Genomic DNA, 288,358 nt, shown 5'->3' with positions numbered 1-288,358 from the left:
TCCACATCGAACCCACACACAGTCACCTGCGGTGTCCCCAGGGGTCAGTCCTTGGCCCCATCCTGTTTATCCTCTACCTCATTCCCCTTGGTCAGGTCATCAGCCGCCATGGCTGTTCATTTCATTGTTATGCCGACGACACACAACTATATGTAAATGCCACTGCTGCTACCCCCCCCTCTTCATCACCGTCACAACTCACCGCCTGTCTGGAGGAGGTAAAGCTATGGATGGAGCACAACTTCCTCCAATTAAACAGCTCCAAAACTGAAGCTATCCTAGTCGGCACTCCTCACCAGACCAAATCATCTCCCATAACCAGCATCACCTTTTCCGGCTCCAACATCCCCCTCTCATTAGCTGTGACCAACCTTGGTGTTAAAATGGACCCCCAACTCAACTTTGATTCTCATATCAACCTCCTCTGCAAAACCTCCTTCTACCACCTCCGGAACATTTCCAAACTCCGCCCCATTCTTTCCCTGTCAGATGCCGAAAAGCTGGTACATGCTTTTGTGTCATCAAGGCTGGACTACTGCAACGCACTTCTCATCAGGATCTCTAGCAAGAGCCTGCAGAGGCTCCAATACATCCAGAACTCTGCAGCTAGGATCCTGATGAGAGTGCGTAAACATGAGCACATTACCCCCATCCTCCACTCACTCCACTGGCTTCCCGTCGCCACCAGGATCGAATTCAAAATATCCCTCCTCACACACCAATGTCTTTATGGACATGCCCCCCCCTACCTAAAGGAACTCCTGGACCCTCTCAAAACTTCACGTCCCTCCCGCTCCACTCACTTAAACCTCCTCCACCAACCCAGAACCAGACTGAGGACCATGGGAGATAGGGCCTTCTGTGCTGCTGCCCCACGCCTGTGGAATGCCCTCCCCGACACCCTGAGAGCACCACAATCAACCGATTGTTTTAAAAGGGGTCTAAAGACATTTCTTTTTAGCAAGAGTTATGGTCCCCTCTCTTAGATGTTTATTTCATTGCTCTTATTATTCTATTTTATTTTTTTTTTTTCTCCTTCTTTTTATCATTTTTAAACCTGTAAGCCCTTTGAGATCTCTGATATAAAGGGCACTACAAATAAAATGTATTATTATTATTATTATTATTGTTAGGAAAATATCTTACAATGAGATCTTTAAGATATGATGGAGCTCGGTCATTAAGAGCTTTATATGTAAGGAGAAGAATCTTAAATTCTATTCTGAATTTAACAGGGAGCCAATGAAGAGAAGCTAAAACTGGAGAAATATGATCTCTCCTGTTAGTTCTCATCAAAACTCTGGCTGCAGCATTTTGGATCAACTGAAGGCTTTTCAGAGAATATGTGGGACAGCCCAATAATAAAGAATTACAGTAGTCCAATCTTGAAGTAACAAATGCATGGACTAGTTTTTCTGCTTCACTCTGAGACAAGATGTTCCTGATTTTAACAATATTACGAAGATGAAAGAAGGCAGTCCTAGAAACCTGTTTTATATGCGAGTCAAATGATAAGTTCTGGTCAAAAATAACTCCAAGGTTCCTCACTGTAGAACTAGAAGCCAAGGAAATACCATCTAGAGTAACTAAATAGCTAGACAATTTCTTCCTGAATCGCTCAGGTCCAAAGATAACGACTTCAGTTTTGTCTGAATTTAGCAGCAGACAGTTCTGAGTCATCCAGGTCTTTATGTCTTTAAGACATGCTTGTAGTCTGACCAACCTATTGGGTTCATCTGATTTTATAGATAAGTACAGCTGAGTATCATCAGCATAGCAATGGAAATTTATGCCATGCTGTCTAATAATGTTACCTAATGGAAGCATGTATAAAGTGAAAAGAATCAGTCCAAGCACAGAACCCTGGGGAACTCCATGACTTACTCTGGTGTGTGAGGAAGATTCTTCATTTAAAAGAACAAACTGAAATCTATCAGATAAATATGACTTAAACCAGCCTAATGCAGTTCCTTTAATCCCAATAACATGTTCAAGTCTGTGTAATAAGATACTGTGATCGACCGTATCAAATGCAGCACTGAGATCCAACAGGACAAGCACAGACACAAGTCCGCTATCAGAGGCTAAGAGAAAATCATTGGTAACTTTCAGCAGTGCAGTTTCTGTGCTATGATGCACTCTGAATCCTGACTGAAACTCTTCAAACAGATTATTTCTGTGTAAGTGATCACAAAGCTGAGCTGCAACTATTTTTTCAAAAACTTGAGACATAAAAGGGAGATTGGATATAGGTCTATAATGAGCCAACACTTCTGAATCAAGAGTAGGTTTTTTAAGTAAAGGTTTAATTACAGCAACCTTAAAAGTCTGAGGTACATATCCTGTCAACAAAGACAGATTGATCAAATCCAATATGGAAGTGTCAATTAATGGGAAAACCTCCTTGAACAGTCTGGTTGGGATTGGGTCTAAAACACAAGTTGATGGTTTAGAAGAGACTATTGCTGTCGTTAGTTCAGAGAGATCAACTGGGCAGAAGCCGTCTAAATATAAATCAGGTTCTAAAGATACTTCTAAAGCTGCTGTACTTGATGATATATCACTGATAATAGTGGGAAGGACTCCATCAATCTTCTCTCTGATAGAAACAATTTTATTAATAAAGAAGCTCATGAAATCATCACTGCTGAGAGTTAAAGGAATAACTGGCTCAGCAGAGCTCGGACTCTTAGTCAGACTGGCTACAGTGCTGAAAAGAAACCTGTGATTATTCTTATTCTCTTCTATCAATGATGAATAATAAGCAGTTCTAGCTTTACGAAGGGCTTTCTTATACATTGTTAAACTATCTTTCCAGACTAACTGAGACTCTTCTAAATTAGAGGAACGCCACTGTCTCTCCAGCTTTCTTGCAGTCTGCTTTAAAGCACGCAGCTGTGAATTATACCAAGGAGCCAACCTCTTCTGACTGATCACCTTCCTTTTCAGAGGGGCAACATTGTCCAGTGCTGTACGCATTGAAACTATTGTGCTGTCAACAAGAGAGTCAAGTGCTGCTGGAGTAAAGTTTAGGTAGTCGTCCTCTGTCATTTCTGCACATGGCAGTGAAGAAAAGGATGATGAAATTAATTCTTTAAATCTGGTTACAGCATCCTCTGATAGACAACTTCTATATGTAAATTTCAAGTAATGTAAACTCAAAGGTTATCAGAAAATGGTCAGATAAGACAGCATTATGAGGGAACACTGTTAACTGTTCACTCTCAATGCCATAAGTCAGAACAAGATCAAGGGTGTGATTAAGGCAGTGAGTCGGTCCGTGAACACTCTGAGAAAATCCAATAGAGTCCAATATAGAATTAAAGTTCATTAGGCGGTCATTTTCAACATCTACATGAATATTAAAGTCACCCACTACAATGACTTTATCTGTACTCAGCACTAACTGGGATAAAAACTCTGAGAATTCAGACAGAAACTCAGAATAAGGGCCAGGTGGACGATACACAACAACAAACACAAGAGGTTTCTGGGATTTCCACTTTGCGTGGGAAAAACTGAGAATCAGAGATTCAAAAGAGCTCAAACTAATCTTGGGTCTGGGACTGATTAGTAACCCTGATCTGAAAATAGCTGCCACTCCTCCTCCTCTGCCTGTGGTTCGAGGAACGTGAACATTTAAACAGTCACAGGGAGTTGATTCATTAATGCTAACATGATCCTCCTGCTGCAGCCAGGTTTCTGTAAGACAAAATATATCAATATGATGATCACAAATCAACTCATTCACTAACAGAGACTTCAAAAGGAGAGATCTGATATTCAGCAGTCCACATTTAATAGTTTGATGTTTTTGTTCAGTTAAAGTTTTTGTTTTAATAATTTCTTTTTGCACAAGAGGATTTGCTCCTTTTGTGTTAATCGATTGGGTGGGTAGCAGCAGGTGGGAAGCTGCAGAGAAGTGTGTAAGACTACAACTCTGCATCCTGGTCTGAGCCCTGGGTTGTCATGTTTTAGGGTGGCAAATAAATTCATCCATATTTCTAGAAATGAGAGCTGCTCCTTCCAAAGTGGGATGGATGCCGTCTCTCCTCATCAGACCAGGTTTTTCTCCAGAAAGATTGCCAATTATCTATGTAGCCCACGTTGTTTGCTGGACACCATCTAGACAACCAGCGATTGTAGGACGACATGCGGCTATACATGTCATCACTGGTCAGATTTGGCAGGGGTCCAGAGAAAACTACGGAGTCCGACATTGTTTTGGCAAAATTACACACTGATGCAACATTAATTTTAGTGACCTCCGATTGGCGTAACCGGGTGTCATTAACGCCGACGTGAATAACTATTTTACCATATTTACGTTTATCCTTAGCCAGCAGTTTTAAATAGGATTCTATGTCGCCCGCTCTGGCCCCTGGAATGCATTTAACTATGGCCGCTGGTGTCTCTAATGCCACGTTTCTGACTATAGAGCTGCCAATTACCAGGGTTTTTTCCTCAGCGGGTGTGTCGCTGAGTGGGGAAAATCTGTTTGAAGCGTGGTGCAACCTGGTGCAGAACCCCCTCAGTCATCTCCCCAAGTGACCCAAGGACTGGTGCTGAGCTAGTTGATAGACTTCACGAGTGCCTCCCTCCCAGAGTATACCGTGAAGACTATACACTCCTTAAAGAACAACTTACACAGCGGTTTGGAGTTAAAGATCCCCCTACGACTGTTCGCAGGAAGTTGGGAGAGCTGCGTCAAGGAAAAGAGTACACAGCAGAGTTTGCTGAGGAGGTGCAACGTCTGGAGAGTCTGGCTTATCCTGGAACAGACCTACTTCTACAAGACCAACTTGCTACTGATGCCTTTTTAAAAGGGACTGAGAAACCAAAAGGTAGCTTATCAAGTGATAAACCGTGATCCAAATTCACTGGCAGAGGCACAGAATTAAGCTGAGGCCCACGGACATAATTTCAGAACAACTCTTGGCCGTGAAACAGATGAGGACAGGGAGAACCAGACGCATCTCCTGGGCAAATGGAGAAGATACTAGCCCTGATGAACTCTCCCCTGTCTCCCGACGCTTGCAGATCCCAAAGTATGTAACAGAGGAACAATTTAAAATGCTGATGGACAGAGTGGAGCAACTGCATCTTAAGTTGGAGCAACTGCAGCCTGTGGTGAGAGACTGTGGAGTTGTGGGTTCCACGGAGCATTCTGCATCATATCGTGAGAGGACACATCAACAAGACCGTGGAAGGAGACCGACACAGCAACTGCCTTCAAAGTTTGAGAATGCGGTCATCCAGCCCAAGTCAAACAAGCAGAATGAATTGTTTCTGCTGCAGGGAATTGGGACACTTTAGGAGAGATTGTTCAAGGTCACCAAGTCCAAGTCGCCAAAAGAACCCCACCCTACAAAACAACTCAGATGTTTTCAAGGGCCCTCCAGCCATTGAGGACCAATCCCTTCCTCCGCAGCTAGGACGCACAACCAAAAGAGGCCCCAGTTTGCAGATTGAAATGACAGTAAATGGTCTGCCCATTAAAGCAGTTGTTGACACTGGCGCTGAAGCCACAGTGATATCGGAAGAGTTGTATAACATGCTCCCAATTGTAACACAGAAGCCTCTCACTGAGACCTCCCTTCGAAATGCTGGAGTTGGAAGCAAAATGTCTGCCATGGGAAAATTTGAGGTGACGCTGGGAATTGGTAGCCAAAAGTTCACCTGGCAAGTCTTTGTGGGCCACATTCATGACTCTTTCCTTCTGGGCCTTGATGCTATGCAAGCTGCTGATATGACTGTCTTTGCTGGTCGCAAAGTGTTTGTCGGCAACTACCCAGTGCCCTGCTGGGTCACCGAAGGTAATGGGGAAGACTACTCCGTGGCACGTGTGCTCCTGGAAGACAACACCACCTTACCACCTGAAAGTGAGTGCCTCGTGTGGGGAAAAGTTGAATACCCAAAACCTGGTATTCCAGCAGTTCTAGAGCCTCTCAACATAACTGAGGCTGTCTCATCAGAAAGTGTCGCCATCTATATGGACCCCAGAATCCCTGTCAGACTCTGCAATTTCTCAAACGCCAAAGCTTCTCTGCCCCGCGGTGTTTGTGTTGGTATCCTAATTGAAACCTTCCCTGATGATCCTCTTATCCTGTGCGACTCAGAAAGTGACGAGCTCAGGAGTACATCAGAAGAAGACGGCAATGAAACTGCTAGTCCGATGGTTGGAAGAGTGACAGGAAATGCAATAGACTTACCAGAACATCTGCAAGCTTTGTACACGTCATCGAGTGAGGCTCTCAGTAAAGAACAGCAGGTAGCACTGATTGAGCGCCTCCTAAAGTACAAGACTCTCTTTGCAGCCAGTGATACAGACCTTGGCCATCTCTCCGCTGTTACCCATAAGATTGACACTGGGACTGCCAGACCAGTGCGCCAACCAGTCCGCCGAACGCCTCTGGGGTTTCAGGGTGAAGAGGAACAGCATCTTAAAGAAATGTTGTGGCAAGAGTAGTTGTACCATCTTCTTCAGAGTGGGCATCACCAATCGTCCTCGTAAGGACGAAGGATGGTGGTGTCCGTTGGTGTGTGGACTATCGGCGCCTAAACAGTTTTACGGAGAGAGACGCATACCCACTGACAAAAAAAGATGAGTGTCTTGATGTTCTTGGAGGAGCCACTGTGTTCTCAACTCTGGATCTTCAATCTGGATACTGGCAGATTGCTGTGGACCCCAAAGACCGTGACAAAACAGCGTTCATCACCCGCTATGGCCTCTATGAATACACAAGGATGCCATTTGGCCTCTGTAACGTGCCTGGAATGTTCCAGAGAGCCATGGAACTGGTCCTCAGAGGATTTCAGTGGAAGACACTCCTCGTCTACTTGGATGATATAATTATCCTAGGCGGAGGTGTTGAGGAAAACTTGCAGCATTTGGCCAATGTCTTTGAGTGTCTCTACAGCTACGGGTTGAAGCTCAAACCCAAGAAATGTCAGTTGTTGAGAGACAGACGGGAACTGCTGGCCATTGTGAGATTCACAAGGCAGTTCTGCCACCTTCTCCTTGGCAGGAAGTTCCTCCTCTGAACAGACCACAACAGCCTGACTTGGCTCTTTTGCTTTAAGCACCAGGCCAGTTAGCTCGCTGGCTCGAGGAGCTCAGCCAGTACGACTTCGAGATTGAACATCGTGCTGGACGACAACACGCTAATGCAGACGCACTGTCTAGGTGCAACACAGAGGGTCCAACGGACTGCAACTGCTATCAAGCGGGCAAGGAAGCAACAGAGCTGCCCTGTCAGGGATGTTCCCACTGCCAAAGACTGCATGAGAAATGGGCAAGATTTGAAGAGGATGTGAATGATGTTGTCCCTCTGGTCATCAGGCAGATTACCATACATACTCTGGGAACAGCACAGAACTGCAGCAGCAAGTCGGAGCTGACCACCATACCTCCACAGTAAATTGGCTGCAACCTCTTACCTGCCAGCAGTTGACATCTGCACAAAAGGACGATCCAGTGCTTTCTATACTGCAAAACTGGAAAGAATCAGGAGTTCTTCCAACCAGGGAACAGGTAACAATGGAAAGCCCAGCAGTGAGGAAATACTGGCTCTGTTGACTTCAAATTGAACTTCGTCAGGGAGTCCTTTATTACCGCTGGGAGATTGTCGACAGACGTAATCCATCCTTGCTGCTACTGGTCCCCACATCATTGCAAACTGATGTCATACAGGCTTGTCATAACCCTCCACAGTCTGGACATCTAGGAGAGGCAAAGACTCTGCAACGTCTCCGTCAAAGTTTCTATTGGTATGTAGGGTTGCCACCTTTCAGAAATGAAAATAAGGGACGCCCACCATGGCTCGTCTGGGCTATGACCACCACCGCCGACTCCTTTGGCCACTGCTCGCAGCATATATTATATCTATATATATATATACACAGTATATATACGTTTTCTCCGAACAAATTTATTTATTTACTGTTCCATACCTTATCAGTCTCAGCAGATGATTGGGGAATGAAGAACTGTGACACTGAGGCTTGGGTCTGCATTCTTATGTGTCTGCAGTGTTGCTCTCCTGATGCGTGTTGCCTGATATCAGACAGCCCACTTTGAGCCACAGAAAACACTCGCCGACACGTTTTACAATTGGCTTTATACTCATCGCCACTGACTCTGTCCAGCCATAGATGTGCCTCTTCCCATTCACGCCTGTACTTTTGTAAGCGTTTTCGCTTTTGAGGCTGTTGTCGACCGTCGGGTGTAGTGGACATTATTAAAAATGCGCGGGTTTTGTGCCGCGCTGGTGTGTGTGTGTGTGTGTGTCTCTAAGCAACTGTGAGTGACAGCACCGCGCGCAGGGAGCCAGGTTTAGACTCACAGAGGAGCGTACCCGGGGAGGTGGGGCTTTGTGTGGATGCGTGTGGGACAGACAAGTGTATTGAACATTTGTGAAAATACGGAACAAATCGCTTCCCGTATTGGTTCAATACGGGACGCAACATTTTGTTGCCAAATAAGGGACGACTCCGCATTTCAAGGGATGGGTGGCAACACTATTGGTATGGCATGGGTGGTGATCTTAACAAGTACATTCAAAGGTGCTCTCAGTGCAAGGCTCAAAAATCAAGCAGTCCCACACCAAGAGCCAGGCTGCAGACTTACTAGGCGGGAGCACCTATGGACCGGTTGCATCTTGATGTATTGGGCCCATTCCCCATCTCATACTCTCGGAACAAGTATATCCTGGTCATCATGGATCAGTTTACTCGGTGGGTGGAGGCATTTCCAATCCCAGATCAAGGAGCTGAAACAACAGCTAAGACTTTAGTCAACCACTTCATGGCACGCTTTGGAGCCCCATTAGAGTTACACACAGACCAGGGACGGAACTTTGAGAGTGAGCTGTTTAAGAGCATCTGTCAACTCTTCCAGATCTCCAAGACTAGGACCACACCTTATCATCCTGCTTCGAATGGACAGGTGGAACGATTTAATCGTACGCTTCTCCAGTCGATCAAAGCCAGAAGAACTGGGATGAACACTTGTCCTTGCTAGCAGCAGCATATTGCAGTGCACAAAATTCAAGTACTGGATTCACACCTAACATGCTCATGCTGGGCAGAGAAGTTCATCAGCCTCAGGACATCTGGCTGGGGGTGGCAGGGCAGAATCAAGGTGGAAAGGAGCCCCTCGAGCATGTACAGGACCTGGAAAAGAGTCTTAATGAGGTCCACGAGATGGCTCGGCAGCACCTCAAAGCAGCTCAACACAGACAGAAGAGGCTGCATGACTTACGAGCTAAACAGCACAGTTACAATGTTGGAGACCTGGAGAACTATATAAGAGAAAGCACAAAAAAGAAAGGTTTCAGCCCCAAGTTACAAGCGCCCTGGAAAGGCCCGTTTATAGTTACTGCCTGCCATGGTCCAGTGCTATATGAGATCCTGACTCAGCGTGAAAGTAAAGTCATGCACCATGATCGGCTGAAGATGTATACCAGCGATATGATTCCTGCATGGATTAAGCGACAGAGACACAAAGTTCTCCCTCAGTGCCAGAAACCAGACAGACCCCTCAGTGCCAGAACCAACTGAATAAGGCCCCGATGCACTACAGCCTCTGTTTACTGATCACAGTAGTGACAATGAACTGGATGAAGCTGGGCTGGATCCTCCTAAGATAAGAGATCTTTATTTAATTTTGAGGTCACAGTGGGAAGTTGAGATATACTGAACTACCTCAAGATTATAAGTAGCCTTCATATTTTATTTACTTGTATTGTGTATATTATTGAGCTGGACACTTTGAAATGTAATCCAGTCCGCTTAAAAGTAAATTGGGCATTTGTTAAAAAGGACAGCCTCTAAATCTTTTCATAAATTCTGATCTGTTGCCAAATTTCTTGAGTCTTAATAAGTTTGTCTTTCTCACTAAATTGATGTTCACTCAAAATACAAACCAAAACTGGAAAATCTTGGGTGCTCAGATGTTCTATTACCATGTGCATATATAACATGAATGGATCACTACATGTCTCAGTTCCCTTCACAGATGAACTCTGGGGTTCATATCTTTGGTGTAATCCACATAGTCTGTCCAATCTATGATTAAAAGAAAATATCTTACACTTAAACTTTTTTAATAAAATTATCATAAGTATTTATAAGTAAAATTATCATAAGCATTATTATTAACATTAATTACTGATAAGGATAGCTCAGGTTTCTTTTTTATTTTTATTTTTAACTCTCCCCACATTTATTAACAGAGATAATCCTGTTCAATTAACTTTGGAAAAAACTGTGTTGCTCACAACTATACTTGTTTAAAACATCAGGTTTAAATGATGTTCGTCAGTCGTCCTTTCAGTCACAAGAGGTCTGCATTTCCCTCTCTAGGCCTGCTCTTGCTGACAGCTTTTCTCTGTCAGTCTGTGTGTGTCTTCTTCACTTTGAAGCACACACCCTGCTTGCTGTAAATGTATTGTAGACACAATCGATCTGAATATATTCTTTCTGTGGGTGGGTAAAGGTGTCTTAAAAAGCATAATCAGGCTTAAGGCTTTTCTGTGGAGTGTTGGGGGACATTTCCTCTCGGTTTCTATAGTTTCACTGTGTGTCCAACTCAATAAGACTACCGAAGCTTTAAACCTTTTTAATTATTTAAGTAATTGGCCATTGTAACTGTATATCTTTCAGAGTTTTATTGATACTTGCTTTTTCATAAGGTTTTTAAACACATAGTAAGATGTATTTTTAAAATATCAACATATAAACAAAGAAAACAACTTACAAAGTGACTCAAAAGTTGAATTTCACGTTTTCTACTTTCTTTAAAGGTTGTGTTAGTTCAAGGCTTTGCAAAATAATATTGTTGTTTTTCTTCTAGCAAGGCTTTATATGAAACTTACAAAATGTTGGAGATGCTGAAAATAAAGCCTTTTTATGGTGTCCTGAAAGTCAGGTAAACGAAATAAGACATTGGAGATGTGGCTGTTTTCTTCCTGGTCGTCTGGCGTTATGAGAGGAAAACGGAGCTTCTCTCTATCGGCCACAGTCACTGGCCAAGCCACCATCCCACAGGGCCTCCAACTGGCCTAAGGTGCACATAACAAGTATCAATCCTGATCTTACTGACTATTTGGGGTACAGGCAGCTATAAATCATGTCAATAATCCCATAAAAACAAACAATTAACAAAATACCCTGTGACAACACCTAGAGGGTGTTACACTTCAAAGTGAAGAAGACACACACAGACTGACAGGAGAAAAGCTGTCAGCAAGAGCAGAGCAGGCCTAGAGAGGGAAATGCAGACCTCTTGTGGCTGAGAGGATGACTGAAGAACATCATTCAAACCTGATGTTTTAAACGAGTATAGTTGTGACCAACATAGTTTTTCCAAAATTCATTGAACAGGATTATCTCTGTTAATAAATGTGGGGAGAGTTAAAAAAAAAGAAACCTGAGCTATCCTTGTCAGTAATTAATGTTACAATGTCCCACACCTGACTACTGAGGCAATGTGAATATTAGCTTCACTCTGAATGGTAACTCTTCATGAACTCTTCTCTATGAAGTTAAACAAAAGTGAGAGTATTTATCATCATTGTGAGTCTATAATCAATAATCTAACTCTTCTAATAAATTTTAATCTTGTCCTACAGTATGTTGGCCTGACAGGAGCCAGGCTGCAATATCTGAAGAGTTAATATGAATTTAACTCCTTTCTTAAACCAGGGATAGAACAGTGCATAAATCACCGGGTTCAAACAGGAGTTAAAAAAGAACAGAAAGGACACAAAGGAGGCAGAGGAGTTATTGAGCATATCAGCCCCTACAAGAGAGACGCAGTAATATGGGATGAAACATATCAGAAAGACAATCATGAGAACACCAAGAGTCCTGGCTGCTTTTAACTCAGATTTCTTTGTTTTTATAGTGACTGAAAGTTGGAGTTTGGCAGCTGTAACATGAGAGCGCATGGCACGAGCCTGAGACACAGCCACCACAAATACTCTCATATACAGAACTATGATGACAGTAACTGGAAGAATGAAGGTTAAAACAAGATCTACAGTTCCTGAAATGTCATCAATAAAAATCACACATTCTCCATAACAGGAATTGTGTTTGCCTGGTTGAGTCAGATCATCCTTTATGAATAAAAGGCTGTATAGAGCAGAGCAGAGCCAACACAGACACACACAGAGTTTAACTCTTCCCTCAGTCACTCTGGTTGGGTAATGCAGAGGGTCACAGATTGCGACATAACGGTCAATTGATATGAGCACCATGTCTCCTACAGAGGCAGAGGTGATGATGAAGGACAAATAAATGAAAATAAAACACATGAGGTCACCAAGATACCAGCACCCAATATTTCTGATGATTTCTCCTGGCATTAGTAGGAGACCGACAAGAAAATCTGACACAGCAAGAGAGAGGAGGAGGATGTTAGTGGGTGTGTGGAGCTGCCTGGAAGGAGACAGAAAAGTATAATCAAAACAGGCCTTTATATATTAAAGACAAAACCTCCAAATACCTATTCACAATATATTTTCTTTTTGATCTATCATTTCTATAGTATAAATACTGTAACATTTGATTAATGGCTGTGCACAGTCATTTGTTAGAAAAGTCCTATTCTGAAGAGATGTAACATAATTGATCAATAGTTGAAATATGAATAACTTGTAATTCTACAGTGAAAAAAGCGAGCATATTGTGCTGAGAAGACTATCTTTGCCTGTAGTGGGAGACTGATATGATGACGAGCAGGTTGAGCATCACAGTGAGCACAGAGATGGAGGACAGCACGATCTGAAGGAGCTCAAGTTCAGACAAAGAAGATACAGGCTTCTTGCAGGAGCTGTTTGAGAGATGTGGAAAGCGCAGGTCTGCTCCATCCTGGATATCCATCTACAGAGACCTGCAGAGAGCTGCATCTCTGACTGCTTTCTAGAATAAACTTTGTTATATCTGATACTACAATACCTTCTCTACTTCTAGCTCCTCCTCTCGTTTTTTTCATCTCGACACTGATCTCCCTTCTTCCTCCCTGTTCACATTAAACATCACCTTCATTATCTTCCCTACATCCCTGCATATTTTGGTGTCACTCTACCTCATGTTTCTAGCTTTACTTTTATGTTACTAAAGCAGTACTTACGTTATGTAAAGTGTGCTCAGTCAGAGGCTTTTCTTCAGCTCCATTGGAGCTCAGAATGTTACTGGAGATAAATCTGGTCTGTAGCAATTACCACAGACAATGAAAGCTTATCATGATTGATTAAAGCTGTCACTTTCAAGAAGGTTCCTGGGTTGAATTCTGGCTGGGGCCTGTCTGCATGTTTGCATTTTCCTCCCTTGCATGTGTGGCTTCTCTCTGGGGGGACTGGCTTAAAAAACAAAATGCATGTTTGGTTAGTTGGTGATTCGAAATTGGACTATATCCAAAGTATCCAAACTGAATAAAAAGGGTTGAAAATCCAGAGTGTCACATCAAATCCTGTTTGTAGTCACTACCACTAGATGGCACACATTGTTTGAATTGTATCCCCAAATCCTTACATTCCAAATGTTCAAGGATGGTTTGACGACACTGAATGAAAGACACCATATCAGTGACAGTGATTAGGTCATGTGGTTAAGTCCAAGTAATCATATCAAAGATATCGGCCTGAGATTTTGAAAAGATTCATAAAAAACATTTAAGAGAATATGTTTTGGTTCAGATCTTTAACAATGAGGAATCAGTGATGAAAAGGAGAGTGACTGATCAGTTTAGGGAGGGGTGTGATTTCAACTCATGCCAAACAGAGGTGATGGCAGATGGATGCGGAACAGCTGCAGGGGAGGTCTCACTAAATTCAGTGTTCACTATAAATTTTGGAATCCATGAAGCCGCCACACGGTGATGTCATCAGCCATGTTATCACATGCAGATTAGGTGATTATTTTTTCTATCTTTATAAACTTTGTGTCACACTCACGTACAATATCCCTTTTTCTCGAACAGTGGTCACCCTTTGTGGCCCCGTGAAGTGGCAACCTCTCCAGGATGTACCCTGTCTCGCGCCCATTGACAGCTGGGATAGGCTCCAGCACCCTTGCGCCCCTTAAAAGAATGAAGCAGGTATGGAAAATGGATGAAAAGGTAAAGTTTTTTTTGTCTTTTTCATTACAGTTGATGTTAATGTGATCAGCAGCACATGGCTGCTACTTACCTTCTTAATTCCTATGGAAGGAGTCAGGTTGTGATTAATTATTCACACACCGCTTCTGTATTTTGCTTAGTTTTAGTTAAATGAATAATGACTCGGTGTAATATTATTCTTAGGTTTTATCTGAGGTTGTATCCACCTAATCATATGACCTGGTAAATATTTTTTGTTTTTTAAAATCCTTGTCATAGGTGTTGTTATGCCTGGAGAGGTGGCTATCCTTGTCATTTCTCGCGATATTTTTTTTTAAAGAAAACTGTTCGGTAAAGAATCACATGCAGTAGTATAAAATTAGTACCCCAAATCTTATGTGCAAACCTAACCAACACATCAAATATAAGCGCGGCTAATTACTAGTTAGTGAAAGGCATAGACAGGTGAGTCATGTCTTTGCCCAAAGGAAAACAAACACTGACTGTGATGCACATATCAAGAGGAGATTTATAAACAGTATACTTTGTGTTGACCTAAAAATGTGTGTTTTTCATTTACCGTGCACCCCACCAGTGATTCTCATCCATAAAACCTTGGAATTGGAAGAGGATGAACAATTGTACCTTTTTTATTTTCAAATGAACAATTGTACCTTTTTTATTTTCAAACATAACATTAAAATTCAGGGGATATACTATACTTTATAATACACGACATTACTCTGATCAGAATCTTACACATTCCAAAGACACATTTTACGACTCTAACATCGTTAGCCTAATAACATAATTGCCTAAGTAATAGTTGAATGTTTTTGGGAAACAAGAAATCACTATCTGCCCAAATCAAAGAGATGACTAAGGCACATAGTGATTTTGGACTCTAAAATGTGTTCTGATAGGCTGAGGACTGGACATAGGCAATAAGGCAGGGTGATGCAGCAGTGGTAGGAGAGTAAAGTTAGGCAGATATCACTAAATTGGCCCTGAAGTTGGGAACCACTGGGCCATTTGAGTAATGATCGATCAGTGTTAAAAAAAGGAAAAAATGGAATGGTAATTGTATCAGGCACCTATTCTCCTTATCATGCTTAGATGTTTTAAGTTAAGCACTTTTGAGGCTTAAGAGGCTTTTTATTTTTTTTCACATGAAAATGGTGGTATTTTTATTTAAGCTAAGCAATGGAAAACTTATTTCATGAATATTGAGATAAAAAGAGATATTGTTAAAAAGTAATATTTGTTGCAGTCAAGACCACAACAACATTAGACCCCTACTCGGTGGCTGCTCAGTAGCGGCTCGTGGTCTGGGAAATAGGCGGGGCAGATGATCTGCGTTATCAAAATGCAAGCTTTTATGGAGCATATGCAATTCAATTAGAGGGAAACTTGTCGCAAAGCATTACCTAGCATGGCTAATTTCATGGCACAATTCAGATGCGCCTTGCTGGACTCGTGTTTTTTTGCCTTTTCCGAAAAATGCTTCATATCACACACACCGACAGTGCTCCAACCAAAGCTAGCAGACAAGTAACCTACTGTACATGTACGAAGCTGTCAACACATTGTTTACTGTCTCAACATTGCTTTGCTCATCAAGCTAAGATATTTCATTAAATCACTCCCAGTTTCCCATTTTGCAAAGACTTCGTTCACAATTACTTAAACTTTGTAAGATAGCAACTAAGTAAAATCTTTACCTACCACAAACATGAATCCGGATTAAACAGCCAATATCAAATCCGACATAGTTATCCGTTTTATCCAACAAGTTTGTAGGGGAATTTGGCGGCACTGAAGTTCCCACTGGCTAGATGGGCGGAGTAATATTTCTTAAAGATGAACTGAAACGAATGTTCATCTATCATTCAAATGAAATTTTTGTCTTTTTCTAAAACCATCAATCCAACTTGAACTAAATTTTCCGGGCATAACTTGTTAAAACGGCCATTTAAAAGTGTGAATTATGTGGCCTTTGGTGCGAAATTGGCCACATGACCATGACGTCATAGGGTTGACTCCCTTATTTGCTAGTTTGGCTGGCTGTGAAAACAACATACATTTGATGGACTTATATCTCATAAAGGAAACAAAATTCTGATACAAACATCAGCAGGTCGAAAGAACACACCTCTAATATTATGTGGAAAAACTTTCGTTGAATTTAAGCCACACAAATCGATTTAGTAGGCCTATCTATATTGTAGAGGCTCTCTGCACCTCCCGTATGGGTAATGGAAATGAAAGAAAGTTACCATTTTTGGTACAGGATCGGCGGCACAAAACAGCCATCGCTCCTACTACACGCTGATTATTATTAAGATGTTATCAATCAAATGACACAATAGTGTATGTTTGCTGTGGTAAACTGGAAAAGATTTGAACATGCCGGTTTCGCAGATATGGCATTCTGCTGCGCTGTCTTTGACACGTTGAAACCTAACGAAGTGGCACTTTGAAATCCAGCCACTTAAAAAAAACGTATGTGATAATAACATGGTTTTAATGTAAGCTTAATAAACAATGGCGTGGATTAACGGCTCGGAGATCCTCCAGTGCGCGGCCCCATCTGCGGATCCTCACGGGTCGGCGGCAGGGAGATGGGCACCCGGCCTCGGCATGACTGACAGCAGCCATCGGTAGGACTGATCCACGGAGCCTCGGATGTCGTAGCCGGGACAATCACCGGAGAGACCAGACAGCAGATGGCGAGCGTTGTTGCTGGAGGGCAAAGCCAGGTGGGCTTTCAGCCGGCATATTACTCCACCTCTTTCCACGTCTTCTGCGACGGCTGTTGCGTGGCAACCGACCAGGTATGCCATAGGTAGGCTAAGAGGGTACAGACGCCAAAACAGGTGGCGGTGACTTTGTCTCATCGTTGACGTGATCGATATTATGTCCACAGAATCTCTGATTTTCAAGAGACTCAGGCGATCATGCATCAGTAGTGATGAAAACGATAAAAACTTGACAAAACACAAAAAAAGCTAGCAGAGGTAGACGGCCAGCCACTCACAACGTCGCCAAATTCTAGCTGGATATGTGTGTAGACCGAAGAGCAGAGTGAGCAGTCCCCTGCTTCCGAGCAGCAAACACCGTAACAGGTGCAGCTGTCGGCAGGCAGCAGCAGGCAGTGATACGATCCACCGTGCTCTTGTCTTTGCCTTCTCCTTGTCAGCCTCAGTTCCAGTATTTTTTAGTTTGGGAAACATGTGCAGAGAGATGTCTTCAGTGAAGCTGCTATTTTTGCAACTAACACCATTTGGCCCTCCAGCAACACAATATTTTCCTCCATGCTTCGATGTCTTAGCCATAGATGCCGCCATTACAGTTAAACTACTAGAACTTCTGTCAACCCTATGACGTCACGCATAAAAAAAAATGAATTCGCACAAAAAGACAAAATGTGGCTCCTTTTGAACCCGTTTTAACATGACTTCCCGGATAAATTATTATCCAGACAATATCTCATTTTAATCGCAAGGCTTGGAACCTTTAGAATCAGCAGCAAAAACTGTGAAATTTCAACAATTAAAATTTGTTTCATAAGTCCTTTAAACCCTTTGAGTCCTTTCCATGTCCAGGGCAGATCATACACCTGCCCCAATAGCATCCAGGCGCGCTAAATGGAACATGATATTATGCTACGTAGGGGCCTACAGTGATTCTGATTGGTAGAATGTGCTCGAGAGTTCGGCGGGGCCGGGCTTAGCTGAGAGCAGCCAGGCATCTGCCCTGGCCAGTGGCCATAGATCTAACGTTAAGCAGCCACACACTGGAGGTAGGCTCTATTTCAGCGAAAATAAAAACAGATTCCACTCGCAAAGTCCGTCACAAGCCACAATATGGTGTAATACGATTCCCACTGTGATTGAAGTTGAAATAAATATTTTATCTATAATTTATAATTATCTATATTTTATCTATAAAAGAAAGGTTGGGGTGTGGAAGGCGGGGCTCTGCCCATCCTGCCCAAATACAGCGGCCGCGGCTGTGGCTGCTCAACACTAAAACTGACAAAAAGAGTATTGCTTTTACTCATAAGATAGGTCATTCATCTGTATGTTTAACAGTTATTTCACATTTTGTTCTGAAAACAAGACTGATCTTACAAATTTGTTGTACCAGCTGTGTTTGCAGTGTTTCTCTTGTCCAACTGGTTACAAATCTCAGATGATAAAACTGCCTCACCCAGCTAACACATGAACATTTGATTCGCAAGATCAATAGTAATAGATCACTGCTCTTAAGTGCAACAAACAATACTCAACAGTACCAATCATCACTAGAGATGTGCTATTGTTAGTAGTCTTTGTCTGACCATATTATTTTAAGGGTGAGAAGAGAGGTGTTAGTTGTTCCTGCAGCCATGTTTCAGTGAAAAAAAGTTATACTGCCTTCCTGATATTCCTGCTGTGTTCCATGACACGATTGTCCATTTTATCTGGCATTGAACTCACAGTTTCCATGATCAGAGGAGGAAATGGATTAAATTTCCTCCTCTTTTTGCTTTATTGAGTCTCTTTTCTGCATCTTAGATGTCTCCTCTTCAACCAATTTTGATTTAAGGTTTTATTCCAGGCATTACTTGGGTTTTGGAAAGCTCAGTTAGCAGCTCCAAGAGGTTAACAACTTCCCTGTTGCTAGGATTATGGATCATAATGGATGTAAAAAGTATAGAAAAATGTTTCAGATATCTGCTTTTACAAAATAAAGTTCAGTAGAAAATCTCAAGTAGATGTATATAAAGACACAGCATATCCAGAGCTCCTGCTGTAGAGGCTGCCTGCCTCTAATGTGGCGCTGTCCTTGAAGGCAAATACAAAGTTGCTTCTATACAGTGTTTCGAACAATTCAAAGACAAATGACAAAGTGTCTGTTGTAGTCTTTACAATATTTCACTTAATTTAAATTCCAGCCCACAATTCTACATGTCCACACAGTAAATTCTGGTAAACATGTGAGCTGCTTCTCACTTCCAGCTTGTTATGATTTGAGGTAAATCTACAGCAAATTAGGTTGTGCTAAGTTTTGGTGTAAACTGTCACTGTAACTGTACATCTTTCAGACTAATTTGACCAGGTCAACATATGAACAGGGTGTTTTTTTTTTGTTTTTTTTAAAAAAGCAACTTGGAGGTATGGTGGAAATTTTAGTAAGGCACAGAGTCAGTTATTTTCTGAGGAGATAAGATGCTTTTAATAATATCTTGCAAGAGAGAACAACACTGTACAGAGTACAGAGCTGCTCTGAGAATCTTGGGCAAAAACAATTCAGTTAATATACAGGTTATTACGTAATCGCTCCTTTGATATGTTCAAGCGTTTTTATCTATTTTCCCTCCCTTCCTGCAGCCAAGGCCGCCTCGACACCGTACCATCTTTCCTGTCATCTTCCTTAAAGTTGTTAAATCATAAGAGCACAATGCCCTCATTGAAAGAGAGAGATAACAGAAAAACAGGTGTCTTGCAGGAGGTTATTTATAGGTTATACACAGAAACACTCAATACAATGCATATAGGAATGAATTTTTCCCTTACACCCCACCCTTTTGATTATAATAATACCATTATATTAATCAACCCAAAAGAAGCAAGAAAAATAATAACTTTATCAGTAAACATCAGCCTGCATTCGCACACAACGTGAGTTTAAAACGAAGGCATCATAGTGATAAAGGGTCCAATGATAAACAATCAAAACATCAACAATTAAACAGAAACATTGTCATCCATGTCCAAATCAGAGTCACTAAAAGGACAACCTGAAATCAAAGGAGTTTGCTGAGTCCGTTGAATCATTTGGTGAGACACGGATTTATCAATGGAGCACACAATGAGGCCTCGCACACAGGGAACAATACAGCAGCCATAAAAGCGCCAATAGACACAATCCAATAATTAACCCTGTGAGGAGGGAGAGAATTAGAGTCTTCCATTTGCCAAACATTGAATCAAGCCAACCAGTAAGGGAGGTGTCAACGCCGGAGTTTTCAGACAGTTCTTTTCTAAGGGAGCGGAGGCCATCTAGAGCTCTGGTTACAGAGCCATCCGGAGCCGTATTATTAGGAATAAAAGTGCAACATGAATCACCCATCAAAGCACGCACCCCTCCGCGTTCAGCTAGCAACATATCTAAAGCCATTCTGTTTTGCCAAGCCATAAGAGAAGTGGGGCCTAGCTGTTCAGCTAGTCCTTCAAAAGCATCATGAGTGTAATTAATAAAACGCTGTTGGTTATAAAAAAGATAATTGATCCAGTCCACATTTTTGTCAATAGTAGGCCATAAGAAAATGGACTCAAAACCAGCAGCTATCTCATTTCTGGCTTTGTATTTGTCAGTGACACCTCTGGGGACTCCAATTGCATCAATATAGACACGATCATCAAAACTGCCAGGAATAGAGCGTTTGCGTACTGAGCGGGTGGGTTGAGGAGCAAAAGGGTCAACAGCAATACGGACATTATACACCAACATCACATGGGCACACCTACCAGTCCAATTTTGCGGAGAAATAAGCCACTGGCCTTTGTCTTCCCCCATGTTCCTGCATAAGAACAGATGTCATACAACCATGCTTCTCATCAACTGCCTGTATGAAAGGTTTATGAGGATCTGGGATGCCAAGCGTAGAAGCTGTTTGAAGAGACAGCTTAAGCTGAGTGAAGGCTGATTCAGCCTCAGGAGTCCATGGAACACGATCAGCTGACTGGAGGCCTTTCCCATGGATAAGAGCACCTAAAGGAGCTTCGAGAGAAGAGTAGTTAGGAATGAAGTTCCTGCAGTAAGATGTTATGCCTAAAAATGACATGAGCTGTTTTTTAGTAACCGGTTTAGGAATGTTCTGAACTGCAGCAACGCGTTTAGGAGAAAGTGAGCGCCCCTCCTTGGAAATCACATGGCCCAAAAAGGTGACTTTGTCCTGAACAAACTGCAACTTAGAAAGGCTGGCTTTGTGGCCACAAGAATTAAGATGCTTCAGCAGAGTCACTGTGTCTTTTTCATACTGTTGCTTAGATGGGATGCATAAAAGGATGTCATCCACGTACTGCAAAAGAGCAGAGCCTTGGGTTAGTTGGAGAGGGTCCAGACTAGCTTTGAGAGCAGCATTGTAAATAGTGGGACTTTCACAATATCCCTGGCATAACCGGGTAAAAGTCCAAGATTTCCCCTCAAATTCAAAAGCAAACCAGAACTGGCTGTCAGGATGCACGGGGACAGAGAAAAATGTGTTAGACAAGTAAACAACTGAGAAAAACTGTGCATCTGATGGAATTTGAGACAAAATAGTGTGTGGGTTTGGCACAGTGGGAGCACGTGGCTGAACTGCAGCATTCACGGCTTGGAGGTCCTGTACAAAACGCCATTCATCTGGCTGGCCAGCATCTCTAATCTTTCTAACAGGAAATAATGGAGAGCGCACAGGTGAATTTTCACAGGGAACAATGACGCCTGTTTTCTGAAAAAATTGAAAAACAGGCTTGATCCCTTTAATTGCTTCAGGTTTCAAAGGGTATTGTTTTTTACACGGGCAAAAGTCCAATTTAGGGGTGACAATTACCGGTTCACAGCCTTTTATCAACCCCACATCATTTTTGCATTTAGCCCAAAGATCAGTGGGCACTTCAGCCAACATGGGTAATGAAGACAGATCTGTTTCAGATAAAAAGCATGCTTCAAAATGTGATTCTGTAGTGGGAACTAGTTCCACAGTTCTTTGACAATGCATTGTGCTCAAAAAGGTTTTCTTGTATGCTGACAATCGTTCAGAAAACATCAAATTTGGATCAGCAGGTGAAACTGTCCAATCAGTTTCTTTTTGACAAGTTGCAACAAACTCTAGGTTTGGCCAAGGAGATGTAAGGGCGAGTACCACAAACATTAAAAAACTCTAACTGCTCTGGAGTGAGACACAGAGCCAGTGCAGCAGTTTGTGAATTCCAAAATAAAGTAGACGTACATATTTTTTCAAAAGGAGTGCGAAACCACTTCTTCTCATAGTCATAGTCAGGCCCCAAAGAAACGTGTGATGTGCAGTGCAGATCAGCAGGTTGCATGAAATCAGAAAGGGGTGAAACTAAAGCTTGTGCTTAAAATAATGCCCAGTTTACACATGAGATCACGGCCCATCAGGTTAATGGGACACAGCTCTGATAACAAAAATGAGTGCTTGAAGGAGAGCCCATCGGGAGTGACACACGCATTGGGCGTTGTCATTTTCTCCTTCACAACCTGACATGATGCAGACACGGAATAGACGTAGTTTCCACTTAGCTTTGGAGGATGATCAAATTCCCCTGACTTCACTATTGATGATGTAGCCCCAGAATCAACCATAAATGTTACTTGTTTCCCCAAAATACTAAGCTGAAAAGTTGGAAAAGCCTTGTAGGCTTCAGATGTCAAGTGAGCATAAGTTCCCATCACCTGAGGTGAACATATTTGCTCTAGGACAGAAATAGCATGCAAACTTTACTACGTGAGCACAGTCAGTAAGCGTCTCTTCATTGCACAGAGCAGGAAAAGTGTGTGTGTGTGTTGTGTTATCACCCATTGGTTGAGGCACCGCTGGCGTGTGACGTCCGGAACCCGCCTCCCACCCTCAGTCAGCCTTTAGCTCAGTTTCATCACTTCTCAGCTGTGGACAGTCCTTCTTCCAGTGTCCAGTCTGGCCACAGTAAAAACAAACATTCGGGTCATAATTCAGGCGTGGTCCACGTCGACCTCCTCTTTCGCATTCACGTCCCCGACCTTGTCCTCTGTTTCCGGGGTGACCTGTCATATCACCAACTGCGCAATACATGGTCATGGCTGCCAAATGCAGCTCCTTTTCAGTCTTACGGGTCTCAGCTTGGTTCTATGCATGGCAGGCATATCACGTTGAGATCTCCGAAGTCCAGATTGTGGGGAGAGGAGTTTTGTCACTTGTCAACTTCTTCCTTTTCCTCATCATCACACAGATGTAACAGATGTTGTGGGTAAGGTGGGATTTCTCCTGGAGTGAACGTTGGAGAATTTCCCTCTTCCCAAAAACCAGATGCTTGTGGCGGGTCTGGTGGGTGTTGTTGTAGGCGTTGAGGAGGGCAGGAGAGCAGGTCCAGATCCGGCACAGCGAGAGTGCTCATTGTGGGGTAAAGATGTGCGGATGAAGAGGGAGAAGAAAAAGTGTTAACAGTAGAATATGGTGTTGGTTTAAAAGAAGATTCAGTCTTAGTCAGAGATAAATCATCTTTGGCAATCTTGGGCAAAAACAATTCAGTTAATATACAGGTTATTACGTAATCGCTCCTTTGATATGTTCAAGCGTTTTCATCTAGTTTCCCTCCCTTCCTGCAGCCAAGGCCGCCTCGACACCGTACCATCTTTCCTGTCATCCTCCTTAAAGTTGTTAAATCATAAGAGCACAATGCCCTCATTGAAAGAGAGAGATAACAGAAAAACAGGTGTCTTGCAGGAGGTTATTTATAGGTTATACACAGAAACACTCAATACAATGCATATAGGAATTAATTTTTCCCTTACAGAGGCAAAGGCAAAACCTTGAAATTTAACCTGAAGGTTCAACCTCTCATATCATTTGTATTATATGATTTTACTTTATTTAAAAACTGATAAGTTACAGCTTTGGAGTGTGAGGCCTTTTTTAAATACCTGACAGCTGACTCGTGTCAATGACAGTACCATCACACAGGTACATGTGAGTGAATATGCAAATGTTTCCTGTTTTATGTGACTGTGTCCAACAACAACAGATCTATTTCAATGAGACTTAAGAGCAAGACAAGTGTGATTGTTATTCTGGATAATGAGAAAACGATTTCTACAAATATCTGATAACATTTGTGTCTGAGTCATTTTACAATTTGAAATAAATCAAACTGTGAAATATCCTAAAGGGCTACAACTGATTGATTAATGATGTCTACACAACCAAAGAAAAGGGGTTTTGAGAGACAATAAATACGATCGATTTACCAACAATAGATTTCTGCGACACATTAAATTAAATCTATCTGTATGAAGTAAAATACTACCACAGCTTTCTATAATTACTTAGTCCAACACTTGTTTAAATTTATAATCTTGTCCTACAGTATGTTGGCCTGACAGGAGCCAGGCTGCAATATCTGAAGAGTTAATGTGAATTTAACTGCTTTCCTAAACCAGGGATAGAACAGTGCATAAATCACTGGGTTCAAACAGGAGTTAAAATAGAACAGATAGGACACAAAGGATACCGAAGAGCTATTGAGCAAATCAGCCCTTACAAGAGAGACACAGTAATATGGGATGAAACATATCAGAAAGACAATCATGAGAACACCAAGAGTCCTGGCTGCTTTTAACTCAGATTTCTTTGTTTTTATAATGACTGAAAGTTGGAGTTTGGCAGCTGTAACATGAGAGCGCATGGCACGAGCCTGAGACACAGCCACCACAAATACTCTCATATACAGAACTATGATGACAGTAACTGGAAGAATGAAGGTTAAAACAAGATCTACACTTCCTGAAATGTCATCAATAAAAAACACACATTCTCCATAACAGGAATTGTGTTTGCCTAATAGAGTCAGGTCATCTTTTACAAATAAAAGGTTGTAGAGAGCAGAGCAGAGCCAACACAGACACACACAGAGTTTAACTCTTCCCTCAGTCACTCTGGTTGGGTAATGCAGAGGGTCACAAATTGCCACATAACGGTCAATTGATATGAGCACCATGTCTCCTACAGAGGCAGAAGTGATGATGAAGGACATATAAATGAAAATAAAACATGTGAGGTCACCAAGATACCAGCAGGTTGTATTTCGGATAATTCCCGCTGGCATTGACAGGAGACCCACAAGAAAGTCTGAGACAGCCAGAGAGAGGAGGAGGATGTTAGTGGGTGTGTGGAGCTGCCTGGAAGGAGACAGAAATGTATAATTAAAACAGGATTTTATCTGAAAGGTAAAATAATACAAATATCTATTTACAAAATGTGTTTTCTGATTTGCTACATCTACAGTAAAGATATTATAGCATTTGATTATTTCTCGTGCACAGTCATTTGTTACATGATAAGTCTTATTTAAAGCTGCAACATCATTCATCACAAGCTAAATTGTAATTTACAGAACAGATTAACCCTCAAAAATCTATCTCTGCCTGTAGTGGGAGATTGAGATGATGACGAGCAGGTTGAACATCACAGTGAGCACAGAGATGGAGAACAGAATGATGTGAAGGAGAACGACTTCAGAAAGGGAATAGTCAGGCTTCTTGCAGGAGCTGTTTGAGAGATGTGGAAAGCAGAACTCTGCTCCATCCTGGATCTCCATCTTCAGAGAGCTGCAGCTCTGACTGCTTTCTGAAACAAACTTGTTTTTATAACTGATACTTTTTTACTCAAGTCAATCTGTGGCACTTCCCCTCCTCTTTTTCTACTTGACACCGATGTCCCTCCTTTCTCCCTGTTCACAACAAATCACCATCTTCATGATCTTCCCTGCATCTATTGCTGTCATTCTCTCTCTCATTCTCTATCTCTCTCTCTCTCTCGCTCTTTTCCTCACAATGAGGCCTCTGCAGGCTAGAGGGGAGCCAGGAAAATGAAAAAAGATACGATAGCATTAGTATTTATTTTTAGAGAGCTTTGTCCAACTTCTGTGACACCACATGATTATTTGAACAGTAATAAGATTGAATAAGTCTGAGATGTCGTATTGAAGTATAAAGTATAACTTAATTTGTATTTTCACTCAAGAGGTTAAAGTTGTGAGCTTTACGGCAATTATTGTCTTTGTTAACTAAGAACACAGCAGCATGAAGTCACAGCCATGCATAACAGCTGATTTATATATTTAGATTTTATTTTCAGTTAACACTTTCGCTTCACAGCAAGAGAGTTCCTGGTTCGAAACCCTACCCGAACCAGGGTTTGAATCCCATTCCTATTTATCTTTACCTCTTCTATTTATACCCTCTACCCGAACCAGGGTTTGTATCCCCAACCCGCTGTGACTGGTGTCCAGTTGGTGAGAGGCTGGGGTAGCTTGCGGTTGTTGAAAAAAAGATGGTTGTTGTGGTGTGAGGAACAGTGATGGCTGACATTAGGGGAGTGACTCTGGGACGCCAGTGATCACTGTCTAGCCTCCTGGAGGCGTTGTGGGCCAAACTAGACGAAACACTGATGAGGTTCCCACCGGATGACCTCAATGACATGTTGGTCAGCACTGCTCACTGATCTATATAGGGATTATAGGGAATTATTTACTGAGTCTGGTCCATTTTTTCTTTAGCACAAGTTTCTTGTGTTTACCTTGAATATAACATAACACAGATTATTTTCTTCAAAGGCCCATGAATAAAAAGTTTTAGTGGACAATGATGATTCTGCCAAATTATTCAGAGATATTTTCAAAGAATACATATGTCTTATTATGCTCTTTTAAAACCCTGCATCGGCCTTCATGGTTTAAAACCATCGGGCTGTTAAGCATCAATGACAACAAAGCTGCATATAAGTAAATGTGTGGAAGTCACAAAGCGTATATTTCATATGTGTTTCCTGTTTTATTTCACTGTTTCTAACTAATTCAATCACCCTGAGCTGAAAATCAAGAAAAAGGATAAACCATCAGCTTGAATAGGTTATTTTGTCATTTAGAAAATGTGACAAATTGAAAAGGCTGTTATAATTACTTACCAGTGTTTCCACATTATTAAAAGGTAAGTTTACAGAATAAAGAAGTTACAAGCTCAAAATATTGATCAAATAGTTTATTGATATGAGCACCATATGATATATGATATGAGGTGATGATGAAGGACAAAAACATGAAAATAAAATATGTGAGGTCGCCAAGATACCAGTTAACGAACACCTTGTTCAGGCATAAGGGTGTACATATGTGCACTTGGCACCAGGACACCCTAGGCCGCAGTTTGATGATCGACTTTGTGGTTATATCGTCGAACTTGCGGCTGTATGTCCTGGACACTCAGGTCAAGAGATGGGCGGAGCTGTCAACTGATCACCACCTGGTGGTGAGTTGGTTCCCCTGGTGGGGGAGGAAGCCGATCAGACCTGGCAGGCCCAAACGTATTGTGAGGGTCTGTTGGGAATGCGGAATCCCCTGTCAGAAGGAGCTTTAACTCCCTCCCTTACTTCCGCGCCTCCACTGTTGAGGCGGCTGACCGGAGCTGTGGCTGTCGGTGCCTGTCATGGCGGCAACCCCTTAACCCGCTGGTGGACACCAGCGCTGAGGGAAGCCGTCAAGCTGAAGACGGAGTCCTATCGGGCCTTTTGACCAGTGGGACTCTGGAAGCAGCTGATGGGTACCGACAGGCCAAGCAGAACGCAGCTGAGGCGGTTGCTGAGGCAAAAATTCGGGCTTGGGTGGAGTTCGTTGAGGCCATGGAGAACGACTTCCGGACGGCCTCGAAGAGATTCTGGTCCACCATCCGGCAGCTCACGGGGGGGAAGTGGGACAGGGCTCTGCTGACCTCAATTGGGGACGTTGTGAGGGAGGAATACTTCGAGGACCTGCTCAATCCTACCGACACGCCTTCCGATGAGGAAGCAGAGTCGGACAGCTCGGCAGTGGGGCCTCCCTTTTCTGGGGCTGAGGTTGCCAAGGTAGTCAAAAAGCTCCTCGGTGGCAAGTCCCCGGGGTTGGATGAGGTCCGCACGGAGTTTCTCAAGGCTCTGGATGTTGAAGAGCTGTCTTGGTTGACACGCCTCTGCAGCATCGTGTGGACATTGGGGACAGTGCCTCTGGACTGGCAGATCGGGGTGGTGGTCCCCCTCTTTAAAAAGGGGTGTGTGTCGTGGCTCGCCACAGATTCAATCCCCTCGGAGACACAAGACACCACAACAGAGGAATTTAAAGGTTTTACTCTCATGGGTCAGCAGCCACACTGTGAATAACAGACAGGTCCCCCACCCCAAACCCAACCAAGAGTGGCACAGTTAATACCACAATACACCCCACATTAGGCACATCAAAGCACAATCAGTCAGGAGTTTAAGCACAGCAAACAGTTCATGCAAAGGTTCACGGCACACAACGGTCACAGCTGTAGTAGTCCCGATGGCATAGTCGAGCCCAAATAAACACATAAAAAAAAGAAAGAAAAATGCAGAAAGATAATAATCAAAATATTACACCCTACCACAGCAATATCAGCACACGAGATATGGCACAGCAACACAAAGACTCAGATCACCGCATGCAACTAATGCTATAAATCACAGCACACCAATAGCAACCCCCCCCCTCCCCAAACCCCATAGGGACTACCACTCATGGATATAAGAGTAAACCAGCAACCAACACGCTAGCATAAAATGACAACTCGTATACTACACTTTTCTACTCACACCAAGTCACTGACTTCATTTAGCAATGATGCGTTACACCATCGAAGAGGAGTTCACGGGGATCTGCTAGCACCAAGCAGATGCGCTGCTACCCAATACAGAGCAAAGAGTCCATGTCGGGTCGGCGGCTTTCCCACACCGACCCGAAAGAAAAAAACAAAGCAAACTTAGCTGTACCCCCAGTCCACGCATGACTCACCGATCCGACTTGGCGGCCATGATACCAGGCGGAATAATGGCCCACGGATATCCCTTCACACAGTCCAGCTCATCAGCCTCCAGCCACCAGACTTCAGCAATACCTCCGCGACAATCCCTCTCGATCCGCGTGAAGATCTCCAGTCTCTCGTCACTGCCCTCCTGGCTCCTGACGCCGGCTCCGGTTTCCCTCCAGCACTCCTCGAGTCCCAGGCACCTCGGAACAAAACACATCTACTGGCACCAGGAGGAGACTAGCACATAGCTCATGCACGCCACGAGAACATAGGGAGAAGTAAAGCACTTTCCTTTAGCAGGCGTGCGATCATGCCCTTCCTCAAAACGCCGTGAATCTCCTGTTGCTGCTTCGGCTGGTGGTGATGTCGTTGTGGTCGCATCAGCTGTGCTGGTTCCGTCGCGGCATGGTGACGTCGCCGCGCTGGCCCCAAGGAAGCTCTCCCAGTGACAAATCCCCCGCATAGAAAAAGCATTTCTCCCGCCCCGAATCAATCAGTCCCACCAATCGCATCAGTCCATTCTTTACAACCAATAATCCCCAGTCCATATATGGAGTCCATGTTACTCCCAGCGATTACACAGTTGATACCAGGGACGTTGCCCAACAGAAATTATATAACACAAAACACAAAACGTGACATGTGTTCCCACTACAGGGGGATCACACTCCTCAGCCTCCGTTTTGGCGACCACAGAATCGGTTCTCTGCCTTTTACGGATGATGTGGTTCTGTTAGCGTCGTATCTCGGGGTCTTGTTCAACAGTGAGGGACGAATGGAGCAGGAGGTTGACAGATAGATCAGTGCGGCGTCCGTACTGATGCAGGCTGTGCACTGCCCCGTCGTGGTGAAGAAGGAGCTGAGCCAGAAGGCAAAGCTCTCGATTTACCGGTCAATCTATGTTCCTACCCTCACCCATGGTCACGAGCGGTGGGTAGGGACCGAAAGAACGAGATTCGGTGTAGAGCCGCTGCTCAGACCCGGCGGCAGAGACAAGCTATTGGACGGGCATTTAAATGAGTAGGGGGGGCCCCCTGGCGGGGGGTCTGGGGGTTGTCCCCCAGAAAATTTGGTATTTCTTAGATGCAATTTTGTGCATTTTAACCGAATTGTGGGCCCCGTTTCAGCCCAATAAGGAACTGTCCTTTTGTTACTAAATACGGGACGATTCCATTATTTCAAGGGACGGTTGGCAACTCGTTTAGGCAGCCCTGGCAAACACATCACGCTTCCTTTAAAGTAAGCATTCGGAGACATCTCAAATAGCCTCCACAGTTTAATCCACTCTGTATAATCATCGGTGCATAAATTGAACGCAAAGCCCAGATCACGTTTGCCCCTTTCTAGTTGCCATTAATACTAATACACACAACGAGCAAACAGTAGCGCAACAACAACAGCAACGCCCACGCACGGCCACAGTGAATTTAGACTGGCATTGAGCCGACATCAGAACGCATTTGAACATGTAGTTCAGGGACGGACTGGGAAAACAAATCGGCCCAGGCAATTTTCCCCGGGACCAGCCCCCCCTCAATATTAATTAGTATCTCCAATCTAATTAAATAAAAATAAAAAACGAGCACAGACTGCTCAGTCAATGGCATGTACCCATAGAAAAAATACACACACAACACACAACCTGACTATCGGCTGCTAACAACCATGATCAGTAACCTACACAAACCCAGACACATAATGGCTCGGCGGCCAGCAATCGGATAAACCAATGAAGTGAATCAATCCTGTGAAAGAATGAAAACAAGTGAATGAAACCTGCACTCACCCATTATGAAGTTAACTCTGCCAGCCCCATAATCTTGCCCCTGCTCAGCCAACTCCTTGACGTCAGGTATGGTTGGTAACGTTACGGCGGCTAGCATTAGCAACGAGGCTGCTAGGCATGCTAAATCGGTAAGCATTAGGCTTCTGAAGAAAGCTAGTCTTTTTAGTTACGTTATATTATCATCTTTCTTCTCGGCTATAACCTTTGTTTACGGCCACTGGCCCTAACCTGACGCCCTAGCTGTCAAATCACCGGAAGTTTTCACCGGAAGTACTGGCGCACACACAAAAGCTCTCTCCAGGCATATCTTTCTTTCATTCCGCCCAGATGAAATTTAATGCCACTCTTCGAAAATCAGAGAAATTTAAGACATTTTAAGACCTTAAAAAACGTCTTTTATATTTAAGACTTTTAGATTGTGTCCCCTCATGCACTGCAGTGTTTGAGAAAATCTCCGTCAAATGTCAAAGTGAACCCAGGGGGGGCACAACGGCGTGGATGGGGGGGCAATGCCTGCGAGTGCCCCCCCGTGGCGCCGGCGCTGCCGCTGCTCCTCCGCATCGAGAAGAGTCAGATGAGGTGGCTCGGTATAGTCCCACTATATCCAAAGTATCCAAACTGAATGAAAAGGGTTGAAAATCCAGAGTGGCACATCAAATCCTGTTTGTAGTCACTACAACTAGATGACAGACATTGTTTGAATTGTATCCCCAAATGAAGTATCCATCCATCCATCATCTTCCGCTGCTCCGGGGATCGGGTCGCGGGGGCAGCAGCTTTAGCAAAGACACCCAGACGTCCCTGTCCCTGGCCACTTCCTCCAGCTCTTCTGGGGGGACCCCGAGGCGTTCCCAGGCCAGCCGAGAAACATAGTCTCTCCAACGTGTCCTGGGTCTTCCCCGGGGCCTCCTCCCAGTGGAACGGGCCCGGAACACCTCATCAGGGAGGCGTCCAGGAGGCATCCTATCCAGATGCCCGAGCCACCTCATCTGACTCCTCTCGATGCGGAGGAGCAGCGGTTCTACTCCGAGCCCCTCCCGGGATGACCGAGCTTCTCACCCTATCTCTAAGGGAGAGCCCAGACACCCTGCAGAGGAAACTCATTTTGGCCGCTTGCATTTGCAATCTCGTTCTTTTGGTCACTACCCACAGCTCGTGACCATAGGTGAGGGTAGGAACATAGATTGACCGGTAAATCGAGAGCTTCTCCTTCTGGTTCAGCTCCTTCTTCACCACGACGGGCCGGTGCAGAGCCCGCATCACTGCAGATGCCGCACCGATCCACCTATCAATCTCGTGCTCCATTCGTTCCTCACTCGTGAACAAGACCCCGAGATACTTAAACTCCTCCACTTGAGGAAGGATCTCATTCCCGACCCGGAGAGGGCATTCCACCCTTTTCCGGCTGAGGACCATGGTCTCAGATTTGGAGGTGCTGATTCTCATCCCAGCCGCTTCACACTCGGCTGCGAACCGCTCCAGTGAGAGCTGAAGGTCATGGCCTGAGGACGCCAACAGAACCAAATCGTCCGCAAAAAGAAGAGACCCGATTCTGAGGTCGCCAAACCGGATCCCCTCAACGCCCTGTCTGCGCCTAGAAATTCTGTCCTTAAAAATTATGAACAGAATCGGTGACAAAGGGCAGCCCTGATGGAGTCCAACCCTCACAGGAAACATGTCCGACTTACAGCCGGCAATGCGGACCAAACTCTGACACTGGCCATACAGAGACCTAACAGCCCCTATCAAGGAGTCCGGCACTCCATACTCCCGGAGCACCCCCCACAAGAGTGCCCGAGGGACACGGTCGAACGCCTTCTCCAAGTCCACAAAACACATGTAGACCGGTTGGGCGAACTCCCATGCACCCTCCAGGATCCTGCCAAGGGCATAGAGCTGGTCCACTGTTCCACGGCCAGGACGAAAACCACACTGCACCTCCTGAATCCGAGATTCGACTATCCGGCGGATCCTCCTCTCCAGTACCCCCGAACAGACCTTACCAGGGAGGCTGAGGAGTGTGATCCCCCTATAGTTGGAACACACCCTCCGGTCCCCTTTTTTGAAGAGGGGGACCACCATCCCGATCTGCCAGTCCAGAGGCACTGCCCCCGATGTCCATGCGATGCTGCAGAGGCATGTCAACCAAGACAGCCCTACAACATCCAGAGCCTTGAGGAATTAAGGACGGACCTCATCCACCCCCGGGGCCTTGCCACCGAGGAGTTTTTTAACTACCTCGGCAATCTCAGCCCCAGAAATGGGAGGCCCCACGTCCGAGCTCCACAACTCTACTTCCTCATCGGAAGGCGTGTCGGTAGGATTGAGGAGGCCCTCGATGTATTCCACTAACCGACTCACGACGTCCCTAGTTGAGGTCAGCAGAGCCCCGCCCTCACCATAAACGTGTTGACGGTGCACCGCTTCCCCCCTGAGCCGCCGGATGGTGGACCAGAATCTCTTCGAGGCCGTCCGGAAGTCGTTCTCCATGGCCTCTCCGAACTCCTCCCAAGCCCGAGTTTTTGCCTCAGCATCCGCCGAGGCCGCATTCCGCCTGGCCTGTCGGTACCCGTCAGCTGCTCCCACTGGCCAAAAAGGCCCGATATGACTCCTTCTTCAGCTTGACGGCTTCCCTCACCACTGGGGTCCACCAGCGGGTTCGGGGGTTGCCGCCACAACAGGCACCGACCATCTTACGGCCACAGCTCCGGTCGGCCGCCTCAACAATGGAGGCACGGAACATGGCCCATTCGGGCTCAATGTCCCCCACCTCCCCCAGGACATGGCTGAAGCTCTGCCGGAGGTGGGAGTTGAAACTCCTCCTTATAGGGGATTCCGCCAGCCGTTCCCAACAGACCCTCACAATACGTTTGGGCCTGCCAGGTCTGACCGGCTTCCTCCCCCACCAGCGGAGCCAACTCACCACCAGGTGGTGATCAGTTGACAGCTCCGCCCCTCTCTTCACCCAAGTCCGATGATAAAACCACAAAGTCTATCATCGAGCAGCGCCCTAGGTTGTCCTGGTGCCAAGTGCACATATGGACACCCTTATGCCTGCACATGGTCTTCGAAATGAAGTATCCTTACATTCAAAATGTTCAAGGATCATTTGATGATCGTGAATGAGACACCCTATCAGTAATAGTGATTAGGTCATGTGGTTAAATGGAAGTAATCATATCAAAGATATCGGCCTGCGATTTTGAAAAGATTCATAAAAAACATTTAAGAGAATATGTTTTGGTTCAGATCTTTAACAATGAGGATTCAGTGATGAAAAGGACAGTGACTGATCAGTTTAGGGAGGGGAGTGATTTCAACTCATGCCAAACAGAGGTGATGGCAGATGGATGCGGAACAGCTGCAGGGGAGGTCTCACTAAATTCAGTGTTCACTATAAATTTTGGAATCCATGAAGCCGCCACACGGTGATGTCATCAGCCATGTTATCACATGCAGATTAGGTGATTATTTTTTCTATCTTTATAAACTTTGTGTCACACTCACATACAATGTCCCTTTTTCTCGAACAATGGTCACCCTTTGTGGCCCCGTGAAGTGGCAACCTCTCCAGGATGTACCCTGCCTCGCGCCCATTGACAGCTGGGATAGGCTCCAGCACCCTTGCGCCCCTTAAAAGAATGAAGCTGGTATGGAAAATGGATGAAAAGGTAAAGTTTTTTGCCTTTTTCTTTACAGTTGATGTTAATGTGATCAGCAGCACATGGCTGCTACTTACCTTCTTAATTCCTATGGAAGGAGTCAGGTTGTGATTAATTGTTCACACACCGCTTCTGTATTTTGCTTAGTTTTAGTTAAATGAATAATGACTCGGTGTAATATTATTCTTAGGTTTTATCTGAGGTTGTATCCACCTAATCATATGACCTGGTAAATATTTTTTGTTTTTTTTCAATCCTTGTCATGGGTATTGTTATGCCTGGAGAGGTGGCTATCCTTGTCATTTCTCGCGATTTAAAGAAAAAAGAAAACTGTTCGGCAAAGAATCACAAGTAGGATAATCTGATCGTTGAAATTAGGGAGCAAGCAGGAGTATAAAATTAGTACCCCAAATCTCATGTGCAAACCTAAGGCTAATTATTAGTTAGTGAAAGGCATGGACAGGTGAGCCATGTCTTTTTCCAAAGGAAAACAAACACTGACTGTGATGCACATATCAAGAGGAGATTTATAAACAGTATACTTTGTGTTGACCTAAAAATGTGTGTTTTTCATTTACCGTGCACCCCACCAGTGATTCTCATCCATAAAACCTTGGAATTGGAAGAGGATGAACAATTGTACTGTAGGAGCAAAAGTATACCTTTGCTTGTTTGCTTCTATAGGTTTTACGTCATTGCGTTGATGACGTCATTGCGTGACACAGCCAGGGTTGTGGTTATTTATGTTACCTATTGTGTGTGGTGGCGGGAGTTTTTGAGACACAAAGAAACAGAGAAATTGAACTAGAAGCTCAAATATTGTTTGTTGACTGTCATTAGACGTCACTCTTTACTTTATAATCTCGCTATTATATGATCTTTATTATTTATTGAAATATATCATTTTTTTCCGTTTGCTTCATCTGCTCGTTGACTCCTTTTTGGATTTTTGTTACAATAAACACCTTAAACTGATAATGGACACTTGGAATTCTTGGACGCGTCAAAAACGGGCTTTTAAGTTTCTCAGCAACTGAACATTGAAAAGACAGCCACAACATGTACCTTTTTTATTTTCAAACATAACATTACAATTTAGGGGATATACTATCCTTTATAATACACGACATTACTCTGATCAGTATCTTACACATTCCACGACTCTAACATCGTTAGCCTAATAGCATAATTGCCTAAGTAATATTCAAATTTTTTTGGAAAACAAGAAATCACTATCTGCCCAAATCAAAGAGATGACTAAGGCACATAGTGATTTTGGACTCTAAAATGTGTTCTGATAGGCTGAGGACTGGACATAGGCAATAAGGCAGGGTGATGCAGCAGTGGTAGGAGAGTAAAGTTAGGCAGATATCACTAAATTGGCCCTGAAGTTGGGAACCACTGGGCCATTTGAGTAATGATCGATCAGTGTAAAAAAAAGGAAAAAATGGAATGGTAATTGTATCAGGCACCTATTCTCCTTATCATACTTCTGTCAGATCCACTCTCGTCAAAACGAGACGAGAAACAGAGATAAATTTCAGAAGCTTATTCTGAATGCAAACAATTTGTGTTTGGCGGTATGGCTCTGTTCGGAGGAAGTTCCCGACTTTTCCATGAGCTCCATGGAAGCCAAGACAGGGAACAGCAGCATCCTCAGGTGGAGTGCCTTCCATTTGCTGTAAAGGCAACAAACCCCCTGGAACAGAGCAAGCAACAATGACAACAGTATGACATTGTTGGCAATGAGAAGTCGGTGGAGCAGGGGAGGTGGTGGGTGCCAGCAGAAAGCAAAAAGAGCAGTGACAGCAAACCAAGTTTAAATGAAGCACCCCAAATGCCAGCATCCAATTGCGAGCAGCAGCTGGTTACCCATAAGCGCAGTTGGTTTGTGGACAGCCATAAGGGTTGGGTCGGCGTCAGCCAATAGGCAAAGGGCGCGTTGACTACGTGGTCTGCCAGAACTACCATGGTGCTCCATTTAGATGTTTTAAGTTAAGCACTTTTGAATAAGAGGCTTTTTATTTTTTTTTCACATGAAAATTGTGGTATTTTTATTTAAGTTAAGCAATGGAATGCTTCTTTCATGAATATTGAGATAAAAAGAGATATTGTTAAAAAGTAATATTTGTTGCAGTCAAGACCACAACAACATTAGACCACTACTCGGTGGCTGCACAACAGTAAAACTGACAAAAAGAGTATTGCTTTTACTCATAAGATAGCTCATTCATCTGTCTGTTTAACAATTATTTCACATTTTGTTCTGAAAACGAGACTGATGTAGTATATTTGAGAAGGTCGCCGAACCGATTGTAGAGATGAGTGGTGATAAAGTCTGCTGACAAGAACTCAGTCGAACAAAAGAAATCTTTATTTTTGTCGTCAGGTTCGTGTCAATTACAGAAAATATGCATATTCTGGGAGAGTCTGTGTCCAATTGCCCTATGAAATCCTCTCTGCTTTGTAGAGAGAAGAGCAAGCCTTTTCAAGGGATTCACTCCCCAGCCTGTCATGTCCAGGCATCAAGCAAAGAGTTGGTGTGTGTATATTCAAGGCCATTCGTACCAGTAGCCGATGAAGTCTTCTACTTCAAATATTTTCCTTATTTGGGTGTGTTAAGTGTTTATTTCTCAATCTGTGTCCGTGCCTTATACAGAAGCGCGCGGAGCCATCCTGGACTCCACGACCTTACGGAGCTGTGTACTCAGTGAACTCAGTAAGGCCTGTTCCTCCATTTTGCCTGTGGGTCCTTACACCTCAGTGATCTTACAAATTTGTTGTACCAGCTGACAGTGAACACTTTTGCAGTGTTTTTCTTTTCGAACTGGTTACAAATCTCAGATCATAAAACTGCCTCACCCAGCTAACACATAAACATTTTATTCATAAGATCAATAGTAATAGATCACTGCTCTTAAGTGTAACAAACAATACTCAACAGTACCAATCATCACTAGAGATGTGCTATTGTTAGCAGTCTTTGTCTGACCATATTATTTTAAGGGTGAGTAGAGAGGTGTTAGTTGCTCCTGCAGCCATGTTTCAGTGAAAAAAAGTTATACTGCCTTCCTGATATTCCTGCTGTGTTCCACGATTGTCCATTTTATCTGGCATTGAACTCACAGTTTCCATGATCAGAGGAGGAGATGGATTAAATTTCCTCCTCTTTTCCCTCATCTTAGATGTGTCCTCTTCAACGAATGTTGATTTAAGGTTTTATTCCAGGCATTACTTGGGTTTTGGAAAGCTCAGTTAGCAGCTTCAAGAGGTTAACAACTTCCCTGTTGCTAGGATTATGCATCATAATGGATGTAGAAAGTATAGAAAAATGTTTCAGATATCTGTTTTTACAAAATAAAGTTCAGTAGAAAATCTCAAGAAGATGTATATACTGTAAAGACACAGCATATCCAGAGCTCCTGCTGTAGAGGCTTCCTGCCTCTAATGTGGCGCTGTCCTTGAAGGCAAATACAAAGTTGCTTCTACACAGTGTTTCAAACAATTCAAAGACAAATGACAAAGTGTCTGTTGTAGTCTTTACAATAATTTACTTGTCAACTGTGTTTAATCATTTAAATTCCAGCCCACAATTCTACATGTCCACACAGTAATTTCTGGTAAACATGTGAGCTGCTTCGCACTTCCAGCTTGTTATTATTTGAGGTAAATCTACAGCAAATTAGGTTGTGCTAAGTTTTGGTGTAAACTGTCATTATAACTGTACATCTTTCAGACTAATTTGACCAGGTCAACATATGAACAGGGTGTTTTTTTTTTTTGTTTTTTTTAAAAAGCAACATGGAGGCAAAGGCAAAACCTTGAAATTTAACCTTAAGGTTCAACCTCTCACATCGTTTGTATTATATGATTTTACTTTCTTTAAAGACTGATAAATTACAGCTTTGGAGTGCGAGGCATTTTTTAAATACCTGACAGCTGACTAGTGTCAATGACAGTACCATCACACAGGTACACGTGAGTGAATATGCAAATGTTTCCTGTTTTATGTGACTGTGTCCAACAACAACAGATCTATTTCAATGAGACTTAAGAGCAAGACGAACCCACAAGTGTCATTATTATTCTGGATAATGAGAAAACGACTTCTACAAATATATGTGACAATATTTGTGTCTGAGTCATTTTGCAATTTGAAATAAATCAAACTGTGAAATATCCTAAAGGGCTACAACTGATTGATTAATGATGTCTACACAACCAAAGAAAAGGAGTTTTTGAGAGGCAATAAAGACGATCAATTTACCAACAATAGATTTCTGCGACACATTAAATTAAATCTAACTGAATGAAGTAAAATACTACCACAGCTTTCTATTATTACTTAGTCCAACACTTGTTTAAATTTATAATCTTGTCCTACAGGATGGTGGCCTGACAGGAGCCAGGCTGCAATATCTGAAGAGTTAATATGAATTTAACTGCTTTCCTAAACCAGGGATAGAACAGTGCATAAACCACTGGGTTCAAACAGGAGTTAAAATAGAACAGAAAGGACACAAAGGATACAGAAGAGCTATTGAGCAAATTAGCCCTTAAAAGAGAGACGCAGTAATATGGGATGAAACATATCAGAAAGACAATCATGAGAACACCAAGAGTCCTGGCTGCTTTTAACTCAGATTTCTTTGTTTTTATAGAGACTGAAAGTTGGAGTTTGGCAGCTGTAACATGAGCGCGCATGGCACGAGCCTGAGACACAGCCACCACAAATACTCTCATATACAGAACTATGATGACAGTAACTGGAAGAATGAAGGTTAAAACAAGATCTACACTTCCTGAAATGTCATCAATAAAAATCAGACATTCTCCATAACAGGAATTGTGTTTGCCTAATAGAGTCAGGTCATCTTTTACAAGTAAAAGGCTGTATAGAGCAGAGCAGAGCCAACACAGACACACACAGAGTTTAACTCTTCCCTCAGTCACTCTGGTTGGGTAATGCAGAGGGTCACAAATTGCCACATAACGGTCAATTGATATGAGCACCATGTCTCCTACTGAGGCAGAAGGGATGATGTAGGACAAATAGTTATATAAAAAACACACGAGTTCACCAAGAAACCAGCAGGTTGTAGTTCGGATGATTTCCCCTGGCATCAACAGGAGACCCACAAGAAAGTCTGAGACAGCCAGAGAGAGGAGGAGGATGTTTGTGGGTGTGTGGAGCTGCCTGGAAGGAGACAGAAAAGCACCATTTAAAAAAAGCATTTGTATCTTAAAGACAAACTGTTCCAAATGACTTTTCACAACACATTTGTTTTCTGATTTGCCACATCTACAATATATATATTAAAGCATTTGATTCTTTCTCGTGCACAGTCATTTGTTAGATGATAAGTCTTATTTAAAGCTGGAACATCATTCATCACAAGCTAAATTGTAATTTAATCAGAAATGTACAGTTTTTTAAAAAAAGAACAGATTAACCCTTAAAAATCTATCTCTGCCTGTAGTGGGAGACTGAGATGATGACGAGCAGGTTGAACATCACAGTGAGCACAGAGATGGAGAACAGAATGATGTGAAGGAGAACGAGTTCAGAAAGGGAATAGTCAGGCTTCTTGCAGGAGCTGTTTGAGAGATGTGGAAAGCAGAGCTCTGCTCCATCCTGCATCTCCATCTTCAGAGAGCTGCAGCTCTGACTGCTTTCTGAAAATAACTTGTTTTTATAACTGATACTTCTTTACTCAAGTCAATCTGTGGCACTTCCCCTCCTCTTTTTCTGCTGGACACTGATGTCCCTCCTTTCTCCCTCTTCACAACAAATCACCATCTTCATGATCTTCCCTGCTTCTCTTGCTGTCATTCTCTCTCCCTTTTTCTCTCTCTTTTGTGCTGCTTTGTTTCATTTACCTATTCCTGCCTCTGTTCTTTCCACAGTTACAGAAGTATTGTGTTTGCGCAGACGAAACTTCTTTGTTAAAAATATTCAAATGTATTCCTCACAATGAGGCCTCTGCAGGCTATAGTGGAGCCAGGAAAAAAAACGAAAAAAAAAACAAAAAACATATGAAATGATAGCATTAGCACTTATTTTTTAATAGAATTTTGCAAATTCTGTGACACCACATGATTATTTCAACAGTAATAAGATTGAATAAGACCGAGATGTCTTATTGAAGTATAAAGTATAACTTAATTTGTATTTTCACTCAAGAAACTGAGGTTTAAGTTGTGAGCTTTACAGCAATTGTTATCGTTGTTAACTGAGGACACAGCAGCATGAAGTCACAGCCATGCATAACAGCTGATCTATAAATTTAGATTTTATTTTCAGTTAACACCATCGCTTCACAGCAAGAAAGTTCCTGGTTCGAAACCCGGCTGGGATCTTTCTGTGTGGAGTTTGCATGCTCTCCTTGTGTATGCGTGGGCTCTCTGGGTATTCAGGCTTCCTCCCACCACCCAAAAACATGCATGTTAGATTAATTGGCGTTTCAAAAGTTGACCCTAGGAGTGAGTGTGCGTGGATGGTTGTTTGTCGTGTTTGTCTCTGGGGGCTCCAGCCCCCCCGTAACCCTAAGTTGGATTGGGCGGGTATCGAAAATGAATGGTTGGATTTTTTTTTTTCCAACTACCATTTCCATTCAGTGGGTTGATAATCTCTTCTTCAGTAGCCCAAGCTTTACATTGATATCCGGGGAGTATAAAGGCCAGGTGCATTCTTCAGACTCTTTTTCAGGTTCTTTTAGAACTTCCTCATCACTTTTTGCCAGGCCTACCACTGTTAGGTGTGGCTGGTAGAGGGGAGTCAGGGAAACCTCTGACTAGATCAGGCACTGATAGATAAACAACAATTACTCTGATGCTGTACTCACATTTAATTTTGAGATAAATTTTCTTTGCTCGGTTGGTGTATTATCTGCTAGTTCTGTCACGCCCGAAAAGGGGCTGTATACACAAAAAGAACCCAAAAGCAGATAGGGACTGAGTGGGAAGATCAAAAACCAATTTATTAAGAGGTTAGGCTGGTGTGTGTGACCAAAGAGAGTGGAATCCGGTTGGGTTAATAACGGAGTCAATCTCATTTGGACCAATGAACCTGGGGGCTAACTTTTTGTGGGTGACTTTCAAGGGGATATCCTTTGCCGACAACCACATGCTGGCCAGGTACGTAGGGTGGAACTGGGCGGCAGTGACGGTCTGCCAGCGGCGGTTGCAATTGGAAGTGTGAAGGAGAGCCTCACGGGTTTGTAACCAGATCTGCTGAAGATGGTGCTGAACTGAGGGAACCTCAAGATCTATTTCCTCCTCGGGACAGAGGGGGGGGCTGGTAGCCCAGGGAGGCTTCAAAAGGGGACACCCCCGTGGCCAATGGAGTCATGGGCATATTCGACCCACTTCAGGTGGGAGCTCCAAGTGGAAGGATTGCTGGACGCAACACAGCAGAGGGTGGCCTCCAACTCTTGATTCAACTGTTCTGTTTGACCGTGGATGGTGGCCTGAACTTCGTGAGACTTTGGCCCCTAGGGCGACACAGAATGCCCTCCACACTAGGGAAATTAACTGGGGACCTTGGTCGGACACAATCTCAGAAGGAATACCATGGAGCCTGAAAACGTGCTCGGTGAGTAGGTCAGCTGTCTCGGTAGGGGTAGGCAACTGAACCAAGGGAATAAAATGCGTGGCTTTAGAGAATCGGTCTATCACTGTGAGAAAAACATCTTTTCCAGACGATGGTGGCAAACCAGTGATAAAGTCTAGGGAGATGTGAGACCAGGGACGGCCGGGGACCTCCAAGGGTTGCAATAGTCCAGCTGGGGGTGTGTTGCTACTCTTATTCCGAGCACAGGTCTTACAAGCCAACACATACTCTTACGTCTGATTCCAGAGATGACCACCAAAAATAGTGACGCAGTAGAGATATGGTTCGACCCACGCCAGGATGGCAAGCAAACTTAGACATGTGCGCCCACTGTAAGACTGAAGGCTGTAGCAGCAAATACCTGCGATTAGGAGGTCCGCCACCAGGGTCAGGGTCAGCACCTAATTCTTGGCGTATCTGGTTCTCCACCAACCACGAAACTCCCCCAACTTGGCAGGTGGTCGGTAGGATACGTGCTGGCTCAGTGGTCTCATCGTCAAAGGCGAACTGTCTGGACAAAGCATCCGGCTTGCCATTACGGGAGCCTGGGCGGTAAGAAATGGAGAACATGAACCGGCCAAAAAACAGCACCCAACGCGCCTGCCGGGAATTCAGCCTTTTGGCACTGTGCAGGTAGGAGAGATTTTTCTGATCAGTCCAAACTAAGAGGCAGTTTAGCTCCCTCCAACCAGTGTCTCTACTCTTCAAGAGCCAATTAAATGGCCAAGAGCTCCCGATTCCAAACATCATAAATCCGCTCAGCGGCAGTCAGCTGCCTAGAAAAGAAGGCACAGGGGTAAAGTTTACCTTCTTTCTCCGATCGTTGTAAGAGTACAGCCCCGACACCCGAGTCCGAAGCGTCAACTTCCACAATGAATTGGCGTTCTGAGTCCGGTTGAATGAGAATGGGAGCTGTGATGAATCTGTCTTTTAACTGCTTAGATGCCTGCTCAGCCTCGGCAGTCCAAAAGAAGGTGGTCTTATCGGACGGTAACCTTGTGAGAAGAGCTGCCACCAAACTGTAATTGCGGATTAACCGCCGGTAAAAATTGGTGAACCCCAAGAACCTTAATAGTTGTTTTCGATTGGAGGGTGTCGGCCACTCTGCCACTGCCTTGATTTGGTCTGGATCTGTTCTCACCTGCCCGCCCTGAAAGATGTAACCAAGAAAAGTAATGGAGGGTGCATGAAACTCACTGTCTTTACATAGAGACGGTACTCAAGGAGCCGCTGCAAGACCAGACGTACGTGTTGGCAATGTTCTGTAAGTGACTTGGAAAAGATGAGGATGTTGTCTAGGTAAACAAACACAAAGAGGTTCAGGTAATCACGTAATACATCGTCAATGAGTGCCTGGAAAACTGCTGGGGCATTAGTGAGGCCGAACGGCATGACAGCAGTGTTCCATTCATCTCCCTCACATATCCTCACCAAGTGGTATGCATTAAGTAGATCCAGTTTAGTGAAAACCATGGATCCCTGGATGGGTTCAAAAGCAGACGATATTAGGGGCAAAGGGTACTTGTTCTTTACAGTAACCTGGTTAAGACCTTGATCATCAATGCATGGCCGGAGAGTCTTGTCCTTCTTCTGGAGAAAGGAAAACCCAGCTCCTACTGGGGATGAAGATGGTCTAATGATGCCCGCCACCAATGAGTCCTGGATGTAACTCTCCATAGCTTCCCGTTTAGGCCTGGAGAGGTTGTACAGTCTACTCCCTGGCAGAGGGGCTTCAGGTAGGAGATCAATAGCACAGTCACAAGGGCGGTGAGGTGGTAATGATAAGGCTTTTGTGTTTGCTAAAAACAGTGCCCAGATCGTGATACTTCAGATGAAGCTGAGAAGTCAATATCTGCCTGTATGGAAGACTGAGATGATAACAAGCAGGTTGAACATCACAGTGAAACCAGAGATGGAGGACAGCACGATCTCACAATTCCTTTAATAGCCTATTAAAGCTTATCTTTTTTCTTTTAGAGGAACTCCACAACCTTGCAAACCAACTATAATAAATTATTATATAAATCCCCTGAAATTTCAAATATCAAAATAAAGGTATTTATTTAAATCGTCGAGTCTGAAACATGTTAGATTAAGCAGAAATACAGTGTCAGTGACCTGTCACAGCAGCTCTCCACAGAGCCGATGCGTCTTTTGCATGCTGGCATCATATGCAACATTAATAATTGCAATTACAGACATCAATGTCTGTATCCGTCAGGATCTGACGGTATCCGACACACCTACATGACAGCTGTTACACGCACACACCAGATCTATAGTAAAATAGTAACAACACAGCCCTTATGGATGGCTCCTGAGTGCCATCATCTTTTTTTTTTTTTTTTTTTTAAATCCGAAATAAGCCCACATGATCCTCCCGTCTGATTGTAGATTTGACCCTCAAATCATCATTCAGTATCAATTTGATATCATTCAAACATCACAAGCTTTGAAGAATAACAGGCAGATATATGGGGGAGAGGCTTTAATTACGCTTTTAAAGATCAGTTTACAGTTTAAAATCTGTACACATGTCCTAAAACATGTCAAATGCATGAACAGAAAGAAGGGACTCACCTGTTGAGTAACGCACATTTACTAATATGGAAAGTCTTGTCGGAATAGGGGGACGTTTACATGTCACAATGGCGGGATGTCGGAATGGGTTGTGCAACCCGCTGGGGATATCCATCCATCCATCCATCCATCATCTTCCGCTGGTCTGAGGATCGGGTCGCGGGGGCAGCAGCTTGAGCAAAGAGACCCAGACGTCCCTGTCCCCGGCCATTTCCTCCAACACTTCTGGGGGGACCCCGAGGCGTTCCCAGGCCAGCCGAGAAACATAGTCTCTCCAACATGTCCTGGGTCTTCCCCGGGGCCTCCTCCCAGTGGGACGGGCCCGGAACACCTCACCGGGGAGGCGACCAGGAGGCATTCTCACTAGATGCCCGAGCCACCTCATCTGACTCCTCTCGATGCGGAGGAGCAGCGGTTCTACTCCGAGCCCCTCCCGGATGACCGAGCTTCTCACCCTATCTCTCAGGGAGAGCCCAGACACCCTGCGAAGGAAACTCATTTCGGCCGCTTGTATTCGCGATCTCGTTCTTTTGGTCACTACTCACAGCTCGTGACCATAGGTGAGGGTAGGAACATAGATTGACCGGTAAATCGAGAGCTTCGCCTTCTGGCTCAGCTCCTTCTTCACCACGACGGGCTGGTGCAGAGCCCGCATCACTGCAGATGCCGCACCGATCCGTCTGTCAATCTCCTGCTTCATTCGTCCCTCACTCGTGAACAAGACCCCGAGATACTTGAACTCCTCCACTTGGGGAAGGATCTCATTCCTGACCCGGAGAGAGCATTCCACCCTTTTCCGGCCGAAGACCATGGTCTCGGATTTGGAGGTGCTGATTCTCATCCCAGCCGCTTCACACTCGGCTGCAAACCGCTCCAGTGAGAGCTGAAGGTCATGGCCTGAGGATGCCAACAGAACCAAATCGTCCGCAAAAAGCAGAGACCCAATTCTGAGGTCGCCAAACTGGACCCCCTCAACGCCCTGGCTGCGCCTAGAAATTCTGTCCTTAAAAATTATGAACAGAATCGGTGACAGAGGGCAGCCCTGACGGAGTCCAACCCTCACAGGAAACATGTCCGACTTACTGCCGGCAATGCGGACCAAACTCTGACACCGGTCATACAGAGACCGAACAGCCCGTATCAAGGAGTCCGGCACTCCATACTCCCGGAGCACCCCCCACAAGAGTCCCAGAGGAACACGGTCGAACGCCTTCTCCAAGTCCACAAAACACATGTAGACCGGTTGGGCGAACTCCCATGCTCCCTCCAGGATCCTGCCGAGGGTATAGAGCTGGTCCACTGTTCCACGGCCAGGACGAAAACCACACTGCACTAGAGCCTGGCTCGGGCCGGATTTTTCTGTCCGAGCCCGGCCCTCAACCGACAGAAAAGTGCTCAAATCTGACCCGAGCCCGACATTATTTAAAAAATTTGTGTCCGAGCCCGCCCGAAGCCCGAGACCAGTGACCAGCGCAAGACGGCGCACCCTAATCAGTAAATACACATTGGTGACAGCGCACCATTATCCACCATAATCCATTATAAAACATACACATTAATGGCGGTGCACCATAACAAATGCACAGGCACTCTTCGACCAGAATAAACACCCATTAAACTCAATACAGAGAGAGAAAGAAGTTGACTAATAAAACAATAGAAACTCGAGTGACCAGAACAGTAGCCCAACTATGCTAACCAGAGCTAAATGCAAACCAACATGGAGCGAAGATAGGCTACTGTAAAATATCAGCAAGACCAGTAGTCAATTCAATAACATATTACTGAGTTACAAAGTTAGAAATCACTACAGCAGCCCTGTCATAAATTACCACCAGATCAAAAGGTTTGCATACCGTGAAATGTGCGCATTGTCTCTTTCGAAAGCCAGAGACATAACTGTAGTGTTACGATAGTAAAAGTGACAACAATAAAACCCTACGCGAAGGACATGACATGATATCAAAATGATGCCACGGCGGACATAATGATTAAATTAAACCTCTATGCCCCTACCTTGTTTTCTTCGTAGCGTCTGTGTGTGCATCATATCTTCTTGGTGCTGCTTTCCTCCAAAGTTTGTTACCATATTGTGCTCTTCTTGCTAGCCCATGCTGCAATGCATTCCTTGGAGAATTCAGTGATTAAACTTCGTAATTTTATATTCTGACTTCAAGAAAGCCTAGAAGGCATACTACAACATACATTAAAAGACCGCGCTTTCACTGGCAACTGATACTTTGGCTATTCTTAAGAAAACAAGGTAGGTACTCCACAACTTGGCTCACAGCATCTTCCATGCTGATTCTGAATCGGCTGGTTCGGAGAGTCGGCGTTCCGGGGGCACGGCTCTGCTGCTGACCCTGAGTTTCACCTGTTGTTTTTGTGTTCGGAATTTGTGATTTTTGTGGATTTTACGTGAATGAATGGACATTGCACTTTGCACAAAATGAAGATGAGTTCTGGATTAATTCAGTGGCTGGCGCTGGCTGTTTGCCTCCTCAATGTTTGGGCGTTTGAAGACTCTCACGGTAGGAATGTCGGCGTCCTGACCTACACTCGTGAGTTCCTACTTTCTCTGAAATCCTCAGCAACGCAAGAGGATCTGTACGGGGATATTTTTAATACACACCCTGAACTCAAACGAACAAAAACAAGGCCCAAAGCCAAAATTAAAAAGAGGGGTTCTAGAGGAGGTGTACGGGAGAGAGTAAGGAGACGCGGATCCAAACACCCTCTGCCCACAATGACTCTGTCTAACGTCCGATCAATCAGCAACAAAATTGACGAATTGATAGCGAAACTTCAGCACGACAGAGACTATAGACAAAGTAACTTAATCTGCTTCACAGAGACCTGGCTTAAAAAGGACAGGCCAGATCCAATACTGCCTGGTTACACTCTGATAAGGGCAGATAGAGATGCGCACAAATCAAACAAATCTATTGGAGGTGGCCTATGCATGTACTTTGATGAAAGATGGGCTACACAGTATACTGTACGGGAGACAGTCTGTACACGCGATTACGAAATCCTGGTGGTTTCATTTCGGCCTTTTTATTTACCCAGAGAGTTTGGCCAGATTACCATTATTTTAACTTATGTGCCCGGACCGGACTTCGAAGGGGCGGCGTCCAAGCTTGCGGACAGCTATAACAATGCAATGGCTCGGTCAACGGAACAGCCAGTGTTTATCCTAGGGGACTTAAATTTGTGTGATTTGTCGAGTCATCTGCCCACGCTCTACCAATACGTGGACTGCCCCACACGCGCAACGCGCATCCTGGATAAATGTTTTGGTAACATACAAGACGCGTATAAATCCATCGGAAGACCTGGACTAGGAAAATCGGACCACAACGTTGTGCACCTGCTGCCACGGTACAGAGCGAAACTGAAGCGCGACAAGCCAGTAACGAGAAATATTCAAGTATGGACTGATGAAAGTAAGGAGGAGCTGAGAGACTGTCTGGACGAAACGGACTGGCAGATCTTTTTTAATTCCTGTGACGACCCACATGAACTGACCGAAACTATCACCTCATATTTAATTTTCTGCGAGAGCACCGTCATTCCGACAAAGACTGTACGGATCTACGCCAATAATAAATCATGGATTACGAGAGACTTAAAAGCATGTATAATAGAGAAAAAAACAAGCCTTTGTCCAGGGCAATGTGGAACTTGAGAGGGAAAAAAGGTGTGAACTGAGAAGCAAATTGCAGAAGGCTAGGTTGGACTACAAAAATAAAGTGGAAAAGCAATTCTGTTCTGGCAATGCAAAAACTGCATGGGAAGGTCTAAATCAAATGATGGGGAGGGAAACAAAACAAGGAGGTGGCCCACCCCCTACCCTGTTTTTTGCAAATGACTTGAATACCTTCTACAGTAGATTTGATAATATGGACTTCAGCACTGAGCGGGAGGAAGTCTGTAAATCTGTGCCGGAATACAACTCAATTAATCTGACTGAATATGAAATCCTCTCAAGCCTGACCCGTATTAAGCCCAATAAGGCTCCGGGCCCTGATGGTTTGAGTGGTAAAGTCCTCAAGTTCTGCTCTTACCAGCTAAAGGGTGTGCTGACCAACTTGTTTCAGATACTGCTACAGACATTCACAGTTCCCAAGACATGGAAGCAGTCAAATATTGTGCCAGTTCCAAAAAAACCTGGCGCAACTGAAATGAATGACTTTAGACCCATTGCTCTCACTTCCATTCTATGCAAATGCATGGAGAGAGTAGTGAGTAAACATGTAATGTCCAGTGTGTCCAATACCTTAGACCAACTACAATTTGCATACAAATGTCAAAGGGGTACAGATGATGCAACTACAACACTTCTCAATGTCTTAACCAAACATTTACAGGTTTCCTCTCATTATGCTAGAGTCCTGTTTATAGATTTTACATCTGCTTTTAATTCTATGCAAATTCATGTACTGCTGCAAAGACTTGTTGATTTAGGGGTTAATGGAGGAGTTATTCATTGGGTTAGGGATTTTCTTTCCGACCGCCCTCAACAGGTTATCTTGGGGAATATTAAGTCAGAGCCCACTGTGTTAAACACTGGAGCACCGCAGGGTACCATTTTATCTCCCTTATTGTTCTCTATATATACAAATGAATTCAAAATTCAAGAACAACATTTTAGATTACTTAAATATGCTGATGACATGGCCCTGGTTGGTTTAATGCAGAAAGATAATGTAGAAAGAGAACATGCCTTTGCCTGCCACACATCATCTCTTCAGCAATGGTGCCAAAATAGTTTTTTAGAAATGAATGTAAGTAAGACTAAAGAACTTACCTTTCAAAATGATGAGGACCTTTTACCAATAACCATAAAGGGACAGACAGTGGAAGTTGTGAATGTTTTTAAATATCTTGGCACTCTTCTAGACAGCAACCTTAGTTTTAAAGAAAATACAGATTTTATTTATAAAAAGTGTTCACAACGACTGTATCTCCTACGTAGGCTCAGAAACTTTGGCGTGAACGAGGACATCCTGCAAACAGTGTATAAAAACCTTGTAGAAAGTGTTCTATCATTTAATATGATAATGTGGTATGGGAACCTGAACATGCAGCGAAAAAATAAATTACAGAGAATAGTGAATATGGCCACAAAGATCACAGGACAGCAGCAAAAGCATTTAAATGTGATGTATGATGAACAGATTTTGAACAAAACCAGGAAAATCATAAATGACCCCTCCCATCCTCTCCACAGTGAATTCGAACTCCTACCCTCTGGGACGCGTTTTAGGGTCCCCAATGCTACTAAAAACATTTTTAAGAACTCCTTTGTCCCTAAAGGAATAAGGGCGATAAATAACATAGGAATTCACACTTAATCCACCCCCCAGTCCTTTATTGGTGTAATTATTTATTTATTTATTAGTGTATTCCCTATATTTACTACTCATCAGCTATTTTGTTCTTTTAAATACTCTGAGTGCTAATGTACTTTCATATTAACTTAGTATTTTAAATTTGTATTTTATAACTTCTGTTCTCCTCTTTTGCTTTGTACAAATGCAGTGCTTGAATGCTTGTGTATTGTGAAATTATTGTCTTAAATGTTTATATGTCTATGGTGAAACTGAAGACAAATTTCCACCTTGTGGACAATAAAGTATTCGTATTCGTATTCGTATTCGTATTCAAACGTTGCCACTGGCAACTCGCTCATGCACACACCACAGATGCACACTGCATGCTGCACGGCATGAGGCACGAGTAGCCTACCAACATTTTCATTTATGCATATTCAATTATTTATGTTTATCACAAAAACTGATGTTTGCAATGAACTGAAACCTGTCCTCTGGCTGTTTATAATTTTCACGATGTCTGCTTGCTTTCGAGCCCGACCCGAGTCCGACAAGAGACTCTAATTTTTTGTCCGAGTCCGACCCGGCCCGTCGGGTTCCGACCGGGCCCGTCGGGCTTCGGTCGGGTTGCCATACTCTACACTGCACCTCCTGAATCCGAGATTCGACTATCCGTCGGATCCTCCTCTCCAGTACCCCCGAAAAGACCTTACCGGGGAGGCTGAGGAGTGTGATCCCCCTATAGTTGGAACACACCCTCTGGTCCCCCTTTTTAAAGAGGGGGACCATCACCCCGATCTGCCAGTCCAGAGGCACTGCCCCCGATGTCCATGCGATGCTGCAGAGGCATGTCAACCAAGACAGCCCCACAACATCCAGAGCCTTGAGGAACTCAGGACGGACCTCATCCACCCCCGGGGCCTTGCCACCGAGGAGTTATTTTACCACCTCGGCGACCTCAGCCCCAGAGATGGGAGGTCCCACGTCCGAGCTCCCCAACTCTACTTCCTCATCGGAAGGCGTGTCGGTAGGATTGAGGAGGCCCTCGTATTCCCCCCACCGACTCACGACGTCCCTAGTTGAGGTCAGCAGAGCCCCGCCCCCACCATACACGGTGTTGACGGTGCACCGCTTTCCCCCCCTGAGCCGCAGGATGGTGGACCAGAATCTCCCCGAGGCCGTCCGGAAGTCGTTCCCCATGGCCTCCCCGAACTCTTCCCAAGCTCGAGTTTTTGCCTCAGCAACCGCCGAGGCCGCATTCCGCTTGGCCTGTCGGTACCCGTCAGCTGCTTCCAGAGTCCCACTGGCCAAAAAGGCCCGATAGGACTCCTTCTTCAGCTTGACGGCTTCCCTCACCACTGGTGTCCACCAGCGGGTCCGGGGATTGCCGCCACGACAGGCACCGACCACCTTACGGCCACAGCTCCGGTCGGCCGCCTCAACAATGGAGGCACGGAACATGGCCCATTCGGGCTCAATGTCCCCCACCTCCCCCGGGACATGGTTACAGGGGATTCCGCCAGCCGTTCCCAACAGACCCTCACAATACGTTTGGGCCTGCTAGGTCTGACCGGCTTCCTCCCCCACCAGCGGAGCCAACTCACCACCAGGTGGTGATCAGTTGACAACTCCGCCCCTCTCTTCACCCGAGTGTCCAGGACATATGGCCGCAAGTCCGACGATACAACCACAAAGTCTATCATCGAGCTGCGGCCTAGGGTGTCCTGGTGCCAAGTGCACATATGGACACCCTTATGCATGAACATGGGGTTCGTTATGGACAGTCCGTGACGAGCACAGAAGTCCAACAACAAAACACCACTCTGATTCAGATCGGGGGGGCCGTTCCTCCCAATCACTCCCCTCCAGGTCTCACTGTCATTGCCCACGTGAGCATTGAAGTCCCCCAGGCGGAGGGAGGCTACCCTCTCGTCTACCGGGGTGAACCCCAATGTACAGGCGCACAGCCGGGGGGCAATAAGTATGCCCACACCTGCTCTACGCCTCTCACCGCGGGCAACTCCAGAGTGGAAGAGAGTCCAACCCCTCTCGAGGAGGCTGGTTCCGGAGCCCAAGCCATGCGTTGAGGTGAGTCCGACTATATCTAGCCGGAACCGCTCAGCCTCGCGCACCAGCTCAGGCTCCTTCCACAGCAGAGAGGTGACGTTCCACGTCCCAAGAGCCAGCTTCAGTAGCCGAGGATCAGACTGCCAAGGTCCCCGCCTTCGGCTGCCGCCTTTAGCTAATGGGAATTTGCTACGCTAGGTTGCTCCAGACTAGCTAAAGGGACCTGGCTAGCTATTAGGTGGTTTTCAAGGTTGTGAAACCGAAATACCAATTCGGATATTCTTGCCTCAAAAACTAATAATAATAAAAATGTACCATTATTGTTAAAGGAGGCAGAGGAGTAACAAAACTGACACATGGAACAAGGGAAAGCAGGAGGTGGAGGGAGAGAGCTGGTAGTCATGCTATACTAGAGAATCAGACACACTGCTAGACAAGGGAAAATGTGTCAAAACATCAAAGATCTAAATAAGTAGGTGCTTGAATAAAACAAATACCGTGTTATTGGGTTTACAATGCAAAAGTGTGTCACCTATAAGAAGAAATTCAGTGGTATTTAATTTAAGAGAAGTGAGAAGTTCAACAGAACATTACAGGAAGTGATGCAACATGTCTTACCACAAAATGTATGCATGTTGCTGTGTATATGGTAATACATAGTAAGATTTGTAATGTTAAGAGGTGAATAGTTGAGGTCAGGCTCTTGTCTTCCATCGAATTGAAGTCAATGCCATGTACTCATTAGGATAGCTGTGCAAGTGTCTATGTGTGTGCCTGTGTGTATTTGTATTTCCATATTAATCAGGTCCAGAAATGAGGAGCCCACCATACCTGTGGGGTCAAACGTGTTTTGTGGAAACCAAATGGTGGGCCCCACATGTTCAGAGTGATCTTTGAGGGTCAAAACATTTTTTTTATGGTAAGGGCTAGAACTGAGTTATGATTAGGTTTAGGGTATGGAACAGTTGAATGCATTATGTCAATGGTGAATTACCATAAAGATAGACAAACAAGCAGCTAGTCTGTGATTATTTCAGCAGGAAAATACCAGAGCTCATTCCAGCTCCTCTCCTATTCTTTATCCACTCAGTACTGATGTCCCTCTTCTCTCAGGCTGCACATCAGACCACCATCTTTATTATCTTCCTTGCATCCCTGCTTTATAAACATACGTAACTATAACAAGCACAATTATAAAAGTGCACATGGATGCTGCCAAATAGTCGTGGAAAAAAATCTACATTCTTTGCCCACCTCCCCTGTTACATCTGTGGGACAGATTAATTCTAATCACATTTATCTGTTGTAAATTTCTATCCAGGGATAAGACAGTAACACTAAAAACTCAGAAAACAGCCTCAGTTCTCAAAAGAGAGGAAAATCTTACTTTTCTCTATGTTCAACTTAAAATATACAATGAAAAAGTAGTCATAGTGACACTGGAGAGAACAAAACAGATATTTCCTTTGTGCTCTATAGTTGTTTTAGTTGGTAATAGGCAGTAAATCCTGATCCATATGTCCATTTCACAAAAGACAATGAAATTCATAGCTCTCAAATGTACTGAAAAGGGGGACAGAAGAGGTATGATGGCTCATTCTTAGATTGTGGATAACTGAGAACCTCATTTAGAGCATATTTTATTTGTTATGTAGTATGTCTCACAGGAGCCATGTTTCAATATCTGAAGAGTGATGATGAGTTTAACCAGTTTTCTAAACCAGGGGTAAAACAGTGCATAGATCAGAGGGTTTAGACATGAGTTCAAATAGAACAGATAGTATATAATGAATACTAAAGTGCTGTTCAGCAAATCATCTCATGGAAGAGAGATACAGTAATATGGGCAGAAACAAATTAGAAACACAACTACAAGAACACCAAGAGTCCTGGCAGCTTTTAGCTCAGATTTTCTTGTTTGACTCACTGAAAGCTGCAGTGTGACAGTTGTAACATCAGAGCGCATGGCCCGAGCCTGAGACACAGCCACCACAAATACTCTCATATACAGAACTATGATGACAATGACGGGAATAATAAATGTTATGACAATATCAATAGTTCCTGTTATGTGGTAAGTAAAAAACTGACATTCACCATGACACAAATTGAGCTTGGTTCGTTGAGTCAGGTCATCTTTTAAAAATGAAATGTTGTAGAGAACAGAGCAGAGCCAACACAGACACACACAGAGTTTAACTCTTCCCTCAGTCACTCTGCTTTGGTAATGTAGAGGGTCACAAATTGCCACATAACGATCAACTGATATGAGCACCATGTCTCCTACAGAGGCAGAAGTGATGATGTAGTTAAAATAAATATATAAAGAACATGGAAGATCACCAAAAAACCAGCAGGATGCGCCTTGAGAGATTTCTGCCAGCATTCCCGATAGACCAAGGAGAAAGTCTGACACAGCAAGAGAGACTAGGAGGATGTTAGTGGGTGTATGGAGCTGCCTGGAAAGAGACAAACATCATCAAACCAACTAGCCCTCAAATCTCAGTTCAAACAATTCAAACAATCATTCACAATACAAAAGTTAGAATACTTCTGTAGATGTCATATATAAACCATATGGTATGGTGTTAATCTGACTTTATAAAGTGCAAAAATATTCAGAAATCAGAATGTCATTTCAGCCTTTTTTGTCAGGGTGCCAAATCATTCAACATCAGCTTGAAGAATATTTACATTAGATATAAATTATGAAAATTTAGATTAAACAAAAATGTATCCCTGCCTGTTGTGAGAGAATGAGATTATGACAAGTAAGTTCAAAGCCACATTAAAGTGATACTCCGGAGTGGATTCAACCTGGGGTCATTTGAACTGTGATATCCAGCCAAGTAGCCCACCCGCAGTTTTTTCGATATTGGATGAACATCAGCTGAGTTACAGAGTTATCCCGAATAGCTTCGTACAAGGGTTAATGGATCCTGGTCCGTATCTCCAAAATTACCACACTAAAATCACATGCCATGACACCAAACTTCTACAGTAGTACAAATATGGTCTGTACTCACAAAGCGATGCATTTGGAAGTTTGAAAATAGTCCAGGAGTTTATTATTATCAACACAAGCCTAATAGCTTCTCTGCAGCTAAAGCTTCGTCGACGTCACTTCAGGAAACTGGGAGCTTCAAAGTAAGATGAGGGTTGATCTACTAATGTAGACAACAAAGCAAGGCTGCTCAATTTCTCCATTGATAAAATAATTTCACAACTCTACAACATAAGAAATTCATAAAAAAACATGTAGAATATAGCATATACTTTGTTGTCTACAGTAGTAGATCAACCCTCATCTTACATTGAAGCTCCCAGCTCCCTGAAGTGACGTCGACGCAGCTTTAGCTGCAGAGAAGCTATCAGGCTTGTGTTGATAATAATAAACTCCTGGACTATTTTCAAACTTCCAAATGCATCGTTTTGTGAGTACAGACCATATTTGTACTACTGTAGAAGTTTGGTGTCATGGCATGTGATTTTAGTGTGGTCATTTTGGAGATACGGACCAGGATCCATTAACCCTTGTACGAAGCTATTCGGGATAACTCAGTAACTCAGCTGATGTTCAGCCAATATCGAAAAAAACTGCGGGTGGGCTACTTGGCTGGATATCACGGTTCAAATGACCCCAGGTTGAATCTACTCCGGAGTATCACTTTAAGAAGGAACATGGAAAACATCATAATTTGATGGAGCACTACTTTAAACCAGGGAGACACCAGCTTCTTGCAGGAGATGTTGTAGAGGTGTGGAAGGCAGAGCTCTGGTTCGTCCAGGATCTCCATTTCCAGAGAGCTGTAGCTCTGACTTCTTTCTGAAGCAAACTTAGATATATAGCTGATGTCTCTTCTCTTCCAACTCCTCCCCTACTCTTCGTTGGTCCTTGCTCCTTATTTGGGCAAGGGCAATTATCCAAGTATAGGCAAGGCAAGGCAATTTTATTTTTAGAGCACAATTCATACACAAGGCAATTCAAAGTGCTTTACAGCTACATTAAATCACAAGAAGGCAATAAAATCATTCCAAAAACCCCCCCATAAAAAATAATCATAAATTCATTAATTTAAAAGTGAAGAGTGCAGATAAATTACTTTCAGGTGTCATATGCACAGCTAAATCGAACTGTTTTCAGCCTGGATTTAAACATTGTCAGAGTTGAGGCCTGTCTCACATCTTCTGGAAGGCTGTTCCAGATTTTAGGGGCATAAAACTGAAACGCAGCCTCACCTTGTTTCGTCCTGACTCTGGGCACCAGCAGGAGAGCCCTCCCTGAGGTTCTCAGAGCCCGAGTTGGTTCATATGGCTCTAACATGTCAGAGATGTACTTTGGCACTTGACCATGAAGAGACTTGTACACAAGCAGAGCTGTTTTAAAGTCTATTCTCTGAGCGACAGGAAGCCAGTGCAGAGACCTGAGCACTGGACTAATATGGTCGTATTTCCTGGTTCTAGTCAGGACTCGAGCAGCAGCGTGCTGGATGTACTGCAGCTGTCTTACAGCCCGTTTAGAGCCCAGTGAGCAGGCCGTTACAGCAGTCTAACCTGCTGGAGACAAACGCATGGATCAGTCTTTCTAAGTCTGGTTTAGACATTATTCCTTTGATTCTGCCAATGTTTTTTAGATGGTAAAAAGCTGCTGATGTTATAGATTTAATGTGGCTGTTAAAGTTCAGGTCTGAGTCCAATATTACCCCGAGATTTCTAACTTGATTATTAGGTTTTAGAGAGAGAGTCTCAAGGTGACTGATAACACTTTCTCAGTTTTGTCTGAGTTTAGCTGGAGAAAATTGTTTTGCATCCACACACTGATCTGTTCGTTGCAGTGACACAATGTATCTACAGGCCCGTGTTCTCCTGCTGTCAGTGACACGTAATTCTGAGTTTCATCTGCATAGTTGTGGTAGGACACATTATAGCTGCGTATTAGCTGGCCCAATGGAAGCATGTACAGATTGAACAATAGGGGTCCTAGGATTGACCCCTGGGGAACCCATTTGGACATTTAAGTCCCCTGTTATGACTAAACCGTCAAAAGCAGTGCACACAATTGAAAGTAGTTCAGTAAAATCATCAATAAAACAATTCTGTGGTGATTTTTAAATGGTGATATAAAGTATGGAAGATTGCTTTTTATCTCCATTTTGAATGACACATACTCAAATGATGAAAAAAACCCGAATGACAACTTGATAATGGTGATGTGGACAGAGCCAATATCACCAATATTTCAATATTTCAATATTTCACAGCTCTATACTGCTGAGCTGTACTTCCACCTCAATGGCAACTCGCATCGCCAAGCCTCCTCCTCCACCCGACTTCACCTCCACCTCTGCAGCAACTCTCACCAACAGGCTTCTTCTGTCCAGCTGTACCTCCACCTCTACGGCAGCTTCCACTGCCAAGCCTCCTGAGCCAAGCTACACCTCCACCTCTGCGGCAGCTTCCACCACCAAGCCTACTGAGTCCAACTAAACCTCCACCTCTGCGGCAGCTTCCACCACCAAGCCTACTGAGTCCAACTGCACCTCCACCTCTGTGACAGCTTCCACCGCCAAGCCTATTGAGTCCAACTGCACCTCCACCTCTGTGACAGCTTCCACCGCCTGGCCTCCTGAGCCCAGCTACATCTCCACCTCTGCAACACCTTCCACCGCCTGGCCTCCTCTTGTCCAGTTGCACCCCCACCCCAATCTCTATAATTGATAGCAACATCACTCCTGTCTCCACCCCTCCGCTACAACCTGGAAGGCTCCCTCTGTCTCTAACTATAGAGGAGGTTGGAGCTGAGCTCCAGAATGGTGGCCAACGACGTCATGGTATGCCGAAATAATCAGTCTTCTGGTAGCGAGGCCCTGGCAGCTCCCTGCCCGCCAGGATCTCCTCTCTTAAGCAGAGATATTTCACCCTCGCCCAGAACTGTGGCGGCTGTATGCCTACCTGTTGAAGAGGCCAACTTAATTGCTAAGGGCTTGCTGTGGTGGCAATAATTCAGAGGGCATATTGTCTCATAACTCCTCCACTCCTCTTTCTCTTGGAAACTGATGTCCACTCTCCCTCACCCTGCGCATTAGACCACCATTTTTATTACTTTCTCCTTGACTCTGCCTTTCCCTGTGGCTATCGAGACCATCGAGAACTTTCTCCAAATAAGACATTGTCACATGAACAGCATTTGCTGTTTATTTTTAACCTAAAAAAGTTTTCATGAAAGTATGCAATAATCAAATTAAGCCATATGCTGTATGCCATCCGGGCTTCACGATGATGTAGTGGTTAGCACTGTCCCCTCACAGTGAGGGGGTTCCAGGTTCAATTCCCACCTGGAGCCTTTCTGTGTGGAGTTTGCATGTTCTTCCTGTGTATTTTTGTGGGTTCTCTCAGGGTACTCCAGCTTCCTCCCAACATGCAGGTTAGGTTAATTAGTGTCTCTAAAATTGTTCCGAGGAGTGAGTGTGAGCGTGTGATGTTGTTTGTCTCTGTGTGGCCCTGTGATGGGATGGCAACCTGTCCAAGGTGTACCAAGCCTCTCGCACACTGGGATAGGCTCTATTTTCAAAACAAAGTTGCTTTTTCAGATTTATTTTCTCGGATTTCTTGGACTGTTACATGATCTGTCAAGCTGGCTCCAGCAAATATTAAGATGCTGGATACTGTTAAAACATAGCACTGTTTTGGAGTGAGGAAATCAGACCATTACTCTGTGTTTGGAAATCATTTGGATCTAATAAAGATTTTCGATGGGCAAAAATAATGCAAGAGCATGGGGGATATACATGAGCACAACTCATAAATAAGACAATGCTCTCTATCATATAAGCAAGAATATTAATCGAATTGGATATGTGATTCGTGCAAACACTTTTATCATAATACAGTTTTATTTTGAGTAAACTGAAGAATATTGTTGTGCATGTATATAGCCACTGTTTCTCTCTCATATCCCCCCATGTTACATTTTGTATTTGAACATTTTAAAATGTCTCTGGTGACAACAGCATATTGTGCTTGTGACTTTCCTCTGGGTATTCTGGCTTCTTACTACAGTTCATATGAGGTTAATTCATGCTTCTAAAGTGACTGTAGGTGTGTATGTGAGTGTACATGCTTTATTATTCATTCTTTTTTTTCCCCTCTCATTCATCTATGCATTAGCCCTGTGATGAATTCACCCAGCCTTTTGCTAGATGACAACTGGGACAGGCTCCAGCTCTCCTGCACGGCTGAACAAAATAGGGGAAATACCAAAAGCTGGTGAATAATTGAGTTGTTAAAATGCCACCTGAGATGCGATACTTCATGCTACATTACATTTTTATTATATAATTTTAACAAAGTATGTTAAACAATAATGAATGAAAAAATAAATAAATGAAACCCCAAAAAGACAGATGAAATGAGAATAAAATCAAAACACATGAAAAAGAAGGATAAAAATTAGCAGAATAAAATGTAATTAAATTAAAGACAAATGCTGATATAATCTCAAACAACTCCAGTATTAAAATCTCTTATGTCAGATTACCAATCTAAAGAATCATTCAAGGCTTTTTCTTACCTTGATAATCAACAACCTCAGTTACCAACAGTACAATCACATCCAAGCTTCAATGTTTTCATGTGGCAGAGATGCACCGATTGTGAATTTCTAGGCCTATACTGATGTTAAGGATAACAATTTGCTGGAGGTGTATAGGCTATACCAATTATTTTTGTCCTTTATATTCCCTTCAATGCGAGGGAAACAATGAAAAATTAATAACATATTTGAATAAGCAGAAATACTTTTATACAAACTTATCTAAAAACATTTATTATTAAATTTCACTTAAAAATCTTTGCCATAATGATAATAATAATATTAATAATAGTAGTACTAATAACTGTTTCTAGGCTTTTTTTAAACTTTAGTCAGTGCAATCTCAATGGGTGCTTATATGGCCTATAACCTTTGCTTGACAACACACATAGGCCACGCACAGATATTTCAGACAGTTCTACCTATGATTTTTTTTTTTTTTTTATGTTTTACCGAGCAGATTTATTTCTCTACAATATGTTGGCCTCACAAGAACCAGGCTGTAATATCTGAAGTGTGACAACAAGCTGTACTGCTTTTCTGAACCAGGGGTAGAAAAGTGCATAAATCACTGGGTTTAGAGTGGAGTTAAAATAGAAAAGGTAAAAAACATAATATGCAGGTGAGCCACTGAGCAAATCGTCCCCTGCAAGAGAGACACAGTAATATGGGATGAAACATACTAGAAACACAATTACAAGAACACCAAGAGTCCTGGCTGCTTTTAACTCAGATTTCCTTGTTGTTTGACTCACTGAAAGCTGCAGTGTGACAGCTGTAACGTGAGAGCGCATGGCCCGAGCCTGAGACACAGCCACCACAAATACTCTCATATGCAGAACTGTGATGACTGTGACCGGAGCAAAAAATGTTGTAACAATGTCAACTGTTCCTACAATGTAGTCAACAACAATCACACATTCTCCATGACAAGAATTATGCCTGCCAGGTTGAGTCAGGTCATCTTTTATACAAAAAAGACTGTAGAGTGCAGAGCAGAACCAACACAGACACACACAGAGTTTAACTCTTCCCTCAGTCACTCTGGTTGGGTAATGCAGAGGGTCACAAATCGCCAGATAACGGTCAACTGATATGAGCACCATGTCTCCTACAGAGGCAGAAGTGATTATGTAGGACAAATAGTTAAACAGAGAACACATGAGGTCACCAAGAAACCAGCAGGCTGTGTTCAGGAGGATTTCTCCAGGCATCAACAGGGAACCAACAAGAAAGTCTGATACAGCCAGAGAGAGGAGGAGGATGTTAGTGGGTGTGTGGAGCCGCCTGGAAGGAGAGAAAAAAAGCACCAGTAAACATAAAAGCCATTATATTCCAATGTCAAAACAATAAAAATCAACTTGAATGATATCTGATCTGAGTGCTGAACTGCTGCGATGACATTTAATCCTCTTTTTCCTACGTTAAGTTAAAACAAAGTGTCCACAGGTGCAACAGTCGACTTAGTGCTAACTCAGATACAGCTAGTGTTTACATTTAAAGCTGCTGTAAAATAAATAACTAAATTAATTCATTTAAATATACAAGAATTAAAAAAGGTCTATCTCTGCCTGAAGTGGGAGATTGAAACGATGACGAGCAGGTTGAGAACCACAGTGGTCAGAGAAATGGAGGACAATATGATGTGAAGAAGCACATCTACGGTCCGAGGAGATGCGGGCTTCTTGCAGGAGGTGTTGTAGAGTTGTGGAAAGCAGAGGTCTGCTACCATTTGGCTCTCCATCTGAAGAGAGCTGCAGCTCTGGCTGCTTTCAGTAAAACCTAGTTATGTGACAAGTGCATCTCACCTCCTTTTGCCCTCCCTCTTCTATCTCCCACCCTGACTGTCCACATCACACAAGTATCTATAGTTCCTTAGTTCCTACACTAACCTTTCAGTGCCTTGGTGTGGGTAAAGATTTCATTGTCACTTGTTAAATTTGTTTTTATTGACAGCAAGATTTTCCAAAATTATCCAGATGAGTTTTCATGAAATATGGCTGTGATAGCGAAAAGTCAATGTTATAGTTGTTTTGCCAAAATAGCCAGATGTTGATTTGGGCATTCCAGATTTGTAGGACATTTTTATATAGGGCGAAAGGCAGGGTACCTGGACAAGCTGCTAGTCCCTCAGAGGGCCAACACGGACACAAACAACCGTGCACACTCACCCTCATTCCTACAATAAATTTAGAATCACCAATAAACCTTACATGCAGTTTTTCAGCTTCAAGCATGAAGCAAGCAAGTGAAGATGTACCATAAGGCAAGGCATGGCAAGGCATCTTTATTTTTATAGCGCATTTCATACCACAGGCAACTCAATGCGCTTTACATAAAGACAAGGCATTTAAAAGAACAGCATAAAGCAGCATAAAAACAAGCAATTTAAAGAGAATAAAAATTAAAACACAGTTAAAAGCAATCAAAGAAGAAAAGAAAAGAAAAGAAAAATGGGGGAAAAGAAAAATATAGACTCAACCATAAGCACACCGAAAGAGAAATGTTTTTAACCTGGATTTAAAAGTGCTTACAGTTGGGGCTGATTTCAGTTCTGCTGGTAGTTTGTTCCAGTTGTGTGCAGCATAACATCTAAAAGCTGCTTCACCGTGTCTCGTTTGAACTCTGGGCTCCACTATCTGACCTGAGTCAGTAGATCTCAGAGCTCTACTGGGTTTATACTCTACTAGCATGTCATTCATATTCTGGACCTAAACCATTCCGTGATTTGTAGACGAGTAGCAGATCTTTAAAATCTATTCTGTATCTGACCGGGAGCCAATGTAAAGACTTGAGAACCCGGGTGATGTGATCTGATCTCTTTGTTCTGGTTAAAACTCGGGCTGCAGCGTTCTGAATGAGCTGCAGCTGTTTGAGACTCAGTCAGAAGACCGTTACAGTAGTCAAGTCTGCTGGAGATGAAAGCATGAATCAGCTTCTCCTGATCTGTTTGGGACATGAAACCCTTAATTCTGGATATGTTCTTAAGTTGATAAAAGGCTGATTTGGTGACTGATTTGATATGATTGTTGAAGGTCAGGTCTGAGTCTCTCAGCACGCCAAGGTTCCGGACTTGGTCTTCAGTTTCTAGAGACACACTGTAAATAATAATCCGTTAATTTGACGGTGAAAATCTGGCAGCCGAGTTGCCAGAATTTCTCCGTAAATTTAACGGTGAAAGGACGTCCGTTATTTTAACGGTGAAAATCTGGCAGCTGAGTCGACAGAACTTCTCTGTAAATTTTACGGTGAAAGGACGTCCGTAAATTTTACGGTGAAAATCTGGCAGCTGAGTTGCCAGAATTTCTCTGTAAATTTTACGGTGAAAGGACGTCCGTTATTTTAACGGTGAAAATCTGGCAGCTGAGTTGCCAGAATTTAACTTTGGCAGAATGAATGTTGAGGTCACTGTTACCCTTTGTTTCAAACACATTTAACACATTGTTTTTAACACTCAACTTGAAACTTAACCCCAATAAATATTTAATTCACAATAAACCACACAAATAACCGTGTTTCCCATAAAATTGTTTATTCCTATAATTTACAACTCTGTGCCCCCATCAGTTGTTTGTCATTCTAAGTATTTTTTACTAAATTTTCTTGTTCTCGTTAAACAATATGATTGAAATTACTTAACACATGGAAAATCTGGCAAAAGTCCAAAGATTTCAACAGTCTTTCGGTATAGAACATTCCCCAAAGTCCACAAACCATCCAAAGGGGTCAAAGGCGTTGCCTTTCTGTGGCATGCAAAGTCAAAAAGGGGGCAGTACTGGTCATCAATAATCCAACCTGGCTTTAAGGAGTGTTGAACGAAGAAGGTATGCTGCTTCAACCTCTGCTGGTTCCACTGTGTGAATCAGGAGCATCAGTGCAAGCACAGAGCTGTGAGAACGAAGACAACATTATAAGTCATGAGTATCGATAGAATAAATGATACAATTGATTTGTTACATGAAATTTCCACCACTTCAGTGGGTGCATAGTCCATCAGTTAAACCCCATTGCTGTGGTGGAACCTGAAGATAACAACTACAGTACACTGCTCATACAAATAAAGTTAACAGCAAAACACCACAATATACAGTATAGGCAAAAAGTTTGGACACCTCAATGAATTGTCATTATTTTCATTGCCATTTACAGTACATTGTACATTTAGTGGAGGGAATCAAAACAGTGCATGAACACCTGTAGAGAATTCTGTGATTAAAGAATTACTATGCAACTTTTTCATAGTCATGAAATGGCTTAGAACTCAAGGTTTTGCTTCACTGGCTGTTTTGGCGAAAATGGCAATATTTCTATCTCTATCTGGTGGCCCTAGCCCGAAACAGCACTTGCAGTTTTGACCAGAAGCGTGCGCTATACGTTTTGGATCTGCAAGTCTTGCGTGACTCGAGAGGAACAAGCGACTCATTCCCTTTCGTTGGCTAAGCAGTTCGCTGGAAACTGGCTGTTAGCTGATTGTAAATATGATGGCATAACCATTGGTTATTAACCAACGAAACAAATGATTGGGGCTGTAGATAAATGATTAGCTAATGTAACCGGCAGGTTGTTGTAGCCTTAAGTGGGAGGAGTGGTAGACTTTTACTTTAAATTTGCGCAAAAGGCGGCAAAATTGACAGCTGTTTCCTGACTGGGCAGGCTGATTTCACAGAATTATGACTGACTTTTTTGCATTGCATTGTTTCGGTGTCCTTTACAGCCCCCGCTGAGTGTATGCGTGTGTGTGTGCGCGCCTCCTATACCTGCTGTCCACTGCTCTTCTGCAGCCTCTCGATCATCTCCTCAAACTGCGCTGAGCTCCTGTACTTCTGTAGCTGCTCCATCATGCCTCATCGTCTGCGCCCAGGTCGTAGGCTTCGCCGTGTCGAGGATGAAGGCTGTGGCCACGTACAACCTTACAAACACACACACACACACACACACAGAAAGAAAAGGTGGTCACGCACACAAATATGATAACCCTCGCACACCGGCTGGCACGTGTACACACAGTTGTTCAGCGGTAGAAACAGGTGAAGGTGGCCACACACAAATCAATTTCACACACACATTGTTTGAGCAGTGTAATATTAACCAACACAATTACACAAAGCTGCCCTGTCTCACCTTGGAAAGGAACTGATGGGTCAGCTGACAAGCCTCGTATCTTGACCATACTGCAGAGGTGAGTGGGACGTTGTGGCTCGGCCTGGTACGAAAGGGGGACAGGGGAGTTAACACAGGGAGCTTACAGTTTGCTGCTGGGAGCCCTCTCACACCACAATGCACCACAGGCAAAGTGACGAAAGGTAACAGAGGGTTGCTTAGATTTACATTTTTTTTTGTTTTACCCCATCAACGTAAAACATGTCATTGCGCACACCCATACTATTAGGATGACGCCCTCTTAATGATAGATCAGTCAGATGAGTGGTTTGAGTTATTTGCGGAACAGACAAACAACCCCACAGCAAGAAGAGACAAATATATTCCTTGTAGTAAAAGATAGATCTGATGTGAGTGAACGCAAACTGCAAAGAACGTTTTTACAATACCTTTGACAGCAGCTTTTTAGCCTGGGCCTTCCTTTGAGCATCGCTGGCAGAGGGTACTCAATCCTTCTTAGTGGTCTTCACTTGTGCTGATCTTTGGTAGTACATATAGGAACATGAACATGTACTGGTTAACATCACAAAGACTAGACAAGAATTACATTAAAACTGACTGTTCTCATAAAACCATACATTTTATTTTAAACCGTTCGTTCACAAAATTCTGCTCATATGCTAGCCAACTCTGGATTTATCTAGCAACCTCTAGTTGACAATTGCATTGTCTTAATGAAATGAAAAATAAATATCTTACCAACATGGTGGGCCTGGAGGCCTCCTGTGTGCTCTTGTCCTGTTAAAACAAGGTAGGAGATTGTTAAGGAATGAGGTCTTGTACAAAGACAGACAGTGGGAAGATGGAGGCAAAATACAATTTTGACAGGCATTAGAATTTACAAATTAAGCTGAAGACAATGAAAAGCTGGTCAAATCAAAAGACTATAGTGAATATGATGAGATCATAACCGATCATTTTCATGTGTCTCAATACCATGGCTACCTTTTGAACAATCTTAATCATAGACTGGGAGCCAAACATTGTTCATCCATTAGTATTTTATTAAGTTTATATATTGAGGGCCAATATAGTCATGTAAAGCCATATCGTATTTTGTAGATACTGTATTTGGTTGCTCTTGATGTAACAAACCAAATTTTGCACCGCCACACAGATGACAGCCAGGCTGTTGTACCAAGTTCATGGACACAGCTTAGTCTGGCGCATCTCACATAGATAGGAAGTTCTCCAAGATGGGATCAACAAGCATCTTTAAAATGCCAACATTTGTGCACTGATAAAGTGATTTGTTTCAAGTTGTTTGCATTGTTTTTAGCTTGTAGTTACAACAGCATTAGAGTATATGCAGAGGAGCATTTTGCAGAAAATGTTAAGACATACAACATATTACCACACTGCACTAAAACAAATTTGTTAATGATTGACAAAAAAAAAAACTGTAATCACTACTCAGGCAGTGTGTTAATGATATTGATGATCTGAGGAGTAGTATCAATATCTTACCTGTATCCAAAGGAATGCATCCTGAATGCATCCAGTCGACCAGAAGGGCCAGTTGATCATCTCTGGTTGCAGTCCCACGCCTGAATATACATGCCGGTTCACTGTTAAACTCTCTCAGTGGCAGAAAATGCACAAATATAATTACATTAGCACTGTATATGGTTGTTATACGTATTACTATTTTAAACATTTTAAATAACTTCTACGTACCTGCACTCATCATGCACTCCGTGACAACAACCATTGTGTCTTAATTTAATTACTGTATGTGAGACAAAACTCAATCACCTTACATTTGGCAGTAAAATATTTATTTCCATTTCTAAAACAAAAGTTTGCAACTTTGAGAGCTAATAAAAAATAAAAAAATAAAATCATAGATAGATCACTAGAGTATTCTAGGCATAGGCATTCTAGGAATATCAGGAACATAAAGTACATGCACGCATGCGCACACACACTCACACACACACTCACACACTCGCACACACACACACACACACATGCTCGCACATTTTGCAACCATCCTAGAATGTTTTCCTTCGCCTAAGATGTACTCTCTCTCTGCCAGTATCAATGTTAGAATTCTCTGTGATATTTGGGAGCTACCATGTTTTCAACATTACACCTTCATTCTGAACTCGTTAACAGATTTCAACAATATTTATCATCAACAAAAACTTTAACTTTAACAAAACGTTAACACGTTTCAAAGAAATGCCTAGGGCAGCTGTTTGAGACTATTTCCACTCGTAGTCTGCCAGGTCTGAAATCAGGGTCAGAACTCTGGGGTTGACAGGGAGCACCTTTTTCTGCTTTCTCCACTCCACCTTGGTTCCCCGTTCTGGGTTTATGGCGAAGAAGCACCTTAAGTAAAACAAATGTGTAGGTTTTACCTAACTTTACCTAACTAGAGTGTGACCACCTATTGTTACGATATAAAATGACAAACTTACCTCTGTAGAAACTCAAGAGTGGAGCGGAGCTCCACTGGGTAGTGGATGTTGAAAACATAGTAGCTCCCAAACATCAAGCAGACAGCCATCATGAAGGTGGTGATGTGGTCATTGACTACCTCCTGATCAATGGACAACATGAATGTCTGGGCTGCAAAACACGAGGACCCTAAAACGACAGACACAAAGAACAAAACAAACAGCCAATAACAAAAGAGTTAATGTGGTTCACATTAAGAAACCTGTAATGCCTCCAACATGATTATGAACAACCTCCATATTTGGCACACATTAGAGACACATTACACCCCCCCCCCCCCCCCCCAGTCATTTCAGTACAGTACTCTTTGAGAGTTTAGGCAAACTTACCACACACAATGATGCAGGGGTTTGGTGGAAGCTTCTCTCGGTCAATCTCCGGGGCCAGACAAGTGTCATCAACGAAATGGAAAAGGTTTTCGTCCTTCTCAGCGAAATGGGTCATCAGAAGGATAATCATCTCAATGATCTCTGTGCAACTACCTGATGGCCCTTTTGCAGCATGGCACTTCATCAGCACATCCTGGACCTTTTTGTTTTTTGGGGCAATTACATTTCTGAGGAATTCCAGAAGACGCCTGCCCTTTCTTTCCACATTTCCAATGAAGGTGCCGATGAGACTGAGACCAGTCAATTCTTCAAAGTGTGCAGCCATGCCAGGCTCTTTAAACAGAAAAGGCCACTCTTGGCAAAGATGCTTTAAGGTCATCCCTTTGTTGATGTCTGCTCTTTGGGAGAAGTAAGTTGCCACAACCAACGCTTTGATCTCCTCTGCATTGTAATCCATGTCCTCGTGTATCTTCTTCATTTGTTCCTTCTTCATCTTCTGACTCTCCACAGTTTCAGTCATCGGCATAAACTTTGGATCCCACTTCACACACCCGTAGGTGTCCTGCACAGTTGCTCGTTGGCTTGGTGTGACTTCATCTGTGTCTTCTTCCTCGGTGTCTTGTTTACGTCTTTTAATTTTTGGTGTGTCTGGTCTTTTTACGTTCTCCACACGAGTCTGTAGCTGCTTGGCAATCGAGTCATATCCAGAACCAACAACATCACCATCGATAACATCTTGGAGAGACTTTGTGTACTTTGCCACCATTCTCTTAGCAATCTGTGTCATGTTCTTTTTGGTAGGACTGTTGCACACCTTAATTACAGCTGCTACGACAACCCTGATCATTTCACGTCTAAGTTTTGGAGAAGGCCTTTTCTGTCTTTCCAGACATTGCATGAGCTCTTCAGAGAGTTTAGCCCAAGGAATTTCAAACTTCTCAATCCAGTTGACTGAAGAGGATGGTGTGTTACATGATGAGGACAAAGAGGAAGTGGGCGATGTCACAGAGGAAGTGGGCGATGGGGTGCAAGACACCACGTTAATCGGAGATGCACACACTGAGGACAATGGTGATGTGACAGACTCTGTAATTAGACAAGGAAAACATTTGTCCACTTTTCAACACAAAATGATGCTGGTTTTGTGAAGTCAATGGTCAGAAAAGTTAGATTTAATTCTTACCATTTCTAGCCCAGGTAACAAGTCTCCTGGCTTGAATTGGTTTTAGTGTGGGCAACAAATCAGCTTCAGTGACATAGTGGAGGTCATCCAAAGTCTCTACACCCACCGCTTTGAGAGCATCCATCACTGAACTTAGAATGTCTTCAGAGTAATCTGGAAATACTGTAGTAATGGTCCTTCTGATTATTTCAGTCTGGGATTCTGCCATTTCTATAACAAACAAAAACAATTTGGACTGTGTTACATTCACAATTCTATGCAAACAAGCATCTTGCATTTGCTTTTAACGAAATCAAAACTGTATCCAAGTGCTCTAGCAAAACCATGTATGCTTTTTTGGCATGGGCATGAGCTTTTTTTTCATGAAACAGCAAAAATATGACAGAAGCTGGGTTTTACATTTGGTAAAAATGGCAAGAACATTGACCATCATCCGGTTATTTGAATCAGTTCTGATTGGTACATCAATACAATTTCTGTTTCACATTTATACTGACAATATGCTGTGCTTCAATGGGACAATCTGGTGTCCATCTTTTATGTAGGATGACAATGGCCAAGCATCAAGAAGGTCATTAATGTGAAAGCATTGCAATTTTTCACTTTGGTTTCTCACAGAGTACATGTGGTAATGTAGTAAAAATTCTGTGGCATATAGCCTCAATAGAAAATGAACAGAAGTGTCATCCTTCACTATGACCTGAATGAGTTCACCAAATTGAAACAAATCATCATTCCTAGTGGCAACAAATTGACCCCTCTTGTAAGTTATCCCTTTGTACTGAACGTCTGCTGTGATCTTAGCATTTGTCTCTGTGAAACCAAACTGCACCACTGCACTGTTAATTTGTTCAGTGTAAAGCTCTGAACAAAATGGCGAACAGTCCTTCATTTGCAAATCTTGAGGACCAACAGATCCAGCTGTAAGGTAAGCCTGTAACAACTGATGTTGGTTTGAAAGGGTGAGAGGCAGGTTTTTAAAATTCTTCAATTGTCTTGCACATCTTTTGAAGTAGCTATGCTTACTTTCAAAGCGCATAGCCCAGACCTTAATCAATGGGCCAAAATTTAGCATCAATCCTGGATAGTGGCGTAAGTAGTGATGTTTGGGTCTCAATTTGGAATCAGGAAATAGTGTCTCCCGAGAGTCCATGTATTCCTGAATTAGAGCATCAAGGTAAGCAATCTGCGATTTTGAGATGCTCTGAGCACATGTGAAGTCAACTATGTCCTTCAATTGTAGGGTCAATTGCCATACATCGTCCTGTGGATCTTGAACTCGGTCTCCAATGAGCAGAGGCAAAAATCTCAAAAAGTTCCAATTCTGTATGGCACGACCAGACAGTTTCTGCGTTTTAGGATTGACTTCACATGGCTTGGAGGAGGCATCTGTGTTTTTGAATTGGAACTGTTTAATCCGCCTGTTCAATTGAGGGTATGTGAACCATTTTCTTTTTTTCACAAAGTACTTCACATCATAGGAGAGGACACCCTCAAAGACATCATGTCCAAGACAAGGAGGCAAGCCAGGAAGACACACATTATAGTGTTGCAAAGAATTGAAAACTGACCTGAATTTTATCCCTTGCACTTCCACGTTACCGGTCATCTGAATCTGGTCCACTGCAGACGAATAATTTTCAGGCGTTCGTAGCACACCAGACAAAGTGCAGTCAGTCTGAAATTCAGAACGAGACATTAGACAGTATCTGCAAAAATGTTGTGATGTGCTAAAGTTTTCAGTGAATCCTCCAATGCAATGCGAGCCAAGATTGTCTCCAACAATGCAGTAGAGAGTTCCTTTCAGAACAGATTCATCAGCTGTTATCCCACTCTCCTCTAACATTTTCAAGTCAGATACCAACTCAGAGAAAACTTTGGAATGGCCAAATACTGTAAAATCTTTTTCCCTACAGAGTAGCACCAGCTGCATGTGGTCAACTGTTGATCGCATATGGGGAGGCACATTTAGTAGGGAGAAATACACAGCCAGAAGTTTGTGTTTTCTTTTAGCTGCTCCCAAAGGGTTCACAACCTCAAAGCCGTCTTGGTACAAAACCAACTTAAGACAAGCTGGAAGATCCTGAAAGAAAGTGTTCGATTTAAACACCTTGCCATCACAGCAATCACTGAGAATGTCTGGAGGATTTTCTGGAGGATTTTCTGACATGAGTCCCTTCCAAAACCCTGATTTGAGCATATTCTTAAGTGTCTCCAAGATTGGAACATAGTAGGCAAATCTCTTCTCTGTTTTCGTCTCTGCCCAAAAACAGTTGCTTGGGCTCCACAAAGTTAAACATTTCTCTAAAACACTTAGTCCTAGAGTAGGCTGTTCTCAGTGGGCCAGTGTGGCAAGCTGAGAACAAGTCTGATTCTTTCACAGCATCACATACTTTTCCTCTGACTTCGTCTGATACCAGTGTTTGCAGAAGTACATTTAGCCTGCTCAATGTATGTGTCTGCCCCAACTCGTGAATATTCTGCATCTCTTCCACTATGATCTGGATAGTTGAGGTTGGAACTAAATATTGCCCTTGTAACTTAGCGTAGAACAGACACACATTTCTGAGATAAAGATCCTCAAAACCACCGTGTTCAATGTCTTCATTATCCGACAGACAGCCTGGTTGCTCTGTAGTTACAGTGGTGCTTGTGGAGGGACAGGAGTCAACAAAACATCTTGACCTATCGCTGCCACATGAGCTGTTGATGACATTGACAGGGCAATCCCTGTGCCTTCTAGACATATGGGCAGTGAAGGTAGATTTCACAGTGAACACCATTTTACATCCTGCCACAGGGCAGTTCACTGGACATCCCCCATCTATGTGCTCCTTTAAATGTGCAACCAACCCTTTCACGCCATCACACTGGCACTCACAAAGTGAAACTGTGCATTTCAAGGATTCCACAGTGAAGCCTTGTGAAGACACTGATGTGCCAGTATGATGGCGATAGTAGTGAGCCTTTAAGGCAACATACTTGGCAAACGCACGCTTACAACCAACTTCAACACATTTGAAAACTGTACGGGGTTCATTGCGATGCAGTTGGCAATGCAAAACATACGCCTTCAATGACTCAAGAGACAAACCACAAATGCAACATGAATAGGACATAGTGAAGTCATCAATGAAAACAACATTAGCCTATCTGAACTATTTATTCACCTTGTCTTAGTTGCTATTTGCTGGAAGCAGCATGGCTATTCTCATATTATATATTACAGCCCATATACTCATATAGGCTACATATAGCCTCAAATCTGAGGGGGGAAAACGTACAATTGGCTCTCCAAACGAAATAAAAAGTGATGTAATATTTGGGAAGATGCAATAGTAACTGCACAGCAATGCAATCATTTACTGGCTCAAATTTAACTGAGGGGGGAAAGTACAATTCACTCCCCCAAACTAAAAAAAGACAATGCAAAATTTGGGAAAATGCAATACAAACTTCACAGCAATGCAATCATTTTTTTTTCTTTGCCTCAAATTTAACGGAACCCCTCCCCTCCCCCAACCGCATGCACAGAAACTAGCATCTAGCCAATGTAGCCATTTTGCACTTTTTCATAGCAGCACTCTGATAACGAAAATCTGAGCAAAAAAAAAAACTTTACTCCAAACAAAATAAAAATTAAGCAAATGTCGGACAGATTGAATAACTCCACAACAATAAAATCTATTTCTACCTCACACAACCTACTACACATTCAGAGGGAACACTTCTAGTGGGTATGAGACTGGAAAGCATGGGGGGAACGAGCAAGGAAAAAGCCCCTCTCCCAACTGCGAATCATAATAAACGCAAACGCCACCTTAACATAAAGCTCAACAACATTTAGCAAGGTCTCACCAGTCGGCGAATATGCCATTCAGTGCATTCAGTGGAGAAAATAGTGGAGAGTTAACTTCTCGGCGGCACAACAGAAATCCTGCTGTCTCCACCACCACTCAATAAAAAGCACAACAACTAGCTAAAAAACTAGCTAACTAGCTAAAAAAGCACAAGCAAGCTGCTAGTTAGCTAGTTAGTTTGCAGGCAACAGCGAAGTTAACACTCACCACTCGGAGATAACAACCCTCGTTAATATAAATAACAAAAAAAGTCACACCTGCTCCAAACATATAGAAGACTATACGTATGTTGGGGATAACTCCAGAGCAATGCTATTTCTGTCTCACACTCAAACTAGCTGGTACTCTGCAAGTATGGAGGTAGATTTGTTTCTTTATTATTCAATCAAAAAAAAGGTTGCTTCAATCAAAAAATATATTTTCAATCAAAAAAACCCGTTTCAATCAAAGAAAAAAAGTGTTTGAATGCAAAAATATATTTGAGACTCAAAAAAATGCATTTGAACACTATTTTTTTTTGCTTGAAAATGTTTTTTTTGATAGAAGTGAAGGTTTTTTTGTTTGAAGCAACTTTTTTGATTGAAGTATTGTTGTTTTGTGTTTGGGCCATATTATGGGTAGGACATTTGTGTCTTTATAATTCAATCAAAAAAGAAGTTGCTTCAAACAAACAAAAAATATTTTCAATAAAAAAATCACTTCAATCAAAAAATAAACCTTTTCAATCATAGAAAAAATGTTTTTGAATGCAAAAAAATATTTGAGACTCGAAAAATTGCACTTGAACACTTTTTTTTTGATTGAAAATGTTTTCTTTGATTGAAGTAATCTTTTTTGTGTTTGGACCATGTTATGGGTAGGACATTTGTGTCTTAATTATTCAATCCCAAAAAAGTTGCTTCAATCAAAAAAAAAACATTTTCAATCAAAAAAAAATATTTTCAATCAAAGAAAAAACTGTTTAAATGCAAAAAAAAAAAAATCATTTGAAGTGTTTTTTTTTTTTGATTGAACTTTCTTTTTTTTTGAATGAAGTGAAAAAAGTTTTGAAGTCGTTTTTTTTTTTAATCATTTTGACACAAACGTACCGCAGTGGGCGGGTGCTTCCCCATTGGTCAGACATGTTTGAGTGACAAGTGTCTACACCAACGACGTCTTTCTGACAAGCAAGTCATGGTCGCCACTCGCCAGCGAGCCAGGAAGCAGTGGTCAGGCAGTGGTGGAGTTGTTGGTAAGTAGATAAAACCGTATTAAAATGATTGGTGTCACGTTATTAGCCTACTCTGTTTGATATTTCGATTAAACATACAGCTTGCTAACTTAGCTCACGTTGACTAATTTGTGTGATTGTGTTAGATATCTGACGCCTCATATTGTCAGGCAGGCTAGCAGGGTGCGCTAACGGCTAATTGAATTGTTTATTTCACTTAAGTAACGTTACAGAGGCTTGCTATGTGCTAGTGCTATATTGTGTTATAATACGTAACGTCATTAGTGGTCAAACAACAGTCCACAGGCCAACTGTTGCCCACAGCGCTGCCTGTTTAGCAGCAACAGGTCATGCAGAGCCTGAGTCTATCTTCTCACACAGCCCACAGGATTACACGACGCTGAAGTTGGCATCCGATTCGCCAGCCTCCGATTCGCGCATTAAAGGGGTGGGCATAAAGGGCCATTTCACTGCTTTTTTGCATTTTGATCGACCAAAACAAGGTCCTATATGGAAACTACAAAAGTTACACTGCTCAAATCTGGATGGAATTATTCTAAAGAGGCTATAGATTCATTAAAATCTTGTTTGGGATTTGTGAAACCTTTTTCTGATTTGTAAAAATACAGAACAGGGCCATTTCACTTCTTTTTTGTTATTCTGATCACCCTGAACTGGGTCCTGTATGGAAACTACATTACTTAGACAGCTCAAATCTTGATATAATTATTCTAAAGAGGCTATAGATTCATTAAAACCTTGTTTGGGATTTGTGAAACCTTTTTCTGATTTGTGAAAATACAGAACAGGGCCATTTCACTGCTTTTTTGTTATTCTGATCACCCTGAACTGGGTCCTGTATGGAAACTACATTACTTAGACTGCTCAAATCTTGATATAATTATTCTAAAGAGGCTATAGATTCATTAAAACCTTGTTTGGGATTTGTGAAACCTTTTTCTGATTTGTGAAAATACAGAACAGGGCCATTTCACTGCTTTTTTGGTATTCTGATCACCCTGAACTGGATCCTGTATGGAAACTACATTACTTAGACTGCTCAAATCTTGATATAATTATTCTAAAGAGGGTACAGGGTCTTTAAAACACATTTTATTATTTGTGAAAACTTTATTTGGTCATTGAAAATTCAAAAAGTTCCTCTGAGCTTTCTTTCTTCTTTTCATTTGGACCATCCAAAACCAGAACCTGTATGAAAAATGATTAAATATGGGTTTAATCATTGATCACATGATATAAATGATATCAAACACACTTTAGAATTTGTGAAACCTTTCTTTGTCCCAAAATTCACAGGAGTCCTCGCCTCTCCATGTTCATTTTAATTTCCATGAGGATCTCCTGTCTTTCACTACATAGGAAAAAGAAAAAGTTCATGCATTTTACGTCACTAACTACTTACAAGAGTCTTCTTTACTTGTTGACTTTATTATCATGTTCTTTTATCTAGAAACAATGACTTCTCTCACCTTTCTTCCATCTGCCCGTGGTCAACCTCTGCCACCGATTCAATCCGTTTCATTTTTCTGACTACTTCCAGAGCCTTTATTGTTGCCTGCATCAGACATCCCATAGTCCAACCATTAATATGCTCTATTCTGTATTGGATGCTTTGATGAAATCTGCATCACACATTTATTGCTGTCATCTCATGAATCTTTCCACTAACATGTGCTATCATTTCAGACCCTGCTTGTCTTCTCCTGCTCCCATCATAGTCATCTTACCTCCCATCTGAGTGCAGACAGGACCTTCTTCATCCCTTTATTAACACTATCTTAGATGTCTGTAAAACAACTGTTCAACATTGTCTTTGCCTTGCAGCCCTTTAGCCTATTTGTGAATGTGATAACCTGCCATTGTAATAATGAGATTAAAAACTGTCTATTTGGCTAAAGTTTGTTTCCAGTTGCCATTTTACAAGACACGTCAAGAAAATAAAAATTTATTTTATTTGACATATTTAATGTAAAATAATGGGTGGTTAAGACCAACAGTAATCATTAGGTTGTGCTTACATGATTTAGAATACTGTACATGGACATATGTATCTGTTAGGATGGCCATGTAGCAGCTGGATACGCAAGGTAGGAGACTTGAGGCAGAGGTAGTGATGAACCAACCGGGTGTTTTATTCACCAACATTTACATCAATCATACACTTTAACATGGACACATACTGCGGACCAGGAGCACTGTGGTCCTAGCAGCATTCGTAGTAACAGGACCAACTCTCTCACGTGGTCCAACTGGCAGCCTTATATCCTACTCTGGCTCCACCAACCAAACCCCTAGGGGATTCTGCTCCTCCCATTACACATCCCCATAACAACAACACACAAAAACCTTAAAATACATTTACCCTCTATTATAAAATCAATCAATTCCTAGCATGTCTAAACAAAAGTACCAAATCTACCAAAGACTTCCCCTAACTGATTCTGGTGCACTCCCCCCTACACTAATCAGCACATGGTACGACCCGGAACCTTCAAACGCTGCAGACTGAATGTAGGGACTCTTTTGACTGAGCACCCTGGAGAGGAGACATAGGTGAATGACTTTACACACAAATTTCAGAATTCACAATTCCAAACAGCATAGTCACCTCACAGTTTATCACATCCTTTAGCTACACGTATCCTTATCACAGAGCATTTCAGGCTACTAACTGACTGCATGTTTCCCTTTACAGGCCTGGTCCCCCCTCACTCCCCGCTGAGGGCAACACAGGACCTGCACACCCACCTGTTGTTAATATACACATTCAATAAAACATTTGACAATTTATTTGTGCCACATTATTAAAAATACTACTCATGTGACCTCAAAGACCAAAAGTCAGTAATGAAGATTACCTTCATTACAGTAGCCCATTTTCCCATTGTAATTTATTTTACTCTACTCTGGAGCCACAACAACACTACACATTTTTAACTGACCAAACTACACACTGTTCTATCTATATTACAACAACTTAACAAGAAGTTTATTTCTCAATGGCAACCACTTGGAGATATGAAGAAATAGTTTAACCCAAAAGACATCTTCAACATTCCAGAAAGACAAATCTTGATTAAGTAAATGTATTTCAACCTTACATTCACAAATTGTCTGGTATAGGGTGAACTCTAACAGCAAAATGTAATGTTTAATATCCAATTCATCAGTGCACATAACACATAATGGCAAAATACTACAGGTTTGATAGACGATATAATCAGGAAGTTGTGGTACAGTATCTAAGATAGTGTTAATAATGGGATGAAGAAGGTCCTGTCTGCACTCAGATGGGAGGTAAGATGACTATGATGGGAGCAGGAGAAGACAAGCAGGGTCTGAAATGATAGCACATGTTAGTGGAAAGATTCATGAGATGACAGCAATAAATGTGTGATGCAGATTTCATCAAAGCATCCAATACAGAATAGAGCATATTAATGGTTGGACTATGGGATGTCTGATGCAGGCAACAATAAAGGCTCTGGAAGTAGTCAGAAAAATGAAACGGATTGAATCGGTGGCAGAGGTTGACCACGGGCAGATGGAAGAAAGGTGAGAGAAGTCATTGTTTCTAGATAAAAGAACATGATAATAAAGTCAACAAGTAAAGAAGACTCTTGTAAGTAGTTAGTGACGTAAAATGCATGAACTTTTTCTTTTTCCTATGTAGTGAAAGACAGGAGATCCTCATGGAAATTAAAATGAACATGGAGAGGCGAGGACTCCTGTGAATTTTGGGACAAAGAAAGGTTTCACAAATTCTAAAGTGTGTTTGATATCATTTATATCATGTGATCAATGATTAAACCCATATTTAATCATTTTTCATACAGGTTCTGGTTTTGGATGGTCCAAATGAAAAGAAGAAAGAAAGCTCAGAGGAACTTTTTGAATTTTCAATGACCAAATAAAGTTTTCACAAATAATAAAATGTGTTTTAAAGACTCTGTACCCTCTTTAGAATAATTCTATCCAGATTTGAGCAGTCTAAGTAATGTAGTTTCCATACAGGATCCAGTTCAGGGTGATCAGAATAACAAAAAAGCAGTGAAATGGCCCTGTTCTGTATTTTCACAAATCAGAAAAAGGTTTCACAAATCCCAAACAAGGTTTTAATGAATCTATAGCCTCTTTAGAATAATTCCATCCAGATTTGAGCTGTCTAAGTAATGTAGTTTCCATACAGGACCCAGTTCAGGGTGATCAGAATACCAAAAAAGCAGTGAAATGGCCCTGTTCTGTATTTTCACAAATCAGAAAAAGGTTTCACAAATCCCAAACAAGGTTTTAATGAATCTATAGCCTCTTTAGAATAATTATATCAAGATTTGAGCAGTCTAAGTAATGTAGTTTCCATACAGGACCCAGTTCAGGGTGATCAGAATAACAAAAAAGCAGTGAAATGGCCCTGTTCTGTATTTTCACAAATCAGAAAAAGGTTTCACAAATGTGGAATGCTCTCTCCGGGTCGGGAATGAGATCCTTCCCCAAGTGGAGGAGTTCAAGTATCTCGGGGTCTTGTTCACGAGTGAGGGACGAATGGAACAGGAGATTGACAGATGGATCGGTGCGGCGTCTGCAGTGATGCGGGCTCTGCACCGGCCCGTTGTGGTGAAGAAGGAGCTGAGCCAGAAGGCGAAGCTCTCGATTTACCGGTCAATCTATGTTCCTACCCTCACCTATGGTCACGAGCTGTGGGCAGGGACCGAAAGAACGAGATCGCGAATACAAGCGGCCGAAATGAGTTTCCTCCGCAGGGTGTCTGGGCTCTCCCTTAGAGATAGGGTGAGAAGCTCGGTCATCCGGGAGGGGCTCGGAGTAGAACCGCTGCTCCTCCGCATCCAGAGGAGTCAGATGAGGTGGCTCGGGCATCTGGTGAGAATGCCTCCTGGACGCCTCCCCGGTGAGGTGTTCCGGGCCCGTCCCACTGGGAGGAGGCCCCGGGGAAGACCCAGGACACGTTGGAGAGACTATGTCTCTCGGCTGGCCTGGGAACGCCTCGGGGTCCCCCCAGAAGAGCTGGAGGAAGTGGCCGGGGACAGGGACATCTGGGTCTCTTTGCTCAAGCTGCTGCCCCCGCGACCCGATCCCCGGACCAGCGGAAGATAATGGATGGATGGATGGATGGATGGGTTTCACAAATCCCAAACAAGGTTTTAATGAATCTATAGCCTCTTTAGAATAATTATATCAAGATTTGAGCTGTCTAAGTAATGTAGTTTCCATACAGGACCCAGTTCAGGGTGATCAGAATAACAAAAAAGAAGTGAAATGGCCCTGTTCTGTATTTTTACAAATCAGAAAAAGGTTTCACAAATCCCAAACAAGATTTTAATGAATCTATAGCCTCTTTAGAATAATTCCATCCAGATTTGAGCAGTGTAACTTTTGTAGTTTCCATATAGGACCTTGTTTTGGTCGATCAAAATGCAAAAAAGCAGTGAAATGGCCCTTTATGCCCACCCCTTTAATGCGCGAATCGGAGGCTGGCGAATCGGATGCCAACTTCAGCGTCGTGTAATCCTGTGGGCTGTGTGAGAAGATAGACTCAGGCTCTGCATGACCTGTTGCTGCTAAACAGGCAGCGCTGTGGGCAACAGTTGGCCTGTGGACTGTTGTTTGACCACTAATGACGTTACGTATTATAACACAATATAGCACTAGCACATAGCAAGCCTCTGTAACGTTACTTAAGTGAAATAAACAATTCAATTAGCCGTTAGCGCACCCTGCTAGCCTGCCTGACAATATGAGGCGTCAGATATCTAACACAATCACACAAATTAGTCAACGTGAGCTAAGTTAGCAAGCTGTATGTTTAATCGAAATATCAAACAGAGTAGGCTAATAACGTGACACCAATCATTTTAATACGGTTTTATCTACTTACCAACAACTCCACCACTGCCTGACCACTGCTTCCTGGCTCGCTGGCGAGTGGCGACCATGACTTGCTTGTCAGAAAGACGTCGTTGGTGTAGACACTTGTCACTCAAACATGTCTGACCAATGGGGAAGCACCCGCCCACTGCGGTACGTTTGTGTCAAAATGATTAAAAAAAAAAACGACTTCAAAACTTTTTTCACTTCATTCAAAAAAAAAGAAAGTTCAATCAAAAAAAAAAAACACTTCAAATGATTTTTTTTTTTTTGCATTTAAACAGTTTTTTCTTTGATTGAAAATATTTTTTTTTGATTGAAAATGTTTTTTTTTTGATTGAAGCAACTTTTTTGGGATTGAATAATTAAGACACAAATGTCCTACCCATAACATGGTCCAAACACAAAAAAGATTACTTCAATCAAAGAAAACATTTTCAATCAAAAAAAAAGTGTTCAAGTGCAATTTTTCGAGTCTCAAATATTTTTTTGCATTCAAAAACATTTTTTCTATGATTGAAAAGGTTTATTTTTTGATTGAAGTGATTTTTTTATTGAAAATATTTTTTGTTTGTTTGAAGCAACTTCTTTTTTGATTGAATTATAAAGACACAAATGTCCTACCCATAATATGGCCCAAACACAAAACAACAATACTTCAATCAAAAAAGTTGCTTCAAACAAAAAAACCTTCACTTCTATCAAAAAAAACATTTTCAAGCAAAAAAAAATAGTGTTCAAATGCATTTTTTTGAGTCTCAAATATATTTTTGCATTCAAACACTTTTTTTCTTTGATTGAAACGGGTTTTTTTGATTGAAAATATATTTTTTGATTGAAGCAACCTTTTTTTTGATTGAATAATAAAGAAACAAATCTACCTCCATATGCAAGTCGAAAATGTGTGTTCGGTTGGAATAATCCACAAGTACGAGAGGACAGCGAGGTCAAAAAGCAAGCATGCATGAAACTTTTCAAGGCGCCACTTTTACGTTAGACTGCACAACGCAATTGAGCAATGTCTTACCATTCGGCGAAATCTCCCAGATGCAGAAAATAAACCTGAAACATAAAAAAACGGACTGTGTTAAAACCCAAATAGTGGAAATAGCCACGCTATCCACCATTCAGTCAGTAGGCTAACCATGCGTTGCCTACTGAAATCTGATATCTTTCACGTGCACAGTATGGATTGGCAATTCTCAATCAAGGCGAGGTTTCGACAAGCACAGTCTAACTTAGCATGCAGATAAAAACAAACGTGATTGACATGTCATGGCCATCTCGGTTACACTTAAAGTTGCTGGTCTAATCGAAGCATAAGCTTAATAGTTGTAAAGTCATTCCATCAACACATGGCCAAAAATCTGAATGCTAAGCACTTGTCATTAGCAGGGAATTTAGCTAGTAATCTGTAAACACGATACCTGCCTTAATATTACACTACGCATTCATAACTACGATTAGAGTTGAGTCTTCAATGTGTTGAATTGACGTTTTCATACATTAAGTGATTTCAACAATCATGACACAGATGCACCTTACCTTATGCAGAGCTCGATTTCGTCCAGTGAAAGGTTGCCAGATAAGACTTGTGATTTTCAGCGGGAGAAAAAATGCTCAAACCCCGTATTTATTATGGAAGAACACTGTAATTTTTACGGCCCAGTGTGGTATATTCTTTAACAGTGTTCTACCGTGTCAAAAACTGTGATCAACCTTTTTTCGATTTACCGTTTTATATAGACCTACGGACATTTTTTTGCTATTGACTTTTTAAAGGGTAAATTTTGTATTTATTATGGAAGAAAACTGTAATTTATTCTGTTCAGGGTGGTATATTCTTTTACAGTGTTCTACCGTTTCAAAAACTGTGTAAAATCATTTTTCAATTTACAGTTTTTGACTGTTGCAGTTTCACAGTATTCCACCGTGAAATCTACGGATATCAGCTGTAAACTATAGCTTATAGGTCTTGTGACTTTTTGAAGGGTAAATTTTGTATTTATTATGGAAGAAAACTGTAATTTATACTGTTCAGGGTGGTATGTTCTTTTACAGTGTTCTACCGTTTCAAAAACTGTGTTCAACCGTTTTTCGATTTACAGTTTTGGACTGTTGCATTTTCACAGCTTTCCACCGTGAAATCTACAGATAATTTTTACAGTGCAGCGACTCAAGGTGTTTACTGAAAGCAAATCTCTTCTCTTTTTTCAATTCAATTCAATTCAATTCAATTCAATTCAAGACTTTATTTATCCCAGAGGGAAATTAAATGTTGATGTAACTCAATTAAATCAAGGAGTTATTATAGATGCTGATGGCTGTGGGCAGGAATGATTTCCTGTAGCGGTCAGTTTTGCATCCAAACTGAAGAAGCCTTTGACTGAAGAGACTCTGTTTTCCGATAACAGTCTCATGGAGAGGATGTTCCTGGTTGTCCATAATTCTCTTGATTTTATGCAAAATCCTTCTTTGCATTATTGTCTCCAGAGGTTCCACAGTCGTCCCCAGAACAGAACCAGCCTTCCTTATCAGGTTGTTGAGTCTTTTTAGGTCCCTGGTTCTGATGCTACTGCCCCAACAGATGACGCAAGAGGAAATGACGCTCTAAACAACAGACTTGTAGAAGATCTGCAACATCTTGTTGCAAACCTTGAAGGACCTTAGCTTCCTCAAGAAGTACAGTCTGCTCTGTCCTTTCTTGTAGATGGCTTCACTGTTGTGTCTCCAGTCCAGTCTGTTGTCCAGATTAACACCAAGAGATTTATATTCCTCAACCACCTCCACTTCTTCTCCCATGATGGAAACAGGGTTTGATCTGACCCTGTTTCTCCTGAAATCTACAATCATCTCCTTTGTTTTGTTAACATTCAAGATGAGATGATTGTTCCCACACCATGCCACAAAGCGGTCCACCAGCTCTCTGTACTCAGCTTCTTGTCCATCTCTGACACACCCGACAACTGCAGAGTTATCTGAATATTTCTGTAAATGACAGGAGTCTGACTTGTACTGGAAGTCTGAAGTGTACAGAGTGAAAAGGAATGGTGAGAGTACAGTCCCCTGCGGTGCTCCTGTGCTGCTGATAACCTGGTTAGACACACAATTCTTCAGTCTGACAAACTGTGGTCTGTTTGTCAGGTAGTCATTAATCCAGGTGATTGTTGAGGCCTCCACCTGAGTCTTCTGGAGTTTCAGACGAAGCAGATCAGGCTGAATTGTGTTAAATGCACTAGAGAAATCAAAGAACATGATCCTCACAGTGCTGCCTGCTTTGTCCAGATGACAGTGGGTTTGTTGAAGCAGGTGTATGATAGCGTCTTCAACTCCAACTCCATGGCGATAAGCAAACTGCAGGGGGTCCTGATACGTGCTGGTGGGTCATCAGGAGTCTCTCCAGGACCTTTATGATGTGGGATGTCAGGGCAACAGGTCTGTAGTCATTGATGACTGAAGGGTGAGTTTTCTTTGGTACCGGAACCAGACAGGATGTCTTCCACAACAGTGGTACCTTCTCTAGGGTCAAGCTAAGGTTGAAAAGGTGTTGCAGAATCCCACAGAGCTGCTCTGTAAGGCCTTCAGGACTCTGGGGCTGACACCATCTGGACCTGCAGCCTTGTTCCGGTTCAGTCTCTCCAACTGCCTCTTCACCTGACTTCTAGAAACAGAAAAGTGGGAGGGGGAGGCAAAGGGGAAAGCAGCATCTCCTGATTTGGTTGAAGACAAACTAGTGGAAGCAGAAGAATCCATGACTGAGGTGGAGGTGGAGATGTTACAGGAAAGCTGTGGGTCAGAGGAGGGTGGGATGTTTCTTTGGCTGGGAACAGGAGGGGAGGATGGTGAGCTTCTTCCTGAACTGAACCTGTTGAAGAATGTGTTCAGCTCATTTGCTCTAAACTAAACAAGGTGAGGCTGCGTTTCAGTTTTATGCCCCTAAAATCTGGAACAGTCTTCCAGAAGATGTGAGACAGGCCTCAACTCTGACAATGTTTAAATCCAGGCTGAAAACAGTTCTATTTTGCTGTGCATATGACACCTGAAAGTAATTTATCTGCACTCTTCACTTTTTAATTACTTTATGATTATTTTAAAGGGTTTTAAATTTCTTTCTTTTTTAATTTCTTTCTTTTCTTTTTTTTATTCCTTTTTAATGGTTTTATTGCCTTCTTGTGATTTTACGTAGCTGTAAAGCACTTTGAATTGCCCTGTGTATGAATTGTGCTCTATAAATAAAATTGCCTTGCCTTGCCTTGCTCTGTCCAGACTTTCATCCATCCGATCCTCCCTCTGCTTGAGGCCTGTGATCTTCTTCATTCCTGACCACACATCTCTGATATTGTTCCTCTGCAGTTTACTCTCAAGCTTCTTTCTATACACCTCCTTGCTCTCACTGATCTTGACTTTGAGCTGCTTCTGTATACTCCTCAGTAACTCCCTGTCTCGCTCCCTAAAGGCTCTTTTTTTCTGGTTCAATAGTTCCTTTAGCTCACTGGTGATCCAGGGTTTGTTATTAGGGAAGCATCTCACTGTTCTGGTGGGGATGGTATTGTCCACACAGAAGTTTATATAGTCAGTCACACACTCAGTCATGGCATTAATGTCCTCTCCATGTGGCTTACAAAGAGAAATCCAATCGGTTGCATCAAAACAACCCTGTAAGGCTTCTTCAGCTTCCTGTGACCACTTTCTAACAGTCCTTTTTGTGACAGGTAGTCTCTGGACAAGGGGTTTATATGCTGAACAGAGAAAAACAAGGTTGTGATCTGATTTACCCAGAGGAGGTCTTGATTTGGAAATGTATGAATCCTTGACATTTGTGTAAAACAAATCCAATGACTTGTTTTCTCTGGTAGAGCAGCTGACAAATGCCAATAGTTCAATGTCAGGACTGCAGAGACGACTCTTCACAGTAACATGTTCTGGGTGACACCATCTGTTGTTGACAAGCACTGCCAATCCACCCCCTTTCCTTGTCCTGCTACTCTTTAAATCTCGATCTGCTCGTACAGTCAGAAAGCCCGGCAGAGAGACGCTGGAGTCGGGGATATGATCCTGCAGCCATATCTCAGTAAAACACATAATGCTACATTCCCAATATTCTTGCTGAGTCCTTGTCAAGGCTAGAAGTTCGTCCAACTTGTTAGCTAACGATCTTACATTGCCCATGATGATGGAAGGCAGAGATGGTTTGAAATTCTTCTTTCTCTCTCTCTTCTTTGCTATTTGCAGACCGGCTTTTAGAGTACCAAGAACTACTGTTTCCTCTGTTAGTTGTACTGACAGCGCAACCTTTCCTGACTGTCATCGCGAAAAACAGTAGGGTAAAGCCTGATCTGTTGGATGAATCTCTGCACCGTCTTTTTTTTTTTTTTTTTTAAGTGCTTGTGGTGACCAAAGCGCTGAACACTGAGCAGACGCACGTCAGTGTGAGAGAGAGAGATCTGCAGTTTTTGTTAAAGCAATGCAACGAGACACAGCAGACGCAGCAAAATGGACTCCATCCTCAAAGTTGTGAATGTCGAGTAAAAGAGCATGTATTCACAAAGCTGTTTGTTTACTCTCATGGCCGCGAGTTGCGCTGTGTTGTTCCCGGTTCGGGGTTGCGACTCCCACATTGGAAAACGAGATGACTGGTTAAAATAGGCGATGGCGGATTTTTTTCGTCCCTGTCCGTTAAAATAACGGACTATGAAAAAGTCTAATGCAACCTCTGTTGTGGTATATCGTGATATGTATCGCTATCGGGATATAAAGTAATCCATATCGTGATATACTTTTTTTCCCATATCGCCCAGCCCTACATGCTGCGGTGCTGGATATTTTCGGCATGGAGCCGGAAAAAGTTAGCCTGGGCGAAAGCTGACTGTTGACTCTGTCAAACAGTCTGGGAAAACCCAAGAGGAATCCGTTTCCATGGAGGGCGGGACCTTACCCAGCAACTTAAATTCATTGGAGTAACGGAGTTCCCTTAACCAATCATAATGTTTAGAAATGACGTTGGTTATGCGCCGAGGTTCATGCTTACTCTCGCGAGGCTCTAGCTCGCGAATCACGCTTCCCACATCCGCTTTCATTATACCGGTACCATTTGATAAATCAAACTTTTCCCAAAGCCAGTTGGAAGGAGAGCTACGACATCCTTGCCACTAACAAAATTGACGAGGCATTCCTCTTGCTCTCGTTTTAATTGTGTAATGATCTCCAGAGTTGAGACAACTTCAGGGATAGCTTCTAGCGTTCTTCCGTCGCCATGTTTATTTCCGCTGCGGTTGAACTACAATTATATGGACTACAATGGACTCCGCGCGTGAGTTCTGCGTCACCACTCGCAACTGTTTGCTGATTGGCAAAACACTAAGCGAACCGAGGTAGGGGGATTTGGCCAGACTATGTGCGGAGCCAAAATCTTTGGGCGGAAGTACGTAGGATGGCGTCGCCAGGCTAGGAAAAAGTAGCCGCACTGTACACTTCCTCCCTCATCTCTCCAGCATCCCAGGACCCACAGCCCCAGGACCCCAGAGAGCCCGAGTTAGCTGCAGAGGCCAGAGAGCCCGAGTTAGCCGCAGAGGCTAGAGAGCCCGAGTTAGCCGCAGAGGCCAGAGAACCCGAGTTAGCCGCAGAAGCCAGAGAACCCGAGTTAGCCACAGCCACGGAGCCCGAGTTAGCCACAGAGGCCGAGCTAGTCACAGAGGCCGAGTTAGTCACAGAGGCCGAGTTAGTCACAGAGGCCGAGTTAGCCACAGAGGCCGAGTTAGCCACAGAGGCCGAGTTAGCCACAGAGGCCGAGTTAGCCACAGAGGCCGAGTTAGCCACAGCGGCCGAGTTAGCCACAGTGGCCGAGTTAGCCACAGCGGCCACAGACAATCACATCCATCCCTTAAGGGGGGGGGCTTCCCCGTCGCCAGATGTCTGGCCGCCAGCCGGACGGTCTCCGGCTCCTCCTCCTGCCACGTCGCCAGATGTCTGGCCGCCAGCCGGACGGTCTCCGGCTCCTCCTCCTGCCACGTTGCCAGATGTCTGGCCGCCAGCTGGACGGTCTTCGGCTTCTCCCCCTGCTATGTTGTCAGATGTCCGGCCGCCGCCAGACCGACGCACCTAGCGACCGCAAATTGAATTTGCTCCGGGGCTAGTCTTTTCACTTGTGGTCGTTTTGCGAGGCTGCAAATCGAAACTTAATCAGGCCAATCAAATCGTGAGGAGCGGGGGCTACCTAGTGACGATAGAGGTAAGTCGTTTCAGTGTGTAGTTCCAGAGAGAGGTAAGCAATGGCTGCGAACAGTCTTTCGATTTGGCTTTGGCAGCGACTCTAGAAAATTTAGATATACAGTTTTCTTTGCGAGACGAACAGATAACTGCACTTAAGTTGTTTTTTTTTTAAAAGGACGTTTTCGGAGTTTTGCCCACCGGGTACGGTATAAGTTTAATTTACCAGCTTGCTCCGTTGGTCCGTCGCGCTGACTACATAATCCTTCTTCATCGCTCTGATTGGTTGTTGTGCCATCCTATTGCATGAGGTTAAGTGCAGAGGCAACTTGACAGACAACCGTTTATCCCGCCCACACTGCTATCCAGCGTCACTAGACCCCTGTACAGCTTTTTGCTGTACGGGTCTGGCTTGCTAGGCTAATAACTTCCATAAAATTAGCACTGGTATTCTCATTTTTGTACTTTTTTCCAACAGACACACGGGTTAACTGACTATTGGAGTTAACTGTAAGTCAGAGAACCCACAGAAATGATCAGAGAGTGCCAAGTCCTTGATATCAACAGAAGAAATGTCAACACCTTTAGAGATAACCAGATCCAGTGTGTGCCCATTCATATGTTGAAGGATGCCAAAAGTGTCAAGTAGAGAGCAGAGTTCTTTGGCATTAGTGTCCATGTGAATGTTAAAATCCCCTGTTATGATAAAAAAGTTATAGTCAGTGCAAAAAACTGACAGCAGTTCAGCAAACTCATCAAAGAAAGTTCCTGGGTATCTTGGTGGTCTGAAATGATTAGGAAGATAACCTCTGGATCCCCCTTAACTAAAAAACAGAGATATTCAAAAGAGCTAAAATCACCAAGTAATATTTCCTCTCACTGAAAGACTGATTTAAAAATGGCGGCAACTCCCCCGCCCTTCTTACCACTTCGACACATTGATAAAACTGAAATTTGTTGTTGCTGCCTCATTGAGAATGGTATCACAGCTACATTCAGTCAGCCATGTTTCACTAAGAAATAAAAAGTCTAGATTATAGGTCATGATCATGTCTTTTACTAAGAGGGATTTGTTGGCTAGTGATCTGATATTGAGTAGGGCTAATTTCGTCGAGACAACAGGTGATACTGGTGCGTTTCGGGGTTGACACACTATATTCAATAGATTGGTACACTGCACGAAAAGAGGGATTTGTGTCACTGTGGACGGCAGTGAACATCCGCGAATTTGCCTAGACGCACCTGGGCGCTTGCAGGCAGACAAACTTTAAGTTTGTTGAGCGAGAAAATCGTCGGAAACGAACCCGACTCGCGGCGGGCTCTCACAGTGGGGTGCTAATGGCCCAGCGATTAGCACCCCGCTGTGAGTGTCTGGACCTCTCACTGGCCTCGCTGGTATTGGACGAAAAAGGCACGTGATTACATGAAAAAGCTCCTGTAAAGCTGACCGCCCATTGGCCAATAAGGTTAATATATGCATACTTTATATGGGCATATCATTCAGCAATTATGATTAATATTTGTGATTATGATTACTAATATTCCTGGGATGTTTGTGTACTTCATATATTCACGTCATTCTTATAAGCTGCACTATGACTAGGCTAATGCAGGCATGAATGACGTGAATCTATTGAGGAAATGAAAAAGGAAACTTTTTTTTTAAAGCGCTTTTATTGCCACACCACACAATGTACATAGCTTACATTGTAATAAGAACCATATTGATAATAAAGAATTGAAAACTATATACACACACACTGCTGTAGCCTACAATATACACAATATACACAATAAGCCTAAACGCCGCCGTTTGGAATCCGCATTCTTCTCATTACTCCGGTCCCTGCAGGGTCTGCGGGAGTTGTCAGACGTCCTCATCCTGGATCAGAAGCTGGCTTCTGGGAGCTGTTGGAATAACCAATAAATAATCAAAACATAGTCTATCTATGCACAGCATATTGACAACTTGTCAATAAAGTAACAAAAGTCATATTGACAGCGTATATGTTCTTACTCTCTTTCACTCTTCTGTGGTGAGACTGTGAGTATTTCGGGTTGGCTTCAAGACGCGCCTGTAGCACAGCACACAGGTCCGTCACGCAGCTAAAAAAAACAAACAAGAGGAATGAATAAAATGACCAGTACTTAAAAGTGTCAGTGCCAGCCGTGGTAAAAGTCAGCGCCGCTCACCCTCGATAGTGTCCCCGTCTACCTCTGAAGTTCGGACTGTTTGCCACCGCCTCCTTCAAGTGACTCGTTACATCCATATTGTGAGGTGCCAGTAGCCTGTAAAAACAATAAGCCTATGGTTAATAAAAAAAACTGCATTGACGTAACGTAACATCAGGTCCAACTCAACTAGATATTGGGAGAACATTAACTTATTCTTACCCTTGACCTGGATTATAATGCCACGGTGAGTTATGCAGGCGGCGAACTGCTTCCTATAAATTGAAAACGCGAAATTCATTTTTTTAAATAAAGCAACTCACACTGGTTTTCACGTGATGGACACAATTAAGTTGAGTTTAGCCTAAAGCCACAGTCAACAACCTACTCTTACCGCGATTTTCGGATTCTGTATCCGCCTTCTCTTGCGCTCTTCAACTTCTCTGGAATGTAACTCCAGTGCGTTCTCGACGGCCATCTTGCCTCCAACCTAGCGAATCTCTGGTCGATTCCCTCCAGAACCCTCTCCACGACCGTATCCACAGTGCTGGCCACCATACAAGACATCCCGGTCATGGCATTCAACAGGACTTTCATTTTATCTGCCTGTAAGCAAGTGAGTAAGTAAGTTTAATATACAGCACATTTAAAATCAGCGAGAACTGTCCCAAGTGCTGTACAGTGTCAACAAGACTAAAATTAAACTATCAAATGGTCATGTGCAAGTAGAAAAAAAACACACAAACCTGTAGACGCGCAGAGAGTTGCTGGGGAGTTGAAAGCAAGTCGTCTTCCAGCCATTGTATTCCGCAAACCAGGGCAGTTTTCACAGCACGGGACCTCAGTGATTTCTGTCTGCCTTGTTGCCGTCAGATCTGCTCCTTAAACTTTTTGTTTACACTGCACGACACAATGTTTCTCATACGTGATTGAACGAGAGCTTATGTGAGCCGTTAAGCTCCACCAATCATATGCGTACACGTCATTACACGGAATACTCGCGAGACAACCTCCCGTCCTTTTGCTATTTAATCTTGTCTGACCACAGCTGGCAATTTGCACTGTTTTGACACAAAAATGGACTCTGCAAGGACAAAGAAAAGACCTCGGCGATATTGTGACCATTGTGACACCGAATTAAGCCATACACAATAAAACACTGTGCGCACTACTGCACATTATGTATACAGGCCAGATTTCTATATTTGTATTTCTATATTTGTATTTATTTAAGAAACCTTTTAGAATATTGCTGTTGCATGCTTATTATATCTTTATCTTATCTTTATTATTATACATTTGGACATCCAGTGCGGGCAACAAAGAAAAGAATTTCATTGTTCAGGGAAACACGTTTCTAACTGCACATATGACAATAAACCTTTGAATCCTTGAATTTTGCCCACAAAAAGCGGTATTACAAAAGAGGTGTTTGAGAAAAAAAAAACAGATATGCATCACCTGTCACCAGCAGACAGCGTGCACCTCTTCTTTTTCAAGACAACACAGCAACAAGCATGGCTGGAGTTGGAGGTGATGAACGTGTAGAAACAGGCCTGCCCACCCCCCACCTCACCTCACCCAACCCCACTTGAAAATTACTGTGGCAGCTCCTGACCTGATCACTGGCATTTACATATTAAAGGCTCTCCTCATAGACATAATATGTCTATGGCTCTCCTAAGTAGGGGAGGGGAGGGGGGCATGGGGGAGCAGTTGCCAGGTCAATTTGCGACAACTTGGGCCAAGTTTTCACTTTTACCACCGCAAATGCAGGGGCTTAACGTATGCGGACATGTAAGGGGCCACATACATCCACAAATCCCTCTTTTCATGCAGTGGTAGATTTAACTGAACCTTTTTTATTTCTCACCAGTTTGACCACTTTTCTGTTACCTGTCATCACAGGAATTGAAAAGGCTGTCTGAACTCCATAGGGCCCTGACTTTATCTGGGGAAGAGCATTCTTGATATCAGTATTACAGCCTGGACCCGGCACATATCAGTCAGACTCACAGATATGATGATTCACAGGAGGTGGGGGTGACTTTTGTTTGAGGGTTGTTTCCAAAGTGATGGACGTGGTGGAATGGGAGCGGCTGGATGAGGTGGGATGTTAAGGGGGAAGAATATGGGATTTTGGCGTGGTGTCAGTTGTATTCCAATATTGAGAAGGCTCTTCATCTTGTCAGGGAAATCCAGAAGTGAGGAGTCCAGACTGAGTGGAGAGAGTTTGGGGCTGGGTGGGGTCTGGGGGAGGGTGAAGGTTGGGGGTTTCCTATTGGGGCTGGGGGAGACTCCGCTTGTTGGCCTGTTGGGGCTGGTGAAGATTCCTCATCTTGGGGTGAGGAGTCTGCAACGTCGCATGTAGCGTTGTTTTTAATTTTGGATGTAAAAAGCTCCACACATCAGCACGCTTTTGCTCAGCCGTTCTCATCCCATTAAACTAGCCGCCGTGCGCCTGTGTGTCTGAAGAAGGGGGCATTCATACAGCCGTAGTTCCTCTCACAGGCAGGAAGAGGCGTAAGTTAGACCCTGCTAACCGGCGGGGAGCAGGTCCTGTAAATGGCTGAATAACTATGTCCTTTGTTGCAAAAGTAGCTGTTAACATGAAACTTGTGCAGATTTGTGAAAGTATCGATACTTTATTAAAAGTATATTAAAACGGACACGTTTAGGATCGTAGATAACGATACTTGAATATCAATCCGCACAACATTAGCTAACTGGCTCATAAATAAGACTATGCTTTCTATCATATGTCCCATGTTACATTTCCTATTTGAAAATTTTAATGTTTCTGGTGACAACAGCATTTTGTCCTTGTGGCCACATGACTTTCCTCTGGGTATTCTGGTTTCTTAGTACAGTCCATATGAGGTTAATTCATGCTTCTAAAGTGACTTTAGGTGTGTATATGAGTGTACATGCTTTATTATTCATTCATTATTTTTTGTTTCATCACATTCATCTATGCATTAGCCCTGTAATGGATTCACCCAGCCTTTTAATAGATGACAACTGGGACAGGCTCCAGCTCTCCTGCAAGCCTGAAAAAAATTGGGAAAATACCAAAAGCTGGTGAATAATTGAGTTTTTAAAATGCCACCTGAGATGAGATACTTTATGCTATACATTACTTTTTTTATAATGTAATTTTAACAAAGTATGTTAAACATTAATGAATAAAAAAATAAATAAATGAAACCCCAACAAGACAGATGAAATGAGAATAAAATCAAAGCACATGAAAAAGAAGGATGAAAATTAACAGAATAAAATGAAATTAAATTGAAGACAAATGCCGATATAATCTCAAACAACTGCAGTATTAAAATCTCATATGTCAGATTACCAATCTAAAGACTCCTTCAAGGCTTTTTTTTACCTTGATAATCAACAACCTCAGTTACCAACAGTACAATCACATCCAAGCTTCAATAGCCCCTTTCACACTGCGACCCGCTACCTTAGCGGGTCCAAATTGCACCTTCGACCCGCGTCGAGCAATGTGAACGCTTGGCGTGTCAGGGTGACCCGTGTCGCCTGAAGCCGAGTTCAGGGGCGTTGCCTAGTGGCAGAGCGTCACACGAAACACATAAAATGCTGGGCGTGTACAATGACGTAGGCACAAGCCATGCGTCGGAGGTAGGGTTAAATACACCTGTCTGCATCAAATTTTTCAAACCAACAATGGCGGGACACCTTGAGATATCGTTTATGGAATTGTATATGCAGTTCATGGAGATGTTACTTTACGGTGCGTGGGAAACCGCGCTCTCCCATCTTTCTCGCCAGCCCTTCCAGCAGAGGTCCATCTTTCACCGTCCCCGACATGTAGCGGAAAATAACGTCCTCTGCTCGGGGGCTGAGGAGCTCGCGGACCTCCTTGTCTCACCAGTTGGCCATATTAAAAAATGTCTCCAACTTGATGTAGACTAAAACAGAGTAAAACTTGTCCTCACCTGTCGCTGTTGTTCTGAATCAGCTGTCCATTCTGTCTTTTAAACTCCTCACGTCACGCCACGCCCACGTCCGACCCGCGTCGATTGCGTTCACACCAAACTCGGCTCGGCAAAAAGACTAGGGTCCGACGCGGGTCGAAAGGCGAGTCGAGTTGACGCGGCAGCCCGGGTCGGCAGTGTGAACACAACAGCGGACACCCTAAATTCGCGAATTAAACGCGGGTTATTCGGCAGTGTGAAAGGGGCTAGTGTTTTCATGTGGCAGAGATGCACCGATTGGGAATTTCTAGGCCTATACTGATGTTAAGGATAACAATTTGCTGGAGGTGTATAGGCTATACCAATTATTTTTGTCCTTTAATTTCCATTCAATGCCAGGGAAACAATGAAAAATTAATAACGTATTTGAATAAGCACGAATACTTTCGTATAAACGTATCTAAAAACATGTAGTATTACCTTTCACTTAAAAATCTTTGCCATAATGATAATAATAATAATAACTGTTTCAAGACTGTTTAAACCTTTAGTCAGTGCCATCTCAATGGGTGCTTAAATGGCCCATGACTTTTACATGACAACACAAATAGGCCATGCACAGATATTTCAGTCAGTCCTACGTCTCTGATTTTTGGAAACTTTGTACAGAGCACATTTGTATCTCTACAATATGTTGGCCTCACAGGAACCAGGCTGTAATATCTGAAGTGTGACAACAAGCTGTACTGCTTTTCTGAACCAGGGGTAGAAAAGTGCATAAATCACTGGGTTTAGAGTGGAGTTAAAATAGAACAAAAAAATAAAATAATATACATATGAGCCACTGAGCAAATCGTCCCCTGCAAGAGAGACACTGTAATATGGGATGAAACATATTAGAAACACAACTACAAGAACACCAAGAGTCCTGGCTGCTTTTAACTCAGATTTCCTTGTTGTTTGACTCACTGAAAGCTGCAGTGTGACAGCTGTAACGTGGGAGCGCATGGCCCGAGCCTGAGACACAGCCACCACAAATACTCTCATATACAGAACTAAAATGACTGTGACAGGAGCAAAAAATGTTGTAACAATGTCAACTGTTCCTGCAATGTAGTCAACAACAATCACACATTCTCCATGACAAGAATTATGCCTGCCAGGTTGAGTCAGGTCATCTTTTACACATAAAAGATTGTAGAGAACGGAGCAGAGCCAACACAGACACACACAGAGTTTAACTCTTCCCTCAGTCACTCTGGTTGGGTAATGCAGAGGGTCACAAATCGCCAGATAACGGTCAACTGATATGAGCACCATGTCTCCTACAGAGGCAGAAGTGATTATGAAGGTAAAATAGTTATACAGAGAACACATGAGGTCACCAAGAAACCAGCAGGCTGTGTTCAGGAGGATTTCTCCAGGCATCAACAGGGAACCAACAAGAAAGTCTGATACAGCCAGAGAGAGGAGGAGGATGTTAGTGGGTGTGTGGAGCCGCCTGGAAGGAGAGAAAAAAAGCACCAGTAAACATAAAAGCCATTATATTCCAATGTCAAAACAATAAAAATCAGCTTGAATGATATCTGATCTGAGTGCTAAACTGCTGCGATGACATATAATCCTCTGTTTCCTATGTTAAGTTAAAACCAAAGAGTCCACAGGTGCAACAGTCGACTTAGTACTAACTCAGATACAGCTAGTGTTTACATTTAAAGCTGCTCTAGAATAAATGACTGAATTAATTCATTTAAGAATTAAAAAAGGTCTATCTCTGCCTGAAGTGGGAGATTGAAACGATGACGAGCAGGTTGAGAACCACGGTGATCAGAGAAATGGAGGACAATATGATGTGAAGAAGCACATCTACGGTCCGAGGAGATGCGGGCTTCTTGCAGGAGGTGTTGTAGAGTTGTGGAAAGCAGAGGTCTGCTACCATTTGGCTCTCCATCTGAAGAGAGCTGCAGCTCTGGCTGCTTTCAGTAAAACCTAGTTATATGACAAGTGCATCTCACCTCCTTTTGCCCTCCCTTTTCTATCTCCCACCCTGACTGTCCACATCACACAAGTATCTATAGTTCCTACACTAACCTTTCAGTGCCTTGGTGTGGGTAAAGATTTCATTGTCACTTGTTAAATTAGTTTTTATTGACAGCAAGATTTTCCAAAATCATCCAGATGAGTTTTCATAAAAGTTGGCTGTGATGGAGAAAAGTCAATGTTGTGGTTGTTTTGCAAAAAATCCAGATGTTGATGTGGGCATTCCAGATTTGTAGGACATTTTTTTATAGGGCGAAAGGCAGGGTACCTGGACAAGCTGCTAGTCCATCACAGGGCCAACACGGACACAAACAACCGTGCACACTCACCCTCATTCCTACAATAAATTTAGAATCACCAATAAACCTGACATGCAGTTTTCCACCTTCAAGCTGTGAAGCAAGCAAGTGAAGATGTACCATAACCCTACGTTGCGTCGTTTTTATTTTTGAATGTAAGAAGCGCCACACATGACCACACTTTTGCTCAGCCGTTCTCATCCCATTAAACTAGCCGCCGTGTGCCTGTCTGAAGAAGGGGGCATTCATACAGCCGTAGTTCCTCTCACAGGCAGGAGAAGGCGTAAGTTAGTCCCTGCTAACCGGCGGGGAGCAGGTCCTGTAAATGGCTGAATAACTACCGTATGTCCTTTGTTGTAAAAGTAGCTGTTACCATGAAACTTGTACAGATTTGTGAAAGTATCAATACTTTATTAAAAGTATATTAAAACGGACACGTTTGGGATAATAGATATCGATACTTAAATATCAATCCGCACAACATTAGCTAACTGGCTCATAAATAAGACTATGCTCTCTATCATATAAGCAGAAATATGAATCTAATCCGATATGTCACTCATTTCATCACTTTAATCATAATACAGTTTTATTTTGAATAAACTGAAGAATATTGTTTTGCATGTACATATAGCCACTGTTTCTCTCTCCTATTCCCCCCATGTTACATTTCCTATTTGAAAATTTTAATGTTTCTGGTGACAACAGCATATTGTCCTTGTGGCCACATGACTTTCCTCTGGGTATTATGGCTTCTTACTACAGTTCAGATGAGGTTAATTCATGCTTCTAAAGTGACTTTAGGTGTGTATGTGAGTGTACATGCTTTATTATTCATTCATTATTTTTTGTTTCATCACATTCATCTGTGCATTAGCCCTGTGATGAATTCCCACAGCCTTTTAATAGATGACAACTGGGACAGGCTCCAGCTCTCTGAACAAAATCGGGGAAATACCAAAAGCTGGTGAATAATTGAGTTGTTAAAATGCCAACTGAGATGAGATACTTTACGCTATACATTACATTTTTATAATGTAATTTTAACAAAGTATGTTAAACAATAATTAATAAAAATAAATAAATGAAACCCCAAAAAGACAGATGAAATGAGAATAAAATCAAAACACATGAAAAAGGAGGATAAAAATTAGCAGAATAAAATGTAATTAAATTAAAGACAAATGCCGATATAATCTCAAACAACTGCAATATTAAAATGTCATATGTCAGATTACCAATCTAAAGACTCCTTCAAGGCTTTTTTTTACCTTGATAATCAACAACCTCAGTTACCAACAGTAAAATCACATCCAAGCTTCAATGTTTTCATGTGGCAGAGATGCAACGATTGTGAATTTCTAGGCCTATACTGATGTTAAGGATAATAATTTTCCGGAGGTGTATAGGCTATTAGCCTGACTACGTCATACTCACGATTCTAGTCAGAATGTGAGTCTGATACCGCTCAATAGAGATTTGGGTATGGGGCGTGTTTCAACCGAACCAGGAGAAAAAATGCCTCTTCGCTCAATTGGATAGACCTACAACCAATCAGAGCAACGTAGTATGTGACGTAGATTAAGCAACACACACTTGTTGTAGGAAGGACGGCAAAAACATCTTTTCTATCGATAAAAGCCTTTATTTCGTTCCTCTGTTCGTCTTTCAAAATGAATGCAATGTGGAGATCCTGTAGAACAGACTCGATGGCAGAATCTACACACCCTAGCTCTCCAGCGGCAGCCGTGTTCAGCTCTTTAGTGACGTAGTCGATAATGTCCCTGTTGATCATCTGTCCATCATCGTATAAAGCCCGTCCTGGCAATTTGATTGGTCCGACCAATTCTTGGTCGGGCATACTGATTTGAGCGCTTGGTTTGACTTCGTTTAAAACAAACATGGCTGCCGCTGGAGAGCTAGGGTGTGTAGATTCTGCCATCGAGTCTGTTCTACAGGATCTCCACATTGCATTCATTTTGAAAGACGAACAGAGGAACGCGATAAAGGCTTTTAGCGATAGAAAAGATGTGTTTGCCGTCTTTCCTACAACAAGTGTGTGTTGCTTAATCTACGTCACATACTACGTTGCTCTGATTGGTTGTAGGTCTATCCAATTGAGCGAAGAGGCATTTTTTCTCCTGGTTCGGTTGAAACACGCCCCATACTCAAATCTCTATTGAGCGGTATCAGACTCACATTCTGACTAGAATCGTGAGTATGACGTAGTCAGGCTAGAGCCAGACCGAACTTCCCGACCAAATCTTTTATGGGCGGGGCTAAGTTCGGCTGGCACCCAGGCTAATAGGCTATACCAATTATTTTTGTCCTTTATTTTCCCTTCAATGCCAGGGAAACAATGAAAAATGAATAAAATATTTGAATAAGCACAAATACTTTTATATAGAATTAAAAACATAAAAACATTTAGTATTAAATTTCACTTAAAAATCTTTGCCATAATGGTAATAACAATATTAATGATAGTAGTACTAATAACTGTTTCAAGACTGTTTAAACCTTTAGTCAGTGCAATCTCAATGCGTGCTTATATGGACTATAACTTTTACATGACAACACAAATAGGCCATGCACAGATATTTCAGTCAGTCCTACGTCTCTGATTTTTGAAAACTTTTTACAGAGCACATTTGTATCTCTACAATATGTTGGCCTCACAGGAACCAGGCTGTAATATCTGAAGTGTGACAACAAGCTGTACTGCTTTTCTGAACCAGGGGTAGAAAAGTGCATAAATCACTGGGTTTAGAGTGGAGTTAAAATAGAAAAGGAAGAGAACATAGAATGCATATGAGCCACTGAGCAAATCGTCCCCTGCAAGAGAGACACTGTAATATGGGATGAAACATATTAGAAACACAACTACAAGAACACCAAGAGTCCGGGCTGCTTTTAACTCAGATTTCTTTGTCGTTTGACTCACTAAAAGCTGCAGTGTGACAGCTGTAACGTGGGAGCGCATGGCCCGAGCCTGAGACACAGCCACCACAAATACTCTCATATAAAGAACTACAATGACAATAACCGGAACAATAAAACTTACAACAAGGTCAATAGTTCCTGCGATGTTGCCAATGGTAATAAGACATTCTCCATAGCAGGAATTATGTCTGCCTGGTATTTTAAATTCATCTATTGAAAGAAGACTGCCATAGAAAACGGAGCAGAGCCAACACAGACACACACAGAGTTTAACTCTTCCCTCAGTCACTCTGGTTGGGTAATGCAGAGGGTCACAAATTGCCACATAACGGTCAACTGATATGAGCACCATGTCTCCTACAGAGGCAGAAGTGATGATGAAGGACATGGAATTGTACAAAGAACACACAATGTCACCAAGAAACCAGCAGGCTGTGTTTCGAAGTATTTCTACAGGCATCAGCAGGAGACCCATGAGAAAATCTGAGACAGCCAGAGAGAGGAGGATGATGTTAGTGGGTGTGTGGAGCTGCCTGGAAAGAGACAGAAAAGCATCATCAAACCAACAAATCTTCCCATTGGAAAGGCAAAATTATGAAAATTCGTTTGAATTATTAGTGATCTGCCACATCTGCAGGTATCACCTTGTCAAGTACAGAATAATAAACTGCTCATAACACATCCTGTTATCTTTCTAATGTTAGGGTAAAATATTTTAAAGTCTAGTGTTCACATGTGCAACAGTTCATTCATTATAAACTCATTTATAGTTCATGCTTGAATCTACGGTGGCTTTGAAATCATTAGATTTGATACAATAACAAAAGAAGTCAATATCTGCCTGAAGTGGGAGACTGAAATGATAACAAGAAGGTTGAGAGTCACAGTGAGCACAGAGATGAAGGACGGCAGAATGTGAAGCAGGACAACTTCCGTCCAAGGAGGTGCAGGCTTCCTGCAGGAGGTGTTGAAGAGTTGTGGAAAGCAGAGTTCTGCTCCATCCTGAATCTCCATCTTCAGAGAATAAAGAGAGCTGCAGCTGTGGCTGCTGTTGGACCAAAAATCAGTCATATAACTGCTACTTCTCATCTTCTAACTCCTCCCCTCCTCTCGTTGTCTCCGACAGACTGATGTTTCATCTCGCATCATCAAGTGGCTCCTGCCATTGGTCATAACAAACAACAAAGATGTTGTTGGGGGATCGGGAGGTAGGATTCTGAACCTTAAGGATTTGCATGGGTTGTGACAAGAAGCTATCGCACAACCTGTTGGTTCTGGTTCTGATCCCAGGGAGCCAACTCCCAGATTTCAGGAGTGCAAAGAGATGATTGGACAGGTCAGAAAGATCACAGAGGGAGACGCTGATCATAGCTTTTACAACCTCTACTTTTTTATGAAGCTGACATTGTGCATTTTTTAAACCAGGCTGTCATATCGTCTGTCAGAGTGCTCACCGAGTACCTCTAAAAGATATAATTTTGTATTGGTGACGTACACTTTCCTAAGGCCCGTTGGTAAGAGCTGTGGTGTAGCTGACCCATGGTGAAGAGGTGTAGACTGCACACATAAATACAGAGAAGCATTACTCACTGTCACGATTGTTGTAATAGTTGCCTTTTCTGCCTGATTGCAGTTCAAACCGCCCAGACAGTTTTTTTCCTGGCTTTCACCTCTGTCATCATCACTTTGATTGTATACTCTGAGAAGTTCCTCTTCTTTGCAGCAGGGTTCGTCATTGTTAACTGGACCATAATTGACACGAAGGCTGTATTACAGGCATTTACATAGTCATGTATTGGAGGAACCGATGTTGGGTTACTGACTCAGTAACACATTTATTGAGATTTGTAAAGTAAAGGTGTTCAGAATCAGACTTGTACAGTTTATACATCAAGCTAATTCTTGGTAAATGTACTAAATGTACTCCACAGGTGCAACAGTTGACTTAGGTGTGTTGAAGCAGGGAAACATCTAAAACCTTCAGAACAGTGGCCCGGATGTGGACATCCCTGGCTCAAACCTGACAAAAGCCTGTCTCGTACATCTCAATAAAACCTCAGAAAATTTTGTCAAATTGTCAAAAGAAAAAAAAAAAAGGGACATAAAATGTCACCTTTAAAGGATAAGACCGGTTTTTTGACATTGGGCCCTTGATTTCACATTATAACATGATGTTCTACTCACCCCTGCTTGTTGTTGGTCATTTGGAGCTGTTCCGAAGATATTCGCGAGGCGTCTGGCTGCTCTCTTGAGATATTCGGCCATGAAACGGTTTCCTATGGGCAAGCTTAAACAGGCACAAACTATGCTGTTTATAATTTATTAATTACTGTACACTAGCACTGATAACGTGGAGGTGCGTCGCTTGCTTAAAAAAATCCGGGTTACTAATTTTGAATTTTAGCCGAATGAATAAATAGGCAGCAGGTCTGTGGGCTGTCTGTGGCAGGAGCACGATGAGGACGTCAGTAACACCCACTTTACGACAAAAAAAATCAAAATTACAGTAACCCGGATTTTTTTAAGTAAGCGACGCACCTCCACGTTATCAGTGCTAGTGTAGAGTAATTAATAAATTATAAACAGCATAGTTTGTGCCTGTATAAGCTTGCCCATAGGAAACCGTTTCATGGCCGAATATCTCAAGAGAGCAGCCAGACGCCTCTCAAATATCTTCGGAACAGCTCCAAATGTTCAACAACAAGCAGGGGTGAGTAGAACATCATGCTATAATGTGAAATCAAGGGCCCAATGTCAAAAAACCGGTCTTATCCTTTAAAGAAATACTATGTAACTTCTCAAAAAGCCCATTATGGAGCTCCCTCTACAGGTTTGGAGGTAATGTACGGTTACGACACTGTCAAAATCAGTTGAAAATAGTTTTCCCCAGTTATAACAAACTAGTGAGTGCTTCCCTCTATCACACCCATTCACACACTTTGACATGTAGTCTGGAGGAAGGTAGGAGTCAAATAACTGATTTTGCCGACATTTCGGCAGCAGATCCTCCATCCATCCATCCATCCATCCATCCATCCATTCATCATCTTCCGCTGCTCCGGGGATCGGGTCGCGGGGGAAGCAGCTTGAGCAGAGAGACCCAGACGTCCCTGTCCCTGGCCACTTCCTCCAGCTCTTCTGGGGGGACCCCGAGGCGTTCCTAGGCCAGCCGAGAGACATAGTCTCTCCAACGTGTCCTGGGTCTTCCCCGGAGCCCAGACACCCTGCGGAGGAAACTAATTTCGGCCGCTTGTATTCGCGATCTCATTCTTTTGGTCACTACCCACAGCTCGTGACCATAGGTGAGGGTAGGAACATAGATTGACCGGTAAATCGAGAGCTTTGCCTTCTGGCTAAGCTCCTTCTTCCCCACGACGGGCCGGTGCAGAGCCCGCATCACTGCAGTCGCCGCACCGATCCGCCTGTCAATCTCCTGCTCCCTTCGTCCCTCATTCGTGAACAAGACCCCGAGATACTTGAACTCCTCCACTTGGGGAAGGATCTCATTCCCGACCCGGAGAGGGCATTCCACCCTTTTCCGGCTGAGGACCATAGTCTCAGATTTGGAGGTGCTGATTCTCATCCCAGCCGCTTCACACTCGGCTGCGAACTGCTCCAGTGAGAGCTGAAGGTAACGGCCCGACGACGCCAACAGAACCGCATCATCCGCAAAAAGCAGAGACCCGATTCTGAGGTCGCCAAAACGGACCCCCTCAACGCCCTGGCTGCGCCTAGAAATTCTGTCCATAAAAATTATGAACAGAATCGGTGACAAAGGGCAGCCCTGACGGAGTCCAACCCTCACAGGAAACATGTCTGACTTACTGCCGGCAATGCGGACCAAACTCTGACACCGGTCATACAGAGACTGTATAATACAGTGACGGCATTAATGCCTTTCTGGTATTTATAACTAAACTATTTGACAAAAAAGACAACAATAGTTGTTTGTTGTTTTTTTGTGTGTGGGGGTATGCCTCCTGTGTCCACAGAGCTAAGAATTAAGAGATGCTGCTGTCCCATACAAATTGTGAGGTGATACGTAGGGCTGGGCGATTTTGAGAAAAACAATAATCTCGATTAGTGTTTGCTGTATCTCGATATACGATATATATCTCGATATCTATGCAGGAAAAAATAATATAAAAAAAAAAAAAAATCGCACCAAATTCAGCAAAGTTTTTTTTTATTGAAGTGCAAACAGGTAGGCAGCCAAGTGCCTAGAGGTAGGTACTAGTAACAAAGTGCTTGTGCACCATTTTTAACATTATCAAACCAAGGAAGAAATATATTGCCTTATTGTAATTATAAACATAAAATCTGAGGGTAGACAGTTATATAGTGGAGCGCAGTGTTTCCCACAGATGTGAAGGCAATGTGTGGTGGATTGAAGCAGCAAACATTCAGTGTAAGAGTGTTAAAAAACTACTTTATTTGATTCACAGCTGCTAGTGTTTTGACCTCGACAACCCAACTACATTTTTTTTTTTTTTTTTTTACGACAAACTTGCGACTAGTTAACTTTATAAAGAAGGCGTAATCGCGTGTTTGCTATGGGACGGGACGGGACGGGATGGGACAACATTGTATTCAAAATATAAAATATTTTTACAGGACTTTTTAATGTGTGATTTTATAAAGGTGCACGTGATACCAACCTTTCGTGAATTTCTCCAGCCGTCTTTCGGTTGAGCCAGAGCTATAGAGCTAATCTAACGCGACGCTGAGCTAGCAAGCTTCCAGGGAAGCACGGAGGGGAGGGGCTGTGTGTGTGTGTAGGCTATGCGAGAGAGACGCGAGGGACAGAGAGAGACGCGAGGGACAGAGAGAGACGCGAGGGACAGAGAGACGCGAGGGACAGAGAGAGACGGAGGCAGAGCAGGGAAAGGAAATGCATGCAGCTTAACGAATACGAGTATTTTTTTTAAATAGCGTTAAAAAAATAATAATAACGAAACGCCATATGTGGCAGCCGGTGTTGAATCTGTGGCGCACCGCCACAATTAGTATATGTGTGGGAAACACTGGGAGCGGACAGCTCCACAGCACAGAAGGAAAATCAGAGTGGCGAAATCTTGTTCATTTAGGTTCTACAGCATTAACTCGAGAAATTCGATATGTCAAAATCTTTCTCGATTTCATAAAACATCTCGAGAAATCGTAAAACTCGATTAATCGCCCAGTCCTAGTGATACGGTGATCAAAATGCACTCAGGTTGAAGCTATAGAGCATAATTTGTTCTGTCGCAGAAGAGATGTGGGATACATATTTCATTTCAACATTAGATACATCTACTGAGCAACTTCTGGCAAGCTTCAGGTGACACTGGTTTGGAAAACTACTCTGTGGATGTTTGAAAAAAAATATGCAGTTGACTAAACAACTGTAAGCAATTAGCATGAACTAAATGAACTGCAAGTGTAGCTGTGCGAAGAAGTTTAAATATATTGGGATTTTGTTTACCAGTGATGGCAAGTTGGGGTGAGAGATGGAGAGACGGATAGGGGCTTCATCAGCAGTAATGAGGGCACTACACCCCTCCTTTGAGGCACTCAGAGCAGAGTCACTGCCCATCGCATCAAAAAGAGTCAGCTGAGTTGGTTTGGGCATCTGGTTGGGATGCCTCCTGGTTGTTTCCTTTTGGATGTTTTCTGGTACGTCCAACTGGGAGGAGGCCCCATGGAAGACCTAGAACTTGCTGGATAGATTATATACTGAATATATATTCATCCATTCTGGCCTGGGGATGTTTTGGGATCCCCCAGAATGAGCTGGAGAGTGTTGCCTGGGAGAAGGATGTTGTGGTTTCCCTCCTGGACCTGTTGCCTCAGAGACCCAACCTCGGACAAGCAGAAGATAATGGATGGATGGACATTCTTACATTGATGGATGCATCAAAGGCAAAGTGGGTTGGTGCTTGCAAGTCCAAAATCAAACCGTTAACCTTCCGATTGTCAGATATTTGCTCTTCTTTCTGATCTACAGCCCCCCCTCCAACAGGGTGAAAAGGGAGAAATGGGGTCCATTTCAGCTAGGTAAAAGAGGGAAAGTTTAATTGGATTGTCAATGATCTGATTAGTATATGGAACCACAGAGGAGAAAGAGGGTGCATTTACAAAGTGAGTGCAGGATGTAAACAGTCACGTGGGTAAGTCATTATAGTATGCTGCAAAATAGAAATTTAAATTCGTCAGCCAAATTTATTGGAACCTGCAAATCTGTTATAAACAGGAAAACAATTCCACACAAGAGAAAATTAGCAATGAAACCCATTTCTTGGAACCTACAGGCAGACTGCAACCAATTGTTGACTAACACTTGATCAGCACCTCACTCCATCTAGGGATAGGCCCTAAATTAAAAGAAAGAAAGGAGGAAATCGGTGCATGTTTGGAGTTTGCAAAGTGCACGGCAGTCACCAACTGTATATGTACTTTTTCCACCAGCAACTGCTGCATCAGGACAAGGTCGGGGGTTTTGTCTAAAGTTGTCATGACATGTTCAGGAAGACTGAGGTGTCCAGCGCTTCATCTTATCCCAGCCACCTCCAGAACCCTACAGTGAGATGAGGAGGAAGGAAAGGCTGCTGGTTGTGTGCTCCACTTTTCTCAGTGCTGGACTGCCGGACTGCATCCTCAACAACCTCCACTGGTGTTGCAGCATCATAAGGATGTGCTGCAGCAAGGGCCGGATCCATGGGGACCACAGTACCACAGAGTCTGAGACTGTGGCCTTTGATAGTTCTGAGGAAGGCAACAGAACCACCAGAAACAGTCAAGAGGTTCCTGAATGTATAAAGTATGCTTGGATTGAGCTAGTTTGATCACTTGTACTTATCCAGAATTTTAGCCTCCAGCCAGTGGATGTTGACACCAAAAAGCAAAATCATATCTCCCCCACACAGCTATGACTGTAAAAGCTCACACTTTGGAGATTTAAAACTTCATTTCAAGTGAATGATAGGGCAATATTAAACACAAATTTTGATATCTTGATTTTTCTTTGGCTGAATGATGATATTTTCTCTATATTTTATTTCCCTGTAAATGAATAAGAAAAAGACAGATCTCGCAGGTCCTGTTGCTGGACCACATGCCAGTTGTCAGTGGGAAGTGAGGCTTTCTCTCACATCTGAATACATTTTTGACAGTACTTCTCTTGCAAAGTAAAACTGCACGTTATGGCACTTCTGTAAATGGTAGAACAGATTTGTCGTGCTCGAACCTTTGATTTCAGCCTTCTTTACAGAAAACATTACTCTGCTGCTCGCTTTTTTTAATCAGAACCATCTCCAAATCACGAACCCATTATCCTTATATTTACTTACCAGCTCCTCCTCAATAACTTGCCTAACTTTTTTCCCACATTTTGTGTTCATATTTTAAAAGAATAATGCATTTTCTCTGTCTCGATGCTGCTAGATTTGTTAACTGACTGACTGGAAGTCTCTGTAGAGGCATCAGTCCGCAGGTTCTCTACAGCATGTTGGCCTCACAGGAGCCAGGCTGCAGTATCTGCAGAGTGATGGTGAGTTTAAGGGCCTTTCTGAACCAGGGGTAAAACAGGGCATAGATCACAGGATTGAAACATGAGTTACAATAAAACAGAAAAAAAAAAAAAGATGCGTATGAAGTACTGGTTAAATTAACCTCAACCAACGAGTAACAATAAAATGGGCAGAAACATATTAGATAGATAACGACAAGAACACCAAGAGTCCTGGCTGCTTTCAGCTCAGATTTCCTTGGTGTTAAAGTCAGTGAATGCTGGAAGCTGACATCTGTAGTGTGAGAGCGCATGGCACGAGCCTGGGACACAGCCACCACAAATACTCTCATATACAGAGCTATGATGACAGTGACTGGAATTATAAAGTTCAAAATGAGATCAACAGTTCCTATAACATAGTTAATGACAAGTGTACACTCTCCAAAACAGGTATTACTCCTACCTGGTTGAATTAGATCATCCTTTGTATAGAATATGGCAAAGGCAGCATACCAAAGCCAACAGAGACACACACTGCATTTAACCTTTGTCTCAGTGATTCTGGTGGGATAATGCAGAGGGTCACAGATAGCAACATATCGGTCAATTGATATGAGAATAATGTTACCGGTTGAAGCAGAGACGATAAAAGTGACCAGAAGCACGTACATAGAACAACCAATATCCCCAAGTAACCAACAGCTAGTTCTTCTTAAGATTTCTAAGGGCATTAATAGGAGACCAACTAGAAAGTCTGAGACAGCCAGAGAGAGGAGGAGGATGTTAGTCGGTGTGTGGAGCTTCCTAGAAGGAGATAGAAAAAATACAATTACTTGATAATAATTTAATAAGTTTCACTGAGATATCATATCAATATCAGTGTTCACATTTATAAAGATGAAACACAAAGATTTGCTGAGAAGTTGGTCTGTACCTGAAGTGGGAGATGGAAATGATGACGAGCAGGTTGAGAGCCACAGTGACCAGGGAGATGGAGAACAGCACGATGTTCAGGAGCACAGCTTCAGACCAGTGAAGTGTTGGCTTCCTGCACGAGCTGTTAAGGAGTTGTGGAAAGCAGAGATCAGCTCCATCCCTGGTCTCCATCACAGGGCAGCTGCAGTTCTCAGATCAAACAGCTAATTTATCATTTTTCTATCATCCCTCCCCACTTCTTCTTTGGTCTCTGTAGAACATAGGTATCACTCCTCCTTCACTCCACATAACTTCTACTTCTTTTTACTTTCCAACAATCTTTTTTCATCTTCCACCTATTCAGTGAACTTACAACATTTCTCCACTTTTCCTCTGGAAGTTTTAAAGAATAATTCCATATATATTGCTGCCATTGTGGGAAGTTACACCGCTGTCGTAAAAACAGTCTCCATACATGCATATCTTTACACATCAATCTGTTGTCAGAGGCTCAGAGAATACAAATACAGACGGCTCCAAATAGGCAAAGAGACACGGTCGGGTCATGTAGCAGCAATTAACAGGAGAAAGTCTGGATATTTTTTATATACTTCAATATATGTGACAAACAAACATGTCCACACAAAGATAATACAAAAAATTCAATATTCTAATGTATCTGTAATACCATTTACTTTTTCTGACTTAGGTTTCTTTAGGATTTGGATGTGGCATATATATGAAGTCAATACATGTGCAATGTAATGCACATTGAATACATTACAGTGCCCTGTTTTACAAATTAAGAGAGAACTATTTGAAATGCTGCAAAATTCAAAGGTTTTTGAGAGAAATTACTAGAACTGACCAAAAATTTGTACATGACAAGAACTTATCTCCATGTTTGTCTGAAACAGAGCTTAGATGCTAACTGAGGTTTTATCTGTGTTAAAACTTATGGTTCAGCTTCTGATAAATAAGGCAAATGAACACGCTACTGTTGTAATGTTTTTTATTTCCCTTTAGTCAGGAACACTTCTGTTCGTACATGCTGTCCCACACGGCCTTGCAGTGACTAGTTTTCTTGGGGTGACTCTTGCCAGTAAAACAGGAGAAGGCATGTGCTGTGGACATAGCAGGAGTTAGTTTAGTTGTTAACAACTACGAGCATATAACAGACATGTTTTTTTCTCACATATTGTTTGAATGAATATAAGTTGAAAATGACAAGATTTCAAGCTCCTTTCACTGGCTTACACTTAGTGCTGGGCGGTATACCGTTTCACATCGAATACCGGTTTATAATTTCGTTATGATATGAATTTTTAATATACCGCCATACTGCTGTCAGTTGGTTTCCGTGCATTCTATGCGCCCAGAGAGTTCCCATACACAGTGGTCATCGTTGTTTACATTCCACCAAGGGCGGCACCTGTAACGGCGTGTGACGTCATCCATGACGCCGTTGCCAGGATACAGACCCAGCATCCTGAGGTATTCATTGCAATCACAGGAGATTTCAACCACGTCTCTCTATCCTCCTGCCTGACTGGCTTTGTACAGTATGTGGACTGTCCAACACGTGGAGAAAAGACATTAGATCTGTTCTATGCTAACGTGAAGGAGGCTTACAGGGCAGTGTCTCTTCCACCACTGGGTAGATCTGATCACAGCATGGTCTATCTACAACCCACATACAGACCGTGTGTACAAAGACTTCCTGTTACTACCAGATCTTTCAGGAAGTGGTCACCACAGGCGAGTGATGCATTGAGAGACTGCTTTGATGTCACAGACTGGGCTGTACTGCTGGAGGAAGAAGAAATGGACATTGACATGGTCAGGAGGGTCAGCACCATCACAGACTACATTAACTTCTGTAGGGACACTGTGATTCCAGTGAGGACTGTAAGGCGCTATCCAAATAACAAACCGTGGATCACCAGTGACATCAAAGACCTCCTGAACCTGAAAAAGAGGGCGTTCCAGAATGGGGATAGAGAAAGGCGGAGGAGTGTACAACAGGAGCTTAAAAAGACATTACGTTGAGCTAAGGTGGAGTACAAGAAAAAGGTGGAGAGACAGATGGAGAACAATAACACCAAGGAGGTGTGGAGGGGCATGAGGACCATCACTGGATACAGACTGAAGAACTCTCAGTCTGTAGAAGGTGATGTGGACAGAGCCAACACTTTCAACCATTATTACAACAGGTTTGACAGTGTGGCTTTTTTCACCTCTGGTGCTGCTCCCTCCACCCCCACCACTACAGCTGCTTCCTCTATACTGCTTCCACTGCCCTGCTGTACCTCCACCTCTGCAGCAACTTCCACCGCCTGGTCTCCTGAGCCAAGCTACACCTCCATCTGTGCGGCAGCTCCCACCGCCTGGCCTCATCAGCCCAGCTGCATCTCCACCTCTGCGGCAGCTTCCACAGCCTGGCCTCCTCGGTCCATCTGCTCCTCCACCTCTGCAGCAACTCCCACCACTAGCCCTCCTCTGTCCAGCTGCACCCCCACCCCCATCTCTATGGTTGATAGCAACATCACTCATGTCACCATCCCTCTGCTACAACCTCTGTGTCTAACTATAGAGGAGGTTGGAGCTGAGCTCAGGAGACTTAAGCCAGGGATGGCTTCAAGCCCAGATGGAGTCTGTCCAAGGCTTCTGAGGGACTGTGCTGGTCAACTAGCAGTCCCTCTTCAGAGGCTCTTCAATATGAGCATTCAGATGGAAAAAGTCCCGGTGCTGTGGAAAACTTCTTGTCTCATACCAGTGCCCAAATTAGGGCAACCGGTGGAGCTGAATGACTACAGACCGGTGGCTCTGACATCTCATATCATGAAGACCTTGGAGAGACTTCTTGTTCGTCGCATGAGATTGCAGGTTGCTGAGGCTCTTGACCCCCTCCAGTTTGCCTACCAGAAACACATAGGAGTGGAAGACACCATTCTGTACATGTTGCATCTGGCATATGCTTATCTGGATGTGCCTGGTTCATATGTGAGAGTCATGTTCTTTGACTTCTCCAGTACCTTCAACACCATACGGCCTCCCATACTGAAAGACAAGCTGCTCGGTATGGGTGTGGCCCCCTCCCTGACATCATGGATTATAGACTATTTGTCTGCCAGACCACAGTAGGTCAGGATTGGGAAATGTGTTTCTGGAACACTGGAATGCAGTACTGGGGCTCCACAGGGTACTGTTTTGGCTCCTTTTATTTTCACCCTGTACATCAGACTTCAGCTACAACTCAGAGTCCTGCCACATTCAGAAGTATTCTGATGATGCGGCTGTTGTGGCATGTGTGCGCAGTGGACAGGAGAAGGAGGACAGGGACCTTGTGGAGGCCTTTACTGACTGGACCAAAAATAACTGTTTGCTCCTGAACACCACCAAAACCAAAGAGCTGGTGGTGGACTTCAGGAGATCTAAAACCCCATACCAGTCAGTCTGCATTGATGGAGGGGAGATATAGACTGTTCAGACATGCAAATACCTGGGGGTGGTGCTGGATAATAAACTGGAGTGGTCTGCCAACATAGACGCAGTGTACAGGAGGGGCCAAAGCCGTCTCTTTTTCCTGAGACGGCTCAGGTCCTTAATGTCTGCAGTGATATGATGAGTATGTTTTATCACACTATCATTGAGAGTGCACTGTTCTATGCTGCTGTCTGCTGGGGGAGTTGCACTACAGACAAAAACTGTAGGCGCCAGGACAAACTGGTGAAAATGGCTGGTTCTGTTGTAGGCAGAAGGCTGGACCCTCTCGGTGCTGTGGTGGAGCAACAGATGAGGAGGAAGTTAGATTCTGTGATGGAGAATAATAAACATCCTCTCCAAAGCATCCTGAAAGCATCTCAAATTGATTGATTGATTTTTATTAATTTATTTGTTTATTTTGCCTTTTAGTCATTTATTATTATTTAGTTAGTAGTAGTATTATTATTGTTGTTTTATTTTTGTTAATTCAATCATTGTAAATATTTAAAAAACATGTTGAGCTACTTGACGAATTAGAATTTCCCCCATTGGGGGATAAATATAGTATTTTTCTATTTCTATTCTATTGTATACCGGTGTATTTGATTACACAACGGGGGGAACGCTGCGTCGCGCGACATTGTTCGAGACGGACCCCTTTTCAGTGTTGCGCTTCTAAACACGCATGTTTACTGTCTATGGGTGCAAGGTGGTAATAAGCACTTGCGTTACACGAAGGTGAAGGTGGATAGGATAGACATGCAAAGTTCCGAAATCGAAGCTGCAGAACTAGTAGAACATGCTGACACAGAAGAACTTGTGCCAAAAAAAAAGAGGCGTGTCTGTAGTTTGGAAGTTTTTGGGTTTCAAAAAATCTGATGTCGACCAAAAAACCATTTTATGCAAGTGTTGTCGGGCTACAGTTGTCGCTGGAGGTGGCAACACGAGCAATTTGCTCCATCACCTTATTAGCCGTAAGCATGTCTTAGAATATCAAGAATGCATGAAGTTATGGTCAGCACCCGCCATATCAGCAGGTAACACGGGGAAAGCAAAAGAAAAGTCGAGCCAAATGTCACTTCAAGATGCGTTTGCTAGAGGGACTGCCTACGACCTCATATTGATGCAAAAATATAATTATTGCAAGTTGCACTACTTTTTTGTATTGATTTTTATAAAAGATGTTTGAAATTTGCACAGTAAAAGTTCTGTATTTTGACTGCAATTGTGTTTGCATTCCGATTCCTCACTTCATTAGAATCATGAATGGCACTTCTTTGTAAACAGCATCATTTTGTGGGGCGTTATTCTATGACGGTAAAATAGACCATACTAAGTTAATCTATTGCAGTAATTCTGTTCTCAATCTGTACAATGCTGTGAACACCTAATTATGCATAAGAAAAAAAATACCGTGATAAACTGTGAAAAAATACCGTGATATGTATTTTTGGTCATACCGTCCAGCACTACTTACACTGATACATTAAATGCATTATTAGGACATGTGTTGTAAAGCAGTAGTGTGGGTTACAAAATGTTGCAAAAAGTTATGAATAAAAGAATGTAATCATTTAAAGTTGCATAGTTGCTTACTTTGTGTTATTACGGCGGCCGTGGCTCAGTGGTAAGAGTCGGTCGGCGGTTTTATTCCCACTCTTGCCACTTAAAAAGATTGGTGAAACTGACAGATGGAGGGGTGTCAGTCCACCTGCTTGTCAAGGCCTAGGTGCAAAAAATGAGCAAACCACCGTACCCCCATGCTCCTCGGGCGCTGTGAATAGCTGCCCACCGCTCCAGGTTGGCATCTGTCGCTATGACTGTGTGACCCTGTGCATGTATGTGTCAACAGGTGCCAACCTGGATGGTTAAAAGCGGAGGACAAATTTCGTGTATTTGTATTTATCCATGACCAATAAATCTAATCTTAATCTTAAAATTTGAATAGTCCACGTAGCTTCTTTCAATTAGTCGTTACTCTGAATATGACTTAATTTGGGTAAGGAAATCAGAAAATGTTGTTTTACATGCCAGTGTTTTATCCATATAGTTCTTTTTCAGGTCTGTCTTGAAGTGCTGTGCGCATGTAAACCTGCCGACACTTTTTCTTTTACACCCATAACTGAACATATTGTTTACCTTTCGCTCTGGTTAGGTGAGTTTACCAGTACTGCAGTAAAATGGACAAAGAATTGGAAAAGCTCATGTGTTCTCATATGAAAACCTGCATGCTTAATTCAACATAATATAGTGAAGGCATTAATGCCTTTCTGGTAATTATAACTATGATGCTAAGATGCTGCTGTCCCATACAAATTTTGAGGTGATACGGTGATCAAAATGCACTCAGGTTGAAGCTATAGAGCATAATTTGTTCTGTCGCAGAAGAGATGTGGGATACATATTTCATTTCAACATTAGAAACATCTACTGAGCAACTTCTGGCAAGCTTCAGGTGACACTGGTTTGGAAAACTACTCTGTGGATGTTTGAAAAAAAATATGCAGTTGGCTAAACGACTATAAGCAATTAGCATGAACTAAATGAACTGCAAGTGTAGCTGTGCGAAGAAGTTTAAATATATTGGGATTTTGTTTACCAGTGATGGCAAGTTGGGGTGAGAGATGGAGAGATGGATAGGGGCTTCATCAGCAGTAATGAGGGCACTACGCCCCTCCTTTGAGGTACTCAGAGCAGAGTCACTGCCCATCGCATCAAAAAGAGTCAGCTGAGTTGGTTTGGGCATCTGGTTGGGATGCCTCCTGGTTGTTTCCTTTTGGATGTTTTCTGGTTTGTCCAACTGGGAGGAGGCCCCATGGAAGACCTAGAACTTGCTGGATAGATTATATACTGTATATTTATTCATCCATTCTGGCCTGGGGATGTTTTGGGATCCCCCAGAATGAGCTGGAGAGTGTTGCCTGGGAGAAGGATGTTGTGGTTTCCCTCCTGAACCTGTTGCCTCAGAGACCCAACCTCGGACAAGCAGAAGATAATGGATGGATGGACATTCTTACATTGATGGATGCATCAAAGGCAAAGTGGGTTGGTGCTTGCAAGTCCAAAATCAAACCGTTAACCTTCCGATTGTCAGATATTTGCTCTTCTTTCTGATCTACAGCCCCCCCTCCAACAGGGTTTATAAGATAAATGGGGTCCATTTCAGCTAGGTAAAAGACGGAAAGTTTAATTGGACTGTCAATGATCTGATTAGTATATGGAACCACAGAGGAGAAAGAGGGTGCATTTACAAAGTGAGTGCAGGATGTAAACAGTCACGTGGGTAAGTCATTATAGTATGCTGCAAAATAGAAATTTAAATTCGTCAGCCAAATTTTTTGGAACCTGCAAATCTGTTATAAACAGGAAAACAATTCCACACAAGAGAAAATTAGCAATGAAACCCATTTCTTGGAATCTACAGGCAGACTGCAACCAATTGTTGACTAACACTTGATCAGCACCTCACTCCATCTAGGGATAGGCCCTAAATTAAAAGAAAGAAAGGAGGAAATCGGTGCATGTTTGGAGTTTGCAAAGTGCACGGCAGTCACCAACTGTATATGTACTTTTTCCACCAGCAACTGCTGCATCAGGACAAGCTCGGGGGTTTTGTCTAAAGTTGTCAATGACATGTTCAGGAAGACAGAGGTGTCCAGCGCTTCATCTATCCCAGCCACTTCCAGAATCCTACAGTGAGATGAGGAGGAAGGAAAGGCTCCTGGTTGTGTGCCCCACTTTTCTCAGTGCTGGACTGCTGGACTGCATCCTCAACAACCTCCACTGGTGTTGCAGCATCACGAGGAGGTGCTGCAGCAAGGGCCGGATCCATGGGGACCACAGTATTCTCAAAACTGCAGGACACAACAGCACAGCAGGTCATAGGTTCGATATGATTCCATCTTACTGAAAATCAGCAGATGTTTCAGTTTGTACATCTGCCAGACTCTCCACCACAGCATCAGCTCTGACACCAGTCAATGGGATCCATGCAGAATACTAGTAGAGTCTGAGTCTGTGGCTTTTGATAGTTCTGAGGAAGGCAACAGAACCACCAGTAACAGTCAAGAGGTCCCTGAATGTATAAAGTATGCTTGGACTGAGCTACTTTGATCACTTGTACTTATCCAGGATTTTAGCCTCCAGCCAGCGGATGTTGACACCAAAATACAAAATCATATCTCCCCCACACAGCTATGACTTTAAAAGCTCACAGTTTGGAGATTTAAAACTTCATTTCAAGTGAATGATAGGGCAATATTCAACACAAATCTTGATATCTTGATTTTTCTTTGGCTAAAAGATGATATACGGTATAGATCTCTATATTTTATCCATCCATCCATCCATCATCTTCCGCTTGTCTGGGGATCGGGTCACGGGGGCAGCAGCTTAAGCAGAGAAACCCAGACATCCCTGTCCCCAGCCACTTCCTCCAGCTCTTCTGGGGGGACCCCGAGGCGTTCCCAGGCCAGCCGAGAGACATAGTCTCTCCAACGTGTCCTGGGTCTTCCCCGGGGCCTCCTCCCAGTGGGACAGGCCCGGAACACCTCACCGGGGAGGCGTCCAGGAGGCATCCTAACCAGATGCCACCTCATCTGACTACTCTCGATGCGGAGGAGCAGCGGTTCTACTCCGAGCCCCTCCCGGATGACCGAGCTTCTCACCCTATCTCCAAGGGAGAGCCCAGACACCCTGGGGAGGAAACTCATTTCGGCCGCTTGTATTCGCAATCTCGTTCTTTCGGTCACAACCCACAGCTCGTGACCATAGGTGAGGGTAGGAACATAGATTGACCGGGAAATCGAGAGCTTCGCCTTCTGGCTCAGCTCCTTTTTCTTTTTTTTTTCCTTTTTTTTCCCCCTTGTCCTGTTCAGCATTATGGCAGCAGAATTGTAATCTGAATACCGTTTATGCTAAACACATTTGCTATGCCAAGGGAAGCTTTATGAATGTAAAGCTCCCCTTGATGTCCACCAACTCCTCATTTTTATTTATTTATTTTTGATACAATATTTAACATGATATGATAATAGTGCCGAACCGGACCGGGGGACAGAGAGGGAAAGCGAAGAAGAGAAAAAAGGAAAGAAAAAAGGAACAGAAACATGAAGAGAGAAAAATAAAAAACAATGAAAAATCAGCAGCTGCTACACCTGTAAAACAAAACTGAAGACGATTCACGGCTTTTGTGGGGAATCCAGCCTTAGAAGCACCAGGAGCACCTTTAAGCAGAGAACAAACACACAAACAAACAAACAAAAAACAAAAAAAACACAAGCAGCAGCAATCTCATATAATACACATGTGACCTTAAACCACAGGACAGCACAACAACTGCTTAGTGAGCATGCTACTGGGCTAATGAATGTGTGTGTGTGTGTGTGTGTGTGTGTGTGTGTGTGTGTGTGTGTGTGTGTGAGTGTGAGTGTGTGAGAGAGTGTGTGTGTGTGAGTGTGTGTGTGTGTGTGTGTGTGTGTGTGTGCGTGAGTGTGAGAGCATGAACATGCAATACACATAGATGGTCCCACATAATAACCATGCTTAAATATCAGTGTATAGTGGCACAATCCCCCCCCCCCCCCAGCAATCAGAAGCAGGCCGAGAGGGCCCTCAGACCCAGGCCACCAACAGCCCCCAAGGAGCACAGAACCCGGGAAGCCCACCATAGGGACGACCACGCATCCCCCCAGAAGACAGCAGAGGAAGCCCCTGGACAGAGCCTCCACAAGCATAGGGCAGAGGCCCCCCAGTGACCAGAGGTGGCAGCCTACCAGCCCCGCCAGGCCCCCACCACCTAGACACGGGTCGTGCACCGAAACCGGTCCCCGCGAGCCCAAGCGCCACCCAACCCCCTGGCAGAGGCCCCGCTCAACACCCGAGAGGGCCAGGCGCCCCAGACAGCCAACCGCAGTGGCCCAGCGCACGCCCCAGTGCCCCTGGGCAAGTGCTCCGGGAGTCAAGACGTACCCACAGATGGGTGAGGCCGCGAGCAGCGGGGAGAGGCAATGCCCACCCCCCATCAGGAACAGCACAAGCAGGCCAGAAGACAGCAAAACCCAGACCCAGACCCAGTCACCCCATAAATCACATAAGAAAAAATAAATAAATAAACACATACATCAGCTCAGCTCCTTTTTCACCACGACGGGCCAGTCAGATGCCCGCATCACTGCAGACGCCGCACCAATCCGCCTGTCAATCTCCTGCTCCATTCGTCCCACACTCCTGAACAAGACCCCGAGATACTTGAACTCCTCCACTTGGGGAAGGATCTCATTCCCGACCCGGAGAGAGCATTCCACCCTTTTCCTCGAGAGGGGTTGGACTCTCTATATTTTATTTCCCTGTAAATGAATAAGAAAAAGACAGATCTCGCAGGTCCTGTTGCTGGACCACATGCCAGTTGTCAGTGGGAAGTGAGGCTTTCTCTCACATCTGAATACATTTTTGACAGTACTTCTCTTGCAAAGTAAAACTGCACGTTATGGCACTTCTGTAAATGGTAGAACAGATTTGTCGTGCTCGAACCTTTGATTTCAGCCTTCTTTACAGAAAACATTTCTCTGCTGCTCATATGCTTTTTTTAATCTGAACAATCTCGAAATTACCAACCCATTATCCTTATTTTTACACGCCAGCTCCTCTTCAATAACTTGCCTCCTGTCTGTGTTGCTGCAATACTAGTGAGCGGTGGGGAAGGGGTCGGTTGGGCTCCAACTCGGAGAGAGATGTGCATCTGCAAAGTTCTGTGATAGTCAGGGAGAGGAAAAATGGGCAAACTCGAGGCCTTCTGAGTATAATTATTCTAAGGCAGCATGAACTCTATCAATGTAAACGATTTTATAAAATTCTATTGATATAATTTAAAAACTCAAGATTTCCTGACTTAAAGTAGCTTAAAAGCTGGATAGAATTGCAGTTTTTTCTTATATCTTATAATGCTGCAACTCTAAAAATATTTTGCTCCCCACATTTTGTGTTCATATTTTAAAAGAATAATGCATTTTCTCTTTCTTGATACTGCTAGATTTGTTATTTGACTGACTGGAAGTCTCTGTAGAGGCATCAGTCCGCAGGTTCTCTACAGTATGTTGGCCTCACAGGAGCCAGGCAGCAGTATCTGCAGAGTGATGGTGAGTTTAAGGGCCTTTCTGAACCAGGGGTAAAACAGGGCATAGATCAAAGGATTAAGAAAGGAGTTGCAATATGACAGAAAAAAAAAAAATGCATATGAAGTACTGGACACATTATACTCAACAAGAGAGTAACAATAAAATGGGCAGAAACACGCTAGATATACAACGATAAGAACACCAAGAGTCCTGGCTGCTTTCAGCTCAGATTTCCTTGGTGTTAAAGTCAGTGAATGCTGGAAGCTGACATCTGTAGTGTGAGAGCGCATGGCACGAGCCTGGGACACAGCCACCACAAATACTCTCATATACAGAGCTATGATGACAGTGACTGAAATGATAAAGTTCAAAACAAGATCAACAGCCCCTACAACATAGTTAATGACATGTGTACACTCTCCGAAACAGGAATTACTCCTACCTGGTTGAATTAGATCATCCTTTGTATAGAATATGGCAAAGGCAGCATACCAAAGCCAACAGAGACACACATTGCATTTAATCTTTGTCTCAGTGATTCTGGTGGGATAATGCAGAGGGTCACAGATAGCAACATATCGGTCAATTGATATGAGAATAATGTTACCGGTTGAAGCAGAGACGATAAAAGTGACCAGAAGCACGTACATAGAACAACCAATATCCCCAAGTAACCAACAGCTAGTTCTTCTTAAGATTTCTAAGGGCATTAATAGGAGACCAACTAGAAAGTCTGAGACAGCCAGAGAGAGGAGGAGGATGTTAGTCGGTGTGTGGAGCTTCCTAGAAGGAGATAGAAAAAATACAATTACTTATTAATAATTTCATAAGTTTCACTGAGAGATCATATCAATATCAGTGTTCACATTTATAAAGATGAAACACAAAGATTTGCCGAGAAGTTGGTCTGTACCTGAAGTGGGAGATGGAAATGATGACGAGCAGGTTGAGAGCCACAGTGACCAGGGAGATGGAGAACAGCACGATGTTCAGGAGCACAGCTTCAGACCAGTGAAGTGTTGGCTTCCTGCACGAGCTGTTAAGGAGTTGTGGAAAGCAGAGATCAGCTCCATCCCTGGTCTCCATCACAGGGCAGCTGCAGTTCTCCGATCAATACAATGCACAGCTAATTTATCATTTTTCTATCATCCCACCCCACTTCTTCTGTGGTCTCTGTAGAACATAGGTATCACTCCTCCTTCACTCCACATAACTTCTACTTCTTTTTACTTTCCAACAATCTTTTTTAATCTTCCACCTATTCAGTGAATTTACAACATTTCTCCATTTTTCCTCTGGAAGTTTTCAAATATAATTCCATACAAATCCCTACAGTTGTTGGTGATAAGGCAACTGTCATGAAAAACCTCCTACTTAACCCTATATGTGAATAGATTTAATTTATGTTTAGATGCTGACAAAAACACAGACAGAACCTTCAAATATGCCAAGACACACGGTCGGGTCATGAAACAGGAGTAAAACTGCATATTTTTATGAGCTTTACTATATGTGACAAATACACATGCTCACACAAAGATAAGACAAAACAAAAACATGTTCTAGTGTTTCTGTAATACAAACGTTTTCTGACTAACTGAGGTTTTATCATTGTTAAAACTTATGGTTCAGCTTCTGATAAATAAGACAAATGAACACACTACTGTTGTATCTTTGTTTATTTCCCTTCAGCCAGGAAAACTTCCATTCATGCTGTCCTGCACGACATGGCAGTGACAAGTTTTCTTTGGGTGACTCTTGCTAGTAAAACAGGAAAAGGCATCTGTTGTGGACATAGCAGGAGATGGTTAAGTGGTTAACTACTATGAGTATGGCTGAAACCATCAATTATTATTATTATATTATAACATGTGCTTTATAAAATAAGGAGTTTGTGCCATTGAATGTCTGTCTGTGCCATATGCAAGAAGAAAGAGAGTAAAGTGGGTTTTAAAACTTTTGTTATGAACGTATCATGGGCCCCTCTGAGCACCTATGGGTTCCTGTCAGTAAGAAACCAATGTTTTGATTCAAACCTTTTTCATACCAAGGTTGAAGTTCAAGGCCCAATGGAAAGCTGCTGACACCTGTTGGTTCCTTTGTTTGAAATCATGCATTCAGGCTTGATTATATAATTGACGACTCGATTCCCGGCAACATTCTACTGCAAATTTACATTTTCCTCAAGATATTATCATAGTGTAGAGAATCAAAGTTTTTTGTTTTCATTAGTCTTTCAGAACAGAACAACTTCTCCAAAACGCACACAATTGTGAGCTGCCTGTACATTTCCTGGGTTCGCTGACACCTTGCCAACACCAGATTAAATTAGATTAGATTAGATTAGATTAGATTAGATTAGATTAGACTCAACTTTATTGTCAAAGAGCAAGTACAGGTACAAGCCAATGAAATGTGTGGTAGAGCAGAACCTTGACACATTGTCCAAATTACACCGTGTGCCTTGTTGTTGTCCGAATCATGCATATTGTTTGAGGTTAGGATGAGCTCTGTCTAGATAATGGCAAAAACGAGGCGCCGGCTTCGGACAGCAGGTGCGGAAGAGAGATTGGGTTTGGGCCACGTACGCATTGAATGATTCAGGAGTGTATAAAAGATTGTCACAAACTGAGGTCCAAGGGAATTTCCGGGCATTCTGAAATGTGCATATCTCTGTGACGGTCTGTTCAATAAATTCCCCATAAGAGGATGACCACGGTGATCCTTTTTCTCCACAACAAATGCAGTTAGACTCCAACCCGAAGTGCAAAGGTGTGCTTTTATATATACAGAATAAATAATATGTACATAATATACACAGAATATATACAGAATAAATATATCCACTATATATACTATGTAAATAAGTAACTGAAGATTAATAAATTAAATAATTAAATATAAATATTGCATAGAAAGAGTGAAATGAAAAAGAACAGTGCAAACCAGAACGAGTGCAAATGGCAGTGGAGTGCAAGATGGTGCTATTGGGTGGGAGGAGAAGAGTGGGTGGTTGGAGTAGAATGGGTGGTTGGAGTAGAGTGGGTGGTTGGAGTAGAGTGGGTGGGTGGAGTAGAGTGGGTGGGTGGAGTAGGATGGAGGGCTGGTGTAGGGTGGAGGGATGGGTAGAGTTCAGCAGGATCACCGCCTCGTGGAAGAAACTCTTCTTGAGCCTGCTGGTGCGGGAGTGAAGACTTCTGTAGCGCCTGCCGTATGGGAGGAGGGTGAAAAGTTTATTGTTCGGGTGGGAGGAGTCTTTTATAATGTTCCTGGTTTTACCTAGACAGCGTCAATGGCAAAACCATCTGATCGATGCTGTCCAGCTGTTTGCCGGTGATCCTCTGGGCAATTTTCACCACCCGCTGGAGTGCTTTCCGGTCTGATGCGGAGCAGTTGCCGTACCAAACTGTGATACAGTTAGTGAGAATGCTCTCAATGGTACAGCAGTAGAAGTTCACCAGGATTCTAGGACAGAGGTGAGATTTTTTAAGGCTCCGCAGAAAGTAGAGGTGCTGTTGTGCCTTCTTAACTAGGATGGAAGTAGTTAATGAAAGCCGAATAATTGCACGCCCCACTTTTCAGTTTTTTATTTGTTAAAAAAGTTTGACACATCCAATAAATTTCATTCCACTTCACGATTGTGTCCAACTTGTTGTTGATTCTTCACAAAAAATTAAAATTTTATATCTTTATGTTTGAAACCTGAAATGTGGCAAAAGGTTGAAAAGTTCAAGGGGGCCGAATACTTTCGCAAGGCACTGTACCTTTGACATCACCTGCCTGTTTTCCTGGTCAAAGCGAGCGTAGAAGTGGTTGAGCTTGTTGGGGAGGGAGGTGGAGCTGGTGGGTGGCACAGTGCTGGGTGGTCTGTAGCTGGTGAGTATCTGTATGCCCTGCCACATACGCCGGAGGTCAGATTAGTTGAAGTGTTCTTCAACCTTCAGTTTGTAGCCATGTTTGGCTTGTGAGATTCCCCGTCTCAGGTTGGCCCTGGCTGAGCTGTAGGCCTCCCGGTCTCCAGACCTGAAGGCTGCATTTCTGGCTTTGAGCAGAAGGCGAACCTCTCTGTTGATCCAGGGCTTCTGGTTGTGGAAGCTTTTTGATTGTTTTTAGTGATGTCACTCTGCCCACACACCTATTGATATAATCCAGGACAGAGTTTGTGAAAATGTCAATGTCAATCAGAGAATCTGTGGTGGACTGAACGAAGAATACATTCCAGTCTGTCTGTTGGAATTGCTGCTGAGGAATGGAATCAGCACCCTAGGACCAGATCTTGATGGTCCTCATTGTAGGTTTGATCTGTTTGATGATGGGGGAGTATTTGGGGAGCTGGAACAAAGAGAGGTGAGCACAGTGACAAAGGTAGGGAAGTGGAGTGGCTTTGTATGCCTCAGCCACGCTGGAGTAAACATGATCCAAAGTTCTTTGTCCCCTTGTTGAGCAGGAGACGTTCTGATGAAACTTTGGAAGAACAGTCCGTAGATTGCAGTGGTTAAAGTCCCCAGCGACAATAAAGGCCCCATCCGGATGCAAGGTCTGCAGTTTGTTGATGGCAGCATAAAGTTCTTTCATGGCTACCTTAGCGTTAGCATCTGGTGGGACATAAACCGCAGCAGCAACAATGCAGGTGAACTCACGCGGTAGGTAGAATGGTCTGCACTTAATAACCAGGTACTCCAGATCAGCAGAGCAATGGGTATCTACCACGGCAGAATCTGTGCACCATGAATTTTTTATTTAAATGTATTGACCTCCAACCTTGTTTTTACCTGTGGCTGCCGCATCTCTGTCAGCACTGAAGATGTGCGCCCCTAAAGCTCCACCACGCAGTTCGGAACAGCGCTGCTAAGCCATGTTTCCGTGAAGAACATGAGACTGTAGTCCATGAGCCTTTTCTGAGTCAGGGTCCAGATCTTGAGTTCGTCCATCTTATTCGCCAGAGAACGTACGTTGGCGAGGAAAATGCTAGGGAGCGATGGCCGATGTGGATTTAGCCTTAGTTTAGCACGGAGACCCCCGTGTTTCCCCCATCTTTGTTTGCGACAAAAGTTACCGGTCGGCTGGATGACTCCGTAACATCTCGGTGACTACCAACTCAAGTGGGAGTTCGTCAAAGTTGAATGGATGGTCCAAAACTACGTTATTGCTTCGATAAAAAATATCCAGAAGTGACTGTCTGTTGTATGATCGGTTCGTCCCACTGAATCAGATGAACACACAGGAGAAAACGATAAGCACTAATTTGCTAAATCTAGTCAGATGCTGAGCCTTGTGATGTACCCGCGCTGCCATCTTGGTCTAGAAGCTACTTGGGTTGCCAACCAGCAGCCTCTCCTGGTTGCTGCACTCACCTCTAAAATTCAGCTTCCATACTTTTGAGGTTCTTCCTTTGGTGTTAGCCTCCTGCCTGACATGCAGAGGGCGGTTTTGGCCATGATGCCACCGTACTGAACTGGTCACATCTACCAATACTCTCACACTATGAAAACATTAACAACAGAGATCAACAGTTCCTGCAGTAGGCTATTGTCAATTACAAATGTACACACTCCTATGCAGGAATTAAATCTACCTTGAATCAGTGCATCCTTCAAATAGAGAATCCTGTAAAAAGCAGCACAGAGCCAACACAGGCAGACGCAGCATTTGAGTCTTACGATAGTATTTGTGGTTCAGTAGTGCAAAGGTTGCCAAATAGCCACATAGTGGTTGTTAAAGACTGAAACTGTGTCACTGTGTTATACACAACCCGGAACCTTTATTTATTAACCCAGGGACCCCCAGGAGCGCTTAGAGATGTACCCCGCCTGGTTGACATGTGCTGCTCCCTGTAAGGTGCTTCCTGTTTATGAGTGCTGTTGCAGACATTAACCCATTGGCGCCTAAAGCACCTGCAAAAAAGGCTGCTCAATGCCTAAGCCAGTTTTTAGAAAAGGTCCCCAATGCCTGAGGGTTTTTTGAACTAAAAACAATTAATTGAAAACACCTAAGAAAAATTCAATATCTCAGCCTCTGAAACACATAAAGACATGAAATAAGTTGCATTTTAAAGGTTAAATTCTCTGCTTTTATTCCGTCATGTTCATTCAGCATTAACACCAACACATTTTCATTAAAAAAATGAAAAAGATGAGTCAATACACACACAAACACACACACAGACACACACACATGCCCACTACTACACAACACTACTTTCTCAGAGCGTGGTGCATGAAGCACTCGCGGTGCAGGGGGATATTGCACTGCCTGCATCCCATCAGTGTAGTCCCTGGGCGCTTGGTGTTCTCTTTGGCACACTCCCTGCAGGTCTTTCTCTTTTCACTGATCTTGGCCAGATCATGCCCAGCTGAAGCTGTAGATGTAGATGGGCTGGTGGGGAGCAGCTGGTGGGGAGCACTTCTTTTGGTCACGGGGACGCACAGCTCCATCGTCAAGTCCTCCAACCAGGCTTTGTAGTCAACCTTCCTGTATTTCCAGGCATCTCCTCCAGCAGATCTGGCTGCCACAAAGGAATTGTAGCATGTGACGGACAAAAAATAAAAAAACAGCCTCCTCCACCACTTCAAAGACCTGTGTTCCAGTGTGTAGTACCCTACCATCTGGTCGAGCAGGTCTACACCCTTGATATGTAGCTGGTAGTCAGCAAGGCAGGCTGGCACCTCAACCTTCACCTGACGCTGATCCTCGACCCTCCTTTTCACAGTCCCCAAAGCCGGGGTCATGGTGGTTGGACAGGACCATCACTGCCTTGGTGTCCTGCCACACACACAAGGTCAGCTTATCCTGTTGAGCCACCCGATACTGATGCCTAGCCATGCCAGCGTGCTTGCTGAGCTCTTTGTTTTTTGGTAGGCCCCTTCTGTTTGCACGAACCGTGCCACAAGCCTCAACCCCCCTTACTTTCAGGTCAACGAGCAAGGGCACACTGGAGTAAAAGTTGTCCATGTAAACAGACAGGTGTGATCCATAGTATGGGCTGACCAGGTCGGTGACGATACGGTGCGCCAGGTTGAGCTCCGCCTTGCCCTCTATGGCCCCCGTATAGACCTGAAAGCTGGTGACGTAGCCAGTTGTACTTTCTGCCATGACCCATACCTTCACTCCCCATTTGACTGGCTTCATGGGGAGGTACTGCCAGAAGGCCAGCCGCCCTTTGTACTTTACCATGGACTCATCCACGGTCACAATACCATTCACCTCATAAAGGGCCTGGTATTGGTTCAAGAGGAGGTCCAAGAAGCACCGCAGTTTCCATAGCCTGTCTGACTTGTCCACTGCAGGATCAGTGTTGTCTTGGAGATGTAAATATCTAAAAATATGAGTGAAGATTCAAAATTCTATTTTTTTTCGCTGGCTGGATTGTATTACTTTTTTTTTTATCAATGTTGGACATTTGGTTCATGTAGTTTTGCTTCATGATTCAGGATAATACCCAATGCTGCTATTTATTATACTACTATTACTATACTGTTACCAAACTATAACTAAATCATAATCATCATTACTATTATTATCATCATTATTATTATTATTATTATTAGTAGTAGTAGTAGTAGTAGTAGGCACCACTTCAGCTACATTACTGGCCATGATAGAGATGTCATTGCAAAATAATAATATCAGCAATAATAAAAATGAATGATAAAAAAAAACTTCAACATATCTTGCATTGTGCAGTTATGCTGTATACTTCAGTGACACGACTTCTAAAACATAGTTGTCATACTGCAGTAATTCGCAAATAACGAATGAGAAGTCGTCAGAATGAAGCGCAAGAATAAATAATTACCTCCAGATCATGTCGAAACGATCTCGTGCCATCACTCGGGCGACATTTGTCTGATACAGCCACTTGCTCTGCCTCCAGTAATCCCGGCGAGTTGGTAGTTTGATTATTCCAAAAGTTAGGCAGAGACCGATGAAAGATTTCATCTCCTGCTTTGACACGGGGCTCCACTTCTAGTTGGATGGTGTGTGGCCGCGCGCCTGATCTGCATATAAATTTGTCTGTGTCACCAACATATCCCAAACTTCATTAGTGAAAATATGCGAGAACACATCTAAAGGACTTGCATCTTCAGATATTGGCACCTTCAGCCCCGGTGTACGAGTAAACTTTTGTTGACGTCGGGTGCGAAATCCAGCGGACTGCCAGTCTACTTGAAAGCCAACAAATTCCTCGTCCTCGTCCTCATCCTCTCCAAACAAATTCCACTCCTGCTCTCTATCTAAGGGATCTTCCAGCACATCTCCTACTATCTCTTCCTCTAATAAATTCTGTTGATCATTCCCTTCCAACTCCACATCACTTCCATCACTGTCACAGTATGTCTCGTTAACCGCAGCCATTGTAGCCGAGCTGTCAAATTAGCTACAAACGCACTATTGCAGAACAGGCTATGACATTGTTTGACGTGTTATTGTCGACAAATCACATAACATATTTTTGGTCACATGGTCTTAAAAAATCGAAAACACCCACCTCATATGTATTTGAACCAATTATTGTGCATTACATGCTGCATGCGTCTTGAAAATAATGATAAATAAACAATGTTGCGTTATGCAGCTACCGGCGTTAGGGACAATGTTGCGTTATGCAACAACCGGCGCTAGGGGCAATGTTGCGCTACGCAACATCCGGCGTCAATGGGTTAAGTAAAGTCTGTTCACCGTTCAAAGAGTGCGCCCATTATTAACCTTCCACGGTTATAACAGTGGGCTGTTGATATAAGAACAATATTTCCAAGTGAAGCAGACACTATATGAGTAATCAGGTAACTATAAAAAGTGTCGACATCATATCCCCCCAACAGGTAGTTTTTCTGAAGATTTCTCCCAGCAACAATAAGAGAACTGTCTGAGACAGCCAGAGAGAGGAGGAAAATGCATCAACTTCCATCCCCCTTTCTGCCTTTACCTTCGCACATGACATGATGCACAACAAAGACGCATCAGACCCGGCTCAAAAAGGGATATGTGAAAGAGGCTGTTGTCTCCTGTTTGTTTTCCTGTTCTCTGTCACAACATTTTTCCTAGGAATGGTTGGCTGCTGAGCAATGACTCATGTAACCACGAGTGAAGCTGGTTTTCAGAGCAGTTTTCAAACCCACACTCCAGATAGCCAGTCCCCCCTGACTAAAGACTCCATTGTTTAATAAGACCTCATCTGCTTTGCAGTATTGTCTGTTGAGCAGCTTGTGCAACATTCTCCATTGCACTTCAGCTTCAGCTTCAGGGGCTCCTGAACAGTCCAAGCAGTTAACCAACCAGTCCTTTGATTTGTTCTCATTTTATTTGCCTTGTCTGGTTGTGTAATATGACTTTGTAAAATTTTTCAGAAAGGGATTGTATAAACAAAGCTAGTCTTTAACAATATCTCATTACATGCTGACATTCGTCTGTAGCACACTTAGCATTTTTACAATAAAGCCTAAAGAAGATGGATGAAGACAATGTTGTAACTTTGCACTAAAGAAATCTTTATTTTACTTTTAAGGAAATTACCATGGAACCAAATAAAAGAGTTGATGTTGAACATTGTTAAGCAATTATTTTGAAACTTGGGCCCATCTAGATGCTTCGTGTCCAACGCTCCAGCAGTTTTAAGTCCTCTGAAAGCTTCCTTTCAAAGTTTTTTCCAGGGTAAAAGCCCCCATAAAATGCTTCCAAAATTGCTCAGTTTGTGATTCTACCTCTTCTTTCTCGTTCAAGGTCACGGTGTTCTTCAAATCTGCTAAGCTTTCCCACCACCTTCTCAGTTATCCTTTTGTCTGCTATCTGCCGAGAATTTGCTCTGCTAGCTCCTGGTTGGTCTAGTTTCTGCCACTATCTAATTTGATGCTTGCAGAGCTAGTGGCTTCTGCGGTTAGCTCTTGTTCAATCAGGAGCATTGCTTGCTGAATGCTAAAGCTCCCCGTTTGGTGTTGCTTCTGCTGTGTTTTCTGCCTATTCTGTTATAACTTGTCTGCCAGCCAAACAATAAGCAAAAGTATCGGTTACAGTGAAAAACGTTTCCGTGTAGCCGTAGCCTCAGTGACAGACCACAAGCAGTACGTGTCGGCAACAACACCTCAAGTAGCATCACACTCAGCACAGGAGCCCCGCAAGGCTGTGTGCTCAGTCCCCTGCTCTTCACCCTGCTGACTCACGACTGCACACCAACCTACAGCACCAGTCACATGGTGAAGTTTGCGGATGACACCACTCTGGTGGGTCTCATCACCAAGAACAATGAGACCCACTACAGGAAGGAGGTCGACCTTCTGACCACGTGGTGCAGAGACAACAATCTCCTGCTGAATGTCAGCAAAACAAAGGAGATTGTGGTTGATTTCAGGAAAAGTCACACCTGCCACTGACCATCGATGGTGCTGCTGTGGAGCGAGTTAGCAGCACCAAATTCCTGGGGGTGTACATCAGTGAGGACCTCTCCTGGGCCACCAACTCTGCATCACTGGCGAAGAAAGCCCAGCGGCGCCTCTACTTCCTCCGCAAACTCAAGAGAGCAAAAATTCCCACACCAATTCTGAACACTTTCTACCGGGGAACCATTGAAAGCATCCTGACCAGCAGCATCACTGTGTGGGGCGGTAGCTGCACTGCATACAGCATGAAAACACTGCAACGCATTGTGAGCACAGCGGGAAAGATCATTGGTGCCCCACTCCCACTCCCCTCCCTGCAAGACACATACACCACCCGCCTCACCCGGAAAGCAATCTCTATTGCGAACGACACCAGTCACCCTGCACACGGACTGTTCAGCCTCCTTCCCTCTGGAAGAAGATACAGAAGCCTCCGTTGCCGCACTGCCAGACTCAGGAACAGCTTCATACATGAAGCTGTCAGGAAACTGAACTCTCTCCCATCACTCCCCCCAGCCAGATCCTCCAGACTGACTGGAAGCTGAACCCCTCCCACACACACACAGCTCAGCCCCCCCCCCCAGATACGCACACAAAAACACTCAGGACTCTGCAACAAAGTGTCTTCTGCACTTTTATCACCTTTAATCGCTGTTATTATGTTCCATACTGCCGGTTTGCACTACTATAACTTTTTTATCACTTTATTATGTTCCATACTGCCGGTTTGCACTACTATAACTTGTACATAACTTATATTGTACATACCAACCACACTGCATATTTGTTTTTTATATACATTTTTATTGGCTCTTCTAGTTTTAGCTTAGTATATATCTGTGTGCCCTGAATGTTTACTTTGTATCGATATATCCTGTCCTATCTGTTGTGCCTGTGCACTTTATATGTCACCGTGGGAGTGTGTGAAACGTCCTCTCGATTCCCTTGTATGTTTCGGCATGTGAAGGAATTGATGATAAAGCAACTTTGACTTTGACTTTGACTTGACTTATTCAATCATTAATAAATTCCCAACAATTATATAAGCATTTATCAAATCCCTCCCACATATTGGTAGAGTCATCAATTATATGATTATTTTCTCATCAAGTTCAAGACCCTGTTTAAATTTGACTTTGTTTCCATTTATCAGATGTTTGTTTCTCTCAAGATAACAGCTCCAAAGCCTCTCTACAGTATGTTGGTCTCACAGGAGCCAGGCCGCAGTATCTGCAGAGTGACAGTGAGTTTAATGGCTTTTCTGAACCAGGGGTAAAAAAGAGCATAGATCAAAGGGTTTAGACAGGAGTTAAAATAAAACAGAAAGATCAAAAAAGATGCATATGTAGTACTGATCACATTAACATAAAGGAGTGAATAACTATAAAATGGGCAGAAACATAAAAGATACACAACTACAAGAACCCCAAGTGTCCTGGCTGCTTTCAGCTCAGATTTCTTTGATGATCTCCCTTTATGATGGAGAACAACAACTGTGATGTGAGAGCGCATGGCACGAGCCTGAGACACAGCCACCACAAATATTCTCATATACAGAACTACAATGACAGTAACTGGAAATATGAAGGTCAAAACGAGATCAACAGTTCCTGTAATATAGCTGATGAAAAATTTACATTCTCCAATGCAGGAATTACTCCTGCTGGGTTGAATCAGTACATCCCTTACATAGATAATGCTGTAAAAAGCAGCACCAAGCCAACACAGACAGACACAGCGTTTGACTCCTGCCAAAGTGATTCTGGTGGAGTAATGCAGAGGGTGACAGATGGCCACATAGCGGTCAACTGATATAAGAACAATGCCTCCGATTGACGCAAAAACAATGTGACAAACCAGATAACAGTACAGGGCACACATAATATCCCCAAGAATCCAGCAGGCTGTGTTTCTAAAGATTTCACCTGGCATTAACAGGAGACCCACAAGAAAGTCTGAGACAGCCAGAGAGAGGAGGAGGATGTTAGTGGGTGTGTGGAGCTGCCTGAAAGGAGACAGAAAAGCAATTATGACCCATAAATTATGTCAAAATATCCACAATGAAAAATGTACATAATCACATAATGAAAAAATAACATTTTATATTTCTGCAATTTAAAGTTCTGCTGAGCGGTTAATTTGTGCCTGAAGTGGGAGACTGAGATGATCACAAGCAGGTTGAGAACTACTGTTATGAAGGAGATGAAGGACAGCACGATGTTCAGAAGCACAGCCTCAGACCAGTGAAGTGTCGGACTTCTGCAGGAGTCGTTGAGGAGTTGCGGAAAGCAGAGTTCAACCTTGTCCTGGATTTCCATCGTCAGACCGCTGCAACTCTATGCTCTCTGACCAGAGTCAACAGCTGATTTATGTTTTTTTATGTGAACACTCCTCTCTCGTCCATAGATCTCCATAGAACATTGTTCACACCCCCTCCTTCACTGTACACACGTCTTGCTCTCCAAATGTTCCCCTTCACCCCCTGAAAGTCATATGTATTTCTTTATCAACCACCTATACCATACCAACCATGGTAACCATGTCAACTCTTAAGTCCCACCAGTTATTGACTTTCACATCTGATATTAACATAATGCTCATACTTTTCATCACATATCAGTAAAAAGGTGGACACCAAGAAAATGAAGAGATGTAATCAATACTTTTAATCATGTAAGACTAAAAAGCGAAGTGGACACCAGTGTGTAAAGGAGATCTTCTTATTTCCCCATTTTCAAAAAATCTATTTAAGGTGAAATACAACCTGTTCTTATGTAGAAATGAAGACCATCAGCATATTTTCCAAGTGTCCAACAGCTGAGTCAAACTAGTTGAGCCCATCAGTATTGAGCCTCTTAAGCAGTGCAGGTCACTCTCATCCACACTCACAAAGTGTGGGCTCAGATGCCCTATCTGTTTGCTCATATTCATTACATTACATTATATTACATTACATTACGGTCATTTTGCAGACGCTTTTATCCAAAGCGACTTACAATAAGTGTGTTCAACATCGGTAGGCAAAAGAACTTCAGGTCACAAGAAATCATAAGTGCATTTCCTTCCAAAACCAAACAGCTAAGAGCATAAGAGTAAGTGCAGTAAGTTAGGTACCTGGACAAATGGGAAGACAATTTAGAAAACAAAGACAATTCAGAAAACAAATAAGTGCGTAAGGAGCTAGGACGAAGCAGGTGATGTCCTAAGAGGGCGGATCTGGGTAGTGTTTCCTGAAGAGATGGGTTTTCAGCCTGCGCCGAAAGATGGGCAGCGACTCAGCTGTCCTGACATCAGTCGGGAGATCGTTCCACCACTGGGGTGCTAGAACAGAGAAAAGCCGTGACCGTATCGATCGTGCGCAGGGACGGCTGAGTGAGGGGGCAGCCAGGCGCCTGGAGGCCGCAGAGCGAATTGGTCGGGCGGTGGTGTAGGGCTTGACCATAGCCTGAAGGTATGAAGGAGCTGTTCCTTCCACTGCCCTGCAGGCTAGCACCAGAGTCTGAAACTGGATGCGAGCAGCTACAGGGAGCCAGTGTAGAGAGCGGAGAAGGGGAGAACTTGGGGAGGTTGAACACCAGACGAGCAGCAGCTTTCTGAACAAGCTCCAGAGGTCTGATGGCAGAAGTCCAGGCGGGAGATGACAAGAGCCTGAATGAGCACCTGCACTGCCTTGTCGGAGAGGAAGGAGCGAATCCTCCGGATGTTCTAGAGGAGGAATCGGCAGGAACGGGTCACTGATGTGATGTTTGGCGAGAACAACAGTTGGTCATCCAGATTCTTCGCGGTCCGAGTTGACGTCACCACGGAGTCATCCATGGTGATAACCAGATCTCGGAACGGGCATCCCTTCTCCAGGAGAAACACCAGCTCAGTCTTGTCCAGGTTGAGCTTAAGGTGGTGTATCGACATTCACCCCGCTGCGTGCCTGGCAGACATTCATTTAATTCCACTTGTCTCAGGCCCTGTTCTCTGAATCTCTACAATAAATCAACACTTGCAGTCCTTGTCCCACTCAGTGCTAATTGATTTTGGGGCAGATGAGAGCATTTTATTTAAACAGTTGGGCTTGCTTCTGGAACCCTCGAGTTCACCTTTGTATGCTAACGCTTTAAATGGGAAACTCCTCGTCAGGGTTACATGTATTACTGCCCCATAAATCTTATCTCTGGTAATCATAGTGAATGCATCCATTTACACGTCGTTGAGTGTCCTCTTACTCTCCTGGTTTTGGGAATACTTGGCTTGTGAAGCATTCCCCACACATCGACTGTGGAAAGAGGAGAATAACCGTCTTATCTGTCTATCTGAGTGTTATTATGATTTAGCCTCTGTTTTCAGTAAACATCAGGCCCTGTCCCTGCCACCCCACCATCCATATGCCTGTGCAATTGATCTCCAACCTGGTACCCCCCTTTTCTAAAAGCCGTTTGTACAATCTGCCCCTTCCTGAGCAAGAGGCCATGAAAAAATATATCAAGGAGTCCCTGACATCCGGCATTATTCGCCCCTCTTCCTCACCTGTGAGAGTTGGATTCTTCTCTGTGAGCAAGAAGGATGACATACTTAGGCTACAGCTACACGAAAACGAAACGAGGGTTTTTTTGAAAACGGGTAAGGAAACGATTTTGACCACACAGGGGAGCTTCTCTGTCCAGATGGAAACGCAACGCTTGCTGAAAACGATGCAGTACACACGAAACACCTCTAGGTGCGCTGAAAGCCACCCCCACCGGTTACACCAGAACAATAGAAGAAGCAATGCGCATGCGTGTACGCCCCTACTTCTACCAGTGCGAAGCTCACATTGTTCCTTCAACAACGCCGCTGTAGTTAGCATGAGGCTAATGATGATCCCTGTCTGTCCTTGTTGTGTTGTCTGCTTCTTCCGGATTTTGAATAGAAGCCGCTTTTTGTTCTGGTCACTGACGTATGTGTATACATCACTGGCGTTGGCCATGTGGCTGTGACGCAGATGTAAACAAATTCGTTTTCGCTGTAACAATGGAAACGAAACGACGCCGTTTTCAAATCTTCCGACTCTGGAATCCGTTTTCAAAAACTATCGTTTTGGGGTAGTGGGAACGCCGGCTCTGTGTGGCCGCGACAGCGAAACGATAAGAAAAAGTATCGTTTACAGTGAAAAACATTTTTGTGTAGCCGTAGCCTTAGGCCCTGTATTGATTTCTGTGCTCTCAACAACATCAACCTTAAAAATAATTACCTGGTCGGGCATTAACCTCCCTCGTGGTGCCTCCGTCATTTGAAAACTCAATTTTCATAATGCCTATCACCTTGTTTGCTACGAGTGGGGAAACTTCTTTTACTTAACTAGGGTAAACTTCTGCAGTCTTTCAATCCCTTGTTAAAGGTGATAGAGAAAGGTTGAATGGGGCATTAATCCTTGTTCTTTGATGTGATATGTAGCCCAAAAAAACTTGGTTGGGTCTGTAATGGCTCAGAACCTCCCTAAAAGGCTCTCTGAAACAGCTATGTTACTATGCTGGGTTTAGACTGCGTCGTTTGCCCTTATTGGCGTCGTTTCAGAGCTTATCTGGCAACCTCATTATGAAATGCAGGTAGGTGTTGGCGCTATTCGGTTGCCGTTGCTTGATTGGCTGCCCTTGCTCTCACTGCAAACAGAGCTATAGAGTAAGGCTACGGCTACACGAAAACGAAACGAGGTTTTTTTTTAAAACGGGTACGAAAATTCTTGCGACCACACGGAAACGCGCTGCTGGTCCAGACGAAAACGATGAAACGATGCAGTACACACGCCACTGTGTCACGCCACGCTGTGAGACAATAGAGAAGTGTTAAAATTGGCTCACAGCGTCAACATGTGACTGACGCAAAAACGTTTTAGCTGTAACAATGGAAACGAAACGAGGCCGTTTTCAAACTTTCCCACTCTGGAACCCGTTTTCAAAAACTATCGTTTTGGGGTAGTGGGAACGCCGGCTCCGTGTGGCCGCGACAGCGAAACGATAAGAAAAAGTATCGTTTACAGTGAAAAACGTTTTCGTGTAGCCGCAGCCTAATACACTGACTGAAAAGAAAGCTCATCAGAATCAGAATTCGTTTTATTGCCATTGTTAGTGAACAGTGTTCACTAACTAGGAATTTGCTGCGGCGTAAGGTGCAAACATGTAACATAGGATATAATAATAAAAAATAAAGAATGAAAATATATGAATATAAAATGTACAAGCTTGTACAACAATACACAGAATCCAATATACAGAGCAACAACAGTGCAGCTTCATTAGTGCAATTTTAATGATGGTAAAGTGACTGGGGCAGGTTATGAGGTGATTATGAAGTGTTCATAAGTCCAACTGCAAGGGGGAAAAAACTGTTTTTGTGACGGGAGGTTCTGGTCCGAATGGACCGAAGCCTCCTGCCCGAGGGGAGTGGTGCAAATAGAGAAGGGTCAGCTGTGATCCGACCTGCTCGCCCCATAGTCCTGGAGACGTGCAGCCGATCACCTTCTCAGCGGAGCGCACAGCTCGCTGCAGTCTGTCTGTCCCTGTCGGCACTGACCCTCTACTGAGCAAAATTCTGACTGAAGCCTCCTCGGAATCGTGCAAGCTTTGTGAAACTGTACTCCGTGAAATGCGCAGCACAACGGAAAAGTCGGCGGTTGTATGTACTGGGGATGCTGTTAAAAATAAATAAAAGCCATTGATCGCGAACATTGCTTTCCGGGGGAAGAATATGTAACGATCATAGTCCGCTTTCACAGCCTTGGAAGGCTCACCATTTCCTGTTTCTCGCCGAAGGGGCGTGTCTGAAACGGGGGGGGGCTGTGGATTTGGGTGGGTGGTGGGGGGATTGCTGAAAAAGTGACGTCACTTTTTCACAAACACGGATTGGCACTTTTTCTGGGGGATATTCAAAAAAGGGGGAGTACTTGAAACAGAGGTTCTGACACTTGCTGGCACTTCGTGTGTACTCCCCACAGCGGGGAGACTCAGAACTAACACCAAAAACGTGAAAAAGACGATTTTGATTCTCTATCCCCTTTAATGATGTCCTCCAGGTTTGTGGTGGTCTCTCTGGATGATATCCTGATTTTCTCTTGCTGAGCATAAACAACATGTCCACCTGGTCTTCAAAGGCTTCTAGAGAACAAACTATACATTAAATCTGAAAAGTGAATTTCATGGTTCTTGTATATCCTTTATGGGGCTTATCATAGCTCAGGAGGGGCTCAGGATGGATCTGGTTGAGGTTACAGCCATGTTGGACGTTGGACTGGCCATTCCTAACTAACAGAAAGGAACTGTAATTTCTTTTGAGATTCGCCGGATCTTCATGAAAGACTTCAGCTGTTTAGCAGCCCCTGTCATTGCTCTAACCCCCTCGACGATCAAAACGGCCTCAGCTGGAATTCAACAAGGAACCCCATTACTGTGATGCGACAGTGCTTCCCACACCATACTTCCCTCTTTGGTATGTTGGTAATTTAGAATTCATTGTGATCCTTTTCCCTCCAGAACAGTTGATACAATTCCAGGGAAAGCCACAAGACTTATCAAAACTATCATAAACAATAAGAATTTAATGTCAGTATACACAGTGTTATTGCAGTTGGCATAACCATCAACATTACCACCAGTTTCTATAAAAGCAGTTTTGAGCAAGATCTATAACTCCACTTGACTTTATCAATACAACTGACAATATCAATAAATGTTTAAAATACTTGAAACAGTGATTGTGAATGCAGAAAACATTAAAACATCAGGAAAATGAGAAAAACATTGAGCTCATGCTCAGCGCTGCCAGGATCCTCTTAAGGGTCCGCAAATAAGACCACACCACCTGAAATGGTCTGAAATCTTTACACTGGCTGCCCGTCCCACTCAGAATTGAGTACAAGATCTCCCTCCTCACTCATCTAACCCCCCAATACCTAAAATAACTTGTCACCCTCCAGACCTCCTCATGCACCCTCCGTTCTGCAACCAAGAGCACCCTCCAAGCCCCCAGAACCAAGCTCCGCACTATGATCGGGCCTTTTCCTCTGCAGCTCCGAGGCTGTGGAACACCCTCCCGACCACCTGAGGGCCCCACAGACTGCAGAGGCTTTTAAACAAGACCTAAAAACTCACCTTTTTAAGAAAGCTTAGTGCTGAAATATCTTTTATAGCACTTTAGATAGATAGATTATTTATTTGTCTTTGCAGAAAAGTGTTCTGTGCCATTGACAGTGCGTCTGATACAATTACAAAAAACAAAAATACACAATAAGCAAGCACCCCACCCCCACCCCAGGACAAAAAAGACAGGATGACATAGAACAAAGAACAAACCCCTCATATTTTTAAATAGAATACAATTGTAAAGTGCAGTTATTCAGAGACCAAGTGCAATGGGTTGTCAAGGTACAATTTCACAGTCCCTTATTTAACAGGGATGTACTGGTGGGTATAAATGATCTACGGGCTCTGTTTGTCTGGAATAAAGGCAGCCTGAACGTCCTGCCTGAAGGCAACACCTCATATTTCTGATGTAAGGGGTGTGACACATCATCACAGATAGTATGTGCCTTCTTTACCACCCTTGCTTCAACAGTCATGGCCATGCTGTTAAATGGCTGTCAGGCAATCTTGCTGGCCATATTAATTATCTTGTGAAGCTTGTTTTTATTTGCTACTGACAGAGAAAAATACCAGGCCACAGAGCAGAAACATAAAATGCTCTCAACAAAAGAATGGTAAAAAAGACGCATCATGTCTCTTTCGACTCTGAAATTCCTTAGCTTTCGCATAAAATAAAGCCTTTGCAGCCCCTTTTTATAGATGGCATCGGTATTCCAAGCCCATGTTAATTTGTCATCTATTATTGTTCCCAGGTATTTGTAATTCCCCACAACCTCAACCCCTTCCCCATTTATGACCATACTCTGGTGGATGTGACTCCCCATCCTGAAATCTCCTTTGGGATTGTTAAAATATATTGTTAAATAAGTGCAATACAAATAAAAAATGTCATTTTTGTTTTATTTACTTGTTGCTGCTCAGTCATTTATTGGTCTCTGTCGAGTTTAAATGTTAGAATGGCTCTGGATCTTAACACCTTTGTCTCAATATTTTAATGGTGTGGTTGGTCGACCTGCCCCCAATGTGCTTCTTCAGTGTTGGGGTCAAAGTATTGGCGGATGAAACATGTGCCTTGTATTTACCTCTCATTGTATTTAGAAAATCATTTGCTTAATTAACCCAATTCTTTATTGAAAATCCCTCCCGCCAAGCGAGAGATGAGATCAGAATCAATAGAGGTTTATTTGAGTCAAGACAGAGAAAATTGTAAGTTCTTTAAATAGCTCTTCATTGGCAAATAAGTCAAATAATCCAGTGTTACAGCAACAACTGCAATTGCAAACTCACAAGATACCAATCTGATGGCATCAGTGGGAACCAAGCTCATTCCAAAGACCTATCCGTTACACTCAAGGAAACCCCTTAGATGTTCTCTGACCCTGCACTGACTGGTCAGAGCTCTTATGCCTGAATGAGGAGGATCAACAACATATTATGCAGGTGGTTATAATGTTATAGCTGATTGCTGTAGCAGAGACATAGAAAGAAGGCCCACTTCACTGCTAGCCATAGCAACATTGCAATCCATACTGGCACAAATTTCCGAAAGAGAAAGCTGTATGAAATGACAAAAAAGCTGAGTCAGTCATCTTTAATTTCTTAAAAAGATGGATATATATCACTACATTTTATGTGGGCCCTTGTCTCTGTTATATTATGATGAGACGTACAATTATCTTAATGATCCTGCTGGTCAGTTTGTTATTAAGTGATACAACACAAAAACAGCTCAGGCAACAAGGAGCCTAAGGAGTCGATCCGGCCTGAAAGCCATACATGCCAGCTCAGTCCTAAAGAAGTCCTTGGAAATGCGTCAGCTGGACAGTCTGACTTTCAAAACATTTAAATGTACATCTTTGGGTAATAGAAACAGAAATATCTCCTGACAGATTTCCTTGACTATCACGTCTCACAATAACCGTTTGAGCGGGGGTCTTTTGGGAAGCAGAAGTGCTGTAAAAGTACCACTGAGCTGTCACCTTTTTACAGTTTACCTGAAAGCAGAGTTTTCTACTTGCAATCACAGTATGTTAGTGGTCCATTTTTTGGTCTCATAGAAATACCAGGCTTTGCTTAAAGCTTTTGGGCAAACAGGTAATGCTTTTCGGGACTTTTTCACTAAAAACAGCTGCTGCAGACAAAAAGGAATTAAACAAAACCAAGAACTGTGAGTTGCATGCAATAAAACAATGTGTTAAGACACTGAAACATTGCATGCAGCTCAAGGGTATTACAGCATTATGCAATGGTTCTCTGTGGATATTAATATTTGACTGATGAAATAGGAAAAGTCCATTGAAAAGGTTCAGAACTTTTTCAGGTGAAAAAGAAGGCAAACTTCAGTCATTCTTGCATCAGTTTGTGTGGCAGCTGCATCATGTGTTTATTCCATATCATGTTTTTCTTAACACCTTTGATTGCAGCGACACCTCCGAGAAGGAGACGTCTTCATGTGACACTCATCCATGCAGGTGTGAACAAACTTCCTGTCTGGAGGGGTTCAGCGTGCTGCAATTAGAGCAGCTAATGGGCTACAAAACTCTGTTCACAGAGAAGTGCATTTAACCTCACGGGACTTCTGTGTGGTTGTGTGGGTTTCTGTGTAATGGGGCTGCTAATGATCACAAAATACAGACACATTTCAGAGGTTCACTCTGACATCTTTAAAAGTTTTATAATACTGTATATATACAATATATATATATATTATATATATATTATATTATAGTATATAATAAGGATGTTTTTCAAGTGCTTCTTAATTTAGATCCTATTTGTGACTTCCTGTGGTTTATTCAAAACAATATTTTAAACATATTTGACTGAAAGTCTAATCTAATCTAGTATTTCAAAAGACGCATAAAATAAAACACTGACTATGTGTATTGATTCAATAACTGCTGCTGTATCCTCGGATCAATAATAAAGGGGTGAACCTGACATTCTAACTCAAGACACCAACTAAAGGTAGCTGATGTAAGCATACACCTATTCACATTATCTTTTGCCAGACTTCTCAGGACCAAAGACAAAAAAGGAGCATCAACACTGTTTCGAGGAAATTAAACCTCATAGTCGACAGCCAATACCAGTTAAATCAAATGTTTCCTGCAACAAGCCACAAAATTGCTGTGCATAGTAATCATTTTCAACCGAGGGATACGTGTTCAAGGACAACATGCTCTACTTCTGAGTTACATTCAGTTAGTAACATAACACCAAAACATACTAAAATGAAAACCATCACGGTTAGGATTAAAAAAAAAAACTTCTCCTAAAGACTCCACTTTAATAAATCACATGCAGTTCCTCCTGTGGCCACTAGAGGTCACAGTCTTGAAAAGTAATAATATATGTGGCCCACATGAACAAATTGTCTTACACTAACTTACTTTGTCGCTAACTGGGCTCTGCAAGAACAAGAGCACAAATGTCATCAACACTAAACATATGGTGAACTGATTATAAGGCAGAAAAGCAATGGCACTCATTTAAAAGCAAGTTTCTGTTGGCATGTTAGTGTGAGTAAAACATTCACACAAGTTTAACTTTCTTTTATTTTCAACAAACCTCTGTAATAAATATTTATTTATATATTATATCTTTAGGCACCCGTCTCCTACTGTAATCCTGTGTTTTCATTCAGTTACTGTACCCATTGTGTTTGGGTGCTTTGATGAAAATAGCTCAGAATCAGGTCATTTAAAAGCCAAACCAGAGCTAAAAATTGAAATTACAGCCATTATCGCTACACTAGCGACTCAACCGTTTGATAGTAATGATGCAAGTACTGTAAATATTAATGCAGTGATGACAAATTACCTTCATTTCTCTCTTTTGTTAAGTTACGGTATTATTGTACGTTCATTTTACAGTGCCTGTTTAAATATATATGTACATAGAATATATAGTCGTGTGAAAAATGAAATACACCATCTTTTCATCTCCAAGGTTTTAAGATATAATAAAATAGCATCAATTATTATTGGACAAAAACCAAGACAAAATGCATAAGCAGTGTTTGAAATAAAAGTCCACCCCATGAATTAAAAGCTTGTTGAACCACCTTTCTCCAAACGTGCTTCTGTGCATTATGAGCAAACATCTCCACTTTGGTCTGGTCTGTCCAAAGCACATTGTTCCAGAAGTCTTGTGGTTTGTTCAGCAGCAGCTTTGCAAACCTAAGCTGTGCTGCCATGTTGTTTTTAGAGAGAAGAGGCTTTCTCCTGCAGCCCTTCAGAACAAGCCACACTTGTTCAGTCTTTTTCTAATTGTGCTGTCATGAACTTTAACCTTTAAAATGCTAACTGAGGCCTGTAGAGTCTGAGATGTAGCTCTTGGGTTTTTGACCTTGAGGTGAACTTGCTGGGATGTCCACTCCTGGGAAGATTGACAGCTGCCTTGAATGTTTTCCCCTTGAGAATAATCTTTCTTTCTGTAGAATGATGGACTTATAACACTTTGGAAATGACCTTATAACCCTCCGCAGATTGATGGGCAGCAAAAATAGCTTCTATAAGATAATTCCTGATGTTTTTCCTCCTTGTCATGGTGTTAACACACACCTGAATGCTGCAGACAAGCAAAGTGACAAAACTTCTGCTTTTATAGAGGTGCTCACACTTACTGATGATCAATTGACTGAGTGTTTTTGATAAACAACTTTTCTCAGTTAGTCTTGCTTTTTTGCTTTCCCCACACATCTGGCCCTAATGTCCATTTACCACATCTGCTTTTCTTACGTCTCTACACCACTTGTAAAGCGGTGTTTCAGTGTTATACAGAGAGATGCCACTGACAACATGTTCTAAACCAAAAATGGTAACATCGTGCTTTCCATTACAATCGGATTTCTGGTGGACATATCCTGCTGCTGTTTGTTTGCATGACACATTACTGAATATACACACATAATTATGAAGTACAACTGCAGTAATGATCAAAATGCATCAGCAGCTGGTGCATTAGTTTGCAAAGGAGACTACTATATGCTGAACAAACTGTAGTGGGTAGATGAATGATTGAGTTAGTGGACATGCCGAACACAGCACAGGTTTTTCTTGGTTTTTGCCAGTTTGTTTCTATCCCAGTTGTCCATTCAGTGCCTCATTTCAAGTTTATAACGGTGGCAGCAACTCCTTTCTCTGTTTGGACTTGTGTTTTCAGGAGCACCTGCCACTGCAGTGCCTTTAGTTTTGTTCTGAAATAAAAGTTTATCATTTTGCACTAATGTCTGCCTTAAGCCTGTTATTCTGCATTTTGATTCAACAACACACACTTATGACAGTGTGTTCACTGTACACCAGTGCTGTTTGCAGGTTGCAATGCTTCACAATCTGCATGCTATTACCAACAGGCAGCAGCAAGCACCAAGCGACTGTATGTTTTCCTGTTTATGATACATTACTGTACAAAACTGCTTAGGAACTGCAAACTCACGAGATACCAATCTGATGGCATCTGTGGGAAGCAAACTCATTCCAAAGACTTCGCTGTTACACTCCAGGAAACCCCTTAGATGTTCTCTGACCCTGCACGGACTCAGCAGAGCTCCTATTATTTTTGGATTTTATTTTTATTCAGTTATGTAAAGCACTTTGGTCAACCTAGGTTGTTATAAGGTGCTCTATAAATAAATGTGACCTTGACCTTGTGCCTGAATGAGGAGGATCTACAAAATATTATGCAGGCGGTTATAATGTTAGAACTGATTATAGCTGATAACCCTAACCCAGGCATCTTTCATTTCTTAAAAATATGGATATATATCACTACATTTTATGTGGGCCCTTGCCTCTGTTATATAATGATGAGACGTACAATTATCTTAATGATCCTGCTGGTCAGTTTGTTATTAAGTGATACAACACAAAAGCAGCTCAGGCAACAAGGAGCCTAATGAGTCAATCTGGCCTGAAAGCCATACATGCCAGCTCAGTCCTAAAGAAGTCCTTGGAAATGCGTCAGCTGGACAGTCTGACTTTCAAAACATTTAAATGTACATCTTTGGGTCATAGAAACAGAAATATCTCCCGACAGATTTCCTTGACTATCACGTCTCACAATAACCGTTTGAGCGGGGGTCTTTTGGGCAGCAGAAGTGCTGTAAAAGTACCACTGAGCTGTCACCTTTTTACAGTTAACGTGAAAGCAGAGTTTTCTACTTGCAATCACAGTATGTTAGTGGTCCATTTTTTGGTCTCATAGAAATACCAGGCTTTGCTTAAAGCTTTTGGGCAAACAGGTAATGCTTTTCGGGACTTTTTCACTAAAAACAGCTGCTGCAGACAAAAAGGAATTAAACAAAACCAAGAACTGTGAGTTGCATGCAATAAAACAATGAGTTAAGACACTGAAACATTGCATGCAGCTCAAGGGTATTACAGCATTATGCAATGGTTCTCTGTGGATATTAATATTTGACTGATGAAATAGGAAAAGTCCATTGAGAAGGTTCAGAACTTTTTCAGGTGAAAAAGAAGGCAAACCTCAGTCATTCTTGCATCAGTTTGTGTGGCAGCTGCATCATGTGTTTATTCCATATCATGTTTTTCTTAACACCTTTGATTGCAGCGACACCTCCGAGAAGGAGACGTCTTCATGTGACACTCATCCATGCAGGTGTGAACAAACTTCCTGTCTGGAGGGGTTCAGCGTGCTGCAATTAGAGCAGCTAATGGGCTACAAAACTCTGTTCACAGAGAAGTGCATTTAACCTCACGGGACTTCTGTGTGGTTGTGTGGGTTTCTGTGTTGTGGGGCTGCTAATGATCACAACATACAGACACATTTCAGAGGTTTACACCGATAGTGAAAATAAACCTCCTTTAACAAACACTGATCTATGGAGAGATAAATGTTCACACCTAAATGATGTGCTCATTAAGCCAGCACAAACATGTCCAAACAGAATTCACATCACCTTCAGTCAAACAGACAAACTAAAGTTTGTTTCAGATCTTTAAAAGTTCTATAATGCAGTAACATTAAGGATATTTTTCAAGTGTTTCTTAATTTAGATCCTATTTTGGACTTCCTGCAGTTTATTCAAAACAATATTTTAAACATACTTGACTGAAAGTCGTCTAATCTAGTATTTCAAAAGATGCACAAAATAAAACACAGACTATGTGTATTGATTCAATACCTGCTGCTGTTTCCTCGGATCAGTAAAAAAGGGGTGAACCTGACATTTCAACTCAAAATGATTGCTTATGTAAGCATACACCTATTCCCATTATGAAAAAACATTATTAAAATTTGGCTCATAGTCGACAGCCAATTCCAGTTGTTTTTTGTCATTTATTTTCTATTTTGAGCAATACTACGTATAATTACGTATCTTTTATAATAAGTAAATGAACAGTTAGAAACACATCAACTATCCTGAAAGAGCACACATTCATTCATACAAGAGTGTCAAAAATCTTTATTATAACCTTTAATGTAAAAACATCAAATATGCAGAAGAAATGTCTTAGCCAGTTAAACAATGACCAAATGTTCAGTACTTTCTTTTGTGCCGTACATTAAATGTAAATATATACTTTCAGTTTCAAGGCAAAGATATTCAGACACAGCCAGGACACACCAGCCACTGCCATCACTTGATGTCACCCGATTTGCTGAATATAATCCTATTAGTAAGTAAAGTCAGTAGTTTTATGTTTCCCATTCCCTTCTAAACTTTCTGATATGGGATTGTAGTTATCAATCAAATACATTAGATTTGTATGTTCACGTTAAAATCTACAACTGGAATTTGGGTACAGGTTTCTAACACTTATCACCTGTTTCTCAGGCCCAACTCCCGGTCTGTAGCAAAGACTTAAGACTAATGTTGAGATAAGCATCAGGTGTGATGGTGTGTTTGAAAATAAAAGCATTCTCAACATGGAGTCCAGAGGCTACCTGTGCACATTAGATCACATGTGAGAAGGGATAAGTATAACCATGTGAACAGGGCATGGTAAAACCAAGAACTAAACAGGAACTACAAACCAAGACATGAGATAAACTTAAAAAACTGATCAAACTAAAAACTAAACAGGAACTAAAAACATGGCAAAAACCCCATGGACATGACAGTTTTCCAGTGAAATTATGATTAAAGTAATCCAGCTGAACGAGTAGGAGTTTTAGATAAAGCACAGTGCTGAGCTGCAGATGTCCGGAAGTCACACTTCATGGATGCAGGTGAACTTTGGTCCGTGACCGGATTCGTGCGCATTTCGGACACCTTTTCTCCACAAAGCAGTGTTTGTGAAAGCATGTCTTGCACACTGTGAAGAGGGAAAAGATGTTAGAGTGAATGCATTTAAGAATTTATACAACAATAGTATAGCTGATTTTCCCCCCAATATTGCAATAATAACAAGGAAAGAGGATTGGTTAACTGAACTGTCCCCATCTGGGCTTCACTTCTCCTGATGCAAAATATTGCGTGCGTGTGATTTTATGCCTAAAGGATGGTGTTCCTGAGCTGAGAACACAGAGCGATCGTCTGATCGAAGAAAAAATGTCCAACATGTGCAACTAGATTGTTTGTTCATACCCCCTCATGTGACCCATATTGCCAAGTAAATGTGTCTCTAGAACACATCAAAGTTAAATCATTCTCAAATGTTTCCTGCAACAAGCCACAAAATTAATTGAGGGATACGTGTTCAAGGAGAACATGCTCTACTTCTGAGTTACATTCAGTTGGTAACACAACACCGAAACTTACTAAAATGAAAACCATCACGGTTAGGATTAAAAAGACAACTTCTCCTAAAGACTCCACTTTAATAAATCACATGCAGTTCCTCCTGTGGCCACTAGAGGTCACAGTCTTCAAAAGTAATAATAGCTGTGGCCCACATGAACAAATTGTCTTACACTAACTTACTTTGTCGCTAACTGGGGGCTGCAAGGACAAGAGCACGAATGTCACCAACACTAAACATATGGTAAACTGATTATAAGGCGGAAAAACAATGGCACTCCTTTAAAAGCATGTAGGTGCTCACCTTTACAGCACTTACACAGGTCTCTCTGAAAAGGAAAGATGATATCTTTTTCTCGACAAATCTCGCAGACAAAACCTCGGGCCAGACACAGCTGTGTGGGAGAAGTCAGAAAAAAAGTTTTCAGTCTTTGAAGAAACATGTTTTTCATCTTTCATTCTTTGGGTCCCTCGTGTTCTGAACAGTTTTCTGTGCTGCGAGATGTGTTCAGCCAGAGACGACAAGACTTTGCATGTTTTATCTGTGAAAGCATTTGCCCTGGAAAAGCCTTGTTGTCATAAAGATTAGATCAGTGTAGATTCAGTTGTTTTGTTTTTTTGACCTCATGATGAAATTAAACATTGAATTTCACATGTACCTTGAAATCCCTCCTTAAAAGCCTTGAGCCATGTGTGATGCATTTATTATGCATTTTATTATTGTGTCCTGGTGAACGTCCATTCAACGGTGCTTCAGACTGACCTCACAGCTTTCAACGTGGTCGATGGCAGAGTGCAGCACCGCTCGGACCGACGGCACCAGCTGACCTTTCTTTACTCTCAGGAGGTCGTCCATGGAGAAGACGAGTGGCTGATCCATCAGGTGCACAGGAAGCTGCTCAAACTCAGCCAACACCCTGTAGCACAGACACGTGAGGGCACAGTCACATAAAAATGTTCACTTCAGACAGAAAAAGCCCCCCTCCCCTCAGATCTTTGGGTCTTTTATCAGTTGTTTGTATCTGTTTGGTTTTTTTTTTGCATTACTTTGATGTGTTTTAGTAAAAACTGTGTAGTTGTGATTTGTGTTCATGCTCTTCTGCTTGTTTTGCATCATTTAATGGCTCTTTTGTTCCTTTTTTCAGTGATTTCCATGTGGTCTTAAATAAAAAAAAAAAAAAACTTTTAGCAGTCGGTTATAGAATATCTGACAATGACATGAATAAAACATATCTTCAGTGTTTATTTAGGCTGTTGTCCTGTCTGAAACCACCGACTGATCAACCTTTAAATGTAAGTAGGAAAGTTTAATATCAATGGATACACATTTTTCCTCTTCATCACCTCACCGTAACATTTAGCTTTGTTAGCAGATTCTTTTTTCAGCCTTTGTGTTTATTTTATTTTATTTCTAACTACTTTTACTCATTCTGTACACATGTGATGAGCAGATAAATTGTACTGAATTTCTGTTGAATTATTTGGCTTAAAGCGATCATTGTATACTTTTCATCATTCTTGTCATTTTCTTTAAGTTGTCTTTGTGATGTAGCAGCTTTCAAATCCTTCTGATGGCAAGTTTTTATGCACAAAACAGTGGTATTAACTCGTGTCAGTCGTTGGTTATTTATTTATTTTTATTTATTTATTATTATTTAGCAATAATCTGAATTGAAACCACCCAGCTACTGGGGAGTACGAGCCAGTGTATTTCTAGTGCTGGTCCCAACCCCGGATAAATGGTGAGGGTTGCGTGAGGAACGGCATCAGGCGTAAAACGTGCCAAATCGATGATGCGAGATTGACTCGCTGTGGCGACCCCTGATAAAGGGAGAGGCCGGAAGAAGAAGAAGAAGAAGAAGAAGAAGATTCTGTATTGAAACCCTTAAGCTATTAAGTTAGCTTTTGTGCACAATATAATATATTTTTGCAATAGAAAGAGAATTCTGTTTAATGTCATGTGGAAGAGAAAGCGAAAAATTCTACCTTCCTGATAATCTGCAGACTTTCAGGAGCTTTTTGATGCCCATCAGCTGTTCCTGGAGCTCCTGTTGGAAGCATGAAAAAGAAAAAATATCTGATTTTTTTAATATTATTTTTGTTTTAAAACCATACCAACTTTATTTAGAAAGCACTTTCATATAACCATTGCTGAAACAAAGTGCTGTAAATCAGGAATAAAATTTACATAAGACAGAAAAACAAATGATAAAACAATTAGAAACAACCAAAACAGAAAAAACATTGAAAACAATAAAACAAATCAAATCAATGTCTCATACTGAGCCGAAAGCCAATGAGTAAAAGTAGGTTTTAAGACAAATTTTTAAGACAGATTGTTCCACATTTTAGGAGCAGCAATGGTAAATGCTTTGTCCCTTCTGAGCTTCCGTACATCGGCTTTCTATGAAACTGTCTGTCAGAAAACAAGAAGTACTGCAAACAGATGGTATGAAGAAATATTTCCGTGATCATGTAGGTTTTAAAAGATTATCGGGTAACATAAATCCACCTATAACAGAATTCTATTGATGTGATTAGAAGAACTTGTCGTCTAATCAACATCTTTTAGGTGCACCCGGACCATCATTCAGCCTCCAAAAACTAAAAGCACTTTGTAACAACACAAGTTTGAAAGAAAAATTATACCTAACAACATTTTATTAATACCATCCCAGTCTACTTATCACTTCATCTCTGTTTATTCTTTTGATGATGTTTTGAATAAACTGACATCCATGCAGTATATACTTGTATGTACATGTGAAGCAGTTTGCCTCAATTCAGATACGAAATTAATTAATCCGAATTAATTTAGTCTTCTCACTCTGAACTTGTCCAGCTCTTTCACTTTGCTGCACAGCTTCCTGCCCACAGAGGTCAGGTCGAACAGGGGCTGCTGCCACACCGATTCCAGCAACTGTTTGGAGAAATCGCTCACAGAGTACCTGCAATATCAGAGAGACCGATTTAATCCAAAACTCATCTGTGTGTCATGATTTCACTCTCTGAGCTGAGCTGTTAAAAAAAGCAATATGGAAGTACCACAAGCATTTTCTGGAATGAATGAAATATGGCCAACTATGACGTACAACTGTCCCTAACTGTGTGTATTTCATTGGGGAGAAAAATGAGTAAATTAATAGATTGATACTGGTTTCAAAGGCATTTATGTGTTACACTGATTGTGGATAACAGTGTCAGAGTCATTCAAGTTTCAAAATCAGTGTTTCCTTGGTGATTTTATTACTTGCTGAAGTCCCAGCAGGACAGAACTCGTCCAGGAATCACAGCCTCAGAGCCGCTATGGCAACAGACGCAGAAATACCTGCCAAAGGAGTTCAAATGAGCTAATAAGGAAGTAACAAGGGGTGGATTTGTAAAACAAGTATTATTATTCTGCTCACCTGCCGAGGTATTCACAGTACCGGAGTTTCTTGATGTATCCTGATGGCGGACAGAGACAGAAATCAGCCATGTTTTTTTCAATCAGTTTGTACCTCTGATGAATATCGTGATCTCGAGTCTGAAGAGTAAATAAATAAATTGTTTTAACAAATAAACAATGTGATGGAATCCTGCATTCTGTCAGAATATATGTAATTTTTTTCCCTTTAAGTCTCAATTTTCATTTTCAAAATTAAAGTTTAATTCATGTAATATTCTATTAATGTCATGTTCATGCCACTTGGTGCATTTTCAATTTGGATTTTTCTTTGTTAATTGATCCATTGTCTCAGACAGTAAAGAAGTCCCTGACCTCAGTGGAAGAATCTGGTTCACTCGTTTTCTCTTTTTTTTTTTTGCTTACATGAAGCTCCCTAACTGTTGCTACACGGTGTCCTTTAAATCTTTAATTAGTTAATGAATTAAAGATGTCTGAATCAGTGTCGTCCACTCACTGGGCTCCACTGCTGTCCCACAGCCTGCACAGAGGAAGTGTTGCAAAGCCACCACTTCACTGCGTCTGGAGGAGGAACACAAACTCAATCAGCTGTAAATGAGCTCATCAATGTCTTCCCAAAGTAAAACATTCCACTGCCGCGTTGATGTGTTTGTTGATATTGTAACGTCCTCAACACCTGTGTGTTGGCTGAACGGTGAAGATGATCTGGAAACGCGGTGGTGCCCAATTCAGAGATCCTCTCATCCTGGTCCTGAGCCGGATCTCCTCCGTCAGGCTGCCGCTGCTCACTGCTACACCTCCAGTACCCGGCAGCTAGCAACGACAGTGAGAGAAACATTGGCAAACTATTCCAAATGATAATGATAATGAGACAAAACTGTTCACAAGTTTTAATAGATTCCAGTAAATCAACCCTTTTAAAAAAAGGCCTAAAGATTAAAAATAAGTTACTGGAAACTGATTAAAGAAAATACTGATTGGGTAATGTAATAGCATTAAAATGGTTTTCCAATACATAAAAAAACATGTTTTCATAGAAGCTGGAATGTTGTTCGAATGTATTTGTATTACTTTAACTTCATTTTTGAGGAACTGAAAGATGAAAAACTGGTGGAACGTCACACTGTTTATATGTCTAATTGGTCAGTAACGCACAAAGAGCATTCAAGAGCTCTCTGAAAACCACACATCATTAACAGATTCAAAGATACCAGAGAAATCTGAAAAGCAAGAACGGGTGTTGGTGGTATGTAGGCTCTCAGGCAGCACCGCAACAACATGCAAATCATTGATCACTTCAAGCAGAAACGCTGCTGCCCCAACTTATTTTGACTCAGATGAAGGAGAAAACTGTCAGAATGAAAATTTATTTGAATGCACATGACGTTAGTAGCTCGCATATTTGGGATGGCACCAGTAACACTGAAAATCACATCCAGGTTTTGGAGCAACACGTGCAGCTATCCACATGATGTCTTTTTTAACGACATCCTTCACCAACACCGTGATAAACACAGCAGCATGGCTCTGTGCTAAAACACATCTGGTGTTAAACTATCCAGCATTATGAAATAAGAAATATGATGAGATGGCCGTGCAAAACTAAGCAATCAAAACCCCATATTAAGCAAGACTGGAGAAACATTTCACTCTGATAACTCCAACAGAATGTTGTTGAAATAAGAGCTGATGCAACATGCTGCTGTCCAATTTGTTTAAGCTGTTAAATTCAAAATTAGCAAATATTTTTAAAGATAACTATTCATTATCTTGTCTTTGTATGATTATCAGTTAAATATACTGTCACACTGTCACAACTTTTGGGGAAACATTGTTTCCACTTGTTGTTGTTGTGTCTCCCGCTTTGGAAATAAACACAGTTATCAAAGAGCTTAGATTATTTGCGGCTACTGTACATGTTCGAACCTCCTGAAGTGAGCTCCGGAGGCTTTGCCGGCCACGCCGAAGCTCATGGGAAGGAAGCCATCTCCTTTTGAACTCCAAGACCAGCTGCTGGGCCAACCACTCTGCACTGGAATTAAAGGGGACAATATAAACAGACTTCAGACATCCCAAATCAGCTCTAAAATGTAGATTTTGGATGCATTTTTACTGATAATTTCCTCTTACTTTCTTAGAGAATCTGTTGGCATCAGTGTTGTGTCAAGTCCACTGTCTGAAAGTCAAACACACACGTCATTCACACGTAATGCAGTAAGGTTTTTACATTTCAGTAACTCTATTCCTCCAAAATCATTGTCTGGTTATGTGAAATTACCGCTGTAGGTTTGTGAAAATGTCTGCTGAGTGAATAATACTGACTGAAGTTAGATCATTTACTCATAAATGTCCGTGCAAAGTCCCCTGCTGGTGATTAATAAGAATGCAGGTTTGGCTTAATTTTCAGAGCAGAGATTTTGCCACTTTCTTGTTTATCATTATGAGATATATACAGAGTGTCACAACTCACTTTCTTTAGAAATAAGCAGTTATTTATGACAGTGTCTGGAGTTTGTCTTCAAGTCAAAAACTAAACATTCAAGCAGACTTTTTTACCTTCAAAGCCACTGTCATTGGAAAGCACAGAGAGAGTCTTTGATGGATGTTCGGCCTCTTCATTCCCCAGTTCCTGATCGTCTTTACCATGTATGCGTTGGTATCCATAAGAGAAGTGTGTGTCTGTGTGTGACATCCTCATGTCCTCGTCTGAATGTCTGCACTTGTAGCTCATCTGTGTAGCATCCCCTGTGCTGCAGCCCTGTGCATCTTTGCGTGCTTTACACGTGTGTCTGTGTGGCGGACTGTCCTGCGCTTGCGAGCCTGTGCGACTCTGCATGCACATCATGCAGTGTGTGGAGTGGTGAATGTCCATCGTGGAAGTCCGTTGATCAAAGCTTAGAGTCCACTTTGCACCTTCCAGCACTTCCAGGACCATGTCCACCACGATGAAATGAGCGTTTTCCTGCACACAGTCAATTGTACAAACAAAGATGCTCTTTATCAGCATTACCACTGAGGGCATTTCTGCTGCTGCTGCTGTTCAGCCTCATCTTATATTGTAGACATCACATCACAGTTCATATTTCATCATATATAACACTAAAAAAAGTTAATTCAAAAGTGGGCATACTTTGCTCTAGACACTCATCATTTATGAGATTTTGTGCTTTTTTTGCTTCCACAGCACATCTTATTTAGGAGAAGATGAAAAAAAAACAATCAAACATACACATTTTTAATCGTTTGTCCATTGGAAATTTGAATAAAAGGTTTTCATTGCACATTTAAACAGAAATTCTGTGATAGAAACAAATTATTGTCACTATTGTGTATTGAACAAAGTGCTCAGTTAAATCTATTAGGCAAAAAGCTGATTCAACTTTATTTGAAGAGGTTTTTATGAGACGGTCATGGACAAGAAGGTATCTTTTTTTTCTAATGTTCATAACTTTTGTGTTCATATTTAATTAAGTTGATGGTATTATTTCAAATACATCATTAATATTGTGTCAAATGTATGTCTGATGACATGGCAGGTCTTCATCAAACAGCTCATAAAAGTATAGAAAAGTGCTGGTTATGTTTGCCATTTTATTGTACTCCAGACACACTTTCCATATCTGCAGCTCATGAATTACATGCTAAGCTATAAAATTAATATATATTTTGTGGTCTACCATATTTATTTTTCAACTTGTTTGATTGTGAAAGAAATCATAGACACCAGCATCCACTCACCAGGCCGTACAACAGAGAGGGGTTAAGGTACGTACTGATACTGTTTTGTGTACAGAAATCTTCTGAGAAACTGGGACATAAAACAGATATTCTCCTCCTAATTTCTGAAAAGATGTTATTATTTGATATGTGAATACACTGAAGGCGCTAAAAGAATAAACACACCTTTTCCAGCTCACAGCTGGTCTTGAAGAGGTCTGCAGGGAAAACTGGGATAGCACTGCAACATCTCTCCTTGTTGTGTGTTGCTGAGGTAGAAAGGCCTGACGCAACACAACACACATGTTGAAGAACAGCTTTATCAATAAAATCTACATGAAATCAAATGCTCATTTCTATAATGCAACAAAGGCTTCTTATACTGCGTTTTTGCTGACAGAATAAATATGAGCAATATGCTCATTACTTGCAGTAGTAATGTCACATTATGGTGAAACCTTACAGCTCGACATAAAGACTTCGAACAACAGATACCAAGAATGATACAAATCTATTATACCTGCCGTGTGAGGGGTATTGCAGCTACTTTGGCTGCGCTCTCTGTGCTTCACAGTCAATCTATGCTGACCACCGCGGGGAAAGTAGTGACCACTTTGGGGGTGGGTCAGATTTGATGAAAGAGGAATGCAGCGCTGCTTCTCATCCACCTGGACTGGAAATGAGCCCTGACAGGAGCTCGATTTGGATCTCAGATCCTCCAAACTGGTGGCTGTCAGACTCCGGTCATGATCAGGAGACAGTGAACAAGAGGACGGAGGTGTAGAGTCCGAGCTAGGAGGGATAAGGTTTCACTTTAGTTTGTGCAAATGGATGTGGGCATCACAAAAAAAAACAATACAAAACGTCAAGATCAGATCTTCTAAAAGTGCTTTTTTTAAATGCAGATACAAACAGTTAATTGGTTAAAATGTCACAAAATGTCAGAGCTTTGCATGCTTGATGTGTGGGACCGGCAGTTTCATGTTGTAAGAGGTTGAAACTTTTCAAATACAAATGAAACATCTGTAGCTGAGCTGTTCTTTATTAATATTTACTAAATTGTTTTGCCAATCCTGTATGGTGGTGTGGTGGTTAGCACCAACACCTCACAGCCAGAGGGTTCCAGGTTCAACTCCCGGCTGGGGCCTTTCTGTGTGGAGTTTGCATGTTCTCCCTGTGTATGTGTGGGTTCTCTCTGGGTACTCTGGCTTCCTCCCACTAAAACATGTTAGGTTAATTGGTGTCTCAGAAAAATTGTCCCTAGGAGCGTGTGTGGTTGTTTGTCTTGTGTGGCCCTGTGATGGACTGGTGGCCTGTCCAGGGTGTACCCCACCTCTAGGCTCCAGCCTCCCCGCAACCCCCCCACCCCCCGACAGATTAAGTGGGTATGGAAAATGGATAGATTTGCCAACCCCGTATTGTCCACGTGTCCAAATTGTTGTCATGTCGCAGGGAGGGTGCAAAAGTTGTGAGAAGGTAGCATTTTTATAGACTGTTGTTTTAAGCCTCAGCCTAACCAGCCGTGACCCAAAGTGAAGTTGAAAAGTGAAAAATTGGACAATATTGGGTCTGTTGGCACTCAAACTTGATTCTGTCTGTGGTGTAAACACCACTGTCTATTCCATCCTCAGGAGTTTTTATGAACAAGTAATACTGTAGCTGTGCAATGTCATTTTTCTGACAGTACCACATTATACAAAATGTGAGTAAAAAATAAGCATGTAGCAATTTTGGAGTCTTGTAGTCATTCTTCAGGTTTTGAGCTCGGACTGTGCTGTTTCCACTTCCCATGCACTGGCATGGAAAAATCTTTCTTGACATGCTTGGAGGGGTTAAGAGCTGAAATCTCTGTTGGTTTGAATGTGGTCAGGTTACTTGGCAAACCCCACAGTTTTACTTTTCAATTCAACAGTAAATCTTAAACTCTTAGATTACATGTGGAGGCTGAAAGTGTTAAAGTGTCAGGTGTCCACAAAGAGGGCGATCTTCAGTCTCACATGCATATGGAGGAACAGGTCATCTCCCATTTGAAATGATCAAGTCTACACAGACAGTGTATCAGCTTGAGTTTTACTCAGGCTGTGCTGTGACTAAATCTGTACAGTGATTAGATGATAATACAACAATATTGCTGATATTCACGCCAGTTTCAGACATTTTACACATGGGACAATCCTTTGAATATAAAAGAAAATAAATGCTTTTTTTCAGCTTTTTTTAAATCATACGGTGGAATAATACTGACAATGAGGTTGAGGAATGTCTGTTTTAGGTAAAGTTGCACTTAAGTTGAGTCTGTTTGAAAAAGTCAGTCAAACTAAATGACGGTTTAACCCTTTGAACTGACTCTGACCTGCTTCTCCTTTATCTCTATCAATGAAGATGCCGTTCCATCCACACCTGCCTCACACATCTGTATCCCTGTGGCTGTCAATCTAGATGAATAAAATTACAAAAGGAAAGAAAGTGTGCTGTGGTCTTGTGTCGGATTTTTAAATAGGAAATGTTGTGTAGAGGGACATCACTGTAGAGCTGTTGCATTGCGAAAGATCTCCATCTGGTTGCTATGGAAACTAGTGTGGAAAAAAAGTGTGTGCTGTTAGAAGTATGTAAATATGAACTATCTATAGCATGCAGACTCCACCTCCATAGAGATTAATGAATTTCTACTGAGGTGAAAATGAGCCTAATATTAAATGCAAATGTAACCGGAGAGGGAAACACCCACAAACTGCTTCAGAAGACATTTTGTACATCCAGATTATATGTCTCAGAGAAGAAAGAATACATCTCTCATGGTTGTACATAAATAAAATCATTAGACATTAGAGATAGTTTGGCAGATAGATTTTAAACGGAACTTGAAAGTTACTCTTTCTCCTTTTTATATCGAGGCCATGGCAGATGTAAAGTTCTTACATGTAATCTCTGTTTGTCATCTCAGTTCCTGTTTCTTCACTGGCTTGGGGGCAACCACAAAACTTTCCTGAGTTTAATGTCAAGTATCAGAAATGTCAAACACTGTGAGTCACAAACAGCAAAGTCTACCGCCTGGGAAAGTGTGTGACTTTAAAATAACCTGATCAGGGAAACAAGGCTAAACTGCCAAATGTATAACATTTGAAGCCTGTGAAAGGACATTAGTGATTTGTTTCAAGTGTTGTGCCACAAGAAGAATATTTGCAAAAGGGACTCTAAAAAGAATTGCCCTTAAATTACATGTAAACACATAAATTATCCCCTCAATACCTTGTCATTCCTGTTCATGCCAGTCCAGAAATAATTAGAAAGTGTGTTCGACTCTTTTATACAGACTGATGACAAGAGCCACATGTTTGCTTACAAAAAGCCCCTGACTGGGGGCATTTTCTTTATTACTGTGCACCAAAGAAAATAATCTTTAAGATGGAAAGAAAAAAGAAAAAAATCACAATGGGTGTTTAAGAGGCTCTGTACTTTACTGTGTTTAAAATTTAACAGCTCAGATGTGCTGAGGCAGATCGTCCACAGGATTTGAAATGCTTATCCTATACTGCCATCTAGTGGTGATTCTAAAATAAGACGACACTGGTCATCCCTGTGAATCAACTCTGATTTTTTTTCTTTAAAACATCACATGGTCATGATTTAGTTAGTGTGTCTGTTTTTTTTAATCTTGGTAATTGTTCCATGTTATTCAGTGAAGTGTTTCCATGTTTTCTACTTGCCTTTTTTCCCCTTTCTTCGTTTTTTGTGCTTTTAAAGAAGAGTGAAGATTAATAAACACTTACTTTCTCCACTGTTTGCATCAACAAGCATTTGTCAGCTTGTCACTATAATAAAATCATTTAAAAGATCAACACTTGAGGTGTGTCCTTTTTTTTTCTTTCTCTGTTGTGTCTTAAGTTTGCTTTGGAGAGACAGTTATAAAAACAATAAAAGTGAGATTTTTCATCTTGAGTAAACACTGTGTATTTATACCTTGAGGGATTGGAAGGATCAGTTCCTACTACATGCCAGGATCGCGGCCGGTGACGCCTGGAGATGACCGGACTGCTTCTTCGAAGGACAAAGTTTCCATCCTTTGGTTGAAGCCCAAATGGTTCTTCTCTGTTTGGGGTGTCAGCCAGTCTGGAGTTCCCCTCTCGGCCTGCGAGGATGCTGTCATCCTCACCTTCATCTTTGTGAATATCAGTGACCTTTCCAGTGTTGTTTGCACTAGAGCAGGACTGTGGGCTCCACAGGCAGTGATTCTGCTGTTTCTTCTTTGTGTAAGTGGGAAATGTTGCGTTCTCATCTCCTCTGCTGGTTTCTGGTGGCGACAGAAGGAGAAGTGGGACAGAGCCTGAACTCGCTGTCTGTTGGTTTTGATGAGGAAAATCATGTGGACCTGCAAACAGAAAGCAAGCTCAAAAAGAAAAAAAGAACATGGTATGATCGGACGATACGTATTTCTAACACACACACTGATGTTCTTAGCCTCAGTCTGCCCACATTTCAAGCTGGACCAAGAAAATAATGTGTTTTGCTATTCATGCCACTGGCAGATGTAAAGTTTGTTCAGGTCTGCTTCGACACGTCTGAGAGAAACCCGGCCTAAATGTGTACTTCAGCTCTCAGGTGCTTCCTGTGTGACTATAAGAATCTCGCAATCTGCGTCAAAGCTTCATAAATCTGTTTGGAGAATGTTGTGGCTCTCACCCGTTGGCGTCACGGTTGCAGGAGCTGGTGACTCTGCGGTGTCCACACACCAGCTGACGTACCTGCATCTGAATGGAGGGGAGGACATACCGCTGCAGCTCCCCATCTGCACAGAAGAAAGACAAGGGTTCCCAGTGACGGCTTTAGACAAGACTTCCCTCCTGTCGTAATAAAACACTGCTTTAAAACACTGTTTTATTACGATGCCCACAAGCTTTTGTAATAAATAATGTCATGACCATATCAGAAAATCCAAAAAGTCCCACTTACATCCAAGCTTTCAACCAGCTAACTTTCAAAACCTGTCCTTTTTTTCCATTTGGGGGAAGTTGTATCAGTGCTGCTGCAGTTCTGTATTGCCTTACTCTGAAACTCATCAGGGTTATAAAACAACTTTCAGGCCTTTAAAAGTCAAAGTCTGAAGTCTGAAGGTTGGTGCCTTTAATAGCTCTGACTTCAATATGAATCTTTACGAGTCCTAATGTCTGAGAGTAATCCACAGGGAAGAATTTTAGGACTTGATAGCAATTACTACCTTTCCAAATCAACTACTAGAACTCCCAGTGTGGAGGACTACAGCGATGTTGTTAAATGCTTGCAAAATACGTACTATGAATAAACACATGTTAAATCATTAAGAGGCGTGTCTCTTTGGCTACGGTGCTGCTGCCAGTTACAGGCGTTGTTCACAGCTGAATTTTTTTTATCTATTTGGGTGCTTTGATGAGAATAGCTCAGAATTAGGTAATTTAAAAGAGCTAAAAATTTAAATTACAGGCATTATCGCTTCACTAGCAACTCAACTGTTTGATAGTAATGATGCAAGTACTGTAAATGTTAATGCAGTCTTTTGTTAAGTTACAGTATTATTGTACGTTCATTTTACAGTGCATGTTTAAATATATATGTACATAGAACATATAGTCGTGTCAAAAATGAAATACACCATCTTTCAACTCCAAGGTTTTAGGATATAATAAAATAGGATCAATTGGGGTCAATTATCATGAGATAAAAACAAAGACAAAATGCAGAAGCAGTGTTTGAAATAAAAGTCCACCCCATGAATTATAACCTTGTTGAACCACCTTTAGCATAAAAAACCTGAAGTAATCCTTTTCTCTATGATTGTATAAGTCTCTCACATTGTTGTGGTGGATTTTTTTCCACTTCTCCTTCCAATGTTGCTTCAGTTCTTTGAGGTTTCCAGCATTGGTTTCTGCACAGCTCTCTGAAGGTCCCACCACAGCATCTCAGTCAGGCTGAGGTCTGGACTTTGACTGGACCATTACAACACCTTGATTCTTTCCTGCAATCATCAGCCCTCCACCACCGTGCTTGACAGCTGGTATGAGGTGTTTGTGCTGATATGCTGTGTTTGGTTTCCTCCAAACGTGCTGCTGTGCATTATGAGCAAACATCTCCACTTTGCTCTGGTCTGTCCAAAGGACATTGTTCCAGAAGTCTTGTGGTTTGTTCAGATGCAGCTTTGCAAACCTAAGCTGTGCTGCCATGTTCTTTTTAGAGAGAAGAGGCTTTCTACTGCAACCCTTCAGAACAAGCCATACTTGTTCAGTCTTTTTCTAACTGTGCTGTCATGAACTTTAACATTTAACATGCTAACTGAGGCCTGTAGAGTCTGAGATGTAGCTCTTGGGTTTTTTCCTCCTTTTGTGTTAACACACACCTGAATGCTGCAGACGAGCAAAGTGACAAAACTTTTGCTTTTATAGAGATGCTCACACTTTCAAATGATCAATGGACTAAGTCTATTTGATTAACAGCATTTAGCTGCTACTTACTCTCTTCTGTGAATGCATGACTTAGTTTTTCACACACTGCTTCTACAACTTGTCTTAACGTCCGTTATATAAATTGTGATACGTTGTAAAATGTCATGTGTTGTTCTTCATCTGAGGTTGTGAGACCTGGTAAGAGCCAGATTTTTTTCATATTTACAGATGCTGGCATATACTGATGACTTTAACATTGTTTTATGATTACATACTGATCCATATTTGTTATTGTTCCAGGGCTAAGGGGCCCTGATTGTCCACTTCTGCTTTCAGTTTTTGTTATCTCCACCTGGGAACAATGGACAGTCTTGCTTTGGGGACTTCAGGCTGCACTCTTCAAAGCACTCCACAGAGTATGGAGATAATAACATTTCTATGTGATGCGTTTTCTGTGCTCATTTTGACAGACCAAATTTACAGAAGCAAAATACTTGAAAAAACTGTACATTAAAGTTATTTGATCAATTATAGGATACCCAGCTTTTTACATCCACTTTATGATGAGAAATGACTAAATAAATGTCTCAAAAAAGGTTCCAGTTTACAAAAGAGCAAAAAAAAAAGCTGCCATCAGATATCTGAAAAACCGCCTTTATTGTTGTTATTGTTATTCAAGATTTTTTACCCCAAAATGAAACAAAATGAGATACTAAAGACTAAGAATACCATTCTGTTTAGAATTAGATTTAACTAATGAATTCAAATCTCACTTCAAGTAGCTGGTTCGCTTAATGCTTTAAACAGCTTCCTGTGCAAGTGCACAAGTCGACTGTGATTGTGAAGGATAACATCTTCAAGATATCCCCATTTCAGTTTAACAAACCTAAAAAGGTTCAAGTCCATCGCAGCAGAGAGTGGGACCGACCGACCAGCACACAAAACTCATCAGGCTACTCACCATGTTGTGAAGTCGAAGTGAAGCAGCAGGAAACGTGCTGGAGTCCTGTCAGAGTGGCTGAGACGTGTCCTCGTACACCACAAACTGGCAGCCGCAGAAAGGAAGAGAGGCGGGTGATTATCAGCACTTCCTGTATTCAACAGTATTTTGTGCTTCTTACAGCTGAACACTTTTTCCTGACAGCAAAGAGGCCAGAAATCTCACAGTTTACTGCACAACCCTTTCTTTGAGTAACTCCCTGTGAGTGATCACAAACCTCCCCTAAAGGGATTGAGTCTGGTTTCAGCTTTGTTCTGGAAGTATTTCCAGTGAGAGCAAGTCACTTTAATCAACATTCAACTATGCTTTCATTTTTCTTTTTTTTTATTTCAAAATATGACACAAAAGTCTGGAAATATTTCTGTGCTCAGTATCAAAAGCAGGAATCAAAATAGTAGTGAATGACATAGACATTTGGTTTCCACCCACGTCATCAGAGAAATTCACAGCAGATCATATTCAGAGTTAAAAATGGTGCATCTTACCCAACATAGCAACAGCCATACATTCAACTGCAAAGACTCTATTCAGCAGAAATGTTAATGATGTCTCGGCGCTCAGTGGACTGACACATCAGCTGACAGCTGCTGAAGGTGAAAGAGGAAGTTTATATCAGAGTTGAAAATTTGTGGGTTTGACTGATCCTCATGATACACAAATATAAAATGAAATTCAGATTTCTCTGCCTCCTGCAGTCTAAATGTAGATGTGCTATGCTTTCAGACTAACATGAGAGAGCAAGCAGCTTCTGCAGACAGGATGTGTTACTGGATGTTAATAAATTAAGTTCTGTGCAAAGGCCCTGAGCCCAAACATAAATAGATATACAGCACATGAGTCAATATATGAGCCTTTTTATTCTCCAACACAGCCTGAACCCTTCAAGAAAAGCTCTCTTTTAATTTCTTTAGGTAGTCTTCAGGAATAGTTCTCCAGGCTTCTTGAAGGATATCACAAAGCTCTTCTTTGGATGTGGGCTGCCTTTTGTTCCGTTCTCTGCCAACATGATCCCAAACTGCTTCAGTAATGTTGAGCTCCGGGCTCTGGGGAGGATTCATCCCTCCATCAGACCTGCTGCCACTGATTTTCAGTCCATTTCTTGTGTCCTTTGGCACAGCTCAGCCTTTTCTCCCTGTTTCCCTTCCTTAAGAACGGCTTCTTGACAGCCACCCTTCCATGGAGCCCATTTCTGATGAGGCTTGGGCCAACAGCAGATGGATCAGCTGAAGGTCCAGATGCATCTCTCAGCTCCTGTTTCAGGTCTTTGCATTTCCTCTTTCTCTTGGATATCACTTTCAGATACTGTTCATCTGCTATAAATAATTTTCTTCCTTTTGGTCTAAAACTTGTTTTGTTGAAAAAGCTTTTTTCAATTTCCCTAATGTCTTTTTTTTTTTTACATTTTTTTGCAGTCTCTCTCTGCTCATAGTCTTAAACCTGAGTAGAGAGGTCCTGCAGCCAGGTCTCAGAGTAAAAATGATAATGCCTAACAGATATTCTTGCTGCATTCTCAGATATCTAGGTTCATCCATTTCCTCTGCCAGTGATCACACACTTTCGATGATGATCAAGGGAATGATTCAAATTTCTTCCTCCTTTGTGTCCTCTTCAACTCCTTTAGTTTTGGGGTCAGGTACCAGGCATTACTTCGGCTTTGGAAAAGCTCAGTGAGGTGCTCCAACAGGTAAACAACTTTCTTGTTGCCATGGTAAAGCACATTTGCAAATGTAAAATAGTGCCAAAATTACCAGCAGAAATGATTCCAGCAGCACAGCATCCAAACCAAACCATTTTCACAGAGAAAAGCGAATTAGAAAATCTAAAGACTATGCAAAGAAAGACTCAATATGCCCAGAGCTATTGAGGCAACCTGCCACTAGTGCAACGCCAATCTATTGCTTCAACTTTTGGTTGAATTAGCAGATTTTATGGAAAGTGGGTCATTTGGAGCCCTTGGGAAGATGTTTAAATATATATATATATATATATATATATATATATATATATATATATATATATATATGTATATATACATATGTATATACAACAACCTTTCATGAAAAGTGAAGATGTTTTAGGAAAACCAGGACATTTACAAAAAGTGAGAACATTTGGATCCACTCAGGGCATTCTTTGGATGGTAGAGTTTTTGAGTGATTTTTGTCCCTAGGAGTGAGTGTGAGCACGTGTGTGGATGTTTGTCTCTGTGTGGCCCAGTGATGGATTGGCGACCTGTCCAGGGTGTGCCCCGCTTCTCACCCGATGACCGCTGGGATGGGCTCCAGCCCCCCCGAGACCCGACCGACGGACTAAGCGGGTATAGAAAATGGATGGATGGATCTTTTAAGTGCACTTACAAGTACTTTGTGTCTCACCTTACGTAGACAGTGGTCAGAGAGCTACACATACACTCACATCAGAAAGTTGAATAGGCGGGTTCACGTGACACGGTGAGTTTGTGACACTGTGTAGAAAGATGATCCATGTTACACAGACCGCAAACCATGTTACAACACAGATGTTCTGCAGTGAAGAAAATATCGTAACAGAGACTAAATGTCTGATGCAAAAGTGATGTGGTGTAAAAATCCACAACAAAATTCTTTCTTAAACAACTATTCTTTTTTTAAAAAGGTTTTTGGGCATTAGTGGCCCTAGTTTGATAGTGGATAAAGGGTCTTGAGAGAGTGGGGGGGCATGTAGGGGGGGCCCAAGCCAGAACTCGAACCCAAGTGGGCTACAATGAGGAACTACAGCCTCTCTATAGGGGACACACGGTCAACCAGCTGAGCCATACAGCACCTGTGCTTTTTCAATATTTTAGGTTTGAGTTATTTTTGATCAAGATATTCATTTGGCACCTTTCTTAGAGGCTGTTAGATTGACTCACAGGTAAGGAATCCTCTTTGACTCTCCACACTGACAGCGCTGTCTAATGCAGGGAAGACAGTCAGCATGTTAATAGAACAAATTCAATTGTGTCGGTACCATCGAAGCCAGACTTTTAAAATGCATGTAAATGTCGTAGTCTGCCTTAAAACGTATTAAAATGTGTCTGAAAATTGGACTAACACACCCAGATAACACAGTTGCATGTACATGTAATGCATGTATTTGCTCAAATGAGCCTAACAGACAAGTGTAAGAGTATATCAAAACAGCAGCTGCTCTCAATAATTATTAATTAAATTTTCTTTTGTCTGATTGATTAAAGTTTCAGAAATTCTGACTCAAATTCAGGCTATTGTACTAACTTCCAGCGCATATGTACTGGAAGAAGGACGATTGACTCAACTGTGATTGAGTCACACAGAGTAACTACTCAAAAATGCTTCATGCAAACGCAACAATTTAAGGAAATAAGGTCATTTTCTGCTAAGCGTGGGTGTTTGTGGAGAGTCAGCAAATCCAAAGTGAGTGAGGACATCAAAGAGTGAAGCTGGTTTTAGAAACCGATGACTTTTAAGAAAAGTGCACAATTTAAAAAAAGGGTTCATGTAACACATTTTAAAAGATGAGGATAATTTAGCAGAAATTATACTGAATGCATAAACATGCGAAATTTTTGGAAAGTGGAAAATATTTAGATAATCGTGACACTTTTTGAAAGCATTGTATGCCAAAATAAGCCTTTTAAGAGATGTGTCAATTTGAAACACAAAGAGTAGAATATTTTTTTTAGAAAAGTGACACGTTTTTTGGGCACAATTAAACAAGTGAGGACATTTTTTTTTTTAAAACAACATTTTTATAGGGAGAAGAAATTTTTAAGATTTTTTAAAACAGTTTCTTAGAACTAGGTCAACATCGGAGTTAGTCTCAGAGATATGTGATTTATTGAGTCAATAAAGGTTCTCACAAGTGTGCGAGTACAAATATGTGTTAGTACACATGAGGTAATCAGAGATCAGCACTTTAAACCTGCTGATACAAGCTGGTTATGTAATCAGGTGACTCAGCGCTTCCACTCTGCAGTGAAGCTCTCACACACAGACACACCTGCAGCTCAGAGCCGTTTCTGTCTTCTTATCAGAGCTGAAAAACCTTGATTATTTTTAGGGATAATCTAAAAAATGAATAATTTCCCCCCTGTTTTAGCATCAGTTTCTAACAGTAGAGCTGCATTGTCAGATTTAGCACAACATTGAGCAGTCATCCAAGGTTCCAATCTGCTGAAGGAAGGTGGACGAGCAGAAAGAAATGTTTTGCGTATGTACCTGAATGACTTTTAAAGTCCTGTCATTGATATCTTAATATTTTATTAGTGTAGTAGACAGCTGGCAGGCTGCACAAAGACGCTCTGCTGCAGGCTGAGTCTTCCGTAACCTTCAGTTGTTCTGCTTCTCCTACCTCGGTGTTCCTTCGCTCAAACCTCTGAGCAGGAATCACACACGATTAAAAAAAACGATGCAGTGAAAGAACTTCAAAATCACCACAGAGGTAGCTGGGGACATGTAGAACAAGAATCTGGTAGAGTTTGCAGAAAACAACTGGAATTGATTTTTTTATGAATTTTTTAATCTGGCCATACACATCATGCATTGGGTATGATTTCAGCATCAGATTATTAGAAAAAGATGCAGTGAAAGAACTTGAAAATCACCACAGAGGTAGCTGGGGACATGTAGAACAAGAATCTGGTGGAGTTTGCAGAAAACAATTTAAATGGATTTTTTATGATTTTTTTTTAAATCTAGCCATATACATGCATTGGGAATGATTTCAACATCAGTTTATTAAACAAGTTATAGTTACGCTCACTGCAGCAAAATCAAGATGCAAAGAATAATGCACGTGTGCAGTTGTGTTGTAAACGGTATTCTACAGTGTGGTCAATGAAATTAACATGACTTGTAATGTCACAAAGCATCTGTCACAATCACCTCACACGGCACGGAGTACAGTTTGTTAACACTGAAGTGTGTTAATGTAACTGTAGCTGTAAAGCACTTTGAATGGCCTTGCAAATAAAATAAAATAAAATGGCCTTGACTTGCCTTAATACCTTCATTTCCTGGTTTAGAGATCCATTTAAAGATAAAATGAGATTATGTGCATCAAAACTGAACAGCTACATTTTGAAATAATTTCAAATTGATCATGAGACATCATGACTTTGGGCACCAAACTCTCCAGAGACGATTGTGAGTCCTGGGGTTCAAAGAAGTTTCAAATCTGGACCATTTCAATGATAATTTATCTTTCTAAGTACACAATAAACAGGTACAGCAAGGTGCTAAAATAGCACCTTTTAAAGATTGAAGATGAAAACTAAATCCCCAAACTACTAAAACGTGTTGAACATTTCAATAAACACCCATCTCGGGATGCTCTAAAGGTCAAAGCAAAAGCCTAAAATCTACACAGAAAAACCTGCTGTTGTTGTAGCTTTTTTTGTTTAGGCGTTTTCCTAAAATGAGCCAACGATTTCAACATGTATATATATATATATATATATATATATATATATATATTTAGAATAATTTTGAATAAAACAGTGCACATTTCCCTAGACAAAGGCTGTAGAAGATGTAGTTATTATTCTTAAAGCACACATAATATGTTATCTGCTACTTTATCCACCAGAGGTCGCTGTTAACCAAGCTCCCATCTCTGTCTTATTTTTACTTCAAAATTTCAGATCTGCAACATCCACAGCGCAGCCGCAGTGAGTTGCTTTAAAAAGTTGAAAGTGTCGTAAAGGCACAACGGAAACGTTAGAGGCGTCTTCAAAATAAAAACTGTTGCTTTTCATTTTGTGGAAAAAACAAAAGGGTTTATTGTCCTTTCCCTGTTTTTTTTCTATTATAGCTGCATTCATTCAATAGACGCAGAGTTCATGGTTGATGTTCTGGCTGACAGGCCATTGTGCTACTGAGGCTTCCAAGAATATTCGTTGTTGCTTTATTCGGTCTAAATCCATAGATTAACGGGGGAGAAAGGTGGTTCATGTAAAATTAATGCAGTCTTTATGATGAAAATGTAGTGAAATTAAATTGTAATCTTACAATGTTATTGAAAATTATAGCTATAAGTACTCACAGAAAGTCTGCAAATTTGTACTTGTGAGATTACTGAGACGGAATAATATACTGATTGTGCCAAAAATATTTTAGAATATACATCCTGTGGTGGGACAGCTCAATGTAAACACACTTCTTACACTCAGTTTTTAGCTAATACTTTACTGAAGCTGATTTGTTGTTCTTTTTGTTCAGTTTTTACTCCACAACTTTCCTGTTGTAAGTTTGTCAAAACATTAAAAAAATTCAAATTAGAAATCTAAAGAATCAACAAATCGGTGACGCTATTCAAACGTCGACTGCGACACTTGCAAGTCACTGGTGGTCATCATGGTGTGTGATTTATTTTGAAATTAATAAACCGGATGTTGCGCCACGTTCGCACTTCTGACACTTGACGCATCGCGCAGACTGGGAGGAAGACGCGGCGGCGACAAGCAAGGAGGATTCTGACCGCGCGGCAGGGCACGGCACGGCAATCCTGGGAAGTCAGCCTCCCGCTGTTTGCCAGCACGTTATCTGATCCCGCGCTCTCTTTTGGATATAATAACCGACACGAAAGCAGCGGAGCGGCGGAAAAATTATGGCGACGTTGGGACCGGAGTCGGCTCGCCCTTCTCATGCCCAGCTCGGTTCTTCACCTTCGATTCAGACTCACATCGGCTGCGCCAACCTGCCTCCCAACCGGGGTTTGGAGCGGGCGCTGGAGGAGGCGGTGGCCAGCGGTGTCCTCAACCTCAGCTGCCGCAAACTGAAGGAATTTCCCCGGACAGCCGCCAACCACGACCTGACGGATACGGTGGATGCAGGTGAGGAGCTCTCTGCTCTCTGGCTTAGATCCCCGGATAGCTTTTGAAAATAAATCCCTGCGTGGGGGACCGGTTCTGCTCCGTCAGAGACGACTTGTTTCGCAACAACGTGCTAACCGCTGTGCTTTTTTCTTTTTTTTTTTTAAACCTTTTTTTACATTTCCGTTATTTATTCACATTAAACCCGTGAAAACGTTTGTGCTTAAAGCTGCACGAGGAGGTGAGCTCATAACCCAGGTGGAGTTTGTTAGTTCGTGCGTGTATTTGCAACTTTTGCTCCTCCTGAGCCGGTGCAGTTGCATTGAACTCTCGTGTAAAAGGCCAGTTGACAGGCCACTCTGATATGTGATTTATAATGGAAAACATTCGTGGGAAACGCGTCCCTGCGTTCCCAGTTTACAGTAAATCACTGGAAGTCATGTGTGCTTATGGAGAGCTGCAGTGAAAGTGGGCACGAGAGCGTTTATCACGGATCAGACTGTTCACAGTGGGCCCTCAGTGGAAATCCCCACCACTTCCCTTTTATCCATGTAGAGTTGTAAACAGGCATGGGATGCAGGATGAACCCAGACAGCCTATTTGTGCTATTTTATCTTAGAAAATAGAGTTTTTATCAGGCATAAGTTCCTCATCTGTATCTAAACAGCTCATTTTTATGACATTTCTGGACAAAAATGTTGATGTGTTGCATAATCTCGTCCAGATCGACACGTTTTTGTTTACTTCTGGTTTCTCTTTTGATAAAGGCTCAGCGATGGCTGCTTTCCAAGCCCTTTATTTTTTGCATATGGTTGAAACGGAGCAAGTGGCAGGGACATTTCTCATGACTTCAATTCCAGTGAGGAGGTCAAGCAGCACCTGCTTCCTCCTTCTTTGACAGGAAAGTAGATCCCAGACATTTGAGTGCAGGCAGATTGACTGCCTGCTGCATTGATCAGTGGTCAGGGTGGGTTTTTAAATGGGGGGGGGGTGATCTCTGTGGGGTGTAGGTGTGTGTGATCGTCGGTTATGGAGCTGGCTATGTCAAACTGACCCCCAGCTCTGCTCCCTGCATGCAAACAGCCGTTACCTGTAGGTTCTCCTGCATCCTGATTTGGAGCAGAATTGGGTAAACTGATTTGCTTCGACAAGCAGGAAATCAGTTATGACTTGGCCGGAGCCTGTTTATGTTATGTCAGTAGCAGCATCCCACTTTAACGGCTTAGTACGCGCTGTATTTTCACATGTTTTCTACTTGTTCCCTTCCATGCATTTAGTTCTTTGTTTTGCACGTCCAGCCTTTGAGATAATACTTGATCCACAGCCAGATGCGGTAAAAGAGGCACTGATTATTAAACCCCACGAGCATCGTTTTCTCCCAAGAGCAGCGTGGATAAGGCTCACGTTGTGTTGCTGTGTTCATGCACGCTAAAAAAGAAATGCGGCTTACATAACTGCAGTGGAGCACGTTTACAGGAACACGGTGACAGCGTGGATGTGGACCTTTTGGAAATGGTAGTAAAGTGATATAAATGTCAGCTTTACTGACCGACATATCAGGGCAACTTGACTGTGTCAGTTTTAGTTGGGGAAATTCTACCCAGTACACAAACTCTTGAGTTTCTGCCGTGACCGCCACACACACACAGAGTTTAGCTGTTAGATGACTGGACTCGTCTGTGGTTTTTATTGCTGCTTTGTCTTGTACTGGTTTGCATTTGGATCAGAGATTTGTTTGTTTTTTGCTTTTACGTCTCCATGTGTTTTTGTTTAAATCGAAGAATGTCAAATCTAGATTGGAGCTGAGCGTAAGTACGGATCCAATTGCTGAAGATTGTTATCCAGTTCAGTCCATCACACGTCACTGAAAGCTTTTTCACAGGAGACTCTAATCAAGGCCACAGTGTCCTCTTAAATGGGGGTCTTTGTGCTCTTTTTGAGTTGTGTCTTTCTGCCTCCCATCCTCTGTGAGTAAATGTGCATGTTTGCATTTTTGCATCATATTTATTTATTTCTCTCTTTTGCATTCTAATCGCTGAACAAATAGGAAGAGATTTCACATTAACTGAGCTGTGAATATTTCAATCAGTGTCAGTTTAATGGCTCGCCGACTTAATAACACGCAGCCAATCCCAATTCTGCAGCTACCAGAGGGATTAGACTTACAGGCCTGATGCAGCTGGTGTTTTAACCTGCGGGCCTTTGTGTCTGAGTTTAAGTGGCACAGGAGGAAATCACTCATTTCGGAGTGAATAACGCTGGTGGTGGGAACTGGGAAGTGGCCGTGTGCAGATTGAAGACGGAGTCATCTCTGATCACACGGCCACTGCGACCAACCCCCATGAAACCAAATTAGATGAGACAGAACAGAGTGAGTCACTGTGACGGATGAACACGTGGTGGACTGCTCATGCACACACACCCACACACAATTAAATATATATATGAAATTCAGCTGAAGTGTGCAGCAGCAGTTTGCCTCTTTGCTCGCACGCCTTTACAAACACACATGAGCTCAGTCTCATATCAGCATCTGCACAAGCCTCAGCTTGTTCCGAAATGCAAAGTCAAGCTAGCTGCTGTGCACTTTCCTCCCACTAAAGGTGGTTTTTCTCCACTTCCAAAGGCTTTCATTTGTTCGGGTGGTCGCCGCTGTGATGCTGAAGGAAAAGGCAGCCCTTGTAGCATGAGTGGAACCTCTTTCAGGACCCTCTGTTTGGACCTATTTCTGCCTGTTTCCTCTGTTTTAAATGCAGTAACTGCTCCTTTACAGGTTACTGAACAGTAGTTTAAATTGAAGAAGACGGTCGATGATTTTTTTTAACATATTTAATTCAGCCAAAGTACGAGATATTAAACGCATGCTTTTCTTTGAAAGAAATTAATTTGCACTCATTTGTAACCAGGAAATTAATAGTACACGTCCTGGCTCAGCAGCTTCTTGTTCACGTTTGAATTTACTTATGGTGACATGTAAAAGTGCTGATTTCTTATGTTTGCAGACATGTTGCATTGAGCTGTATTATTCTATTTATACACCATTAACAGCCTGTTTAAATGACTTCTCCATTCAGACACACACTCTAAAAAGAAAAAGCAGATGAATTACTTTGGTGTGGCTCGTTGTCGCGTGTTGGCTCTCAGTGCTATTGTGTGTACGCTCATCTCATTTGACTATCATAAGCCTCCTCGGCTCCTCTCCCCTCCGTCTCACTTCCCAAAATGCATTTGGAGAGGGGAGAGAATCGAGGAAAGAGGAGACTTGCTGGAGGAGCTGTAAGTGGGGATACACGGTTGTGTGTCCTTTGTGGGAAGTCTTTTCAGCAACTGAAGGTGGCGTGAGACATATTCACGCTCATCTGACACAGCGGTTGAATGCTGCAGCTCTGTCACGCATCACATTTAACCGGCTCTTGTTTTTTAAATGACAGCTTTTCTTATGTGCCTGTGGCCTTACCTCCTCTTTCCTTGGGCCTGACATCAACTGCTCTGCTTCCATCTCTGGTGGGAGGGACTAAGATGCGAGCAGAGAAGTTGAAAGGAGGAATTGTGTGGGTGTAAACTGGGAAATAGGGAAAAAGGGGTGAGTGTTCAGAACTGGTCTAGTAATTACTAGGAACTCCCAGGGGACAAGCTTGTGACGTCAACAACACGAGGGGATGGCAGGACGGTTTATCCTGCAGGCTGTGTTGGATCACAATTTCTGATCAGCACAACTTTCTGGCATAATTTGATGAATTAATATTTTATTTTAGAGCTTATACTTAGAGTGACGACTGTCTTGCACAGAGGAGACTTTGGTGTCTGAGTTGTTGCTGCCAGTTTTAGTGCCTCCATGTGAGATGTGAAGCTTGGTTCGGGCTGCACAGTCTATAAGAAAAGATGTACTTTTCTGCGTGTTCTACAACTAATTAACACGCAGGGGTGCAGAAGTGGACTTCATGAGTTAATACACCTGAGATTAGCAGTGTATATTTCAGTGTTTGTGTATGAAGTCATATTGTCATTTCAATATTCAACAATGCAATGATGCATGCCGCGTGTTTCTTAATACTGCACAGCCACAGTTTCTGAAGACATTCATAGTCCACCATGTGGTTGCAAACAGGAACATTAACACATAGTTGAGTGTAAAAAGTAAGAGAAAGAGTGTGTGAGAAAGCTGAAATGCTTTTTCTATCAACAGGGGAGTTTTCACATCACGTTTCGATGCCAGGCTTTAGTGCGGCGAATCCATATGAACAACAGGAAGCCTTCATGGTTTGAGGAAGTCACTGAGTTCTCGGCAGTTGTTGGGGACTTCAAGATTCAAGATTCAAGAGGGTTTATTGTCATTCCAGCCATATACACAGTATACAGTGCAATGAAATAACGTTTCTCGGGAAGTTTTTCAGTGCAACAAACAGCAACAATAAAGAACAGCTGGGACAAGTAGATTCACAGGTAGACAAGTAGTTCACAGGTAGATGGTATGACTGGTGTCCAGGAACAGAGAGTTTGTGGGAAAATGATTTCCAAACCCAACCAACCTGTCGGGCTGCTTCCATGTGTGGGGGTATCAGCTCGGCAGCAACAGCCAAACTGCCTGAGTGTGAGTTTGTAGTGCTGTCCTTTAACTGCCAACCTGCTCAGGCTTTTAAAAGTAAACACAGCGTTTCATTCTAAGGAAAAAACGCCTTTTATGCATGTGTCATCATCCACTTCACTTTGTTTTACCACCTGAATAATCACATTCTCACAGCTGAACATGAAAGAAGCAGGTAGCATTATTCAGTATAACTCTTAACGAATGCAATGAGTCCAGAATTAGAAAAGTGATCTTTAGATTTTGCTTATCAAGACTTCTTCATTTGTATGCTGTGTTAATTCAGAATAAATACAGCTCTCTTGTTGTATTTGAGCAACAATCCAGCTCGATTAATTTGTGTATGTTAGTGTGGGTGCGTCTCCAACTTTTGTGCTTTTTGCTCCTCTCCTGCTGATTTATCCACTTCTAAGATATTTATCGCGTGTGTCTGCTGTGGGTTTCATGTGTGTGCACGTTCAGCCTGCTTCCCACCACATTCCCGGCTTCAGACAATGCACGTTTCTGCCGTGTTTGGCACTTTTTCAGTGGACACATTGAGTCATTGTACTGTTTGTGTGTATTGACAGAAACAACATCCCCTGTTTGTGTCTACTGGGCAATTCATTGCAGTTTGATGCTGCATGTTTAGTCCAATCACACTCTCAAAGGCAATGTTGGCATGTGCAGTTACTCATCTTCCAACAAACTTACATCATAACGCTGCTGCACAGTCGGAGGAGACTCTCTTAAAGCATCTTCTACTGGCTGAGATGCCTTCTCAGTTAAAATCATCAACATTGTTCACAACACGATGCTCTACTTTCCGTTGTGAGAGAAGATTCTAATATTTACTATGTAAATACATACTGATGACAGTGTATTCAGTTATTTACTTTGACTATATTTACATACCTCGCCTGCCCTATTTTGAGGTTAATGTTGTTGTTAGGGATATAAAATGCACTCAGCCTTAGGAAGAAGAAAAGCCTCCCAGCTGAGTGCACACAGGATTATGATCATATATGGATGCATCCCGATGGATGGAAACTGTTTTCGGAGTGTTCTGTACCTCATATTTGACCTGAGTGTGATGCTAGAAGTCAGGAGGATGAGCGTATATATGAAATGCATTTATTTCTACATTTCTTTTGTGAAAGTTAATCCCAGGCTATCCGGAATATAAACTGTACAAGACGTTTTTGATAGATGTGTACACAGCATGTTTCTAATGTGTGTGGATCGGCACCTAACGCGTGCCGAGGCAAGATGGACCTCCCCTAAGTTTCCCACCCTCACTTCCTCCACCTCACTGCTCTTCCTTCCCTTACATTTACTACACACACACACACACACACACATACACACACACACACACACACGCACAGATACACAGGAAGCTGTGGATTTCAAGGAATGTGTTGGGGTGTTGGGATAGATGAGGGTCTATCCGCTCAGTGTTCCCGCCACACCTGAATGTAGCGACAGCTGGCGCGGAAACGCACGCCCTCAGACAAACACCCACACTCCTATCCACACACTCAACATTAATCGCAGTAACTGTGGCAGGGACTTCTGTCTTCGGGGACAGTTTGGACTTGTTGCCTAACCTTGACCTTTAACCCCGTCTGTACATATTTCAACGTCCCCCTCTTGCCTCTGTATTCACCTCAAACCTCTTTGTATTGATTTGTGGGGCTGTCAGGGGGGTGTGGGGGGTCAGGTCAGTGTCTCATGCATACTGAATGAAGCAGTTAATGGAGCAGTTAATGGTTTTCTCTCAGGAGAACGAACAGACCAACAGAGTAACCAGACACAGTATATGAAGAACCGATGAGATCAGAGAGGGGCACAGTGGAGAAAACCATCAAACCCAACACAATGAAGATGGACTCCTGTCACCTGCATCAGAGCACAGACCCGTTCTGTTGCTGGACCGTACCGATTTCTCCTGTGTGCTGCTGTAATCATTACTGCTTTATGTTGCTTTGAAGCCTTTTTAAGGCACATTTGAAACTCTTAAGGCTGATTTATGGTCGCCTACGGAGAGTCCTCTCCGTCAACGGAGACCCTCCCGGAGACGCTCTCCGTTGCTTGCATGCGTTGGCCAAAATTCCTATCTATCCGTCGAGGAGACGGAGACCACAAGGGTTGTGATCTGTCGACTGACAACATAAATCCGGAATCACTTTTCCGGTTTAGCGCCTTCCTCAACGGAACAACAACTCCGCCATTTTTGAAAGAGTTTACTGTGTGCCGGTCAACATTTGGTCAAAATTATTTGCATTTCAAAATCGATAAACTCCAACTCCAACAACAGTCTTTCTCTCTCGGTCGCCATCGTTCACTGTGAGGAGTGGAACGGAGCCGGAAGGTAAACAATCAATCAACGACTTTCACGATAGACGTCACGAGATTGGGTCGCCCAACGTAGCGACGCCTACTGATCGGGAGCTGAATTGCCTTGTGTCTCCGACAGCCCAACGGAGAACTTTGAAAAGACGGACTACGGAGACGGATTGACGGATAGCGATGGAGAAGCATACTGAGGCCTTTACTGATGACTGATTTGTTATGTTTCAGTGAGTTATTCTTAATTAAAAGTGATATTGTAAACAGCCGTCATCGTTATCGGCTCGATGACGGCTCAGTGGTTGGAGTCAGTCGCCCAATAACCGGAAGGTTGGCGGAGCAAGGCACCGTGCCCCCGTGCTCCCCGGGTGCTGTGAATGGCTGCCCACCCCTCCAGTAAGGCATCTGAATCTATGAGTGTGTGACCCTGTGCATGTGCAACAGGTGCCAACCTGGATGGGTCAAAAGCGGAGGACAAATTTCGTGTGTATGCATGAGCAATAAATCTGATTAATCCTAAACTATTTTGATTGTAGATTTATCTGTTGGTGAGTTTGTGGCTCCATCTTCTTAAAGCAATAAAATGTAACTTCTAAAAAAGCCCATTATGGAGCTCCCCCTACAGGCTTGGAGGTAATGTACGGTTACACTGTCGTAAATACAACACCCTTTCGCTTTCACGTTTCACGTTCGTTGAGTCAGAAGGTGCAAGCTATGTTCACCAAGAAGGTAAGAGTAATCAAATGTACCTGGGAGTGTGAGAGGGGTCTATTTGTTTTTGCGGTAGGTGTGCCAGAAAGCAAGTCAAAGTACTTCCGCTCAGCTCCCGGGCCGGTCCAGCAAAGTTACATAGCGCAGTTTTTCCAACTCAGACCCCCGAAGGGCATAGGAGACAGGCCAATCGTAATATTAAAACTCATTATAGCCGCACAATTTTTTTCAAGCTGTTATTTTAAGGTAAAAATGTTACATAGTATTACTTTAATTGTGAGCGTTTGCTGCTTATTTTCTAAGCCAAACTGCGTGCTGATAAAGCTGAGATTGTTTGTAATGACACTTTAAGGTGGTCCAGTGAAGGCCGAGATGCCGGTCCACTCCCCACCACAGAGACGGGAAGTGACCGCTCCCCACCTCATTGTTTCCAGCTCCGATCTTTTCCTGTTACGGACACCAAACTTCTCCCCCCTCGCTGATAAAGTCCACGAAGGGCAGTCAAGGCTCTGATTTAAGATGCTTTTCTCAAACAACTGCTGACAAGGTTAAAAAGGAATCTTTCATCAGTCAAGATTAAGGACATAAAGACATGGTTATCTGCATTTTTAACATTCACTGCTGCTTCATTTCCCAACAGTTTGATTAATCCTGAAGTATTTTTGTGGTTGATTTTAAAAATCAGTAGCTGGAGTCCTTACAGTGTCTGTTTTGAGAGGATCTGTGTCGATCAGCTGCAGGATACCTGATCACTTAGCCCAAAGGAAGTGGTCTTTGCTGTAGATACCCGACACCGTTGAGTCAGGCTGCGCTGGCGGGCTGCAGCGTGGCGTCACACATTCACGCCGTAATCCTGATGTCATGCGTTGCATTATATGTTTTGAACTTGTTTCTTCTTTCATATTTACGTTGTGTTTGTGTGTCATTACAGCAGTGTATTGATGTGTTGAGGTCATATCTTGATATCTTGAGTGTTTGTGCCTAAATTCAGTCTTTTGAGGCTTTCCTCCTTTTTCTTTAACCCATTGACGCCGGTTGTTGCGTTGCGCAACATGGTCCCTAACGCCGGTTGTTGCGTAGCGCAACATTGTTCATTTATCATTATTTTCAAGACACATGTAATGCACAATGATTGGTATTTGTTTGGAGAGGATGAGGACGAGGACAAGGAATTTTTTGGCTTTCAAGTAGACTGGCAGTCCGCTGGATTTCGCCCCCGACGTCAACAAAAGTTTACTCGTACACCGGGGCTGAAGGTGCCAATATCTGAAGATGCAAGTCCTTTAGATGTGTTCTCGCATATTTTCACTGATGAAGTTTGGGATATGTTGGTGACACAGACAAACTTATATGCGGATCAGGCGCGCGGCCACACACCATCCAACTAGAAGTGGAGCCCCGCGTCAAAGCAGGAGATGAAATCTTTCATCGGTATCTGCCTAACTTTTGGAATAATCAAACTACCAACTCGCCGGGATTACTGGAGGCAGAGCAAGTGGCTGTATCAGACAAATGTCGCCCGAGTGATGGCACGAGATCGTTTCGACATGATCTGGAGGTAATTATTTATTCTTGCGCTTCATTCTGACGACTTCTCATTCTTATTTGGGTGGCGTTGCCCTTGTGTCAAAAAAAAGAGAGCCCGGTGCGAATAACTGCAGTATGACAACTATGATGTTTTAGAAGTCGTGTCACTGAAGTTTACAGTATAACTGCACAATGCTTGCAGTTTTTTTTTTATCATTCATTATTATTGCTGATATTATTATTTTGCAATGACGTCTCTATCATGGCCAGCAATGTAGCTGAAGTGGTGCCTACTACTACTGCTAATAATAATAATAATAATAATGATGATAATAATAGTAATGATGATTAGTTGTAGTATAGTAATAGTAGTATAATAAATAGCAGCATTGGGTATTATCCTGAATCATGTGTGTGTCTGTGTGTGTGTTTGTGTGTGTATTGACTCATCTTTTTCATTTTTTTTTAATGAAAATGTGTTGGTGTTAATGCTGAATGAACATGACGGAATAAAAGCAGATAATTTAACCTTTAAAATGCAACTTATTTCATGTCTTTATGTGTTTCAGAGGCTGAGACTATTGAATTGTTCTTAGGTGTTTTCAATTAATTGTTTTTAGTTTAAAAAAACCTCAGGCATTGGGGACCTTTTCTAAAAACTGGCTTAGGCATTGAGCAGCCTTTTTTGCAGGTGCTTTAGGCGCCAATGGGTTAATCAGTGTTTTTCATCAGCTGCTGCAGTGTGCGCGGATCAGAAAAGCTCTCTGAAGCCGCTCTGTGGAGCAGAAAATACAAAGACATTTAGAGACCACAGACCAGACTTCTCTCTGATCTCAACCTGAACTATCTTTTTTTTTTTTCTGCACACGGGCACGTCGGACTCCAAGGTTAGGAGAGTTTTTGTGATGAGGTTTAGTGCAGACATTCATATAAACCACAAGATCAATTTAAATGGCGTCACCTGTTTGACTGCTGCAGAAGTTTTTGTATATCTGCAAACTACTGACCTTTTCACAGAGCTGAGGAGCAGCTGCAGCAGCACTACTGTAATCTATGAATATGGCTCCTCGAGGCGAGACACTAACGTGTAAGTGGTGCCACATAGATCCACTTTGCAAGCATAAAAATAGATCAGTCATCTGCTAGCTGCAGCCTTTTTAAACAGAACTGTATAATAAAGTGTCTTTGTTTTAAAGTTGAGCTACCAGTTTACACAAATGACTGAGAGTGGACTTGAATGTTCATTTAACTTATTTTTCCTATATAAATAAAACGCTGTCAGCTCACTAATATGACGCTCATTGTTATCACGGCACAAAATACTACTTTCAGTGTCACTACGGAACAACTACCGTTCCATATTATGTGCTTATATTATGGTTTTACTTGATATTTTTCTGCTTAGATACACAATAAGGATGGTCTTAAGACAAATATACTATAATATATACTATTTTTGTTCATATTGTTTTGATTGAAAATGAATGCTTCACTTTATGTAATTAAGAGTCGTCTGTTTTTTGTTAAAAGAAATGTTTCAGTGACTTTATTCTGTGTAGCTTGGAGCTGTATCCTTCGGCAAAGTGCAGATATCAGATTAAAGGTATAGTTTGCCTCTTTTGACATGAAACTGTATGACATCCCATATTAGCAATATCATTTATGAACATTTTCTTGCCCCCTGCTGCGTCCTGTGAGCCGAGTTCCAGCCTCGTTTTGGCGTTGACGAAGGTAGACCAGCTAGCTGGCTGGGGCCACAAAAATAAAGCGTTTTGCTTCTCAAAACAATATGCGTTCAACAGAGTAATACATTTGCATCACAAAATCGTCCCTCCAGAAAAAGTCAGACCTCACAATCGCTTGGCGCTATTTTCTCTCCCTTCGTATCACTGCGTTCAGCCACCTGCCGACAGCCGCACCTGTTACGGTGTTTGCTGCTCGGAAGCAGGGGACTGCTCGGTCTGCACTTCGGTCTGCACGGTCTACACAGCCCGCAGTGATACAAAGGTAGAGAAAATAGCGCCAAGCGATTGTGAGGTCTGACTTTTTCTGGAGGGACGATTTTATGATGCAAATGTATTACTCTTTTGAGCACATATCGTTTTGAGACCCCAGCCAACTAGCCGGACTACTTTCGTCAACGCCAAAACTCGGCTGGAACTCGGCTCACAGGACGCAGCGGGGGGTAAGTCAATGTTCATAAATTATATTGTTAATATGGGATGTCATACAGCTTCATGTCAAAAGAGGTGAACTGTCCCTTTAAGACTCCACATTAGCAGCTACTCGGTCTTAAATGACTCACATCAGCAATGGGGACAAAAAACATGGTCAGGATAATCCTCGAAGAGGAAGATACTTGAGTTGCTGGCAAAGGTTTGGTTACCGCAGTTGCTGCAATAAGCTTATAAGTGGTGCACAGACCTCAGGCCAAATGTCTGAAAATCTGCCCGAAAATACCTGAATCTGGCAGCACATCGCCGGAGGTTGTTTGATGCACCTCATCTGAACGTAGCTCTGAAGAAACTTTCATTTCAAAGACGGTGGATTAAACAGGCACACAGGCAACTGACCAGCTGTCATTTGCACGAAACAGCAAAGCAAAACCTAAAGAAGAAAAATAGCAGCCGGAGAAAAATCACATAATTGTCCGACTGTAAACTGGAGCAGTAGCTGTAAATAGTTTAGCGGCGCTTTAAAGCTCCAGGAAACAGGAGTATGTTGACTTTGTGTAATGTCTTTTAATATCGAGCCAAACTCTAAAAATATTCTGTCCTGCTGAGTGGAAAAGGAAAAGCAAGATATTCATCTGCAGCCACTTTGATAACGATCAGATACTCTGCTTTTGTTTAGTTAATTCATGATTTATAAAATGAAAGGTTCTTTTAAAAGGGACAAAGTTGACAGGCCCTCCCTCCAAACTGGAATAGAGATTTTAGATTGGTTTTAGACTGTGATTGATGTCTTTATTCCTAGAGGACACAGGTTTATCTTTTCAACCTTTTATGACAGTGATTCATTTCGCATCTTAGATTCTGTATTCAGTCAATGTTAAAGGCAGTAAAAAATAAGATAATAAATGTGAAAAACAAGATCAGTCTGTGTGTTCTTTGTAATAAACATGGAGCTTACATGTGTGATGCAGCTGTAAAACAAAATGAGATCATCTTGTTTTGGTCCAAATCTGAGATGAACAGTTTCAGTCTGTCCTCACAGAAGCTGAATCCCTTTAAATAAATAAACGGGGACAGTGTCTCATCCCACCAAATGTAGGCCAAATTCACCCCCAAAGTACTCACACACACACACACACACACACACACACACACACACACACACACACACACACACACACACACACACACACACACACACACACCTCTGCCTCCCACTTATCCTCCTGGCATCATACTGGCATCCACATCCTTAACTGGTTCACTGTGACAAATACACAAGCTTTCCACATCCCTCTGCTTCAGGCTTATCCTAATTCACCACGAAGCACATGCCAACACATAAATAACTGTTCACATATGCTCATATCACACGTCAAAATAAACCCACATGCAGACTGATCAAAAGCTGCAGTATTAAGTGTCATAAAGGGAAATGTGCTCGGATGTAATCTCCAGCTGCACCTGCACCTCCGGACAATAAATCCCACTGCTGGGCTGTTTTGTCTGTGCTGGAATTAAATATGAATATTAATGAGTTTATTTTTGAGTGTGGCTCTCAGTATTTGCTGGTTGCATGTTTACTGTTGGAGATAAATGTCGACTGCTTGTGTAACCATATTTTACTGTGTTTCATTTGGAAACCGCTCACTTCTTATTTCATCTCTGCGCTCGTGCATCACACAGGTTTGCAGATGGGTTCTTTTATGCCCTCTGTTTCAGTTTTATTTTCAGGCAACACAGAAGCTGCTGTTTCTTTTCCGCTGGTTCACGAAAAGCAGGTGTTAATGTATCGGCTTTACAAATCCATTACACTCAAGTTTGCTTCTTTAAAAATACTACTAGCACATGATTTGATGAAGCATCTTAAGTGCTGCAAGCGGAGCCAGACATTAGCAGGTTTCCATGAATAAATGGAGCAATTGTGAATCATTTTGAAAAGCCTTATAAGAGAAATGTGAATCAGTAACTTTTCCTATAACTGGTTTGACGAGAGGCGGCAAAGGCTATGTCACTACTGGTTGTAATTAAGTAGAAGAAGTGGTTGTGGTGGACATTTTCCATTCACCTTTTCTTTTCACATCTCCTAAACACTGTGAGAAGGTGTGGACGTTCTTGACTGTCATTGCTTCTGAAACCTGCCTGTTTTGGCCAAAAACACAAACCTTGGAATCACAAAGATGGATGATTGTGAGCCCTGTTGCCTTACAGAGTAACCGTACGACTAAAAGGAAAATCTGTAACAACTGAAGGAATGCTGAGAGTTTGGTTTGAAAAGCAGTTTTGATGAAGAAAATCATAGAAAACCTGTCCCATGTCCAGTGTCCCCTGGTCCAAGTTCATCATGGGAGCCTCGACCTCAACGCCATTTTAAGTTAAAAAAAGGTTTGATCGACTGGAGAGGAGATATTTACTATTGTTGTCAGACATTATTTTTAGGATTTTTAGATTAAGAGCTCAATAATAGCGCTTTTTGAGCTACTGGACCACCCAAATCCACTGCTGGGTAAATTCTCTCCTCTCGACAGCCCAACTCCTGAAAGCTATTCCACCTTCAGTTTCCTGTTTCTGTGTGGGAACTCGGATGTCACTGAGGGCCAATATTTAGAATTGGAAGGACTTTGTAGCCCAGAGATTCAGGAATCATGTTTGTGTCTGCGTGGCTGGGTTCTAGTGAGTGTGGTTAATGGGATTGGGTCGTGCTCGGTTGGCACGCCGTCCCCTGCAGCCTTGCCAGCGGCCACACACACACACCATTTCACTGATATGCTGACAGCAGAGAAAGATGTGGGTCAGTGGTGGGGGGTTTGTTGTTTCATTTGATGATTATTTTGTGTGTGTGTGTGTGTGAACAGCATGGTTGTGTGTGTGCTGACAGTATGCCTGGTGGGTTGCCAGTTTGAGGAACCCCCCCCCCCTTCCCTCTAATCCTGTTAATGTCTCTGCCAGCCAGCTTGCTTCCCCTTCTCTCCGTGTTTCTTATTTTTGTCTATTTTGAAATGTTGGCTGTTTTTTTTGCTCTCCACCTCCCTCACTGCTTCATTTTGTGTATTATTTTGTCTATCCTGTAAACATCTGCCACCTTTTTTCCCCTCATTTAATCAAATCTAGAATTAAAAACTGTCTTCTTGATTGTTGCCAGTTTCAGGCCTTTTTATTGTTGTGACATTTTTATGTTAATTTAATTTTGTTTTAGTTGTTTGTAAGAGTGAGATTCATAACATGTTTCACTTTTTAAAACGTGCTTTTTTGTGTCTAAAAGCATACAAACCAACTCCACCTCTGTCTCTGATAAACACGGTCTGTAAACGTCTGATTGCATATAAGCAGGACAAACGTGGGATGTATCAGGAACACAGCATGCTTTAAAGTTTAGGCAACAACATAAATAGCCAAATTAAATCCATCGATGGTCCCTGATGTATCTTATCCTGTTAATGCCCTGTTGTTAACTAGCGTCCTTTGTTGCCAATCGGTGTCGTGGGAATGAACAAAGACGAGAGCAAGATTTGAAACTCATGGTCACAGATGTGATAAGGGAGAGTTGTCATTGTGGAACACTCTTACCAACGTGTGTGTAAGCACACGCTGAAAGACACTGAGCCGCCCACAGAAGTACAGATCAGCTTAACGCTGATAATTTGTGATAATTGTGTCCAAAGGACTTGCCGACAGTAGTGCTAACACATTTAAGGGTTATTTTTTCCCATCTTTAGCCGATATTTTTGTTCAGAATCCTATTTTTATACCAGAATAGACCAAGATTAAGCATTTTTGTTTGTGTGCTGTGGCTAATATGAACTTGCGGTTGTCGTTGGTTGTTTCTTCAAAGTCATATACCTGTGTTCTGATGCTGTTGCACCTCAGAATGTTATCTTGAATTAAATAGTTAAGATCATTAGTTGGACCACGAAGCCTTTACCGACTACTCATGAGTTAACCCATTTAGGCCTAAGATGCCTGGAAAAGAATGCCTGAACCTATGGGCGATTTCAGACAGACCCCCTAAAACCTGAAGTTTTTCTGGAAATTCAGCAATTGTGTCAACGCCTACTAAATGATTGATTTCTCAGCCTCTGTAGCAGATAGAAACAAAATTCAAAAAGTATTTGAGAGCTTACACCTGTGGCTTTCTTTGGAAATTGAGTTTATTTACATACACCTTCACGAAAATGTAAAAAATGAAGTGCAGGAACAGCACTATTTTCAATAAAAAAAAAACAGTAATAAAATAAAATTAAATTAAATTTTATATTTAAATTATTAATTTATCTATTTATTTTATCGCCAGTAATCTCTTCGTACTGGCAGCATAAGGAGTCCATACACATTCCAATAAACGTTTTCATCTCCGGCACAGTTACGTGGGACCACCTTGCCATCTTTGCTCGAGCTGGAGTCTGAAGTACCTGCTCACTGTATCTATTCGTCTCGGAAACGAGATGCGCCCAAAGCTCCTCAGTAAAAATATGACTAAATGCCTGCAACAGTGTGACATCTGCAGGGAAATCGACTTTCACCCCCGGTGTGCGGTTGAAATCTCTCCGTCGATTACTGTGGTAATTGTCAGTCTTCCACTCACATTCAAGCCCTTCACAATCATCCTCGCTGTTATCGTCATCCTCAAACATATGTGCCAGCCATAAATCTCCATCAATTGGGTCAGCACGTTCATCAGCATCATCAAAGCCAAGAAACTCCTCACAATCGCTCCCGTCTGAAATGTCTTCCCACTGAAAGTCCTCCATACTTGTTCGATGTAACTTAACTTCAAAACAATGACACGAGGAACATGACGACACTCTCACGTGTCCATTATAATGCATTTAATTGGCGCAGAGGTCAATAATTGGTGCAAAACAACCTTATACATGAAAAAAGACATGTACGCTTTCCCGGCCTTAAAGGTAGAATAACGCAACAGCGCCCCCGGCTTTAAAGGTAGAAATGCGGCAACTCGATGTCTTTTGGCAATCGCCAAAAGTTTGTCTTTTTGGTTGGGGAAAAACGTTCATCTGTATGACCTCCCCCCACCTCAAAATAATCACCCCAACTCTCTAAATCCACTGTACTGCTAATCCATGACTGTCTGCTGGTCACTGGGTCAGACAGGCAGAAAGATCCCCCAGCCTTTCATGCACACACACACACCACAGCCTTTTGTTTATGTGTGAGTGCCAAATGGAAAACAGCTGGGAGCTGCACAGGGTTGCACATTAGAGACACGTATATAGAGATACTGTATCACCACATCAGGGGGTTGGTATGATCCTGTAAATGACTGATACTACATTCACATTCCGCACATTTACACAGAGCCATGTGAGACTTCTCCACATTTATCATCGCTTGTGTTCGGTAAGGTGGTCGTATATGTTGAAAAATGTCTGCCATCGTTCTTGCTGAGGCTCTCATTATTGCAGCGTGGGCTTTTATTTAAAACTGTGAGTTTGACTGATGTAATTTCCCAATATGCCGCAGTACGTCGTCAGAGTTGTGATGGTTATCTATTAGGGTTGTGGCTGCAGACGATGTCGTAATCCAACAGGCTGGCATCCATCATCGCATCAGAACAAAAGAGATCCGAATCACCCCTTTCCAGTCAAAGCATGTAGAACTACATCTGAGTGGAAACAGGATGCAGAGATTTGTGAGCTGAGCAATGAGTGATAGGCATATGTACAAATGAGAAATTGGATTTGGAAGTGAATATCCTGCTCTTGCATTTCATTGTATGGCCGCTTTCCATCCACTTCACCAACATTACATCAATAACTGCAGTCAGTTAGGACAGAAACCGAAATGCAGCCGCCTCACACCTTAAGGAGGACTGCAGAATAGTTGACACATGAGGGCGGTTTCTGTTGATTATCACAGATAACGTGTTGATGTGGGTCGGTAAAAGTTAAAGTAGAGAACGTTTTGACTTTGCTTTGCAGCTCAAGTAGATTTGAATGTGTTTTTTTTCGCTGTTCTATTCTAGTGATGCTAATTTGAAAACTTGCAGGGAAAATGGTTTAACTCCACTTTCTAGACATTAGAAAAACTACACACACAGCGCTGTTTTATTTCTGTAACAGCTTAATTACATAACCCTTTGGAGCCAAGTCTCGTGTGTGTGTTAGTGTGCTTGTTTGACGCACATGAGAAGACACAGACGGATCTTCCTGGGTGTTCTTTTCTCGTCCTACTTTTCCCTCCATGGAGGCAGAAAACTGAGACAGAGGAGTGATGAAGAACATGGAGGATAGAGCGCGGCTCCCCATTATGTCATGAGTAACTGAAGGAACATCAAAACAAAACACACTCATTGTTTGTCTTTTGATTATTTTGTGGGAACAGAGGTTGTGGGTGTCTCGGTGAGCTGTCAAGGACACAGATATTGGCTGTTCTCAGAGTGAAACAGAGTGAGTTGATGTGGGTGGATGCACACTTGAACTACTAGCACTCCGTTATGTAACAGGTAGTTAATGCTAGTTGTTCTGGAAAACAAAACCTAGACATCCGGAGAAAAACAGAGGGAGGAAGGGAGGTGGGACGGGGAGGTCGAGTGCCTAAGAAGGAAGAGAAGAGGACCTAAACCAAGTAATAAAATACGCATTGTTTTTGCTGTTAAAGGACAATTTCGGTCGTTTACAACATCCAGCTGTATTGCCCAATCTACCCATGATTTAGCCATAGCAAAGACGCAAAAAAATGTCATCCGACCCTGACAGTGTTGCTTGCACGGAGATTTCGGACTGACAACATAGCCATGGGGGCATCAATTTATATTGTGATTTAAACGCTATTTTTATACCTCTTCTACAGCTCCAAACAACATAACACTTACGTGGTAGTGAGTAGAGGGTCCCTAAAGCCAAACAAAAGTGTCCCGAGGTCTTCATGTGGTCGGATATAGAGTCCAGAATGAATTTAATCAAGCCAGTACCTGCTCTCAATCAGAGCTCTTCCGTCAACATGAGGCTATCTCACGCGAGACGTCACGTGAGTCCGTAGTTGATTGCCGAGTGTGGAGTAACTCGCTCTGGAAAGTCACAATTTCGTTGCCGTTCTGTTTACAAACATAGTCCAGTATTTCTTTCGAACGTGAAATGGAGCTGTATGCAACACCAAAGCCTAGCTTACTAACAGGTTGGAATTTTGAAATGTCACGTTACGTGATGTCTCGCGTGAGATAGCCTCCTGTTGACGGAAGAGCTCTGATTGAGAGCAGGTACTGGCTTGATTAAATTCATTCTGGACTCTATATCCGACCACATGAAGACCTCGGGACACTTCGGTTTGGCTTTAGGGACCCTCTACTCACTACCACGTAAGTGTTATGTTGTTTGGAGCTGTAGAAGAAGTATACAAATAGCGTTTAAAACACAATATAAATTGATGCCCCCATGGCTATGTTGTCAGTTCGACATCTCTGTGCAAGCAACACTGTCAGGGTCGGATGCCATTTTTTTGCGTCTTTGCTATGGCTAAATCATGGGTAGATTGGGCAATACAGCTGGATGTTGTAAACGACCGAAATTGTCCTTTAACAATATAAACAGAGTCTGAATTAAACCTTCGTAGGAGGAGGTGGTTCTCTGCTCAGTGGCCTCTGAGAATCAATCTGAGCTCCAGTAATTTGGCCTCTTATTCGCTTAAGTTATCCACTCTATGCATATAGCATGAATTTCAACTCGAGGAAATGTGTCATTTGGTTGTGAGAAAGACAGAAAAAAAATGTGGAAATGATCAGCCTCTGATTTAGAAGGTACTCTGGAGAATTTTTGAAGTCGCTCACAACTACTGTCAGAAAATCTCTGCTGGTTCTGGAAAAGCATTTTCTGAGGCCAAACAAGTTGATGAGGAAAAACTAAAAGTGTTTGTGTGTGTTTTCCTGTCATACACAAACCTTATAAAGCCAGTCTCATGGGTTTTAATGGACATTCTTTTTTGAGTGTAGTTGTGAGGTTTCTGCAGATGGACATGGGTTGAGAAATGGGTCATGTAGAATTCCTGTGGGAGGACCAGCCGATCCCACACACACAAGCATGCACTATACACAAGTGTTGAGTCTATGATTAGAACAGAAAACAAACTGTAAATAAGCACCACCCCCCAAAAAAAATCATGTGTTTGTGTGCATCCACTGACTCATGCTGCATCACACCATGTGTACGTTTACACAGAGGCTGTGTTCGAAACCGCATACTACATCCTACATACTACATACTTGCATACTGCATACTCATCGATACTCAGCCGGCCTGAAGCTGATTTCGCTTAAGCTCTAAACTCAAACTTAAGCAACATTTGAAACATTTTCAGGCGAGAAAGTAGTCGTTTAGATCCCCAACGTGTTGAAAACCTGACAAAATACCGGCTATTTACTATTTAGTTCCGACGAATTCGGTGCCACTAAAGCTAGCCGCAGTGAGCAACACACTTCCGGTTATTTTCACAAAATAAAATACCCGTTGCCTTTTATCATAGGGAAAGACATTACGATACAATTGGTGCTTTTGTTTTGAAAACAGGAAGTGAACCTACCCTCGTTGTAGCTAGCTTATAACTGCCGTTTTGACAGGAAATGACGATCGGCGACGTCAAGTTACGTTGCATCTTGGGTAGTTTGAGTATGAGTAGTAACCTCATGATGCATACCCAACATTTCGGCAAATCTAGTATGCATTCGGGAAAAAAGTCAGTATGAGTAGTAGGAGAAGTATGCAGTTTCGAACACAGCCTGAGTCTGTATCTATGCAGAAAGCCTCACATGGTTGTCATGGTAACTTTAACTTCTATCAGTATGCTTCCTTCACCTCGGATTTTTTCATCATGACGGGAAAAACTGAATTAACTGAGAAATTTAGGTGCCACCTCAACACAACAGCGTCTCTGCAGTGTCTCCACTTTATACTGCATGAACATTTCAAGGCAGAAAGAGGTCTTTGCTTCGTTTAACACAACATTCCTCACCTCATCTCATCTAAATTTGGAGCTGTAGTTTCTTGGTCAGGAGAGCAAAGATCGCACATAGCTTTCCACAAATATCCTCGTTCTGTCCGGCTGTCTCAGTGGATGTGAGCTAACCTTTGAAAAAATAAATAAGAATGACCGACAACAACAAATGGGTTATATATTTTCAATTCACTCTGGTGTGCTTAGTTTCAAAATATCTCTTCACTGACTCAAACAATCGTCGCAAAATGGCCGCAGCCTGACTCCCTGTTCCTGGATTTATAATGAAGCTTGTGCAGAAAGAAGTAATTGGACACTCATTCATCTATGTTTTCTCTGCATTTGGGGCCAAATGATTCATTTTTGGAGTTTCTTTATGGAATTGCTTATTTTATGGTGACTGCTCCCATGCTGAAAGCTCAGCTGTTGTTTGATGGAGCAGATTTAGCTTAAGCTCACAATAGTTACAAGTTGGAAGTTGATACTGGTTAGCAATGGGAGCTACGGTTTGGTTAGTGTTACTAACACCGTGTGTGAAGATGGAAAGAGGTTTTAAAGTTTTAGAATTATTACTACTCAGCAGTGGCTAAAGGAAGCGGTTGCCAAACATAGCTTTCCCAACAATTATTGTTATTTGTATACAATCATAACGAGTTCATTCAAGACCCCGGATTTGTTTTGTTGTATGATAAATCAGTTTTTGTCTTTTATTTTCTTTTTTTATACTTAATTTGCACCTATTTCAGTTGTGATAACAACATTACAATGTCATGCTGTTGAAGAAACCTAGAAGAAGAAGAAAATCAGCTTTCATGTAAATCCACACTTGAATTTCCAGACAAATCATGTTTGTATTTGGAGCCAGGTTTCATCCATCCATCACTAGCAGAAGGAAAAGCTGTTTTTACTTCACTGCTCCTTCCACCAGCACTGAAAGCTGACAGCAGCAGTAACCAAGCAGGTTTTCCATCATAATCGTCATCCTCATCAGCGCAAACTTAGTCTGAGGCAGCAAGTTTTTTTCTCCCAGCGGCACCTTCAGCATCCTGGATCCGACCGTTTCCTTTAGAGTCAGCAGCCGGTGAGAACGCCGCCAAGAAAAAAAACCCTTTCTCAGCAACACACACACCCAAGATAAGTGTGCATTTTTTATCTTTATGATGCATCTCACTGACCTTGTTTCTACCTGGTATCAGTATGTGTCTTGGATCACAAACGGACAGCTTTAAGTGCAGGTGTTAATGCGACCAAGATGTAGTGAGGACCCGTTGAAATCTGATGGGTCAGATCACAATCAGAGGCGCTCTGGGTCAGATGGAATGTGTCCCCTGCTCCTCGTCGGCTGCCAGCAGTTTGGTGGGTCCAGGTGGCAGTAGTGGGTCAGCGGACTCGCATTGAAAAGACAATGGCTGCTGTGAATGTATTTTTATGATGAGTGGGGGTTCAGATCACAATCAGCTGAAATCATAATGTATCTTTAAGCTCTTATTCTTATGTATAAAAGCTAAAAGGCTAACCCCCCCTCACTTTAAACCAAGCGTCACCTTATAAACCTGATTCTGGCCTTAAACCTCCAGTATGTGACATATTTTAAACCTGAATAAAGCTCCAAACAGCTGGCACTGTGAAGTTAGAGCTGCCTCTGTGTGTTTGCTGCTTCCTGCTCAGAAGCTCTTTGTTTTGAAAGCTAACCCGGCCATACATGTTTCAGCTTGAATATGGTTTTCAGGAGAATGTGTGAGCAGTTTGGACTCTTTCTTTTTCTTTTTCTTTTTTCTTTATAGCCGTTGCTGTTTACACATGTGCTTCACAGCGGGGGTCTTTCTGCAGGAAATGTGCTTTCACGGGTGGAAATGCAAAGGAGGGTTTGCAGGGCAATTTATGCTGAGGGCCCTCCAGAACATCTGGAAGAATATTCCAGGTGTCCAGCACATTGTTTTTTTTTTTTCTCTTATAGCAAAGGAAAATACCGGTCGTTTTAGGTGGATGCTTGCAGTTTTGGGGCTGCTGATTTAGGCAGTTTAGATGAGTTCAGATGAGCTTATTTCAGCCTCAAACTGCTAAATAACTCAATGAGGAACTGTTTGCTAAAACATTTCCAATAACTGTGTCAGCCCTGTGTTTGTTTAGTGTGGATTATTCATGCTTTCTAATGGCAATGAGAAAAACTAGTGCAGCTTTCATGAAAAAAAAAAAAGATTTTAATCTTAACTGGTGTTTAATTCAGTGTTGAATATTATATGTGATGTCAACATGTTTCAAGTGAAAAGAAAAGATTTTGCATCATTTATTTTAGAAATTGTCGACATACAGGGCCGGCGCCGGAAATCACATGACCTGCTGTAGTGTTTCTATGAATCAATACCTGGTCAGAAATGTGGTGCTTCATTGCTTGTGTGTGAAAGCCTACATGTGTGAGTCGTTATGTGTGCAGAGCAGTAATCACAGAGCCACTCACGCTGGCTTTTACTCAGCTGTATAATCCCTGACTTCTCATTTTCTTTGCACATTTTTCTCTCTGTTCTAGTTTTTTTTCTCATTACTCTTTCTTTCCTGGTAATCTCTCGCCTCCTCACATCATTGTCATGTCCTGATGTTCAGTTATAGTTTCATAAACATTCTGCTGTTTGTTTTTCGGTGTGTCCGGGTTGGTCGCGTTGCTCTCGAACTGTTGTCTGAAACTATTTTTGTACCTCTGTGTGTGTGTGTGGTGTAAAACCTGTCATTACTGCACTGCTGGGAGGAGTCTCGCCTTTTCCCGCACAAACCAGAGGATGCAGCTGCAACACACACACATACTCACGCACACACACACAGAGTGCATGCGTAGGCTAGAGGTTTTCAGGCAGACACCAGCCTGACTCTGCAAAATTTAGATTTAAACCACCCAGAGCTGAAATCTCCATGCATGCATCTTTAGCCTATCAAAATTACATGACTGTTAATGTCTCAGCAAACTTTTGCGAGGTTCAGAAAGTGAGTTTATGTAAACTGATATTTAATCACTTAAAAACTGCTTTTGGAACAACCATATAGAGGGTTTCAACCAGATCATTTGCCTATAAATTGCATGACTTAGTAGAACATGTATGACATGTTACAGTATGAATGGCAGGTGTAAAAGTGTCACGATGATCGCAGTTGTGAACTTAAAGTGCAAAAGAAACGTGACATCATGAGATCATGTTTTTAATGCAGAACGCTCTGGGATAAAATAGTCCTCTGCAGACACTGGAAAGTCTTTCTTAGTCACCAGTCGGTTTCCTTACACTGCAAATGCAGGAAAAAAAATTGGAATCAGACACGTTTCCATTGACTGGTTTGAAGCAAATAAACCAAGGCTGTGTAGTGCCTTCAGTGAGAGGCAGTTTCTGTTGTTAGTGGTTCAAATTCAGTGGAAATACTAACCAGAAGCAAGGCAGACAAGGACATCCTCTATTTAAAAATGGAGATGGCTCCTCATTATCATTATCAATTGTGTTCATCTTGGATGTTGTAGTTCTTCTGGGAAGACGCTGGTCAGTCACATGAGGTGACTGTGGTCTGACTGTGCTCAGACCGGTGGCAGCTGGTGGTTCATGTCATTTCTAATCTTTGCCAGATCAGAAGCGATGTGCTAGGTTCTTTCCCTTCCTGCTTAACTTGTTTTCTATTTAATCAGTCTGTGTTTGTTAAGCTTGATGTAAGATGAAGATTTTGAAAGCTTCTGTTACCGTTTTTACACCAAAAGTAGCATGTTTTAGCACGGACACCCCCTAAAACAGACTGATTAAAGCCTTTCCCACTGCGTGTAGTAGCAGGTTCATCCTCAGTGCTCTGTTGGGTAAGACTTGCTTATACCGCCACCTCCCAGAGAAGAGGCCTGTTACCAGGCAACATGAAGGGATGGCATTACATGTATGCTGCAGGCTGTGCTTCTGATAATCATAGTTCTGAGATCATCAGGCGAGTTCACTACTTTGGACTACTTTCAACCCTAACAATGGGGTGTTTCGTGAGTTGTTGCAGTCGGTTGTAAACAAGTTCTTCTGTGAAGTAAATGTGAGTTCTTCCCATTTTTGTTGCCCTGACCGCAGCGTAATCCCTTAAAAGTAGTTTGTACACAGTGATCTTGTGTTCTTATTAAACCTTCATCTATTGCAGAAATGAATGCTGATAAAAACATTTTCATGTTGCACTCAGAAGCCAGATGTTAGCAGGTTTTTGGAAAGTGTAAAAAGGGCTTTACATGTGTGTCTGACGAGATACATTTAGGGTTGGGGATGATTGCAGCCTCACAGTCATATAATCCAGGTTATCCATTGGTGGTCCGGTGTGGTTTTATGGGATTTTCTCGATTAATTATTTACTTCTGAAGGTTGATGTTTCAATATGTGTGCATTGTCACAATTTCTGATATTTAAGGCAAATACTCCTGAGAGCTGAATTGAACAAAACATTGTGAAATAGTAAGTGTTCACTGGACAAAAATAGAAAAGCTTGTTTTTGAGTCTGAACTAACATCTTGTCAGCCAGCCAGTCAGTTTTTTTTTTGTTTGTTTGTTTGTTTGGTTTTTTTTTTGCATGATAATGAAATGAAAAGCAGCTCAACATTAGAGGCGTCATATTATGCCATTCTTAACAATTTGACATACTTTTCTGAGGTTTTCTTTGGATGTATGAGACAGGCTTTGGTCTAAATACCTGTTGGTTTAAGCACCGTGTGTCTTGTCTTTGCCCTATCTTTAACAGTCTGTTTTTTTTAGCAGCCATTTGATGAGCAGCAGTGTAGTTAGCAGCAGATGCTAGTAAACAATGCTTTCTCATCAACAGTACTGGATCAAGCCAGAGATGTGCACGGTGTAACTCGTAGTAGTGCATGTGCACAGAGGACCGGTGTTGTGTTGAAAACGCACCTTATCCAGACAGCTGCCTGAATTACAGAACATAACCATTAAACTAGAACGCTTCAGTTAACAAAGGAATGCGGTAACAATGATGTTGATCTTTCAGGAAGTAACAGCTATAACTCCTTAGAAGTTGGTGTACGTCATCTTCATTTTCTAAGCTGTTAGCATTAGCTACTGCTAAATGAAAGAAAGCACAAAACATGCTGAATTATTTATCAGATTTTTTTAATTTCCCTGGTCTGAAGATCACGCTCTTAGAGTTGGAACTGATCCCTCTTTGTTTTCTTCAGTCCAGCGATGAACTGGACAAAGTCGAATATATCTTCAGAGGCTGGTGGTAGATGTAAGAGGAATGCTCCACAGTACATCTGACAACAGGACATTTCCATGAGAAGCTGGCTTCATGGAACTGTCAGGGTGGATGCGGGTGGGTGGGGCTCAGAGGTCGACGTTTAGCGGAGGAGGTGGACTTACCAAGTGACAAACTTCTGAAATTCCTCTTGAATGTAAAACTTTCAACACAAACGGGAACCCTAATATATGCTCCCAAGAACAGGGAAAAAAAGGGATTTTTCCATATTATGTCGCCTTTAGTGCAAACATCATCATTCATCTTCCTTCGTTTCTCTTCCTCCGTTCCTTCCTGTTGTGGTGTTGTTGGATGACAGAGTTCTGTTTAATCAGTGGGCACGAAAACATTCTTGTGTCTCAGCTCTCAGCCTCCACATTCCTGCATTGTTTGTACACTACAAGTCTTTGTACAACAGGCTGAGGTCTGAACCCTTCCCATCACTGGTCACACGCAGGTCAACAACTCTGTTCGGACCAAAGTCTAGTTCATCCGTTTAATCCTGATGGTTTCAGTGTTGCTGAGGTGAGACACAGGAAGATGGTGTCACAACCTCATCGCACAGCAGACCACAAATATGCTGCTGTTTCCTGTTAGCCTGCATTGTGCCCCATTAAAATCACTCTAATAACTCAACTAACAGGCGAACTTGGATTACACGGAGCATCAAGCCTGAATAGTATGTGGACATATGGACAAAAACACAATCAACTTTTTGCATTAGTTAAAAAACTTCCATCAGTTTGAACTTAAACTTCCTTTTATGTGACTCTTAAACCTTAAACACCGATATTTTTTTCATATATGTGCACTTATCTAAAAGCCTCTGCTTCTTTCCTTAGTATGAGTCTGGAGCTGACACATGTTTAAATCTGAGCCATACATTTATGCATGTAAAGCAAGTATTTCCAGTCTCTAGTGCTCTACTGCCGTCTGTCAAACGAACACTTCATCCGTGTGTTATAAGATTAAAAGCCCACCATGAACAGGAGGGATTTTAAGGCTTTTAATGTGAAAACATCAGTACGGGAAACTCGCAGCGCAGCGGTTTGTGTGGCTTTACTCTGTTGCACTGGATTTCTGAGGTGTTTCTAATTGGTAAATAGAAATATAAGCAGATTAGAAAAACAAGGTGATGACTAAGAAAGTAAAAGCGTTGGTACATAAGAGCAGAAATAAGGATTTTGTTCTCTCTGCATCTGTTGAGACATTTTCTTAGTATTTCCACTGATAATTTCTCGACTGAGATACGTTAAAGTGGTGTGTTGGTATCAGTGATGACTTGGGGTTACAGTTACCGCAGCTTCTCTTCTGATTAGCATCTGAGATTATGCTGATTTTAAGTTTTGGCTGAGGAAAACACACCTTCCTCCTCTATCAGTTTTCTTGACTATAATTTCTCAAGAGGCCCAGGGTTGCACCCTGCCAGCTAAGCGATGACCCGTGTCATTACCATGATAAGATCACTTCCTTCTTCATAAGAGAGGGAGAGTATCGTTAATAACACAGGAAGTCCCACGCATACCTCGCAGGGTGCGGTGGAGGAGTTTGTATTTACGGCAGTGGGACTTTCTGCTTTTAATCTCACAAAGAAGTTAAACTTATCTCCTTTTTATCTGCTCGCCTCGGTCGCCTGCAGATCCGACAAAGAAAGCCATTAAAATAATTCTCAGGGGTTTTTTTGCTGTGTGATTGCAGTTACTTCTTTCTCACTGCCGGCTGGTCAAAGTGGTTTAAAGGTATATTTATATATTTAAAATGTTTAAAGTTTAAATGTTCTGATATAGCAAATGTGGACATTGTTTGTTGTGGAAGGCAACAAACCCCTAAAACTTAATGAATGGATGAAACAAGAGGTGTAACTGAACTGAAGGCCAACTCTGCAGTAAAACAACTACGTGTGATCAGACAAAGCTCCTCTGTGTTAGTCGTTATGTTGTTGTGCAGATTTGCCCATCAGGTAGTAGCAGCAGTTTGTTTTTACTCTAACAGCTGGAATCTTTAGTCATGTTTAGGACTGGCAGCTGTGGGGAAACGAGAGAATATCTGCAGTCATACCTTATCTCGCACCTGATGTTTATTTAGAAATTTCCTGATTGTTTAACTTCAAAGCTGCAGCATGTAGTCATAATAAGGAAAAAAAGATGCTTCAGATCCATCACAGCATTGGTAAACTGTCTTCAGGATCATCGACACACAGCACACAGCACCGAGTGAACGAGATGTAAACGAATCCAGCCTGACAACTGAAGCTGAAGGAGAACTGCACCACCTGTCTGTAGCTGGCTTTACAACACCTTCATCTGTATTTACATACAACATCTGTTGTTGTAGTACACAAGACTGGCAGAAATATTTTTAACTTTTTAACTAAAAAAACTTGACCTTCACATGAAGCTGATGGAAAAAATGATTTGATTTAAAATGCAAAAACAAGCTCTGGAGTGGAATTAGATTATAGGAGGTAGTTTTGCAGAGCAGTGACTCATTCACACTCTGGGCTGGATTTAAATCCCCTATCAGGACAGCTAACTAATTAAAATCTGTTTTGTTTATTTAGCTCAATGTTTTCTTTTTGTCTCCACTCACATGTCGTTCTGAACTCCGAGGACGTCCGTCGGCCTATAAAACATAACACGACATAAGCGGCAGGATATCTGCTGCTGTCAGATGCTGCAGGTTTAAACAAGTTATCTGGAGGGAATTTGGCCAGAAACTCCCACACTGACTCTAAAACATGGCAGAGCTTCATTTGTTATCTGTAGCCTCTTACAGGTCATCAGTAATGAAACGATGGCCTTTCACATCACGTTTTTAATTGTTTTTGGACACGTTGTTGACGTGTGAAATCAAGCTGCATCTTCTGGGGTGAAAAATCAAGCCCAACATGGAAGGTTGTACTGGCAGGTACAGAAAATGTTTGGGTCTCTACAGCTGCTGTTATTTCCTGTTTAATGAAAACTGTGCACAGGGTAATTCATCTGCTTGAATTGGGTTTAATGCTCGGTATTGTTATGAACAGATGGGGTTCTAAAACTCATCCATGTTTTGCACATCAGCTCTTCCTTCATCACCGTGGTTACGTCCCTTCTTTTATGAGCAGTCCATGGCACAAACACAAAAACATGCCTCGTGATCCCCATCCTCGCAGAGACCATGTAAACACTCTCTCTTGGTTGGAGTAGCACTAATACGGATAGAGGTAAACTATGTGTGCCGTTGGGTAGCTGTATCACCACTTGTCACCTCACACGACCGCGAGTACAGACGTGTTTAATGTAACCTGACAGATGTGTGTCTGTGAGACAGAGGCGTCCTTAATCTGTCTGTACGTCTCTGTTTTACAGTAAGAGCTCATTAAGGTCAGTGCAGTGTTTACCGTGTTACTTTTCCACAGTTTGATTTCGGAGGCACACGCACGCACGCACGCACGCACGCACGCACGCACGCACGCACGCACGCACGCACGCACGCACGCACGCACGCACGCACGCACGCACACACACACTCTCTGTCAGTGATAGCTGTGTGTTGTTGGGTCAGGCTGCTGCTGTTTGCTCGGGGATGGAAGCAGGGCTGATGGGCTCTTTTGTTTCTTGTTCACTGTTTTAAATAGCACTTCCTCAGACTGTGCGACCCATGATGCAACGCTGCCCTTCTTGCTGTAGATTTCCACTGACAGGAACCCCGCTGCACCTCTAGCTCAGAGGAGCTGTTTGTTTAGGTTTGCCTGAAGCCCGCTTGGCGCACAGTCCGGTTACACAGTTCTTTATGTATCAGCACCAATGTTTCATCTGTTAATCAAAAATCACTTCCGGTTCCATCCTGTCTAAAATCAGGATGTGCTGCTTTGATTTATTTTATAAGATGCTCCAAATCCCTCCTGGTGGGTTTGAAACACCCGACCTGACTCATTATTTCTCGTATCAGAATGACTGATAATCAGCAACGAACAACATTCCCTTGATGTCTTTTCCTCAAAGGTCTGATATTCATTCAATGCTGTGAATGTGAAAAGCTGAATACCGCACACCTTTTCCTGGATTGTTGCCTCCAGAGGAAATTAACTCTTGTCTTGCTTGTTAAAAAAAACAAAAAGTGTTTTCAGGACGCTGAGAGTTCAGCCTCTGCAGAACAATGTGGAATAATTAGCCTGACATTTCTCGGCCTTATTTGGCGGCAGCTGATAAGTAAAGTTGATACCGTTGTTGCCGAGCTACGCAGGATGTGATGTCACCAATCTTGGCCTTGAGAGGTTGACTTCTGCCCTTTTTAGCAAGTGCTGACGTCCTCGAGTCTGACGAGAGTTGTACCTCGGATCAGAGGTTTCTCTGCTGCTGCGACTGTGGTGTTGATTCCAGCTTATGTTCTCCACACTGAGAATCTGGCCTTCACTGACATTGTCAGAAAGATGTTGATTCGACTTGGTATTTCCACTCTGTGGTGCTGTTTTTATTATTTTGACAACTGCCTCGTGTTAAGTACCACCCTAAAACTGTATAAACACAGATAGAATGCTGCCTTTAAGAGAGTTATTTTTATCAAGGCATAATCATCCACATTATGGCTGCTCAAACTGATAACCCAGTGAAGTGTTTTCAACCTGTTGGTTCAGACCCAGTTATGCTGCAAGTCCTTAGAAAGTGTGGTGACATATTTCATTCACACATACCTGTAAATGTTATTTAAATATAGAAATAGTAATGTAATAATGATAAGCAGACTGATGCCTTTCTTTTACCTCAAAACATTATTGGTAAAACAACAGGCTGCGGGTCCCACTGCCCAGTTTTATTTTGTTTTATCTGTCATCGAGTCACTAAAGGAATGACTGTTAATTAGAGGCTGATATAAACTGCCTTTGGGCAGGTTTGTCATTTTAAAGTTCACCAGCAAAATGACAAGCTGGCTCCTGATTTCCACGCCGCCCGCACTGATCATAGCGAATGAGAAAGAGAGAAGAGGAATAATTGATTCTGGAAGTTTAAGAGCTTTTCCAGTCCAGATGTGAGGACAAAGTGATTCATCAGTGCGACCAAAGCGTTTCCTGCGTTCACATTCTGTCATTTTGTATTACATTAAACTGGTGGTTCACATTGTTTCTATCAACACTGAAGCTTTAAACTTGTAGAGTGGTCATTTCTTTGTAATTAAAACAGAACACCTGGAGATGCTGGTTTGTTATCAGAAATCATCGTGTGCTGGGAGGTCAGTGTTATACGGCTCTGCTGCAAATTAAGAAAACATGTTCACCAATTTGACAAAACACATTAACCCCCTTTGTGTAGTTAGAATAATCAGTGATGATAATAAATATGCCAAAAGTACTGCTGCTGTTCAATCTCAACCGCTACGGGTTATGATGCTTGAAGAAAATGTTATTAAGCATTAAATTTGAGCTTCAAATGGCTTCTTTGTTCAAGTCATTTCATCTTTATTTGTAAGAGCTGTTCCTAATTTGTTTCGTCTTGGATTCTCTCCGTTTTGTCCGCAGATCTTTCAAAGAACCGACTGACCGAAGTCCCCACAGAGGTTTGCCACCTGGTCGCCTTGGAGACACTAAACCTCTATCACAACTGCATCAGGACCATCCCCGACAGCATCATTGGTCTACAGACGCTGACATCATTAAATCTCAGGTACACACTTTGACACACTTAGTGTCTCTCTGTCTTTACAGCAATAAAGGCTGTTTCCCTCACTCTACCAGGGAGTTAAGAGCTTTTGAAGATGAACTTTCCAACTTGAAGCAGATTTAGCTCACAACTACCAAAGGTTTGTTACTTCAGGATAAAAGGTTGCTTTGCTTTTCGGTTGGTTTATTGACATCCATTCATACCTAAATGCGTACGTGCATGCACACACAAGAGATGCTGAAAGGGACTGAAGAAGCAGATTGAATCAGAGTGATGAAGTAAGGTGAAATGGGGTTGCCGTGTGTTGATATGAACAAATTCTAATATTGTGTGTCAGCTTCCTGCGTCTGAGCTGTCGTCCTACGGCCTGAGTCACTGCAAGTGTGTGTGTGCGTGTGTGTGTGTGTGTGTGGCACCAGGGATGCTGCAGGGTGAAATCCAAAGCTTGCTGAGTGTCAGCACACACAGCTGGTGAGCAGCGAACTGTAAAATCTAAAACCTTACACGCACACCTGATGTCGACCCTCACACGCTGCACTGTACTCTGGCCCGCTGTGTTTGAAGGTCAAGGTGCCCCTGCTGTCTTCACTGCATCATCCCTGTAACTCGCACAGTATGAGCGAGGGAAGGACACATTTTTGTGTCCTAATATATGAAGCTGGCAGTCATACAGCTATATGAAAAATAAACGACTCCCTCTTTTAATACAAAAGTGCGAGGTTAAAGAATCATCTGGTCCTCACCAGGTCTTAAAATCGGGTAAAAATCGCCTCAGATTAACAACAACAACAACAACAACGTCATTATTTATTGGACAAAAACTAAGCCAAAATGCAGAAGTAGTGAGTGAAAACCTCAGTGCACCCTGTGATTTAGTAGTTTTTTTAAGCATTTGTTGATGCCCAGCTCTCTTAAGGTACCATAATATGCAGAACACAAGCTTCCAATAATCTAATGTGAGGGAATAGTGGCGTTAGCATAGAAAATTTAGCTTCACACCTTTAATCTTTCTCTTTACCGGCTGCACCTTTGTATCTACATGGAAAAATGTGTATAGATTAGATCAAATTCATTTTACAACCGAATATGTCTAACAGAGCTTTCCTTTTCCTCTGATTTACTTTAGTTCTTGTGCCAGTAGGGGAAACGTGTGTTTGGTTTTACTTCTGTGCAGTAAGCTTTTAGGTTTCTAATGTAAGAGGGAGAAACGGGCCTGTAATCTGCTGAAGGGAAAGTGAAACCATTAATGGAAAAGATAATTTATAGACACTGTTTTTATAATCATCACACAGGTTCATTATTTACAATAAAACAAGAATTTGTTTTTGTTTGTATGTCATCAGTTCTAGTTCATAAAGATAGAAAATTGGACTAAAAAACTGCAGTCGGTGCAGTTAGAAATTATATTTTATAGGAACAATTAACAGATTGATCATAACTGAATACTGTAGTGGCTCTGTATTCATCCCAGTCAGGACAAAGTAACATATTAGAAGTTTAATCAGAGTGAGGAGACTTTAATGGGATTAATCTGGTGTTTTTAGCGTGTTAAAATCAGTATGAAGGGAGCTTCTTCCGTGTAGACAAAGCCCAGCGGTGTGCATATGTTAAAGAATAGGGAAGTGTTTTTTTTTTTTGTTTTTGGGCTTTCTGTGGGCAGTACAACGGTAAACATTTAACTGTGAATATGAAATGATTCACTGTTCAACACCACATTTATTATTGATGCTGCGGATGGTAAAATATTCATCTGCTCTTTAAATGGGTTTCTGCTCTGCCCTTTCATTCATTTGCTGCAGGTCATCCTGATAAATGTATTTGTTTTCATCAACACACATTCATGGTTTTGCACTCATTTTGTTGTATCTTCTCCTCATTGACCTGCGTTCATTTCCTGTATGAGCAGTGACATGAGTTTAATTGACATGGTCATGACTTTTTGCTCATTGTGTGTGTGTGTTTGTGCTGCAGTCGCAACCAGCTGGGCTCTCTGCCGGCCTGTCTGTGTGGTTTACCTCTGAGAGTCCTCAATGCGAGCAACAACAAGCTGGTCAGCCTGCCGGAGACCATCGGACAGCTGCACAGCCTCATGGAGCTGGTGAGCCCGTTTACACCGTTTGTCACTTTGCTGGTGTGTGATTTTATTCCAGATGTGGGCTATGTTTCACTGTCACAGTTCTTCACATTAAGAGCAATTTCTCCTCAATCTTTCAACAGCGCAGCGACAAAAGGAAATCAGTTTAAAATGTTCTCTTTGCAATGTTATTGACTGGAAGTGAAACTTTTTCCCTCAAAACGTCTGGTCCTCCCTTGACATTAAAAAGCTTCTAACCTGAACCCGTGTTTGGCTCTCTGCAGGACATCAGCTGCAATGAGATCACAGCCCTCCCGCGGCACATCGGCAGACTCAAAGCTTTGCGTGAGCTAAACGTACGCAGAAATCTCCTGTGCGTCCTACCAGAAGGTGAGTTTGTGCGACTGAAAATGTTTCTTTAAGTTTGATCTTTGTCTGAACCAGCTGTTTTTATTTTTTATATTTTAGACACCACATGCTTTCAGGTTTGTCCAAATAAATGTTGAGATTCGGTTTGGAACTTTTTCTTTAAGCATGTGATTTCGACCAAATGATCATCATTGTTTTCTATAAGCAGAAAACCTTATAATCAGTCCTTTGTGGATTCACCTTAAGTTTGAACATTGCAGATGGTTATTGCCTATTTTAGAAACTATCATTACTTTTACTGGGTGCAGAAAAGTCAAGTTTGAACTACAATTAAAGCCTGAAACGGAGCGGTGTCCTCTGTATTGTGTGCTGTATGCAGGGTGAGGATGCTGGTTTTAGACCACATTGTCCTCTGTGTGCACTATCACACCCATCCCAGTACCCCGAAATATACCTAACCCTTTGTGTCACCCTCAGAGTGAGCTGTATTCCTCACAGGTCTGAGATCAGTTGTTGATGCAGAGATGAGTGACGACCTCAACTGTCCGGAGCTCATTTTAAGAGGTTTTACCCACCGAGTGAGTGTCAGGGTGCTGGTCTGCTGGGACTGGAGAGAGGCAGGCCTGCGTATGTAGGGCTGCCAGCTACAGTCCCAGACCAGCTGGAAATAATGAGTCCTGAGAGTTTAAGAGAATTGTTCTGCCTGGATGTAGTACGTCATACCCAGGTCTGCTGAGGATCCAGTGTAATGAGAGTTTATATTTGACTCTTTTCTGTTTATTTGATTAGGTGAATCAGAAAATAGCAACAAAGTGGATTTCCTCAAATGTCAGCCAGTAACATAAGGAAACCTGCAGACGTTTACTGTGAAAGAATTTTACAATGAACGTTGATTTATTTATTTAGTTTTTTTAACTGAACAGAAGTTGATTTTAATGCTTATAAAGTTTATTTCAGTCAGTATTTATTGGCCATCATCATTTGTAATTCCATCCATCCATTTTCTATACCCGCTCAATCCAGTTCAGGGTCTCGGGGGGGCTGGAGCCTATCCCAGCTGTCATTGGGCAGGAGGCGGGGTAGACCCTGGACAGGTCACCTGTCCATCACAGGGCCACACAGAGACAAACATCCACACTCACACTCACTCCGAGGGACAGCGTAGAGTCACTTTTAATGCCTCTGAAGACATTTATCTGTTGGCTTCACATTTAGCCTCAGTGAGTATGTCCATCCTCTATGTACAGTCATCACGTTTCCCCTGAAATATGACTCTTAACTAAATGTTGTTGTTTTTTTTTTTTAAATAGCCGCTGACTGAATTATTTCAAACAGCCAGTTGTTGCAGCTCCACGTTTGATCGTGAGATCAATATGTCACAGCGGAACATAAAAGATGATCAAAGGATATTTGGAGAGGGAAAAAAGGAACATCTGAACCTTAAAGCTCCTCAGCCTCACGGTCATCCCCATAAGATCCATGGAAATTTGGATATTAGGTGTTGAGAAATATTGTTTATTGGCTCGTGGCAACAAACTTAATTCCTGTAGAGCTTTTTTTTTTTTTTTTTTTTACCCCTTGTCCTGTCCAGCATTATGGCAGCAGAATTGTAATCTGAATGCCGTTTATGCCAAACACATTTGCTATGCCAAGGGAAGCTTTATGAATGTAAAGCTCCCCTTGATGCCCATCAACTGCTTATTTATTTATTTATTTATTTTTGTTACAATACTTAACATGTGATGGTGTCGAACCGGACCGGGTACAGAGAAAGAGGGAGAGCAAAGGGGGAAAAAAAGGAACAGAAATAGGAATAAACAATCATAGAAAACAATGAGCAATGTGCAATGTTCAAGTATTGAGAACACGTGTTGCTTCCACCGTGTAGCCCCTCTTTGACGGGCCTGTTTGAAGGGTTGGACCTTCAACCTCGACCTGTAGTAAACTGCGCGCAGCCTACAAGTTGCCACCAAACTTCCAGAACTATCATGGAATAATGTTTTGTGCCACTTTGCGTTGAGACTGAATTCCTAACACTGAGAAAACACAACATGAGGTTCGAGGAGTTTTCTCTTTTCTAAAACTTCTGGCCAACACTTGCTGTATCACCGCCGTTCTTCCAGTGCAGACAGAATGCAACACGTATGAAACGAGTGTTTCTACCAACCAGAGAACTGGTTCAGGCCCATCCGTTTTCCTTTCTGGATATTTGACTTCTTACTTTTCACTTCCTGGTGAATGAATTTAGCGGCCTCTCCTTTTTTATGCTCTTTTTCACTTTAAAGGGAAATGTAGAAAGTGGAAGACAGCACAGAAGTCAAGCAGGTCGTTGAAAGCGTCAGAAGCATTTTGGCTTCCTGTCTTTGTTGTCAGCTGTCCAACGTGGCAGTGGGTCCATGACAAACAGGCTGGAGAACACGGGCTTGGGCAGGCTTGCAGATAGTCGATCAGAATGATGAATGATTCCAGACTGTTGACTGGAGGAATCATCCGGCTCTACCCTTGCTCCTCAGCTCTGTTTGGATTCCACCGCTGCATTTGCCAAACTTGGCACGAGCTTATACTCAGTGTTATGACCCTCTCCCGCACTGACTGATGAGCTTTGAACTTGATGCCACAGGAAGACGTGCGCTTTGCAGACTGGATGGCAGCCCTCACATTGGGAGAGATGTTGTTTTTGATTTAATATCTGTTGAGCTTGCGCTGGATTCATTGCTGCTCCGGAGACTCCCTGAGATAAGACCACCGGCACTGTTTTAGCACCGGCCAAGCTCAGGGCGTCAAAGGCCTCCTGGCAGACACGGATCTAAAGATCAGAGCTTCAGAAGCCCAGGAAAATGTTTCTTTAAGGCTCCAACTGTCATCAAGGCACTTAGATGTTTTGGTTTGTGGCAGAAAACACAAGAAGCCCAGAGATGAATCTTCTTCACTGCTGTCATAGTTGACTGTTGCAGTCTGACTCATTCAAAGTAAAGTTACTATTTCTCTGCTTCTCCGGCCGAAGTGTTTCACATTTAACCAAACATTTATCTTGACTGACCTCATAGCAACAGGATTTTTGATGTTATATAATCTTGATGATATTTTTGTCCACCACTAACCAAATGAATTCATCCTGGTGTCGCTGCCCTCTCCATCATGGCTGCTTCTCATCCCCTGCATGTGGTTTTAATAAAGAGTAGCTGCCAGGAGAAGTCTGTAATGATTACTTTGTCAGAGATGATGGGCTCTGTAGCCCCGCATCATTAGCAGCCTACAGCCTCAAACGGTTTCTGTCCACAAACCTACACACCAGTCTGAGGAGCTGACTGTTGAATAAATCATGCAAACACACCCGCTCATCCAGCAGTTTTAAATAGAGTGCCATAAAAAATGAAAATCACACTGTGGTGTACAGGAGGAGGATTTTAAAGACAAAAATCAACATCCAGATAATTACTCTGTTCGTTTGTTCTTTACCTTAGAAAAGGCTCCAAAATAGGAACAGTAGCTCTCAAACCCAACCGGCTGATATGTGCAAATCATCACAAATAGTTTCTCACTGGTCTGCTGCACAGCTAATAAATAGAAACTTTCATTTTGATGATTAATTGGCCGTATTCAGACATCTGATCAGTCGGTTACTATATGGAGATGTTCCAGTTTTGCCTGGAGTGTTGCAGTTAACGGGGAAAGAGGTTCACATGAACAGAAGCAGTGAGAAACTCGGCTGTGGATTACAAACCTCGGATTATACCAACGGCTTCTTTGTTCTAACTGGTGGGAAACATGTTTTGTGGTTTGCACCGTGCATGTTTGAAGCCGACTGTTAATGAAGTCCAACAACAGATGTGCAGTTTTTACTTCGCATATTGTTTTTATCAGGCTCTTATTGGTTGTTAGGAATCATCGCTGTACAACAACATGTCTGCACATCCTGCGGCGGCTCCTTGGACCGTAGAAACAGCTTTAGACCTCAGTTTTTATTCCAGTGTTTTATGGAAAAAACACTTTTCTTTTTGTCAGTAGTAGCACGATGGAGGCAAATAAGAAGTGACATTTGTATTCTGCTGCAGGATACATCATACAGCCAAAGTCAAAGAACTGTGTTCAACCACAAAAATGAAGGAGCCTTCACAGAGTGAAGTCAGTCTGGATTTACATTTACTTCTTTATCCACTTACAAGTTATTAGTAATAATAATATAACATGCTAAAACTATGTGAATCTTTGAATTGACTCTGTTGATCATGTATAAAGGTGCAAAGTAAGTTCAGGTTAGGCGTGTTCTCTGAACAGATGAGTTTTCAATCAGTTCTCTCAGCTAAAGAGATGTTACACGAAGAGACAAAGGACGATGAGACTGTCTGACTCCACAGATGAACTGTAGCAAGTTATCCAAAAACTGTTTTTCCGTCGGCAGTTCCAGACACATTAACTTCCAGAAGCTCCAAAAATGCCAGGGAGCCTTCTGAGTAAAGGTTCATCCAGGACTTTGTGATTTACACTTCCACAGCAGGAGTAAAGCTTCAGGAAGATTGAACAAATTGCTCCAGTTGTGTTTCAAATTTCCTCTCAAAGTCTTCCTCTCAAAGTCGTCCTCTGAAAATCAAACAACAAAGCCTGGACTTTGTCAGCTTTCTGGCTGCTCCATCCTGAATGTTGTCAGCCATAAACTAAAAGCAAGCTCAACATGCTTTCCTACTGCCCTCTGACTAAGGACTGTTTGGGTTGTGAAACTACTTCCTGGAACTTATTGTACACCACTGGTCCTCTCATGGATGTGTGAGTGGAGGATCTGAGTTCCTAAAAAGGTTTTTGCCCCCATGAAAAAGTTGATGGCTAACAGCCGATCGTGTCTGTGGATGGAGTTATTCTGTTAGCCTGTTGAACAGGCTGTAGTCTGTAGGACCTCCATAACACAACTTTTCACACTTGAAATCTACAAAACTACTGTAAATCAAACAGACAGGATAAGATAGACACATGAAAACACCTGATTGACACCTTTGTTTCTGTGTGTGTTTGTCCTCCTGCAGACCTGGCTGACCTTCCCCTGGTGAAGTTCGATTTCTCCTGTAACAAGGTGTCCACCATCCCCGTGTGTTATAGAAAAATGAAGCAGCTCCAGGCGCTTCAGTTGGAGAACAACCCGCTGCAAAGTCCACCAGCACAGGTTTGTCTCACAGTTCTTTAGAAAAACCTTTATTTTAGTCCTCTGAACAGTTTACACGTGTCAGATGAGTAAAAAATAAATCCCATTGAGGGTTTGAATATGTTTTAAAGTAGAATAAGTGTTAAGAACTTTTGCTCAGTGTTCTATCTGTCTAATACTAATACATCACCCTATGAAGAATTAATAGAGATGAGGATAGAGGCTTGAGGGAACACAAGAGTTCAGTGACCCCCGCAGTCAGTGGGATGTAGGTTGGGACGATTTTGATCTGATTTTTGTGCTTTCTTCCTTCAGATCTGCATAAAGGGCAAAGTTCACATATTCAAGTATCTGAGCATCGAGGCGTGTCGCAGCGAGAAGATGCCCGACTCTCTCTACCTGCCCGTCATGGAGCGACTCAGCCTATCACGACCCACCACTGGCAGGTAAGTTACCGTGGTAACGCATTGCTCAGCATCTGCCAGGTCTCACATCTCATCTGCATCCTGCAGTCTCTCTTCATGCTCACATGCATGCAAACACAAAGAATAGTCTTAAAACTTTCAAACTTTATGTCCGGATCAGTCACACTTTCTCCTTGGTTAAAAACCTAACAGTAACTTCAGAGGTGAAATTGTTAGAAATGTTTTCCAGTTGTTTACAGCACAAATAGAGTCTTATTTATTTAGGAACTGTGCTAAAGTGTGCTAAGTATTGAAACGGTATAACATGAAATCTCGATAAATCAATAAATTTAGCAAGTTGTTCTGAGTCAAGCACATCCAAAATGTCAGCCAAAAGCATATTTCATCATCTCAAAGCTTTTTTTTAGCTTGTTTGGTTTTGACAGTGTTTCACTTTGTGGTGGGATAGAAGTTGTCTGCTGGAACTAAATGGCTCTATGTGATCTACAATGCTCAGCTTCTCAGTTTGGAGCCAAATCATCCATTAGTCAGCTGAAACTGATCTGTTCTCCGACTCCCTGATGGGTCACTTCTGCAGTCTGTCTGCCGTCACTTAAAACTGAGGCCAAAGTGCAGTCGTCGCTGTCTGAGATACTATTTGTGATTAATAAATGAAAGAATCAGGAGCAGGCGTGATCAGCAGAGAGTGGGAGTGATAAAGGAAGAAGATTAGAAAGCGTAAATCCAGCTGAATGACGAAATAAAGAGACGGAGGAAAGTAGACATGCGGAGAACGTAGGAGGATAAACGCTGGGAACAAGGGAAGCGTTGTTGAAATGGAGGGCTGCACAGACTGAAACAACATGGAGAAAATAAAACTAAAGCAAATGGAGAGAAAAATGCGTGACAGAAGAGAAAAGGAACAAACTAGTTACAGCTCGCCAAAGACGCCATACATCACACACATATTCAGAACTTTTTGACACTAAATCATCATTTTTTAAAGAGTAACATATAAGGAAATAGTTACATTTGTTAAAGGCCTGTCTGTGTCTACTTCTTTCAAGTTCACACAGTACAGCTTTACAAAGATCAGCCTCCAATCATACGAGTGATTCTTACAGGTTCCTGCAGCTATAAGCGCCCACTGCTGACACTGCTCAATGCCTCTGCTACAAATCCGTTTACCCGGCTCAGCTCGACTCGCTCCACATCTCACATGCAGCCTGAATGGGGGAGTGAACTGTCTGGGACCTTTAAGACTCCGTCAGATTTACTCAAAAAGCTTTTTCTTTGTAGACTCTGCTTGTTTGCTCTTGATTCCTGCAGACTTTGGAGAGACTCACCCTTCCAATATGGATATATTACAGAATATCTACCAGCTGCTACTGTTAAATATTGTGTTGAACTTTAATTTAGACACTGATTCCTGGAGATCATCTGTTATTTTGTGCTGCGGTTACCACATACACATCAGCTGGTCTTTCTTCATCCAGTTTTAAAACTATGTGTTCGCAGCATCAACAGTTATCAGAAGTAAACTTAATGGATGAGGAGATTCTTTTCTAATCAAGTGATCATTTATTATATTTTCAAAGCAAAAAATTCTAGTTCATCTTCTTTGGATTAGATAGCAGTTTTCTTATTGAGTGAAATGGCAACATATCCATATTTAAACAGTCAAATGTCCACAGAAACGTTCCACAAAAACATTTAGAATATAAAATATATATTTTAATTCCAATGAAGCAGGTAAAGCAAGACATTGAGCCATTTTGGCTCTGTTTTTCAAGAAGGAACAGGGCTTAATTTTACTGAGAACTATTCAGACTGATGGGAGTGATGCTGCTTTACAAAGGATTTGGATATAAAGCATTTAAAGTTAATGGTTCAGTAGAGACATAGACGGTATTCTGGACTTAAACAAGTGTTATTATTGCAACAGTTATTGAGATATTTTACTTTCAATCAAAGTGGTGTGATGTACAAAGCAGTGATACGATGGTGAAGAACAGAGCTCAAAACAGAAGGGAGACCCGAAACAAATGTTGTAAACTGGAGAAATGAAAAAAAACCTGCAGCCTCGGGTTCCTCGTCTCTCAGCTGCAACTGAGTCCAGATCTCAGAGGATCTTAAACTCTGAAGTGTCCGCCCACATGAAACCCTTCCAACATGTGGGCAGGAAAAAATGCTTCTATTCCTGTGTAGAAAATGCAGTCATGCTCTACAGTGCAAACACACTCTTTAAAAGCTCTCATTCTTTTCCTCTTACCCCCCTCTGTCTTTCCATGATCCGCTGTCCTTCTCTCTGTGTTGTTTTCATTTTTGGGAACAAGATAAAAAAGGCTGGGAGCCATACGTACTCTCTGCTGTAGGAGAGGCAAGAAATTAGAAGGCGAGTATGAAGGAGTGACCCAGAAACGGAGCACATAAAGTACAAATATAGAGCAGCACTGAGGCCTTACATATAGAGCAGGGAGAAGATTATTAACACATAAACAGCCTGCTGATATCTGCTAATATTTAACATGACTGATTGAGCTCTTCTCTGTCTTCTCCTCCCCAGGAATTGATTTAGGTGGTTTCACCCAAAACTGCGGATTCACTAAAATTAACAGTATTTAGCAGAATTTTGGATGAGAATTACAAAAAAAAGAGCAACAGTTGCTTGAACTGAGACTTGTACATATCCCTTTAAGTCTCTGTTGGTCGATCATCTTTCTCATTCATTCTTTCCCTCGTCAAAGACATCAGTATGGATGCAAAGCGGCTTACAGAAGCCTTCAGGAACTCCTACCAGTGACGTTAGACTAAGAGAACACCTGTTAGGCTGTTCTAGCTTTCACACACCACAAATGATTAAGGATAGAAGCGAATTTCAGGACTTTTTTCACTTAGAAATAAAGCAAACGATGAATGTCGCAGCCTCACAGAGCAGCTTTCCTTTTCTTCTGCATTGTTTGTCTCTACACCAGCTTCTTTCCTTGTCCTCTTCCTTTCTTCCACTTTTATCTGGTCCACGCGCTCGACCTTTACTTTTTCCCTTTGTCTTCTCTTTATTCTTCCCTGATCTTCTTTTGTTTTTTTATCACACTTTATTCTGGAAATCAGTTTAGCAGCTCTTCATGCCTGCCTGCCGTAGGGTCAGGATAGTTTGGTTGGCTTTCTTATTAAAGGGATAGTTCGCCTCTTTTGACATGAAGCTGTATGACATCCCATATTAGCAATATCATTTCTGAACATTTTCTTACCCCCTGCTGCGTCCTGTGAGCAGAGTTCCAGCCTCGTTTTGGCGTAAGAAAATGGGTAAGAAAATGTTCATGAATGATATTGCTAATATGGGATGTCATACAGCTTCATGTCAAAAGAGGTGAACTATCCCTTTAATGTGAAATGTTATGCCAAGCGAGTCTTTGAATGATATTGTCTGGGAGGTGTGTGGTTGTTCTCTCTCTCTGTGCAGAGGAGGCAGAGAGCTGATGGATTCCATTTTTAAAACCTCATTAAACACAATGACCTTAAAAGTAAACGAGATAAGAGTAAAAAACGCAGCGAGGCTCAGTTTACTGTCAACCTGAATGAAGGAAGAGTGTCATAGATCGTGGGTTCTTTCCAGCACGAATTAGTGTTTGAGTTTGGGTGCGGAGACGGTAAAATGCTCTGTTCACACAGCAGCTTTAAGTTGCCCAAAAAAAGCTTTTTTGTCTTTATTTGAACCTCCTTTTGTTTTTATTCCATCATTTTTTGCCACATATGACGGTGAAAAAGACATTTCTGGGAGACTGAAAGTCATTTTGTTGAACCTGCTGACTTCAGTGTTTGGTCCGTTCAGAAAGGTGAGCTGTGCACCGGGATGAAACAGGTGGGAGCTGTTCAGAATCAGATCAGAGCAGGAAACCGGGATTTCCAGCAGCGATGTGATGTGAGCAGCGAGTGGAGGGCGGGGGGGGGGTTAGACTGTCTCCTTCAGTTTCAGTGGGTCTCTCTCAGTCGTGCACACACATGCCTTCAGACTGTGTGTCAGGTGTGTCACCTGTGTCATCTGTCTGCAGCGTGGAGGACATGGAGCAGCAGAAGAAGCAGGACAGCGACTCAGGAGTCGGCAGCGACAACGGAGACAAGAGACTGTCGGCTACTGAGGTACCGAGAGAGAGTGTGTGTGTGTGTGTGTGTCTGTTCCTACATCTTTCTGTGTGTTTATTTACAGGCTAAAAAATAGAGTCTGATATTTTATGTTTGAATCATCTTAATTTCTGGTCAGATTACAGACGGATGTGTTTTCTCTCTCTAATGAGACGTGTCCTTATTCTGTCTTATTCTGTCTTTTCCTCTTTCGTCTGCGAGGCGATCATCTGTACTCAGTTGGTCAATGTAACCGTCAGAGTTTGACTTTTGTTTTAAGTCCCTCACCGTCTAGCTTTTTCTGAAAAACAAAAACTAAATCCTCTTCTCGTTCCTCTTCTTGATTGTGTTTGAGCTGCAGATTCCAGTTTTATCATCAAATGTTTCCCTGTTGCTGTAACCAGCACATTTGGAACTATTGAGTTTAAAGTTTTACCCTCTGATATTTATTTGTAAAATATGAATATTGACAATTTGGATAATTAATAAAAAATGTATCATTTTAAAGTATAGAGAAGAAATTCTGGTTGTTCTTTAAATAATCAAATAGATCTTTGTGCAGAGGGGGAATACTGACTGATTTTTTTTCATCATTTCTTTTCATTTTATTAACCTGTCGGTTGCAGCCTTATAAACATTTATCAATATTGCGTTCAGTTTATTTTATCAGGTAACATGAAGTGAGATTTAAAAACGGAAAACTTAAAAGCTTTGGCTGCTTACTGTACTCATTTTTATCCGTTTAGTGGAGAGATTAATAGAAACAGATGTGAAATATCTGATTTGGTGTCAGAGTTCTCTGAATCCAAAATGGAAATTCAGTTTTTTACGGTGGATTTAGCATGTTCAGAACCTTTAACGTCCATCACTTATTTGTGAGTCAAGTTGAGCTTTAAAGCCGCTCGTTGTTGCTGTTTATTGTAGCCGTCAGACGAAGACAGTCTGAGCCTCAATGTGCCGATGAGCAACATCACGGAGGAGGAAGGAATCAGCAAAGACGACTCCAGTGAACACATCAGCTCCCTGACAGGTACACACTTCCATGCTCTGACACACACAGACTGTTCGATGATGAGCTGCTAAATATTTCAGCCAACCATCACACAGAATCCCTTACTGGTGAAGAACATCTAAACTTATACCTTTGTGTGCTATAACCATCACTTCCTCTCAAGCTATGAACAATTGGTGCTCTTACCTTTGCTGTCCCAACATGCCAACAGCCTTTTTCTTTTGGGCACGCTCAGAGGGATTCTTCTGCTGTAGCAACCCTGCGCTGCAGCAGGTGTTTAACTTGTGGAAGCTTCATAAAAAAAAATAGTGATGGTGGCAGTTAAATAAAAGGGATAATGACACTGCTTGCTCTTTCCAAACACAGAAGAAGTTTTTTTTTTATTATTATTATTTTTTGGGGCTTTTTATGCCTTTATTAGATATGACAGTGTTGAGAGACAGGAAGCAGGGGGCATAGAGAGGGGCAACAACATGCAGCAAAGGGCTTCAAACTGGGGCCAGCTGCAGCGAGGACTGTAGCCTCTTGTACACGGGCCGCCTGCTGTACCCACTACGCAACAGACTGCCCCACAGAAGAAGTTTTACTTAAATGAATTTCATCCTGCTCTTAGATTTGTCATAGATGAACAGAAGGCTTGGGGTTGCCATGGTGATTTACGGTACAGCACATTTAACCTGTTTTACAAGAAGTAAATTCTTCTTTTTAAGTTGAGCACAACCACACAAACAGGATATTTTTTTCTCCACAGTGCAGGAAGTGTTTAAGACGAGATAAACCTCTGATTATGAGGTGTAATGTGTTAATATGTCGTTTGTGTGTAGATGTGGACAAACCCTGTCCATGAGTGCGAACTCCGCGTCTATGTGACGCACATTAGTGTAACGTCTTTGGCCTTCGCTGTGAACTGTTCAGAGCTTTAATCAGATTCTACATGTATTCAGTAGATTCTGATGAGACCTCATAGACCAACACAGTCGTCCACGTCTGTCACACACTGACTCTTCTCTGATGCATGTTAACGTACAATTTTATCATGTGTGTACCTGTATTATCCATGAACAGGTTTCCATGGTCACCATGTGGGGACGTGTGTCCTAGTCCATCACTCCTGGCTGGCAGTAGTCGGGATGTTGATCTCAGCATCAGCTCTGAGCAGATCTGGGATGTTGGGCTCTAATAAAGAGGAGCAGCAGCTCCCCAGACTCACCGTTTAAATAGACCTCAATCAGCCTTAATTAGGTTAAAGCTGATGGAGGGACACATTTAAGAAGCCGGGCTGAGTAAAAAGACGGCTCTCTTGATCATTTTTGTTTTAAAAAAAATTGTTAACAATGTTGGCAAAGCTTCATTTAAGTATGTTAACACTAACTGGCTGATTAGCCATTAGGATTTACTGAAAGAAAGAATGTTTTAGAAGTGATAAAACACTCGTATGTCGATTTGAAAGTCTGGCAGCCATTAGGCGATGAGTTCTCGTTCACAGCCCTGGGATGAGCTGGTTGTTAGGGGCATCAGGAAGATGTTGATGGTTTGTTTTTTGTCTGTTATCGTATGACATCAGACCAGGAACTGTCTTAACGTGGCCATTCACAAACCTTAGGTTAGTGTCACTGAAACACAGTTGTTTTATTAATCTTATTTTAAGTTTTTGGCATTATAATCTAATTATGCGTCCATTATCCATCTCATATTTAGTTATTATGTTGAGTTTATTGACAATGACACGGGTCGGGAAGAAAGCTAGTTAATGCAGGTAGTCATTTTGTTCAGTGTGTTTACAAAGCTACATCATACCTTATTTTCTTAGATATTCGAAACATGATCTTCAGCATGGGAATATAGAGATATTAAAACAGTGGGTTCAATGCTTTCACCGATCGTGTTTTCCTCCATTTCAGCGGACCCAAACTCTGACTCGGTGCGTCTCATAGAGGAGAGCCCTACGGAAGCCCTGAAAGACCAGTTCAGCTACAGGGACTCGGCTCTCAGCTCTCGCTTCATCGACTACATCAAGGCAAGACCTCGCGCTGCAGAGCGCTTCTCTCTGAGTGCTCCACTCAGGCATCGTCAGAGTTTGATGCAGTAATGGTTTTCCTCGTGACTAACGCTGCACTTAGATGGATGTTATGTAAAGCTGTTACGTTCACTCTGCTGCTTTAGTTTCACTGCTTTTCATTTAAGGTTGCGTAAGTCTAGATTCTGTTTAACTGTAGCCTAAAATAGCACTTTGTGTTACAGTCAAAGTGAATCAAATTCACTTCTGGCAGTAGAAGTTTTAAGGGTCTAGTTTTCATGCCATAACGCCTCTTGTGAACATATCAGTGTGTCCACGAACCACATGATAACCAGCACAAGCGCACCTAATTTTATTGTTTGTATAACAGAGAAAAGTGCTGGATGTATAGACTAAAATGATAGCTAAACAACAAAAAAGGAAACTAAAGTTTTGAGGCAAAGACCTGAAACGTTTACTTTATTGATTTGAATTGTTATTTTAAGGGTTTAAACTTATTCAGTCTCAGTCGTAGCTTACACCATCACCCACCGTATCACAAATTTCTGACTGATTGGTGAAAGTAGTACATTTTCTTCAAGGTAATGAAAAATATGAGTGCTTAAGTGACCTTTTGTGTGCCAAATCAGTCAGATCGCAATTCTGAAATGTTCCCTGCAATGTGTTCGAGTGCCACTGCAGCAGGTCTTAATCACCTAAAGCATATCATTGTTTCTCAAGACTGTACGTGTCCCAAGTTTTTGCCATGAAAACTGCTCTTATGGCCTTTAAATAGCTTTTCCTCATTCATTGTATGGTGATCTGTGAATATGCTGATCAGCCGGTGATCTGTCAGCTCCGACTGTGTTTACGCTTTGCTCTGCTCTAATTTTGGAGAAATTCAGCTCTAAATATTAAAACTGTCAGAGCGGCTTTAGTTTCTTTACAGCATAAACAGCCAATGTGTGTGTGTGTGTGTGTGTGTGTGTGTGTTCCAAAGAGAATCACAAGCTTTTTAAGCCCTATAGCTGATTGATGTTTTGTCCTGCGACTGTCCCTCATGGTTCCAAACATTAGGAGCGTTTTGGGTTTTTTCGTGAGCAATCTTTCAGTTGAGGGATCGGCTTTTTCTATCATAGAAAAACGGGCCTAATAACACTCGCGTCAGACTGAGCCTGTGTGTCACTGGTGGAGACTCAGCTGGGACCAAATAAGGACTCCACATAAAACAAAGAGCTGCAGAGCCGGATGATGTGGAGTAGAAAACTGGAAGGTGTTATTTAAAATGGACCATATCGGTACCTAAAATCCACCTTTTTCCCCGACAGTTCTCAGTGTTTTCAGCAGCAGAGTGTAATCGGTAAAGGTGAAGCTTGGAGCAGGTTGTTTGGAAAAGCTTCACATTTGCCCTCCTGTACGTACAGATTCGTAGAAGATTTAGGGACTGCTCATTGCTGGTGTTTTAGTTGTGTTCACTCAGTCTGAGCCCCAGTTAAAGTGGTTTGTTACTTCCAACTTGTTGGAGCACATGAATGATAACATTTTTTTAAGCCTTTTTGTTTAACTGCACTTGAAAAATTCAAGAGCCGACTTACAGTAACTCAGTTCATGATGATAAAAACTGTAAGTCAGGTTATAATCAGCAGGATATAAAGGATTCATACATTAGGACGAGCAACAGCCAGACATGAATGAATCACTTACTGTCAAAGAGTAATTGTTATTAATGTAATCCCTTCTTACGAGTGGCCTAGCTTAATAAGACGCCTATGGCTATCACTACGTAAAGGTTTTACACTTAAACACGTTTTTGGCGCAACAAACAGATCCTGAGTCCTCAGCAGTTGATGGTCAAAAGTAGTTGTATAAAATCCATATTTTTTTGCATACAGGCCCAAATATGTGTTTTTTTGGGTATTAAATAAATTTCTGGGTCTTTTTACATGTATGAATAGTTATTACATATATCAGTATATTTGAGCTTATTTTGGAAATCTGGATAAATGATTGTAGCTCTTCTGTGGATTCAAAACGTAATTTGTCTGATCTCCAATGAAAGTACATTTTCTGACATATAAGATCTTATTCTGATTTATTTTGAGAAAATTGAATCTGTGTCAGTGGTCCTGGGACCTCTGCAGCTCATTGGTTAAACAGTTCAGGGCTTTAGTGTCTAATTTCAGTTTTTAAAGCAACATCAATGATTTCTGCTGTTTTGTGTGTGTTTGATGCTAGTTTTAAAAGCGCCGCTGTCATTGATGGTGTTGAAATCTTAGATAAATTGCTTTATCGCTTTGCATTAAGTAGCAGCATCAAATGTGTGTTTGAGGAACGAGTGAAGAGTGAAGGAACGGATAAAGGAAGAAAGACTGTCACAGTGTTCTTATTGTACAGAGGAGACGGTGGTAACGTCTCTGAATCTGGGCCAATGGCTGATCAGGGCTGTGTGTCATGTGACGGCTGCATCTGGTGCTGATGTGTTTTGTTTTGTTATTTCTGGTTAAGGGTCAGCCGGCAGCAGACTTCAACGAGCCCCTCAGGATAGAAGAAGACTCACAGTGGCAAAGTGAACAAAGGTAAGTTCATCAGATTTTTAGTTTTATTTGTGCACGTGTTTCTGGCTCATGCCTGAATATAAGAGGGGCATTTTGTTTCCTTTTTATCCAAGTGACAGCTTCAGTTGCTTTCCATAAAGGCTAGTAAAGGTTTATAGAAGAAAAAGGGCTGTTAAACATGAGATCAGCTGTTCAGCAGAGCTTTTCAGGTAGTTACCGTAGTAACACTTATTTCTGCATGACATGGTTTTATTTGTGTAAAGTTGTGACGATATTTTGGGGGTCTTACAGATTTCTCTTTGTATGAAACACTCATACAAACAGCTTGGGCTGATTTTGCTGATTTTAACTTTGCAGATTATTTTCTTACCATACCATAATTGACTTGAATCCCTCCCAGACTAACATCCATCTACAACCTCTTTCAGAATCCCTCAGAAATCTCTTTAGATCCTGTCTTGTCGACAACACAAACAGCTGCTGCTGTCAGCGGTTTAGAAAGATATTTTAGTTCATCATATATCAGCTAAAGCTCTTGTAAACATCCAATTTTTCATATTTGTAGCCTGCTTTCACACTTCAGGGCTTCCAGATCCTTCTCCAGTTCTGCTCCTTTCACCATCACAACGTATCTCTTGTTTTGTATTCATCATTGCCAGTAATAGCTCTGTGTGCTGTGCTTTACTGTACATGTCAACAGGGATTTTTGTGTCTTTATTCATGTGTATTTTTGGTTATAGGTCAAAGGTTCCAGGGAGTACAGAGCTCCATATTGACATGATTAACCAGCTGAAAGAGGCTGTGGAGCTGCTGCAGGACCCCAGCAGGTGAGACACCATCACCTGAGTGTTACACCACAACAGCAGGGTCAATGTGATGCCAAAAAGCTCATTTTGATATGATTTCCCCCCCCCCCCCCACACCAAGTCAGCCGTTGTCTTGAAGAACCCATGAAATGACCAGAACAGTGATATTTGCTTCTGTGTGTTAATTAGTTTTCTGTAAAAACATAGAACATAGAAAAATGAGCCCTAACCAAGTTCAATAAGGCTCCCTGAGCCCAAACACCCCTTTAATGCAAAAAAAAAAAAAAAAAAAGTAATTAAAGTAAGTTGATGCTCAACAGACATGTAAACACAGCGGTTGTTTTATGTCACATCTCATGCATCAGAGTGAACACGGAGCAGGATGATCTGTCCGGAGTCCAGCTCTACCCAGTGGAGATGGTCACAGTGGAAGAGTCGTTCAAGTAAGTGTTTTAACGTTTCTTAAGCGTGTTTACATGAAAAACACAGTTTTAGCCTGACAATAAAATGACCCTGATTATGAAAACAAACCCCCCGTTTCCCACATCTGGACAGGAAACACTGGCGCAGTCAGCCTCCCTCAGATGGGCTCCAAAGAGACTTAAAGAGATTTATTTGTTATATTTATGTAAGAAAACAAAAGAAAAACCTGTGTCCTTCAGTCTCAGACTCACAGTCTTTTGATGTTTTTTATGTGAGACTTTTTTCCAGCTCATCTGAGACAGATGACAGATTTCCTCCATGCTAAGAGACACTGTTAGCTAGTTTTTATGATCATTTATTAGTTTTCTTCACGGCTGTTAAACATGCATCTGTGGCCTTCAGAAACACAATAAATGGGGTTTGTTTAAAAAAGGCAGTTTTGAAACATTAAGTTCTGTCACTTTTTTGTTTTTTTTGGAGCCAGAAGTGAAGCTGGAGAAACTTAAAACATGACTGAACAAAAATATGTATCTTATAGGCCTAACATCTATTTATTCAAGTTAGTTGAAGTGAATTATTATCAGATTATCAGATAATGAGGTCGGCGTTCAGTTCTCTCCTGCATGTATATGCTAATGTAGACTCAAATAGGTTGTGGCACTCTGCTCATGCTCCAAAGTTCCCATCTTAAGTACAGATTAACAAAGCTGAATTGTCAATACAGTTGCTTTAATTTACATATTTCAAGACCGTTGCTGTGTCCTTAATAGAATCTTGATTTTAAAACTGCAGCATCATCAGACAAAATCCCCATTCAGGTAAACTTACATGAAGCAGCAGACATACTTTAAATAGGGCGGCCATGGCTCAGTGGTGGGAGAGGGTTGTCCAATAACCTGAAGGTTGGTGGTTCAATTCCCACTCTCACTGCTCACAGACTGGTGAACTGACAGCTGGAGGGGTGGTATTCCAGGTGCCCTTGAGCAAGGCACCGTACCCCCATGCTCCCTGAACGCTGTGAATGGCAGCCCACCGACTCAGCTGCGCATGTAATCGTGCTGAAGGATGAAAAGGGAACCTTGCTAATGGCACCACAGTGACTTGAGAAAAATGCGTTGACTGCGTATTCAATTGGAGAAAATTGACACTTTCTCAGTGAACCAGAAATGGATGAAAGCCAGCCCCTGATGGCCATCAGTGGTATTGCACTTTAAGGCACTTCTTAAACGTGCCTTTGTGTTTCAGTGTCAGTGGCTACATCTGTCTGTTATATCCAGTCTCTGCTATAAGAATGAAAACTAATCATGATGCGATGTTACAGTCCAATCCTATCAACACGTTGTCTTTTCACGGCATGTTTTCAACCCTAAACAAATAGAATAAATATTTTTATTTAGGACTTCGTTGCTCTTCTTTCTGATTTGCCAGTAAGTTGAGATTGTGCATCTGAACACAAATCAAACATTCCTCGATAATCATTTCTCAGTTGGTGCTCATCACATCGATAGTTAGAGTATTGATGCTTCACACAGCTTCACCAGGTAACTTTAAGCTCACTGAACTCTTTTTTTTGTTGCACGACTTGAAAGAGTTGGCTTTTTGAATTAAAAGTTGACTGATTCCTCTATAGTTTTTAAATACAAATGGTTGCTTGTGGGGTTGTAAAACTGTGTAAGTCGACCTTAATGGCAAGGCAAGGCATCTTTATTTATATAGCGCATTTCATACCACAGGCAACTCAATGTGCTTTACATAAAGACAAGGCATTTAAAAGAACAGCATAAAGCAGCAATTTAAAGAGAAAAAAAATAGAATAAAAATTAAAAACACAGTTAAAAGCAATCAAAGAAGAGGGGAAAAGGAAAGATATAAACTCAACCATAAGCACACCGAAAGAGAAATGTTTTTAACCTGGATTTAAAAGTGCTTACAGTTGGGGCTGATTTCAGTTCTGCTGGTAGTTTGTTCCAGTTGTGTGCAGCATAACAGCTAAAAGCTGCTTCACCGTGTCCAGTTTGAACTCTGGGCTCCACTCTCTGACCTGAGTCAGTAGATCTCAGAGCTCTACTGGGTTTATACTCTACCAGCATGTCATTCATGTATTCTGGACCTAAACCATTCCGTGATTTGTAGACGAGAAGCAGAACTACTACTATTAATGTTCCTTTTTCTTCTCCTTCTTTGGTTCCCTTCAGTGGGCAGGACAGCGATGACGGCGCCACAACACCAAAGGTACAGTGTGATGAACCCTCTAAAAAATAGCAGACTGTCATCCACATGCAGTACTTTATTTGTAATAGTTGGCACTTGCATTGAGACGGTGAATAACAGAACCTACATTATACTGAACTTTAGTCACAGATGACGCATTTATCTGGGGAGAGTTTTTCAGGTGTGAACCCAGAAAGTGCAGAGAAAAATGACAGGATGGAGATGAACTGAATTTACAGAATAATTCTCGCTGCTTTGCTAGAATACGTTGGCTGTCCATTTGCAAATTGGTTATATTTCTGGTGCGTCATATTTAGGGAGACCTCTTAATGGAAATGCCATGAGATTTGCTTTCATAAGCGTGGAATATTATTAAAATAAAAACTGTTGTGTTTTGGGCATCTTAGACTGATCCATGTACATTATAAGTCTTACACATGGCACGTTAGTTATTCCTTTCATACAGGAAGTGTGAAAGTGTTGATCCACCCCTCATTTCTTTATGTTTTGCTTCCAAGCTGCCTAAAAGGCGCCTAACTAAAGGGATGACTTAGCAGAAAACCAGTTTTAAATTGTATCTTTAAGCACTTTGTTACCAGCAGCCTGTCACAAAGACGCATCATTTGTTCCCATTTCTTTAGTTACGTCTGCAAAAAATACCAAAGATAACACAGTTTGACAGACATGAAATGGTGATGCCAAAAGAGCTATTAGCTGAAAACTTAGCATATCTCAGCATGGTGTGCAGGCTGCCCTTAAAAAGACAAAGTCAAACTTCCTCAACTATCCACAGAAGATGAAGAGCATCTAAAAGTGATGCCATTTGAAAGTTCAAGCAAAGCCCTGAGAGATGCATCTGGACCTTCAGCTGGTCCCAAGCCTCATCAGAAATGGGCTCCATGGAAGGGTGGCTGTAAAGAAGCCGTTCTTAAGGAAGGGAAACAGTGTTGTATACCGTGTTTCCATTTATCTTTACATGATAAAGACATGAGGGGTGGCTCAGGACTTATGCACAGGACTGTAAATGGGGTAGAGTTAGCATTCAGCATGACTTAAGCTTAGTAACTATATCATTATGTTTAATGATTAAACATAAAGAAAACAGAAGAAATGCTTGTTTCCTACTATGTCAAAGTGATAGTTTCTAGTAGCTGACGTACATAATTGATCTGAATGTCTGTAAGATAAGTGATGTAATGTTTAATGTGACACATTCCATAATACAGTGATTTTTTTTTATCTCCCATAGATTCAGAACTAGATGGAAATAAACCCTACTTACTCAGGCTCATTATGCCATATATTATAAAACTGCACTGTAGCTTTGACTACATGATACTAAACTTAGAATTATGGGATCCTTCCTCACATTCCAAAATTATAAAGACATTTATGTCAGAACTAAACTGTAGTGGTGGAGTCTTTGTCCTTAGAAATGAATGTAAGTACGCAGTGAATGGAGACCACTTTCAGTCTAAATGTTTGATGCGTTCTGTAGCAGCACATGGAGGAGAGTGGCTATGAGTTCCAGAGGAAGAGACAGATGATTCTAGAGAAGGCCAGGTTTGAGGCCCAGCTTGCATGCCGGGAGTATGAATGGCATATGTCAGTCAAGGTAAACGCAGCAGCAGTCCTCTGGATGTAGTCTCATCAGAGTGAGCTGCCCTCAGTCATGTTTCCCAGTGAACCGAGTTGTGTGTGTGTTTGCTGTGTTATCTGGCTGAGCTTTTCACATGTGCCACATTTCATCCGGCAGCTTGTTACACATGTGAACAGGGTGGGAACATGTTTTCTTATCACTACGTCCCCATAAATCTTTCACCAGTCACTCAGCATCCTTTAGAAGTAACTTACTCATTTGACTAAAGTCAGGTACAATGAGGTGGACGGTGGAGAAACTGGTGGCTGGTGAACTGACAGTTGCTGTCTTGCATGTCGGCGTGTATAAAGATCCATCTGCAGTGCTGACCTTGTGGGTTTTTGACTCTTTGTCTCTCCTTTGTGTGACATGAATATTGTAGTTTTATGCACTTTCTTTGGTCGTTTGTACCACTGAAAGAGAAAAATGACCATGTGTGGTTGTGTATCATCTCTTAAAAGCACACATTGTTGTGTTTTTTATTCTGAACATCTCTGTTTGTGTAAAGATGTGTCCCGATGAATTACAACAGCTTGGCTATTGGATGTCTTTTTCTACTTTTAGTCTTAATTCTGAGCTAATTTAATTCTGAGTCCAGACCATTTCAGGCCCAGATGTGAAAAACAACCCAAAGCTAGCAGGCTAATAATATACTGAATAAATACTTACTTTACACACATGGGAAATAACTCCCACATTTCATTTTGAAATCCGTCTTATTTTTCTGTCCAAGCTGTATTATTTTATAAGTTTATGCTCCTCTGTTAGCGCTGTCAGTGCTCTTTTTTGCATCAGACTTGGAAATAAAATCATTTTAACTAGAATATCCTTTAAGTTCTGTACTTTAGTACCTTCACGTGTGGTCTTTTTATCCTAATACTATTGGGATTGCAGTGTTTTATGCTTATATTTAACGGTTGGACGTTAGAAATGCAGCTTTGAATCAGAAGATTACACCAGGTGGAAAAATGGAGATCATAAATAAAATCCCTGCCAGGATGTTTTTGTTCTAATTGATTAAACGTTTTGCATTAAATCTACACTTGTTCATTTACTTTCAATTGCTCAAGAGTGCTTGAGTGCCTTTAAGAGTGTTGACATTGAATTAGTTGGATCCATCTCTGCCTTCATGAGAATTCGGTTTAATGAGGTTAGATTTTTCGAGGTTAACCTTAGTTCGCTGAGCTCTGTTAAAACTTTAAGTTTGATCAGTGTTTCTGTGCATTTTCTATCTGTGGTGTCAGTCATGAGTCCGTGTCGTCTTAAACTGCTCCCACACAAAGCCAGAGAAAATCCACCATTCTTCAGTGAATCCATTAGAAACGGACTATTTACCACTTCTTCTTTCACCTTTTCTGTTGCCAGAGAGATGACAGATCTCCGGGTGGTGGAACTCCATCCTTCTCCAGCCCGCCATTCGGACTGAAGCCACGTTCAGGTGAGTTGCATAGAGGGTGGATCAGAAACATGGACGATTAGATCTGCAGGTTAATACACTGAGTTTTTTTTTCTGGGGAAAGTAAAATTGTATTCTTCACATCTCATATGCTGGATGCTTAAATATTATGCTGTGATGAACAATATGTGCACTATTTCTGGTGGATTGTGGCTGCTGGTTATCACACTTCTTCAGTCAAACTGACCTCTTTAAAAGTCTTCAAACAGCAGAATCAGTTTTTTTTGTCATTGGGTGACATATTTAAGTTATGTTGTGGAGCTGTGAGGACGAGGGCGGAGCATGGCTCGCACAAAGTGGAATACAGGGCTATGCGTCTAAAAAAAAAAAACCCAACAACAATGGGCTGATTTGGATGCATTGTTGCTTTAATAATTTCATAATTGGCAGAAAGAAGCTCCGGTTGTGTTCGGTGCAGCTTGCTGGCCAATGCTTGTCTGCTTTATTGGTAGAATGATCGTAGACTGGCTCATCCGCTTTTTGTTTGCAAACTGTTAAAAGTGTGTCGCTAACTGCTAATGAAGCTAACATGATGCTAACAGCATGTCAATGGGATGTGTATTGTGAACTGCCACTAATCTTGATTTTGTTTTGTGTTATGTGTTGTCATCTCGTTTTATTCCTCTTTCTCATATTTACCTTTCCTGATTTATTCATTTCTTCTGGATTTTTCCGGCACTTTCTTTCATTTCTCCTGCATGATTTTGGTGTTGAATCACAAACTCACTGAAACTGACCTGCCTCAACTTCCGAATCAATACTTGTGTCATTGATTCACTTTCCCCCAAACCTTTCCCGGTGGTCTTGGTGTTGGTTTGTTTTCGGGGTGTTTTCCTGGAATGACGTTGTTGGTGCCTTGGTGCCACTCCCACCTTCCTGCACCACACATGCCCTCGCCGTCACTTTCTACGCCTCTGATCACTTCCCACCTCCTGGTTGTAGCCCCGCCGTCACTGCCGTGCTCACCCCCTATTTCCTGTCTAGACCCTTCCCTCCTCCAACAGGCCTCGCCCTTCCATACTCCAGATACACACCGTAGCCATGACGACGGAGACATACACAGCCGCGGTGAGACACATTTTTCTGCTACCTGGCCAGTTCACACAAATCTGGACTGAGCTGTTACTCTCTTATTTCACACAGGATTGTTTCTCTTGGTTTCTTTGTGTTTTCGTTATTTTAGGAAGGCCCAGAAGTCTTGAAAGTCTTGCCCTCTTGTTTTCTTGTTATCTGGCCTGCTCTTCAGCTCATATCTCATTTTCTATCATGCAAGACGAGAGTCTACACACTATCCAGCTGAAACCAGCAGAAAACTCTTTTGGTGGACATACTAGCTGCAAATGCTAACTGTCAATGTATTTTCAGTAACATTAGCACACTGACAAGTAGGATTTTATAGTTTGAATTCATTAAAGTATTATACAACCCTAGGACGGTGGCACACAGTGTGTACACACACTAACTTTGGTTCAAAGGAAATTATACTGATTCCTCAAAAGCAAAGCAGTAACCAGATATTCATGCCAATCCCATCTTAAAAGAGCTCAGTAATGTGGTCCATTAATCAAAGCAGAGCTGCGTAAAAGGCTTCACATGAAGAACAGAATATGAATCAAATCTGAAAATAGTGTCTCAACAGTCTTCGGTTGCTTTTCAAAGGTGTCCACAGAAGCATCAGATGATGTTTAAGGTGGTGATCAGAGATCCATCCCAGTGTGTTTTAGTGTTGAGCCCCGATGGAGCAGAAGCTCCTGACGGAGAAACCTGCTCTCAGGCTGCAGCTGCTCTGTACTGTATGCAGGCGTCTAAACATACCGAGGAGATGGTGAGTTTGATGGGAGGTAGAGATCAAATCAGGTGTTACATGAGACCCGGAGAGGACTTGGTCACAGGCTTGACAGCAGCAATGTGCAAGTAAAGAATTTCCAGAAATCTATTCGATCACTATCTCTCTCAACAAAGGACACGCGGTGCCTTTGGGTGGTTTTCATTATGCTAAGTTATGCCGCTTCATGTCCTCTCTCCTCTCGTGACCCGGAAATCATTTCCCCTCCAGCGTTCACGCAGACTTTCCATCCCTGAGATGCACGTTGAGGAACCAAGAAGGGAGGAAGCTGCTGGAGGGGCTCAGAGTGAGGAAGCACAGGTGTATTAGATTTAGAGGGATTTACTCAAGTGTCAGGATGCGTTAAAAAGCTCCTCATGTAACTCACAGTTTGAGGAATAGTTTGAGAAGGCTGACAATAAGCACTCACTCTGTTTAACATGACTTTGCACAGATAATATAATGAGGATGGATAATAATACCCCTTTAAATTATTACACAAAGCATGGTCTTCTGTATTTCACCCGTTCATATAAAACTGCTTTATTTATTATGATGACACTCATAACAAATAATTCTGATATGTAGATATATTTGAAAGAAATATTAACCCTTGTGCGGTCTTAACATTGTGTTTACTCCCCTTGTCCTATGGGTCAAAAATGACCCGCCCTCGTACCAAAGCCCCAAAATAAAGCAACTTAATTGAATTTTAAATCCAAAATCTATTTTGTATGATGAAACCACCTGTTATTTATCTATTCAACTCAATTCAATACATTTTTTATCATGTATTTTTTGTTAATCAATGCAAAAAGACCATCACCAGTTTTCAGGATTACACTTTTTCTTTTTTACCACAAACCAACTGTCAGTTGGACCAACAGTTTTCTTGTTTTCTCAGTTTCCTTTTACATAATAAAGGTTTATTATTGCTATTATATAAATGTGAAGTAATTACTTCTGAACTAATTATATTGAAAGGGAAAAAAACAGTGAACTTTTTTCTGGTGTTTAAATGTTTTTATAATTCACGGGTCAAAAATGACCCATAAGACAATCTTTGTACCCTAGTGGTGTACAGCCCACATGGAAACATAAACAAAAATAAAGTATGACTTTTTCTAATGATGGGGTCCCTTTAGGAAAAGGCATAACATTTCAAGTTGGAAAAAGATAGTTTAAGGTATTTTTTTCTACAGCTAAACATGGTAGTGGGTCACTTTTGACCCGCAAGACAACAGGAGGGTTAAAAGACGATTTAAAAACAACAACAGTCTTATTATATATTTGAAACTTCGACAGGCCTTTAATGGATTAGCACGTGTTCTGCTATCAGCACCACACCAGCTGCTCTGACAGTTGATCCAGATGTGGAGCATGTCATAAGTAACTGATGCTGGATTAACAGGCGTTCCAGTGGTCATCCCAGGGATTGTAAGCAGCATTCAGCTTCTGATCAGAGTCATTTTCAGTCATTTCGACTGGACTTAACACCGCTGTTCGTTTTAGAGGCTCCATGTGAGACTGTTTGTCGGTAAAGGTGTGTGTATATTTTTATTTCGGAGCCGTGTCCACTCCTGCAAAAGCAAATGTTTGGGCACACTGAAGAGCAATTAACATACGCCCTCGGTTATCATGACACTGCTGATCGCACCCATTACTGTTGCAGGCAAAAACCAGATGTTAGTGGGTTTTCACAGATTTACTTTAATGTTAATTTCTTGTTTTGAGGAAATTTTGTTGAGTTTTGTTTGTCTGTGACTCAGTTGCGCCTCCTGCTGGTGTGAGCGCCCAAAGAAACAAAGCAAGTCCTATTTTATTTGTAGTTCAATGTCAGCTTTCTCTCGTATTTCACCATGTTTTCTCTGTCTCATGCCACATTTCGGAGTGTTTTAGACGTGCCACTGGCACACGCTTATCTGTGAGTGCAGCAGACTCCGATCAAAGAGGAGCTCACCACATCTGCTTTCATCTCCAGCTGTTTTCGTGTGTGTGGTAACTGCTGACGAGCAGATGCATGTGGTAAAAGTTAGTTCTGGTGTGTGTGTTTCTGTGCTGTTTAGATGTGTCTCACACACACATGTAGAGGCTCCCCCAAATGTGTGATGATGAAGTCAGCGTGTGAATATTCTGAAAAGAGGCAAATGCAGGGTCTTGAGAGGACTGCAATTTTCACTGTTTGGCATAAACACATGATTCAAGATATCTGAACTTTAAGAGTGGAACTTAACAGCATACAGGGAGAGAACACTGAGGCTTCTGTTGTAGTTCTTCGGACCATTTGGGCTCATTATCCTGCTGCTAGTAGAACCCTCCATAAAGATGCAAACCACAGGGTGTGGTTGGTCCTCTCTGGTTAGGGTGGAGCTGATTCCCTGCAGGTTCTCCACCCCCTCCTGTGTTTTACTTGATCCACTGTGGTAATATCCCCCCTTTGGTTGGGCTCCTTATATTTGGGATGCAACGACTGCAAAATTCTGAGCCAATACAGATACTGGTGATAAAGATAACAATTGATGCCGATTGTTTTTGCTTTTAATGGTACGGAATCAATGCAATATGCATTACAAAAAAGAATGAAATAAGGGAACAAGTTTGAAGTTTTTTAACCCTTCATTGCACACCTTTTGAATGGGCACACACTCTGATAAACAAACTGCATTCAGCAGATTATAGGCTGCTATATCTGTGCATCACTGTCTTATATAGACCATTCTGTTCATTCCAACTAGTGCTGATTCTACAGAAAATAGCACTTTAGTCTAAAATGTGTTTGTCCCCGTTTCATCTCCTGTTCAGAGATTCAGGGGCAATCCTGCTCGGTGACACTATGCAGCAAATTTGTTCACAAGACTTCTCCTGATTGGAATCTTGCGTTTTATATTTACTAAATCGAGTTTTGTAAAATCCTGCCATGGCTACAAGTGAGCCAGTTTCCACAAAGTGTGCTTCATGCACTCCCTAACCCAGAATCCTTCATTCTAGCTGTGATTTGATGCTTCTTAGCTAGATGATCAATCTGACTTCTGACACGTTAACTTAACCCAACACATGTGTGAAAGCAGTTTTCATGTTTAGAGGGCAGCCCGGGCCTTAGTGTATTAAAGCTCATCTATTTTTCTGCTTTGCCCCTTCTCCTCTTCTCTCTGAACATGTGTGCATTGTCATGAGGACTGGTGATGTGATCTGACAGAGGGACCACACCATAAGCAGAATGGAAATACTTTAATATAACTTTAAATACTTTAGCCTTTATGCTAAAGTACGTGAATAGAAGATAACTGGAAGATTTATCTGTGTGACCACAACAGCTCTGAGGGTATAAATTACCCTCAGAGCTGAAATCCTTTAATTTCATCACCACTGAGAGCTGAAAAAGCCTCACAGATGAGTTGAAACATCTTCAAGAACCAAGACAGGAAGTCCAGTTGTTTTCTCTTTAAATTCTTGAGATTATGACCCAGATGACTGTGAATGTACGAAGTCTTCATCTATGATTAAGCACAAATTCTGAGCATATCTTCAAAAAAAGCCCAAATTCACTTTAATGGAGTTTCATGAAGAACTGAATTCAGTTAGAGCTTTAACTGAGCCCGTTCTGCAAATATCTTCCTGTGTGTTTTCATATTAAGCGAAAGCTGACAGAACGAGTTTGAATTTGTTTAAAGTGCAGAATGAAAAACACATCTGTCTCTGTCAGCAGATATCAGTCGTCTCATGAATGTGTCTCACATTACAAAGTCTGAGATGCAACCGTCACACAGCCTGAAACATCAGAGCCCATATTAGGAAAGTGTGATGCATCTTCAGTCCTGTGTGTGTGTGTGTGTGTGTGTGTGTGTGTGTGTGTGTGTGTGTGTGTGTGTGTGTGCGTGTGTGTGTATAACATCTGCGCTATGAATGAGTTTGAATGAGTTTTTCTGTACACATTTGTGTGTGTGGCTATTTTTAGCAGCTATATTTTAAGTGTTAGATAATGGTCCCTGAAGGACTATCCTACTTCCACCGGATAGAGTCCAGAATTTTAGATGGATCGCAGGCGTGTGTGTGTGAATGCTCCTTTGTCTGTGTTAGCGAGGACCAGAATGAGTTTTCTGTAGTTGGAATAGTATCTTTGCTTTGTGTTTTAAAGCGTTTCAGAGCTATGAATGAATGAACTGATGTGGAGACATTAGGGAAAAAGGCAGTGGGTTGTTTGAGGGTTTAGATTTAGGTTTGAATCCAGTCTTTGTCAGGATCGGGGTCAGGTTGTGGCTAGTCTTTTAGTTTTTAAGGTCAAGGAAGTGGGTTATATCAATGATGGTCCTCCCAGACGCTGGCTCGCTCAGTTGGTCCATAAAAGGCTCTAATATGTTCCAACAACTCTGAGCTGGTAAACTGTTCACACACTTATTTTAATAAACTCTCAGACTTTTCACTTAACCCTCACAACCTTTTCTGTCTTTCAGGACTCTTAAAATGCTTCATTTGCATTTCACTGTCTTCTCATTTTTACTCAATAATTGATTTAAACCTTTCACTTCAAACCTTATTACAGACTGAGGGGCCAGAATAAGATATTATTTTGAAAAATAACTTACAAATACACATGCAAACAAAACAAAAAACATATCTTAAAATGAGAGATTTCCAAATGTTTTACTCATCACAGAATGTAAAAGTTTATCAGAGAAGTGCTGCATTTGTACTTGTGGAAAAAGCTATTATACCAGGTAGTTAAAACAACCTTTGGGTTGTGGACAACAAATGTAGGTCCAGTGCATTAAATAAACAGTAATGGTAGGTTTTTTTTTTTTGGTTTATCTTTCACAAACATAGGCTTCTCCGTCTGGTCAGTTTGCTTTTTCATTGTATTTCCAGCCCTATTTTCCACTCACGAGTATTACAGATTGCAAGCTGTGGGTCTTCTTTACTCACAGTTCCAAACTTCCAGCCATAACCGGCTGATCAGTCATAAATCTGTCCTTAAAAAGAACGCCAGTATGTCTGCACATGTGAAAATAACATTATGTAGCTCGAAGTTCTGCATCAGTCTTTTTCTAAGACGGTGAGACGGCAAATACATGTATACACTGAGTTTCTAAAAAAAGCTGTTAAACTGATAAATGTTGACTCTCGCAGCCACAGACATTCACTTACCATCACAATCTGTATGATAGCACTTCATAGCTTTATTATAACCCTCTGTTGTCCAACATTCCCCACTGCATGCACAGAGTGAATGGTGCTGGAAAACAAAGCTACTCAGACTAAAGACCACGAGATCATCTGCATGCGTAGCAGAAGCTCAGCAGTGAATGAGGAAGCATGCACCCACTTTGACAAGCTCTTAACTGTGTGGACGAAGCATTGATAGAAAAATTCAACTGGGGAGTAAGTCCCTTGTTGTCTGACACATCAAACGTACTGACTTTAGTCTGCATTTATGTCAGTGACTCCTCCTGTGTGTGCTGAGCAGTGCAGCCTCACAGTGTCACAGTCAACCTTTGGTCTCCCGTCGCCCGCGGTTATCTGACGCACATCTCCTGAGATCTCCTCGTAAAGCAGCACCTGTCTCTCTGTCTGTCTGTCTGTCTGTCTGTCTCTCTGTCTCTCTGTCTTTTCTCAGGTGATCGCTCTATTTTTCATCTTTAACATGTTGTACAGAGCCACTCTGAAGCGCTTTGTGTTTGTCCACGAGTGGCTTTGTGTGTGAGCGTGATATGATTATGAGTGATGGTCTATAATGGGTTCAGTCCTCAGGGAGAGTGACATCACACTTCCATCATCGCTGCTCCTGACCTCATTAGCAGCCAATCATCACCCGGCGTTGAAGTGTATGCGAGTGTGTGGGGATGCATTTCAACATGTGACTACTTGTTAACAAGACACAGCAGTGTATATAAATCCTTTATATACATTTGAAGCTTTTTATGTGTTATTTTCTGTTGAAATGACACACTTTAGGGTTAGGTGTGTAAACAGGAACAGGATGAAGAACAGGATGGGCAGTGAGAACCCGCGACATGCTCAAACTCAGCTTTTTCCATGACACCAAGCTGTCATTCCTTCACACTGCCCTGCATGCTGTGACATGCCGAAAAAGCAAAATGAGACGTAATGACGCACACTTTTCATGAGACCAGGCTACATTTTCTGTAACAAACTCCAAAACCCGGTCCTAATGTCACAAAACATCATTTGTGGGGTCCTGAATGGTGTTAAAAGTGAGGCAACGGTGTCAGACTGTAAAGATGGAACGTGAATATCAGCGCAGGAAGACTGAGGAAGAACCGAGCTGTTGTGTTTAAGTGGAGACGGACCCGGTGACAACAGCAGCGGCAGCTTTTTGCTCTGCCTGCAGACTCGTACAGAAACTCAAATCTCATCGATCTCAGGATGAAAACAAACTCATTCTCTCAGTTCATTTTCAGCCAGTTGAGGTGCCCTTTTTGTCGCTATTATCTGTCATCTGTGCAGTAACGGGAAAGATTAGGGGTAAAAGGTGCTGCTGTGAGACACAGAAAGTGGCTGCTGTAGGTAACGATGAGCTCGTTGATCTTTATCGTTTTTACTGAAAGTGTGTTGGGACTTGCAGCGCCTCGGTTAGCGCACAAAAAGATGAGTGCATCTTATGATTTTAGCATTTCAGTGTCCACCCTGAGTGCATTCATTATTCACTGCAGGGTCATTAAGATTCACAGAGAAATGTAACAGCTGAAATGTGCACATTTTTTGCTGTGCGCAGTTGACTTGGCTCGTATGAAATGAAGGTGGGTGTACTGCCCTCCCACACATACATGCAGGGACACCATCGGGCTCTTTGTGAGTGCTTTTGTAGCAGCTGTGCATTGGGTTAAAGAAGCAGCCTACACTGACAGAGTAGAGCCACTCTCCTCTATTAATGGAGCGTTAATCATGTATCTAAATGCATCGTTTTAGATAGAGAATACAAAACTGGATTTATCTATCCTGCTGTTATTTGTTTGCTTTCTCGCTGCTGAGCGGTTTCTCCTTCAAACCTCAGTTTTGTCAGTAAAAAGGCACCTGGTTACATCGGGCACCCAGAGCTAGATTATATTTATGAAAACACACCCACAAGCATGGTTTTAAATGTCTCAACCTTTTAATGATCCCTCCTTCAGATATAAACACACGGAAACAACACGCCGTCGGTCCAGATGGTGCTGAAACTGAGACATTTAGAGAAGATGATGAAGAGAGGAGGACGTGTTCAGAAGCTTGTTAAATGAACTTCAGCCATGAACAAAAGACTGGAGAGATAAATCTGTTCACCCTTCATTGCCTACCTCTTTCCCCCATGGAAATGCACGCCAGTCAGGCTTATCCTGAGCTACAGAACTTGTTGCTGAGTCTTATCTGCTAATGACCATCCCTCCATCTTGGCCCCACCCTGCATTATGCAGAGGTTATGTGCCTCTTTTCTTTTAGCCATCAAGGAGAGGTGATCATCTTGAATTTGGATTTCTGGATGACTACGATTTCTTGAACTCATGGCCCAAAAGTCAAAGTCTTTAGGCCATAATGGAAACATAAATATCAGCTTATAGAACTTTTCATTTTTTGGAAAATTCTCAAATATCAATTGAACTACGAGCTTATGTTTAGATTTGGGAAGGATCCCTAAATAGAATTTCATGCCCATCTTACCTGAATCACCTGAGATGTGTGTTATCAGACCTTCTCTCCCTTTGGGTCAAAATGAATAATAGTAATAGTAATTGATCCATGAGTTAAGTGAAGGGTTTCCATTGGAAAAAAAAAATAAATAAATCAATGGTCATTTTGACTCACTTTGTAGTCATTTGATTGTTCAACTTTCTTTATAGAAAATCAATGACTTTTAACTGTGGCTCTATACCAGGGCATTGTGTTATTTTGAAGAAGAAGAACATTCACGTGTGTTGGCTTGGTTTCTTTTTCATTTTACATATTTGTTGTCAGATGATTTTTGAGACAATTAGATCTGCTATTTCACCCTACGCCTCCATTTTGCAGATGTATGATGCCCTTCTTCAAAATGTAAGCCTAAGGACAAGTGCAAGGGCCAAAGCTATAAATTGAGATTGGGCCTAAGTCGGTTACGTTAAACTGACCCTAACCCAAGACTTCCAACGGGTCGGTGTTCCCTAACCTATCCATTAACTTAGTAAAGAGCCTCCGTCCATTACAGGGCACAGCTAATACAGTGTTAAGATGCTGATTATTGGTAAAACATTTACATTCTGCACCCTTCGTGTCCTCTGCTGTTCAAAGCCAGAGATAAACAAACTGCAGTGACTCTCCGGCTCCCTCCTGTGGTCACTCAGTGGACCTACATGGATGCAGGCTGCTTCATTCAGCTGTAAAAGGCTGATTTATGCATGTAGGACAGTAAGGAGGTGATTCAGCCTTCGGCTGTGAGTGTGGGGGAGGTTAAAGTGGGGGGGTGTATTTAGGCTCTGCGTTTGAAGAGGCCAATCATGTTTCACACTGTCCTCCTACGCACTGTTCAGTAAAGCCTTGCAGAAGAAAAAACGTGTCTATGAATATAATTTAAGTAGTTGGAAGGGATTTTTCTAGGAAGATTTCACCGCCTCATTGGAGAAATGTTGCTGCTTTTTTTCTGGGGAAATGAGCGCAAGCTGAGTGTTTTTGTTTTGAAGGTAGACTTAAAGCAGAAAATGCAAAGACTAAACCTAAAAAAAGAGTGATTTAGCATGTGTTCTATTACAAGGAAACAAATGTTTCATCTGTGACCGTTATGTGTCAGTCTGTTTTCTTTTGGGTTTCTCGGCCATGTTTCCGGTAGACGATCCTGAGAAATATTCAAACGTCTAAGAAATCCTGTGAAGTTTTTACCCAGATTTAAAAATGAATCAATAAATGGCGAGTGCCTTTAATGCCTGACAGTCTCAGTCACAGTTTCAGGCTTCACATGGCCGCCCCGTTGACAAAGCCAGAGATAAAAGTGCACTGAGCTCCGCCGGTGTGAGTGCACATGAATCTTGAGCTTCCTGCATCTTTTATGGCAGAAAGGTGTCTCCTTGTGTCAGTAAACAATCTGTAAGGGACATGAGTTATTGTTTGTCCAAACCCTTCTAGTTTTTCTGTGTTTTCTGAATCTAAATCCAGCTTCTGCTCACGCAACCACATTTGAGGCTCCATCTACTCTAATCCTAAAGTAGATGATTAAGGAAAACATTCATTAGTTCTCTTCACCTGTCCAAAAATCTGTTCAAAAGTCTGTATTTCTAACACTAAACAGTAAAAATGACTATTAATGCAGCATAATCATGGTCCCTAACTGACAGATTTACAGTGTGAACAGATTTATCATCTTGAATGCTTTTACATGCCACATGTAAGTAGCATAATGGTTCAAGAGGAGACCTTCAGTAAATGACTGAATTGATTGGATTTATTTATGACTCTCCATGCTACACTGGCTTCCAGGAAACCATTAAATCTCATTTGGTGTACGATATCAAACAGACAAACAGGAGCCCTGCTCGGCACTGTTTTCTTGATCCTTCTCCTGCTTGCTTTCAGGTTTCTGACCGGTGCCGCCGTCTCCCACATATTCTGCATACGAAAGAGTTCCATTAATGTCGTGTTTTTCCCCATCTTCCATTTAATTTCTGCAGCGGAGAAATTCTCCACATGTGAGACTCACTACAGGACTGTAAAGTGCTGCTTTAATCTTGGTGTTTGCTGACTCCATTTTAAAACTGACTCGGTTAGTGTTTGAGTGCCTCCTCCCACAGCAACATTAGAACCCACCTGTTTTTGGCTTCTGTTGGGGTATACCAATAGTGTTAATTTAAAAACTGAAGGTAAAATGGATGTTTTTATGGAACTGCTGCTTCAGAAGAGTCAAAGCCATCATATTACAGTCTGAAGTAAGCTTTAATCACACTTTAAGACATGAATATTGAATATTTTTCTGTTAATTACTGTTATTTCTGTCACATTTCTGACACAATGAAGCTCCTTTATAGTGTATTTTAACACATTTTTTTCTTCCTGATATAATCGATTGCTCTCAAAAACAACTCAGTTTGTCGTTACCTGTCTTTGTTGTTGCTGCTGCAGTGTTCCTGCGAACCCACAAGACTCTGGAGACTGTGGATCCTCAGTTCACCATAAGACGGAAGATGGAGCAGCTGCGAGAGGAGCTGGAGCTCACGGAACAGCTGAGAGACGTGAGACGCACTGGTTTTACTGTTCACCGTCTGATGGCAGTCTGAGTGTGATTAAGTTCAACTTTGCTGTTGATATTTTTGTTTTCCCAAACATCTGAGGCTGAGACATCAAGATTTTTAACATTACTGTCCCACTTCTATACAACAGTTACATCTTCTTGTATAGTTTTATTTTTCATTTAGTTGCAACTAAAAACTTAATTCAGACTGTGTTGACAATATCTGCCAGGCTCAGTTTGCTGTTATATGCAGATCTATCCATGTTGATCGTTGAATATCTAGCAAGTAAAACCACATGAAATGGGAGTTTTTAACCCATTAAATTTGGAGGTGGATTGAAATGCCGCTCAGTCACGGAGCCTCAGTCTCTCTGGATTTCCCGGCTACTCAAGTAGAATTTCAAAATGATGCAAAATTGTCTGTTTGTATTCAGATGACATGAAACAGCCAGTGATTGTGGGGGAGTTGCTAAGCATAAATAATAACTTGTTTAGTGCTTTTTGTTATAGACTGCAGGGTTAATGATGTGATGGGCGCTTCAAGTCTCTAGCCTGGGTGCCAGCCGAACTTAGCCCCGCCCATAAAATTTTTGGTCGGGAAGTTCGGTCTGGCTCTGCTCAGTTGGGAAATCATTATGCCCGACATGGAATCAGTCGACCCAATCAGATTGCCAGGGCGGGCTTTATACGATGATGGACAGATGATCAACAGGGACATTATCGACTACGTCACTAAAGAGCGCTTGGTTTGAATTCTGATTGGTTGTAGGTCTATCCAATTGAGCGAAGAGGCATTTTTTCTCCTGGTTCGGTTGAAACACGCCCCATACTCAAAACTCTATTGAGCGGTGTCAGACTCACATTCTGACTAGAATTGTGAGTATGACGTAGTCAGGCTATCAAGTCTCATCCAGCTTCGTTAAAATGTCGCCTGGGCCCATATTTTTGTTCCAGGTTTTATTCTTTTCCTCCAAAGGACTCAACCAGTCGTGCTTTTAAACAATTTATCTTTAAAGGACATATAACACATGACAAAAAAGGAAACCGTCCACCAGACTTACAAATCCATGTTTTCCCTCCTCGTCCTCACTCAGAGCATTGAAAGCAGACTGAAAGTCGTCCTTCCTGAAGACCTCGGCACATCTCTGATGGACGGTGTCGTGCTCTGTCATCTGGCCAATCACATTCGTCCGCGCTCGGTCGCCAGCATCCACGTCCCCTCACCCGCAGTGGTACGTCTCAGACTGTCAAACCAGGACTTGCATCTTAAAAACTGCCGATCACGAAGCTGAACATCTTAACTGCAAAAGGTAGACTACGTGTTTTTTTTTTTTTTCCAGCCCAAACTCAGCATGGCCAAGTGTCGGAGAAATGTGGAGAACTTCCTGGATGCCTGCAGAAAAATAGGCTTACCAGAGGTAAGACCCCGGATAAAAAGCACCTCTGTCAGTGCTCTGAGAGTGAAAAGCGACCACGTGAACTGAGGGTCGATTTCACGTTGCTTCTTCCAAAACTCACTATGATTTGTGGTTATTCTATGAAATCAAATGCTTGAGACAGTTTCTGTCCCAAGCTTGTGCCCAACTGGAGGATTTCAAACTAAAATATGAGATGAAATCCAGTTTTATTCTATTCCGTTCAGCACATCATTCCGTCTCAGCAGCCCCACTGCTGCCGTCAGGAGCTTCAACCAGTGAAGTTCGACCTGAAAACGGCCCCAGTTCACTTTACAAACTCCCTGCAGAGTCCATATCAGCCTGAGTCAGACGGTTGTCTCAGTTACTGACTCACTGTTGAACACGAGAAGTAAAAGGAAGTCTTGACAGTGTCCTGCAAAAGTTTCCCGGCTGCGAGGAAAAGAGCTGTCGTTTTGGTGCATTAACGGCGGTCCAGCGTTAGCAGTTTCCATTTAAAGGAGGTGAGAAGTGAAATCGAGGATTTTTGCAGGACACTAACTGTAAACCAGAAGTGAGGAGAAGGCTGATGGTTCTGTGTGTTTAACAACAACTCTTCCATTACACCACCCTCTTGCAATCACACCTGATGTTCGATAATAATTCAACTTGAGTTAGATTTAATAAAACCAAAATCACGTTCTGTCTTAAACTTGAAGCTTGAGAACTGCTCAGCCTTGTCTCAGGACTGGTTTCATTTCTTCCCCTCTTCCTTTTCGCCCTCCTGGCTTCAAACTGAGTCATCTAACAAAACGAAACTCTGACATCATCACCGCTGTCGTGGCTGCGTGTGGCTGCGTGTGGCTTCTAGCTTTTCTTCATCATGACAGAAGTCAGCCAAAGCAGCATCTTCAGTCTGAGCCAGAGCCAACTGAGCTGCTGGGTTCTGTTGTGTGTGTGTGTGTGTGTGTGTGTGTGTGTGTAAATTTAGAAAAGTTTAGATATTACTTTTCTTGGAAACACTAATCATTTGCACGGTTTGTGCAGACTGTGTCTTTAGGAATAGAAAGTGTTTGACAACAGTCCTGAATCGGCCCTGTTACTGTTCACACTCTGACTGCTGCATTCTGGGAAACATACGGACAGATGTTAGACAATCGATGAAGTCTTAAAGGAAAAGTTCAACATTTTTTAGATAAATGTATTTGTTTTCTGGCTGATAGATGAACTCCACTCATTTTGACTCTGTGTGAAGCATCTTGTTTAACATACCCATCGGGGTTTAGGGAAAACACATAAAAGTTGTGGTGTATTTGGTAGGCTGGTATGTGGTGGCTTCTGCCTCGTCTGCAACTGCATCTGCAGACTTTTTTTCCCCTTTCGTGCCAAACTTTAAAAGTGCACTAACGTGTTGACTTTGAATTAGTCTCCCTGCTTAGAGGGGGGGGTAAACCTGCGAGATGCATACCTTCACACCTCTGCTTTAAGAAGCCCTGCCAGGTGTGCAGTGTCACCGTTGGAGGCATTTTTTACATCATCTGGTCTTCTGCCATTCTTGTTGGCAAATTAAAACCAGCCCTTAAAAATCACTTAACAGTAGATGGAAATGTGCATATATTCCCATTTATCTTGGAGGTTTTATAAAATTTTTCTGTTAAAATAAGATGCAGTAAGTGTGAGTGTCCTTTTGGTAAAGAGGGAACTGGACAAAGCTGTAGGCTGCTGGTAAAATAATAATCTAACTTTGTTCACATCATCGAACAGGAGGCCATAAAAGTTTTAGATGTTTTAAAGCTGAAACAGTCACAGCATTAGGACAGTTGTTATTGGTAGTTTGTTTTTTCTTGCTGTTGTTTTTACATAAGTGTGATATTTTTTTTTTTTTTTTTTTTTTTTGTGTGTTGATTTACATGTTTTATGCTTTTTTTTTTTTTTACCCTCTAATATCAAAACTCTGTAACGTGTTGCTTTTTTCTGTTTGGAAAAAAAAGCACAGATTCAGTCCTGTCTTGATTCTGGTTCTGAACTGTTTACCTGCTCTATTTTTGGCTTCCATCACTGCTTGCAGACTGCTTCCAGCCTTTGTGTGGCCGTTGCTAGCTACTTGTAGCCTGAATGCTTCACCGCTAGCACTTCTCCGAGCTAAAGCGCTAACAGCTTCTGTGCTAACGTGCTGGCCTGCTGCACTGGCTCTCCCCTCAGCCGCCTCACCCTCCCTTTACGGGGCTGCTTACTGAGAGAGAAAAGTTTGCAGAGCTGTACAGCTTCCTCTCAGTAAGCATCCCTGCTCGTCGCCGTGGTAACCTCTGCCTGCCTAAGCTCTGTACCAGCTCAGACTTGTGACCTATGACCTGTGTGTCCACTGGTTAACCTCCTGCCTTTTCTTTCTCTTCTTTTACTTTCTGGATGGATCGAACCACGTCTCCTTCCTGTTTTCTTCTCCCTTTTCTTTATTTTTCATATTTCTTTATGCTTTTTTGTTGCTTCCTCTGAACCTCTGGTTTTGCTTCTCCTCTTTTTCTCTCATAACATCACTCCATCACTCAATTTCTGACCATATTTTTTCTCTTTTTTGCTCTCTAAACTTTATCCTATTTGTTTTTCTCTCACAATTATCTCTTTTTTTTTGTTTTTTTGTTTTCTTGATCCCCCATTCTTCTTTTTTCTCTTCTCTTTTTGATTCTTATCTGTCTTTTGTGGAGAACATTTCTCCTTCTCTCCTCTGTTCTCCATTTCCATTCTAATCTTCCGACTTTTGCATCTCTTCTCCAACTTTTCTCCCTCTTTTTTGTTTCACACTGACGTCCTCATCCTTTGTTTGCTGCCTTGTTTCCTCTTTAACCTCTCATTCGCTCATTTTCCTCATCCTCTACTCACAACACGTCTTCCCTTCTTTTTGCTTTCTCCCTTTCTTTCGTTTTTTTCCCCTCCATCATCCATTCTTTCATTAACATCCTCTCCCCTTTTTTCCTTTATTTGACCCCACTTTCTCCACTTTCCCCCCTTCTTTCCCTTATGGGGGTGCCAGTCTTCCCTCTGTTCGCCCTATGACATCATCCAGTGCCGCCTGCAGCCGGTCTGTGCCACAGTTCGGGCTCTTGTTGCCTTGGATACGACCTTTCTGGACAGGAAGCAGGACGAGGCAATTTCTACTCCAAGCCCCGCCTCCTGCAGGGCATCAGGGACTCCCTCATTGGTTTCTGTTACAACTCAAACTCCGCCTCCTGCTTGGCAGATCTGGGACATTATTGGTTCCAGCCTGCTTCACATCATTTGCCTAGTTTTGCTGTTCGTGGCCTATAGTTGGATAGAGTTGACGTAACCGTGACGACAGCCCGTACAGCCCTGCCCTCTTTCTGCCCAGGCTCTTCCTCCTTATTTTGTTGCATTTATGTCACATGAGATAAACAATCCTTAGAATTATGGATGAAACTATGAAATAGCTGTAATCATTCCATCAGTGTGACTGTCATTCTGTGCTGCGGCTGACAGGAAAACAGAAGTTATATTTCAGTCTGTGGTACTGAAAAGGGTGATGTAGGAACTCTGTATAAAGTGATCTCAGCCAGCGTGGACAGCATATTGACCAGATGACATCACCCCAACCTTCAACATGTCTATTAACTAATCAACTTAACATCAACAGAAGTGATTAGTTCCCCATCACATGTGACACAATGCAGCATCAGCATGAGCCGACGCCTCTCTCCTCGCCTTCTTATCCCCGTCTGTGTCTTTGCAATAAACTGAAAGAGAAGCTCTTAACAGAGGCAGGACAGGTGGGGTCACTTTAAGTCACTGCGTCTTCTGCACGTTCTCCAGCAGAGATAATCACGTCTGCGCAGGATTTAGAGTTTATATATCAGACTGTTGCTTCATTCCTGAGCCTAAAATGTCCGATTTTCTATTTGTTTAAGCACTGACTTCCTTCTAAGAGAATGAACGTGCCTGTATTTACACCTCATTCCCGATAAAAACAGACTCGGATCTGGTGTTCAGATTGTTTATGTATTCGTACACTAATATGAATGGTGGACAGTATTTAGCGCACAGGAGCCTGGTATTGAGATAGTGTTTCATTTACTTGGCTCAAATCTTTAGCACTAACCTGGTGGTCCAGTGGATAATTGGCTCCATCAGTTTCTTTGACCACCCGCTCCAACGTCTTTATATAACCTTTAAGGTTAACTAGCTTGTCTTAAACATAGACTGTACGTGAAGTTGCAACCGCCATGACATCACCCATTAATATGTGAATCAAGTTAGTTACTTTGTCATCACCATCTTGGTTTTTTTGTAGCCAGAAGTAAACTTTAAGGCAAAATGGAGATTGATGCTTGTCATACTATTTAAAGATGGAGTTGCATTAAAAATGACCACCAGCACACCGATCAAAAGGAATTTTATTAAAGGACACCATGTCAGTTGAGTTTGTTGGAGCCAGAGGTGTTTTGGAAACAGCCTCTAATGGCCAGTGATATTGTACTTAAAGACATCGTCAACAAAGTCTTCACATTTGACTGACTGTGTCCACATTTATATTCAGTCTATGGTATTAGTCAGTACAAGCCAACGAATGATGTGTTCGATCTGATGTCATTGAGCTCTGAGGAGCTCCTTAACAGCTGCTGGATGGAGCTGCTGAAGCCCCATCTTATGAAATAAGACACAGTTACTGTTGGAATAATCATGTGGAGGCTACACACATTTCTGAGCCTGAAGACGAGTGAAGACTTCCTCCATAAGCACATGTTTCCTGCACGGAGACGTTCACCACAGTAAAGCTGCACAAACTGGATGTGTTGTTTTCTAACGAGTGATTGGAGGCCACGTCTCGCTATCAGTTGGGTGTATTTTAGCGCATTTATTTCCTTGAATAATCATTTTAAACTGCTGTTTGACTATGATGTTTTAAAAGATGAGAAACGTGTGTTTTAGTTCTAGTTTTCTTTTTTCAAACTTCTTTTCATTTCTATTCTACTTCACCCTGATATGCAATCTGACTGATTTTGGAGAATAACTGAAGGGCTACTGAAACTAGATGTGTTTATCAATATATATGACTTTTTAAGATGTTTATCTCAGAGGGTTTGATATGTATGAGATTATCATATTGCCATGTTTGTAATGTTGAAAGGAATTAAAAACTAAAGAATGGGATTACTTGCCTGTAGAAATACTGTCCGCTGACAGGCTGCCGGATGAGTTCACAGATGGAAACTAAATATCAGCAGCTGAGTGACACCATCAGCCTTCAGATAGGGTCATTAATGTTATTATTTACAGCTCTCTGCTGTTTATTCATATTCTGTCAAATGATTGAAACAGGAACTGTTTGTGGTGGTTGTTGGTGCCAGTATCTTCTCTCATTGGACTTTTCCACCAGCTGAGTCAGTGTTCTGGGTATTTTAACTTAAAAAACAAAGTGGGCTGCTCACCTAAAATCCTGTTTCGCAGTGGAAACAGCTTGTGGTAAATGGCAGTCCTGTATCAGACTGCAACAGGGACCCTGTGCTGCAGTCGGTTCACCATTGACCGATTGGTTGTGTGGTTCCACATCTGGAAGGATCTCCGTTGGTTGAAATGAAGTAATAGAATTCCTTTTAAGACGCCTATGTGATATTTTGCCTTGTTGAAAACAGAGCTAATAAACCCAGTTTATGGATACTTTCTGTTCTGCAGCATCATTGTTTAGGGTATGAGGTCTTTGGCCCAGAATATGATTGCTTTTTGAACACATGCTTATAAAGGCCACAGTCTCTGTTGTCAGTGTAATGCTTCAAACGTACCGATGCGACTCTGTGTGTTAGGCCTTCATTAGTCCAATGTCAGTTCACATCTACATGTAGTAACGTTTGGCAGCCACTTGGGGGCAGTCACAGAAATCTGTGGAACAATCTGAGCTATGAGTCGCTCTCGGTTTCATTGCTGCTTTAGCTTTGCTCTGCTTTTGTAAAAGACAGAAGTGAGAGTGAGACTAAAGGCTCTAGCATGGTTGCCGCGTCTGCTAGCGCGAGCGGTGTTGATGACGTCACGATTTCGTGCCCGCCATGTATAGTGGCGCAAGTCGTTGCGCCAGTAGTTGCAATTTTCTCCGTCACAGAGGTGGCGCTGCTACGTGAAGGTTACCTCTACTCTACAACCACGAAAGTGGAGAAGAAAACAATGCCACTGTCAAGAGCAGGAACACTGTCATCAATGATACTGCTGCAGTTTTCGGATCATTTTAAGTTTTTAATTCAGTTAATAGAGGTGAAGGTCTGAAGCCCCCGGCATCAACAGAGTCTCTGCCCTCTTCTTTGCCTTCACGTATCTGTCCCGTAGCTTCCTCCACACATTCTTACAGAACTCTCCCTCTTTCACCAAAGTTCTGCCAATCTCTGTGCACGAGTTTTGGGAGTTTACGTGCTCCCTGTGCTGTTTCACTGCAGTTTCGTACAGCTGCCTGTACAAACGCACCTCCTGACTGAGCCGGTCTCACATCGGTCCATCCGGTTTTTCGTTGGTGGCACCGCCAAGTTACAAAAATCGACTGGTGCACGACAACGCGCTGCGCCGTCTGTTCAAGGGAAGCGCCAGGCCTGAAACGTCATTTTGACATCACGGTGCGACACCGCCGTGACAGACGCGGCAACCATGCTAGCGCCTTAAAGGCTGATTCATACTCGGCGCAAACGCGCAACTGTTCTGGCTCGAGAACCATTAATGACGTCATCGAAAGCGCCAGCCCCTTCACAGTTCCTTCAGCTCATAAGCGCAGTTTGCGCCGAGAATGCATCACATTTGCAGTTCTCTCCAGACCAGCGAGCCTCACTGTTGAGGAAACAAGCTGAAAAGCACACGAAGAAAGCATACACAATGCCACCTGTGGTGTCACGTCAGCAGAGGCTGGCACATCTGATGCGGAATGAATTTACTCTGGGTGTAGAACTGTATATGTATCTCAGAGCTAAGCGGCTGCGGCAAAAACAGAAGAGAAGGTGGAATGTTCGTCCTTTGCAACAAGACGAACTTTGTCAAACGTTGTCCCAGTGTAACTTAATAGACGTGTCGTACAGATGTTTGTAGAGGTGCACCGTCTCGGTCACCGCGGTCTCTGCAGTGTTCATTTTTTCTTTTTCTTGGTCAGCTGTTTCCAGTTGAGCGCGCGTGAAGTCAGAAAAAAAGTTGTGTGCGCGCCCTTGCGCCGCGCGAGGATTTTCTAGCTTGCGACGGGGGGCGTGGCGGAATTTTGGGACACGTGACCGTTTGCGCCATTTGCGACCAGCTAGTATGAGCGAGGTCGCGCCGAGTATGAATCAGCCTTAAGGCTCTTCGTCATCTTTGTGATGAAATCTATTGTCGTCAGCACCTCGAGCCCAAACTAACTTCCAATCAATCAGCACCCGCCTCCAGGTGTTGTCATCTCCAAGGGCTACATGCTGTTAAGGCATGCAAGTTTGTCTGCTTTGATTAAATATCCTAAATCCTTCACTCTGCGTGGTTTGATGGGGATGGAGATGGATTTCTCCACGCAAGCATTAACAGACCCTAATTTCTGTGTATTTGTACTACTCCTGTTGCCTCTTGGGGGCATGCTGGCAAACTCAGACCATGCAGAACTTTGGAATTAGCAGAATGTAAACCTGGAGACGGCAAAGGAAGTTTGTGTTTGATTTATTTTAAGATCATGGCAAAAACAACCTTAAAGTAAACCTAATGAAATGACTAACAGGGTGCTTCTCTAGCTTCTGTTTTTTTAAATTTATTTTGTAAAAACAGAGAAGAAGAGTTGCTCTTTCCCCAAAAGCCCAGTCTGTTCTTATTGGTCAGTTCGTTATCAGTCATAAAACATGTTTTTATGTTACAATCTCTGAAATACCTTTAAGATACTTACATGTACAAACGACGTACTGTGCAAAATAAAACACTTTAAAGGTAAACCTGATTTCATGTAAACTGCACGTGAAAACACAAGCACCGTCTCTTTAGTTGTTTCACCTCTCTGAGTCAGTGGCAAGACTTTTTAAGCTCCACACTTCTTCCAAGTGTTCTACAGCGGTAAACTTTCCGATAACTGGATACAGGTGCTTTTTTTCCAGGTGAGCCAGCGGTCAGCAGGTATTCTCACACTGAAAGCTGTTTGAAGCAGTGCAGAGCTGATTCACATCAAACTAAAACGTCATCAGAACAGTATTTATTCTGCAAAGCGAGTGAAGACAGTCAAAGGTTTCACACATTATACATGCACGCCTTATATTTGCAAGCTCTGTTTCTAAATCCCGTGCTGTCTTTTGTCTCTTTTGTGCATCTGCTTCCACACTCCTTTCTCTCCTCCTTTATGTTCACCATCCCTCCTGCTCCTCTTCCCTGACTGCTCTCCCAGGACAAACTGTGTCTTCCTCACCACATCCTGGAGGAGAAAGGCCTGGTGAAGGTTTCCATCACGGTGCAGGCTCTGGTGGACGAGGCCTCCTGCAAACACTCCCTCCTGACGTGAGCTGCGCAGACCGGCCGGCGGAGCCTCGAATCAGCCGACACGTACAACAAACACACACTGACGTGATTTCCCATGACGCTACAGCTCGCCTCTGCAATCGCTCTGCATCCTTGTCAGCAAAGTGTTTTTGTTTTTTATTTGAGGAAGCAGAAAGGGAACGCAACCCATCAGAGGTGGATTTAATTACTAATTCATAAAGGGGAACTTTAGAATCAGGACGAGAGTCGGGTAGAAGACCGTGTGACTAGTTGCAGGCAAATTTGAACCTTTAATCATGTGATTTAGATCAGTTTCAGGTGGAAGTTTGGTGAAAATTAACTCGGTTTGAATCCTGACTAGCGTATTTAATGCTCCACATCTGTTTTGTTTTGGCTTGATTTAGTACATTTTAACACTGGCTGGTACCTTTCTTTTCTTTTACTTTTAAATATTAAAGCCATCAAGACAGGGCGAAGGAGTACGTTTCAGACTGAAGTTACTTTATGGAATTCATTCTTAGTATTTCAAGAAACTTTGACAGTGGTTGAAGGAAATATTTTTATTTTTCCAAAGGACACAAAAACGTCTGAAATTAGAGGACATTTTGGGATTGAACTCTAAATGAGATGTAGAGTTGTTGCACCTGTTTGCTGTCATTTTGAACCTTTTAGTCCACCTCCGCACCACTTTGGATCACGCTGTCTATGCACACGTCATTTAAGCTAACTTAAATGATTTTCTGTACAGATGAGAGAGTTTTCTGTTCTTACTGAGGTTTCAGGTGAAGTGTTTCTGGACTGAGTGTTTTGCTCTCAGTCGTCTGAAGAGAATAAAACCAAAATACTAAAGTCTTAAACAGAGGGAGACCGCTTTTATCTGCAGTTTATATTTAAACCTGAAGATATTTATAATATAAAGAGAATCTGATAAATGGTTTGAGTTGTTGTATAGAGTCGGAAAGAAAAAGCCCAAAATATTTTTCTCTAATATATTTTAGGTATAATTGTGTATGTTTCATAAAGTTTCCTTCATTTGTGTGGAGCCGTCTGCATGTCCCTGACTCAGGCTGTGATTAACTGCCACTGTGGGGACACTAATCTGTGTTTCAGACGGACGGACTGAAAGGCTGAACTTTATTTGGTCTGTTTCCTTTCGCACGTGTTGCTCATCAGTGTTCACTCAGTGAAATTAGGCCTGAAGGACTTTATCAGTGATTAGTTGATTAGTTTTGTGTGAGATGCAGTTTGTTAATGTGCCAAAACACACGCGGTATTCGTGGAAATGAGCAAACACAGGTGATTCAAAGGTTGAATAGACTTTCCATAGAGCTGAAGGTGTGGATGGGGCTGCTGGATGGGCTGATGAGCACAAGGACAGGGGCCCAGCTTAAAGCTGTACAGTTCAATTTATCAAAACAATCTCAATGAGACCAAAAAAAAAAAGAAGAAAATAGCTAATAAATGCAGACGGCCACAGTGAGGGGAAGTATTTGTCCTGTGTAGCACAGGTTTTGCTCAGGGGCCCATTATTTAGTCCTCCATCCATGTCTTCTGCCCTCGACTCCTCACATCCACTTCCCCAACTTAACCCTGGTTTTCTGTCAGCGTCCACACTGCGAGACACTTGATGAAGTTTGGAGCCGTGTATCTGGTATTTAGCGGTCAGGATGCGGCGGGTTCAGCCTCCACCCTCAGCTCCAACAGTCTGGACCTGTGAGGAATTTTTATAACTCTAATTTTAACTGCTGAGTTTTAAAAGCTCCAACACAAAAATAACTAATTCTCAATGCTTTGCCGTGTAAATTTGAGGTTGATGTAGCGAAACGTTCCTCTGGCCTGCTGACTGTGCTGAAACTGTGTGTGTGTGTGTGTGTGTGTGTGTGTGTGTGTGTGTGTGTGAGAGAGAGAGGTTCAGGCCGTACATGTTGCTGTGTGAGATTACAGACTGTGTGACTCAGGGTGGGTTTGGTTTACTGCACTGTTGATGCCTCATTCCAAAGTGTGCTACATCAACAGTATTCCTGTGTGTGTGTGGCTTTTCCTTTTGAATCATGTGGCAGTGCAGACCTGACACAAAACCAGCTTTTAAAGGGGCAGTAGGTATTAACCACCATTACATTCTGCAGCTCGATTAGTTGGTTAGTAACGCTCTTTTGTTCTCGATCCATTTACATTTGACATTTTCTGTCTCCAAACGCTTTTACTCTGCCTTGTTTCAAAGCAGCGGCAAACTGTTGGATTTTAGCCATCTTATAAGTTCGCTAAAAACCCGACTGAGAAAGTCACCTGATGAATTTGTCTCCATCGTGTTTGATGTGCGCAGACTTTCCGATGAAGATACCTGCTGCATTGTAGCAGGCTGTGACTGTGAAGAGCAGCACGGATTCAAAGTATCCCGCCACATGACTGCGCTGCTTACGATGGCGTGTGCCAGTAGGTTTCCTGATTTGCAAGGCTTGCAGTTTATAAGCACACGTTGCGCTGAGTCTCCACAGGTCAGTGTAAACAACCTAAAGGGAACAGCGGTGTTTCAAAAAGGACGTCTTTTCTTTTTTTGCACCGATTCAGCATGACCACTGTGAAATCAGCTTGTGAACCAGTTGGAAAAGAAGCCAAACTTCAGCTTTAAAACTACAAATGTAAAGTGCAGTGAGATTGCAAAAAAATTGTGTACTGCCCCTTTAAAACCTGTAAAAAGTCTGTCTCTGTTTAATTTGTTTGAATGAGACGTTGTGTGTTTGTTTTTCTGTGCAGCTTGATATCCAAAGCTTGAGCTACTTAAAGATTCAGCAGTAAAATAAAAAATAAAATAAAAAAGAGTCGATAGATGAAAACAGCAAATGCTTCCACTGGATAGATTTCACAGTTGCCAAAACAAATCTTCCGTCTGTTGTGATAAACATGTTTATTTAAATGTACTATAGGTCTGTACATATTATTTCTCCCAAGGATTTCCTGTTAATAGTTTGTTCATGTACTGTATTATTCAGCATAAAACCGCCTGCTCTTCACAGAAATGTCATATACACGACAAAGAATAAAGAACTGCTTGCGTATTTCAACACTACAGGCAACCTGGTTGATAAATTCAGTATAATCTTGTCACTGTACGTGCTGTTAATAATTATAAACAGTATTATTTTTTTCCTTCTGGCCAAAATAGAGGAAGAGCAAACTTGCCTTCCTGATGTTTCTCACATTTCTGATGTCAAATCAGTTCAGTTTAATGGTCACAGAAAAGCAGACGATCATGAAAATGATCCTGTTGGCGGGCGGCTCAAACAGAAAAATGTAGAACTCAGCTGTTAGATATTAAAGGGAGCTGATTATCTGTCTGCATTCCTTCATGTGATCACAGATTTACGCACGTCTTCCACGGTTCTGTGCCCATCACGTCGTCTCACGTCGTCTCCGACTGATTCTGCACTTTAAACTTGTGTATTTATATCTTTGTTTTGGCAACTCAAAAGAATCTTCAATCCCTTCTCCAATGAAACCATTAAACCAGAGTTTAGGTTAGAAATGTGATGCTGGTGAAAATGATGTGTGCCTGCTGAATGTAAAGCAGCTGTGTTATTTTTTCTTTTTTTTGTATGAATATCGTCCACAAACGGCCTGTACTCACTTTTTTGTACTTTTCTGACTGGGAGCAAATTTATTTTTATGTGACTTCTCTTCAGGTTTGTTGAACTTTTGATGTAACATGCCCTTTTGTAACTTTTTTGTGAACTTTTGTGTAATTTGTTGTACAGCATGCATGAAATGTCCCCCGTAACGGCGCCTTAACTGCTGTGAATACTGTATATACTGTACTGTATTTCTCATCACTTTATCAGTAAAGACCTCACATGTGAAAGCAAATGTTCCTCTCATTGGATCGCTGCACCAGCAGAGTGAAAACACTTGCGTAATTGTAAAATTCAGAGTTTTCTCTCTGATGTTTATCAGTATCTCACATGGTTGTGGAGGAACTTTAGCCCACCCTTCTTTCCAGCGTTGCTTTAGCTCATTGAGGTTTGCAGCATTGGTTTCTGCACAGCTCTCTTAAAGCATTTCAGTCAGGCTGAGGTCTGGACTTTGACTGGACCACTGCAACACCTTGATTCTTTTCTTTTTCACACATTCTGCTGTAGATCTGCTGCTGTGTTTGGGATCATTGTCCTGCTGATGAGCCAGTTTCAGCCCAGCTTTAGCTGTCAGACAGATAGCCTCATATATGACTCTAGAATACTCCAAGTGTCTGGCTGCAGACCTGCACTGTGAGGAACGGAAGTTGATTCGAAGCCTTTCAAAATAAAAGCGAGTCTACCGAAAGCACGTATTTTTAAACATAAAATTTTTAAACGTTGCGACCAGTTGTAGGGTTATCTACAGATAATCAATGGAGACTAGATGTTAAAACATTATTGGCCTACTCAAAACATGCATTATTTAACTTATTATTTATTTAACTGAGATTAGCATGCTGTTGCAATAATTGGTCTTTAATTTCTTCAGTCTCACAGATTCTGGGCTCTGACATCACAGCAAGCCAATAATCCAAAGCACACAGAGAGGATGTAATACCTGATAGATAAGAACAACTATTCGTATGCATCCACGCCTGAATCTGATCCAAAATCTGCTCAGGGAGCTAACGTCAGTGATGGCAAAGATGCCGTTTTATCCTCAAAATGCAAAGATTTTATTTGACCTGAACACATTTGAAGCTTTGAAGTAACCACTGTTCTGCTCTGAGAAGATAGGTGCACCATCATATTATTCATGTCAGCCCACATTAAATGCAGGACACAAATATTCAACTGCAAGTGAGTCATAATTCTACAAATCGCACTTAAAACTACATCAGCCCCTCAAGTTTAAGCTGAACAAACCAGCTTTTAAACTGGTAAAAAAAAAAACATGAGGCAAATCAATAGTAAAGGAATTTATTCAGGAAACAATGTGACTGTTCACTGACAGCTCTGCTCCAACAAAAAGAGTTTAGAATCACCCCGTCAGGTCAAAGGAACGCCTCCTGATATGTGATTAAAGTCTCCATTTCTATCCGAGACTTCAGGTAAGTGCTTCAGGCTGAAAACATCAGCAACTCCGCTTGTTTCGTGACATAATTTGGTTTCCAGGGAGCGTTTTGTTGCACTGGTCTGCAGGAAGTGGGAACAAAGGTGAGTGGCGGCAGGAGAGCTGCAGTCCCAGTGGACCGATGCGTGCGTTAAAGCGAGCCGGCAGCTCAGGCGTTCAGGTACTTGGCGTGGTGCTTGATGTGGTCGTTCATAAAGGAGTAGATGAAGAAGTAGCTGTGGTCGTAGCCCTGCAGGAGGAACAACCCCATGAACTGATTACCTTCCAATTAATCAGATGGAAGTGGAATACACAAAGCAAACAGACTTTACGTTCAGTGTTTTTACGAGAACTGACCGGCTGCAGTCTGAAGACGACGGGGATTTTCTTCTCTGAGCAAACGGCGATCAGGTTATCGGGCAGCAGCTGGCTGGCTGACAGGAACTGGTCGTCGCGGCCCTGATCGATGAGGATGTCGAGCTTCGGGCCGGAGTACGACGCTGCCAACACGGTGGCATCGTACGCCTGAAACCCATGAAAAGCAGAGCCGTGTGAAGATCTGTTAGTCAAACATACTAAAACCTTTTTCTTCTGCCCGACTTGGATTAAACAGTTGAGGGGAAACGGTTTGCTTTGGCTTTGGAGTGGTCTTACCTCCCATGTGGACCTGTCAGAGCCCAGGTATCCTGAGAAGGCTTTCTGGCCCCAGGGACACTGCACAGGGTTACAGATGGGGGCGAACGCAGACACAGCCTACAGGAGAAGCATGAACATGTCGGTGATCACTTTGGTTATTCAAAATAAACTGTAGCTTGGCATTAAATCTGGAAAGAAGAACTGTTGGCTTTGTTCTGTCGAGTGAACAGTAAATGTACTGTTCAGACTCTTAAAAAAAGAGAAAAATAGTGATGGTGTAATTCTTTTCAGTACCTTGTATTTCCCAGGGTTCTTCAGGGCACAGATGAGCGCCCCGTGGCCACCCATGGAGTGGCCGGAGACTGAAATCCTGTCTGGGTCGGTGGGGAAGTTAGCGTTGATCAGTTTTGGGAGCTGCAAGAGAAAAACAAGCCCATAATTAGCACTTTCCATCTAAAAGTACAGGTGAGAGGCAGACAGATGACGTAAATCCATCGCACCTCCTCTGTGACATAGGAGTACATGCGGTAGTTGGTCTTCCAGGGGTCCTGGGTGGCGTCGACATAGAAACCGGCTCCTGTGCCGAAATCCCAGCTCTCATCTTCCCCCTCAATGTTACAGCCACCTGAAGCAGGATGGAGGGAGTCCGTCAGTTTGTTGCAGACACTCAGAGCCACATGTATGCGTTATGTACAGTTGTCATGCACAGACATCTAATATGTGTATAATGAATTATATCGTGAAGAAAAACGTACGTGGGCTGGTGTCTGGGGCCACGATGATGATGCCATGCTCTGCAGCCGGGAGCTGACCGCCAGCTTTAGTGATAAAGTTCTGCTCTGTGCACGTCAGGCCTACAGAGAAACACAATCTAGGTTTAGAAATGTATATACACGCACATATACAGAATATATTTAAGGTAAATCAAGAGCCAACAAGTACAATCAAGCTTTGAGACTCATACATTAATTCAAGTGACACAGTAAAGTGACTGGAAGGGTGAACCGGTCTTTAACTCCCCACCCTGTCATCAGCCAGAGACTCACCAGAGAGCCAGTACATGACGGGACATTTGTCTGTTTCAGCCTTGGGGGGAAGATAGACGGCAAACTTCATTTTACACTTCAGCTCGGTGCTGCAGAGCAAATACAAACACGTGAGTTGAACTGACTTTTGCTCTCTTTACTTCATGAACACATTCATGTTTTCAATGAATTTTGAACGGAATAAAGTTCTTGTTTTAAACTGCGTCATTGTCCTGCCACCAAGTCTGATATCTGCCGTCATGCTCCCACACCAGCTGGTCTGTTTTCTTACTCTGTTTGACATGTTGCTGGGTTTTTATTCACTTAATTCAACTCAGTTCAGATTTATTTCCATAGCACCAATCGCAATAAATGTATCAAAGATACAGTCCGCTCGCTGTTAAAGTTAACTTATGTTAGTGTGATTTAATGGAGAGATGTTACTGCTCGCTGATATGCTTTTATTTGTGTGCAAACATGAGTGTTTATTCGTTTAACATTATTTTACAAATGTGAAACGCCCCTGCATGAGCTGAATGTGAGGTGTGAAAATGTGTCTCACCTTTCATGTTCGAAAACCTTCTGGAAGCCACCAGCGCACTTGTTGGAGGACACTTGTGTGAGGGCCATCTTTGATCTGCAGACACACAACAGCAGCTTGAACACAGTCTTCTCCACATTAAAGTTATGAATTCCTGATTCAGCATTTAACTGCTTTTATTATTGTTCAACTCCAACTTCTCGTCCATATGGCAACCTTGTCAATCTCAAATTGTAGCAGCAAGTCCCAAAGTTTTACTAACACAAACTGCAATTTATAGCCGATGTTGACCGCGATCAGATCCAACAGAACGGAACAAAACAGTTTTATGCCAATTCTTGTGCATGCAGTCTCCACTTAATTCTTCAGATGAGCAATATTGCTTTCTGGATAACGTGCGCGGCGAGGTGCACAGAAAAGGCAACAAATTACGTCCTTCTATATGCCGAACTGCACGTAAGCTTTCAAAACACCAAAAAGCACTCCATAAGCTAAAGTGCCTTAAAAGCACTTACAATCCAAAAAACTGGAAATTAAAAATGGGCGGAATTAGAATGGAGTTTGGTGTGTACCACCTCGGTAGGGGGCGTGCAGGAATTAGCAAGCAAAGTTAGCTCCTGTGAATGTTACTTACCGGTAACATCTAGTCACAAATGTCCAAGAGAAGTTGTTGCAAAGCAAGTAAACAACTTAAACGCATTATTCACAAGGCATACCTGATTAAATCACTGTATTTTGTTGGTAAATGTGCTCGGCTGGTTGGTCCGCTAACTTCCCCGCCGTTGCAGCTGTCAGTCCAGAGAGCGTCCAGAGTCCAACAACGTCAGGGTCAACGTGGTGACGTCAGTGGAGCCGCCCCCTCCTCAGTTTATACGCAATACACGCATTCTGCCACAAGATGGCTCTGCCGTTCAAGAGGAGAAATCCTGTTTTTGTTTGAAAAAACACGTAAAAAATGGAGTAAAAATCATACTAATAATGTCAATATAAATGATAACTTTTCAAAAGATAGAAAATATCTACACATGAAGGAAATTAAAAGTTAAAATCGTGCAACAAATGACAGGTATAAGAGAAAAATAGCAAGATTTTTTTTGACAGTTTCTAATCTAAATACTAGCAATTTTCATGATAAATGTTTAAATTTAGGAAGTATTCATACTAAAAATAAGTGCTATAATTAATCATGGACATAGTGTTCAGTTATGGACCTTGAAAGCTGAAATCAGGTTTGATCAGTTAACACTCTTGAAAAAACAATGTTTGTGGTCTTTGGATAACAGATGAGTATATCTCGTCTCAAGGAAAGAAAAGCCACATGCCTCAGCATAGAATTTTCATTGGAAACATTGGAAGATAAGCTTTTTTTGTCTGGAGATAATAGCGCTGATATAGATAATTTCAGGCACAGCTACCCTCAGTTTCCCAGTACATGTGGTGAAATCTGGTGGTTAAAATTGTAAATACCAACACTCCCACCTACCCTCAATCTTAAAAAAAGTGTAAGGCAAAGCCAGCATTTGGTTTGTCTCGGCTATTGTAGCATAGCAACATGGTGGTAAAATTATGATATCATATGTAACGGCTATTACATCAATGCCAATTCATCCAGGTCTAAAAATACTTTTATGTTGCATGTTGATAAATTGTCAAAATAAAAAAACATGCAAATCATCTAACTTTATATTTGCCTGAATCTGCACACTTTGTAGTTTTGTTTTCCAAAATACCGGCTGTGGGGCAAAGTGAGACAAATGCTGTGGGGTAAATTGAGCTGGCTTAAGGTTGGAAGAACTCCAAAGAGGGAGTGATAATTCAGATTTCACTTCCATCTTGGATGAAGAAGTAAACTACTTCAGTATTTTGGGAAGATCACAAATTTTGTGGAATCTTTTTGTTAGGTTTTATCTTAAGTTATATATTTAAGAGAAGAAATATGACTGAAGGCCACAAGATACTACAGATGCAGATACGGTTACTTGAAACAGTACTTAAATGGTGACTATTTCTGACAAATTTTCAATAAATCAGCCAATGTAGGTCTAATTAATATGAAGGGAACTTGTGGACCCAGTGGAATCCCTCTTATTACACACGTTCACGTTCACAATTCAACATATGTGTGTATGGACTGTTCTTCAGCAGTTTGTCCTCAGGCATGATCACCTGTAACCACAGAAAGTTTGAATGTTTCAAAGTGAAAAGTCCACTTTATGAAACAAGTGAAACTATAAAATCTAATTACTGCCCTCCTGTGGTGTGTATTCATTTGTAGCACCTCATTTCCCTCCCATAAGTCCTGTCTTCGTTTATCTCTCTGTATCTTCTTCTTTTCAACTATTTTGACGCCACCTGCCTCTTCCTCTTATTCTCCATCTCCTTTTCATTTGTCTTCATTTCCTCTGCAATCTTCACCTGTGCATGTGTCGGCAGAGCAGAATTTGGCCCATGAAATGTTCTTGCGTCTGCAGCTGCTTCCTAAATTAGACCGTTTGAAATTGTCCACCACCCCCATGTCCGCCTACCCGAACTCATAAAACAGATTAAACTCACTCAGCATCCTCATACACACTCCCTGTCCTCAACATGATTACGGTTACGCCTGCAGCCATGTGTGCTGGAGGACTCCATTTAAAGCAGAATTTGTCACACATAGCTGTTTTTTTGCCCTTAAATGTCTGTTGCTCCCTCCGTCCATCAGGTGACAGCAGCAGACCTCCACTCTACAAAAGCCATCTTCTTCATAAAATGGGAATGAGATCACTAAACTGTGTTCATATACCCATTAAGAAAAGTTTCTTCGTCTTCTTCAAGATTGCTGCTCTGCCATTGAAATCTGACATGAGCTACTTGATATCACAGAAACAAAATGTTTTGAAAATCTAACTATGAAAAATCCTAATTTGTAATATTCTGGGAATAATCTCAGAAGATTTTAGTCAAATTTAGAGAACAATTAAATATTGAAACTGAATTTTTAAAACTTAAAAAGAGATATTGCCAAGAAAGCAACGTCAAATTGAAGCAAGTGTTGAATAATTTCAATATTAAAGTCGAGTTCTTGTCATCAGCACTTTCGTAGTCTTGTTGCCCACTAAAAGCATTTTTAAGTCCAGGTTACATTCATCTGTTCTCACGGCGCCTTCATTCTTCACACTGAATGGATTTCTTTAATAAGCCATGAAGAGAAAAAGCATTAGAAACTGAGCAGAAGGGTAGGCTGGCTCTCTGTTGTTGGTCCCAGCTTCATAAAGTAAAGTAAAGTAAAGTAACAAAATATCCCCAGTTAATGTGTTTGTCTTGATGTTTTTACCTCTAGCTGCTCGCCACACAGTCACAAAGGGACTGTGACTGTGTGAATACTTTGACTGGGTGCTGTGTATAGAAGCATAGACTGTAGAAAGGATGTGATGGACCCAGATTTTGGCTGTGGCCATCTTGGTGTTTTTGCAGCCGGAAGCGACTGTATTTATTAATGGAGCTGTACTTGAGACCTATTAGGCAGAAATACGTTTCATTGAGCACTAACATCTTCTCAATTATGGAATTATTTGGAGGAGACATTATTTGGAGGTTTTAATGCCTTTATGGTTCATGACTGCTAGCTCCTTTTTTTTTGACAAACTGACTACAAACAGAAGGATTATGAGAAATGCTCCAGATTTGTTACTTAATAAGCATTTCCCCTGTGTTCTTTTGTAATTTGTGGTCTTAATTGTAGGTCTCATGTCTTCTTTAGTCCACCGTAATTGTTAGGCATACCATTATTTTTACAAGTACTATTATCATCAATATTAAACTCAATTGGTTCCAGTGATGTAACCATGTTCTGCATTTTCATTTAGCACTTGTTAATTTGCAGAAAACAATCACTGTAATTTGGTGGGTATATTTATTTCTCAGTCCTTTAATGTTAGCCACATGGGTGTCCATTCACAACACAAACTTCCCATTATAAAACAGAGAACCCATTAAAAACAATGCAAAAACTACTAAGACCTGTCGTAATATCATTATCTTTAGCTGCCTTTATTGAGATGTGTGTTAACGTGTTGATATGATTCATTCTAGTGAAGCCATTTTGAGAAATGATGGTGTGATATCCGAGCTAAATTACTTCAGATTGTAACTGCATATTAATGACACATTAAAATCTCATAAAGAATAAAAATAAACTACATCCATTTGCCATTTACTGTGTTTAATAATTGAATTTGACATGTCATTTTTTTACAAGTTAATTTAAATGCAAATCAAATTCATTCATAAATTCTTTGTAATACAACATGAACTTGAGTCACAGGTTATAATGGAAAACTGTAAGAGTTGGGAATAATTCCAATAGTTCTCATATAATTTCATGTGTAAAAAGGCAGAAACGCCAAATCACCACCAAGAACATCAAGAGATGCAAAACAATTCAAGTGACGTAACATCAGAGAACTGCTCAACAGCTTCAAACAGATGTAACACTAGCTTTTCAACAATAAATCTTAAAAAACTGTATAATTGCCAGACTTCCATAGAGTTTCTGGGATATAAAACCATTATATATCTGTATATATGTCTGCCTTTCAAAATCAACAGTTACACATGCTTATAGCTTGGATTACATGAAACAATCACACATGCTTAAAGAAATCTGTAAAATCACTACATTTCCAACGATGGAAAAACACAACACATCTGTTTTCCACTGAAATGACTCGTTTACCATTAAGTTGAATGTTGCGGTTGGTTAGGATTATATATTGGGAAAAACATGGTTGCAGTTTAGCATCGTGTTACCTGAACACAGCCCTCTACAACAAGCAGTGTCACAATTTCTACTTTGCATCCTACAATTTTTTGTTATTTGGACAAAAGTATCTTTAATGCAGTTTCTGGTGAAATTGGGCCGCATAAACAGATTACTAATATATGCAAACAATCTTAGTCACAAACGGATTGAAAAGAGGCACACATTGTCATAAAGAAACTCCAAATGACCACAACAGAGACAGCAAAGACTTTTTTTTGCTTTTGAGATAACATTTGCTGTAATTTGATGCTATTTAAATGGAAATGAATTGAAGAATTGGTAAATGTGAACCTTTCTTCGAGAACACACCAACTGAAACAAATGACTTTCAGTCCAGGGTATTTTTGTTCCTGTAAAACTCTGATTGGGCAATAGATATGACTGAATGTTTTCTACCTGGACCAAGTGACAACCCCCCCCCCCCTCATCAGATCTGACCCGCAAAATCCTTCGAAGTTGATAATGTGAGAAAATGGCAAAAGACACAAGAGAAAGCACAAGAGTATAAACCCATAGGTAAAGAGAGTTATAAGTCAGGGGTGTCAGATGTGATTGGTGACATGAGAAAGTGCACTGAAGCAGGATGTGTTGTGTCGCCATAAAATCAAAGTCATGAAGCCTTTGATGCAGCATGCAGAGCTAATCAGATTAGAGCGAATGGTAAATGGATTGAGGTTCCTGTCTGAGTGCTCGGCTCGGCCTGCTGATGACATGTTCCACCATGTTAATCAAATAATGTGCTATCGCTACACCAGCAGGAGCCAGAGTGAGATGCGGAGCTCAGGGCTTTACATTTGTAGAGTAATTTGACCTCTAAACTGGCTTCAGGGATGTAAAACGGATAATTGATATTTACCTGTCCCGTCCATTAAAATCCTCAACGCTGTTATCAGGCAGGTCTGTTTCCCTTGGATGATTCAGGTTTTCTGAACCCTGCTAATGTTTCAGTAAAAAAAAGAAAGACCTTTCATCATAATAAGATTTACAGCCCTGCAGTCACTGGAAGAGTTTGTGACACTCCGGCTGGAAGCTTTTCAACACTATCATACCTTCTCACACACCGACCGCTCTGTGGTGAGGTGGAGGAAAGCCAGAGTGTCAGTATCTTTCCCCGAGGTGTCCACATTGCGCCTTTGGAGCAGCAAAGATCTGAAGGAGGGAGGAGCTGTTCAGCTAGCAGAGCCTCGAGGAAGCACAGAGTCCGGCACACTGAGACACTCCTGATGTAGACGAGTGCGACTTTACTGCCCTTACGGCCACATTCTTGTCTGTCGAGTCAGGTCATTGCAGCCGTTTGCTTCCTTAAAGGTCTTTTATTGCAGGCCTGCATTTGTACTCACCTTTGTTTTGTAATGTCTGTTTAATCTGATGCATGGATATACAGCATAATATGTTAACGCTGATGCGAGACATCAGTTGTGTCAGAATTTCCCCCTGAAAAAGCACTTTTTAAAACACTTTTCCTCATTCAAGTGGCAGAGTCGATAAGAGGCTTTAGGGAGCAACAGGGGAAATCGACTTGCCAAAGCCACAGAGAGCGTCAACTGCAGTGCAAGTATTTCTGAAAGTTTCAACCTTTAATTGCATTAAGCATGAGCCACACTGCTTACATTAACGATGCAAATCCTCTAGATTTTTATCCTGGGACACATTTTGGTGAGTCTACCTGTGCTCTGCATCCAGGTATTCAGCAGTCCTCTTTACTTTCCACATGATGCTTAAAGTTCTCAGCAAAAAAAGATCTGCTATGTTGACATCCTGCCATCATCATTACATTGTCGACACCTTACATTATATCTAAAAATGTCAGAGATCAGAGATGAATGTTATGTTAGATCTTTTTAGCAGAAGCATGTTATTAAAGTCAAAAGTGGAGGCACTGTGTAATCATAGAGCAGGAGATAATTATATCATGTCGAGAAGTTAGTAGAACTTTGCTGCAGGAACATCGCTGTCAGTGTGATCACACACACACCTAATCTGCAGCAGCTCGGCGAGATAGTTGTAATGTGCACGTAGAGATCAACAGTGGCCACATTCACACGTGTTGCAAAAGTCTGGACAGTACACTTGTACGTGCCCCCTACACCACTGTGATTTTTGTGTCCAACCAAAGCTTTTCATTACTCCAGTGGCCGTGCTACATCGTAGAGCAGCAATGTGTTGCATAATACGTGATTTTTCTGGCAGGATGTAATGATACAAGTATAATTATTATTATTATCATGTACATGTCTACATAATGAGACAACTTAGATAGGAATGGAGGGAACACACCTACATCCCAGAGTTGTGGAACTGGTACGATAACAACAGGATATCCTCTTTGAGGCTGTTGGTCTTGACGAACTCTTGACAAATCTTAAATCTCACACAACTGGAAACAATGTTAACTTCAGTTCCACATTTCCAGGTCTGGATTCCAGTTGTCTCTATGAATCGTAGTAATTTATTTGGCTTTTCGAATGTTTGTAAAAGGAAAACCCGGACTTCTTGCAGAGGTCATACATGTTTCTTCCATGGAGACAAATGTTATAAAAAGTACGAGGGGAAGGGCAGAAAGTGCTAATCTATGGACATTTGATTGTCAAACAATCGTCAATAGTCATTGAGTAAAAGGTTACTCGTACATGACAAAAGTACCACGACCTTTTAGTTAAATAGTACTCAACAAACATATTCTCTGTTTGTTTAGAGGACATGTTGACGGGCCACATGTCAAGCTCATCAGGGGTTATTTGTGTGGAACAGATCAACAGGATTCAGTCATTTTAAGCATTGCAGGGGGCCTCCAGGTGGGTCTGAGAGGTGAAAGAAAAGACAACTCTCTGCTGAAGGGAATCCCTTATCAGATAAGGCTTATCTGATGGACACTCTCCCATGGCAATGTGAGCTACATGTTGTCATGTTTTCAAGCATTCTCTCTTTGTCTTTCTCTGGTTTACACAGAGAACAGAGACACACTTACGTAAGCTGCCCTTTTCCAGTGTAGTTAAGAAAGCTGTCAATTCAACTTCACCCACCTTCACAGCACAGTGCTCATTTTGGACTGCCAGATACGGTTCCTCCAAAGTCAATAGTATCAACTGGTATGTCTGAATAAGAATGAAAAATGAAGGAAAAGGTGAACAAATAAAAGCACTTTACACATCAGTTATTCTGTGTGAACTCATTAGTACACATCTGCCCAATGAAGCTAATCTCATGACAAAACATGACCATTGGACTGGACTGATCAGCGTAAAAGTAAATCAAATGGAAAGCTGCTAACACCTGGTTTTAAAGCAAAAAGCTTTTTGCTTCTAGTTGATAAACATGGCTGTTTCTTTATCTAACTAGCCTCACCATTGCATAACGCTTCAACCACTGTGAGCCTGCTGACTGTGTTCCAGCAGAATTCAGTAAGTATAGTTATGCTCATTAACGCATCACAATCGTTGACCTTTCTTAGTAAACTTGACCCTTAAATGCATAAGATCATTAGCCTGGCTGACGCGTCCACATCTCGATGAGATGGTGGTCTGGGAACTAGGTGCGCATTTTCTCGTATTTGAGGCGTAGTTTACGAATGTCTAGAGCCGTTTATTGGGCGCTACGAATGTCTATCAAATGGCGTCTGGTTCTTCCCATGCTGCTTTGCGCGCGATTCATAGCCAATTGTATCACTTATACCAGATGACGTATGTAGAGCGACAGAAATTCGACAAGGAAGAAGGCAATGAAATCTTTCAACGCCAAACGTTGCTCTTTTTTAAAAGTAAACTTGCGTTCTAAGCTACTTAAAACACTTTCTAAGGCTGCATCGAACAGTAACGTTGTGTCCGCTGCCATGTTGGATTAACACTCTACAAGCTTCGGTGTCGCGCATAGACGTCGTCATCGTCTTGCTGCCCCCCCCCACCCCCCCCGTTCTGTGATTGGTTCCCTAACTCCGGCAAAAATAAGGGCGGTGGTTTCCAGGCTGCCTTTGCAGTGAGAATGAAATCGCGCGCAAAGCAGCATGGGAATTCCCAGGCTATAAGATCATTGCACTAAAGACTGATTTAAGTTTGTTTTTTCTTTGCAGCACTTTAATATCAACTGATAAAAGAAACATTTTCATGACAATATATATACTCTGTATTATTATTTGTTGTATGCAATTCTTTGTTAAATAAGCAGGATATTTTTCTATTTGTTGCCTATAATCACACAATTTCCTTCAAACACACAAAAAATTCTATCCTTTAATCCTTAATCTGGAAGAGGAAAAACTCCACAAACCGCAAACAGATAAAGGCGTTAGACAGTTATTGATTACAGTAGAAATCAGTTTAATGTCTCTTCTTTTAAATCATGCTTTGTCCTGTGCTTTGACCCTGCAGAGATTGTACACATTGCATCTTTTTACTTGTTTTTTGTAGTGCTATTGTTTTTAGTCGGAGGTCAGGTGGAAGTTAATGACAGAGATGACTAGCTGGAGACAGGACGAACCTTAAGTTCATGCCGTAGTGAGAGGAAAACTGCAGCGTCAGTTGTTTAAAGAAAAAAAAACAAAACCCAATTATCTCACAAGTTTACGTGTCAGTGACCTTGATTGGCGTCAGTGACTTTATCTATCGAAAACAGAACAGTCTCAGCAGAAATTGTGAAATGGGAACATTTCTCCACACATCCAATACGGTAGTTACATAGTCGTGGCTTAAAAACTGTGAGATGAGGTTTTAGTGGCGACTGTTTTATGTGGGACAGTGTTGTGCATGTGACAGAAACTGTAATCAATGGATATTAAACTGTGGAGTCCATGACAATACATACTATTCAAACTATTCCAACACTGCAATATGAATACTTGAAAGCTGTTTCTAGTGCAGCACAGTCCGACATCTTATCTATATTACATGCGAGGAGAATTTGAGCCAGTTAATGGCTGGTTTTATCAGCAGGAGACAATTGTTTTTCATAAAAAGGGGGAGCATAACCCACCAGGATCCAATATGTCTGAGCAAAAGAATGCAGAAGCTCCAATAACTGCTCTGCTTGGTGCTGTTTGAGGTCGCCAGCTGAGAACAATCCTTTAAAACTAATTTTGAACGATTACAGCTCTGTCAGCTGCCTGACAAACAGGATTAACACAAGTGAAGCTGCTGTTTGAGCCGTCGGCAGATGATCCGTGACACTCAACATTTCTTTTCACTGCGTCTCACTCCTGCTATTTTTTGCCAGTCACATCTTTCTCTTTAATTGACTGTCCATCCTCACACTATCACACCAGCCAGGATGCTAGTGAACTTCCAGACTGCTCACATCTCTGAAAATATTTGTTTATACACCATATATGGATATTTCATGCATACTCATGTGCCAGAGCACTTCAACTTGATCAACAATTTGATCTCAACTCCACTCATGTATAGTTTTGTGACTACATCTTGCCTGGTTACTGCTCTGTTTTATGAATGTGTTTAGCTGCACACAGACTGACTGACTGACTGACAGACATATAAACACCTGCCAAGGTTTTGTAGTTGTTCCTGCCACAGTGGGTGTCTCCAGGAGCACATTATGCCAACTGGCTGTCAGGATCTGGGTGTTTTTAGTGGTGTTTTTGGACTTCTTAGTTATTGGTTCTATTTTTGTTCGGTGCTCTTAGTTCTTTCTTTATTAGATCAGTTTTTGTTTCACCTTAGCTTTGTTTTTCCTCATATTCAGTTATGTTTAATTACTCCTTGTGTGTTCTTTGTGTTAGATTATTCCTCCGTTATTATTCTGGTATGTTTTCCCTTTGCTTTGAATTAATTTTCCTATTTGGTGTGCTCTCCTGGTTCTAGTTCTAGTTCTTTACATTCCCCAGTCTGCTTTTGGTTTTGTTCCTGTGCTCCCTGTGTTCTTTTTTTTGTATCATCATTTACTTTTCATTAAATCTTCATATCTACTAACCACCTCTGACGTTGTTTGCATTTGGGTCCAACTCCCCAACTCCGCATCATGACACTGGCTCACCAGGTTATAACCACGTGTGCAGTCACAGCTGGTAACAGAGGATGCAGGTCTTTCTTTATATTTCACTTTTACACCACTCTTCATGGACATCTGTCCTCTCAGGCTCACTAACAGGATAATGCAGTGACCAAAATTCTTTGTACCAACGTTAATGCCAAACAATGATCAAGCCCAGGTCACAACAGAAATAGCAGTTTTCCAATTGAAGTTATAAATTGATTATATAGTCTATTTATTTTTGTTGCTTTGCAAAGTGATGCTAAAGACTATGTAGAAGTAAGAATGAATTTTGTTAGATGACATGAAAGATTTGACAGGATTTGCTTTGTTTTATTATATATTACTATGTTCTAGTAAATATCTAATGAATGCAAAGGCGGGTTCCAAACTATGGCTTATACCTATAAAATCTGTACATTTTTAGAACAACGATGAGCATTTAATTATGAACCTCTCTCAAGCTTAAATTTGCCGTTTTTTCTACCTATATGAAAGTGTGATTATAGACATTAAAGTAGCAAATATACACAGTTTGCTGCTGTGATGCAGCTATATTAGTGGGACAGATTTAAATGGGGAAGGCTTAGAATATATATACAATGGGATGCGGTTTCCCTTTTATTTCCTAAATGACTTCCAGTCCACAGTTATTTCCAAACATCAGCTCAGACATTCTTCAGTAAAAATTCCTGCTTGTCACCCTGTGCGATGGATTGTTTCTGAGTTTTATGAGCCATAGGTGAGAAAACATGTGAAACCACCAGCCCTGATGAGGGTGACTGGTTTCTGGGAAATATGGAAGATTCTTAGGAGAAACAGCTGTAAATAACGCAGACCATTTTCTCCTTCTCTGCTGCACTTTACATGTGTCCTTAGAATAGTTTTGTTCCCCTTGATTCACTTCAGACCAGCTAAGAAATACTAAAAGGGTCCTAATGAACTGCAGAGTGGTGACAACACCTACTCCAGCCCAAAGGGGCTTGTTATGTTCCAACTTGTTCTTCTTAACTCATTATACTATACATCCAGCTACTGTAGGGGTCATTTCTGTCCAGTGTTGCACTGCATTGATTAATGGCTGCTGCTGCTGAACCATTAGGAAGAATTTCTGAAAATAAGTGGTGGGAAATAATCTGCCAGTTTGGGCCGAAAACAAGGTACCCAAGTTATCTGAGATGGTTTAATGATACTTTTAAAGGTTATAACAAGAGCATCACTTAAAGTACAAACACCAGTAAAACTTAAATTTGCATACCTACAAATCTTTGGTGTCCGATAGTTACAAAAAACATCGAGTTGTTTTACGTCTGACAGAATTAAGTGGGGGTCTCAGATAATTGGTCTCAAAATCTCTTCTGAGGCAAACTTATCTCCTGAAATTAGCCACATTGGTCCACTGCGGATCCGTCCATCTACGGATGCATCTCATACGCATGCACATCATTCACAGTAAAAGCCATGTTAAGAACCGTAGGGTTTTTAGTCATAAAAATTCAGAATGGATTTTAGTTTGAGAAAGTGTAAGACGTGTTTGGGGGATAGTAAAAAAAAAACAGATCTGAATTAAACATAATAATACACCCTCATATACAACATCTTGCAATTAACCAAATCTAAAGACTGCATTACACAAATCATGATCCATATCTTCTATTTTTATTCAGAAACACAATAGGTGAATCTACGCTCATGCATTCAAAGGCATAGGTTCTCTCTTTGATCTAAGCCATAAGACATGGATCTATGATGTCTGCAGGGGAACCTGTTGAGAATTAAATAAAAAAAATGTGGAATTGATTCATCGTTAAGCGAGCTCCAGCTGTGGTATAAATAGACTCTTTCAATCTAATGATCTGGAATACAGCAAGTAATCATTTTGCCTAGAAATAATGATTCCTTTGAATATAACTCAGGATGCACAAAAGCATCTGTATTATCGGAGACGAGTCCGCAGAGTCAAAGCAGACAAAGCTGCAGGCTGAATTCATTAAGAACAGGCTTTTTTCTGGTGGTTTCCAGCGCATACAGACACAGCACTGGTGCCTCACAGTATGGTTTCTGGCTGTCAGCACAGCCTCCAACACCAGGGAAGCACTGTGGGAAGGAGAATTTCCAAAGCAGCCACACGTCTCAATTCTTAAGGTGGAATCGGAAATAAAAGCCTGTTAAATTCTGGGGTGTTACGATCTCTATTTTCCATCAGTCTGCCTCACGCATCGGACTCTCCAGCCTGAGAACTCCCAGACAGAAGGAACACAGGCAGATTTCAACTGATTGACTTGCTCTTCAGGGAAAATTCACCAAATGCGAAAGCTTTGAGCATTTTTTTAGAAAGAAATCCCACATAACAGAATACCTAAATGTCCGTTCATCATTTGGGAAAAACACGATAATTCCCCAGAAATAAATAAACAAGCAGTTCTTGTCTTCACTATCCAGTTGATTTTTATCACAGTTCTCAAGCCGTCTGCTTCGTTCTGAATCCATGACAGCTCACTCTTGCTCCATTAAAAGAAAAATGTGTTTTGATCCAACTGTTTTTGCGTCACTTAACATATGAAGAGTCGGTACGACTCCAATTCCAACGTCGTGATGCTGCAAAATTTGAACAAAATACAAAAATGCAATGATTTCTGAATCTCACAAAGCAACATTTTAATCACATCAAAACATAAAAAAACATATCAAGAGTTGAAAACAAGACATGAAAATATGAGAAGTAGAAGTTTTCTTTATCTGTTGCTCATTATAGATTAGGCTATAAATATTAATATAATATTATATAATAATACATGCCAGAAGGTATCTTTAGATAACTTCAAAGATATAACAGTGTATGACACGTTCTAATTTTGAGATTTTAAACATTTAATTCTGAGCTATACCTAAGAAAATCAGTATTCTTGCTTTGCTAATATGCAAAATCCAGTTAGTTCCAGGTTAATGAGGCAGAAAAAATTATTTTGAGATGTTTCATATTTTTTCTCTTCCGCTAATAAAAATCTAAAATATATATTATCGTTATTAGATATCAAAGTTTGTTCCCTCAAGGCATCCTTTAAGAAAAATTTCAATTTAACAATCAAACAATTTTTCTTACAGTGTCTGAGAAGCAATTCTGTGGCTTACATTACACATCCCTCATATTTTCATGAAGTTAAGACTTTTTCAATTTTTCATTCAGCCGACTTCTGTCTGAAAGCAAAACAAAATGGCCCCATATGGGAGATGTAGTTTCACCTGGAGAGCCGCTGCAGACTGCAGATGAGCTCGTCAGCTAAACAAACATGTTCAGTATCTAAAACATGAGGAAATAATTTACCATTAGTGTATCCCGCAAGTATTTATATTCAGTAAAGATACATTTTGAGTTTTAGTTCATGACAAAGCCAATTTCCAGCCAGCAAATTTGGAGAGTTAACAATCTAATTTGTTGAAATGATAGCGTATTAATCGACCAACTTCATTATATTAAAAATCTATACAATACAAATCTAGAATTAAATGCCACAGCACAAGTTGTGAAGTCACTCTTAGTTATATGTAATTATTGTTTAGGAACTGAGCATAATAATTGTAGAGGAATCTGTGTTTATTCTTGTTGAATACAAGATTTCAGCCAACCAGGCCAGTCGAGCACATGCACTCTGTATCTATGAAGCCACACTGCTGGAAATCTTGCAGAATGAGGTCTGGCATTGTTCTGCTGAAATAACCACGGAGCTCCTGGGAAAAGACGTCACCTTGATAGTAGCACATATCTCTGCAAAACACTAATTTAGACCTCTGCATCACACATATTTACACATATGAAGCCACCCAAGCTGTGGACACTGATGCATCCCCATACCATCGCAAACACTGGCTCTTGCATCTTTCTCTGATGACAGCCTGAATGATCTTTCTCATCTTTAGCTTGTAGAACCAGGTGTCAGGTTTTTTGGGGGTTTTTTTCCCCAGAAGCAGCCGAAACATTAATTAATCTGACCACAGAACACGTGTAAACTGTCTTTCTGTCCATCTGAGATGAGCTTGTGTCTAGAGACCTCGGCCGTGTTTCTGCAGAGGTGATACTCTACAGTTTAATGCTGATGCAGTGGGGGACTGTATTGAGGGAAAGTGGTTTTCCAAGATGTTCCTAAACCCATGTAACTTTATTGATTATGCTCTTTGATGATTGCTACAGTTGCTCAACGGTCATCCAACAGTGTTTCTTGCCTCGGCCTTAAGGCACTGAGGTTTACTCCGTGTGCTCAAACGTTTGACTGATAACATCATATGGACATGCAATATCTAAAAAGTAATTTGATCATCGATTTTATTCAGTTAATCTAACCCAGTTATGCTCCCAGGTGTACTTCCCACTATATGCAGTTTAGAATATTATGCTATAAAATGTCCCTGACTCTTAAAAAATACTTCCCTTTTACAGCTAAAGAAGAGGAGCATCCTCCAAGATGGTCGTCACTTTCAAAATACATCCTCCCTACCAGTTTAAAGGTCAGTTAGGTCCTCACAAAGGTTGACATGCATCAGAACACACACATACAGTGAGCAGGTTGACCTTTGCTCTGGTCACTGAGAACAGACTCCAACCTGCTTCCCTTAGCTTTCATGTCGCAGCCAATTACAGCTGCTTCCTGTTCGTCAAACAAAAAAAATGAACAGCTGATCTTAGCCAGTCAATGTCAGTCAGGAGCAGAGCCACAACAGCTGTTGCCAACGCAGCCAAACGCCACATGAGAACACCAAGATTTGACAGAATGTCTCCTCAGACGCACTGTATGTGAAAACAGCTTACTGTGTATGTCGTCAGATGGTCTTATTTGCTCTCGATCAAGCAAACAGCACAAACACAGACTTCCACTTGTTTGACTGACAGCTTCCTCGCAGACTCTGAGTACACTCTGTCAGAGCAGTCTGTATGTTTCATTAGATTTGGCTTTAATGCAGTGAACTCTCATCACCTTTTGCAAAATAAGATACACTGCAGCCTCTCTGAGCAACAACCAAAGCTCTATGATGTCTGGAATGTATTCCAGTCCTCCTAAGTGTAAACATGCCAACAAATAAAATATCAGTGAAAGCATTAAGTAAAGCTCATGTCTTAAAAACCATAAAATAAAATAAAACAAGCACTAAAACTGACATTTTCATGTGAAGATGAAAAGTTATTTACTAAATGAAGCTTTGGGAAAGCTGTTAAAGTTTCCTGTAGCCTCATCTCTTTTTTTGTGGAGGTATTTCAGCCAAAGAACATGATTTATTCATGGTAGTTTTATTTACAAGCTGTAAAAGCAGGCTTAGCGGGACCAGCTACACAAACGCATTTGGTGATGACCACAGCTGTTCACTTTGGTTTGATTGTTGCTCTGTGGGTAAGGAAGAGCAAGAGAAGAATAAAGATGTGGGAAATAACTTTTTCAGCCTTATTTTTGGCAATATCATCAAATCTTATAGTTATTTATTTATTTATTTATTTATTTAAATTTTTTTAAACCAGATCTGAATGCATTATTTATCTCCCTTTAACAGTGAATTACTGTTAAAGTTGGCAAGACTTACTTCTATGAGGGTATGTTGTAATAGTAAAAAAAATGTATATTGTATGCATTGTCCTTGATCTTGACGGAAAATGAAGGTCCTTAATGGACCTTAATGGAACACATAAGTTCATGGAAAGATTGGAAAGGAAACTTTTAGGGTGAAAAAAACTTCTCTTACACTTAGCTGTCACATGGGTCTGCCTCGGTGAAAATGCAACTGTACCAAAGATGAACCACAAAAAGTGCATTGGATGCATCTGAGTATATAATAGGCAGCCATTGGAGGCTGGTCAAATTCAAGGTTTAAAATTTGAACGAGTGCAACTGGAGGTTGTGCGGTCTGCCTTTGCATTCAGGCACTGACTGTGGGCTCCTAGAAACTGCATTAGAAACACAAGGACAAGCCACAGGAATCCATATTTTAGTTTTTTAACAGTTTGTCTTGTGTATTACTGTCACTTTCAGCAAATGTTACAATAATAATCCTGTTCAAGTTTCTAAACTCGGCTTTAAGGACACTTTAAGGACCTTTATACACTACTGATGTCGCCAATCTGTCCTGACAATATACGTCATTTTATGACATTAAATAAACGATCAAACACATCATTTACATGATCGTAAACATTGGATAGAGAAATATTTAAAGTCTGATTTATGTACCATATTGTAAAATGAAGGGATGAAGGACTTCTTCTGCACCCAGCAGCTAAAGATCAATCCAGATATGATTTAAACAGATTAAAAAAAAAGTAAACTGTAAATAAAACAGAATGAAATCATTTACAAATCTCAAAGAGAAATATTTTATTAAAAATGGAAAATGTGAAATACATCAAATGCTGAAAGTGAGACATTTTACTATTTCATGAAAAATGGACTTATCTTGAATTTGATGCCATTAATTTTTTTATCGTTGTTCGTTTGGTGTTTTTCTTTTTTTCATTCTGTACGTTTGTATAACATTGCGCATATTCTCTTCTTTTGTAAGCGTACACTTTGAAAAGTAAAATAAATAAATGTATTAAAAATGTTTCCAGAGTAATTCCAATGTATTGCAGCAATGTTTCAAAGCTTAACATTAACGTATTAAACATGCTTCCATGTTTCATTTTTCTGTTCTTCACTGTAAAAATAGTCAAATTAAAGTAAAATATAATCGTCAAAGACTTTGAATATTCCATCATCTACAGTGCAGGAAAGATTCAGAGAATGTGGAGACTTCTCTGTGCACAGGGGACACGGCTGTAAATCTGCACCCATCTGGATACCCGTGATCCTCAGGCTCTCGGGCAGCACTGCATTTAAAACAGAGACATGATCATTGCATGGCACAGGAACACTTCCAGAATTCCCCGTCTGTGAACACAGTTCATTGTGCCATCCACAGATGCAGATTAAAGCTCTATCGTGCCAAGAGGAAGCCATATGTGAACATGAAACATCGCCATCTTCCCAGGGCCAAAGCTCATTTAAAATGGACTGAGGCAAAGTAGAAAACTTTTCTGTGGTCAGATGAATCCAAATTTGAAATTCTTTTTGGAATACATGCATGCTGCATCCTTCTTCTCCTAAAGAGGAGAGGGACCATTAGGCTTGTTATAAGCACTCAGCTCAAAAGCCTGCATCTCTGACGGTATGCGGGTGCATTAGTGGCTGTGGAACTGGCAACTTGCATATCTAAGAAGAAGGAGAAGAGGAGAAAGAAGAGGAGATGCTACACAGAGTTGACTTTGGGTTGCTGCTCCAAAAGATATGCAAGATAAGCTTCCATTTTTCATGAAATAGTAGTGAAGTGAAATAGTCTCACTTTTAACATTTGATATGTTCTCTATGTTCTATTGGGAATAAAATATTGTTTTATGGGATTTATAAACCATTGCATTCTGATTCCATTTACCTTTTACACAGCATCTCAACATTGATTTTAATTGGGGTTGTGGTATGTAGAGAGAAAATGCTGCATAGGTGACTGTGAGTGGGCAGGTTTGAGGAGCTGTTTGAACTCTGAGTTGCATGTTGTTGCAGATCGCTTATGAATGTGTGTCTTAGCAGGGCTGAGGAGACGTTTGTTGTTTGTAGTCTGTATGCCCGCCTGCTTGGAAAACGCTACGCTGACAAATGGTTGCTGTGTTTTCTGTGAGGTGAATTCAGAGCAGGAAACACAGGAGCTGCAGTATGAGATGTAGGGTGCTATAAAAGAGTCAAATAAATTTCACTGTGACAGATGTGTATTTAACATCCAGATCACCCACACAGGGCTCTGTTCAGCTGCCACTCTCAGACTCACATAAGTCCACTCTGAATATTAACATGTTTATCCTACAGAAGGGCAAAGAGGAAGGTCTTTGCCATTCTAAGAAAGTTTTTAGTTAGAAGAAAAGGAATAATTTCAGAATTCTTTTGAAAGTTGAAAGTTACTCTTCCAGTTACTGTGTGTTGAAATGTGGGTTTTCTGGTTCGATCTGCATCTAGTGTGAGGTATCTTAACATTTAAGATCCAGTCCTGGATGTTTGAGGTGTACAAATGATGCATTTACCAGATAGTATAATAAACATTAACAGTTTATAATTAGTTGCGAGTTGATTATTTGTAGATGACCCAGACAAGGACTGTTGAAAAATGCACTGCCAAATATTATGAAGTGTCTTGAGCATGTTCTACAGAAGTATTTAAAATATTTGGGGTGCTGACTGTGCATAGCTAAATATCGTGACTAAATAAACATCTCATATGTATGATATGGTAAGTGTTTACCACTACTCAATGGGCACCTACTTTACCTGCAAGAATAACAATGGAGGGAAAGGGCCAAGTGGTGGAACCAAGGGGGGGAATTGGGAAGGGCTGTTCATCAATTGTTACTTATCTATATTCAGAGCTCAAAATCTGAGGTATCTATGATAAAACAATATATTGTTGACCTTATCCAGGGTGTTTTTATTACACTTTAATTGGTGGGCTGAACGGTGGTGTGGCGATTAACACTGTTGCCACACAGCATGAGGACCTTTCTGTGTGGGTTTGCATGTTCTCCCCGTGCATGTGTTGGTACTCCGGCTTCCTCCCACCATCCAAAATGATGCATGTTAGGGTAATTGGCGATTCTGATCAAACTGAGCCTAGGACTAAGTATGAGCATGCATGGTCATTGTCTCTGCGTGGCCCTGTGATACAATTACCTGTTTATTACCCGTTTATTCAACAGTTACCTGATAAGCCCAAATGCAGATCACAGCAAGTTCAATTCAGTTCATTTCAGTTTACTTATATATAGCACCAAATACCAGCAAATGTTATCTCAAGGCTTTTCAGAGATACAGTCCAGTTCAAGCCAATTACAATCCGATTCACTGAAATACAATCATATTCCAAGTGAATCACATTCATTAAATTAGACAAACTCATACAAAGCCAATTAAAAAAAGTTGCAAGCTAAGGAAACCAACAGATTGCATCGAAACTGTGAGGATGAACACACGTGATCGCACATATAGAAAATAATCGTTGAACCTCTGTTTGTTACCAGAAGTCCATCTGATTTAATCACTTGGAATTCACAGCTAAAATTCTGTCCATAAATATTTGGGGTGCTGCACATACACTTTAACGGTAGTATTTGTAAATATTTTGAGTGCGGCGAACGTTAGAGTAGCTGGTGTTCGAGGAAAAAGCTAAAAAGCTGCAACGGTGATACTCGTGTTCTGAGTGGCGTCCATGAAATGTGACAGACAGAGCATAAAATTACCTCGAGGCTTGTAGGAACTCTTGAAAGCACTGGATTGAGTCTGTGTAGCAGAGATGAACCCCTCGCTCTTATCTCTCTCTGCAGATGAAGCCTGCGGCGTTTTATGCTTAAAGTTTCAATCTCTGCGACAGATCTTAAGATGACACCTCAGATCTGCACCTATAAATAAATGATGCTTTCGACTGTTTGTTTACTTCTACCAAACAAATAAATCATGCAAAACACGAGTTGGAACACTTCCAATTTCTTTGTTAGGATTTTTCTCCTGATAGATTTGTTGCATTGTCTGTATTACTCATAGACATTGTGTCCTGTTAACATTTTGAAAAACCTAATTTGGAGAGCATTTATTTGGCTGTGGAGCATAGACTGGCTTTAATATTATCTGTCTGTTGTTTTTACAAAGACTTGCTACTTCATCTGTTATTTTGTCTGGAGGGAATTTGAGTTTTTTCAGGTAAATTTGAATAATGGGTGAAAAAGCTGCAGTCGGACAGAGCAGTTCTAAGAACGGTCCACCTGGAATTTCGTTCTAATAACTGTCCTTCCCCAGCGGAACTGTTTCAGTCTGCATTCCCACATGAGTCGGGACCTGATAGAGACTGATGGGACGCAACCCTCTGCGACAGTGACGTGTTACTTTAGCGCCACATTCAACAACAAAACAAAACCCGGTAAAAGTAAGGAGAGAAGAAAAAAACACCACAAAGAAGCTAACATGGAGAGCGGGGAGGCCACCGTGTTCATGGTCTGCATGATGGTGATATTAATCATGGACGATCACATCAGGCGTCTAACATGGAGGCTGGAAGAGCTCACAGAGAGAGTCAGGAGACGAATGATGGAGCGCAGGCCATACTTCTTTGTTTCATGAAGGAAGGAGAGCAGAGCGCCGCAGACAAAGGGGACCACATGTCAGTTTAACTTATTAAACACGCGCCGGTTGTTTGGCAGCTCGTTCATGCTCGCACTATTTTCTTAGCGGTGGCGGAGTAATATCAACGAACATCCAGTAGAAAATGTCAAATAAAACACGACAGAAGCAACTTTTCGTCACGAAATTTGATATGGATTACCAGTGCACACCAGTAACCACTCCGGTGAGTTGATGATTTTGAAAACGGACGTTTATGGTGCTTTTACGGACCTTTCTAGACATGCGCATGACTTGCCATTCTGAAGCAGGTTGAGAAGAATCAAAATTAGGCAAATACCGGAGACAGCAGTAAACATCAAAAAAGCGGTGAGGGGGGTTCTAAAACATTGCAGACGACTCAGAAAAGAGGCTTAATGTTGAAAATACCGCAGTTCTCCTTTAAATACTTGACGAAGGGAATGACGGGAAAAAAACAGGGACCAGGGAAAGGAGCGTGACCATAAAGGCGAGGACTGCAGACTAGGCTTCAAATCAGGTGACACGACAAGAAAACACCAAGGTATTGACGAGGATCCGGCGAGGAGCGGTGGAACAAGACAGACATATATACTGGGGAGGTGATTACTGGAGTAGGAACAGGTGGGTGATTGTAACGGATTGCAGGTGAGTGAATGAGAGCAGGAGAGAGACTGAGGAGAGAGATAGAGAGAGAGAGAGAGAGAGAGATTGCAGAACACAGGGGGCGAGGGAGAGCACACTAACCTGAAAATTAAAAGAATACACAAGGATAAATAAAACAACTAAATACCAGCAGAACAGAACCACAACGAAACAAAGACTGATTCTAAATAAAGAAAACACCAAGAGCACGGATTAAAAATACCAATAACTAAGTACAAAAATATAACCAAAAATCCAGATCCTGACAATAGGAACTGCAGAAGGTTCCTACAGTGGGAATGCCCCTAATGTAGGGAAATGGAAAACAGTCCAGTGTGGTCTTCAACTCAAGTCTGCACTTCATGGCTCCTGTGACTTCCCTCCATCCTTTCAAGCTACCTCATAAGAATTGTGTTTGTTCTTCATAAGTAAATACAGCAGACTGACATTTCTCGCTTCTAATACCATCTGAGCTGGCATTTTGGGAGACAATGTCAAAACACACCTACTACTATCTCAGATAAGCCAGGGGCTTTGACACAATGGTAGTATGTGATGCGCTGGGAATGAAAACATACAAACGACAGGCTTCAAAAATCTCCTTTCTTGTTCTCTGCTGTTGTTGACATCATTATGAATTACTTTCATTAGAACTTTACTCCTTTCTTATGAAGATTTTCTCAAATTGCCTTTTATATCACGTGTAAAGTGTCAAATGTTTAACATGTTCCTTGTTTTAACACTCCACCCCTGAGCTAGCTGCTGCTACTGTGAGGAGGACAGACCCGGACTGGACCAAACCACTTTGAAGAATCTGAGGGGGTAGCTCAGTCTTTTCAAACTTCCAGCCCAGGTTTTTTTTTTTGTCGTGGTGATTAGCACGTGTACTTCAAATGCATTTTATTCTACCTTTGCCTGTAAGCAAAGTGTGCGTCAAGATGCTGACATTTAGACTAAGACCATTTAGACATGTAACCCTCAATAACATCAGCAGCTTTTTACCATCTAAAAAACATTGCCAGAATCAAAGGAATAGTGTCTAAACCAGCCTGATTTATGGTCGGTGCCGCAAGACGCAACGCAAGACGCAAGCCTTGAGAGACGAATCCATGCGTTTGTCTCCAGCAGGTTAGACTACTGTAACGGCCTGCTCACTGAGCTCTCTAAACGGGCTATAAGACAGCTGCAGTACATCCAGAATGCTGCTGCTCGAGTCCTGACTAGAACCAGGAAATACGACCATATTAGTCCAGTGCTCAGGTCTCTGCACTGGCTTCCTGTCGCTCAGAGAATAGACTTTAAAACAGCTCTGCTTATGTACAAGTCTCTTCATGGTCAAGCGCCAAAGTACATCTCTGGCATGTTAGAGCCATATGAACCAACTCGGGCTCTGAGAACCTCAGGGAGGGGTCTCCTGCTGGGGCCCAGAGTCAGGACTAAACAAGGTGAGGCTGCATTTCAGTTTTATGCTCCTAAAATCTGGAACAGTCTTCCAGAAGATGTGAGACAGGCCTCAACTCTGACAATGTTTAAATCCGGGCTGAAAACAGTTCTGTTTAGCTGTGCATACGACACCTGAAAGTATTTCATCTGCACTCTTCTCTTTGAATTTAATTAATTAATGATTATTTTTTGTGGGGGGTTTTTTTTGGAATGATTTTATTGCCTTCTTGTGATTTTATGTGGCTGTAAAGCACTTTGAATTACCTTGTGTTCTACAAATAAAATTGCCTTGCCTTGCCAAGAGAATTAAAAGGACAACCGGCAGCACTTTAGATGTCAGTATCTGTGAGACCTGACCTGATGATAATCATGTATCTTTTCTCTCTTAACCTAAGCTGCCTGCTTGTATTAAACATTTATAGAATTCCCAACAGGGTCGTTTTCTCTACTTCCTGATGAAAAATTAATCCATGAGATTTTTTACAGGGCATGATAATGTGAAAATATTCAGATATTCTTGGGAAATCTAGAATATTTAACAGAAACCACTGTTAGATGACATTTGAGCCCTCAGACAGCACATGGGCTCAGGGGAACCTTGGAAAACCATTTTCACTCAACTGGATCCACCACTGCATCCAACCCTGAAAATTTCACTTCCATGCTTCATACTCTGTTTCAACCACTATTTCTGACTGAAATGTGATGCATTTTTTTTAAAAATATGTCCTTCCAAATGTTGATCAACCACATCCAGTTATATAATCACTCTCAGAGGTAAATTTCCAGGGACCACGGAGAATACTTTAAATGTAAATCGCACTTGAAAAAGGCTTAAGACACACACAGTGGAAGCAGGCTGTCATTTCAAGTAAAAGCTTAACATAACAGTAAAGTCGAACATCACTTTTGCACCGACAGGACACAATATATACATATATACTCTTTTTATCTCATACAACTTCCACTGTTAAGATATACAAATTTATTTAGAGTAATTTTCCCAACAAAACACAGATGAGTCAAGTATAAACTTCTGTAAACTTCCTGCTACATAGAGTTATGACAAACATTATTTTCATCAATAAAAATGATTTCTGCTAATTTCTTCCCATTTGTGTGAAATTTGCATTGACACGTTTCTAAATGTCAGGATGACAATTAGAAATGCCAGTTAATCTACAATGGATAAACTTATTAGCTCACCCTGCTTTGGGCTGCATCTCTGAGTCATACACCATGCTTTGTTTGTATTAAAGGTTATCACCAGAAAAAAAAAACACACACACAGAATGAGCAAGATGTCACCCCTAATATCTCCAATCACACATTAATGAGCTTATCAGAGGCAATGTGGGTTTCAGTGTGTGGCATGAGGAGACTTTGGCATGTGGAGCAGCTTACATCGTATCAGCAACCCTCTATCCACTGAGCTACAGTCGACTAGATGTTTACTTTTAAATCCACATTTGTTTCCTAGTTTCCAGGAAACTTTTCATCCTGGGAACTCTCTGTACTCATGGTGTCAGCAGATGAGTGGGATTTGAACTGATGTGCAAGAATGTCATGATCTTTTTGAAATGCACTAATGGAAGTGTCTGCATGGTCCTGTGCTTTATACATGATGGAAATATTGATTTGGTGCCACTCGTGTCTTTCAAGGAGCAGGTACACATGTGAGAGAGGAAGCATTCAGCAGGGATCTACAGTATGTACTGGAGTGTATGAGTCACAGATGCACATGTTACAAACACTGATGAGGTTACAACCAGACAGGCACAGACTTCAAAGAGACAGAAGGTTATCATGGTAAAGCTTGTGATGTTTTTTTTTGTTAATTCACTGACAAATCAGGATGACAGAAGGCGGCATATAGCAATTTGGCAAGTATATATTGCTTTGATGTTTTAAAAAAACAGGCGCACTTTTGCTTTTTACCTCCATTCAGCAATTTTCCTCAAAGAGGAGTCATTGAAAATATAGAATAAACAACCAAATTTGATCAGAAAAAAAAGCACCAAGCCTGTCATGCCAAATTAAACGACAATATTGAGTCTATGTCCAGGAAACATTTGGGAAAATCTTGAAGAAAGACTTTTGAATATAAACTGTTTTCCTGTTTACCAGGAAACAACAAAGATCCAGGATTAATTGGCACTTAGTGGCAGAAGTTGCAATTTATTACCAAAGATGCCCAAGATATCCATTTGTTATGACCCGGCTCAGCCAAGGAAAGGGGAGGTAACATTAAACCAGGCGGTTTTGGTTTAAGGAAAAGCGATGTATTGTTTAGTGGCAACAGTAATTAAGTACAACAACAAAAGCAAAACTGCAACTGAAATCAGAACCTGTGGGTGTAAAAAAAAAATCAAAGGAATCAGCAAGACAATGGAAGCAAGTCGAAAGGGATTAGAATAAAAACAAAGAAGTAAATCAGAAGCAAGTCAACTACTTTATAATTAATACAATAATTAACATCACAAGGTTGAAACTAATATTGCAAAAGATCCATTCGCAAAAACATAGAAAAAAGGGGCATAAACCAAGGCTGACTCTGACATTCAAACATTTAAAAAAGCCCCGTACAAAGAATATCTTAACGAGACTTACACCACTGAGGTTATACTAACACAAATATTGCCTCTAAGGGTCATGATCTGTGTCTTTTTGTGTTTTTTCTGTCTTGTCTCAGTCCTGTTCACTTCCTCAGTCTCTCTTCAGTCCGGTCATCAGCTCCACTCCCTTCACCCGTGTTATTTCCCTCAGCTGTCTTCACTCACCAGTCACCCTCCTCTGTATTTAAACTCCTGGTTTCAGTCACACCCTCTGTTTGCTCCAGGTTGTCTGCACTGGCCTTTGTCAGTTCTGTATTATTCCTGGCTTACCTAGTTTGGACGGCTTTTTGGTTTTGTTTTCTAGTGTTTTCTTTTTTTGGAAAAAGTTATCCAGCTTAGTTTTCTTTTCATTTTACCTACACTGTAGTGATGGCAAAACGAGGCTTTTTGAAGCATTGAATCATTTTGAACCATTGTGTCAAAGTGGTTCATTACTTGAAGCTTCATTCAATTCCCTTGGGTGACATCTACTGGCATAGCGATTGTTGCACCATATGAAGCCCTGCAATGTGATGCATATAATAACACGATAATAACACTTATGTATGTGTGTTGTACATATGGGTTTGTAGTACCTCATTAAAGATTGATTAATTTACCCATGAAATAATAATTTGCCCTCTCCGGGTCGGGAATGAGATCCTTTCCCAAGTGGAGGAGTTCAAGTATCTCGGGGTCTTGTTCATGAGTGAGGGACAATGCAGCGGGAGGTTGACAGGCGGATCGGTGCGCCATCAGCTGAGCCAGAAGGAGAAGCTCTCGATTTACCAGTCAATCTATGTTCCTACCCTCACCTATGGTCACGAGCTGTGGGTAGAGACCGAGAGAATGAGATCGCCAATACAAGCGGCCGAAATGAATTTCCTCCGCAGGGTGTCTGGGCTCTCCCTTTAAGGCTGAGTTATACCTCTTTTAACTGCCCTTGCGCTTGCGTCTTGCGCTTGTGTTAATGGCTCGAGACGTTTATGCTTCATTTTGCTTTGGCGGTTGCGTGTGCTGCTGGCGATTCACCGCCAGGACAGTAGGTGGATAAGGTGAGAAGCTCGGTCATCCGGGATGGGCTCGGAGTAGAACCGCTGCTCCTCTGCATCCAGAGGAGTCAGATGAGGTGGCTCGGGCATCTGGTTAGGATGCCTCCTGGACGCCTGGTGAGACACGTCCCACTGGGAGGAGACCCCGGGGAAGACCCCGGACACGTTGGATCTCTGGCAGGGGAACGCCTCGGGGTCCCCCCCAGAAGAGCTGGAGGAAGTGGCCGGGGACAGGGACGTCTGGGTTTCTCTGCTTAAGCTGCTGCCCCCGTGACCCGATCCCCGGACCAGCGGAAGATGATGGATGGATGGATGGATGGATGGATGGATGGATGGATGGAATAATAATTTAAAAACAATGTGAAAATTTTTGGTTTGTCATTCATATTTTCTTTGGGAGTGTGCTTGGTGTAATAAAGAGGGTGCTTGTGTTACCTCAGGTGTTTTTATTCAAGAAAAACAGTTTTTGCTCAGTAGAAGGGCTCAAACGTTTTTTTGTTAGTTTTTTTTAGCCAATTTCTCCAGCTTTGGAAAATACTCTGTCACAGGGAACAGAGGAGGCTGGTGTGCTGAAGGAACTGTTTGGGTCGAAATATTCCCACACTTTAGAACGCTTCCTCGATTATTCTCCATGAGAGAAAAATCCAAAACTCCGAATATCAAAAAACGAGAGCTGTTCGTAACGTATTATACGTGTAGAACGGGGACATGAACCGGGGCTTCAGCCATCTTGAATACACTCAATCGCGGCAAATGTTCAAAGCTCCGCACATCAACTCGAAGCAGTCAGCTGACTCGGTCTGAATGAAGCAGTGAAGTGGTTCAAACGTCTTCAGTGACGTCACATGAAGCAAGCTCCGGCCCACTGCTTCACCATAACTACCCTGTCGAGTTTGAAGCGTGCTTCGGAGCTTCGGTGTTGGAGGTAACATCACTACTGGCTCTAAAGCTGGGTCTGAACCTGGGTCCTCCTTCCTCGCCACCTCCTACACGTGACACTAAAGCTCACAGCTTATCAAGGGTAGTCTGCATTGGTACAAATACAAAGCTCACAAGAGCTGCCTGCCAAACGTCAACAACATCATAATAACAATGGACATGCTGACAAAAAATGTCCCAAAATTAGAGCAAAATGTCAGATAAAATGGAATAAACATGTGACCATGTGTCCAGGGAAAGCACGAGATAAGCATGGAAATAACTGACAATAGCGAGCCTTAGTCAGCTCTGACTAATGGATGATAGTTTCCTTCCCATCCAAAAAACTTATTAGATTGAAGAATTGTTATTTTCTGTTTTAAATTTGATAGAGAATCTGTAGAGAAGTGGAAGTTATACCATTCCAGCTCTAGTGACGCTGCCTGTACAACACATGCCTTATTTCCTGAGCTTGTATGTAATGTCAAGCCATGTATTTTCATTTAACCATAACCAGATATTTTCTTTCCAAACCTTGACTTGGTATTTTATTCTTTAAACTTAACCAAGTGAGTATGTAAATTCACAAGTTATTCCAATTTGGTTCTCCATATGTTACAAAATAGTAAAACAAAATACATCTAAATATTTAAATATATAATAATATAATGTCATTAAACTAAATCACACAAAAGGCGCTACTAATAGATGCATTTTTCCCCCCTTTTTTAATCTTTTTGATACAAATGCAGCTTAAGAATCAGGAAAATCTGCACTAACCTGAACATAAATTGATCCTCACCGAGGTCGGGAGTGAACATGCAAACTCACACTGAAAGTCCCTGCAGCTCTTCCTCAACATCTCCCACAGACCTCTCTGCTCTCTAATTATCATCCTTACTGTTAACCATCAATCATCTGTTCCTTCACTTTGAGGTGCTGCTCTTCCTCTTCAATTCATTCCTTTTTCTCTTCTTTTTCCGTCCGGCCTCCTTTACTCTTCTCACTTCTTCCGTCTTATCCCCTCTTGAGTGTGCACCGAGGGAGTTGACCTGGATGCTTTCATGCTCGTCGTACTGTAGTACAGTACACCCTGCAGGCTGCAGTAAATAATCCATACGTCTGTCTGTGTAAGTGACACTGCTGTTACTGGAACACAGATGGTTTCCTCCATCAGCAGCTGTGTTGCAGATGCACAACGAGTTTAGTTGAATCACGGCAGGTTGCATGTTTACAGTATTGATTTTATATGTTTCTACCATTTTTATATCACAGCATACCTTACATACAATCAAATAAGGTCTTCTGTTCACAGTAAAATGAGGCATTAAACACAGGAAGGCATACTGTATATACTGTAATCTCATTCTTTTGATCAACACCCACAGATGGTGATCATTAGCGAGGGGTGGAAGATTGACTGGCCTTATGGTAGGGTTGTCTATTCAACACACACTGGTACAACATATGCGTCATTGCAGATGCTGCCCCAATCTAATGATGGTTAATGACAGCATAATGACCTGTGAAATTTTTTTTTACTGGCTGCGCTTTTCATGGGAGAAGTTGAATTTCAATTTCCTCTTGAAGCCTGAAATGTTTTAGCCAGAAATGGTATTGCACAAAAAAGTGATCAACTTTATCTTCCAAATATAGTCTGTGAAGCCAGGGAGGGGGCTGCAGGTTTCTGCATATTAATACATTAAACTTGGATTTATATTACGTTTTTTTTTCTACATTCTTTATTCAACCTGACATATGATTGGATCTACACCAGCTGCATTACTGGCAGTTTCTAAATTCTGTAATTACCTTCACGGAGGACTCAAAACAATAAAAAAGACTTTAAAAAACGTTTTATTTAGATTCAAGGCCACTGATAACCTTTTCTTTTTGCTGATATTTAGCTTTTTTGCCAGTTAAAACTTGTAATTCTTTATTTTATGATACTTTGACAAAATGCAGTGAGACTTGTGCGGTCATGTCTTCTGAAAAAGAAAGTACACCCTCTTTCAATTCAAAGGTTTCATTAATCAGGGCATAACTGAAAATAATCTGGTATATACAATCCCAGATAAACAACATAATTAAACTTCCTATATTTGTACAAAAACTATGTTGAAAAGCTGAAAGCAACGTGTAAAAGACGAACAACCTGTAGAACCACCTTTAGCAGCAATAACTTTAAGAAACGGTTTTATGTGGGGGAGTTTTGGTCCACTCTTCGGTTTGTTCATGTTCACAGCTCTCTTAAGGTCCCACCACAGCATTTCAGATTCAGATTGAGGTCTGGACCTTGACTGGACCATTGCAACACCTTGATTCTTTTCTTCCAAGGTTCAAGGTATCTTTATTATCCCCATGGGGTAATTTGGTCTGCAGCAAGAAGTCATTCAGTCGTAGCAACAATCATGCAGAAACAACAAAGACAAAGCAAAACAAAATACAATAGCTGCAAAGGGACAATGATGAATAAAAACAAAGTAAAGCTACTTATTTAGTAGATCAATGGTAGCAGGGATGAGAGAATGTCTTTTTTTCAGACATTCTGCTGTAGATCTACTGCTGTGTTTGGGATCATTGTCCTGTTGATGAGCCAGTTTCAGCCCAGCTTTAGCTGTCAGACAGACGGCCTCACATTTGACTCTAGAACACTTTGGTATCTAGAGGAGTTCATGGTGGACTCAATGACTGCAAGGTGCCCAGGTCCTGTGGCTGCAGAACAAGCCCAGTTATCATCCCTCTGAGATGTAGCTCTTGGGTTTTTTGCAGTTTCTCTGAGCATTGCTCGGTCTGACCTTGGGATGAACTTGCTGGGACGTCCACTTCTGGGAAGATTGACAGCTGTCTTGAATGTTTTCCACTCGTGAATAATCTTTCTCAGTCTAGAATGATGGACTTTCAATGGTTTGGAAATTTCCTTATAACCCTTCCCAGTTTGAGGGGCAGCAACATTTGCTTCTCTAAGATCATTGCTGATGTGGTTCCTCCTTGACATTTTGTTAACACACACTTGAATGCACCAGACCAACAAACTTCCAAAACTTCTGCTTTAATAGAGGTGCTCACACTCACTGATGATCAATTGATATACTGTATTTGACAAATAGCATATGGCTGCAAGTCCTATCGAAGTAGTAAGGGTGGTATCTTCATTTTGGCTTGGATTTTATTAATTTACTTATAATATAATTCAATTTGTTATGTGTTGTTGTTCATCTAAGATTGTATGTACCTTATTTTTAAGACCAGGCAAGTACCAGATTATTTCTAATAATGTCACAAACTGTCATTAAAAACTACCAGGAGAAATCAATAGATGTAATTTTGTGAAAGTGTATCAAACCGCTGTGAGTCATTATTGGACATGGGCCACTTTCCATGTCGTAGCGATATTTCCTCAAATTTCTCAAAGGGAGGTGGAGAGTCCAAACCAGAGCCACAAAGTTGTCCCTACTGGAAAAATATACAAAGTTAAATGTTTCTTTATAAAGTCTCTAAGGTACTCCTCTGGTTCTTGACTCTGGGATTATTACTTTCCAGATACATTTTAAGAGTTATTATAGATCATCACTTAATTTTTCCATGAAGTCTATAGTACTTCTTTCAAAAAACAAAAGTCACTTCCACCTCCAAGGGATGGTTCAATGAAACAGAGAAGTGTGACCCTGATGGCATTTCCCTGAGGTTCCAGATGGCAGACACATTGAGTATTTTAAAGTGGCCTGTGGACTAGTCAACCTAATATGTGTCCATGTCATCTGTCTGTATCCAGCAGGATCATTACCAGCACCGCTGGAGTCTGTACTTGTGGTCTGGGCAAAAAAGGGAGGAGGCTAATTACTTTCGTCTCACATTTACACAAACACTGACATGTGTGTTAAGGCTCCCGCTGAGCCACCTGAAGGGCACAGTCTAATACAGAGTTTGACTGACAGGTGGTATTTGGGAGGGTAAGTCATGGGGAGAGGCACAGCAGCCAGTATTAACGAAGAGAGGCGATGAGTCAAAAGCCCACACCTCTAACAGCAATGAAACTGACACAAGGTGCACACATGTGTCACCATAGAGAGAGATATGGAAGAAATAATCATGATCTTTCATAATCTTTTCTTTTTTATATATAAATAAGAAAAAAGAACATTTTTAATCTTTTGTGTGTCACATTTCTGGATAAGATTGTACTTAACAGCACCATAGAGTTTCCAAAGATTTGTTCACGCTGAGTTTTAATGATTTTATTGTACTGCTAGTTGTGCAAATTAAAGCAGATGCTTTGTAAGACTTAAGAAAATTCAACAAGCCTGTAATAAGCAGCATCATTGCAAAACTGTACAACACATTTTAAATCAATAGTATCAATGGTATTGATACCAAGGGATTTAGCTTGATTAGGACTTTTGTGGTGAGTCAGGACATTAACATGGAATATTTTGCATTTACTTTCAGGTTCACAAGCCCAAATACCAGTAGTCTTTCAGTGTTTCATTCAGTTGTTTCCTAGAAATGCATTTAAGGAGAAACTATTCTGCAAATTCTGGCATCCAAGGAAGTTTGACTTGTGGGATTATAGTCCAGGCAAAGTAGCATTTTACGACGGACTAATTGTAAAAGAAGTTTTTTCAGCTCATATCATTTCTATGAGGTGTCCAGAACAACATACTAAAAGTCCTAAGAAATCCTAGTTGGGGAAATATGTTATATTCTCATGAATCTGAGATGTATGCCAATACGGCCAGGCAACAATACACCTCAATGGGGCTATTTTTTTTCCTTTACTCCTATCAAAATGAAACTTTACACAATGAAAGTACCCACGAACAGTAAAATTTTTTGTATTACAAGTTTCTTTGAAAATAAATTGTAATATGCAAATGAGCTATACACTAATCGAATATGCCCAAAATACATCCAAATAGGCCTAATTTTTTCTTTTACTCCTACCACAATAAAAGTTCACACAATGAAAGTGTACATGAAAAGTAAAACATTTTGTATTAGAAGTTTCTTTGAAAATGAATTTGAATATGCACATGAGCTCCACCCTTATACTAATTTGCACAGGCAGAAACACCATTCATGTATGACAAATACATCGGCCCAATCTTCATCCAATCATCCTACTGCCAATGGGTGATGGCAATGCTGCTCTTAGACTGGCCTCTAACCTGAAAACTGCCTGGCTTGGTAGTACCTGCCAGGGGTATAACCCCCGCCAGTATAGTCTTCAGTGTCACGGAGGCACACAAGCCTCCCCACCACAACAAGGTAGCAACAACAGGGGAGGGTTTTTTTTTGTGTTTTTTAATTTAATTAAATTTTTTTTTTTTTTTTGGTTTTTCTAGATTTTTTTTATTTACTTATTTTTTATTAGTTTTTTTCTTATTCATCTGATAAATCAGGCAACTGTGAGTTTGTGCAGCTAGTGCCACGACATTCTCCGCAAATGGCAGTGCAAGGGAGTCCATGTCTTCTGCATGTGCATTTCTTTGTGCTGCAGTCTTTCCTGCAACTACAGCGGACTACATCGAGTATCTCTGGTGGTGCCGCAGGCTGATCTGTCATTATTGGCGTAAATCTCCCATCCAAAACATACCACCCCCAGTCTTTTGGGTCCATATGTTCACTTTCCCCTTTCCACTCCATTATCTGGTAAAAGACCCGAAGACTGTGGAACTTTGCAGCTGTTGATGTTGGAGGGAGAGTTTGAGGTTCCACTGGAGACGAGTTCTGAGTGGCTTTCTCACAGAATCGCCTGTATCTCAGCATATCCAGTGATTCATCTTTTTCGCCCCCATACAGTGATACCAGAACTTTCTCACCTGCTGCAATAATGATGCCTTTTCCCACATGTTCCTGTGACTGGCTGAACACCTTAGCTTGTTCAAGAAAGCTAGTGTCATTCTTGACTTTTTTCAGTGCCATTCCCTTTCCTATGCCAAAAAGACGAGATGTAGAATCACAGCCTAAAATGGCATGGATAAAGAGGAGATTGTCACTCACCTTGGGACCAAGTAACTCCTTCATTTGCTTTATGCACCATATCCGTCTTGTTTTTGTTGTTTTCTTTGGTTCTGGTGCCAGAAACAGCTCCTGTGCATTCAGATCAGCATGATGCAACAAGAGTACTAACAAGTCTGTGTCATCACCTACTAAGACTGTGTCTTTTGTTCTGGCAGAGGCAATGGCAGTTTGAACAATGAGCACATCTGCGTCATGCTTTGCATGGTCTGTGATACATCCAGCCCTCTCAAGTTTTTCACTGAGATAAACCAAGAACCGTTGTTTGTTTTCCTTATTGTTAAGGAACTGGTCCTTTTTGGATTGGATGATCATGTCACCAGAGAAGTGTACAGTTACACCAGGAGTAACACCTGTTCGGCGCAGTTGAGTGGCATTTTTTATTTTTGGTTCTTCTTTGTAGCCATCAAAGACAATGACAGTAGCCGTACCATATTTCTGTGTGACATATCTGACGTAAATTTGTTGCCAAATGTTGCCATTTGTCAAAAGAGCGGGAAAGCTGAGTTCTCAGTGGGGTCCCACTCCCAAGTTGTATCATGTGCATACATGATACGGGCATATTCGATTAGTGTATAGCTCATTTGCATATTACAATTTATTTTCAAAGAAACTTGTAATACAAAAAATGTCACTGTTCATGGGTACTTTCATTGTGTAAAGTTTCATTTTGATAGGAGTAAAGGAAAAAAATAGCCCCATTGGGGTGTATTTTGGGCATATTCGATTAGTGTATAGCTCATTTGCATATTACAATTTATTTTCAAAGAAACTTGTAATACAAAAAATGTTACTGTTCATGGGTACTTTCATTGTGTAAAGTTTCATTTTGATAGGAGTAAGGGGAAAAAATAACCCCATTGGGGTGTATTGTTGCTTGGCCCTACTGGCACACATCTCGGATTGATGAAAATTTAACATATTTCCTCAACTGGGATTTCTTAGGACTTTTAGTATGTTGTTCTGGACACCCCATAGAAATGATTTATGCTGAAAAAAAATCTTTTACAATTAGTTCCATTTTTGACTCAAAAATTAGTTACTTTGCCTGGACTATTACAGCAGAATAGTTGACCATCAAGGTTGTTCAAGTTGACTCTAAAATATACAACAAGTCCTCCAACTGAAATGGCCATATAGAAATTTTTTCATTCTCCCTCAATAAATGGAATGGCTTGACCACTTAGGAGCAGCACTTTCAACCGTGACGTGAGATTGTGATCTTCTTACAGCCCAGCCATCACTGTCATGGATGTCATTTTTACCCTTCATGTGTAGTTACATGATCATTAAAGCTTGTCTTGTCAAGGGGACCAAATAACACAAACTAACTTGGTGCTGTAATGGTGCTGTTTTCTGTTAGCCTTGAAACAGAGCACTGCCATAAGACAACAGTGACTTTTTCCCCCCTTTTTTTAAAAACTTCGTCAACTGGTGTGTGACGTGGTAATGTAAAACAAAACAGTGTCATGTTGGGCCTTAAGTTCTGAAGTGTGAAGTTCTCTAATGTTGTTTTATTCTGTCTAAGCGCTGCCTCTCCCCAGATCAGGTTTCTTAAATACTAAGAAGCTAATCAAAGACTTGAAGGATCCAAGGATACACTGTTTCAGTCAGTTCTGCAGGATATATCCTGGACAGATGTATTGGTGCTCCAAAATGCATTTAGATCACTGCTACTTCTTCATAAAGTTTTAGCCTCCCTGCAAAGAGAAAGTCGTCAGCACTGTTTTTATATTCCTCTGATGCAAGAGGAAAGTTTAAGATGTGAACTACTTTGGAAGGAAGCCCTGGTATTTATTATCACACTGACTTATTAGCATTTATATGAATCTTTCACTATGTCTGAAGGGGGGATTTAAAAAGGAAATAATTTACATAAATCAGAGTGTTCAAGTTTATCCATCAACAGTGCAAAAATGAAAGTTTTCAACGAAGCTTCTAATGCAATCCATTCATGGGGGTTAATCTCAGCTTGATCTAGGATGTATCTCTGTTGACCAAATTAATATAGAATGTCAGCTTTGGCTTTATTAAAACACCATCACACAGCAGAGGAATCAGTACAAGTGACTAATTATTTACATCCTCAGATGTGTCGTTTTGATCTTCTGCTTTCTGAGTGCAGCAGACAGCAAAAGTGCGAAAGTATTGAGATTCACAAAACGGGAGTGGGAACAAAGTATGTACTTTTACAATGACTCTAAGTCCTGCAGGAACTAATTCTACTTAATCTGTGTCACAAACATCTGAGTGAAACAAAAAGGCAAAAGGGGCTTAGAAAGCAAAGACTGTGGCAAAAAAAGTAGGACAGAGGAATAAGTCAAAACAGGCTGTGGCCGAGATGTGATTGGAATCGGGAAAGTGCAGGGTTATGAAGAGGAAAAGAGGGCAGACTGACTGACTGAGGTGACTGGGGAACTGGGAATGTTTGGAGGGGGGGGTAAAGGACAGAAACGAGAAGCAGTTGGCGAGTGGGAGCACATGATGATGAAAATGCATCAACTTGTACTCATTTCTGACCATGGACCCCAGATATAACGTCCTCTGCAATACTGACTTGGATTGAATTACAAACCTGCTTGTTCCAGAAGCTAAATATATATGCTACAGTGGTCAGTCACCATGGATAAAATACACGCAACAGCTTTTTACCGTATATTGTAATTCTAAATCATTTCAAACAGACCCTTCTCACCAGAAATTGTAAAATATTTCCAACACATAATAGTTTTACAATCTAAGCTTCAAATCTGTGAAATGACTTAAATTGTTTTGTGCGCGGGAGTGTCACGTCTCGTAACAGAAACTGTGACTAAGCATAAAACTCTGTAGTCTGTGATGATGTATATTTTATAACCTTAATCCTACATTAATTCAAACTCCTAACCATAACCACTGGCAGGAGTTGGAGCAAAGAAAAGCAGGTAATTGTGGAAAGAAGAAAAAGGGAACAGACAAAGGAAAAGGTTGAAAAGAAGGGAAGTTAAACTAACAATCTCTCACTTCAAAGTTAGGGACTTAGTTTGCCATCCACCACCCCCACCTTCCCCCACGTAAGGCATTTCTATTGTCCCATTCGAGAATGACATCTTCAAATTTAATAAAAACTTGCATTGATAGTTTAGATAGATAAGATGAGGTGAGAAGGTTAGACCAAGAAAATGATTCTTGATGTCTCAGCATGATACAACATGCCAAAAGTAAAATATTTCCCTGCTATGTTTGTTCTGCCTGCCTGACCCAAAAGGACAGAACACACCGGAGCTGAATGATAAGCGTCAAAATAGGCACTCATATTATTTTCTATTATAACCGCCTACACTGGCATGCTATGTGTTAGCACTCTATAGCCCTATTCGGACGGGACTAGTTCAATGGGGGGACGTATGGTAATGTTGGTTAACCAGACGACGCCAGGGAGAAGAAATGACCAATTCGGACGGGACAAGAAATCCCTGTAATATTCATCTAACATGGGAGGAGTTGTTGGTTACGCACAACCGTCACATCCTGGATGCTATGCACGTCTTCATTTCACTTCCGTAAACCCCATCTGTAAAGACATGGCGCCGACCATGCGTGCTTGCAAGCAGCGCTTCATCCAGAACCTCCATGTTTGCAAACAGACACACCTAATTGTTTCTCTCTTTAAAAGAATGTGACGACATATTCCGTACTTATTACCGAAGGTCGCATTCGCACGGGATTAGTATTACCTATGGTAGATACTCCGGACCGTTTCACAGGAGGTAGAATTCTCGGCAAAGTTTATCGACATACTCCGCTATCTTTACTGACATGGCGCGTTCGGACGGGACTAGATTTCCCGGTTATTATTACTTTACCCCAGGTCCCCCCATTAAACTAGTCCGAATAGGGCTTTAGATGTGCATAACTTCTCAACATTGTCCTGTTTTTAAGCGCCGCTGGGTCCTGCAGCTCTCCTCTATAGAGCTTTTTTTAGTTTTAAAAACGTTTTTATTCCCTGCTTTTACAGCAGCGAGATCAAGAAATAACCAGAGTTTTATATATATATATATATATATATATATATATATATATACATATATAATGTATCCTTTAATCATGTTATTAAATACACCAGTAATATTGTTCTTTGGGTAAGTCAAGTTTAAGTATGATGTATCCATTCAGAAGTTGAAACAAATTTCTCAGTGTGGCTGAAAACTTTTATGGAGTAAAAATATTTTTTGTAATGTAATGAGATTCATTAATTCATTTAACTTTGATTCTCTAAACCAATTAGTCCAGTTTTTAAACAGAGAGCATTGTTGGGCCCCTCTGATGGTGTAATGCATAATGCATTGGAATATAAAACGTAGCATTTCCTCAGCTCTTTGATGTGTCTTTACTCAGTCTGAGCTGTGCTTCATGATTGTAGATAAAACACAGGATCTTATCTGTGAGCTCTTTTAGCTTCCTCTGTTTCTCACCAGCTCAATATTTTGTGGGAATAATTCAATAAGCTCTTATCAGTTAGATTCATTCCACAGCAGCACAAAAAAACACAAATTACTAATGAACTTCTGAAAAGCAAAACAACCAGATAAAACAGTCACATATGAGCACTTTCATGAAGCTGACCAGGAATGAAGTAAAAGTGCTGGTAGTAAACTTTTATATCCAAACTG

General features: G+C 41.9%; 13 protein-coding genes, 1 long non-coding RNA gene and 2 pseudogenes across 19 annotated transcripts; 1 reads left to right on the top strand and 15 right to left on the bottom strand.

The window, feature by feature from the left end:
* Positions 1-11,627: 11,627 nt before the first annotated feature.
* On the bottom strand, positions 11,628-12,888 carry LOC142396243 (trace amine-associated receptor 13c-like). The gene is made up of 2 exons (XM_075478795.1): positions 12,716-12,888; positions 11,628-12,444 (listed from the first exon to the last, which is right to left on the bottom strand). The coding sequence occupies exons 1-2, from the start codon at positions 12,886-12,888 to the stop codon at positions 11,628-11,630; spliced, it is 990 nt and encodes a 329-aa protein (XP_075334910.1).
* Positions 12,889-19,340: 6,452 nt separating this feature from the next.
* Positions 19,341-29,138, bottom strand: LOC142396906 (trace amine-associated receptor 13c-like). Its single transcript, XM_075480115.1, has 2 exons — positions 25,277-29,138; positions 19,341-25,030 (listed from the first exon to the last, which is right to left on the bottom strand). Exons 1-2 carry the CDS (start codon positions 25,447-25,449, stop codon positions 24,214-24,216), a joined length of 990 nt encoding a protein of 329 aa, XP_075336230.1. The 5' UTR covers positions 25,450-29,138; the 3' UTR covers positions 19,341-24,213.
* Positions 29,139-38,536: 9,398 nt separating this feature from the next.
* Positions 38,537-39,803, bottom strand: LOC142396241 (trace amine-associated receptor 13c-like). Its single transcript, XM_075478794.1, has 2 exons — positions 39,631-39,803; positions 38,537-39,353 (listed from the first exon to the last, which is right to left on the bottom strand). Exons 1-2 carry the CDS (start codon positions 39,801-39,803, stop codon positions 38,537-38,539), a joined length of 990 nt encoding a protein of 329 aa, XP_075334909.1.
* Positions 39,804-53,375: 13,572 nt separating this feature from the next.
* LOC142396038 (trace amine-associated receptor 1-like) lies at positions 53,376-55,548 on the bottom strand (annotated as a pseudogene).
* A 4,264-nt stretch (positions 55,549-59,812) lies between these two features.
* On the bottom strand, positions 59,813-61,086 carry LOC142396240 (trace amine-associated receptor 13c-like). The gene is made up of 2 exons (XM_075478793.1): positions 60,914-61,086; positions 59,813-60,629 (listed from the first exon to the last, which is right to left on the bottom strand). The coding sequence occupies exons 1-2, from the start codon at positions 61,084-61,086 to the stop codon at positions 59,813-59,815; spliced, it is 990 nt and encodes a 329-aa protein (XP_075334908.1).
* Positions 61,087-64,898: 3,812 nt separating this feature from the next.
* Positions 64,899-66,040, bottom strand: LOC142396288 (uncharacterized). The gene is made up of 3 exons (XR_012772523.1): positions 65,970-66,040; positions 65,202-65,240; positions 64,899-64,982 (listed from the first exon to the last, which is right to left on the bottom strand). It is a non-coding gene; the product is annotated as an uncharacterized LOC142396288 (long non-coding RNA).
* Positions 66,041-66,642: 602 nt separating this feature from the next.
* On the bottom strand, positions 66,643-67,677 carry LOC142396239 (uncharacterized). Its single transcript, XM_075478792.1, has 3 exons — positions 67,295-67,677; positions 66,926-67,094; positions 66,643-66,836 (listed from the first exon to the last, which is right to left on the bottom strand). Exons 1-3 carry the CDS (start codon positions 67,671-67,673, stop codon positions 66,710-66,712), a joined length of 675 nt encoding a protein of 224 aa, XP_075334907.1. The 5' UTR covers positions 67,674-67,677; the 3' UTR covers positions 66,643-66,709.
* Positions 67,678-93,457: 25,780 nt separating this feature from the next.
* On the bottom strand, positions 93,458-94,724 carry LOC142396238 (trace amine-associated receptor 13c-like). Its single transcript, XM_075478791.1, has 2 exons — positions 94,552-94,724; positions 93,458-94,274 (listed from the first exon to the last, which is right to left on the bottom strand). Exons 1-2 carry the CDS (start codon positions 94,722-94,724, stop codon positions 93,458-93,460), a joined length of 990 nt encoding a protein of 329 aa, XP_075334906.1.
* A 3,047-nt stretch (positions 94,725-97,771) lies between these two features.
* On the bottom strand, positions 97,772-99,069 carry LOC142396237 (trace amine-associated receptor 13c-like). Its single transcript, XM_075478790.1, has 2 exons — positions 98,897-99,069; positions 97,772-98,588 (listed from the first exon to the last, which is right to left on the bottom strand). The coding sequence occupies exons 1-2, from the start codon at positions 99,067-99,069 to the stop codon at positions 97,772-97,774; spliced, it is 990 nt and encodes a 329-aa protein (XP_075334905.1).
* A 6,462-nt stretch (positions 99,070-105,531) lies between these two features.
* Positions 105,532-106,651, bottom strand: LOC142396236 (trace amine-associated receptor 13c-like). The gene is made up of 2 exons (XM_075478789.1): positions 106,479-106,651; positions 105,532-106,348 (listed from the first exon to the last, which is right to left on the bottom strand). The coding sequence occupies exons 1-2, from the start codon at positions 106,649-106,651 to the stop codon at positions 105,532-105,534; spliced, it is 990 nt and encodes a 329-aa protein (XP_075334904.1).
* Positions 106,652-117,029: 10,378 nt separating this feature from the next.
* Positions 117,030-118,146, bottom strand: LOC142396235 (trace amine-associated receptor 13c-like). The gene is made up of 2 exons (XM_075478788.1): positions 117,974-118,146; positions 117,030-117,843 (listed from the first exon to the last, which is right to left on the bottom strand). Exons 1-2 carry the CDS (start codon positions 118,144-118,146, stop codon positions 117,030-117,032), a joined length of 987 nt encoding a protein of 328 aa, XP_075334903.1.
* Positions 118,147-128,624: 10,478 nt separating this feature from the next.
* Positions 128,625-129,751, bottom strand: LOC142396234 (trace amine-associated receptor 13c-like). Its single transcript, XM_075478786.1, has 2 exons — positions 129,579-129,751; positions 128,625-129,438 (listed from the first exon to the last, which is right to left on the bottom strand). The coding sequence occupies exons 1-2, from the start codon at positions 129,749-129,751 to the stop codon at positions 128,625-128,627; spliced, it is 987 nt and encodes a 328-aa protein (XP_075334901.1).
* An 884-nt stretch (positions 129,752-130,635) lies between these two features.
* On the bottom strand, positions 130,636-131,342 carry LOC142396037 (uncharacterized; annotated as a pseudogene).
* Positions 131,343-142,964: 11,622 nt separating this feature from the next.
* Positions 142,965-157,868, bottom strand: rubcnl (rubicon like autophagy enhancer). Its single transcript, XM_075478580.1, has 17 exons — positions 157,851-157,868; positions 156,049-156,154; positions 155,329-155,737; positions 151,889-152,160; positions 151,555-151,652; positions 150,208-150,613; positions 149,782-149,827; positions 149,578-149,683; positions 148,328-148,464; positions 148,148-148,212; positions 147,653-147,692; positions 147,496-147,573; positions 147,073-147,193; positions 146,232-146,293; positions 145,009-145,162; positions 144,550-144,640; positions 142,965-143,820 (listed from the first exon to the last, which is right to left on the bottom strand). The coding sequence occupies exons 1-17, from the start codon at positions 157,866-157,868 to the stop codon at positions 143,723-143,725; spliced, it is 2,307 nt and encodes a 768-aa protein (XP_075334695.1). The 3' UTR covers positions 142,965-143,722.
* A 7,348-nt stretch (positions 157,869-165,216) lies between these two features.
* Positions 165,217-246,655, top strand: lrch1 (leucine-rich repeats and calponin homology (CH) domain containing 1). Of its 5 annotated transcripts, none has more exons than XM_075480113.1 (19): positions 165,217-165,613; positions 196,596-196,740; positions 198,709-198,835; positions 199,096-199,201; positions 204,199-204,335; positions 204,630-204,760; positions 208,771-208,858; positions 209,765-209,870; positions 211,754-211,869; positions 214,354-214,424; positions 215,144-215,230; positions 215,575-215,652; positions 217,828-217,864; positions 220,848-220,920; positions 221,881-222,006; positions 232,841-232,950; positions 234,044-234,181; positions 234,290-234,367; positions 242,709-246,655. In XM_075480113.1, the coding sequence occupies exons 1-19, from the start codon at positions 165,388-165,390 to the stop codon at positions 242,820-242,822; spliced, it is 2,094 nt and encodes a 697-aa protein (XP_075336228.1). In that variant the 5' UTR covers positions 165,217-165,387; the 3' UTR covers positions 242,823-246,655. The 5 variants fall into 5 exon arrangements, with proteins under 5 accessions (XP_075336228.1, XP_075336226.1, XP_075336225.1 ...); XM_075480111.1 differs by lacking the exon at positions 242,709-246,655 and adding an exon at positions 237,372-240,985 and having other exon boundaries at positions 221,923-222,006; XM_075480110.1 differs by lacking the exon at positions 242,709-246,655 and adding an exon at positions 237,372-240,985.
* A 1,057-nt stretch (positions 246,656-247,712) lies between these two features.
* Positions 247,713-250,882, bottom strand: esd (esterase D/formylglutathione hydrolase). 2 transcript variants are annotated; one of them, XM_075478785.1, is made up of 9 exons: positions 250,698-250,882; positions 250,085-250,159; positions 249,544-249,632; positions 249,253-249,351; positions 248,998-249,122; positions 248,792-248,911; positions 248,516-248,614; positions 248,219-248,386; positions 247,713-248,111 (listed from the first exon to the last, which is right to left on the bottom strand). In XM_075478785.1, exons 2-9 carry the CDS (start codon positions 250,150-250,152, stop codon positions 248,031-248,033), a joined length of 849 nt encoding a protein of 282 aa, XP_075334900.1. In that variant the 5' UTR covers positions 250,153-250,159; positions 250,698-250,882; the 3' UTR covers positions 247,713-248,030. The 2 variants fall into 2 exon arrangements, with proteins under 2 accessions (XP_075334900.1, XP_075334899.1); XM_075478784.1 differs by having other exon boundaries at positions 250,780-250,882.
* Positions 250,883-288,358: the final 37,476 nt, after the last annotated feature.

This window comes from Odontesthes bonariensis, chromosome 12, assembly GCF_027942865.1.
Source record: "Odontesthes bonariensis isolate fOdoBon6 chromosome 12, fOdoBon6.hap1, whole genome shotgun sequence".
NCBI lineage: Eukaryota > Metazoa > Chordata > Actinopteri > Atheriniformes > Atherinopsidae > Odontesthes > Odontesthes bonariensis.
This window is presented reverse-complemented; position numbering and strand designations above follow the sequence as displayed.

Coding starts and splice junctions, on each gene's coding strand:
- LOC142396239 (XM_075478792.1), bottom strand. CDS start 67,673: ATGACCTTAAAGCATCTTTGCCAAGAGTGGCCTTTTCTGTTTAAAGAG. Junction 67,095..67,294: donor CCCCTGCATCATTGTGTGTG/GTAAGTTTGCCT, acceptor CTGTCGTTTTAG/GGTCCTCGTGTTTTGCAGCC. Junction 66,837..66,925: donor ACTCTTGAGTTTCTACAGAG/GTAAGTTTGTCA, acceptor GTTTTACTTAAG/GTGCTTCTTCGCCATAAACC.
- lrch1 (XM_075480110.1), top strand. CDS start 165,388: ATGGCGACGTTGGGACCGGAGTCGGCTCGCCCTTCTCATGCCCAGCTC. Junction 208,859..209,764: donor AGAGACTGTCGGCTACTGAG/GTACCGAGAGAG, acceptor TGTTTATTGTAG/CCGTCAGACGAAGACAGTCT. Junction 215,231..215,574: donor CTGCTGCAGGACCCCAGCAG/GTGAGACACCAT, acceptor CTCATGCATCAG/AGTGAACACGGAGCAGGATG.
- LOC142396238 (XM_075478791.1), bottom strand. CDS start 94,724: ATGGAGAGCCAAATGGTAGCAGACCTCTGCTTTCCACAACTCTACAAC. Junction 94,275..94,551: donor GTTTCAATCTCCCACTTCAG/GCAGAGATAGAC, acceptor CTCTCCTTCCAG/GCGGCTCCACACACCCACTA.
- LOC142396237 (XM_075478790.1), bottom strand. CDS start 99,069: ATGGAGATTCAGGATGGAGCAGAACTCTGCTTTCCACAACTCTTCAAC. Junction 98,589..98,896: donor ATTTCAGTCTCCCACTTCAG/GCAGATATTGAC, acceptor GTCTCTTTCCAG/GCAGCTCCACACACCCACTA.
- LOC142396234 (XM_075478786.1), bottom strand. CDS start 129,751: ATGGAAATCCAGGACAAGGTTGAACTCTGCTTTCCGCAACTCCTCAAC. Junction 129,439..129,578: donor ATCTCAGTCTCCCACTTCAG/GCACAAATTAAC, acceptor GTCTCCTTTCAG/GCAGCTCCACACACCCACTA.
- rubcnl (XM_075478580.1), bottom strand. Junction 147,574..147,652: donor TACTGTGAATACCTCGGCAG/GTGAGCAGAATA, acceptor CTCCTTTGGCAG/GTATTTCTGCGTCTGTTGCC. Junction 147,194..147,495: donor TCCTGCTGGGACTTCAGCAA/GTAATAAAATCA, acceptor CTGATATTGCAG/GTACTCTGTGAGCGATTTCT.
- LOC142396240 (XM_075478793.1), bottom strand. CDS start 61,086: ATGGAGAGCCAAATGGTAGCAGACCTCTGCTTTCCACAACTCTACAAC. Junction 60,630..60,913: donor GTTTCAATCTCCCACTTCAG/GCAGAGATAGAC, acceptor CTCTCCTTCCAG/GCGGCTCCACACACCCACTA.
- esd (XM_075478785.1), bottom strand. CDS start 250,152: ATGGCCCTCACACAAGTGTCCTCCAACAAGTGCGCTGGTGGCTTCCAG. Junction 249,352..249,543: donor CGTCATGTACTGGCTCTCTG/GTGAGTCTCTGG, acceptor GTTTCTCTGTAG/GCCTGACGTGCACAGAGCAG. Junction 248,112..248,218: donor TCGTCTTCAGACTGCAGCCG/GTCAGTTCTCGT, acceptor TTCCTCCTGCAG/GGCTACGACCACAGCTACTT.
- LOC142396243 (XM_075478795.1), bottom strand. CDS start 12,888: ATGGATATCCAGGATGGAGCAGACCTGCGCTTTCCACATCTCTCAAAC. Junction 12,445..12,715: donor ATATCAGTCTCCCACTACAG/GCAAAGATAGTC, acceptor GTCTCCTTCCAG/GCAGCTCCACACACCCACTA.
- LOC142396236 (XM_075478789.1), bottom strand. CDS start 106,651: ATGGAGACCAGGGATGGAGCTGATCTCTGCTTTCCACAACTCCTTAAC. Junction 106,349..106,478: donor ATTTCCATCTCCCACTTCAG/GTACAGACCAAC, acceptor ATCTCCTTCTAG/GAAGCTCCACACACCGACTA.
- LOC142396241 (XM_075478794.1), bottom strand. CDS start 39,803: ATGGAGATGCAGGATGGAGCAGAGCTCTGCTTTCCACATCTCTCAAAC. Junction 39,354..39,630: donor ATCTCAGTCTCCCACTACAG/GCAGAGATAGAT, acceptor GTCTCCTTCCAG/GCAGCTCCACACACCCACAA.
- LOC142396906 (XM_075480115.1), bottom strand. CDS start 25,449: ATGGAGATCCAGGATGGAGCAGAGTTCTGCTTTCCACATCTCTCAAAC. Junction 25,031..25,276: donor ATCTCAATCTCCCACTACAG/GCAGAGATAGAT, acceptor GTCTCCTTCCAG/GCAGCTCCACACACCCACTA.
- LOC142396235 (XM_075478788.1), bottom strand. CDS start 118,146: ATGGAGACCAGGGATGGAGCTGATCTCTGCTTTCCACAACTCCTTAAC. Junction 117,844..117,973: donor ATTTCCATCTCCCACTTCAG/GTACAGACCAAC, acceptor ATCTCCTTCTAG/GAAGCTCCACACACCGACTA.